Source organism: Mustela putorius, unplaced genomic scaffold (genome assembly GCF_011764305.1).
Source record: "Mustela putorius furo isolate JIRA1106 unplaced genomic scaffold, ASM1176430v1.1 tig00003853_pilon_pilon_pilon, whole genome shotgun sequence".
Lineage (NCBI taxonomy): Eukaryota > Metazoa > Chordata > Mammalia > Carnivora > Mustelidae > Mustela > Mustela putorius.
The window spans coordinates 27,398,263-27,678,454 of NW_025422005.1; the positions used below are offsets into that span (position 1 = coordinate 27,398,263).

Genomic DNA, 280,192 nt, shown 5'->3' on the forward strand with positions numbered 1-280,192 from the left:
ATAGAATGTTTTAAGGGTTAGTGTCACTGAACTTTTTTCTAAGCAAGATAAAGATTTTCTCAACTTCAGCCCAAGATTATTGTTTGTTGTGAGGGGCTGTCCTGTCAGCAATAAAGTTCAGCAGCATCCCTGACATCTTCCCACTAGAGGTCTGTAGCACAAACTCCCACCCCCACCCTGGCTTGTTACAACAAAAAGGTCTCCAGACATTGCTAGATGTTCTCTGGGGGAGAAAAATAGCTCCTAGGTGAGAACCACGGGGCTAGACAAAGATTAAAGCAGTTGTCTCGAAGCAGGTCTTAGTAGTAAATAAAATGTGCCAGTGGGAATAAATTCCCCTTCCCCGCTCCGTTCCCCCTGTTCTGAAGTAGCTCAGTGTTAATAGATCTGTGAGGTCGAGGCCTCGAGGCCTGGGCTTGGGATGTAAGAGTAGGCAGGGGAAGTGGCTTCTGAGGCCTGAATTCCTGTCTGGAGCGAGGCCTGCAGTGATTCTCTGAGGACTGACTCTGACTTTCCTGGGAATAACTGGCTTTGCCAGGACCCAGAGCCATCAAATCAGAGTCCAAGAGGGGTCAGTGCTGTTGCCTTTACTGCCACCCCAAAGGGGGATGTCCCAACTGCGAGATAAACTTGCTTGGAGCCAAGGGTGGGAAAAGAGGAATGACTAATGGTTGGTGCCACATCCTACTTTTCCGTGGGACCTATTCTATGAGCCTCGTTTCCTTCTGTCAGCATCTGGTTTTAAGTACTCAGGCTCAATTGATCTGCCCACACGAGCGGACTGAGGAGAACTGAAGTGAAGCCCTGCCCTCTGGTTTTCCCAGAGGGGTGTGGGTAGATGTGCGGGGGTGTCCCCCAGAACAGTTCTTCCAAGACCCCTTGAGGGGGGCAGTGGGGAGGCGGGGAGCCCAAGTTTTTATTAGCCTGTTGGAACTTCTCTCAGTTTTAGCCATCCCATAAAATATTCCTTCTCCTCAGAAGCGATTGAGAAGGGGAATGGTGAGGAGGTAGAGATAGGAGTTCTCTGCGGTCTCTCTTAGGAGGGAGATTCACAAAAGCTCTTCCCTTGGATGAACTTTCATGTCCCTGCATCTTCATACTTCTCTTGCAATGCCCCAGCTATCTTTCAAGAACCAGCTCAAGTGGGGCGCCTGAGTGGCTCAGTGGGTTAAAGCCTCTGCCTTCAGCTCAGGTCATGATCCCGGGGTCCTGGAATCGAGCCCCACATCGGGCTCTCTGCTCAGCGGGGAGCCTGCTTCCCTCTCTCTCTGCCTGCCTCGCTGCCTACTTGTGATCTCTCTCTGTCAAATACATAAATAAAATCTTTAAAAAAAAAAAAAAAAGAACCAGCTCAAGTGTCTCCTCTTTGCGAAGCTTTTCCTGCCCCTCTGAGGCTGTTGGTGAAACTGTTCCTGTATTATACTGTGTCTCATCTGTATATTTTGTATCCCTTCCTATCTCATAAATGCGACAAGAATTCAATCAAGACCTGAGTCTACTTTATTTATATGGAGAAATTCTGCAGCAGTCTCTATGCTAGGGGAGAACAGAGGAGACAGGACACAATACACAGTTCAGATCAATGAGAAGAACGAGTGAATGGAAGCTGGTACCAAGGCTAGTGTCGGGTTTGAGAGTGATACTTATAACCCCTCCACCATGTTCAGACTAATGGAGATGTGTTTACATAGGCCAGTTGAGGCAGTAGGATGGAGGGCCAAATCTGCTTTATTGCCAGTTGCTCATATTTGAACATAGCTCAAAAACCTTCCCCTCCTGGGGCGCCTGGGTGGCTCAGTGGGTTAAGCTGCTGCCTTCGGCTCAGGTCATGATCCCAGGGTCCTGGGATCGAGTCCCCCATCGGGCTCTCTGCTCAGCGGGGAGCCTGCTTCCCTCTCTCTCTGCCTGCCTCTCCATCTACTTGTGATTTCTCTCTGTCAAATAAATAAATAAATAAATAAATAAAATCTTTAAAAAACAAAACAAAACAACAAAAAAACCTTCCCCTCCCATCTCTGGACCGTGGGAAGAACCTCCGAAGGGAGACTCCGGGTCAGCAGAACAGACCTACCTACCCAGTTCTTGGGCTAGCCATGAGAGTGGGATCAGAGAGGTGGATCTCCAGACCTGGCTCCAGAAATCTGACTTGAGATTATGTGTTCACCACATAAAGGAGAGAAGTAGTAGGGTCTGAAAAGGGAGGGGAGCTCGGGTTTTATTGCCTGTTGAAGCTCCTCTCAGTTTCAACCATCCCATAAAATATTGCTTTTCCTCAGAGGAAGAGCAAGCAATTGAGAAGGGGGATAGTGAGGGGGTAGAGTTAGGAGTTCCCTGTGATCTCTCTTACAGGGGAGATTCGGGAAGACTTTACCATCTTGACCTAATCACCTCCCAAAGACCTCACTTCCAGATACTAGCACACTGGGGATTAGGTTTCAGCTTATGAATGGGCCGGCACATTCTCTCTGTAGCAGCAGGTCTGAAGGCCCCCACACCCAAATAGCGGAATCAGAATCTCTGGGAGGTGGGGCCTAGATTTGGAAATTAAAAACAACAACAACAACAAAACAAAACAAAACAAAAAGCCTTAGGTGGTTTAATGTCAAGTAGGTATTGAATCTCTGCTTTATAGAAGTGTAAGCCTTGGAAACAGGGGGAATTCTCTGTTAGTGGTTCTCAAACTTGTCTGCATGTTGGAATCAGCTGTGGAAACTTCAAACTCATGATCCCTGTGTCTCACCTCCAAAGACTATGTTTACTTGTTCTGGGATGTGGTCTGGTTGTTGGAATTTTTAAAATATCCCGAGATGATTCCAATGTGCAGACAAGTTTGGGAACCACCGGACTAGATTATTCCCTGATGGTAGATGCTAGCCAATTGGCTTAAGACTAACCATCTGCTGAAGCTCGGCCACGAAGAACTTCCTTTTGCTCTGTTAACAAGCAACTGTTATCCTGACCACCATGTTTGGTTCAATTCTGCAAAGCAGAGATGGAGGGAAGGCACTTTGGTCGGACTAAACAATAGCAAAGGTAACTGCTCCTCTGTTCCACAGGTGACAGTTCAAGCTTAGAGGGACACACACTGGTGCTGGCCTCTTCTGCTTTACCCTCCCACCTTCCTTCCTGCTCTGAAAGCCTCTTGTGTACAAAAGTTAGCTCCAGTAGCTCCTCTCGGCTAGCTGCGACTCCAATTTAGAACCCGACTCAAATAAATTCACTTAGTGGCTCAGGCATGGAAAAGTCTAGAGGTGTTAACTTCAGGCATGGCTGAATTCAAGGACTCAGCTGGTCCAGTCAGTTCCAACTGGAATATGTCTTTCTCAGCTCACGGCTCTGCTTTCCAACTGTGTTGGCTTCCTTTTCTCCAAAGAGTGGAGAAGATGACCATTCATCAGTCTGGCTGCTCCCTTCCTGGTCAGGCAATCCCAGAAAAAAGAGGGCTCTTTTCTCAGTGTTCCAGCGTAGGTCTCAGGCCGATGTTAATTTCCTCTGTGCGCCTGGTCTGAGCCACCTGCCAATCATTGTGGCCAAGGGAATGAAATGTGCTGATCAGCCAGAGTCGTCTGCTCATCCTGGAGCCAGAGTGGGGGTGGGAAGGCTTCTCAAAGGATTATCACAGTGCTATTCCCAGAGGAGGAGGAATGGAAGGATGCTGGACAGGTGTAGCAACAGATGGTTACTCTATTTGCTCCCGGGTTAGTGGAGGAATGAGGTGTACGGAAATCACAACAATGGAAGACAGAATCTGACAAATGCAGAGGAGGTGTTTGTGTATTCCTGATGGCAGGGGACTCAGAACGGATGAGACAGGCTTTTGCTAGCTGGGGCCATTGAGGAAGAAGGGCATGAACTGGTACAAGGAGGCCGGAAGCCCAGAGAATGGTCAAGACAAGCACACATGACTAGTACATTGATGTGAAAGGTGAGGCCAGTGAGGACTTGGAGGCCAGGTGGTGGAAGACCTTGAGCTTGCCCTCCATCCCAATGGCAGTGGAGAGCCTTCGAAGGTAAAGGTAAAGCTGGAGAGACAGTAGGAGGTTAGAACACGTGGGGCCTTGTAGACCACCTCAAACATTTAGGGTTTGATCTTGAGAGCACTGAAGCCAGGGAACAGTATGACCAGAGCTGGGCTTGAGAGACAGCACTCTGACTGCCTTTTAGAGCAGGGCCTAGATGGAAAGAGGCAGGAGACAGGGAGGCTGAGGAAGAGCTCTTAATGATAACCAATACTTACTCTGGCCCAGGCACTGTTTTTGTTTTTAAGATTTATTTATTTATTTCAGAGGGGTGGGGAAGGGACAGAAAGAGAGAATCTCAAGCAGACTCCCTGCTCCCGGCAAAGCCCAATGTAGGGCTTGATCCCATGTGCCTGAGATCATGATCTGAGCCAAAATCAGGGGTTGGATGTTCAACTCACTGAGCTACCCAGGTGAGCCCGAGGCACTGTTCTAATCACTTCACAAGTGTTAGGACATGTCAAGGCCTGGAAATAGGAGTGATAGGAGATAGGAGTGATAGGGTGATAGGAGATTCGAATGATGTTTGGGGGGCAGAATACACTGGACTTTGACTGCTGCCATACGGAGAATGAGGTAGAAAGAAAAAGCCAGGATTCCTCTAAGATTTTTAACCTGAGTGATTGGAAGGATAGAGGAGCCCCTATAAGAAACAGAGAAATAGGGACGCCTGGGTGGCTCAGTTGGTTAGGCAGCTGCCTTCGACTCAGGTCATGATCCCAGCGTCCTGGGATCGAGTCCCGCATCGGGCTCCTTGCTCCGCGGGGAGCTTGCTTCTCCCTCTGACTCTGCCTTCCACTCTGTCTGCCTGTGCTCGCTCTCGCTCTCTCTCATAAATAAATAAAATTAAAAAAAAAAAAAAAAGAAACAGAGAAATAAGTACTAGTAAAAGTCCACAGACAGGGTGCCTGGTGGCTTAGTTGGTTAAGAGTCTGCCTTTAGGGGCACCTGGGTGGCTCAGTGGGTTAAGCCGCTGCCTTCGGCTCAGGTCATGATCTCGGGGTCCTGGGATCGAGTCCCGCATCGGGCTCTCTGCTCAGCAGGGAGCCTGCTTCCCTCTCTCTCTCTGCCTGCCTCTCCATCTACTTGTGATTTCTCTCTGTCAAATAAATAAATAAAATCTTTAAAAAAAAAAAAAAAAAGAGTCTGCCTTTAGATCCAGTCACAATCCCGGGGGCCCTCTGGTTGAATCCCGTGTCCAGCTCCCTGCTCAGCCGGGAGCCTGCTTCTCCCTCCCCCTGCTCATGCTCTCTTCTCTCTCTCTCTCTCTCAAATAAATCTTTTTTTTAAGATTTAAAAAAAATTATTTATTTGACAGATAGAGATCACAAGCAGGCAGAGAGGCAGGCGGTGGAGGTGGGGAGGAAGCAGGCTCTCCGCTAAGCAGAGAGCCTGACGTGGGGCTCGATCCCAAGACCCTGGGATCATGACCTGAGCCAAAGGCAGAGAGGCTTTAACCCACTGAGCCATCCAGGCGCCCCTCAAATAAATCTTTTTAAATTTTTATTAATTTATTTGTTTTTAAAGATTTTATTTATTTATTTGGCAGAGATCACAAGTAGGCAGAGAGGCAGGCAGAAAGAAAGAGAGGGGGAAGCAGGCTCCAGCAGAAAGCCCGACGTGGAGCTCGATCCCAGGACCCTGAGATCATGACCCGAGCCAAAGTCAGAAGCTTTAACCCACTGAGCCACCCAGGCACCCCAAATAAATCTTTTTTCTTTTCTTTGAAAGATTTTATTTGTTTATTTGACAGACAGAGATCACAAATAGGCAGAGAGGCTGGCAGAGAGAGAGGAGGAAGTAGGCCTCCGGCTGAGCAGAGAGCCCGATGCGGGGCTCGATCCCAGGACCTGGGATCATGACCTGAGCTGAAGGCAGAGGCTTTAACCCACTGAGCCACCCAGGCGCCCCAAATCTTTTTTCAAATAAAGATTTTATCTATTTATTTGTCAGAGAGAGAGCACAAGCAGGGCAAGCCTCAGGCAGAGGGAGAAGCAGATTTCCTGCTGAGTCCAATGAGGGTCTCAAGCCCAGGACCCTGGGATCCTGACCTGAAGGCAGACGCTTAACCAACTGAACCACTAGGGGTCCCTAAATAAAATCTTAAAAAAAGAAAAAGAAAAGAAAAAGAAAAAGTCCATAGACATATACTGCTGCCAGTTCTTTGCCTAGACTGCTGCTGGGCTCTAGGAAGACAAAGAACAAGCTCATGGTTGCCTTCCAGGAGATGGTTCTCTGCAGGAGACCAGGCATGTAAAGGATTCCAATATCTTGTCATGAGTGTGGGCAGCCTTGTACAAGCAGAGTGGGCGAGAGTCAATAATAGTGCTTCCATCCACACAGCTGCTCAAGCTGGAACCTAAGGCTGGACTCCTCCCCCCCGCCCCCCTCATCCAGTCAGTCATCAAGATCGGTAGATTTGCTCTCCTAAATCTCTTTTGAGCATCTTCTGCATCGGCTTGCTTTTTCTTCATCCCCACTGAAAACCCATTAGATCAAGATATCGTGTCTTCTCATCGGAACTGCAGTATAACTTCCTAATTGGTCGCTCTACTCCATTCTGGTTTGCCTTAATCCATTCTCAGACTATGCCAGAATAATCCTTTACAAAAGGAAATCTGAATTCCTCCCCTGCTTATAAATCTTTCAATGGCTTCCCATGGCTCTCAGAGTAAAATCCAATAACTTCCACCTGGACTATCAGACCCAGCAGATCTGGTTGGTTAGGACCTCACCAGGCTCACTGTGTTTTAGGAACTAAAGAGTCAATGGCAGGCCTAACATTATTTAGGATGTGCCAAGTTCCTTCAGGCCACAAGGCTTTCCCATGTGTTGTTCCTTCTGCCTGGAGTACATTTCCCTAGTTCTTGGCCTGGTTGACAAGGAATTTATGCGTCACTTCCTCAGTGAAGCCTCCTAGGTCAGAATCTTCAGATTCCATGTCAAGAGTGAACAAATTTTTTCTATAAAGGACAGATAGTAAATATTTTAGGTTTTGCAGATCACAAAACGTCACGGCTACTCAATTCTTTTTTTTTTTTTTAACGATTAGTTTATTTATTTACTTAATTTATTTGGGAGAGAGAGCCCGAGCTAGTGCATGAGTGTGTGTGGGGGGAAGAGACCCAGGGACAAGTAGACCACCTGCTGAGCAGGGAGCCCAATGAGGGGCTCCATTCCCAGAACCCCAATATCAAAGCCTGAGCAGAAGTCAGATGCTCACCAACTGAGCTACCCATGTGCCCCACTTATTTATTTTAGAGAGAGAGAGAGAGAGAGAGAGGGAGCGAGAACACGCAGAGGCATAGCCACACACATGCGCGCGTGAGCCAGGGGAAGGGCAGAGGCAAAGGCAGAGAAGCACACTCCCTGGTGAGCCCTATCTCACAACCTTCAGATCATGACCTGAGCAAAAACCACGAGTTGGGGGGTGGTGGTGCCTGGGTGGCTCAGTCCATTGAGCATCTGCCTTCCGCTCAGGTCACCATCCCAGGGTACTGGGATCAAGCCCTGTGTTGGGCTCTCTGCTCAGCAGGAGCCTGCTTCTTCCTCTCCTCCCTGCTTGTGCTCTCTCTTGCTATCTCTGTCACTATCTGTCTCTCTCTCCCAAATAAGTAAATAAAAATAAAATCTCAAAAAAAAAAAAGAAAGAACGAAAAAAAAGAAGAAACCACGAGTGGTACTCCTAACTGACTGAGCCACCCAGGCACCCATCCCACAGCTACTTAATTCTGTGTCATAGCAGCCCTAGAATGCTAAACTTTGAATTTCATATATAATTTTCACATGTCACAAAATAGTAGTCTTCTTTTGGTTTTTTCCCAACCATTTAAAAAATATAAAAACAGTTCCTAGCTTCTGGCCATACAAAGCCAAAGAGGGCTAGGACTGGCTTGTAGTTTATAGTTTGCCAACTTCTGTTATCATAGCATCATAGCATGTAACACATACTATCCTGTGTTGCAGTTACCACACTGGTAACTAATCATATATGTAATAGGGTTATTATTTTTTGTAATAGACTTAAAAATTTTTTTAAAAAGATTTTATTTATTTATTTGACAGAAAGAGACACAGCGAGAGAAGGAACACAAGCAGGGGGAGTGGGAGAGGAAGAAGCAGGCTTCCCACTGAGCAGGGAGCTCCACGCAGTGCTCAGTCACAGGACCCTGGGATCATGTCCTGAGTGGAAGGCAGACGCTTAACGACTGAGCCACCCAGGTGCCCCCTCAGCAATAGATTTCTTAATGTGTCTCTCCAGTGAGAAGCAAGCTCTGTGAAGGCATACACCACATTTGTTTTGCTTATCATTTTCCTCCTGAGGTTCTAGCATAAGGCCTGGCCCTTAGTAAGTGCTCAGTAAATCAATGTAGTGATAAGATTTTCTTGAGAGGAACTCAAAGCTTAGTAAAGAATGCAGACATATAAGCAATTAACTACAGAAGTAGGCAATGTTGTATTGGAGGTAAAAAGAGTTTCAGATTTCTGCAGGATTAGTTTGAGATACCAGTGGAAAATCAGGGGATGGCAAATTCTAACCATCTGGAACGATCTGAGTTGATGTCAGGATGTTATTAAGGGAGTAAAATACACAGAAGAGATGGAGAAACTACCTGAGTATGCCAGATCACTCAAGGAGCGAGGTCATTCAAGGAGAGAGGTCACTCGAGAGACTGAATGAGAGAGAGGGAGGAGGGTGCAACTAGGAGGAAGGTTTTGGGGCAGGCCAAGGGTGGAGGTGGGAAAGAGGTAAGAAGAGATCCATCATAGAGTATTTCAGAAACCAGGAGGAATGACTATATATTTTTGTATCCCTGTAGTTTACTCCTGTGTTCCAAGTATTTTGCACTGGGCATGGCATATAGCACTCAGAAAATCTGTGAAATGAAAATCAAGTTGAGAGGCAACTGGGGGAATCAGTGGGTTAAGTGTCTCACTCTGGATCTCAGCTCAGCTCAGGGTCATGAATTTAAGGCCCATGTTGTGGAGCCTATTAAAAAAAAAAAAAAAAAAAAAGGTGAATCAGAACCTTTCAAGAAGCACATGCTGCTGAGGTCCGTAACGGTGAGGGCTGATGTGACAAGGTCTGAGACTTGAGTTGAGACTTTTCTGGCAGAAGAGCTGATTTCTTCATTTCCTGACAAGTATTATTTCATACTCACTTTTTTCACTTTGCCCTGGGGATGCAGAAATCCACCAAAACCAATCTCTGTTCTCAAAGAGCTGGCAGTCTGGTGGGGAAGACAAACATATTTATAGAATAAGGTGCAAAGATACTGTGGGAGTGGATATGGGGGCAGCTAGTAAACTTGGAAGGCTTCATAGGAAACATTCGAGCTCTGTTGGAAGCTGGAGGTTCATCAGTGCATTAATTCCCGCGGAAAGCAGCTTGTGCAAAACCCTGATAAATGCAGTGGTTCTCGTACTTGCAGATGCGTAAGAATCACTGGAGAAGTGTTCATAATGCAGATTCCAAGCCTGTACTTCCTAGGAAACTTCTGGCTTAATAGGTGAGTGGCATCCATTTTAACAAGCTCCACAGGACTAATAGAAAATCTTTTTTTTCTGTGCTCCTATGGTCCTGGGCGGGGGAAGCGGGGAGGTGGTGGGAGATGAGGCCGGTCAGAGCTTGACCCATCCGGCTTCTGGGTCTCCGAAAGAGGACACGCTATCACAATAAAAACAACTCCATTTTGAGTTGCGCTTTCTTGTAATTCGCTTTCATGTGATTTACTTTGTCGGACTCTCTCAGTAACTCCATGGGATAGAAATTACCAGAGTCATACCATAGGGGAGGAAACCGAGACTCACAGAGGGGAGACGTTTTGCTCAAGGTCACAAAACGAAAGGTGGCAGGGCAGACACTGAAAGCCAGGGGCCCGGAGTCTCAGCTCAGAGACCTTGCGACAACAGAAGAAGGCCGCCAGTGGGTGGGGCTCAGGCCCTCCCTCCAGGCTGGTTCCAAAATGGTGGGGGTAGTGGCGTCAGCAACGCCCCCGCCCCTTCCGTCCACCTCCCTCCTTCTTCCCCAGGCCACCCAGGCGGGGGGAGGGGATGGAACGGAGGAACCCACGTGACTGCCGACAACCTGGCGCGTGACGCAAAGCGGCGGGCCCAACGCTCGCCTTGCCTTGTGGAAAACGTAGTTCAGTCGACCATCAAGTGGGCAAGGGGAGACAGGCCTAGCACTACATTTCCCAGGAGTCAGCGGGCGACGCCGCCGCTGCCGCCGTCGGAGAGCGGGGACGCGGGGCGCGCTGTCGGGCGGGGGCGAGGTTCGGGCCGGTTGTGCCGTTGCGAGGTGCAGCTGCGATCGCCGCGGTGGGCCCAGGTGAGTGAGGGCCTCTAATGGGGATTAGGGCAGTTCCACCGGCTCTAGTTGTTTTGTCTTTTATGTTTCCTCCGCGGCGGCTGGGTCAGGGTCCCCGGCAGGTCCGGCACGGAGCCGCTCCCCCGCGCCTACCCCCAGGCCTTCTCTGAGCGGGCCCCGCTCTCTCCGGCTCCTCCCCCTCCCCGCCCTTCAGGGCTTCCCCTCGCTCCGGCCTAGCTTCCGACGCCCTGGGCCGCCTTTTCTCCCGAGCAGCTCCTACCCTTTTTTCCCCCTTCCTGCATGCTTCGGGGAAGAGGCCTCCACCTTTCCCATTTCTCTTTTTAGTCGTAGGAACCCCATTATTTGGATTTCTCCCTTTCCCGGAACTCTTTTGAGTGCTAACTCCCCCTCCCCCCGCCCCGTTCTCCATTGGCCTGGTTCTGCCCTCGTAGGGCGCATGTGGCTGGCACTCAGTAAATGTTAGTCCGTCTTTTCTGCCTTGCGGCCAGAGGAGGCATAGTCCAAATTTATCTGCTCCGGGAACATTTGTGCGCCCACTTTTATTTCAGTCTCTTGGGTTGGAGGTGAGGCCGACTTGCATTCCAGTGGTGATCGGCGTGTGTTCTGGTTGTAGGGGGCAGTTTCTTTTTGTTGTTTTTTTGTTCTATTTGTTTTTTGCTCCCCTTAGCACCTCAGCAACTTTTATCAGCTCCTCTTATTGTCTTTCAAAATCTTAAGGGTGGAGCATGGCGGCAGAAGCTGGGGAGTAGCGCTGGTGCCGAGAAGTTCGGAGCCATCAGTGGTCGTAGGGTGTTTACGGGGAGGTTGTTAATTGCATTGAAGGAGAAACCTCAGAATGTGGTAGAGCCTGGCGGCCGAGAGCCAGTGAAGCTTCAGGTGGCAACATAAGAGATTCATCCTGGAGCCAGCCTGCCTAGGTTCAAATTTTGGCCCTGGTAGCTTTTGATTTTAGGTCCAGGGCCGTCGCTTCCAGGTGCCTCAGTTTCCTTATCTGTAAAATAGCGGTAAGTAACAGTGGCTACTTTATAGACTGATTGTGAAGATTCAATGAGATTAAGTTGAATACCGCTTAGCTCATTTCCTGACAAGTATTAAACGACATCGTTATTATCTTCATTACCATTATAGGAGTTTTGGATGGTGGGCCCAGGGTGGAAAGGCAGGTGTCAACACTAGCGTTTTCCTTTCCTTTCTGATGGTCCTCCTTTTTTTTTTTTTTTGTTTGTGGAAATACTGTGTTCGGTTTTCTGAACAGCTTGATGTGTGTATCATTAAGTAGAAGCCTGTTGGCAACGGTTCCTGCCTTGAGCAACTTGTGGAGCAACTCGGGCTTAGTTTGCTCTTTGCTGGGAATTCCATTTTGTGAACTAGGGCACACATTTTAGCAGTATCAAAAAACAAGCTTACTCTGCATCCATTTAGGTTTGATTGTATCTTGTAAAAAGTGAATTGAAGTTTTCAGAAGAAGAAGTCGTTTATCTATAAAACTTTTCTGTTGAATACAGGCTTATCACTTTGTTCTTTTAACTCTTTTGGCATCAGTGACGGGTCTTCGGTTTTGGAGACTGACATTTTTAGTCTGCAGATGTACCCATTTTAGTGGTGGTGGTGATAGTAATAATCCTAGTGACGGTAGGTCACATACACGCACTTCTTGAATTTGGTTTAGCCAGTGAAACTGCAGGTTACAAAAAGAGTGTTCTGTTTCGTCCTGAGAAATTGATAGGAGGAAGCTTGGAACACTGCTGAGATTAACTCCAAGGTGGGGAGAGATGAGGCTGACCGAGAGAGCAGACCTACAACAATTAGCTGTTTATTTAGAATGGATAGTCTCAACCACTGAGATTGTTGAGACGCTAGCCTGTTTGTCTTGGGCACAATGACATCCTGAATTGAAGGCAATGTGGTTAATGCTGTTCTCTCAAATAATTAGATGGATTGCTTCCCATAGTTACTCTGTAAACATGTAAGATTGAGTCGTTCAGTATTTGGCTGATTGATTCAACACATAGTCCTTGAGAACATACCATCTACTGGCTCCTGTGCCAGGCTCTGGGAGTACAGGGGGGGTGTGAGACAGAAGGGGTTTTGCTGTTGGAGAGGTTCCAATAGAGTGGGGTAAGATAAAACTGGTAAGCAAATGACAGATTGAGAAAAGTGATGTGGGGATAGCAAGCAGGGACTCTAGTAGACACTAACAAGGGAGATCTAAGGGTGGTTAGAGAAATTCTTTCGGGCACAAGTGAGGATACAGTTTTGTAGGAGAGAGCATTTCATGTGGAGGGAACAGCAAGCATCAAAACTTGAAGATGGGGAGAGTTCAGTGCTTTCAGCCTTGAAAAGAGGCCCAAAGTAGCTGACAAAGTGAGAAGAGTGGTTACAGAACAGACAGACAGGTAAGGTTGTTTGGAGGAGCAGTCAAAGTCTTCTGATTGATATTTTAAAATCACTTTTGCAGAGGTATGGAAGATGCGGGGGGATATAATTTAAGAGGCTGCTGTACTGGTTTAGGCCAGACATGGTAGTTGCCTAAAGTAGAAGGATGGAATGGAGATGTATTGGTGGGAAGAAGTGGGGGGTTTGGAGATAACATAGATTTAATATTCTTCAGAGCAGGCCATTCTTTCTTAATCTTTGGTCCATGGACTGTAGGGGCCCATGAGTCGTAAAAATTTTTGTGAGGGAGTGCATTTTCTCAAAGGTTTGATACCTTCCATCTTATTCATTAGTCTCAAAATTTAAGAACACTGCTTTAGAGCCTGTAATGCAGGTTTATAACCCATAAAAATGTAGTTGCCCACAGCTTCTCAGCAGAGTTGAGTCTGGGGTATCCTTCTAAAAGATTGCTTTTCTTTGTCCTTTTCTCTTTCTTTCGTAACCTCTACACCCCACATAGGTCTCAAAACTCGCAACCCCCAAATCAACAGTTGCCCTGAGAACTGAGCCTGCCAGGCACCCTTTCTTAGTCTTTGATGGGAACTTTTTTTTTTTTTTTTTTTTTTAAAGATCTTATTTGACAGAGAGAGATCACAAGTAGGCAGAGAGGCATGCAGAGAGAGAGAGAGAGGAGGAAGCAGGCTCCCTGCTGAGCAGAGAGCCCGATGCGGGACTCGATCTCAGGACCCTGAGATCATGACCTGAGCCGAAGGCAGCGGCTTAACCCACTGAGCCACCCAGGCGCCCCGGGAACTTTTTTTTTTAATCGAGGTTAAATGCTGTGCCATTGATCATCTTTTAGTTTCCTTTTGTCTGCAAGTTACGGGCTAATGCACGTGCTGAGGAAGCTCAACATTTGTGAACTCAGTTTCATGAAAATACATTTCCTATTGTTTTCTTCCACTGGAAGAAAGTTCCTACAAATGGAGCACTTTAGTGTATGAAGAGCAAGATCATTTTCTTTTTGCTTTCTTTTAGCAGTTAGGGATTTCAGATGTAGATTTCTATTTTTGGGTATATTTTTACAGGACAGTGTGTTATTGGAAGCATAGGGTGTACATTGTACCCCAGAGTTAGAAATGTATCACTGAAAGAACCCTGTATTTTTCTTTTTACGGCAGAGGTTGAAAACTGAAGGCTTATGGACTAAACCCAGTCTCTAGGTGTGTTTTGATTGGCTCACTCACACAGTCTTGTAAATTTGAATTTGTTGTCAACATCAAAAAACGAGGTTTTATGTAAAAATTTGAATTCAGGCTGCCTTTGAAAAATCAGTTATGGCAGCCTTGGACCTTCATAGCAGCCATCTTTGTAGTTGGGCATGTCCTCTCCAGTTTGTCAGAGACCTCCCTGCAGCCTGATATTTATTTATCCCTGACATGCAGTGAAGTGTCACTTGATACTATTTTATATCTTATTACTTGTCTATCTGTAGGCGCCTGAGTTTGGTCTCCCTGTTCTAGATACATGATACAGGTCTCTAATACTGCTGCTTAAGTCTTTTTTTTTTCTCTTAATGTTAATATTGCTATTAAAAATTGTTTTATGTCTTGTTGCCTTATTTTTTGCAGGCCAATGAGGGAGATAAGTCCAAAACATTGAATTACTTTGTTTCCAAACTCTGGAAACCCAAGGGCTTTTAGAAAGCCTGAAGGCATTGATCTGACCCCAACCCATGCCTTTTAGCTGGCATGGGTGTCCTCATTTTTGTTCTGCCTGATTTGGTTTTTATTTATTTTTATTTTAAATAAGATTTTATTTATTTATTTGACAGAAAGATCACAAGCAGGCAGAGAGGCAGGCAGAGTGAGGAGGAAGCAGGCTCCCTGCTGAGCAGAGAGCCCTATGTGGGGTGCGGGGCAGGCTCAATCCCAGGACCATGAGATCATGACCTGAGCTGAAGGCAGAGGATCTAACCCACTGCGCCACCCAGGCGCCCCTGATTTGTTTTTTAGCATTTGGAATGTGGTAACTGCATAGCTGGGCTTGTTTCAGAACATAGAAGGCCAAGCAAAGAGAAGTTGCTGAATGTCTAATTAGAAGACTTTTGGCACTTGTCTTTAGGCATGAGGACAAAGGTGTGTTTAATATGCTTATATGAAGTCCATTGCTTTGCTTTCACTAATGCTGTAGCTCTTTTGTTTTTTGAGGGGTAATAACACCTTTTTTTTTTTTTTTTTGAGATCTTACGTATTTATTTGAGAGAAAGAGAGCAAGAGAGAGCACAGCGGGGAGGAGTAGGAGAAGCAGACACCTGCTGAATAGGGAGCCTGATGAGGGGCCCCATCCCAGGACCCTGGGATCAGGACCTGAGTGGAAGGCAGATACTGAACAGACTGAACCACCCAGGCGCCCCAGTAACTCAATTTTTTCCTTCTATTTTGATAACAAGGGCATTATAAATAAAGAATTGATAGAGGACATCAAAAGAGACTGCGTTCTAAAGTTAATCAGATTTCTTCACTACAGGGCTCCATTACATCCAGGCTTCCCCAATGTGTCTAAAAGATGTGTCCCTACAGTCTTGATTAATAGCTTTGGCTAGCAGACTGTGGGCTATCAGAAAAACACGTTAAAAATGGAGAAGATTGAGGAAGTTGGTCAGATGCCAGAGGGGGGTTGCCCACTAGAAAAAATTGGGTGAATTTTTGAAGATAAATTCTTGTTTCACGGGCACCTGGGTGGCTCACTGGGTTAAGCCTCTGCCTTTGGCTCAGGTCATGATAGCGGGGTCCTGGGATGGAGCCCCGCATTGGGCTCTCTTCTCAGCAGGGAGCCTGCTTCCCCCTCCCTCTCTGCCTTCTGCTCTGCCTACTTGTGATGTGTCTGTCGAGTAAATGAATAAAATCTTTAAAAAAAAAAAGAATAAATTCTTGTTTCAGATAAAATGAAGTGGTACTTTGTGTAGTCTTAAATTTTTTTTTTTAAGATTCTATTTAATTGAGATCATGAGTGGGGGGAAGGGTGGAGGGAGAGGGAGAGGCAGACTCCCTGCTGAGCAGGGAGCCCAGCATGGGGCTCAGTCCCAGGGACCTGAGCCAAAGGCAGATGCCCAGCTGACTGAGTCACCTAGGCGCCTGTTGAATGAGGCCTTTCTTGACCACTCTATAGGGTATTCCTTTCATCACCTCGCCACCCCCCAGCATATTATTACTGTGGGACATTATTTTATTTTTAAAATTTTATTTATTTATTAGGGCGAGAGTGTGCGCATGTGCTCCCAGAGGGAGGAGGAAAAGAAGGGGGACAAGCAGACTCTGCTGAGTGCAGAGTCTGACAGGGGGCTCAACCTCACACGTGACCCTGAGATCATGACCTGAGCTGAAATAAGAGTCAAAGGCTCAACTGACTGAGCCACCCAGGGGACCCCTGTGGGATGTTACTATAATCCACTATGTCTTCACCTCTGTAGAGAGTAAAGCAGAGATTTGTTTGATTCACTGCTGAGTTCCCACAGCTAGGATGTTCTCTGTCACCTAGAAGGGGCTTATTAAATACTAAAAGAAGGGTCAGTTATATGGGAAGACATATGCTGAATAAGGTTGGCAGTCTCTGGAAGTTCTCCCACTGTTACATCCTGATTTACTCAGATTCTGTTAAGCTACCAGTTGAAAATGATTTTGTATGGTGGTAGGTGACGAGATTGCAAAAGAGCAGGAAGGTACTTTCTGGAATAATAGAAATATTCCATATATATATATTTTAAAGCCCAACCTGGGGCTTGAACTCAACGACCCTGGGATCAAGACCTGAGCTGAGATCAAGAGTCAAGACGCTTAACTGACTGAGCCACCCAGGTGCCCCTGAAATACTCCATATTTTGGTTGGGGTAGTGTTTCACAGTATATTTTGTCAAAACTGACCAAACTGTTCTAGCAATGTGTACATCTTTTGTAAGTGAATTACTAAATTGATTTATAAAAATTGGTTTTCAAAACCCATTCTCTAAAGGCTGTTCTGTAAAACTGAAGTGACTGTCTAAGTAGTTTGTGATGGTGATTGGTTTTTCTTGAATTTTTACTAAGTTTAACCAAATATGGATTGGACAGGAGATTTTAAAATACCATTTGGAGTGAAGAGGGTGCGTAAGGAGCTATTGAGGGAAGAGACTGAGCTGGCAGAACTCTGAGCAGCCCTCCCATTTCAGTCAGAGCAGTTCTGCATTGATAGTTTTTTACTTAGGGGTTCTGCTTAACATTTCATTTTTACTTATTTAAAGGTTTATTTCTTTTCTTTCTTTTTTTTTTTTTTTTTAAGATTTTATTTATTTATTTGACAGAGATCACAAGTAGGCAGAGAGGCAGGCAGATAGAGAGGAGAGAGGAGGAAGCAGGCTCCCTGCTGAGCAGAGGGCCCGAGGCGGGGCTAGATCCCAGAACCCTGGGATCATGACCTGAGCCGAAAGCAGAGGCTTTAACCCACAGAGCCACTAAAGGTATATTTCTTTAAAGAAATTCACGTTGTTTTTCTTTTTTTAAGATTTTTTAAAAAAATTATTTATTTATTTGACAGAGCGGGATCACAAGTAGGCAGAGAGGCAGGCAGAAAGAGAGGGGGGAAGCAGGCTCCCTGCCAAGCAGAGAGCCCGGTATGGGGCTCGATCCCAGGACCCTGAGATCATGACCTGAGCTGAAGGCAGAGGCTTAACCCACTGAGCCACCCAGGTGCCTCTCATGTATTTTATTTTTTAAGATTTTATTTATTTGTCAGAGACAGAGTGCACACGTGCTTGCACAAGCAGGGGGAGTGGGAGGCAGAGGAAGAAGTAGGCTCCTTGCCAAGCAAGGAACATGATATAGGACTCATCCCAGGACCCTGGGATCATGACCTGAATTGAAGGCAGATGCTTAACTGCCTGAGCCACCTAGGTGTCCAGTTTTGTTTGTCTGTTTTTAAGATTTTATTAATTAGAGACATGGAGGGCACAGAGGGGGAATGAGAGGGAGAAGCAGATTCCCCAGAGAGCAGAGAGCCCGATGGGGGGCCTGTCCCAGGACCCTTGAGATCATGACCTGAGCCTCCCAGGTGCCCTCTCCCCTATCATTTTATTTTAAGTAGGCTACATACGCATTGTGGGGCTTGAACTCCAGACCCTAAGATTAACAGTTGCTTGCTCTGCTGAGCTAGCCGGGCGCCCTGAAATTTATTTTTAAAGTAATCTCTAGGGGCCCCTTGGTAGCTCATTTGGTTAAGCAACTGCATTCGGCTCAGGTCATGATCCCAGGGTTCAAGCCCTGCATCAGACTCTGTGCTCAACGGGGAGTCTGCTTCTCCCTCTGCCTCTGCCTGCTGCTCCCTCCGCTTGTGTTCTCTGTCTGTCAAATGAAAATAAAAATCTTCTGGGGCGCCTGGGTGTCTCAGTGGGCTAAGCCTCTGCCTTGGCTCTGGTCAGGATCTCAGAGTTTAGGGATTGAGCCCTGCATTGGGTTCTCTGCTCAGTGTTCCCCCCACCGCCCCCGCCTGCCTCTCTAAGATTTTTATTTATTTATTTATTTGGGGAGAAAGGACAGAAGGAGAGGAAGAGAGTCTCATGCAGACTCTGCACTGAGCATGGAGCCCAGTGTGGGGGTTGATCTCATAACCCTGAGATCACAACCTGAACTGAAACCCAATGGTCAGATGCCTAACTAAGCCAACCAGGTACCCCCAAAATAAAATCTTTTTAAAAAAAGAGGTAATCTGGGGCACCTGGGTGGCTCAGTGGGTTAGGCCGCTGCCTTCGGCTCAGGTCATGATCTCAGGGTCCTGGGATCGAGTCCCACATCGGGCTCTCTGCTCAGCAGGGAGCCTGCTTCCTCCTCTCTCTCTGCCTGCCTCTCTGCCTACTTGTGATCTTTCTCTGTCAAATAAATAAATAAAATCTTAAAAAAAAAAAAAAGAGGTAATCTCTACACCAATGTGGGGCTCAAACTAACGAATGCAAGATCAAGAGTTAGGTGCTCTACTGACTGAGCCAGCCAGGCACCCTAACATTTCTTTTCTTTTCTTTTTTTTTTTTTTAAGACTTTATTTATTTATTTGTAAGAGAGAGAACAAGCAGGGGGAGCAGCAGGCAGAGGGAGAAGCAAGCTCCCAGGTGAGCAAGGAACCGGATGCATGACTTGATCCCAGAACTCTGGGATCATGACCTGAGCTGAAGGCAGATGCCCAACCGACTGAGCCATCCAAACGTCCTGAATATCTTTTCTTGTAGAGAAGGAAGCTTAATTTTTTAAGATTTATCTATTTGAAAGTAAGAGAGCGCCTGCACACACAGGGATAGAGGGAGATAGAATCTTCAGCAGACTCCCCGCTGAGCATGGAACCTGAGGTGGGACATGATCTCATGAGCCTAGCTAGTTAGCATCATGACCTGACTTGAAATCAAGAGTCAGAGACTTAACCACCTGAGCCACCCGGGTACCCCTGCAGTTTTTTTAATGGAAAAATTTTTGATACGGTTCATCCAGAGTGCCAGCTTCCTGATAAAACCTGATAACCACTCTCATCATTAGTGAGTCATGTATTTGCATACATAAACTATGAATGTGAGTGAAAGGTAACACTTGAGTTTCAAAGTTATCAACTGAATTATTGCTGTGGTTATTTGGAAATTAAGATTTTATGTGATAGTCAAAAGTATACATAAACTGTAACAATATGTTACTGCAGCTAGAATTTTGACCTTGCCCTTCTCAGCTCATCTTATTCTGGTAACTAATCTGAGATCTGCCAACAAGAAACAGGTTACTTTCTGAGGAGAGCATCTTAGGTTTCGTGTTGGGTATTAATTTTCACAGCAAAACTAAAGGGGTACAGGCTTTGTCTTCTAGGTTATTCATCCTTCCTTTATTCCTTTTGGTGAATAAGAACCCATCATTGTTGAAATATATAAATCCTGGATACCCTTTTTTTCCCCCCTAAAAATCTTATTTATTTATTTGACAGAGGATAAGCAAGAGGAGCAGCAGGCAGAGGGAGAAGAAGCAGGCTCCCCAGTGAGCAGGGAGCCCAATGCAGGACTCAGGCCCAGGGCCCTGGGATCCTGACCTGAGTTGAAGGCAGATGCTTAACCAACTGAGCTACCCAGGCGCCCTGGTATACATATTGTCTCCTATCATAAAGCAGTATGTGTGCAAAACTTAGCTTTTCCTGTAGTAACTCTTGAGTAATCTAGTATCCTGTTGAAAATACTACCTTTTCCTGTTGAAAACTTACTCTTTTAGGTGTTTGGGTGGTTCAGTCGGTTAAGTATCCCATTCTTTTTTTTTAAATTTTATTTATTTATTGGACAGACAGAGATCACAAGTAGGCAGAGAGGCAGGCAGAGAGAGAAGGGGGGAAGCAGGCTCCTGCTGAGCAAAGAGCCTGATGCGGGGCTCGATCCCAGGACCCTGAGATCATGACCTGGGCCGAAAGCAGAGGTTTAACCCACTGAGCCACCCAGGAGCCCCAGGTGTCCCACTCTTAATTTGGCTCAGGTAATGATCTCATGATGATGGGATCCAGCCCTGCATTGGGCTCCCCATTCACTTAGTGTGGAACCTACTTGGGGTTCTCTCTGTCTCCGTCTGCGCCCCCCCCCCCCCCCGCTCATGTGCTCTCTCTCATGCTCATTCTCTCGCGCGCTCTCTCTGTCTCAGAAACAAACACAAACATACTTTTTCTTGGGGTGCCTGGCTGGTTAGTCCGTAGAGCATGCAGCTCCTAATCTTGGGAGTTGTGAGTTTGAACCCCATGTCAGGTGTGGAGATTACTTAAAATAAATAAAATAAATAAATAAAATATTTTAAAAAACTGCACAGCCTTTTTTTGACTACATTTCTTGTTATGTTATATAGTATTTAGTGTTTTTTTTTTCCTCTCATTGAGCAGTCAGCACCTGAACTGGATTTAATACAGAATAAGCCAAAATCCTAGGGATTTAGCCTGATCTCTGCTTTCCACTGTATAGATATTTGTGCATCAACTTAGTTTTTTGAAGATGATTCTGGAAACAGAATTAACTTTAAGGATTTGATTTTCTTTGTTGCTTGATGTTTATGTAAGTACATTGCTGAGGGAAAGAGCCTCTCCCTTCCAACTTCTTGGATTTTTTTTTTCTCTCCAGACTGCAACCTTTTAGAATATAATATGCTTTGTGGTTTACATATATCAGTTCATTTAGCTCTCACAATAGATTATAAGATTAGTGTAGCTACTTTTTAGAGATGGGCAAATCGGTAAAGGTTATGCTCAAGCCTGCACAAAACTGGAGTCAGGACGCTCATCCGCGTTAGTCTTGTGTTTGCAAGGCCCTTGCTCCTTACCACTCTGCCGGTGTTCAGCAGATAACATGGGCTTATCCTTCGATGTGGAGTTGTTTCTTTGATTTGACCCTAAGAACGTTGCTTTATGAATTCTATTTCACTCTTTAAAAGTGTTTGCAAAAATCTAAATGTGTTTGACCAAGAAGTTTATGAGGCACGCGGGAATGCTAGTACTCTTCTGTTGTCACTATCCTAGAGGATCTCTTTTCTCTGGAGGCTGAGAAAGGGAATCTAAAGGGAGCACCACCATAGCGTTCAGCATTGTATAAACCTTTTTTTCTTGCTTGAAAAAACATGGAATATGAAGACATCAAAAAATACAAAGAATAGTACAAGTGTTAGTGATATATTTAAGAGATCAATTTTATAAATTTATGAACTAAAACTCCACTTCTACAGTTCAGTCTTCTAGGATTGTCTCCTGTTCTCTCAACCATGTTTTTGTTTTTAGTGTTTAACATACTTCTGGTGTGGTGCCTGGGTGGCTCAGATGTTTGGCTCAGATGCCTTTGGCTCCCGTCAAGGTCCTGGGGTCCTGGGATGGAACCCTGTATGGGGCTCCCTGCTTGCTCAGTGGGGGACCTCCTTCTCCCTCTCCTCCTGCTCCCCCTGCTGTGCAAGATCTCTCGCTCTCTCTGTTAAATGTATAAATTAAAAAGAAAAAAACAGTTTGTAAAGGGACACGCAAATAAAATAACAAGGTACGGGTTTTTCTAGACTTGTCTTAAATATATATGCTTTCTGAGGCACCTGGGTGGCTCAGTGGGTTAAGCCTCTGCCTTCGGCTCACGTCATGATCTCATAGTCCTGGGCTCTCTGCCCCCCTCCCCACCCCCCTGGCTGCTCTGCCTACTTGTGATCTCTCTCTCTGTCAAATAAATAAATAAAATCTTAAAAAAAAAATACATGCTTTCCTGTACAAAATGTGGTATCATTCTTTTGTGGTTTTAAGCTTCATATGTTTAGTATTGATTTATTTTGGTAACTTTCTGCACAGGCTTGTGTGTAGGATTCATTTATGGTATATGTGTTTTTCATTTTCATTGCTGTACAGTTTTTTTTTTTTAAGATTTTATTTATTTGACAGAGATCACAAGCAGGCAGAGAGGCAGGCAGAGAGAGAGAGGGGGAAGCAGGCTCCCCACTGTGCAGAGAGCCCGATGCGGGGCTCAATCCCAGAACCCTGGGATCATGACCTGAGCCTAAGGCAGAGGCTTTAACCCACTGAGCCACCCAGGCGCCCCTGCTGTACAGTATTCACTGTATGAACATAACACTTAATCTATTTTTCTGTTGCTCGGTGCCACCAAAAAAATTTTTTTCTTTTAAGATTTTATTTATTTAAGAGTGGGAGAGAGAGCATGAGAGTGGGGAGGGTTAGAAGGAGAAGCAGATTCGTCTCTGAGCACGGAGCCCACTGTGGGACTCAATCCCAGAGGGGATTGCAATCTTAGCTGAAGGCAGAAGCTTAAGCTACTGAGCCACCCAGATGCCCCACTTTTTTTTTAAAGATTTGTTTGAGAGAGTACATGTACACGCCGTATGGGGTAGGGGCAGAGGGAGAGAATCTTTTAAGCAGACTCCCCGGTGAGTGTGGAGCCCCAGGTGAGGTTCGATCTCACGACCCATGAGATCATGACCTGAGCAGAAACCAAGAATTGAATGCTTAGCCAACTGAGCCACCCACTCAGAAATATTCTTGGTTTTATTTTCTGCTGACTTGTGAGAGTTTCTCTAGGGTTTTTGCCTAAAACTGTAATTGCTGGGTCATAGGATGTGTATCTGTCGCTCTTCTTTCGTTCTCTCTTCTTCCTTTCTCTCTTTTCTCCTCCCTCCCTCCCTCCCTTCCTTCCTTTCTTCCAGTTTCTTTTCTGTTTCTTAAGTAGGCTCTACTCCCAGTGTGGGGCTTGATCCAGAGTCTCATGCTGACTCAGCCAGCCAGGTGCCCCAGGATATGCATATCTTTATTAGGACACTAGCGCAGTATTTTCCTGAGAGATTATACCAGTTTATAGTCTCTCACAGACATTTCTGTCACTTAATGACATGATACTGTTAGATTTTACAGTTTTTGTCATTTTCTTCAAAAATTTTTAAATTTTAAATTTAAAAAATATTTTTAAAATTTTAAAGATTTTATTTATTTATTCATGAGAGACAGAGGGGCAGAGGCAGAGGGAGAAGTAGGCTCCCTGTGTGAGGTGTAGGACATGATCCCAGGACCCTGGGACCACGACCTGGGACCAAAGGCAGATGCTTAACCAACTGAGCAACACAGGCGCTCACAAGTTTTTTCATTCTTAGGAGTATGAAATATTTTATTGTAGTTTTAGATGGCATTTCTCTGATAGTGAAGATTAATCTTTTCTCTTTTAAATTTTAATTTTTTAATTTATTTTAAAGAGTTTATTTATGTATTTGCTGGGGGCTGGGGGAGAGGGAGCACAAGCAGGGAGAGCGCCTGTCAGAAAGAGAAGCAGGCTCCCTGTGGGTCTCAATCCCAGGGACCTGGTATCATGACCTGAGCCATAGGCAGATGCTTAACTGACTGAACCACCCAGGCACCCCTCATTTTGATTTTCTAAAACATATAGGTATTTATCAATCTCTACTTTTATGGTTTGTAACCAGAATATTTTGTTTGTAGTCCTTTTTCATAAGTTCATATAGATTCCTATATTTTCTTCTGTTTTATAAAAATGTTTTTTTAGAGAGTGTGAGTGTGTCAGGGGGCAGAGGGAGAAGGAGGAAGCAGACTCCCTGCAGAGCAGAGCCGAAGCGGCTTGATTTTATGACCCTGAGACCATGACCTGAGGCAGAATCAAGAGTCAGATGCTTAACTGACTGAGCCACCCAGGCACCCTGCTGTATTTTCTTTTAAAAGTTTCAGAGCTTCACCATCAGCGATCAGCATGTGTGTAGTGGCCTTTATAATCCTTTGCCAGGGCTTAAATCTTCTAAACTTTATGCATGAGAAATTGGAAAAATATTAATGTATCTAAAACCCAATTTCCAAGAAATAAAAAGCAGGATTGCTAAATCAGGGATGACATGAGTCATAAAACTCCATGTAAAAGAATCAGTTTAATAGGGGTACCTGGGTGGCTCAGTTGGTTAAGTGTCCAACTTGATTTTGGGTCAGGTCATGATGTCAGGGTTGTGAAATCAAGCTCCGCCTCACACGTAGGGCTCGCCACTCAGTCGAGAATTTCCTTGAGATTCTCCCTCTTAGGCCCCTCCCTTGCGTGCTGTCTCTCCAATAAATTTTTTTTTAAAAAATCAGCTTGACAGGGTGCCTGGGTGGCTCAGTGGGTTAAAGCCTCTGCCTTCGGCTCAGGTCATGGTCCCAGGGTCCTGGGATCGAGTCCCGCATCGGGCTCTCTGCTCCGTGGGGAGCCTGCTTCCTCTTCTCTCTGTCTCTCTGCCTGCCTCTCTGCAAACTTGTGATCCCTGTCTCAAATAAATAAATAAAATCTTTAAAAAAGAAAATCAACTTGACAGATGATACAGTTCTCTTAGTGACTATACCATTGTTGTAGTAATCTGTTTTCCTAGTTAAACTTAAGAATATAGGACTGATTCTGGTGAGCTGTTATATTACCTATAAATGCGATGGAATGAGATGCATTTTGTGAGGAACGTTCTGCTTAGGGGAATGGCTCAGTGCTCTTGGGAATTGGTATTTTGTGGGAAGAGGAGGCTTGAGCTTCCCTAAATTGTGTTTACAAATTGCTGTTGGGTTAATATTGGCTACAAATTTATTTTCTAGAATTAGAACCAGAGAATATGGACATTTTGGGATAGATTTCCAAAATTGTTGATGGGATTCTTTCTGATAGTTTAGTTGAAAATAAGTTAGTTTGGTGGTATTCTAAGAAGTAGTTATTGACTTTCATGTCAAACCTAGTAACTACTCCTGATTTGTAATTTAAAAAAGGAAAAACAAAAAATCTCCAAAGGTGATTGTTTTAATGGATTTTCCAGCATATGATCATATCTTCTTGTTTTTGATATTCTGTCATGAAGCTTGGTCTCTTTTCTGAAAATGAAAGCAGATGTGATTCATCTAAAAGTTGGTTGTCTTGGTCTAATGTCCTGGTGTAAATGGGTTGTTAATTAAATTCTGTTTTGGATGAAATTTTTTTAATAAAGCTAAGCAGTTGCGGAAGATAGACTCTGAATGTACCATCTTCTTTTCCACCTCTAAAATTAATAGTTTTTTGTTTACTGAAATTTTCTTTCAAATAGACCTTTAGTGAATTAGGTTTATTCTTATTCAGCATCCCCTATGGCTTCCAGTAGAGCACATTTTAGGATGGTTTAGGAATGTTTAAGACTGATTTCATCAGGCATATTAAAGAACTTTTTTCCTTAGATGGCAAGTAATGGAAGAAAGGTGAGGAATCAGAGCCATCTGGATGAAGTGCCTTAAGGTTCTTTAACAGGTAAACGATTAGCATGATGACATGAAAGAATTGGGACACGGATGGCCAAGGGCCTTAAGGCTCTAGTTTTAGGTCACCTTTTGGGTAAAACCCTTCTTTTTCTGTGCTTAGTTTCCCTTCTATAAACCTATGGTTGTGCTAGATACGATCTCTAGGAATGCTTCCAGTTCTTGCTGCTCTGTGACTCTTACTTCCAGTACTGTTTGTCCAAAATGGATACTCTTCTGGATAGTGTTTTTGCCTGTAAGTTAGAGTGGATTGTGGGTTCTTTTTTTTTTTTTCTTTAAAGATTTATTTATTTATTTATTTGACAGACAGAGATCACAAGTAGGCAGAGAGAGAGGAGGAAGCAGGCTCCCTGCTGAGCACAGAACCCCATGCGGGGCTCGATCCCAGGACCCTGGGGACCATGACCTGAACCAAAGGCAGCGGCTTTAACCCACTGAGCCACCCAGGTTCCCCGGATTGTGGGTTCTCAGTCGCAGGGCTCTCTGCTCTTCCACAAAGTCTGCTGTTGACTGCCTTGAGGCTTACACACCCTGTACGGGGTCTCGTGGTAGCAAATTTTGTCTTTATTCTAGCACTTCAAGTCACAGTTATTTTTTCAAATAACTTACTGAGATTTAGAAATAGATCCATAAATATGTAAGTGTGGGCCATCTGGAAGTTGTATTAATAACCAGGTTCTCAGTGTAATGTAAGAGAATAATGAGATAAACCCCTGTGTTGTATTGTAAGGACTTGGAAGGATACAGAGTTTCTGATTCATCTTTGTGCTTTCCATGGTGCCCAGGGAAGGAAATTAAGAATGATTTATTTATTTGTTTATTTATTTAAAATGTTATTTTTAAGTAGTCTCTACACATTGTGAAGCTTGAACTCATAACCCTGAGATCAAGAGTTGCACCAACTAAGCCAGCCAGGTGGCCCAAGAATTATTTATTACTATTATTTGAATGCTTGCTATATTACTAGGAACTGTACTAAAATTTAGATTTTTCCTCATTTAAATATTATAGCAGCTTATGAGGTAGTGTTACTCCTCTAATTTATAGATCAGGAAACTGAGGTAAGGAGATGTTTTAAACTAATTTTTACATGACTCCAGGGTCTATAATATTTCTTGCTTCGGTATGCTGCCTAACAAAGACGTCATTCATAGTGTGCTCATTGAGTGTTAACTGGGTGAAATACTTGTGAAATGTTTTAAAAAAAAGTTTAAGTTCATTGTTTTTGATCTTTATGATAGTATTTTTAGAAGAGACGGATTAGCCACTCCTGATAGGCCAACTGAATGTCTTAATAATAGGACATCCTCAAGGCAAGGTAACATGTGCTTGGGGGTTATGTTCCAAAATTTAAAAGTTAAATAAGGGAAGGGGACTGGAAGTTGGGTATAAGGAGGGTAGAGATTAGGAAGAGGACCACTTTTCATTGTCACTCTTGTACCATTTGACATTTTTACTGTGTATGTGCTCAGAAGAAAATTAGGTATGCAGAATTAAACACTTTGCTCAGGCAAATAAAAGCTTGGGTAGTATTTCAAGTTCCATGATTCTATGCATGTGTTTCCCTTTATAAAATGTATACATGTGCAACAACATGGATGAACGTTGAAGACATGCTAGGTGATAGAGACTCTATGTAAAAGACAAATCTTGTATTCCCCTTACATGAGATACCTAGAGCAGTTAAATTCATAGAGTAGAATGGTGGTTGTGGGTGGGGAGTTAATGTTTTATGGGTACACAGTTTTAGTATGGGAAGATGAAAAAGTTCTGGATGTGGATGGTGGTGATGATGGTATAACGGTGTAACAGAACAGAACTGTACACGAAAAAATGGTTAAAAGAGTCCGTTTTGTTTATTTTTCTGTAGTAAATATATAGCCGATACTCATTTGTTTGGTTTGTCACTCATTTGTTTGGTTTGTTTGTCACTCAGCAGATATGTACCTAGACACTGGGGATACAAAAAGGAATTTGGTACTTGTCCTGGAAAAGCCATTTAATCTAGTAACATTACACTAACATGACACTACTAGTGATTTTCAAGGAGATAGAGGTTTAAGTTTTTAAGAAATCGTAGCTTGTAAAAGTTTTGCAATATGATAAAAAGATGAATTCTGGGAAAGCAACTGTTAGGATTTCCTGGCAGTCTTAACTGCTTGTTGATCTAGAGGATTCTGATGTGAATGTTATTTTGCCCCAGGGTACTTGAGCATAGCCTGAAAGCATGATTTTTAAAAACTACCAATCTGGGTGAAAACTCTCAGGTGCACGGATGGCATATCGATCCTCCTCTGTCTCTTGTGAATTGAGAACCTGGGCACAGACTAGTGGTGTCATTTAAGCGGCAGACTCATCATCCTGGAATCAAGTTTAGGCTTGGGTTTATTGCCAGAGTGTAGGGCTTCTTTAAAAGGTTCTGAAGCTATACGAGTGTCTACCTCATATTCTGAGTCTACCATAGAGACAAATTATGCATTCTCAGGAGAAAGATAGTCATTGTTTAATGACAGTGTGATTACCCATACTAGCTGGTGGAAGTCTTGTTTTTTAACTCTGATTTTTGACATTGGCCTGTACCAGTAAGTATCGTGTGAGGTACTTCACATACATATAACTCATTCAATTGTTATTTTTTAAGTTTTTTTTTTTTTTTAATTTATTTGTCAGTGATAGAGGGAGAGAGAGCGAGCGAGCACAGGCAGACAGAGAGGCAGGCAGAGGCAGAGGGAGAAGCAGGCTCCCTGCCGAGCAAGGAGCTGGATGTGGGACTCCATCCCAGGACGTTGGGATCATGACCTGAGCTGAAGGCAGCCGCTTAACCAACTGAGCCACCCAGGCGTCCCTAACTCATTCAATTTTAATAACAGCTTCTAGGTAGTGGGAATCAGTTCTACAGATGAGGAGACAGATAGTGGGATTTAATAAAGTAACTTAACCACATGTTTCAGAACTACTAGTTGGTGGTGCTGGGAATCAAAGGTAGTCCACCTTTAGAGCATATGTGGTTTTGTATTATATATTGGGCCAGTGCTTTGGAACTTGCTTTTGGGATGATTGATTACTAATTTTATTTGTCTAACTATCATTTGTTGGGTATAAGGATTAAAAAGTGACAGTTTCTACCATTTGAGACCCCCACAGTTTTGAGAATTACTGCACTAAATGCCTTTGTTAAGCAAATAGCGTAGAACCAGAGTTTGCAGACTTTTTCTCTCTAGAGAGAAAGAAAACAAATATTTAAATTTTTATCTTTTTAAATAATCTCTACACCCAATGTGGGGCTTGAACTCACTACTCTGAGAGTCACATGGTCTACTGACTGAGGCAGCCAGGCTCCCCAAGAAAACAAGTATTTTATTGACGGAATTAAAAATGTAATAGTCGAATACAATTTTTGTAAGGCAGGTGTGTTACAGGAGTAGAATTCACTTTGGGAGATAACATTTCACATGGGGTTCAAAGTTAGCTTTATCTATCAAAATGGATGGCAGATGTTTATCTATTAATGCTGAAATCTTTAGTGAGGTTGCAGGTATGTCATCTTTGAAAATGTCTTTACACAGACAGGTATTGCCAAATAATCCCATGAGCATATAATTCTTTTTGAGCATATGGTTTATTTGAGCACATTCATCTCTTGGAAGGCATTTATAGAATTCTGTTAGATTCATTTCTTGATATTTGCCCTTTTTGGGTACCATTACACTGCAGAGTAATCCTTTCCAATGGAAGATTAGATGGAAGTTTTGTGGGTTTTTTTTCTTTTTCTTTTTTTTTTTTTTAAGATTTTAAGTAATCTCTACACCCAAAGCGGGGCTCAAACTCAAAACTTCAAGATCAAGAGCCACACACTCACCTGACTGAGCCAACCAGGAACTCCTAGGTGAAAGCTTTTCACTTGCAATCTAGATGATTTTGAAAGATGGGTATTTACTTTGCACTTTCATGAAGATTGGAAATAATGCTGGAACTGTAGTTTGAATGAAAAAGATAGGTCTTTCAAGTTTTTTTTTTTTTTTCAAGATTTTATTTATTTATTTGACAGAGATCACAAGTAGGCAGAGAGGCAGGCGGGGGGCGGGGGAAGCAGGCTCTCTGCTGAGCAGAGAGCCCAATGCGGGGCTTGGGGCTTGATCCCAGGACCCTGAGATCATGACCTGAGCAAAGGCAGAGACTTAACCCACTGAGCCACCCAGGCGCCCCGGGCTTTCGAGGTTTTGTGTGAACAGAGATATCATTGTGTTAATTTTGATAGTATAGGAGGAGTGAATAAGGTAACTTTACATTACCTGAGGTTCAAACAGTGTTTACTGTTCAAGTTAATTTGCTGTTATAATGTATTTCCCATAAAAATGCTATTTTTTTGCCTTATAATTTTTTACTTAATTCATTAAGAAACATTATCAAGTCTGCAACAAAAGCTATTTCCAAAGCCTTTCAGTATTCAATAATAATGTTTAAGGGTGGTTCTTCAGAAAATTTTAGGTTAAAAAAAATCCCATCGATAAAATTTTGCTGCGAAGCCTTTGAACCGCTGTTTGGTAATGCAAATCAGGATCCACCTTCTATTTCTGACAAAAAAATCACAGAACTGACGATGGTTCATTCAGTCTATAAAAGTGAATTGACAGTGAATGCAGGTGACTTTTGACAGTACTGGCTCAGCCTGTGATTAGAAGTTTTGTGGAGTACCTGCTGATGAATGTACAGGGAATAACCTTGTGCTTGAAACACCTTAACATTTTCACAAGTCCTGTACATTTGTCCAGTTAAGTCTTTTCTTCTTTACATATTTTTGTACCACCATCATTGGTGCCACGTCTTAGCAGATTCAAATTCAGGTTGTATTAGTGTTCTCTCAGGCGTCTTTGAAGATTCTCACCTGTAGTTGTTCTGTGTAGACTGTTCAGAAAGGCTAGTTCTTGGGTCATTTCAAACCCAGCATTGATTTCTGCAGTTAAACAGCTATGCAGTGTCTATAATATCTGTTGAACCAAGAGGCAAGGAAGACCACGGAAAATCATTCTTCTCCCCTTTTAACAGATGTTCGGTTGTTGAGCAGTTTTAGATTTACAGAATATCTGAGAAGATAGTACAGAATGTTCACATGTACACCTCATGCCCATTTCCCCTGTTAACAAATTAGTATGGTATGTTGTTCGTAGCTAATGAGCCATTGTTGATGCATTGTTAACAAAGTCCTTACTTTATGCACATTTTCTTAATTTTTACCTGATAACCCCTTTTCTGTTCCAGGAGCCTATCTAGGATATCCTGGTATATCCATTTGTAGTTATGTCTCCTTAGACTCCTCTTGGCTGTGACACCTTTTTAGACTTTTATTTTGGGTGACTTTGACAGTTTTGAGCAGTGTAGGTTAGACAGTTTGTAGAACGTCCCTCAGTTGGAATTTTTCTCATGGCTAGACTGGTGTTACGGATTTTAGTGATAAAGACCATAGAAGTAAGGTATCATTTCCATCACATCATACCAAGGAATATGTGTTACCAACATAATTTATTGTTGATGTTAACTTTGATCACCTGGCTAGGTTTCTCTGCTGTAAATTATTTCCTCCCTTCCATACTTTACTTTTTGGAAGGAAATCACTAGGCTCATTCCATTCCACTTATGGAATGGAGAGCTGTGTTCCACCTTCTGGAGGGTGGAATATATACATAAATTACTTGGAATTCTTTGGCATGGACATTTGGTCTCTTCTCATCCATTTATACAGTTATATCAGTATAGTCTCAGGGATATTTTATACTTTGAATTATCCATTACTTCATTTTGTTCAGTTTTTTTTTTTTTTTTTTTTTAAGTTTGGCTCTTGAACACTCTTAGTTGGATAGGAGTGTTCTTTTGACATAATCCCTTCATTGCGGTGGCTTTTGTATGTTTGTTGCACTTTCTTCCTTTCTGGCATTACAAGATACTCCAGGCTTATCCAGTGTCTTGCTGGCGTCAGCCCTTGAGTTAGTCATTTCTCCAAGGAGCTTTGGTTTCTTTTATTGGAGAATATTATTAGAAATCGAGGTGTGGGTGCTAGATGTGCTTATTGGTACTGGAATGTTACTGCTTATAGGTCTTCTCATGTGACAAAGCAAGGAAATACATGTGTGTGTACATATAGGAGCTATGTGTATAACAACATTTTATATATATGTAGAAATACTTGTAAATATTTCTGACGTATCTGTGTGTGTCCATTCGTATAAGTGAAACAGGAGCTTATACTGGTATCTCCACTTCTAATCCAGTACCACCTGGGTCATTCTAGCCTTTCTGTCTGTCTTTGTGGCCTCCTACTCCCAACAGTGAGAAGTTTGCTTCTCACCATCTGCCATCCATTTATTTACTAATTCCATACTTATTAATTCCAGTATACATGTATAATGTTTTCAGAATTGTTAACCCATACCACCATGGGAAACAACTTTAACGTCTAGAATATAGTGATTATGTGCAGTTCCTTTTGCTGTTTTCCTTGTTCCACTCTTTTCATAGTTACTTAGGTCAGCTCCTTTCCCCTCCACCTGCCTTTTTAAAAATTTTTTTTAATTTTTTTAAAAAGATTTTATTTATTTATTTGACAGACAGAGATCACAAGCAGGCAGAGAGGCAGGCAGAGAGAGAGGAGGAAGCAGGCTCCCTGCTGAGCAGAGAGCCCGATGCGGGGCTCGATCCCAGGACTCTGGGATTGTGACCCGAACCGAAGGCAGAGGCTTTAACCCATTGAGCCATCCAGGCGCCCCTGCCTTTTTTTTTTTTTTTTTTTTAAAGATCTATTTATTTGAGAGAGAGCACCAGTGCATAAGAGGGAGGGGCAAAAGGAGAAGGAGGGAGAATCTCAAGCAGACTCCCTGCAGGGCTCAGATTCCTGATGCTGAAATCAAAAGACTGATGCATGTGCTTACCCGACTATGCCATTCAGGCTTCCCTGCTTTATTTTTTAATTGACTGCTGCTTTTGCTCCCATTCACATCAGCTTTTCCAGTCAAAAGGCTAAGAGGCTTGAACAGAATGATTTTCTCTGGACACATTACTTGGCTGCTGCAAACATGATTTAATCAACTCACTGTAAATAAATGGCTTTCCCTGTTAAGCTAACAAATGAACCACTCAGAAAGTTACTTTGGTTGTAGCTTCATTTTTACTTTTTTGTTTTTGTGAAGATCTTCTGTTGCACTGAGATACTGTTTTACATTTTCTCATTTTTTTTTTTTTTTTTTTTTTTTTTTTTTTTTTTAAAGATTTTATTTATTATTTATTTGACAGAGAGAGAAATCACAAGTAGGCGGAGAGTCAGGCAGAGAGAGAGAGAGAAGCAGGCTCCCGCTGAGCAAAGAGCCCGATGCGGGGCTCGATCCCAGGACACTGAGATCATGACCTGAGCCGAAGGCAGCGGCTTAATCCACTGAGCCACCCAGGCGCCCCCATTTTCTCATTTTCTAACGGAATGCTGTTAGATATGAATATTGTGATGAGTGCTTAGTTTGGTGATGTCGACACACATCATATTCTTGGCAAAGTTACGGTGTTTTTTCTTCTTCTTTTTTTTTTTTTTTTAAATTTTATTTTTAAGTAATCTCCACACTCAACATGGGTCTTGAACTCACAACCCAGAGATGAAGAGCCACATGTTCCACTGACTGAGCCAGCCAGGTGCTCCTTCTTCCCATTTTTTTTTTTTTTTTTTTAAGATTCTATTTATTTATTTGACTCAGAGAGATAGAGATCACAAGTAGGCAGAGAGGCAGGCAGAGAGAGAGGGAGAAGCAGGCTCCCTACCAAGCAGAGAGCCTGACGCGGGGCTTGATCCCAGGACCCTGAGACCATGACCTGAGCCGAAGGCAGAGGCTTTAACCCACTGAACCATCCAGGTACTCCTGGTGTTTTTTCATAACAGAATTTTGCCATATAAATCATTAACAAAATAATCCACACTCTACACTGCCCCTTAAATGGGTAATGTTCAAAGTCCCCTTTTGTCTTGTTTTAACATATGGAGGTATACTGGTAATTTAAAACTAGTAATAAAATGGCAGAATGCATGGTACTTGAATGACTGAACTGTACCCTCATCCCTGCAGTCTTTGGCAGCACAAGGTGGTGAGACCTTGTAGACTCGTTTGCAGCTACTCCACTCTGCTGTTGTGTGAAAGCAGCTAGCTGTAAACCAAGGAACATGTCTGTATTCTAGTAAAAGTATTCATAGATGTTGAAGTTTGAATTTCATAGAATTCTCACACATCCTGAAATACTCTTGATTTTTTTCAACCGTTTAAAAATGTAGAAACAATTCTTAGCTCATGGGTGGTTAGGGAAAAAAAAAAAAAAGGAAAAAATAGGCTGGGCTTGAATTGGCCTTTGTGCATCATTTGATGAGCCCTTGATGTAGAAGGCCCTATATTCGCCACCCATATGGGAAGTATCTTTTTCTCCAAAACCACTTGTATTTTCACCAGACTTGGATTCTGTTTTGGTTCCTGCTGATGCCATGGAAGGGGCTTAGAACAAACTCCGCATGGTTTTCTGTGGTAAAACACTAAAAGTTTATTTGCCCAGCTGTCATAATCTCCTCAATCCATAGTATTCCACCCCCCATCCCCGGACAGGAAGTAGCTAAGGTTAAATTTTGTTCTTTTTACTTTATTTTTTTTAAGGTTTTATTTATTTATTAGAGACAGATCACAAGTAGGCAGAGAGGCAGGCAGAGAGAGAGAGAGAGGAGGAAGCAGGCTCCCTGCTGAGCAGAGAGCCTGATGTGGGGCTCCATCCCAGGACTCTGAGATCATGACCAGAGCTGAAGGCAGAGGCTTAACCCACTGAGCCAGCCAGGCACCCTCAAATTTTGTTCTTTTTTAAAGATGCTGTTCAAGAGAGAAAAGAGAGAGTATGTATGCTGGAAGAGGAGCAGAGGGAGAGGGGCAATCAGAATCTGTGCTGAGTGGAACCTGAGGTGGACTTGATCTCAGGACCCTAAGAGTGGGATACTTAATGGACTGTGTCACCCAGGCACTCCTAAATTTTGTTCTGTGGCTATTTTGGTTTACTTAATTAGAAGATACTGCTCTTTTGTTCACTTTTATTGGTATCTTGCTATTAATGCTAGAGGAAATTAGTCTTACACAAGCAAGTTATGCTTGGTGGTTTTAGAGGACTAGCTTTAAACTTAGGTTCAAAGGAGCAGGTAGGGTCATCCTTGTGTTTTCTTCATGTTCTTTATCTCAGTAACTAAGATTATTGGGTCCCTGAGGTAAGATGAGGAAAAAAATAATTCAAGTCTTTAACTTTAGGGTACAAATATAGTCCTAGAATATTAGTATTTAACCCTCTGTTTGGATTTAGGAACTATGTTGCTACTTAAGGTCTGGTAGTGTTTGGAATGTGGGAGTATTCTGAGGTGCCTTCTGGTCTAAGCCACTCCTGTCCTTCACCTGAATTATTAGAGGCAATATCTATTAATTTCTTCTGACCTTGTCCCATTGAAACCTGTTCTGTACTCAGCAGCCAAAATGATCCTTTTAAAACATAATTCTGGTCATATTACTCTTCTACTGAAAACTCTCCATTGGCTGCCCACATTACCCAGAAGAAAACCAAAGTCCTAAAATGGCTTGCAGGACCTGTATCTTCTCCCATATCTCTGTACCCCCAACTTTCCCCTAAAATATAAGCTCTGGGAATGAAGAGATACTTAAATTGTCGACCCACCATTGCCTAGAATAGTGTCTGGCAATGTGGTAGATACTTGATAAATTTTTTATTGAATAAGTGGACAATTAGGGAAATTGTGTAAAAGGGGAAAAGGTCTATTGTTGGCAGTGCCATGGTGTCCTTGTTAATAATCTGGCATTTGACCAAGGAAAAAGTAGCCTGTGAATGTCCAGATGACACAGGCAGGACAAGCTGGGGAGGGTGCATAAAGACGGTGGCAGGGATGACTCAAGGCTTTAGGTGTCTCCTTTCTGTCACGGAGTAAATAAGGGCTAGATTCTCAGATTGGCTTCTTCACCCATTGCAACAGTGGAAGATTGAAGATTTGTTGGGATGATAAAATTCTTGCTGATGTCCAAGAGGAGGTTAATTAATAGGAAAGAAATACGGTGGGGTAGTAAAACGGAAGGGTGTGTATGTGTGTGTGTTTGCTAGCTATCTGGTTAGAATCTTAAGGATGGGTGTATTAATAGAATAGCCCATTTTTTTTAATTCAGTGCATTGTAAAGTAAGCGGTTCTCAGTCCAGGAACAGTCACTTCGACTTCCCTCCAGCTGATTGCTGTGAGCCCCTATTCCTCTGCAGTTAGAAACAAGGAAAAGCTTTGGCTGATGTAACCTAGGATATATTCTAAGAATAAGCATCATGAATATATGGGAAAGTATTTTGCAGGAAAGTTTTTGAAAGTGCTGTGTTACTGTGAACTCCTTAAATGTAAACACTGTCGTTAATTTGGTGAAAGGGCTGACCGAATACTAATGTTATCTGAATAAAGTAGTCTTAGCCTGTTAGTTTTAAGAGTAAGTTTTTATTATTTTTATTATTGTTAATTACCTGATTACCTTTGGTATAGGTCAAGATTTTATTGCTTGGGTTTTCAGTTTACTCAGCAAACACATATCAGTGTTAGGTATATATAGATTGTAGTCCTTTGAGGGAAACCGATATTAATGGATGTAATGAGATGAGTGTAAGGCGAGACATGTCCAGGATAACACGTAAAAGCAGTACAGAACTCAGCCTATGTGCACCAGGGACAGACAGCTTGCTGGGGAACGAGACCCCTGTAAGAATGAGTAGGGGTTTGGTTGGTGGGAGGGGAGGAGGCATTCTAGGCTGAGGGTTCACATATACCAAGAGACCATAGCTTAAGCAAATACATTCCTTTCTTTTCCTGGCTTAGGTAGGCAGAGTTCAGCTATGTGCAAACCACAGATTTTAGAGAAAGCTAGGGTGGTTGTCTTTAATTGAGTGAATGCTGAGTAAGTGGGGAAAAAAGTGATTAAGACTGCATCTTCAGATTATTTGAATGTTGGGTGTCTTCCTACTCTTTAACAATATGAATGAACGATAAAGCTTTAACAAGCCTGGAGGAATAAGGACATTCATACTTGCTCATCTTGGAACTTTGTTTTCCTATTTGTTTTGGATAATACTATATAGCTTTGATGTATGGTCATATTAGTAATGTTTAGAACTGAGAGTATTTAAGTAACTGGATCAGAAGGGTTATTTTGTGTTTTAAGGGATGAGGATGCGAAGTTGTTTTAATTTGCAGTGTGTTAAATTCAGTTCGGCATTCCTCAGTTACATTTTTTAATTTCAGATATCTAATTCTTCTGAACTAATTGTCCAGGTTAAATTACGGAGTTTGTGAATTAGTCTTGCATAATGCAGACTATAGCACCTGAAATATTGCCAGTGAGAGTATCAGGTTATAAGGGGAAGGTTTTAGCTTTCTGTTCTGCAGCCTTACTGTAGGTAGGGGGTTGGATGGATAAAAACCTGAGTGGGACCAAAGACCCTCAGGCCAGTATGCTTCGAGAGAGAAGGTCCATTTGGAGTGAAGTTGAGGGTTAAAGTAGAGTTTTTGCTTTGAGATTTGAAGCATCTGTATTTCATGATACAGTCTGCAAGGTTTGGGAAGTTGTCTCATCACTGCTTGTTTCCTCTTGTTCCAGAATTGTATCCTGACTTTGTAAACTGGAGAAGCCAGTGACACTGCCAGTGTTGTTTGCGGTAGTGTCTGTTTGGGATCCGGTGCAAGTTGAATCATTGTTCAGATAAGGTAAATGTATGGCGCTAAAAGGAACTAGTAATAACACTGGCGTATTAAACCAGCTTTATGTGTTAAAGAGTTGTTCAGAAGATTCCTTAAGGGAAGTTCTGCATTGTTAAGCAGTGTTTATTTTTCAGCTTAATAAACTGAAACAGGATGATTATAGTAGCTCTGCTCTCCTCTCTGATTCTAAGTTGTAGAATCAGCAGTTTCTATTTTACCTGAGTAATACATGTTTATTCATTAGGAAGTATTGAAAAGATCATTCATAAACTATACGTGTATAATCATTGTTAATATTTTGATGAATATTTATTTTCATATGTGTATTACTTGGATATGTGTGTGTTTAAGCAAAATCGGGGTTGGACTTCCCTGTCCCACCTGGTTCTTGTTAGCATTCCCCGTTTGCATTTTTAAATGACTCGTGGCATTTAAACATGGATGTGCCATGTAATTTCAAATTATCTAACTAGTTCCTTTTTGGTAGACATTTAGGCTCTTCTGCATTTTCCTCTTGTCTGATAGCTATGTGATAGACATGAATACATTTATGTATACATTTGATTTTCTCTCATAGTACATTTTCTTAAAAGCATCTTATATATTTATTGAATTTAATTTTACTTATTAATACACGTATAAAAAACCTTCTTGGTCCCTAGAAGCTGTTGTTTCTGCTTCTACTGTTATTTTTGCTACTGCTTCTACACAATAAGCTTATTTTGTTACTTACTGATTTTTCTGATTTTTTTGGTATTATCTGTTAATTTCCCACCTTGGATGGTGGTGGTTTCTAGTAGAATTCCCTGACCACTTCACACATTCACATTTATTTTCACTCTGGTTATAATACAATTTTGCTTAGAGCACTATTCACTGTTGGAGGTGTATGGCTGTGTATAACTTACAGCTGAATCATTTCACATGCCATGGGTAATTTTCCTGTTTTGCATAGCTTTTTATTTTCTGTCGTAATATCTTTTTTTGCTCCGTTTTGCTTAATTTCTGCTTCTCATCAGTAATTAATCTTTAAAGTCTACCCAGAAATGTAAATATTCCTCAGTATTTTAAATATTTTAGCAATATTACAAGTTTTACCTTCCTGGAGATACCTTTCTTATCTGCTCCATTTTGGATGTTATCTAGGCAGTTGTCATGCTTGCTCTGTCAACATCATCATCTTCATGACTTTTCCTGTATCTTTTGTGCTGGATCCTGTTAACTTTTTCCCATATCCTTTCCTTAATTCAGTCTCATTTTGGAAGAGCACCTTTCTCCATCAGCTTCCTGAGAAAAGGGTACACAAGAGGTGAATTGTTTAGACATGTAGGTATTTACTGATAGTTTGGTTGGGTATAGAAATCTGATTTTTTTTTTTTTTAAAAGATTTTACTTATTTATTTGACAGAGATCACAAGTAGGCAGAGAGACAGGCAGAGAGAGGGGGGGAAGCAGGCTCCCCGCTGAGTGGAGAACCCAATCGGGGCTCAGTCCCAGGACTCTGGAATCATGCTTGAGCTGAAAGCAGAGGCTCAAGGCCTCTAGAAGGCCCCTAGAAGTCTAATTTGGACATAACTTTCCTTAGAAAATTTTGAAGATACTGCTCTATGGCTCTTTGCCTTTCACCGTTCATGAGATACCAGTTATCTTTGACCTCTGCAACTTTAGAACTTCTCTATCCCAGCATTCTGAAATTTTATTATGTTCTTTATGTGGCTCTTTTCATCTAATGCCCTGGTCACTTAACTGAAACTTAATGTCCCTCAGTTCTGGGAAATTCTCTGGAATTATGTCCTTGATTTTTCTCTCCTTTATTGTCTCTATTCTTTTTGTGGAATTGTTAATTGGATGTTGGATCTTTTGAACTGATCCAATAAATTTATCCTTTTTCTGCTGTTCCCATCTCTATTTACTTTGTGGGAAATTTCTTTGATTGCATTTTGTAGCCTTTGTTGTTTTTTTCCACTTAAGTTCATTTCATTTCATATTTATCAACTCTTTCTTTCCTTGTCCATTCATTCATTCATTAATTTTATTTTATTTATTGGGCACCTGGGTGGCTAAGTCGGTTAAGTGCCTGCCTTCAGCTCAGGTCATGATCCCAGGGTCCTGGGATGGAGTCCCGCATTGGTTCTTTGCTCAGCGGGAGCCTGTTTCTCCCTGTGCCTGCTCTTCCTCAGCGCACATACACTGTCTCTCACACAAATAAGTAAAGTCTTTTTAAAAAAAAAAGAAAAGAAAAGAAAAGATTTTATTATTTGAGAGAGAAGAGAATACAGAGGGAAAGTGAGAGGGAGAAGCAGACTCCCTAATGGACAGAGAGCCTGATGTGGGACTCAATCCCAGGACCCTGAGATCATGACCTGAGCCAAAAGCAGATGCTTAACCAACTGAGCCACCTAGGAGCCCCGTCAGCTTTTTCTTTTAAGTAATCTGCACTCAGCATGAGGCTTGAACTCGACTCCCAAGATCAGGAGCCCCATGCTCTACTAACTGAGCCAGTCAGGCAACCCCATTTTCATCAACATCTTTATTTGCTCCATTCTTCTTCTTCATACAACTCTAAATAGTGACAGTCCCTACAAGAATATAGTTACGCTTTTTTTTTTTAATATTTTATTTATTTATTTAAAAGACAGAGATCACAAGTATGCAGAGAGACAGGCAGAGAGAGGAAGGGAAGCAGATTCCCTGCTGAGCAGAGTGCGGGGCTCGATCCCAGGACCCTGGGATCACGACCTGAGCTGAAGGTAGAGGCTTTAACCCACTGAGCCACCCAGGTGCCCCATATAGTTACTCTTTTTATACGTATGCAGAATCTTGTGCCTTCTGTGGCTGCCAGGACAGGCTGGCAGTTGGTCTTGAATTTTCCCATGCCAGTCAGGGATTCCACTTGCAGTAAATTACAAACTCCTTCCTTCCCACCTCTCATGAAGGCTTTTCAGTTTATTGACATGGATGATAAGATTTATTTATTTATGTTATTGTGATAAGAGCATTTAAGTTGATATCGGTCTTAACAAATTTTTTAGTGGATATTGTTGACTATAGATAGAGCATTGTACAGCAGATCTCTAAAGCTTATTAGTCTTAGTTAACTGAAACTTGTTGCACTTGATTAGCAAATTCCCATTTCCCCTTACTCCCAGTCCTATGGCAACCACATTCACTCTGATTCTACGAGATTGTTTATTTGAGATGCTTCATATAAGTGGAATCATGCATTATTTGCCGTTTCGTGACTGGCTTATTTCACTTACTGTCATGTCTCCCAGGTTCATTAAAAAAAAAAAGAATTCTTTTATTTTTCTTTAAAGGCTGAATAATAGTCTGTTGTGTGTGTACACCACATTTTCTTTATCCATTCTGTTGGTGGACATTTAGGTTCTTTCCACATTTTGGCTTTTGTTAGCAGTGCTGAAGTGAGCATGGGAGTGCTAGTATCTCTTTGAGATCCAGATTTCACTTCCTTTGGATAAATACCCAGAAGTGGAATTGCTGGATTTGCATTCTTTTTTTAATTTTCAGGAGCTCCCTTTTGTTCTCTGAAGCAGAGATGAAATAGTATTATAGTATTTAAGATTGTGATAGTTTCCTCATGTGTAAAATGAGAGTAATAATAAATAGTGTGTACCTCATAGCAGTGTTGTAACTTAAGCAAATGAATGTATGCAAAGCATTTGGGAGAAGTGCCTGGTATTACTTTATTATTATTACTTTCCTGTCCTTTTATGGTGGATGCAGTATCTTTTATCTCTGAGAAAACTGGTAAATAGGCTTACCTGGGCCTATCAGATAAATACTAATATTTTCTTTTTCAGTGGCTTTTTAATATTTCTTTAATAAAGCAGGAATTTTATTTTTGTTTATAGTAAGAAGGAGGAATCTAACTTTTTGGGCCAGGTTGTACAGACTACTGATTTATCCTTTTATCTGATTTGAAAAACCACCTTTGGGGGTGCCTGAGTGGCTTAGTTGGTTAAGTGTCTGACTCTTGGTTTCAGCTCAGGTGTCATGATCTCATTGGTTGTCAGGCTCCAGGCTCAGCAGGGCTCCTGCTTGAAGATTCTCTCTGCCCCTTCCCTCCCCACCAACATTCTCTTTCTTTTTCTCGAAGATTTTATTTATTTGAGAGAGAGAGAGGGACAGAGAGAGTACACAACCAGGGAAAGGGAAAGGCAGAGGGAGAAGCAGGGTCCCTGCTGAGCAGGGAGCCCGATGCGGGGCTTGCTCCCAGGACCCCGATATCATGACCTGAGCCAAAGGCAGCTGCTTAACTGACTGAGCCACTAGGTACACCTTAAATAAAGAAATCTCTTTTTTTTGACAGACTGAGAGAAACAGAGCACACAAACAGGGGGAGTAGCAGAGGGAGAGGGAAGCAGGCTCTCCACTGAGCAGGGAACGCCGTGTAGACCTCTATCCCAGGATCCTGGGATCATGATCTGAGCTGAAGGCAGAGGCTTAACTGACTGAGTCACCCAGGCGTCCCTAAATAAATAAATCTTGAAAAGAAAGAAAAGAAAAGCTACCTTGGTAAAGTGTGTCTTACAGGGTATGTTTTTTTTTTGGGGGGGTGAGGTAATATTTCTTTTTTTTAAGATTTTATTTATTTATTGGTCAAAGAGAAGATGCAAGTGCAAGTATGGGCACGAGCACAAGCAGAGGGAGTAGTGTGATTGGGACTTGATCCCAGACGTTTAACTGACTGAGGCATCCAGGTATCCCCGGGGTGGTGGGAGTGTATTTCTAAACTTTGTATTTTGTTCCATTTATTTCTCTAATCTTGTACTAATACTCAGTGGTTTTAACTGTAGCCTTATTTCATCTTTTACTTAGTAATGCAAGCCTTTTTTCCTCTCCACCCTCAGTAAACTAAATACAATTACATCCATACTCCATATTTTCATCCATAGAGAAAGATTTCAGTTCTTCAGGAGACTTAAGTATTGGTAATTAGAAAACAAAAGACTAGAAGCATATGTACATAGGAAACCAGTTGCATAATTTTTTAAATAAGCATACTGGATTTTAACCACTTAAGATTCTTACCTTTGTCTTTTAAGGCTGCTTTTGATTTTTTTGATATATTCAGTCAGTAGATGCTTGAGTCCTTGTTACTGTGCCTGCTCTATGTGCTCGGGTTACCAGCAGTGAGCAAGACAGACAGGACTTGTGTTCTTGGGGAGCTTACTTTTCTAGTTTGGGGAGGCAGATAAGATAATTTCAGATTTTCCTAAGTGTTAGGAATGAAACAGGACTACCAGATAACTGAGGGCTGGGGGTGCAGTGAGGTTTCATTGGATAATACGTTACAGGAAGGCCTTTTCAAGTAGCTGAGAGTAGCAGGATGGGAAAGGATCCGGCCATGCTCGAGACTGCAGAAGAGTGTATTTGGAGACAATGCCAACTGGAAAGGTGCTGAGACTCTAAATCCCCGCCTTGTTCTAGGAACAGAAAGAAGACCATTGTGGCTCCGAGAGAGTGGTTTGAGATGGTGTTAGACAAGTAGGTGAGGGCCACATCACTTCGTATTTTGAAGCTGTGGCAAGCCAGATCTTTCCTATATAAACCTGATGAGTTCAGTTTTGTTCCTTTATTAAGGAATACATATAAGATGTTCTAGGAGATAAATAGATCTGTTTCTTTTTATTTTATTTTATTAAATTAAAAAAAAAAGATTTTTTTTTATTTGTCAGAGAGATGGAGAGAAAGCACCCAAGCACTGGGAGTGGCAGGCAGAGGGAGAAGCAGGCTCTGCTCTGAGCAAGGAGCCTGATAGGGGACTCAATCCCAAGATCCTGGCATTATGACCCAAGCCTAAGGCAGACGCTTAACTGATTGAGCCACTCAAGTATCGCAGTAGATCTATTTCTCTAGGTGGTTTATATGCAGTTCCTGAGGAAAGCCCAGAGAGAGGAGCAGCATTGCTCATATATATCTGAACTAAGTTCTGGTTGGGTGTTTGGATCTAACTGGAGTTGGAGTAGTTGTGTTGTCTTTAAATGTAGGTAGCTTTGAATAGTGCCTAATTCATTTTTTAAATAAATACTTTATTTGAGAGAGTGTGGGGGAAGAGGCAGAGGGTGAAGCAGACTCCCTGCAGAGCAGGACTCTATTCCAGGACCCCGGGATCGTGACCTAAGCGGAAGGGAGTCACTTAAGTGACTAAGCCACCAAGGCGCTCCCTTAATTCTTTTTAAATGGAAGCAGTGGGTTGGGCTCTTGGTTTCTTTTGTAGACTCAGGATAAAATCCAAAGTGATAGCAGATCTTGAAATCATTTTTGGTTCTTATGTAGAGTTGTGTGTTTATTTAAGACATTTTTCTTTTTTTCTCCCTCAGTATATCTGGTGAAGTGCAGATATAAATGGAAAACCATCAGGTGGTTATATCAACAGGAGAGTCTTAGTGGATAGAAACTATAAACTGTAAAAATAACAGATGCATTTAAAAGTGACTAAGTAGGGGCGCCTGGGTGGCTCAGTGGGTTAATGCCTCTGCCTTCAGCTCAGGTCATGATCCCAGGGTCCTGGGATCGAGCCCCACATCGGGCTCTCTGCTCTGTAGGGAGCCTGCTTCCCTTCCTCTCTCTCTGCCTGCCTCTCTGCCTACTTGTGATCTCTGTCTGTCAAATAAATTAAAAAATCTTAAAAAAAATTTAAAAAAAAAAAAAAAAAAAAAAATAAAAGTGACTAAGTAGAGGCGCCTGGCTGGCTCAAGTCAGTCAAGCGTGCCATTCTTGATCTCAGGGTTGTGAGTTTCAGTCTCATGTTGGATGTAGAGATTACCTAAAAAAAATTAATAAATAAAAGGTGCCTAGGTGCTCAGTGGGTTAAAGCCTTTGCCTTTGGCTCACGTCATGATCCCAGGGTCCTGGGATCGAGCCCCACGTTGGGCTCTCTGCTCAGTGGGGAGCCTGCTTCCCTTCCTCTCTCTCTGCCTGCTTGTGATCTCTGTCAAATAAATAAATAAAATCTTAAAAAAAAAAAAAGGGACCAAATCATAATACTGGATCAGATTTAAAACTTGAGCATTCAAAAAGATGTAATCATTGTTGTCCTCTAGGACAGCACTGTGCAAGAGAAGTCCAGTCTGAACTGTACATAATTTTGGATTTTCTAGCAGCCACATTATAAAAGAAATCAAATGAAATTAATTTTAATGATATTTTTATGTAATATATCCAAAACATTCTCATTGCAACATGTAATTAATATAAAAAATAGTGAGTTAGTTTACATTTTGATTTTTGTACTAAGTCTTTGAAATTCTTTATTTTTTATGTGTGGCTCATCTCGGTACAGACCAGTAACATTTCAGGTGCTTGGTAGCCGTATGTTTATTGGACAGTGCAGTGTGAGGGCTTATGCATCTGAAGGAACAGAAAAATTAATGATTCAGTTATTGAATGATACATTCCCATCTTCTAAATATAAAGCCTTGAAAGAATAACTTATAATGAAATAAACTTAAACACACACTTTTTTCCTTCTAAACCTCTGTGTGATATAGACTTGTTTAGAGAAGATGATTTGATCCTAGAAAGATCAATGTCTGTAAAAGATATCAAACAACTTATTTCTCCTAATAGAGTTATAAAGTAGAATTCTGTGTAAACAGTGGTGTCTGTGTGTCAGGGGTTGGATGATAACTTCATGAAGAGAGACCACAGTCCTTCTCCTTGGAATCTGCAAACAGTGTTCTGTGTTCCAAAGGCACAGAACCCTTCCAGGTTTCCTCAGTAAGAATCTTTAATAAATGGACTTCTTTTAAAGCTCTATAGGTGATAGCAGTATGCACCACTGGTTCAGCCCAAGGTATTTGTAATAGTAATTTCATTTCATTTTATTTTTTTTTATTTTTAAAAAATATTTTATTTATTTATTTGACAGAGAGTGATCACAAGTAGACAGAGAGGCAGGCAGAGAGAGAGAGGGAAGCAGGCTCCCTGCTGAGCAGAGAGCCCGATGTGGGACTCGATCCCAGGACCCCGAGATCATGACCTGAGCCGAAGGCAGCGGCCCAACCCACTGAGCCAACCAGGCGCCCAGTAATTTCATTTTAAAATGAGACAGTTAAGTGTCCGAGTTGGCTGTTTAGTTTTTAAAGAGGTTTAGTACCATAATGAAAGCTGGAAGGAGGCCATAGATCATTAGTTTTGTGGGGGGGGGGGGAGGTTAGATTATTTATTTATTTTATTTATTTATTTATTAGAGAGAGAGAGATCACAAATAGGCAGGGAAGGGGGGAAGCAGGCTCCCCGCTGAGCAGAGAGACTGATGCAGGGCTCATTCCCTCGACCCTGAGACCATGATCTGAGCTGAACACAGAGCTCTAACTAACCCACTGAGCCACCCTGGTGGCCCAAGAGGCCATAGGTCATTAGTTAACATAGACTGTACTGTCTTTAAGTTTGAAGAGCTGAGAGTTCCTCTAAAAAAATAAAAAGATACTCCCTAGCGGTAACACATACTCATTTAAAACTGGCACTAAAATTGCTGTTACCCACCCTAGAGATAGAGGAGAATAGCCTCTGGGGTGAAGTGAAGATTATTGAAGCTGCTGATTGTGTTGTTCACTCTGTTTCTCTAATGATGAGATTGATTGCATAGATGATCTGTTAGCTTAGTAGACCCCCACTGAGTAAACTCTCAAGAGTAGATGCCACAAGTTGCCTACATTGGGGATACTGTGATGAACAAGTTCCAAATGAATGGCCTCTCAACTTGCTGTTGATGTTCCCTGCTAACACCTAGCAGCAAAGGAATTTGTTCTCCGAAGTTTGTGACTGTAGAATATGATCTTTTCGGATGCCTGGGTGGCTCAGTTGGCTGAGCGACTGCCTTCAGCTCAGGTCATGATCCCGGAGTCCTGGGATCGAGTCTTGAATAGGGCTCCCAGCTCCACGGGGAGTCTGCTTCTCCCTCTGACCTTCTCCCCTCTCATGCTCTCTCTCTCTCTTTCAAATAAATAAATACAATCTTTAAAAAAAGAATATGACCCTTTTTTGCTTCTGTATACCTCTCAGTGCAACACATGCTTTAGCTAATATAAGGTATAAAACACTGTATTCTGTGATTACTTACTACTAATAGCAAGAAAATAGAATTCAGTGAACTTTTGTTTGCTCTTAGAGAGGTTCCCTAGCATCTCCTCACCACTCTGAGTTTGTAGCTAAACGTAACTTGTGGCAGGAACTTACCTGCTATATGCCAGGCAGTTTTTGTGCACTTTCTTTGTTCCCACAGTGGTTCTGTAATTGGTACGTCACTCTTGGAGGATTGGGAAAGTAGCTTACCCAGCTCATGAGTGCAAGAGGCAAGAACCTAGTTCTTTTCCAGTGCCAAAGCCCCTACTCACTGCAGAACCTGGTCCAGTATTAGAAAGTGACTCTCAGGGGCCCCTGGTGGCTCAGTCAGTTAGACGGTCCGCCTTCTGCTTGGGTCATGATCCTGGAGTCCCAGGATTGAGCTCTGCATGGGGCTCCCTGCACAGTGGGGAGTTTGCTTCTCCCTCTGCCCTTACCCCACTTGTGTTCTCTCTCTCTCTCTCTGGAACGAATAAGTAAAATCTTTTAAAAAAAAGAAGAAAAGAAAAAGTGACTCTCGGGTGCTGTCCACTTGAGATAGGGCATTTTATTTATTTATTTTTAAAGACCCCTCTCCCCCCCCCTTTTTAAATTTTTAAGCTCTACGACCAGTGTGGGGCTGAAACTCACCACCCTGAGGTGAAGAGTTGCATGCTCCACTGACTGAGCCAGCCAGGCGCCCAGAGATGGGGCATTTTAGATTGATAATTCAGCATATTCCCTCACTTACAACCACCTTCATGCCCATCTTGAAGTAACCTTAGATTGTGGAGAACACTGAATGAAACCTGGATTCGAGTCCTAGCTTGGTTGCTGTGTGTCGTGATTATTATGGCTCCCCTTGCCACTGAGCAGGACTTCCCAGCCGCCTGTCTTTTTTGGACTTCATGACTGTGAAACATGGACACCAAATCCCTCTGGCTTTTTGTTTGCTTATAATAAGCTTATTCATTGGAGACCTGGTTGACATACCACTGCAGGGATGGTCCCACATCCCCGTATTAGTTTGCTAGGGCTGCTGAGAGTACAGACTGGGTGCCTTCAGCAAGAGCAGTTTCTTGTCTTACACATCTGGAGACTTGGAATTAAAAAATCCACGTGTTGGCGGGGTTGGTTCCTTGGCATATAGGTTGGTCTCTTCATACTGTCTTTCCTCCACATACCCCCATGTCCAGACGTCCTCTCTTTATAAGGATAACCTACATCTCTGTAGAGATCCTGTCTCCAAATGAGGTCACATTCTGCAGTACTTGGGGTTAGAACTTCAACATACAAATTTTGGGGGTGAGGGGGAAACAGTTCAACCCATATTCTGTTCCCCATGCCCTGTTTCCCGTTATCCCACCGTACATCAGTATGTGTACAGAATTAATGAACCAGTACTGATACATTGTTGTTAACTAAAGCATTATCTCTGTTTCAGCACAGGAGAAAACTTCAAAGAGAGACTAGGAAAAGATCCCAAAGTAGTGACCTCCTTTCTGACTTTACTCTAGTGCATGTGCAGGAAAACTCCCAAAGTCACATTATGAACCTTTTCTGTGTGTAATTACAACAGGACAGGGACCTTGTCTTTCTTGTTTGCTGCATCTAGCATAATGTGCAGCATGGGAGTTAGTGTTGAGTAAATCCGCATGGAATGAACAGAAGTACACCCCTGATTCTTGCTGGACCATGGTATTTTTGGAGAATAGACTCCTACGACACTCTTCCTAAAGGAACTATAGGCGTACCTACCTTTTACTGTACTTCACTCTGTTGAGCTTTGTAGGTACTGTGTTTTTTGGTTTTGTTTTGTTTTTACAAATGGAATGCTGTGGTATCCCTGCATCGCGCAAGTCTGTCGGTACAGTGCATGTTCGCAGCCGTTTTGTCACTTCATGTCTCTGTGTCACAGTTCGGTGATTCTTGTAGTATTTAAAACTTGTTAAATTATATTTGTTATAGTGATGTATGATTAGGGATTACAACCTGCTGAAAGCTTAAATGATGGGTAGCATTTTTTAGCAATAAAATATTTTTTCATTAAAATAATGTATTTTTTTAAGACATAGTGGTATTGCACACCTGATAGACTACAGTATAGTGTAAATGTAAGTTTTAAACCAAAAAATTCATTTGACTTACTTTATTGCTGTTTGGAATCAAACCTGCAGTATTTCCAATGTGCGCGTCTATGTAGAGATTATGAAACTTGCTTTAATGAGAGAGCAAAACTTTTTAAAACAGAAATGATTGTATATTTACTTTTCCGTTAAGCATCTCTAATGCGCAGTGTCCTGTTTGTTTGTAAAGCCTGACTGACTTATGCCTATCCTGAAACCTTAGAAGTTGTATGTCCAGTATTATCCACATTTAACAAAAGAATAAACAAACCTGCAGAGATTATTACTTTCTTAAAGTTCCCCAGGACTGTCTTACTCCAAGTCACTTCCTTTCACTATGACATTTGTAGACAAACCATAGACTGTACTTACTACACAGGGTGCAGCAAATAAGGTTATTTACCACTTACTTGTTATTCCTTCACAATACCTCTAAGAGGCATACTTACAGTAAAAGAAATTGGTGTGTAAAATTCTTTGCCTGCATTTTATTTCACTAGCTTCTTTCAAGCTGGTGACTCAGACCTAGTCCATTGTTTGTGTGGATTTTTCAGACTTTCCAGGCACTGACTGATTTTGAAATTATCTTTCTTTCTGTGAGTGTTACTAATACCCCACCAGTTAAGACTTCCATATGTTTAATTTCTGGTTGAGGGAAAAATAGTTTTGTTTTTTTTTAAAGATTTTATTTATTTATTTGACAGACAGAGATCACAAGTAGGCAGAGAGGCAGGCAGAGAGAGAGGAGGAAGCAGGCTCCCTGCTGAGCATAGAGCCCGATGTGGGGCTCCATCCCAGGACCCTTGGATCATGACCTGAGCCGAAGGCAGGGGCTTTAACCCACTGAGCCACCCAGGTGCCCTGAGGGAAAAATAGTTTGATTAAAAGAGTGAATAAAGGTGTTCCCCCAGCAAAGATTTGTCATTGGGATCCTAATATTTTCTCTGATGTCAAAGAAGGCAAGTAAGCAAGCTTTATGGAACTCTGATTGCTGTGTGGAAATCAGCCTTGAAATAACTAGTGCCTTTCTGCCTGCTGTACTCTGTGTTTACTGAAAATACATATCACTGAATTTTTCCTACTTTTCTAAGTATTCAGAAGTAGTATGGTCCTGGGGTGCCTGGCTGGCTCAGTTGATAGAGTATGTGACTTTTGATCTCGGGGTGGTGAGTTCAGGCCCCACGTTGGATGTGGAGTCTACTTTAAACATTTTCTTTTTTAATTTTTAAATGTTTTATTTTTATTTATTTGACAGAAACCCAGCAAGAGAAGGGAACACAAGCAAGGGGAGTGGGAGAGGTAGCAGGCTTCCCGCTGAACAGGGATCCCGATGTGGGGCTCAATCCCAGAACCCTGGGATCATGACCTGAGCCACGCAGGCACCCCTCTTTTTAATTTAAACAACAACAACAACAACAACAACCCCCCCCCCCAAACCGGAATTGTAATATGGTCCTGTTCTTTTAAAAAGTGAAAGATGGAAGGAGTGGACTTTGCCCTATCATTGGGACAAGAAATTAATTAAGTCACTGAAGAGCAAGAAGGAAATGTGACTTCTTGCTGACTCTGTGATGGAAGAAGCTAGAAGCAGTGTCCCACATCTTGACAGGGGTCTGTAGCAGAGCCCTGACTTGTTCTGGGAATTCATCTTTACCAGGTGAGGGGCTTGCCTGAATTTGGTATGGGTGGCTTGTCCCAGATGCAAGTTGGTAAGGTTTGTTGTTTGAAGAGAGCCCGAGAGTGAGAGGGATGGATAGAGGCAGAGGGAGAGAGATTCAGAAGCAGACTCCCCCACTGAGTGCAGAGCTCCATCTTACAGTCATGACCTGCACTGAAATCAAGAGTCAGGTGCTGAACCGACTGAGCCACCCCGGTGGCCCAAATGCTAAATTTTTAGTTATAGTCAGAAGGTAAGTGGCCAAGTCCCTGGTCAGCTAATAATGTATTTTCAGGCAGATTGGCTAGTTTTTTTATAAAGGAATAGAATGTGATGAATGTGAAATGATTACTTCTATAGTAAGTTTCAGTACTGATTGGCTGGAGATGGAAGGATGATTATTTTCTTACAAGATTTTTATTTGAGGGGTGCATGGGTGACTCAGTTAAGCATCAGCCTTCAGCTCAGGTCATGGTCCCAGAGTCCTGGGATTAAGTCCAGCATCGGGTTCCCTGCCCAGTGAGGAGTCTGCTTCCCTCTGCCCCTCTCATTGCTCGTGCTCTCTCTCAAAAATAATTTGGGGGGGGGGTTTGTTTCTGTTTTTTTTTTTTTAAAGATTTTATTATTTATTTATTTGACAGAGAGACTGCGAGAAAGAACACAAGCAGGGGGAGAGGGAGAGAGAGAAGCAGGCTTCCTGTTGAGCAGGGAGCCCAATGCAGGCTCGATCCCACAGGATCCTGGGATCATGACCTGAGCAGAATGTAGATGGTTAATGACTGAGCCATCCAGGCACCACTCAAATAAAAAATAATTTTAAAAAAGGATTTTATTTGAGAGAGAGAGAGCAAGAGCTCGAGGGAGCATGAGTGGGGTGGGGGGGCGATGGGAAGGGTAGAGGGAGGGAGAGCTGAGCAGGGAGGCCCACATAGGGCTCAATCCCAGGACCCTGAGATCATGGCAGAAGGCATGAGAAGGCATGTGTTACCTGAGAAGGCAGCTGCTTAACCAACTGAGCCACCCAGGAGCCCCAGGATGTGTTTTTTTTTTTTTTTTTTAAACCAAAAGATTAAGCTGTTCTGTTTAATTCCAGTTTTAGGACATGTCTGAAGTAAGGATGAGGAATGTCCTGCTAAGGTTTGTGTAAATTTTTCAAGTTTTTTGACAATGGTGGGCTGTTCAGATCCTCACTTTATTGATTAAAAAATGGCTACAAAGAGATAAAAACAATTGCCTTATATAAGAGTTTCTGGGTTTATCCAGAGCAATTGGTTTTGGTAAATTTCTTTCATTTCTCTCACTTAAGGTGCTTGCATACTTGCTTGGTGCCAGTTATTTATTCATTTATTTATTTACAGCTTTTCATTGCTCCCAGTGTCCAAAAAAAAAGGATTAGGGCGCCTGGGTGGCTCAGTTGGTTAGGTAACTGCTTGGGTCATGGTCCTGGAATCCTAGGATCAAGTTCCTCATCAGGCTCCCAGCTCCTCGGAGAGTCTGCTTTTCCCTCTGACCGTCTCCCCTCTCATGCTCTCTCTCAGTGTCTCTTTCTCAAATAAATAAATCTTTAAAAAGAAAAGAAAAGAAAAAAGAAGTTCCCTTCCTCTCCTGGGCATCTTGATATTTTGGGGGCAAGGAGGGAAGAAAACAGTTTGCAAATGGTCAAGCAGGAGACTAGAGCTACAGTCCGTTGTTTATTAGCCGATGATGGCTGGTGCTTGGGCTTGAAAGGAGGGATGTCAAGAAGACCTCCTGAGGTCGGCTGTGCTCCCTGCTGGATACACCAGCGGAATCTGTAACAGTTATCAGGCGACTTTAGGAAATGAGCTTTGTTGGACTGAGCCCAAAGTGTCCAGAGTAAGTAATAATGCAATTAATTAGGAAAGGATTACCCCTTACCCTGGAATTTCCCTCAAGATTGAAGTGACAGTAGAAAATTCCCCCTCTTTTCTTCTGTTTTTGCTACCCAGTTTGGTACGGATTTCCTGAGAGAATCTGGAGTTCCTGTTTGCCATCCAAAGAAGTACTAGTGCTAGAAAAGAGAGACAGAGATTGACTTTTTGGAGGACTTGGAATTGAACTTTTGTTAAAAGCTGGCTTACTATTTCCCTCATAGGCAATGTTCTTGATCTAGGGAGAAAAAAAGGTTGTATTATTACAGATAATCCACACATAATCCAGGCTTGCCATTCCTCAGTTGCTTCTCTTTTAAACTGCTGTAGAGCTCACCCTCAGGAAAACTTCTTACTACTCAGAAAAATTATCCATGTGTCTGTGGAGAAATAATGGATAATTTTTTTTATGCAGTGAAAACAATACATGGATTTGGGTCTTTGTTTCTGCACTTAACCCTGAGACACACAGACCAAGGGCCAGATACTGTTTCAGGCCACAGAGGGGTCCCTGTGCTGCACTGTTTCTGTGAAGGTTGCCAAGCTGGTTCCTCAGAATTCTCTTTCCAGCTCAACAACAACAGTTAGGAAGGACAGTTGGGAATTTGTTTTTTGTAAACAGGTCGTTGTTAACATAAGTGAACTAAAGTATATGCTTTCATTAATAAAATTGTTACTTTGAGGGAAGTTGATAGTGAGGCTGACAAAAAGCACATTGGAGGGATGCCTAGGTGCCTCAGTCAGCTGAGTGTCAGACTCTTGATTCTGGCTCAGGTCCTGATCTCAGGGTTGTGAAGTCTGGCTCTGTACTCAGCGGGGAGTCTGCTTGAGATCCTCTTTTCCTTTGTCCCCACTGTCCCCTCACCCCAGCTCAAATGAATAAGTAAATCAGTTTTAAAAGATTTATTTATTTATTTGAGACAGAGAGAGAGCAGCCCAAGCAGGGCAGAGAGGTGGAGGCAGAGGGAGAAGGAGGCTCTCCACTGAGCACGGAGCCAGATGCGGGGTTCAATCCCAGGACCCGGACCTGAGCTGAAGCCAGACATGGACTGAGTCACCCAGCGGCCCCAAAAAAACCACACTGGGGAACAAGTGACCATATCATGTATTTCCCTAAATGCCAAACAGTTGACGTGAGCTCAAAATTTTTACAGAGGATTTTGGACTTTGTATTAGAAGGCTTTTAGCTTACGGGGGTTGCTAATCAAATGTGTATTTGTTAATACGTATTTTCTGCTCTCTCAAAGTGATTTTCTCAGCTGTTACAAGGTATTCACACTTCTAAAAACAGGTCGATGAAACAGCCCACCATGGGAATGGTATTTTAGACTTCTCATGTCCGGTAATTAGGAGGTAGTTTAGGGTTGCACTTTGGAATTGGCTTTAAATGTGTCTGAAGTTAAGTCAGAGGGATTGTTATTTGCTGATAAATGATCTTCCTTGTGGACTTCTTTGCAGAGGATACATGGAGAAACATGTGGAGGTGAGCAAATTGGGTCTCTTCATTACTTTTTTTTTTTTTTAAGTGATCTCTATATCCATCATGGGGCTTGAACTCATAGGCACCTCCCTTCCCCGAGATCAAGAGTGGCATGCTGTACTGACTGAGCCAGCCAGGTGCCCCTGGGTGTATTTTTTTAAATTGAGATATAATTGACATACTAGATTCAGGTGTACAGTACAGTGATTTGGTATTTTTTGGGGGGGGGTTTCTTAATACAGGGAATCTCTGTTGTATTTTATTATTGTTGTTGTTGTTGTTGTTTATTTTAAGGGAAAAGATACAGGAAAATAGCTGCAGAGACTGGCTATATCCGCCCATACTAGTTAGGATTTTGACTATAAATAGAGCCAACCTGCAGAGGGTAGTTTTTGAAGCTGGGTGATGGGTACACTTGGGTTCTTTCAACTGTTTTTTTCTAGTTTTGTGTATGAATCAACACTTCCATAATAAATACATTTTAAAGTAATAGAACTCAGTTGGCTATAAGGCTGGCCTTTCTTAATCCTCTTTAAAGACATAAAAGAATAAAACAGTCCTACTGTAATAAGGTTTCCCCAGATGGACTTTGAGTAATTATAATGCAGCTTTATTTATCTAGGATCATGGAAATGGCTGTTTTGGATTTTTAAAGATATCTCAGAAGGAGATGGATAGATGTTTGATTCCACATTAAAGATAAGAGTCAACCCATTAACTCTGGAATGTCAACAACTTTGATTTTTTAGAATATGGGGGGAAGTCATCTGTAAAATGACCAGCTGAGAGAATTATATGTAAAGTAAGAAGCTGTCATCCTGTCTACCTCATTTTGTGTCTCTTTTTCTCCTGCCCTCTGCCTCTTCATACTTCCCTTCTTGCTCTGCAGAGGTCACCGCTGTTAACAGTTTGCTGCATGTGCTTATAGGTATGTCTTTTGTGTACATCTGTACCTATATATTACACATTTGTGAAGCACTTCTGCCAGAGTCCATAGAATTCGATATTTAAACTTTTAAGAATTTTAGTACTAAACTTCGGAATAGTTTTTGTTTTGTTTTGTTTTGTTTTAAATTAAGCTCTTTGCCCAGTGTGGAGCTTGAACTCATGACCTCAAGATCAAAAGAGTTTTGTCCTCTACTGCTGAACCAGCCAGGTACCCCCAGAATAATTTTGATTTTATAACCTAAGCAAGGCCAGGCCTTTTGTTGTGTCTTTAAATTATTCAAGCAGTAATTGCCATTCTCCCCACAGGCCCTTTTCCACCTTTAGGAAGGTGTTGAATGCACATTGTGATTATTCTCTATAAATTTTAGGGCCTCAGAATTGAAATTAGTATTGTACTTACTGATTTACTTAATAATTTAAGAAAGCCACATATTAGAGTGAATTCTTAAATAAACCCATAAGTATACTAATTTCGGTTCTGAATTGAAATCAGAGACCACTTTATTGTCTTCCCCCACCGCCCCCCACCTCATTTCAGTTCCTTCAGGGATACAGGTGGGGAGTGAAGCCTGGACGAAGTGTTACCCTAGAGATACCCCCAGCTGCTCTTGATTCTGTTTCCCTCTTTCACTCAGGAGAGGGATAATCTCTAGAGGAAAGCATAAAATAGTAAACATGTTTAATATTTCATCTGAGCTCTTTTCTCCTACCCTGAACTTTCCAGAGGCACACTGCTTTGCCCACTATCTTTTTATGAATGCTGAATTTCTCTCTTGGTATTTCTGCTTCTGTCTTTTCTCTATCTTGGTCATTTTGTATCTTGTTCACCAAGAATTTTCTGCTTCTTATCCTAGCTACTGCTGAAAGGATGCTGCGTTGACTGACTTGGTGGCAGTAGAGTTTTACTCTAACATGTCACTAATAAGTGAAGTGTGAGTGTCTCTCCCTAACACTTGAGGTCTGTTTGGTCTTCTCTGTGTTGGTGTAAGACGTAGAACGGTTAAGAGTGATCTCAACTTTCAGTTTAGCAGGCATGATTAGGGCTGTGGTATGGACTGAATTCTATTCTGGATTGTATTGTTAATATTTGATCAACTGGTCTTTTGTTACTCCTGCTGGTGTGGGTGGGGAGCTTGGAGAATGAAGAGCAAGTTTGAAAGGATCAGTTCATTTAGCAAATGTGAAGTGTTCACTCTGTGGCTACACACCGTGCAGAGTGCTGAAGATGCAGTGGATACCAGGATCTCTAGCCACTTCATTTTGTAGCCTCCTGGTTTGGGTGTCCCGAATTGTTCAACTAATTCGGTTAGCGCTCTTAGGTTACCTTATGGTCATTGGATGTAGTGCCATCTGATCTGGAAAAGTGTGCTGTCCTCTTGGCATAGCAGAGACTTAGTTGTGGGCAAGGGACAGCCAGGGCAGGCCCATATGGAATCAGGTCTCAGGAGCTTTTCTGGTTTTTTCAGAGTTACGGTAGAGACCCATAAGCAGCTGAGGATAATTTTAAGATCTGTTTTAAAAGCAGGTGTTCTCCAATAGCCGTTGAAAACCAGTTAATGGAATAAACTGTATAAATAGAATAAAGAACATGATCTCAGTGACACAATAAAAACATTTGGGAAAAAAAAATCCCAACACACTTTCATAATTAAAATGTTCAACACACTAGGAATAGAAAGAGACCTCCTCAGTCTCTTAGACCTCTGTGGAAAACCTGTAGCTTATCATCATGTTTAAAGATGGATGGAAGCTCTACAGCAGACAATCTTCGCAGAAGAGGGCTGGTGTTGAGCTGCCCCTTTCCAAGCAAGGACCATTTAAAAAATTCTAGGTGGTTATATTTGAGTTTCTTGTTAGTAGTCTCTTGTTACATGAAGCCCTTTGTTCTCTACACCAGCCTGTAGTTTTCCTGTTCAGGTTCTCTCAAATGATCTATAACAGAAACATTCGTATTGTCTTTGGTAAAAGATTTCTTTTTGTACTGGAAGTTCTGAGGCCGGTTTCAAGCAGAATATGTTTCCATTTTTTGGAATGTTACAAGTTAGAGATAGGGGTTGGAGAAGAGAGCTGGTTGCTTTTGTTGAGCATTTCTGCTTTGCTGGTGGAAGAACTAAATTCCCAGAGATCATTATGCTTCAGAGATTTTTTTTTTTTTTTAACTAAACAGCTTCACAAGAGACTGATGGCTGAAATATGAAAATAGAATAGCTAACCTGTAAGGTGATGGTGAGTCACAATGTTGGAAAAGCGTATGATTGAATTTTGGACCTATTTAGCTTTGGAACTTCGGGAGGCGAGTTACCTAACTCAGGTCCTTGTTTTCTCTTCTGTAAAACTGGTTCAGAACATAGTAGTTAAAGAGGTTTAGGTTTATAAAAATGAGGTAATTAAGGTTTGTAGCTCCTTATCTAGCGTATCTTGGTAAACTTTAGCAGTTGTTACTGGTAATCAAAGTGCCAGGGAATCATTTTTCTCTTCCTTTTTTAAAGATTTATATGTCTGATTGAGAGGGGGAGAGCACAAGTATGGGGGAGGGGCAGAGGGAGAGGGAGAAGCATCCTTCCTGCCAAGCAGGGAGCGGGATGGGGGACTCCTTTCCAGTACCCTGGGATTATGGTTTGAGCAGAGGGCAGATACTTTAATCTGTTTTCAATAGGTAACATCCATCAAGAAAGCCATTTTTTGCCTAAGGTGGTCTTTTTGGTGGGCTGGTCCATTCAGAGAGTAAGTTAGACTGAGTTAGAAGGATGTTCTATGAATGTATTCTAGATATGGAGTAGGTGGAGCTAGCTGCTCCTTGCCCCCCCCCCAGTAGGTCTACACCCAATGTAGGGCTTTAATTTAGAACCCTGACGGAAATCAAGACTCAACCATGGTCTGCTGACTTTGAGCCAGCCAGGTGCCCCAGGAACTGAATGTTCTTGAGTAGTGAGCCCTTATGAGTGTAGCTGAATGGCCCTTGTTGAGGAAATAATACATCCTAGCCCTTCAGAGGATAGTCCCAGTTTAAAATCCTTTTCGTCATTGTCAACCTAAATATCCTGTAAACTTCACCTTCCTAGAGACAAACATATTTTCATCCCAGCTTGTCTTAGACAGAAGCAAAGCAGAAACTTTCTTTCTTTCGGTGGGTTTAGTACAAAGCTTCCAAAGAGAGAGGGGCCCCAGAGGGTTGCCCAAGGCAGAAACTTTCACTGGGCTATTTGCTAACTTTCAGCTTTGAACTCTGGTCTCATACTTTAAGGTTTCTTACAGATGACTGTTATGGGTCATAAAATCATAGCTTTCTCTTTTTTTGAACTTCAAGAAGATGGAAATTCTTGTGCTTTAGTTTCCTGTTTTCAATATTTATTCATGACTAAAACTTGTATATTTATAAGTGTATGTCATAGGTGTTCTATGCATTTCAGTATTCAGGGTATAATATGGTATTTACATTTTTTTTTATCAAAGATTTATATATATATTTTTTTTTTTTTAAGATTTTATTTTTTTATTTGACAGACAGAGATCACAAGTAGGCAGAGAGGCAGTCGGAGAGAGGAGGAAGCAGGCTTCCCGCTGAGCAGAGAGCCCGATGCGCGATCCCAGGACTTTGGGATCATGACCTGAGCCCGAAGGCAGAGGCTTTAACCCACTGAGCCACCCAGGCGCCCCTTATCAAAGATTTTAATTTATTTTATTTGACAGAGGAGTTGGGAAGAGAAGCAGGCTCCCCACAGAGAGACCTGTATAGGCTTGATCCCAGAACCTTGGGATTATGACCTAAACTAAAGGCAGACCCCCAACTGACTGACCCACCCAGATGCCCAGTATTTACATTTTAAACTAGGGTCTTACCTAGAAGATTTTTAATAAGCCTTATGCTAATAAGATTCTTTTTTTTTTTTTTTTTTTAAAGATTTTATTTATTCATTTGAGAGAGAGACAGTGAGAGAGAGCATGAGAGGCGGGAAGGTCAGAGGGAGAAGCAGACTCCCCATGGAGCTGGGAGCCTGATGCGGGACTCTATCCCAGGACTCGGGACCGTGACCTGAGCCGAAGGCAGCTGCTTAACCAACTGAGCCACCCAGGCGCCCTGTTCATAAGATTCTTGCACTTCCTTTTGGAGGACTGATTTTGGGGAAGATTTCTATAGGTGATTATTCTTGTCTGTTTTGACCATTAGTTTTCTCTTACTTTGCACTTAGAAGGTGATATTTACTGATCCTGACCTGAAATTGTCTAGGTTTAGAGCTTACTTAGGTCCTGTAACCCAAATTAAACATTAAAATGAGTGTTCTTCCGGGGCGCCTGGGTGGCTCAGTGGATTGGGCCTCTGCCTTTGGCTCAGGTCATGATCTCAGGGTCCTGGGATTGAGCCCCACATCGGGCTCTCTGCTCAGAGAGCCTGCCTACTTGTGACCCCCGCCTACTTGTTATCTCTCTCTCTCTCTCTGTGTCAAATAAATAAATAAAATTTAAAAAAAAAAGTGTTCTTCCTTTGTAACACTCTCGCTTTCTTGAATTAAAACTTGGGTTTTCTGTCATGAGTGCTTGGAGGAAGAATGTATTCTAGTAATGAAATGTATTCTAGTAATGAAAGCTTCATGATGTTAATACAGTCTAATAACATACAGGCACCTCTGTATGCCTCACTGCTGCAAGGAAGCTGCTGGTGCTAGAAAAAGAGGCTGCTGTTCATCAGAATAGCAGCTCGTACTTTGGTCTCAAATTGGTTGTAATGTGTACGTTGAAATGAGAGTTCAACACGGTGTAAAATGTTGTGAATCTGCTCTCTTGGAGAAATGGAGTATTCTGCGAGATAGTAAATTTGATACGGGAATGAGAAGAGAAAAAAAGTATAGTCTGTTCAAGCAAAGCCCTCTCTAGACACGAAATTACAGTGGGGGAGCCCTTCAAGCAGTGTAGATGCAGATAGCCAGAGATTAGACTTCATCACGGGCGTGCGTTAGTCCCTCAGCCAACTCCATTTACCTATCTGTCCGTGGGTTTCGAAAGCTTTAAAGGACTTACTAGGAAGGCTTTGGGTCTGCTTGATGTTACCATTTTGTTTCAGGTCGTAGTATGTTTGCCTTTAGTTTTTGTTTACTTGACTAGTAAATCCTTTTTCTGTAAAGGTAAAGTCCAAGAAGACTTTTAAAATATGAACCAAGTATTTATGGATTGAAGGATAGTTGTGTGGTATATATATAGCTTGGTCATTTGGTGCTGCTAAGGTTGGAACCCCAACCTTAGTGTTTTGAGGTTATATTTGGCACTACTTAGTTTTAGGAACCCAAAGTCCTGACAAGTGTGACCTCTCAGGCTACCTGCAGCATTCTGGCGATGGGATAAATACTCCCATAATGTTTATTCTGGTGAATTCAGCAGATACCTAACAATTGCCAAGATAATGCTGGCCTAATTACTAGGGACAATGAAAACAAAATCTGGGGTGAGAAGGGAAAAGGAATAATTTAATTCTTCCTTATTGTTGAGAGGTGTTTGTTTTTTTTAAAAGATTTTATTTATTATTTGACAGATTTTATTTATTTATTTATTTATTTATTTTATTTATCTGACAAGTAGGCAGAGAGGTAGGCAGAGAGAGGAAGGGAAGCAGGCTCCCCGCTGAGCAGAGAGCCTGAAGCAGGGCTTGATCCCAGGACCCTGAGATCATGACCCGAGCCGAAGGCAGAGGCCTTAACCCACTGAGCCACCTAGGTGCCCCTCGTTGAGAGTTTTTGATTTAGAGAAGTTTGCTTTGGCTTTGTCTGCCAATATTCTTGTTTTGGGGTTGAAAAGTAAGATGTATTTTAATGATATAAAAGCCATAATTATGTCTCTTAAGATCTTCATTTTAAATAAAATGCATCTGTTCTTCCAAGGCCCATTGATCTGCTTGGTAATTAGAGAAATTGTTCTGGTGGAGAAGGCTTGGGCTTTGAAAGAGCTGATGGCTCTGGGACCTGTGCTCTCAGGTGGCTCTGCAGGAACAGCTTAAAGGGAACCTTAACTCCAAGTGACAGGTTCGTATCTGAAGTGATTTCAAAAGGGTGTTTGAAATTCTTCTCTTGGGTTTTAAAGGAAAGGTTGGAGGAGAAAAGAACGAAAACAATAGTGTAAATACATACAGAGTATAGGAGGGGTCTTGCAGAAGGGTGTATGAGAAAAGACATCCGGGTTTAGTGACTTGAGACTCAGGCCAGTGTGTGCTTGGTATGGCTTTCCAGAAAGAAATTTTCAGATGCAGTAATAGTCTATATTAGGCCACCTTTGTATACTTACTCTTAAGCTCTGAGTATCCCAGTGAAGGAAGACACAACGAATTGACATTAACAAGGTAGTAATGGGGATATGTTACCACATTGTCTGAAGAGTGTTGGAGAGTTTGAGACTCGATCATACCAGGCCCCTGACTATAGGAGGTGAGGAATCAGGTCCTATATTTCTGCATCCTTAACATGCTGGGCACTTAATCATAACTGTTGATTGCTACTTGTTCAGTTGGTGGATTCTTTTATAATCTGGTGTAGGAGCATGACTACCTTATCTTAAATGTGAGAAGGTTTTACCCAAATTGTGTTTGAGGGGACATGTTTTCCCCTGAGCCTATGTTATACCATAGTCCTTCTGTAGGGACCTGACTTGTTTTATAATATTCTAAATGAAACAGCCTCTCTAGGAATGGGGGGCTTTGATGAAAAAGCAAAACTTCTTTTTGGGGAAATTCTGGTTTGAACAGAAATCAAATGCTCGGTACCCATAACATGTGAAAAGGTGCCACATTGATTTGCACGGGGTGTTTGTTTTTCTCACTTCCCAATATATTTGTAGGACGTGGACATGAAAGAAATGATAGAGGAAAAGGTATGTGTAATCATGGTGACATCTAAAAGTCTTCAAAAGAGAATTGAGAGTTGTCTTGAATGGATTTTACTTACTTGATCAAATGGCTTTACTAATGATTGTCCCCATCTTATACTAAGAAGTGTATGTATGCTGGGGCGCCTGTGTGGCTCAGCGGGTTAAAGCCTCTGCCTTCAGTTCGGGTCATGATCCCGGGATCCTGGGTTCGAGGCCCGTGTCGGGCTCTCTGCTCAGCGGGGAGCCTGTATCCCCCGCCCACACCCCGGCCTGTCTCTCTGCCTACTTGTGATCTCTGTCTGTCAAATAAATAAATAAAATCTTTAAAAAAAAAAAAAGTATATGTATGTATATCAAGAGAAAAAACTTGGGGCGCCTGGGTGGCTCAGTCATTAGTCATCTGCCTTTGGCTCAGGTTGTGATCCCAAGGTCCTGGGATAGAGCCCCATATCAGGCTCTCTGCTCAACAGGAAGCCTGCTTCTCCCTCTTCCACACCCCCTGCTTGTGTTCCCTTTCTCACTGTGTCTGTCTCTGTCAAATAAATAAATAAGATCTTTAAAAAGAGAGAGGAAAAAAACTTACTGCCTTTGGACACCTCTTTCCCTTTCTCTTCATGTAACTTGATCTTTGTTCGTCTTTAGGTGACAGCTTAAATACCTCTTGACCATCTTATCTAAATAAGTCACAACTGTACTGTATACATTTAACATTATATCATCTTTGTCTTGTAGTACCTACCAGAATTTGTAATTACATTTTTGGTTGGTTGCATATTTGTTGTCTCTCAGCACCTCTAGACTATAAGCTCCATGAAGGCAAGGATCAAATCTGGTTTACATTTTTTTTTAAGGAGGGGTGACCCAGAGGGAGAGACAGACTCTCAAGCAGGCTCCACACCCAGTCATGTCAGTCTCACAGTTCTGAGATCATGACATGAGCTGAGTGACACTTAACTGACTCAGCCACCCAGGCACCCCAGATCCGCTTTAATTTTAATTTAAGTGTTTATCCACTAGCTAGCATCCTCTTGAATGAGTTAAATGATTCATTGATTATTTCCAGCTGTGTTTTTGTATCATCCAAAGTTATTCCACTTCTCATGGTATAATGATGATGTTTTTTTTTTTGTTTTTTTTTTTGTTTTTTAATTTATTTGACAGAGAGAAATCACAAGTAGATGGAGAGGCAGGCAGAGAGAGAGAGAAGCAGGCTCCCTGCTGAGCAGAGAGCCCGATGCGGGACTCGATCCCAGGACCCTGAGATCATGACCCGAGCTGAAAGCAGCGGCTTAACCCACTGAGCCACCCAGGCGCCCTAATGATGTTTTTAAAATTAGTTTCAGTTCACATTTTAAAAGTTCCAGGAGTGGGAGTGAGGGTGTATCACAGTATTGTGACTCTTAAGCATACTTATCAATTCTAGTAAGTTTAATACATGTAGAAATGTTAAGTTTGGTGCTGCCTGTATTTAGGTAACAACATTTTCTTCTTAATGAAATTAGCTTTTATTTATTTATTTATTTAAAAAAACTTCATTTGAGGGGTACCTGGGTTCGGGTCAGGTCATGATTCTGGTGTTCTGGGATTGAGCCCCTCCCCTGCTCTTTGCTTGTGATCTCTCTCTCTCAAGTATAAATAAATAAAAATCTTTTAAAAAAAGATTTTAGTTATTCATTTGAGAGAGCACAGACTTCCCACTGAGCAGGGAGCCCAGTGCAGGGCTCCGATCCCAGGACCTGGAGACCATGACCTGAGGTGAAGGCTGATGCTTAACTATCTGAGCTACCCAGGTGCCCCTGAAAATTAGCTTCTTAATTTTCTGATTTCTGGGAGTTGAAATGAGCATTTCCTTTGACATTAACTTGCCACTTTTTTTCCCTGAACTTTTTCTTTTTAAAGTCTGTTATTGTCCACCTGTTGTGTGAATAATCCAAAAGGATTTTCATTTCTTTTTTTTTTTTTCTTTTTAAAGATTTTATTTATTTACTTGACAGAGATCACAAGTAGGCAGAGAGGCAGGCAGAGAGAGAGGGGGAAGCAGGCTCCCTGTGGAGCAGAGAGCCTGATGCGGGGCTCGATCCCAGGACTCTGGGATCATGACCTGAGCTGAAGGCAGAGGCTTTAACCCACTGAGCCACCCAGGTGCCCAGGATTTTCATTTCTTGCTCAAGCTTAAATTAAAGATTGGGCAGAGATATTATGAGGCAAAGATAGCCCTAAACTTGTGACAGAAAAAAGACATTCAGCAGGACTGAACCCCCCAAAAACCCAAAACATCCTGAAGGCTGGCCAGAAAAACAAAATGCATTTTCTGTACTTAATTTCTGTAAATTGCTTGGTTAAACCTCCACCTCCTATCCCTGAATAACTTAATCCTCTACCCTGGCTTTGCATAATGATGCCACTGCCAAAAAACATCATCAGGTGGAAAGCCCTTTGACCTTGCTGAAGCACACAGCAGTTCAGTCCCTTCAGCAGGGTTTAGACTCTAGGTCTTTGGCATCCTCATTTGGCAATGTCTTACTCACTACCCTTTGTCTCTGGCTTCCTAGCAGTTTCTCCGTCATTCTCTAAATCAGGTCTCTTTTTCATGGTTATGGTTATTTCCCCTATAACCTGGAGTACCCTAGAGAAGGACTGGGTGGCTACTTTTGATTGTGTGGCTAGGCAAACCTCTAAGGAGATGGCTTTTGAGCTGAGATCTGAATAACAAAATCCAAGAGGTAAGGGAGGGTGAAATGTTTGCTGATAATCATTTTCCCTTCCCAAGCCAGGACGTTGTTGTAAGAGACTCTTAAGCAAAGCAGTGAGGCAGGGATGTGTGATAGAATAAGCTCTGGAATTTTGGCCTGGTTTGGCTGTTAACTAGCTTTGTGGGTTTTGACAGAGCCCTTGTTCTTCCTGGTCTTTGATAGACATGTGCTGTAGCACTTCAACTTCTTGCTCCTTGGAAGATGCCCAGAGTTGTGGTAGGGTATAAAGGAGGGTATGTGAATTGGCTTGATGAAGCGTACCTCGCAGACCAAACCCAGCAAACTTGTCAGGGCAGCTCTGAGGCTCTCTATTCATTCCTGCGGAGGAGGTAAACAAAGGAAAAGGCAATTCTGTTTTTTCATAGGAAACCTGAAAGAAGGTTGACCCTTGATGCTAAAGAAGAGGTAAAGGAAAGTGACAGCTCTTCACTTTATAAATTACCTTAGTACTGTGGTTATGGATTGATACTCTGTATTTTACAGGATGTAGTCCTTGCCACCATGGTATTAGAGTATTTGATGATACATTTTGTTTAGAGATTTATCTATTTATTTATTTATTTATTTGGAGAGAAGGGGGTGGGGAGGGGCAGAGGGAGAGGGAGTCTCAAGCAGACTGTCCACTGAGCACGGAGCCCAAGACCCTGAGATCATGACCTGAGCTGAAATCAGGAGTGGGATGCTTAACCCACTGAGCCACCCGGGTGCCTCATCCACATCGTTTTAGCCATCTGTTGATGGACACTTGGGTTATTTCCATATGTTAGCTGTTTTAAATTTTACTGCAATAAACATAGAGGTGCCCAGGTCTTTTTGAATTAGTGTGTTCATATTCTTAGGGTAAATACCCAGTAGTGGAATTACTCAATCATATGGTAAGTTTATTTTTAATTTTTTTGAGCGACCTCCATATTGTTTTCCACAGTGACTGCACCAGCTTGCATTCCCACCACAGCACACAAAGGTTCCTTTTTCTCCATGTCCTCACCAACCCTTGTTGTTTCTAGTGTTTTTTATTTTACCCATTCTAACAGGTGTGAGGTGATACCTCACTGTGGTTTTTGATGTGCATTTCCCTGATGGTGAGTGATGTTGGGCATCTTTTCCTTTGTCTCTTGGCCATCTGTCTGTCTTTGGAGAAATATGTTCTGTTTTCTGCCCATTTTTTTTTTTTTTAAGATTTTATTTATTGATTTGACAGATCACAAGCAGGCAGAGAGGCAGGCAGAGAGAGAGGAGGAAGCAGGCTCCCTGCTGACAGAGAGCTTGATGCGGGGCTTGATCCCAGGACCCTGGGATCATGACCCAAGCCAAAGGCAGAGGCTTTAACCCACTGAGCCACCCAAGAGCCCCTCTTCTGCCCATTTTTTAATGGTTGTGTATGTTTGTGTGTATGTGTTGTATGAGTTCTTTGTATATTTTGGATACTACTTATCACATACATTATTTGCAGATCTCATCTCCTATTCAGTAGGTTGTCTTTCTGTTTTATTAATTGTTTGCTTCACTGTGGAGAAGCTCTTTATTTTGATGGAGTCCCAATAGCTTATTTTTGCTTTTGTTTCCCCTCATCTCAGGAGGCCCATCTAGAACAACGTTGCTATAGCCAGTGTCAGAGAAATTACTACCTGTGCTCTCTTTTAGGATTTTTAGGGTTTGAGGTCTCACATTTAGGTCCTTTTAATCCATTTTGAGTTTATTTTTGTGTGTGGTATAAGAAGAAAGTCATCCAGTTTTATTCTTTTGCATGTAGCTATCAGTTTTCCCCAGTCCCATTTGTTGTTCTGTGACATTTTCTTCATCTTTTTCTTGGAATTAAATGTTACGGATTTGCCTCATGACTTTAAGTCCCAGGGAGTAGAAAATGGTCAAATGTTGCCATGTACTTAGTAACCAAGATCCCATTGCATAGGGTTTTCTTTCTTAGAATTGGGAAACCTGCCTCAGGTTTCAATACTTTTAACAGTTGACTTAGTCTGAAAAATTTGTGTGCTTATTGACAATGACTGTATACCAAATCATTGGTAGCTCCTCTCACTGTTGTCATTGTTTCATTTTGTTCCCAAATCAGGGCTACAGATCAGATTTTCCATTTGCTGCTGTGGCTTGAACTGTTTGGGACTGTACTGCTTAGAAATCCCTCCTTTAAAAAGAAAAATTGTTTTTGCCTTTTTTTTTTAAGATTTTATTTATTTATTTACAGACAGAGATCACAAGTAGGCAGAGAGGCAGGCAGAGAGAGAGGAAGGGAAGCAGGCTCCCTGCTGAGCAGAGAGCCCTATGCGGGACTCGATCCCAGGACCCTGAGATCATGACCCGAGCCGAAGGCAGTGGCTTAACCCACTGAGCCACCCAGGCGCCCCAAGAAAAATTGTTTTTTAAAGTAGGCCCCAGGCCCAACACGGTACTCAAACTCACAAACCCTGAGATCAGGTGTTGCGTGCTCTACCAACTGAGTCAGCCAGGTGTCCCTAAAAAAGTTTTCTTGTTAATTGATGTACAGTTAACATAGAAATCCCTCTTGGTAAAAGGGCAAAGTGTTTTTAATCAGTTGTTTTGTGTGTATGTGTGTGTGTGTTTAATTGTTTCTAAGTGTCCAGAGAAGGTCAACTTTGCAAAGGTATTCCGTCATTTGTTTGAATCTGTTTTCTTATTTTAGGTGTAACTGAAAAGTGACCTCTTCAGAGATGTCAAAAACAAACAAATCCAAGTCTGGATCTCGCTCTTCCCGCTCAAGATCTGCATCAAGATCTCGTTCTCGTTCATTTTCAAAGTCTCGGTCCCGAAGTCGATCTGTCTCTCGTTCAAGGAAACGCAGGCTGAGGTAAGGGGATGTGATTGTGTATCAGGATAACCATTGCATCGATCATTGTGGGTGTCTGAAGAGCTTTTGCTGGATTCTTTCTATGAGTTTCAGTTGGAGTGGGTTGGCTTAAGGCAGAGGGATAATGGGCTGTAAGATATTACAGGTTTATTGAAATGCTGCGAATCCAAATCACCGTTGAGTGCCATGCTGTTTGCCTAATTCCTTTTCTCCTCTGCCAGCATGTACTATTTCTCATCTACTTTGGAAGGAAGAGCATTTTGTTTTTATCTGAGCTGCTTGCTTCAAATCTCTACACCTGATTGTTTTTTCCTGGAGGCTTTGGACCAAAGTTTATATGCATCATCGGCAAAGAAAAGATAGCTAAGAGGATTAATAGTATGACCGACATTGTGAGGAAAGCAACCTTATTAACTCTTAACATAATTAAACCTTAAAAACTTAATGGGAATCGTTTGCATATACCCGATGTGCCAGTTACTAATAAGCAGTGTCTGTCTGGTAAACCACAGCAAAGCTATTCAAAAGTCACTCTTGTAGACATCACTGTGCCTAAGTATACAAAGAATTCTTTGTAATTTGTTGCCAGTATTCTTTAATTTAGCCAGTATTGACATCTTTAGGTGGATTTCCCTATTGTAGTTATGTCTTAGAATAGGATGCTAACCCTCCAACGCCTTTCCTCTTTTCATGTGTTGGGAGTTGGGTTTTTTAGTCTTTAAAACTGTTTTAATTTTCTTTTGAGTAGACAAGAACCTTTTAGTATATACAAGTTTCTACATGTGAATGGTGTTGTATTTAACTACCAAAGGGGGATAATGTGCACAATTTTTGTTATTTTTGTCAGAATCGCACCAGGCAGGGAGATAATTTCTCAGTCTCACCACTTGGGGACCCCCCCACCCCCTCCATTCTTTATTTTGCGAGTATCTAGAGTTCTTTTGTTAAATGAACTGATTATGAAATTTAAAATAAACCATAGGAATAGTAGTTATTAAGCTGCATTCTTTATTCCCGTAGTCTTGTAGTATTCCTAAAAATGTTTTAAAGAGATGGTTGGTGGGATTCTTTTTTTTTTTTCTTTCCTCCCAACAAGAACAAGTTAATTCTTCACTTGATCCTAGCCAGAAGGCCAAGAAGTGATGAGAACAAGTTGATTCTTAAACGGAATCTGTAAGAGACCTCCCTGAAAATTAATTTCAGACCAGAGGGTGAATAAAAAGTTGGCGGCCGTAAATATTAATGATTCTGATAAGAAGGTAGAATATAATGAGTCTCTCCCTCAAACAAAAGAAACACTAGATTTTTTATTTTTAAAGATAACATTACACCTTGAAGGTAATGAGTCCTAGCCTTTCTTCTCCTCTTTGGTTTTTGGGCATGCATTTTTATACTAAACTTACTTCAAACGTAGGCTAAATAGAGGTTGTTGCCCATTTGTGTGAGAATCCATATAAGTAAAATTCTATCCCACCTTTTACCTCTCCGGAAAAAGAAGAGGGAGCCCACTAAATACATTTATATCTACCTTAGGAAGTTGCTATCAAGATGGGGGATTGAGCAGTGGCTTTTTGTAACTCCTGCCTTGCACCTAGAGTCTTTAGATTTGGGCCATTTAAATTTCAGTTTATCTCAGTTGGTTCTGAAAGGTAACTTTAAAACTTAATCGAGTGAATGGAAATCAAGTAACTGGCTCAAAAACAAGAGGCTAATACAACCAAAACTGAGTGACAAAATTGAACTGACACAAACCAGCGTGAAAAATGCTAACAAGCTCTGAAGTATCTGTGATAACTGGGATTCTGGGCAGATCTGTCTAGACAGATCTCTTCTTCCTCTACAGATTATTTGGCATGGTCATTGACTTGGCAAATGAGGGGAAAATATCTTGGGCAGTATGTGTGGGGGTAGGCCTAGAGCCACTTCATGTGCTGTCTTTTATACTGAGAAGATTGTTATCTTGAAGGAATTTCTCCACTAAAAAACATGTTTTCATACTCGATTCTAGTCTGACATCTCTGTTTTTTAGAAACAGATGAATTTGCCACTGGATGTTCAATTTTTATTTCTGGCGTATTTGTTCCATGATTTTTTTTTCTTTTATTTTCCCTCTCCTATAAGGAAAGTATACTATCCAGAGAGTTTGAGAAACCATGCCTTTAAATTAACTTAACTGCTGAGTTCTACAGAATTGGAGAAAATTGATTGTTTCCTTGTATTTCACAGACCGTATCCTTTTAAGTGACTTCTCGTAAATAACTTCATTTGCAATCTGCAGAGACTCATGTTCCTGCATCAGTGCAGTGACTGCGGGTTTTGGATGCAGTATGCCACAGGGCCCTCTAGTAGTTGGTGACAGAAGCAGCAGTAGCCTCTGAGGATGGGAACATGAATTAAACCCTCCTTAGTGCTGGTGGTGCATCACCTCTCTCGAGTATAGCCATTTAATCGGGTCATGTTCAGTTTCATAGCCTGCATCTGCCTCTTCCTTCTTTTCTTATATTGTTACTGTTTTCGAATGAAAAGTATGGAAGGTAAGTTTTTGTTTTTGTTTTTTAATTGTACCTGAATAGCAACCGTTAACAACCAATAATAGGATGCATTTTTGCCAGTCACTGTTGTTCTTGGGGTAGGTAAAGAACCTGAACACCATGGGTAATAAGGAGTGGAAGACCAATTCCACCTTATCTTCTTTAGATTAAATTAAATGTAAGTTTCTTTTTAAAAACACCATTGTTGAGTTAAGACCTGTCACATTTGCTAAATGTAGTTATTTATAAAACAGGCAAACAGAATGTATCTGTTCCTAGTTAGGTCTAATATGGAAAGTGCTGTTGATTAGCCAAAGGGTTTTATCCTACTATGTATGAAGAAAGTATTTTTGGAAAGACTTCTCTAATAATTTTACATATTTTTATCTAACTGTTCAGGAGTAGTGGTTAGTATGAAAGATCTGTGTCTCAGTTGACAAGGCACATCGGGTATACAAGGACCCCAGTGGATTTTTACACCCAACAGATAACAGCTTTTGGCTTTTTGGTGGAAATGAAGTTCCCTAGCATTCGAAGCTCCCTAACATGCTCCCTAGCATTGACAAGCCTAGCATTCATAAGCATGAAATGTTTACAAAGTTAGGTCACTGTTGAATCCCTGTGGTTCTGGAAATGTGCCTTTGCTCTATTAGGGTTCCATACTGTTGAATGAAGAAGAACACAACACTAGGCTTTAGGTTGGCTGGAAAGAAATGTGGGTGGTGATGCTGGAAGAGGGCTGATTTTATAGTTTTCTTATGTTAACTTGTGTGCTTGGGTGTCTTGTGATCACATGGTGCCCTCTTGTGGCACCCAGGTGTAGGATCTTGTGTTCCGCAACAGAAACTCAGACCTGAGTAGTGAGACCATATCCAGGTTCTCAGTAAAAAAAAAAAAAAAAAAAAAAAAAAAAAAAAAAACCACCAAAACCTTTATTTATTTATTTATTTTGCTGATCTGATTTCAGTGAATTCTTTAAAGCTTTGGAAGTTGCATTCTCCAAGTTCCTATTTAAGTGTTCTTTGCTTGGGACTACATATTTACAATCCCAGGTCCTAGTGGACTCTAAGAAAATAACCCTGCACAGACAGAGAGGGCTAAATGGGATGAGGAGTAGAAAGTTATACCAGTGGAGGGGCTGAAGGACCTGCACAGCCTGCCCCGGTCTGCAGACCCGAGCTTGTGTTCTTCCTGACTTCCGGGGATTTAGGGGACCGTTAGCGCCACTGTGAAACTCAAAGCAACTTGTATACTTTAATTAAAATGGCTTTGTTTAGCTTACTATATTAAGAACATTTGATATCTGTTTAAAATGTGCTACAGTAAAAAAAGAAAAAAGAAAGAAAAAATGAAACGTGCTGTGGTAGTAGTGAAGCGGTCTCAGTGGATCATTGGTGAAAATGATTTTTATCTATATGTTTGCACTTAATGTGGGTCAGCAGTGGAATTAAATATTTAAGTTTGTTTCTTTGAGAACAAAACTGAAAATAAAATACCTAAGAACAAGGTTTGAAACTGTACCTCTTTGTTGGCAGGTATTTCTTAAATAAAAGGGCTTGTGTCAAAAATTCAAATATTTCCCCCATCCCCCTTTTCAGTTCTAGGTCTCGTTCCAGATCATATTCTCCAGCTCATAACAGAGAGAGAAATCACCCAAGAGTGTATCAGAATCGGGATTTCCGAGGTCACAACAGAGGCTATAGAAGGCCCTATTATTTCCGTGGGCGCAACAGAGGCTTTTATCCGTGGGGCCAGTATAACCGAGGTGGCTATGGAAACTACCGCTCCAATTGGCAGAATTACCGGCAAGCATATAGTCCTCGTCGGGGCCGTTCCCGATCCCGGTCCCCAAAGAGAAGGTCCCCTTCACCAAGATCCAGGAGCCATTCTAGAAACTCCGATAAGTCTTCCTCTGACAGGTCAAGGCGCTCCTCATCCTCTCGTTCTTCCTCCAACCACAGCCGAGTGGAATCTTCCAAGCGCAAGTCCACAAAGGAGAAAAAGTCCTCTTCAAAGGATAGCCGGCCATCTCAGGCTGCCGGGGATAACCAAGGAGACGAGGCCAAGGAACAGACGTTCTCTGGAGGCACCTCTCAAGATACAAAAGCATCTGACAGTTCGAAAGCATGGCCAGATGCCACCACATACAGTGCTGGTTCTGCATCACGGGCCTCTGCCGTTTCTGAGTTGAGCCCCCGGGAGCGAAGCCCTGCTCTTAAAAGCCCACTCCAGTCGGTGGTGGTGAGGCGGCGCTCACCCCGTCCAAGCCCTGTGCCAAAACCCAGCCCTCCGCTTTCCAACACGTCCCAGATGGGCTCAACTCTGCAGAGTGGTGCTGGGTACCAGGCTGGGACACACCAAGGTCAATTCGATCATGGCTCTGGGTCCTTGAGTCCATCCAAAAAGAGCCCTGTGGGTAAGAGTCCACCAGCCACTGGCTCCACGTACGGCTCGTCTCAGAAGGAGGAGGCATCTGCTCCAGGAGGAGCAGCCTACACAAAGAGGCAAGTGTCTTGTTTCCCCTCCCTGGTGGTGTTCCTGCCTCCCCAGCTGGCAGCTTAATTGTAATGTGATCTCAGAGCTCTGTGATGAATGGTAATAAGGTAATCCCTGTTTCCTAAACTTCACATTAGCAAACTTGAAAACACCACCCAAGGAAACCTTTAGCTTAACTCTAGCTTTCCTACCTTCCTGAATTTGTATTGCAGCATAAAGTTGTTTTAGACTGCTCTGCAATGATGTTTTCACATATAAAATTTGCCTTGGATTCTACCAATATAAGCCAGAGAACAGTAGAGATTTGTGGGTCAGCTATCAAAAAAAAAAAAAAAAAACACGGTCTTTGCCAAAATGAATGCCCATTGGAGCTGTTAGACCCTGTAGGACCCACCATCTACTGTGATCGATCTGCATCAGCCCATCATGGTGAAGAACTACACCTCGTACCCTCACACTCTCCAGTTGAGGAGACTGGGCAGAATGGGAAAGCCCAAGGCTTAGTCCAGGAAGCCCTTGTTTTAAAATCACAAGGTGGGTGTGTGTCCCAGTAGAAGCCGACCAGGCTGCGTGTTAGGAGAGGACGTGACTGTGCTTCTGTCTTTCTGCTCTGGGGGACATGGTGAGTTGGAACCTGAATCTTTGTTTGTGCGGTTGGATGGATTGGGATGGCAGAGACTTAACAGGGAAGTTGTATGGGGACTAGGTTGTTAAGAGGAATTTACTGGGCAGGTGGTTCCACCCCCTCCCCATTTCCTTATTAGCATATTCTTTGATGTCCTCCTGTCCTTCGATTCTTCTTTGCCATAGCAGTGCCACTATAACTCGATTAGACTTTCATCATTAATGGTACAGATGAGATGTTCAGCCTGTGTACTTTTCCAATCTTCAGTGACTCTGCTTTAAAGTGTAGGTGTGGTTCCCTGCCAGAACTGGGAGTCTCATTAGGAGACTCGGGCATGAGCTCTGCTTTTCCATAAGAACGAGTAGGATGGTTTCTGTCCCCTTCCCCCAATTAACTTGTATTTTGTTTTTATTTGTGTTCACAGTATATTTCATATTTAGATCTTCTAGGTGACTTGAAGCAAACATGAAGTCTCTTTTTGAGACTTGTATTTCCAAATGTGAGTTGTATAAAAGCAAAATCAGTCCAAGGTTGAACATTCTATGTTAACTTTGCTGAAAGCAGATTTTAAGTGACTGAGTGAAGGTTGGATAAGACCTTAATTTTTTTTTTCCTAGACCACTTACAGGTAAGTAGGTTTTTGTTTTTTAGTATCCTAAAAATTACTTTTGCTGTTTTCTTTTGGGTTGCTCTTGTAACACAACTCTATGGACCGTGTATTTTTCTCTTAAATGGCATCCAAGTTCATAGATCTGTGAAAGGCTGCTTTTCAGAAATTACTAGAAAGTAATCAAGTAGAAAGTCCTTTGGTAACACTGGAATCCACAAGACATGTTTGTTCAAAGAATCAAAAACACAAGACCAGATGGTGCTATTTTAGATCAGGTTGCTTAAGGGGCCTCTTTTGTGTCTCCCTTGTGTTTTTATAAATAGGTACCTAGATGAGCAGAAGACAGAGAATGGAAAAGATAAGGAACAGAAACAAACAAATACCGATAAAGAGAAAATGAAAGAGAAAGGGAGCTTCTCTGACACGGGCTTGGGTGATGCGAAAATGAAATCTGATCCATTTGCTCCCAAAACTGATACCGACAAGTCTTTTCGGGGTAGCCAGTCTCCCAAAAGGTATAAGCTTCGAGATGACTTTGAGAAGAAGATGGCAGACTTCCATAAGGAAGACATGGATGATCAAGATAAGGACAAAGCTAAGGGAAGGAAGGAATCGGAGTTTGATGATGAACCCAAATTTATGTCGAAAGCCCTAGCAGGGGCAAACAAAAACCAGGAGGAGGAGAAGTCAGGCAAATGGGAGGGCCTGGTATATGCACCTCCAGGGAAGGAAAAGCAGAGGAAAACAGAGGAGCTGGAGGAGGAATCTTTCTCAGAGAGATCCAAGAAGGAGGATCGGGGAGGACCCAAGAGAACCGAAAGTGGGCACAGGGGGTTTGTGCCTGAAAAGAATTTCCGAGTGACCGCTTACAAAGCAGTCCAGGAGAAAAACTCATCACCTCCCCCGAGAAAGACCTCTGAGAGCCGAGAGAAGCTAGGAGCCAAAGGAGACTTTTCCACAGGGAAGTCTTCCTTTTCCATTACTCGAGAGGCCCAGGTCAATGTCCGGATGGACTCTTTTGATGAGGACCTTGCAAGGTGAGATGTAGTCATTGAACCTCAGGGCTTTAGTGGGCTAAGGGGCATCTCCTAACCCCTCTTCCTGAGGATGTTCTGGAACCAGGACAGGCCCCTCTTGTATTTCTCCTGCTGTCCAAGTTTCAGTGCTGATAATGTTCACCTGTTTCTGGAATTAATGTGTCACTGAGCAGTTGTATGTTAGGGACCGTATCACAGGGGTGATAAAGCATCTTTTAGTGACTGGCTTTCTGGGTGTTGGGTCCCCCCACCTCTTGACCTCTATCCATTACCCTACTTGCCATCATCCCATTTTTTCCCTTAAATGTGTTTAAGATGATTTTGCCTTGTGGAGCTGTCCAGAATCCATTTTTCCATTCCTAGCTAGGTTACTGAAGTCTGTTATTACACACCTCCATCACATAATGTAACAGTTTTAAAGTTGGGGCAGGGGCAGGGGAGAGTTGCCTGGCCCAACTTGAGCAGAGTAAGGAGGCCCTGGCTGACTGTGTTTTGTACCTGGGGCAAAAGCTGTACTGCCAGTGGGAAGTACACCTGAGCAGCATTCTGGCCACATCCCACTTCACTGAGTGGTCCTGGCTGGCCAAGCTAGTTGATCTTTTAAAATACTCTTTGGTTTGTTGTGTGTGTTAAAAGCTCAGTGACTCCGAAAACAAGACTCACTGAGGTTCAGTACATCCCCCTGCCCATTTGTTCCTGTTAAGGACTCCCACTGAGAAAAGGGGAGAGAGATTTTGGATGCCCTTAACCTTCCTTTCCCATCGTTATGGTCCCTTGAGGTTACTTTGAACTTTGGTGGGAAGCAAAAAGTAACTTTGTGGGTAAATTTTAAACTCTCGGGGAGAAAAGCATTGCTTTTTTAGGGTTTAAATGTTTGGACTTTCTGTATATCTTGTTACACTGGGCCTCCCTATGTTTCTTTTCCAGACCCAGTGGCTTATTGGCTCAGGAACGCAAGCTTTGTCGGGATCTAGTCCATAGCAACAAAAAGGAACAGGAATTTCGTTCCATTTTCCAGCACATACAGTCAGCTCAGTCCCAGCGGAGCCCCTCTGAACTGTTTGCCCAGCACATAGTGACCATCGTTCACCATGTGAAAGGTGAGTGCACACCCCGAGCCTGCTGCGAGCGCCCTTTCTGCGGGCTTCATTTCCTCTGCTACAAGCACAATGATGACTGGGTGCGTAAGGGAGCCTTTCAGGCCTCTTTATCTCATCAAAAGCGCCTTTGAAGCTAGGGACTGGTTCGAAGGAAATTCCTTCCAAGGAGGAGTTTCCATTTTTTAATTACAGTGTTGAAGATTACGAAATGCTAGTAACCTGTGATCGTGAGAAGAGGTAAAATCCTTCACACAAGGCTTGAAGAAGGGAGTGTGGCTTTTCCAGCACCTCTCTTTTTTCCTGTCTGTCAGATGGAAGCCTCTAGAGGTCTCTCAGAGACCTAGTGGTGTGAATTTCTTCTCTGCGTTATTCTGCCATGTCCTGGGCAAACTGAGGTGGGCAGGTTGGGGAGTAGTAAAGAGAAGTGATACAGCAGCTGGGGTGGGCCAGTTAGAGGTTCTACTTGAAAATTTAACTCCAGGGGGAGTTGGTGCCATGATTCATAGAGAAGTGAGCTCTGGGTTTCCTCATACCCACATCCTAAGACAGAGCGACAGTGGACATTCAGTAGCCAACATTGTATGGTGTGTGACCCGGGCATCTTTCCTTCCCCTTTTCAGTGTGTCTGTTACATGGATTTGACTACTTGAATCACATCTCTGTGGCTTCGGGTTCATGCAGAAGAGTCGAATATTTGGTCCCACCTTTGAGAGTGTAATGTGTTTTTCTTTGAATTCCCACAGAACATCACTTTGGGTCCTCAGGAATGACATTGCATGAGCGCTTTACTAAATACCTAAAGAGGGGAACTGAGCAGGAGGCAGCTAAAAACAAGAAAAGCCCAGAGATACACAGGTGAGGACTTGGGCCTTAAGCTGGAGGTGGCCATAAAAGCTTGCTCATCGAATGATAAACTCATCTTGTTCTTGTCAATGTTAGGTGGGTGCCTTAGCAGCGGAGTTTAGGGTGAACATTCTCCGGATGCTAGGTTAGCAGTGGGTGTTTGTAGTTTGAGTGGAAAGGGGATGCCTCGATGACTGCAGTTTTTCACTGTGGGCCTGAGGAAGGACCGGCCTTTTGATATAGATGAATCCTTGTATTCTTGAGAACTGGCAGATGATAACCTGAGACCATGGTGAACTTGCTGCAGGTGGAGTAAATGTTAAGCTTTTTTTCCAGGACTGATATATGGAACACATTATATGGAACACACGTGTTCCATGTAGCAGTTCTTCTTCTAGAAGAATTTCCAGTGCATGGGAGAGCTTGGAGGATTATGTCAAAGGGTTTAAAAGCCCAGCAGGTTTAAAGACCGTCACATTCAGTTGTGGGAGCATATTCAGCACCTAGGGGCTTTGTCTAGAAGCAAACTTGGCTGTAGCTTTAATTTCTTACTAATCATCTCGGTTGTAGTAGGGAGGAGAACCATCTTTCTACAACAGTCTGGGGTCTTCAGGATGTGTGTATGTATCAGGCAGTTTTCTCACCTAGACCTTATCTCATAGGTAAATAATGGTCCATTATATTCTTATTCCCAAGACGAAAACTGCTCTTTGAGGTTAGCAGGGCATGGATAGTCTTGATGTGAACTTGAGATTATAGGCGTGGGTGTAGGTGTCTTTCTTCCTGGCTGTAACAGTACTAGGAAGGAATAAGAAGTTTCTTCAGTTAGAGTTTGACTGAGAAGTTGGTCTGTGTGTGTGTGTGTGTGTGTGTGTGTACGCGTGCGCTCATGTGCCTGTACACAGACACACCTATGGGACAGGATAAATATGTAAGCAAAGAATATTAGTAATATATATTTGTAAGTTATGAGACATAATTTAAAGGAATGCCTAGGATTCTCTTAACCAACTAGGAACTAAAATACTACCAATAATACATTCACATTATGGGGATTATTAAGCAGTTTTCCTATTTTCAATTTTTAGGAGGATAGACATTTCTCCCAGTACATTCAGAAAACATGGTTTGGCTCATGATGAAATGAAAAGTCCACGGGAACCTGGCTATAAGGTGAACTGTGCTTTGATCGTAATTCCAACAAAATGAGTGCGTTGGGCATGAACTTGACAGAAATGTGTTTGTTTAAATTACTCTCTACTTAAGTTTGTGTTTTTCTTTTAAGGATGGGCATAATTCTAAAAATGAACTACAAAGGGTTAATTTTTATTAAATGTATCAACAACCTTTGTGAAGTGGTTAGAATATGGTAAATGACCCCAAAGTCTATTGAGGTGAGCTTGAGAAAAAAAAGAGAGGAGTTTTGGAACAAGTGCCCATGATGAGAGAAGAAACTTTTTGTGATATTTTTCTGCTTGTAAGTATTATCAAATCAACTATATTACATGCACTATTTCCAACCATGATTTCAAAAAGACATGCATGTCAGAGGAGAGTGAAATATTCATATCTTAACATGGTAGACTGTTTTAAACAGCTAGTCCAGTTTTTTTTTTTTTCCTAACATTGTACCATATTTATCATCTGTTGGTTACTATTACTTTAAAGCTAAACATTATTTTGATAGCCTAGCTACATTTGCAGTGATGTGCACGCAGAGTTAATGAAGAGGTTAAGGCTTGTATGCGATCTTTTACTATGAAATAATAGATTTGGGTTTTTTTTTAAAGTCTTAGTATTTATTGACCTTCATTCACATATACAGTTGAAATTTAAAATTAAAGATGGCTCTTCCAGTGCTGCTGAAACCTTTTCCTAAAGATGCTCATCTTCAGGTCTTCCAAATGAATTTGTCTCGGTAGTCAAATGTGATGAGAGGCCCTCTGCACAGTCTCTCTTCTCTCCCCGCTCCCCCTCCTTTCTTTTTCTTCATGTTCTCACCAGCTTGGCACTGACCCTGTGAAATGCAAGGCTTTGAGACAGCAGAAGAGTGCTCACCCTCTGGGCCTGCTCCATAGAGGTGCTGTGGGTGTACAGCCTCAGGGAGCAGCATCTGCCCCTTTTTTGGGTCTTTGGAGGGCACAGAGGCCCCATTCCCTCTAAAAAACGAACAGGATAGAAATAAACCTTCTTGAACTTCATTTCAACAAAAAGCTTAGTACTTTGTGTGAGATATTTATATGGAGTGAACTGCCCATTCCTTCCTCTTTTAGAGAGGTTTTACCTCCCATGAGCCAAGTCCTAGTGCTTCATGTCCCTGAATCCGCCTGGCCCTCTGTGCTCTGAGTGTCCCAAGCTGTTGAAAGCCCTGCCCTGGTTTAGGGCACGCAGCACTGCCACCACCGCTGAATCCACATCACACATGCCCTGGGGAATTCGACTTAATAAAATGAAGTCAGGGGGGGAAAAAAAAAAAGGTACCTTCCTTTTTTGCTGCTGCCTTTTCCCTTTTTAAAATAAAACTGGACCTGGTATTGCCACTTTGTGGATTCTCCATTGTGGTTTTGCTCTTCCCTCTCTAAAGCAATTTCTCACTGTAACTGGGCTTTTTGGTAGGCTGCTGAAGTGTCCCACAGTCTCTTGTTGGGCTCCATACTAAGAGCTTATTCCAAGGAGAGGGTAAACCCATGGTGGCTGCCACAGTGTAGGTAGGGAAGGATGACACGACACCAGCATTTACACTCTTGATGGTGACTAGGCTGAGCCAGCCTAACCGGCCACCTTGTGAAGCTGATTTGGGCCTACTCAGTGTGTAGGCTAGCCAGAGTCATTACTGGGCCACAGAGAAAACAAACAAGGCAAGATCAATGTCTGGCATTTTCAGAAGGCAATCGTCATCATTTTAGAGAACAGTTTGGGTTCTGTGAGGGACCCTCAGGAAGGGACTAATGTGGGAAATCCTATATGCCCTCCAAGCTTGGGTGAGGAGCTCACACTCCCAGTGCTTCCTCTGCACCACTTCATTGGAGTAGAAACCACAGTTTATGGGGTGGTTGAGTTGTCAGCCCTGAATCCCAAAAACCTTAATTTTGATTTCTCTTACGGCAGGCTGAGGGAAAATACAAAGATGATCCTGTTGATCTCCGCCTTGATATTGAACGTCGTAAAAAACATAAGGAGAGAGATCTTAAACGAGGTAAATCAAGAGAATCAGTAGATTCCAGAGACTCAAGCCACTCAAGGGAAAGATCAGCTGAGAAAACAGAGAAAACTCATAAAGGATCAAAGAAGCAGAAGTACGTAAGCCCCAGTTCCTTCCTTCAGACTCTGGAGTGTGGGGTCTCTTGTCTGCTCCTTTTGGACTGTATACCAGACCTTCTAAGCCAAAGAAGTTCAGGGTTAGGAATGATAGCAGTTCTTGTATAACATGGAACTGTCAAGTAAGGTCCCTGGCTGAAAACAGAATTTCTGCATTAAAGTAGGTGTGATCCTTGTCTAATAAAGAAGGCCTCCTGGGAGATGGGCATTTAATTTGGCTATATGGACGGAGCAGAAAATGACTTGGGAATTCCTTCTGGGTTGTGTTAGGCATTTTCTTTTATATGTTCTTTTTCATCACAAATCTTTGTGGAGACGTACGTTTTTGAAACAGTTCAAAGTTGTTGGCTGGTTTTGTCAAAGAAATAGAGTGAAACTAGATAGGACAAGATTGTTGATCTTAAATGCCTTTTCAGAACTAGTTTCGCAGACACCTCCAAGTGAGGTATTCCAAATACTCTTTAAACAAAGGTAGCATTGTTGAACGTCCTAGGGCAGCATCCATGCCAAGGTCCTGTCGTTTCTGTTTACATCTGTGAAAGTTCCATGCCTTTTCAATCATGTCTCATTAAACATGGAGGAGTTGAAGCCCTGCACTTTCCCATATGAAGCAACACCACTTTTCCTGTCTGTGAACTTCGGCCGGCAAGCATTTTCATATCCACTTGCTGATAACAATCCTTTGAAATAAGTTGGACACTTGGTGTGGTGCCCGTTTTGCCCATTTTGAAAGATAAGCCAGGCTCATAATGATTGGTCTAAGAGGACAGATGATTAGTCTAAGATGATCAGCTGGCATCAAAACCCAGGTGTTCTGTTCCACTTTGTCTCCCTCTCCGCTGTGTTACTTCTGCCCGGGGAGCCCTGGCAGCCTTCGGGGCTGCCTGTTGACGAGGGACTCGATCATCCTCGCGGAGAGTGGAGGTGGCTGTACAGCAGTCCTCAGCGCTGCTTGCTGGTGGAGAAGCAGCAGGACCCCTCCAGCATTTCAGGGTTGGGTTTGGATTATTGATCCTGATTGCTTTCCCTGGAACACATGTCTCTTCCTCTGACTTGCCTTGCAGTCTTTGAAACCCTAGTATTCTCTGAATGGGGCAAGAAGAAAGATGCTTACCCTCACGCTTACTCTCACTCTAAGTCACGCCTCAGTTGACAAAACTGTTTGTCATAGGAGTGAAGGACAGCTCACCCAAGGTCACACAAGTATGGAAGGTGGTGCTGGGACTCAAATCTGGGGCCTTTTGGAGTCTTATTTTTTAAAACCTCTTAAAATAGCCCTGACTTACAGGAGTCAAGACTTACACATCTTAGTTATAAAAATCCTATGACAATAACTTGGGCTTCTTATGAGTAAATGCTAGAAAGAGCCACTAGGGTTTAAATATTTAAGTTGTTGAGCTTCTTAAATGTTAGGGAGTGTGGTGGGAGAGGCAGAAGGATACTTTGCATAATGGAGGACAACGAGAGGTTCCTGGCATTTGGCAGGCTTCTCCCCTAAGTTGTCCTGTAGTCCTGGGTGACTGGCCTTTCTGCCACCTTACAGGCAGCCAATGGGCTCCATCAGCACATGGCAGGGCTGGCACCGACCTCTGGTACATAGACAGTGACTCACTGTAGTAAGCTCATTTGCCCTAGTCTGTAATTGCTCTCCGATGAAGGGAAGGGCGGGAAGTCACTCTGGGAAGAGTTTTGCTAGATCCTGTGCTTACTAACTCACCCTGTTTGAGCTCAGTGAGAGGTGGCATGTGGAGTCGTTGTCTAATTAGAGCTAGCTTTGAGCCCAGCTTCTGCTCAGCTTGGTCACCCTGAATCTCCGCTGTCTATAAAATGGGGAAATGCTCCTGAAAGGTCACGGTTGCCGTTGGCAGCCTGCCTGCTCTGTCCCTGTAGAGTGTTGAAGCATGTGGTTTGTTCAGTCTTAAGAACAGGCCCGTGAGGCAGCTTGCGTTCTTCCTGTGAGAAATGAAGGTAATGTAAGGTGCGCAGTACATCAGGGCTCCCAGTGCAGTGTTGGCTTCCTTCTGCCTTCCTCATTCACGCATATGTATCACAGCGGGCCGTGTTCTCTTCCTCTTACTGTGCATGTCCCATGCTCTTCATTGGCTAAGACACAGACACATGACTCAGAATTGAGAGGAAACTCTAGGTGCCCTGGGTGGGTAGCTGGGGGCGAGTCTTGAGGTTATGCATCTTTGGAGTCTTCATCACAGACATGCTCGTGATTCTCTAGTGAGGCCCCAGCTGAGGGCTGTCCCCCAGCGCCGACTGATTTAAATCCTCGGCTCTTCTGTTCTCATAGGAAGCACCGGAGAGCACGAGACCGGTCCAGGTCCTCCTCCTCTTCGTCCCAGTCATCCCATTCCTACAAAGCGGAGGAGTACACTGAAGAGACGGAGGAGAGGGAAGAGAGCACCACAGGCTTTGACAAGTCAAGACTAGGGACCAAAGACTTCGTGGGTCCAAGTGAAAGAGGCGGCAGAGCTCGAGGGACCTTCGTAAGATCCTTCCCCCTCTCCCTGCTCCCGCAGGTTCTGGTTATGTGATTATCAGGTTACTAGTTTTGTTACCCTTGCTACAGAAACCCAAGCTCTCCGTCCCAGAATCTGTGGTGCCCCCTCCCCCAGGCTTTTTGCTTCTAGTTATTTTTCTGTTCATAATCGTGCTTACCCAGAAAGCCTCTCAGGGCTTCTGGCCTCCAGATTTCCACATTTACCTTGACTGCTACAGCATCTGTAGGGAGGAGGGCCTTGTGCCATCCAGTTCTCTGCCTGGACTACAGACCCGAGTACAATGGCAGTGGCTAGAAGCCAGTTGATTGGCTGATTGACTAGAGGACCCCTGTCTGTCCTGTGCCAGAGGAGGTATTTGAGCAGAAGGCAGGGAATGGTTTTTCTCCACTCCTGACGCACTTCTTTGTTCCTTTTCCCCGTTTATGCCACAGCAGTTTCGAGCCAGAGGGAGAGGCTGGGGGAGAGGCACCTACTCCGGTAGCAACAACAGCAGCAGCAGCAACGATTTTCAAAAGAGAAACCGGGAGGAGGAGTGGGACCCCGAGTACACGCCCAAAAGCAAGAAGTATTACCTGGTATGTGTCTGGGATGACCAGGAAGGGCCGGGGGCCTCTGGCACACAGCATGGCTGACCCCGAGGCTTCATTGGTCTGTCCAGAGCCGTGATGAAAGGCATGTGCAGGAGTTCTTTGTACTTGGGGGATAGTGCACTGCTGGCTAGAGGCGTGTTCTCCCGCGAGGCGGGATCCTGGCCTCATCTGGGAGGTGTGTGGATTTCAGGATAAGCAAGAAGGGAGGCTCTGGGCTTTTTGAGTTGTGAGCTGGTCTAATTGCTAGCCCACCCTCGGCTGCCCTCCAGCCTTTATCCAGGGACAGAGTCCATACTTTTCCCCCCAAGTTCGCAGTTCACGCTGTCCTTCCCGAGTACAAGATAGAAAGACAGCTCAGGATCTCTTCGAGGAGAGGCTCTGTCTCCAGAATGAGATGTCACTGGGGCGTCTCTCATCTGAGCTGTTGGTCATTCCTAGGCAGCAGGCACTTTGTGGGTCTCCCTCCATGCGTCCCTCACTTTGGGGCTCGTCTAGGCTGGATTACCTGGCCAGGGAGTAAGTTCTGTCAGTCCTGCTGTTTGAACAGCAGGCTCAGGTCCAAGCAGATGGGACTTGGAGTGTTGTAACCAAGGTAAGCCTGCAGCTGAAGCTGCCTCGCCACAAGCAGGACCAGTGCGGGGCTGTACCAGCAGTGGCACAGGTTTACAGCCACCTTCCCTGTTCTGGGGAGGCTGGAGACTCCTCAGGGACCCTTGGGCCTGCATCTAGGGGAACGTTGACTGGGCCAGCTCCACAGGTGCTGGAGTGGCACTGCTCCAGGGGGAAGGTGAAAGCCATCTGAGTCCTTCTCCCTGTCCCCATTTGCTGCCTGAAGCAGCATTGTTGACCTCCTGTGTTTAGGCTGTTGAACCAGCAGCCCTGGCGGGAAGCAACTGGCCCTCTCACTGAGTTGGTCCCTGGGACCTAAGGGATGGTTTAGAGGTTTTGAAGCCACGGGGCTGATGAAACCAACAACTTGTAGTTTTCAGAGTGCTTTCTCCCTCATTCTGTCATTGGAGCCCTTCTCTCGGGTGATTATCAGGGGAGGATCGAGATGCAGGCTGGGGTTTTCCTGCTCTGCCGCACAGCCTCTCTGCATGAAATTACAGAGGCGAGAGAGAGATGGGAGGCTGGGTTCTGGGTCCTATCTTTGCCACTCACAAGTCTGAGACCATGACCGGGTCATTTTGCCCTTGGTCTCCCTGCCTGTTCTTGGCTGGGGTGGGCAAGAACTTGCGTGCCAACGAGCTCCCTGACATCCCAGACCAGACAGAATCTCATGTTTTGGTGTTTGCTTGGCTTTCTCAGACCTGTCCTTTGACACCTGGAATATTAAATAACATAAAGTCCCCTTAAGTTCCTGGCAGAGTGGAGGGTGATGGTGATGGTAGGGGAGATGTGAGGTTTAAAGGAGAAAATGCAGGTGAAGGTCTCTTGGGCCTCAGTGAAGATTTTATCATCATCATTGTAATGCCCAGTTATTGCCTCAGAATGCCTCAGGCCCCGGTGGAATATTCTCTTGGATCTGAATCAGTAGCATTTTTGGAGTAGGAGAAGGGGAGGAGGACAGAAAAGCAACAAAAGGTGGGGTGAGGTAAAAGATTGGTATGAGAAAGTCACATTTTGGGGGAGAAGAGGGTTCTGGCTACTCTTGTTCGCTCCGGGATTGATGGCAGTTTTCTTTTCTCTCAGCATGATGACCGTGAAGGTGAAGGCAGTGAGAAGTGGGTGAGCCGGGGCCGGGGCCGAGGAGCCTTCCCTCGGGGTCGAGGCCGGTTCATGTTCCGGAAGTCCAGCACCAGCCCCAAATGGGCCCACGACAAGTTTAGTGGGGAGGAAGGGGAGATTGAAGACGACGAGAGTGGGACCGAGAACCGAGAAGAGAAGGACAATTTACAGCCCACAACTGAGTAGGGGCCACTCTGATGGGAGCCCCTGCCCAGGGGAGAGAGGGCGCTGGGAAGATGGCTGGTGAGGAGCAAAACAGAGGAGCCTGAAGATTGCAAAAATCCTACCCCTACCCGCCACCAGCCAGCCACGCAGAATCCTACTACAGCCGAAAGCATCCCTGGCGCTGCGTCCCACTGGACAGAGGCGGCCGGCCGAGGAGCCTGGGGTCAGGCCCGGCTCTTGAGCAGAGCAGAACACAACACGTTGGGCTTTAGCTGTGTTTCTCATTTGTTGTTGGTGTGCGGGGTGGGGGCTGGGGTAGGGAGGGGAGAGCGATACTTGGATTTTGGTTTGTTCCCTATTAGAAACCGACAGTTTTGTTCTTTCTTTCATTTGGAGCTAAGAGGACTAATTTGATGATTTTCAATCTCTTCTTTCTTATCCTGATTTTAAAAGCCCTTCTTCATCCCTTTTTTCTTTTTCTTTCCTTTTTTAGGCATATGTAGTAATAATAGCAGAAAGATTTAATTTGGGCAACTTTGATTCTTCAAAGAGAAAACAAAGCATGTGAATAAACATTGAAGTGTTCACCTCAGTTTGGGACCAAACTGCTTGGATCTTTGTAAAAATCGGTTTTGTATGTCGAGGAGGAGTTCAAGGCCTTTCTGACCACCTTGTGTTCCCCTTTTCTGCACAGCCATGTATTCCATGGCTGTAACCACACCCCACGTGTCCCCCCCACCCCAATATTTTCTGATTTTTTTCTGGGCTGGGCATCCCATTCTCCACCAGCAGCTCCAGTATCCCAAACTTTGTAGTCCTGCTGATCCTCTCAGCAACAGGGGTGGAAACTGGTCGGCAGTTTCTGGTCTGTTTTCTAAGAAACTTCTGAATTCTATTATCTTTACAAATATAAGATGAGAAAATAATTTTTTCAATATTTTTTATTAATCTTTTTATAAAATGAAAAGAAACTCCTATGGTCGATTAAGGAAGGTGGTTATGGCTGGGTGGTTTGTGGGGGTTTGTTTTTTTCTTTTCCTTTCTTTTTTTTTTAACCTTAAGCTTTAAGTTGAAACATTCTTGGATGTTTGGGGGGAAAAACATCCTCTTTAAATGGGTCCTTGTGCTTGCCTTCTGGGGAGGCGGTCCTGAGCAGGTGAATCATACGGCATTTATGCATATGTTATATGCGGACTGCACCCACCTCTTCTCCCCCCGCCCCCAACCTTTGCCTCTTGGGTTGTTGTGCTTCTTTCCCCCTTACTTTGCTACATTTCTATAGTTAAGTTGGTTTTACTTGAATGATTCATGTTTAGGGGAAAAAAAATGAAAACACCCTTAAAATTTGTTTCAACTCCTCCTGCAAATAAAAAAATAAATGAAGAAGGCAGATGTAAATGGACTCTGGTCATTGTCACCTTTAGAGAGAGAGAGAGAGAGAGTGTGTGTGTGTGTGTGTGTGTGTGTGTGTGTGTGGTGGGGTGGGGAATTAGCAGCTTCAGGGAACCTGAAAGAGCAACTCTCATGGCTGTCTCTGAGGCTGTTGCTCAGTTCCTTCCTCATCAGTGCCATGCTCAGTTCAGGGAGGAGACTGCCGCCCTTTGCTGGCTAACTCATTGCCACCCTGGTGGTTTTTCATCCTGTACCTTGTACACCCTAAAAGAACCAGATTCTTGCACTGTGGTGTAATGGGCAAGGACTTTGGCTTCCAGAATGGTGGGGCAGGGATCAAGGGTCGTGATAAACAGCCTCAGCCTTCTGAGCTGAAAGATGACCAGAAAGCCCAGCCAGGAAGGGACTGGCACCAGATGGGCCCTCAACTTCAGGCCTTGCTGGCTCTGGCCTTGGCTATGAGCGGGAGCCTTGAAAGCTCCTAAACTTCCTTATTTCTTGTCTTTTCCCAAGGAGAGTCTGGGTGTGTTTTATGAAAGCGAACAGCCTGGTCGCACTCTGGGGTGGGGTTATGGGGAGAACGTGCTTTCCAGGGAAAGCAGATATTTGGAATAGAACTCTGTGGTAGCTCTGTGCACACCAGAGCAGCTACCCAGTCCGCCCAGGGCCTGCCTCGGAGCCGCTGCCGCCTGCTGGGGGCCCCACCCTGGTATGTGCCTCTCCCACCTCTTCCCGTGCAGCTCACAGCTTGCCTGCGGGGAGAAGGTAGGCCAGAAAAGGCTTTGTGCCAACGGTGGGTGGGAGCCTCAGGGCCTACGGCTGCGAGAGGGAGGAGAGGCGGCTAGACTGGAATTTAAGTGACTGGGCCAGGAAGAGCAGGTGGGGGAGCTGCGGCCCCAGCACTGGCCAGAGACCCTGGAGTCTCCATTCCAGGGTTGGGGGCCGAACCTGCTGAGCCAGGCCACCTCCTCTCCCACACCCACTTCCAGCACCTGGGGCCGACCTATCCGCTAGCGTCTCCGCCTCCTTCGCCTCACATCCTTGCAGCCCGTCCCACCCTACCCTGGCCCAGTACTCGGCAGCCCACGGGACAGCACTGTACTCCCAGCCCGGCTCTGGAGCAAGTCCCGGAAGCTATGGGTATGTGCAGAGGGTTTGGGGAGGGCGGAGAAGGCAAGAGAAGTCCACACCACCACCCCGCTCTCCCGCTGTCCTTTATGCGGAGTCCGGGACTCGCGCCTAAGCCCGTGTGCCCAGACCCGTCCCTTCTGAGCTGCGCCCCTACCCCGTCCTTTGCCCCCAGAGGTGCTGGTCCTGGCCGGATACCGCGCGCAGAAAGAGGACGAGCTGAGTCTGGCGCCCGGGGACGTGGTCCGGCAGGTGTCTGAGGGGCCCTCACGGGGCTGGCTGCGCGGAGAGCTGGGGGGTCGTTGCGGTCTCTTTCCCGAGCGCTTGGTGCAGGTGAGGCCAGGCCGCAGGTCGGGTGGATGAGGGTCTCAGTGCGTGCCCACCCCCGGAGCTGAGAGCCGCCGCCCCACCCCGGTGTCCTCGCGTTCGTTTCCAGGCGATCCCGGAGTATCTGCGCGCGGCGGGGGAGGCGCCGAGCCCGCGCTGTGCACGCCGCCGAGGTGAGCTGAGCGCCAGGCCCAGTGGGCGGGCGGGCGGAACCTGCGCAGCTCCAGCAGCCCCAGCGGCGGCTCTGGGCGCGGCTCTGGGCCGATGGGGCACTCCGCGGCCTGTGATTGGTTCTTGGGTACAATGCTCCACCTTGGGGCGGGGCCGGGCGCTCTAGCTTGGGAGCCCCCGGCCCGCCCCTCTCGCAGCTCCGGGGACTGGGGAGCGCGGCTCCAGCGGCCTCTTTCTCTCTCGTCTGACTCCAGGTCGCCCTGCCAAATCTCGGGGCCCCCAAAGATGGTGCAAGGTGAACTTCAACTACATCCCAGAGCAGGCAGACGAGCTGAAGCTGCAAGCTGGGGAGACTGTGGAAGTGATAAAGGAGGTGAGGGGACGAAGTGATGAGAGGCTTTGGGCGGAGATGCTGGAGCTCATCCCTGGGTGAGAGATGTGTGAAGAGAGGGTGTGGGCGTTGGGGCTGCTGAGGGACACAGAAATGGGAAAGTGAGGGAGCAAAGGAGGAGGGAGCACTGGACAGAATCGGGACAGAAACAAGGGTGGAGGAATTCTCGAGAGACCCTTGGGGCAGAACCAGATGGCCCTGCGTCCTCCTCCTCCCCAGATTGAGGACGGCTGGTGGCTGGGGAAGAAGAACGGGCAGCTGGGAGCCTTCCCATCCAACTTTGTGGAGTTGCTGGACAGTGGGCCCCCAAGTGAGACCTGCACCCTGTGACCCCGTGAACCCTTGTGACCAGACTCTGCAGTCACCATTGACCCTTCCAGTGGCCTGAGCCTGTGATCCACGCATCCTGACCCTGTGACCCCTTTGACTTCTCCCATGATCTAAACTGAATTAGCACACCCCCCTAACCTCACTGTCCCCACCAGGCCTCGGGAACCCAGACATGCCTTCAGTCAGCCCTGGTACCCAGCGGCCTCCCAAGGTAAACTGGGTGCAGTGGGCACAGACATTGCGAGTTCTTCTTAGAGGGGTGGAGGCTCAGCTTGTTCCTCCCTCCCCTCGCCCCCACTAGCTGAGCAGTCTGACCTATGACAGCCCTCCAGACTACCTGCGGACAGGTGAGCACCCAGCCCAAGGGTTCCTCCGAACCCTCTCCAAGCCTAGCTGACCTGGGGAAGGGGGAACCCAACCGAGCTGATGGGGGAGGGAGGGCCTGATTGATCTGGAGAGAGCAGTTGGCTTTAGTGGACTGACCACCCCCCTACAGTCTCCCGCCCTGAGATCTACAGGGTCCTGTTCGATTACCAGCCTGAGGCCCCAGATGAGTTGGCGCTGCGGAGGGGGGACGAGGTGAAAGTACTGAGGAAGGTAGGAAAGCACAGGGCAAGGGGAGGTGGCCAGAAGGGCATGTTGAGAAGCCGTGGGACCCGGGAAGGCAGGAACTTGGGTTCCTGGCTCACCTCCCCATGGGATCTTGTTCTCCCAGACCACAGAGGATAAGGGCTGGTGGGAAGGAGAGTCTCAAGGCCGAAGAGGAGTTTTCCCTGACAACTTTGTGCTCCCCCCACCCCCAGTGAGTATGGGGGCAGGCATTCAAGTTGGGGTTCAGGAGGGCGGGCAGGCTGCCCTCGACAAAGTTGGGGGGGGTGCTCAGTGGGCATTCAGGCTACCCCTAAATGACAGTGAATCTAGAAATGTGGGAACTCATCAGATTCTGATAACTTTGTTCTTCACAGGTTAAGAAGCTGACTCCACGGAAAATGGTGTCTCGGGAATCAGGTGGGTGCCCAGGAAGCCTGGGATTTGAGGGGGGAGGTGGTGGGATTTTGCTCTCTGGGACCCCACCAGTTTAGTTGCCCATAAACACCCACAGCTTCCCAGTGGTGCTGTATTATAGTCCCTTAGGAGCTACCTCTGTGGGTTAAAAATCTGATAGGTATTTGTGTGGGTCATTGTGTAGGAATGTGTCAGTTTGTGTGGGTGTGTATTTCTTTGTGTGTTTTGAGAATGTGGCTATCAACATGTTTAGATTTGTTTCATTTTATAAGGAAATACAGTGATCAATGAGTCTGTGTTTTTTTTTTAAAGATTTTATTTATTTATTTGACAGACAGAGATCACAAGTAGGCAGAGAGGCAGGCAGAGAGAGAGGAGGAAGCAGGCTCCTGCTGAGCCCGATGTGGGGCTCGATCCCAGGACCCTGGGATCATGACCTGAGCCAAAAGCAGAGGCTTTAACCCACTGAGCCACCCAGGAGCCCCGAGTCTGTGTTTTTGAGACTGTGTTGTGTGTTTGCACATCACATGAATGTGTCAGTGAATAGTTCTGTGGGGATGTTTTACTTCTCTTTTAATGGAATACTTCACACATGCCAAAACTGCACATAATGTGCTTTGAAACAATAATGGGGAAACAAAAAAACCAATAATGAACACCTGTGAACATTCATGAGCTGTCATCAAACCCAAGAACTAGATTATTGTTAGTGGTTTGTGTGCTCCTTTTCCTTCCCATTCTACTCCCTACCCTCCCCGCAAAAGATAACCACGATTCTGAATTTTGCTTTTATAATTCCCTTGAATTTTTAAATTTACTTACCTATGTATGTGCCTAAATAATGCATCAATTAATTTTTGCTTATTTTTGAGCTTGATAAGAATGGTGTCATGTTTATAGTCTTCTGGGACTTGCTCTTTCTGATCAACATTATATTTCTAAGATCAACCCATGTCGTATCTAGATGTAAGTTCATTAAATTTTTCTCTGATGTATAATATTCCTTGCAGGGAATTTACCACAGTTTATGTATGTTTCTGGTCTCCTCCTGATGTTAGGCATTTTCATTGTTCCTAGTTTTTGTCACAACAAGTACTGCTGCCATGAACAATTCTGTACCTGTGTTCTGGTGTGCAGCTACAATCATTTCTCTAGGATACAATACTAGGGATGCCATTTGAGATCGTAGGATTTGTGAATATTCAACTTCTATGAGAAAAAGTCAGTTTGGCTTTCAGAATGATTGTATACTTTAACGTTACACCATCAGTGTATGAGAGCCTGGTATTCCAAATCCTCTTCAACACTTGGTTTTACCAGATTTTACTTCTTTTGTGCGTGAATCTAGGAGGTACAGAATAGCATCTCATTGTGCTCCATTTGCATTTCCCTGGTCATAATTGGTTGGGGTTCTTTATATATACTGAATACCAATCCTTTGCAGGTTACATGCCTTACAGATATTTTCTTTCATTGTGGCTTGTCATCTCTTTTCGTATAATGGTGTTCTGTGATGAATGGGAGTTCTTAATGTTAATGTAGACATATCAGTCTTTCATGGTTAGCAGGTTTTTTTCTTGTCTAAGAAATTCTTCCTGCTCCAAGTTCAGAAAAGTCATTTACATTTTCTTTAAAACCTTTAAAGTGTTTCCTTTTGTTTTTAAGTGCCTTTATCTCTGTGGAATTGATTTTTTAAAAAGATATTATTTATTTATTTGACAGACAGAGATCACAAGTAGGCAGAGAGGCAGCCAGAGAGAGAAGGGAGGAAGCAGGCTCCCTGCTGAGCAGAGAGCCTGATGCAGGGCTCGATCCCAGGACCCTGAGATCATGACCTGAGCTAAAGGCAGAGGCTTTAACCCACTGAGCCATCCAGGCACCCCATGGAATTGATTTTTAATGAGTAACCCAATTCTACTTTTTTCGATACAGGCAATAAATTGTTCCAGCACCTTGTATTACACTCTGCTTATAAATTTTGCACAGCTTTCATAAGATTTATTTCTAGATGCCTCAGACTTTTTTATGTCTGTTAAAAAATTAGATAAGGGCCCCTGGCTGGCTCCATTGGTGGAGCATGCCACTCTTGATCTTAGGGTTTTGAGTTTGAGCCCCATGTTGGGTGTAAATATTACTTAAAAATAAAATCTTGGTGCACCTGGGTGGCTCAGTTAAGCATCTGCCTTTGGCTCAGGTCATGATCCCTACATCCTGGAATAGAGCCCCAACCCCACATCTGGCTCTCTGCTCAGCAGGAAGCCTGCTTCTCCCTCTCTCACTCACCCTGCTTATGTTCCCTCACCCACTGTGTCTCTCTCTGTCAAATAAATAAATAAAAATCTTTAAAAAAGTAAAATCTTAGGAGCACCTGGGCAGCAACGTCGGTTGAATGTCTGCCTTTGGCTCAGGTAATGATCTCAGGGTCCTGGGATCAAGCCCCACATGAGGCTCTCTGCTCTGTGGAGAGTCTCCTTTTCCCTCTCCCTCACCCCCACTCACGCTCTCTCTCAAATAGTTAAGTAAAATCCTTAAAATCTTTAAAAATATATAAATAAATAAATTATTAAACTTTATTTTTAAATATCCTTCTGTTTATTTCAAGAATATAGAAATGTATTGATTTTTTGTATATTGATTTCATAGCCGGTCATGGTACTAAAAACTGATTATTTCTAATTATTTATCTGTGCTTTAAAAAAAATTGTTTATTTAAGAGAAAGAGAGTAAGCAAGAGAGAACATGAATGGGGTGAGGGCCAGAGGGAGAAGCACTCTTCCCGCTGAGCAGGGAGGCCAAGGTGGAGCGTGATCCCAGGACTCTGAGACCATGACATGAGCCTAAGGAAGATGCTTAACCAACTAAGCCACCCAGGCAATTCCTCCCCTGCCTTTTTTTTTTTTTTTAAGATTTATTTATTTATTTCATAGAGCACAAGTAGGAGGGGCAGAGGGAGAGGGAGAGAGAATCTCAAGCAGACTCCATGCTGAGTGTGGAGCCCATTGTGGGGCTCGATGTCAAGACCTGAGCTGAAATCAAGAATCAGATGCTTAACTGCACCACCCAGGTGCCCCTATCTTGAGCTTCCTTTTTTTTTAAGCTTTTGTTTGTTTGTTTATTTATTTGACAGAGAGAGAGAGATAGTGAAAGAGAGAGCACAAGCAGTGGGAGTGGGAGAGGGAGAAGCTGGCTTTCTGCTCAGCAGAGAGCAAGATGCAGGGCTGGGGCTCTATTCCAGGATGCTGGGATCATGACCTGAGCCAAAGGCAGATGTGTAACAACTGAGCCACCCAGCCCCCCCCAACTCTAGCTTCTTAGTAAGTTTTCTGTGAAGATAGTCATGTCATCTGTGACTAATGACAATTTTGCTCTGTCTTTTCATTTTATTTTCTCATTCTACTATAGTGGCTAGGGACTCAACACATGGATAGAAGTTGTTGTGTTAAACATCATTACCACGTTCCTGATTTTAAGTGGAATATCTCCAGCTTTTCTCCTTTAACAGTGAGACTGACTTAGAACCCTTTTTTTTCCTTTTTATTTATTTATTTAAAGATTTTATTTATTTATTTGCCAGAGAGAGAAAGAGAGCATTCAAGTAGGAGGGAGCAGCAGGCAGAGGGGGAGGGAGAAGCAGGTTCCCTGCTGAGCAGGGAGCCCAATGTGGGGCTCAATCCCAGGACCCCAGGATCATGACCTGAGCTGAAGGCAGGCCCTTAACTGACTGAGTCACCCAGGTGTCCCTAGATCTTTTCTTAGATACCTTTTTTTTGTCAGATTAAGAAAGGGCCTTTCTATTTCTAGTTTATTTATGATTTTTATGAGTGTGTGCTGAATTTTTTCCAAATTGTTTATGTGAATCTTTTGAAATGATTTCTCTGCGTTTTCTCCTTTAATCTATCAATGTGATAAAAGACATTTATAGAATTTTCTAATGTTAAGCCACCCTTGTATTCTTAGGATCAATTAATTGGTTATGGTTTTATTATTTTTTCATATACTATTATCATATACTGTTATCTTTTCATAAACCTTTTTCTTAAGGTTTTGGCATTTATTTTTACTGCCCTCCTCTGATTATGAATATTATACTGGCCCCATAAATGAGTTAAGGGGTACACATTTTGTTTTTTAATTAGCTGGTAGATCTTAAAAAGATGGGAATCATTACGGGAGCAGATGGCTCGTTCAGTCCGAGGAGTGTACGGCTCTTGATCTTAGAGTTGTGAGCTTGAGCCCCACACTAGGGATACAGTTTACTTGGGGGAAAACAAAAAAAAAGATGGCATAATCATTCCTAGAGAGTTGATAAAACTTGCCTATAAATCCATCTGGTCCTTTCTTTTCGTTTTGTTTTGTTTTCCATTATGGGAAGATTTTAAACTACTTCCATTTCCTTTTTCTTTCTTTCTTTTTTTAAATTTCTTTAATAGTTACAGGAAAGTTTGGCTGAAATTCTTTCTTTTTCTTCTTCTTTGTTTTGTTTGGCTTAAATCAACAGAAATTTAATCTCTCATCTTTCTGGGGGCTAGAAATCCAAAATCAAGATGTTGGCCTAGCCATGCTTTCTGTGAAGAGTCTAGGGGAAGCATCTCTCCTCGTCTCTCAGCTACTGGGAGTTGCTGCCTATCCTTGTCTTATAGGTATATCTATCACTCTTCTCTGCCTGTCTTCACATTGTTGTCTTCACTGTGTGGGCGTCCAAATTTTCCTCTTCCAATAAGATCACCAGTCATTGGTTTAAGGCCCTGATAGAGTGTGACCTCTTCTTTTTCTTTTTCTTTTTCTTTTTTTTTTGATTGTTTATTTATTTGACAGGGAGACAGCAAGAGAACACAAGCAGGGGGAGTGGGAGAGGGGGAAGCAGGCTTCCTGCGGAGTGGGGAGCCTGATGAGGGGTTCGATCCCAGGATCCTGGAATTATGACCTGAGCCAAAGGCAGATGCTTTATGACTGAGCCACCCAGGCACTCCTCAGCTGTTGCAAAGACCCCTTTATAACTGCTGTTCAAACAGCTTTACTTTGGAACTCAGATGAGAAGGAATCTTGCATTTTAGGAGGCTTGCAGTGTTCTTTCTGTTTCCTGGTCCCTGGGTAACCATGGCTGGCCAGAAATCTAACGAAAATTCTCAAATCAGTTTTATTTTCATTTTTGTTATTTTTAATTATTTTTTTATTTTTTATTTATTTTTAAAGATATTTATTTATTTGACAGAGATCACAAGTAGGCAGAGAGGCAGGCAGAGAGAGGGGGAAGCAGGCTCCCTGCTAAGCAGAGAGCCTGAGAGCCCGATGCGGGGCTCGATCCCAGGACCCTGAGATCATGACCTGAGCTGAAGGCAGAGGCTTAACCCACTGAGCCACCCAGGTGCCCCTAATTATTTGTTTTTTAAAGTAATCTCTATACCCAACGTAGGCCTCAGACTCACCACCCCCTAGATCTAGTCTCATGCTCCACTGATGAGCCCCCGCAGGCGCCCCGTGAAAACCCTTTTCTATTGCACCTTTTGTTTTCAAGCTTCATCTTGTTCTAGTATGTGTTGTACTTCATTCCCTTTCGTTGCCCAATAATATTCCCTTATGTGAATGTCTGAGATTTTATCCATCTGTTTGCCGGTGGACGTTGTGTCGTTTTCACTTTTGGGGGTAGGAACATTTGTGTACGCGTTTTTGTGTTGGCTGTTTCCATTTCCCTTGGGTATATGCCTAAGAAAGGGATCTCTGGCCGCTAGGATAGCTCTGTGTTTAGCTTTGAGAAGAACTGTCACAAAATGCTTGTCCGGTTTTATATTCCCACCAGCAATGCATGACGGTTCTGCTTTTTCCACATCTTCACCAACATTTGTTACTCTCTTTTTTGTCCTAATCATCCTAGTCAGTGTGGGGTGGTATCTCGTGGATCTGCTCTACCTTTCTCTGCCCACTTCCATGTTGAACGTCTTTTCATAGGTTTATTCCCAATTTGTATATCTTTTGGAAAAATGTGTATTTGGGTCCTTTGCCTCTTTTTTCATCAGGTTCGTTGACTTTTGACTGTTGACTTCTAGAGTTTTTTAAATGTCTTGAGAAAAGTCCCTTATTGGGCATTGACTTTGCAAATATTTCCCCCCATCCTGTTGTCTTTTCACTTTCTTACTGGTGTCCTTTAATGCATAAAAGTTTTTACATCTGAAGGAAGTCTCATGTCTGTATTTTCTCTTTGGTTGCTTGTGGTTTTGGTGTCCTGTCTATGAAACCAGTGCCAAGTCCAAGGCTGCACCCTAAATCAAGTGACCTCCCTCCACCGTGGCAGCAATGCTGCCAATCCTTGCAACCAGCCCTCGCTGCAGAGCAGTGTCTACACAGACCAGGCTGGTGGGGGCGCGGCAGGGATGGGGGCAGGCGCCGGCAAGGGCGCCATCAAGCGTAAAACGCTTCTCAGGTTAGCATATGCCTTTGGTCCATTTCCAAAGCCCGGCAGTGGTGGTTTTGTCCAGCTTTCTAGTTGTCTTGTGAGGTGAGGATTTGTCTACCACGTCATTCAGCAGTAGCCAAACCCCCTTTCATTAGGCATTCTTTCCACCACTGCTTTCAAATGTTCTGCTCCTTCTATCACTATGCTTCCAGCTTACTAATTCTCTCCCTGGCTTTTTGGCTGTTTTACCTGCTCTTTAACCGATATTTGATTTATTTCAAGAATGCTGTTTTTCGGGACGCCTGGGTGGCTCAGTGGGTTAAATCTCTGCCTTTGGCTCAGATCATGATCTTGAGATCCTGGGATCAAGCCCCACATTGGGTTCTCTGCTCAGTGGGGAGCCTGCTTCCCCCCCTCTCTCTACCTGCCTCTGCCTACTTGTGATCTCTCTCTCTGTCAAATAAATAAATAAAATCTTTTTAAAAAAAGATTTTTAGGGCGCCTGGGTGGCTCAGTGGGTTAAGCCGCTGCCTTCAGCTCAGGTCATGATCCCAGGGTCCTGGGATCGAGTCCCGCATCGGGCTCTCTGCTCAGCGGGGAGCCTGCTTCCTCCTCTCTCTCTCTGCCTGCCTCTCTGCCTACTTGTGATCTCTCTCTGTCAAATAAATAAATAAATTCTTTAAAAAAAAAAAAAGATTTTTAAAAAAATGCTGTTTTTCATCTCTAGTTGCTCAGTTTTCCTTCCCTACCCCCAGACTTGCCTTTTATTCCCGATGGTCCCTTTGTTGCCTGCCCTGTAGCACAGCTGTGCTCTCTGACAATTCTAGCACCTGCTGTGCGTCGTGTCTGCTGACTCCCATTGTCAGTAGCCTGCCTTTTCGTGTGTTTTGTGATCTTGCTGTGTGAGCTTAGGACTTGTTCCCAACCTGAGGGAGTTGAGGGGGAAGCCTTCAACCTGAGGAGAAGCCTTCTTCCAGAGAGGTCTTGCTTCTACTTCTGCTGGGAGCCAAAGGGTACCAATCACCAGAGACCAGAGATCACCAGAGCCCTCTGGAAGAAAGGAGAGGCACTGCGGTGTCGCTACCAAGCTTGGGGCCTGTGGCAGGAGCTCAGGAGGTGCGCCCCACTCCCGGGTATCGGTTCCTCATTACAGGCCCAGGCTGTGGAGGCATAGCAGCGTGGCCCTCCTACTACCTTTCTGGCCTCAGTTTCTCCCTTTTTGTGGACCTCCCCTGCTTCTTTGAGGTCCACCAGTGCCTCAAAAGTGTATCCTCCAGGGGACAGAATTGCTTTCTAGTGGGAGGACCCTCCCAAGCTCCTCATCCACCAACGCATGAGAAACTGAAGTCAGAGTGAACGTTCACTGAGCTTTGACTCCATGCCCCATACTCTTCCAAGCAGCTCACACGAGTGGGGTCCCTCCAACCTCACAGTAGCCCCCCCCCCCACCAGGTGGATACTGTCATTATGCACGTTGTACAGACGAGGATACCAGGGCCCAGATACCAGGGCACAGGGCGGCTAAGTGACACAGCTGGTCCTTGCACAGCTGGCGCAGAGTGGAGCGGGACGTCAGAGCCTGGTGTCCAGCTCTGGGGTCTACACTAGCACACTGTGCATCCCGTCAGGATTCGTGTGCATGTCTGTGTGTGAGACCGTGTGTGTGACTAAACACCAGCAGGTATGCGTGCCTAGGCCGGAGCGGCTCCTCGGTGCCCACAGATGTGAAGGTCACTGCGTGTGACTGTTCACTCTGACCTTACCTTCTCAGCGCGGCCATCTCTGACCACCCCATTTAGAATGGACATTCCCCTGCTTGTTCTTCCTCAGTAACAGCCAGTAACTCTCTCACACACAATACAGTCTACTTTTGCTTATGTCTGCTCCCCGCGTGGAAGCCGAGCCCACCCTGACTGCTGTGGGAACACGCTGTAGGCAGGGGGAGTGCGGCCAGGGCCCATGTCAGAGGCTGCTGCCCTAGTCCAGGCCAAGGGGGTGGTGCCTTGGGCTAGAGTGCTTAGTGGCACTCCGAGTGTTTAATTCAGGACCTGTTTTGAATGTGGAGCAATCAGGATTTACTAGTGGTTTGGATGGTACAGCATAAGGGAGTGAGAGAGGTCAAGGGTGACTCATTTTGTTATCTGGGTGAATGGGTGAGTGTGGGAGGTGGGGAACAGTGGAAAAGAGTCAGATTTGGGGGATGGGAAGTGAGAGCTCAGTTTTGGGTCTGTTAAGTGTGTGATGCCAGTTAGCTCCCGAGTGGGAAGGGAGAGGACACTGGGATAGGAATCTGGAGTTCAGAGGCTGTGGATGAAAATGTGGGAGTCATTGGCTTACCGATGCTAATTAACTCCATAAAACTGGGCGAGCTCTCTTAGGGAGTGAATGAGATAGAGAAGACCAAGAAGTTCTAGGGTAGGAGGGTTGGATTGGGAAAGGCTATTGCTGTGGGCTAAGAAAAAGATAAAGTCTGTACCAGGGAGGCAGCCGTGGGCACTGAGCAGGGAGCAGGTCATCGAAATGTATGGATAGGAGCGCCTGGCTGGCTCCGTCTGTAGAGCGTGCAACTCTTGATCTCGGGGTTGTGAGTTTGAGACACATGTTGGGCACAGAGATTACTTTAAAAAAAAAAAAAAAGTATGGATAAAAAACTTAGCAGGATATGAAGCTATGTCCTCTCCACAGCCTTCCCTGAACCGTCTCCTGCTAGGTGTCCCTTCGGGTTGCTCCCATGGTTCCTTATGTCCACGTGGCATGAGGGTGGTCGGCTTCCCCCGAGTTCTGAAGAGGCAGAATCAAATGTTCATCTCTTGTCCCTCGTCCCCTATGCAGAGGACAGGGCCAGCAACTGTTAGATGGATGGATAAGGGAGTGAATGAGTGCCACACTCCCTTCTCCTCTCCCAGCTCCTATAAAGGAACCAAAAAAGGTGACACCCAAATCAGCCCTCCCTACAGTCAGGAAGCTGGTGACAGCCCCCCCTGGGCCCAGCAAAGCCAAGTAAGGAGCAGGGTTGCGGGGGGGGGGGGGGCGGAAAGAGGAGAGTACAAAGGAAATGCTGCTCCCTGTTGCCCACCTCCTGGTCTGATGGGGATATGTTCCAGGCCTTCTTGGACACCCAGTGGAGACAGTCAGAAGCGCCCCTCCCGAGACTTGGGTAGGTCTCCTTGCCTCCCTCTGGTGGAAGGAATAGGGGACCGGGTAGGCTGTGCTGAAGGACAGAGATGGGGAGAGACTTGGGGTCAGAGGAGCCTGGACCCCTGAAGTTCTGCTCTCATAGGCTCCGGTGGCAGCTTCCTCAGCGGGGGTCCAGGCCACCCTGGTAGAAAGGGACCAAAAACCCAGGCTTCCCGGCAGCGCTCTGCAACCAGTCAGGTAAGAGGTCCTGAGACACCGGGACCACTGAGAGAGTCTGGTTCCCATATCCCTGGGATATGTGAGGGGGGAAGGATCCCAGGCCAAGGGGAACCTGACTCAAACTGTAAAGGTACCCATCCCTCAACTGAGCCCTCACCCCCATCACCACAGGAGGAAGAGCAGAGCAGCCTAGCGAAGGCCTCTCCTGTGAATAAAACCCCCACTCTGGACAAGACCCCCAGCCCAGAGAAGACTCTGTCTCCAGATAAGGCCCCCACTCCAGAGGAATCCCTGACTCCAGATAAGGTCCCCATCTCAGAGGGGTCCCTGACTCTAGAGTTCAAGGCCCCAGCCCTAGGGAACCCCACCCCACAGGAGGGCCTGACTCTAGACAAGGCCCCCAGCCCAAACAGCCTCATTTCTGTGGATGTGGCCCCTGCCCCAGAAGTCCCACCAGAGGATGAACTCCTTGGCCCCAAGATGGTCCCTCCTGGGGATGAGGTGTCCACCCTGGAAAAGGTCTTGACTCCTGAGCAGGTGCTCTCTGAAGAGGCCTCCACTAGAGACAACACTCAATTCCACCACTTCTCTCCCGAGCAAGCTCTGCCGAAGTTCACGTCTCCTGTGGCCAATGAGGCTCGATCCCAAGAGGTCCACATGCCAGAGAAGGCTGATCTCTGCATGATGACACACCCTCTTGATCAGAGCAACAGCTCCCCATTCCAGTCTAAGTCCAAGCCAGGGTCCATGCCTGCCCTTGAGAAGGCTACAACCCTCCTCCAGGAGGCACCTGGGAAGCATGAGGGTACCCCGCAAGAGGCAGCACTCCCCAAAGAGGAGGTGGCCCCCAAAGAGGTAGACCCTGCTCTAAAGAATCCTCATTCTATCAAGTCGACTCCAGACCCCCAAGAGACTCCCACCCCACTTTCCCTGGTTCCGCAAAATCTCACGGACAGCAAAAGTGACAGAGGCGATATAATGAGGCTACAGGACGAGATGGAATCTTTAAGGAGGTCTCTGGAGCGGATGGGGGTGCAGCTGGAGTAAGTGGGGAGGAGGGAGGAGCGGGGGCAGGGAGGGGGGCCGGTGGCTCTAAGCCTGCCCAGCCCACCCCTCCCCCTCGACCTCCCGTCCGTAGGAGGAAGCTGACGGACATCTGGGAGGAGCTGAAGAGCGAGAAGGAGAAGCGCCGGCTGCTGGAGGTGGGTGGGGTGCGGGTCCTAAGGGGCTGGAGGCTGGTCCTCCCCTGAAGGCCTGTCCTGACGCCCTCTCCCGACTAGGTGCAGATGAAGCAGGGGACTCGGGAGTCCCGGACCCTGGGCTCCATCCACGCGCAGACGCAGACGCACTGAGGGTGGGCCCGGCAGGGACCACGGCGGGACCTGGGAGCAAGTCAGGCTCCGGCCACCCACGTCCTTGCACACGACTTTAAGAAACGCAAGAAAGTAAACCGCAGTGTACGCGCTCGCCGCGCCTGCCTGGTCCGTGCGGAGGCGGGGCCTGCGTGGCGGGGGCGGGGCCTGCCGGGTGCTCCCGGCCCACTGCATTCCTGACGGTCTCTCCCGGGCACATCTGGCCAACATGTGGCTCCCATTACCGATCCCAAGGCCTCCGCGCGGCTATTTTTATCCACCGGATGGCGGGGGCGGGTGGGGGGTGTCTCCTTCGGACGTCTGCCGGGTGCTGGAGCAATGGCCGGCAGGAGGGGCCCAGGCGGGGTCGGGCTCTGCCCGCGGACCCGGATTCCAGAATCCAGCTGTGCGCCAGAGGAGGTGGGCGGGCCTGCTCTCGAGCCAGGATCCCTCCCAGTTGGCCCCATAGTTCGCTCCGAAGAACTCGCTGGAACACATCTCTGCTCGGAGCCCCGCTCAGGCACACACGGTTAACACTGGCTAATAGTGCTTCAGCATCAAGGGCAGGGTCCCGGGGCGTGTGTGTGTGTGTGTGTGTGTGTGTGTGTGTGTGTAGTGATGCAGGATCCCAGGGGCAAAGTGCGCCCAGGCCTTTGCCCGGGAAGGAATGCATTTGTAAGGAAGGAATGCGAGTGATAACTTGTTCTGTGCGTGAGGCTGTGAGGTGGTGGAGGGAGTGTTTTTTTCAGTCTGTGAACTGAATGCAAGCATGTATGCTCAGGTGTTGAGTGGGTTGATGGAGATGGTCAGCCTGATTAAAAGAGTCGAGTAGTGTCTCAATCTGGGTCGCCCTGCATGGCAGGAGCCTGGAGGACGTTGGGGACAGAAGTAAGAGAGGGAGACTGAGTCACTGAGAATGCAGTTTTCATTGGTCACTTATCACAGGAGAAGGGCTGGGGACCCTGTGCCCGTCCTCCCCCGCGGGCTTTCTGGCAGGACTGGGGATCTCAGAAGGTGGGAATCCAGGTCCAATGGCACTGGGGGAGCCGTGTGGGCGGGGCCTCCCTAGCACCATGGGCAGGGGCAGTCCCAACGTCCTGGGGCAGCTGTGAGTTCCTGCGCATTTCCAGTACGCAGAGCTCCTTGCAACGGGAAAGGGCCGGTCAGTAATAGTGCATGCGACCCAGAGTGCCTGTGGCCGTGGGGCTGGGCCCCAGCGTGCCAGTGCCCAGCAGGTCCGGCTGCCCAGTGCGCCAAATCTCCCTTAGGATCCGTTCCCGCTCCTCCAAGCGCTGTGCCCGCTCCAGCTCCTCTGCCGACGTGAAGACGTTTACGCTCAGCGGCCCGTCTGGCTCAGCCGTCAGCTCTGGGCCCTGCAGCGTGTCGTCGGGGCCCAGCCGCGTCACCGTGTCCTCCTCCTCGTCCTCGTCGTCCTCGGGTTCGAGGGTGCTGCTGCGGGGGTCCCGGCGCGGAGCAGGGGCCCGGGGCCGCGGGCGGGGAGCGCAGGAAATACTGATGACTAGTAGGCACAGCGTTAGCAGCAGGCCAAAGCAGACTCCCAGCACGAAGTAGAGGCCAAAGCTCTCGGGGTTAGCTGAGGGTCAGAGGGCAGAAGTCATGGAGGAGCCCTGCCTCCCTGGCGGGCGGGAGTTATTCCACTGCGGAAGGACTCCAGTTTCGAAGTTTGGGGGTCAAGGGCCGTCCTCCTTATTTGAAAGACATTAGGTAGCCGCCAACAGTCAGTGAGGGATGGGGAGGATGGGGCTGGGAGGTGGGGAAGGAAGGGGAGTGGGGCCTCAGAGGGGCAGGGAGGGGCCCACGCCCCCCCGGGGCCCGCCCTCACCGCGGATGTGCGCGTAGGCCGCCAGGCTGTTGCTCAGCAACTCCATGTCCCTCCGTGGGGCATCCATGCTGCTCTGGGGGCGGAGGGGCAAGCCCCCCGTCAGCCTGCGGGGTCAGCAAGGTCAGATCCCAATCCCCAGCCCGGAGCTGATTCTGACCCCGCCTCCTCCGGGTAGCTCCCCTCGCTGGAAGAGCAGCCCCAGGGTCCAAACCGGAGACAGCAGCTCTCTAACTTTGTTACAGACCTGGGCCCTGCCTGGGAGATCCCTTCCCTGGGCGCAGACGCCCCTCCAACTTTTGAGGGGTCAGGGAAGTGGGCCGCAGGAGGCTCCGCCCCCTTGTGGGGTCCCCAAATGACGCCCGGTTTCGCCGTCCCGGTAGTGGGATGGAGGAGCGAGACGCGAGTGCCTTTTCCACTCCCAGGGCGGGCTTCTGAGGCGAAGCCGCCTCCCTCTCCCCTCCAGCCCGCCCCGCCGGGACCCACCGGTCCAAAGGCCGGGGCTCACTCACCGTCAGCGCCCCGCTTCCCCGCTGCCGGCGGCCGCATACACCCGAGACCCGGCCGCTCCCGCCCCGTCCGGTCCCAGCTTCCCCGCCTTCCCGGCTCGGCTCCCAGGCCGCTGCAGCGCGGGCGGGACACGGGCAGATGGACCAGCCGGCCGAAAGTTTCCTCCGAGGAAAGAGGAGGGGCGGGGCGGGGCGGGGGGAGGCGGGGAGGAAAAGGGCCGGGAGAGGAAGGGGAGAGGAGCGAGCGACTGGGAGGAGGGGGAGCGAGCCGGCGGGGCCGTCTGCTCTCCCACAGGAAACCGCTGGGGAGGCTGGTGGCAGAGTCCCGCCCCCAAGCTACTAATAACAAAAATAATGAAGTTTTGCCTGTGTCTCTGTATGTATGTGCCCTTTGTAATATTCTTTCATTTAATTCTAACAATCCTATAAAGTGAGTACCATTGTCGCCACTTGGCAGATGAGTAAACCGAGTCATGGAGATTGAATAACTTGACTAAAGGGTCAGTATTTGAACGGAGTGCTCTTGGCCCCTAGAGCCTGGGGCTCTTAACCTCTTCTCTACACCTTGCTCTTCCTCCCAGAAGGCCCTCCTGCCCAGGAAGACTGCCCCTCTTCTGCAGTCCTCCCCCCAGATCGTGAGTTTACAACAGAGGGGGCTCCGCTGGGAGAGCATGTCCAGCTGGCAGAGCTTCTGTCACACGGGGTTAATGAATGTTGGGCTGGTGCTTGGAGCCGGGAGCAGGTCAGCCTTGCCCAACCCGCCTGGAGGTTCTGCTGGCTCTGTGCTCTTCTGCACCAGAGCCTGCCCGGGAGATGTATTTTGTCCTGGCTCAACCTGCGCCTGCGCTCTCCTGCGTTTCCACCTGGGCTCCGCTTGTGCGCGCCATGTGTTGTGTGATCCATGTGTGCGGCCTGGGTCGTCTTCCTGCTCAGACTCTCAGCAACCCCCCCCTTCAGGGCCCCCCTTCCTGTGCTGGGGCTTGGGTGAGGGGGAGGCCTGCTTGGCGGGAGCCTCAGAGAGGAGGAGGGAAGAAAGGGGAGAGGAAATTGCAGACATAGCTGAAGGCGCGGCCTGAGGCCTGTGGGCTGGTGACCCCCCTGTCTGTCCAGGCTGGAGACCCCCCATCCCCAGTCCTGAGACTGGGTTCAAGCAGGGGGCAGATCTAGATGAAGAAAGGACAGACCCGCTTCCACGGAGATGGGAAAGGACTCCTGGGTGTCTTTGTGACTTTTGAGTCTGTTTTGTGAGCGTGTGTGCAGGCATTTCTGCCTTTATTTGTATATTTGTGTGTGTCTTTCCTGTTTATCTGCTTGCGCACTGGGGGGAGGCGGTACCGCTGCGCGCAAACCCCTGCAGCTGTTGGTCAGCAAATGCTCCCTCCTGGGAATGGGGAGGACCTCCTGGGAATGGGGGTTCGGCGGGGAAACAGGACAGATACAAACCCCTGCCCTCATGGAGCTGGCTCCCGGCCGAGAGACAACCATTCCATGAAGAAGGTAGCCTCGGTGCTGCTGAGGCTCGGGGCGATGGAGTGCACCTGCAGGCTGCTCTTCCAGCCCGAGGGAGGGGACATCCGAATCCTGCCGCGTGGGGCTCAGGGCGAGAGCGGGGGCAGGAGTCACCAGGCCTCGAAACCAGAGGGCCTTGGGTCGCCTCTCTCCCGGGTGCAGCGGAGGGGGCGTGGGGATCCCTCCGCGGGCGACCTCGGACCTTACTGTCCATGTGGCGGGGAACCTGAGAGTCTGGGGGGTTAGGGTTAGCGTCACGGTTCCTGACAGACTTTGGAGAGACCCCGGTGCGGTCCCGGGACAGCACAGGCAGTCGCGGGGCGGGCATGGGAGCCCGGAGAGCGGCGAGGGCCGCAGCTGCGCTGGCAGGCGGCGCCCAGGGCTGGGTCCCTGAAGTGCCGCTGTCCAGGTGAGGCAGGGTCACCTTTCGAGGCGGTGTCAACAATTCCCGCCTTGCCTGAGGCTGTGAGGGAAAGAGGACGTAGGACCACTGCTTGGCGCAGGGCCGGAGCACCTGAGGGAAGCGTATATGGGGTGCAGGTTTTGGGGGGTGGTCAGAGTTGCCTTTGAGATCCATTCGAGATGTGCGTTAGATACCCGGGGGAGGTGTCAAGCAGGGGACCCTGGGAGGAGTCCAGGCTGGACATGAGTTTGGGAGCCCTCGGCACAGAAGATGGATGGAACTCCTCGGGAGTGGGTGAGATCATCTGTGGGGCCGGGGTGGCGGGGGGGGGGGGGGGGGGGAGGAGAAGCCGCTGAAGCCATAGCTCCGCTTGCGCAACCTTGAGGGCTCTCCTGGGGGAGGAGTCAGGAGATCGCGGGGGCGGGGGTGGGGTGGAGAAGGTGTGGGGAGACACCCTTGAGGTGGGAGGAAGAGTCGGCTGGGCAACACACTGAGCAGAGAGGTGGATGTGCGGCCAGAATCTAACCACTGGCCGTGGTATCAGTGGGTTTCCAAGGGCGCATGGGTTCACTGGAGGCCTTCCATCCATGGGAACATTGGTGTGTGCTGCAGCTGTCCTTGGACTGACCTTGCGTCTTGAGGATGTTGGTCTGAGTCCCTAAGGTGCCCACCTGCGTCTTCCCGAGGGGCCACGTGCACGCCTCTCTGCATTCATGAGAGCATACCAGGTTTTGGATTCGTTAGTGTTCAGCTATTGCCGTGCTATGTGGACCTCTGGGTATGGCTGAGCTGCTGACACAGGTGTCTGTGCCTTGGTGTGTGACTCAGCCCTGGTGAAGTCGGTGGCCATGCTGAGCAGAGTGGCGGTTGAGATGCTTCCTAGTCCCTTCAGGGACTGGGGTGTACAGGGTACCCAGAGTGTTGCCTTCCTCTAGGGAGATGCATGGGGCCAAGCTAGGCTGGGTGGAAGGAATAGCAGCCTTGCCCTGGAGGGTTCTGAAGAAGCTGAGGGCTACTCCTGGAGGCCCTGGGGAATGTGACTTTGGCCCAGGTGGGCCGTATCCAGAGCCCTCATGCCCTCCTGACCACTTGCCTGTCTGCTTTTCTGCCTGCCTCGCTCTGCCCCGCCTGCCCTCCTTGCCCGCCAGCCAGTCTGTAGGTGTTCCCAGCCACCTGCTTTCCGGTTGTGCTGGCTGGCATCTCTGCATATCTGTCACTCGCTTGCCTGGCTTGCATCCCATCTCTCTACCTGCTGATTTCCTCCCTGTCTGCCAGCCTTTGACCTGCTGCCCATCCACCTGCCCACTGGCTGGCTGCCTCTCTGCTCTCCTGTCAGCCTGTGAGACTAGAGATTTGTCACTTCGGGAGGCACAGAGAGTGATCCTAGGATGAAACTCAGGAAAGACAGATCTTTTTTATTTTTAAAATTTTTAAAAATATATTTATTTATTTGACCCAGAGAGAGAGAGAGAGAGAACACAAGCAGGGGAAGCAGCAGCAGGAGAGGGAGAAGGAGGCTCTCCGCGGAGCAGGGAGCCCAGTGCAGGGCTTAATCCTAGGACCCTGGGATCACGACCTGAGCCGAAGGCAGAAGCTTAACCCATTGAGCCACCCAGGTGCCCCAAGACAGGTCTTTTTTAATGAAACAAGTTAAGACAGGTCTTTGATGGGAGTTCAGGGGGCTGAGGGATCCAGGGCCTCTGGGAGGGCTCTCAGGGGGGCTGGCATATTCAGGGCCCAATGCAAAACCCTACTCAGCAACCTTCCTCAGTGGTCAAGCTGGGGGTCTGTTACTGACACTAGGGCCTCCCCACTGAGGGGTTCAGGGGCTGACTAGGTCTTAGATGGAGGGAAGAAGGCAACCCATTCATGGCCTCCTTGGACCTGCCCAGTCCTCTGAATACTCCTCAGCCCCGGGGACAGCTGCTGGGAAGAAGCCACAGTGAAATTTATAGAACAAACAATAAATGGATATTGAGTGCCCTCCTGGCACCTGGTACTTGGTTGGCTACGTGCTACGTGCGCTTCACCTTCAGATCCTCCCAGTGACCCTGTGCAGTTTGTAACGGGACTGGGACTCCATCTAAGGCGGAGGGCAGCAAGGCTCCGGTGAAGCCTGAATTTGTGGTCACGTGGCTTTAAGGGGTGGGGCCTAGATTTGAACTTTAGAGCGTCTGCTCCCAACCAATCTTCCACTGGGCGGTTCTAGGTCACGGTTCCCCACCCAGTCAGACCCAAAGCTGCCTTTTCATGATACTCTGTATGGATCCTCTAATGCTCCTGAAGTGAAATTAATGCTAATATGCCCACCTCCATGTCTAATTAAAAATATAAAGAAAAGGTAATAGATATGGTCGAAGTGGTCACTCGCTTGGAACGTGACAGCTCCGAGTGCAGACTGGTGTTGGGACATTGCGGTCATGACCGTTTTGGAAATGGCGAGGAGCTCTTGGTAAAGTTCTGAATGACACAGAGTACAGATTCCCTCCACTTCACATGGTTGTTGCATTTCCCGAAGGTTCCATGTACATTATGTGTCCACCAGTCCTTTGTGTTTATGTATAAAAGGGAGTTAGATTCTTGGCTCTGGTCACTGTAAACATGTTTTCACTCACGTCGTGCAGGATGTAAAATGTGCCTTCCTTGTGGGGCTGTCTCTGGCTCCCACCCTCTGCCAGCGGCACCCTCATCACTCTGACGAACTCCCACATGGACATGCACAAAAGAAGCCTGCCCTCATCTGAGTAGGGAAGGCAGATAGGATCAATAATCAGACATATGGTAATCCTACGAGGCTGTGGTAAGTACAATGAAGAAACATAAAGTGGAAACCTTAAGGAGTTAGAGAACACCAGGTGTTCACGGACAGCCTCTCAGAGGTGACATTTTGAGCAGAGGGAAGTCAGGGAGGCAGCCATGCAAATAGCGAGGGGAAGAGCCTTCCAGAAGTAATAGCCCAGGCAATGGCCTTGAGGTGGAAGCCTGCTCAGCTCCCTTAGGATCAGCAAGGAGCCCAGTGTGCCTGGCACAGGAAGTGAGGAGGGGTGAGGGGCCCACAAGCTAGAGAGGAGACCAGGTGCAGAACCTGGTTTGTGGACCTTTCCAAGCCACAGACCGACCTCTGGAAGTTATCCCGCATGGGACAGAAGCCATCAGAGGTGTGTAAGCAGGAGAGGGACAAACCCCACCTTGTAACAGGCTCATTCTGGCTGCCATGTGGCCCCTGGGCCTTTGTAGGGGAAGGTGGGAGTAGGGAGGCCAGAAGCAAGAGTGGAGCGCTCAGGGTGGTCGCAGAGAGCTGTGGGAATGGTCAGATGCTGCCTGGCCGGGGACAGGATCGGCAGTGGGTTGGACATGGGCGGGAGGGAGCCGGGGGTGGGCAAGAAATCAGGACAAGCTTGGCTCTGAAGCCTGAATGACTGGGCCGAGACTCCATTTCCTCCCTTCCCCACTTGAGAGACTGGGCAGCTCCAGTGCGGCTTCTCTGAAACGGCTCTCCCTGAGGCCACGGGAGGCAGCTAAAACTGGTAGAAACTTCTCAGTTCCTGTTTGACTTCTCAGGCGCACGGGAGGCTGTTGATCCCCAAGCCCCTCACCCCCCACCTTTCTACTTTCCCCTTCCGTAGCTCCCAGGGCTCAGGAGAAAAACTGAAGAGCGATCTGACCCATTGAGGTCAAGAGACCACGCGTTCTGGTGTGTGCCGCGTGCACAGCCCGTCCTAGGCGTAGACACGTGAGCAGGCCCGGCTGGGCCCCTGCCCTCGGATGGCTGCTTTCGTGTGGGTGACCGGTAAGGCTGACCCATGCGTGTGCCCAGGAGTCACCTGGGCACAGAAGGGAGGCCGATCGGGTGGGGGGATGGGGAGGAGGTGGGCGTGGCATTGAGTCCCAGGCACAGCAGCCGGTACAGCCAGAGTGCTGGGAGCAAGGGCACCCAGGACAGCTCCGCAGATGACATATGGGTCAAAGCCTGTGTAGACATGGAAGTGACCAGGGAGGTGGGGGCCGCTCGGCCATTGAGTCGGGGTGGTGTGAAGGTCGTGGCAAGGCGCCGGGGTGGCGCTGAATGCCACAGAGCCCCAGGGCCACCTCACTCTTGCCGTGTGCACACTTGCCTGCGAAGGGGCTCCCGTGCATGGAGCTCTCTGCTCCTTCTGTGACCTGCGGCCGTGTGTGGGCTCCCACTCGCGTGAGTGGGTCTGTCAGGGCACCGTGGGGTGCTGAGCAAGGGGCCGGCCTACCTTCATCTTCACTGCTCCAGTGCTCCAGCTGAAATGTCTAAATTTAGACAAAGGAAGGAAGGAAAGAAGAAAGGAAGGAAGGAAGCCCTTTGGCTTCCTATGGATGGGAGTGAGGGTGGTGACCAGTGCAGGAAAAGGTCTGCCTGGCCCTTCTTACCCCAGCAGCCCTAAATGGGCGTGGGGACACAGGGGCAGTCTCTGTCCGGCCAGGATCTTTGACCCCCAGATGGGGGTTTGGCAGGGAGAGAAGACTGATGCTCGGCTGGCCAGCTGCAGCCGCTCTCGGACACCTCCTGCCTGCCCCTGGGGCACTCAGGGGTGCGGGGTGCACTAATGGGTCTTCAGGAGAATGCCAGGTAGCTCTGTCCGCCCCCCACCCCCACCAAGGCAGTGGTGCTGGTTGGGCTGTGGGGTGGGGGGCTGTCAGAGGGGGCAGAGCCGAGAGCTGCGGGAAACCTGCCCTGGCTGGCAGGGGCAGGAGAGAAAGAGACACAGAGACATACAGAACAGCAGGCCACACTGGCTCCAGGTCAGGAAGTTTTATTGCTGACATGCAGGAAGAGTCCCCATGTAGTACAAAAATATGTCTTTATACAAACTTTTTTGTGACTTTTTCTGTTTTGTTTCTTTACAACAGGACCTCTCAGTGTGTGACACCCAGTGAGGCAGGCCCAACCTCCTCTCATCTGCTTTGCCACGAACGTCATCAGACTCAGGGGCTGACCTTGGAGGGCCCAGCCTGTCTGATAAGGCTCTGCAGACCCCCGAGGGTATTGCTTTGAAAAGGAGGAGAAAGCCCACCCGTGGCAAGCAAGCCCAGAGAGTCCTGGCAGGCTGCTGGACAGGTACGCAGCCGAGACCCTCATGGGAGGACAGTCACAGGGGCTGGGAGCCCTAGGCCAGACTGCATTTCTACTCCCTTGGGAGACTTCTTTTTGAAATAAATATAGAAAAGAGGACATCCCCCGCCTCCACAGCACGGCACCCTGGCTCTTGGTGAATGGCCACCAACAGAGACAGAGTCTGGTGCTCAAGGGGACTAAGTGCTGGGCTCAGGCGGGCTCCCACAGACCCACTGAGGCAGAGGCATGAGGCGCCCAAGTGCTGGGATGGGGGCATGGGGAGGAGGGGGCATGGGCGGCCCTGCTACTGCTGGCAAGAGGTGGCCCCATTTTTTCCAGATGGGGAAACTGAGGCACAAGGAGGTTTGGGAACTTGCCCAAGTCACTCACAGTGAGTCAGCTTTTGGGGAGGGGGCAGCTCACACTCTGGGAAACAAGGTCACACAGGCCTCGGTCACCTCCCCACTGGGGAGCAAAAACAGGAAGGGCCTGAGGGCCCAGGGCTGCCTGGAGGGGAACACTCAGCCTTTCCAGGGGGGCCAGGGGGGCCAGGCCAGAGGAAGGGTCTTTGCTCGGCACCGGGCAAGGCCAAGTCCAGTGAGGGAGAGTGGGAGGGAAGGGCATTCTGGTGAGAACAGTGTTTCTGGCAAGACGGGCATCCACTTCAAAATCTCGGCTCATAAAGGGCAGCAGGGCTGTTCTCAAGCCAGACAGGCCCCCCCAGTCCCTATAGCTCTCCCCACAAGCCCCACAGCCCCGAGGAAGGGCTCTGGCCAGGGTCTGCTGGAGAGACCCACATCCAGTATGAGGCAAGAACAGGAGGGGAGATGCCCCCACCACTCTGTGAACACAGAGGGGTGTGGGGAGCAACAGGGCATGTGAGCAGGGCCCACCTGTGCACAGTTGGCCCAGCGTCCCCTCCTCACCCGACCACCAGGCACCCCTTCTGCGTCTGTGTCAGCGTCACCTCGGTACCACGGTGTGGGGCGCAGAAAGAAACCAGGCTTAATGCGAGGGTACACAGCACCTCAGAAAAGCTACAGAGTGGGAGAAGGAGAACCAAGTCTAGAGAGGCCTCCCCATCACCAGAAACAGGAGGGACTGGTGGGCTGGAGGTGGAGGGGCCGGCAAGAAGGGGCTTCTGAGCCTGGGGGCCAGGAGGGGGCCCATCTGTGGGCAGTGGACTCCCTGCCGTCCAGCCAGGTCGGTGGGGGTGGGGGTGGGGAGCGGCCACTGGCCGAGCCACCTAGAGATGGGAGAGAAGTGGGTTTCAGTACAAAAATAAATATATCTGAATTCTGCTTAAGATGAGGTGAAGTTTTCCAAAGCTTGGACTGAGGGGTCTGGGGTCAGAAGGGGAGGGACGGACACAGACTGGGAGGGGGCCGGGGAGGGCCATGGGGGGTGGTGGGCCTTCATTCTGGGAGCCAGCAGCCGAGCTGGAGTTCAGCTTATCTGTCCTTGGGGGGTGGGGGGCAGCTGCCCTGGGCCAGTTGGCCGGGCTCCCTCCTCCTCCCTCTCACTCAGTCCGGAGACAGCATGGTTAAAGAGCCAGAGGTAGATTAAAACGTCATGATTAAAAGCAGATTAGTTATCTAGGCTTCTCAGATTAAAAAAACCAAACAATCAAGAGATCATTCCCAAGGTAGCTTTGTGGTCTGCTGAGCCCATGTGTGACCTGCGCTGTCCCTGCCCCATCGCAGCCGGTGGGGGGAGAGTCCAGGCCGCGGGCTGGGGGCCGGGAAGAGAGGGTGGGGGGGCGGTGCCCTGGCCAGGGGGCTACTTGCGCAGGTAGCGCTGTGCCAGGATGGCCGCGTCCAGGGGGTTCATGGGCTGTGCGTCGTGGCCCAGCCGCCGCACGGGGGGCACGCTGCCGAACTGCCGCTTGGGCCCCCAGCTCCGGGCCTCGTGTATGGAGCTCTTCTCCTCAGCCAGCAGCAGCTGCTGCCGCATGTAGTTCTCAAACTCATACTGGGAGCACTCCTCTGTCACCTTTGCCTTGGGAGAGACAGACACGAGGGGGCGGGGGCAGGAGGAGAGGGGAAGAGAGAGCGAGAGGGGGTGGGGTTGGAGAAGAGAGCAGGGAACCTGTGTCAGGTGACCTGGCTCCAGAGGCTGCCCTGGATGTGGGGCAGCCCTCCTGCCAGCCTGTACCTTGCCTGCTGCCTGGCCTGGGGTCACTCTAGCTGAAGCACAGGCCTGGGATCTGAGTGGATCCCACCCCACGCTCCTTTCCTAACCCACTGACCTTGGGGGAGGTTGCATGACCTTGGAAGCTTTGGCTTCCTGAACTGTGAAGAGGGGCAGTCATCTCCCCTCAGAGCTGTTCTTGACAGCCCTAGGGGTGGTGCAGCCCAGGCAGACAGCAGCGCCCTGGAGTGGCAGGTCCCCGCGCTCATCATCACAGGGCGGATCAGGGCTCTGCACTCAGACTTAGGGTCTGAGCTGTGTGACCAGGAAAATCACCATACCTCTCTGAACCTCAGTCTCCTTTTGTGAACAGAGGAGAACATGGCCACACAGGCCTGTGGTGCAGAGGAACAGATGCACAGTGGGTGGCACCTAGGAAAGGGAGGTCTCAAGGGCGCGGAGGCTCTGCCGAGGTCCCGAGGTGCCTCCTCCTGCTCCCACCTGCCCAGTACTGGCTGTGGAACTCTGGGGCCAGGGGATGAGGGGCAGGGCCAGGGAGGGAAGGTCCTCCTGGCACCCGACCCATGGCTCTGCTCTGTTCACCTAGCCTTGCCCTCCAGGGGGCACCCTAAGATCACCTGCCAGTTGCTGCCTGGGGCCCAAGTCAGCCCCCACCCCAGGCCCAGCACTTTCTCCAGTGCAGCGAGCAGGAAATGAGAGAAAACTGGGAGAAAATGAATCACCTGGAAAAGGAAGAGCAGAGAGGCTGAGAGAGACCCAGTGAGTCAGAGGTAGAGCAGTATGGCTGTGTAAAGGGCCAGGCCAGGGCAGAGGCCAGGCCAGGGCCAGGGCTCAGGCAGAAAGAGGAAGCTGAGAGAAGGCCAGGCTGGGCCCCTATTTCCACGGCCCCACGGCCCAGGAGGAAAGGCACACCCCAGGCAGCTCTGACCTAGGGGACCCTGCAGCCTGCTCGGAGCTGTCACCTCTGTTCCTCCCCACTGGTCCCTTGGGACCAGGTGACGACGGGTCTGACCACCTCAACTCACCTCCTGGGAGCTGTCTGCGTTGCTCATCTGGTCGTCGATATCAGGAACCACTTGCAAAGGCCCGCTCAGCGACGACAGGGACTGCCTGCAGGAAGGCAGACGAATTGGGCTGCCTCCCCAGGTCTGGCCCACGGGAGCCCCACAGCTTGGCTGGACTCAACAGATGGGGCTAGGTCCCAGCTCAACCCCCTCTTGACATGAATGACTCTGTCTCCCAAGCCTTGGCTTTCTTATCTGATCATGGGGACATTTCTATCTCACAGGCTGTGGTGGAAAATCAGTGACGTAATTAATGTCAATCCCAGAGGTGGCATCACCCTGCACTCAGGGGATGCTCCACCCTGAGCTCTGGGAGCGCCCTGCCCCTCTCGCCCGCGGGACAATCTGGAAATCAGACTCTGGCGGGCAAAGAAACGGGCCCGCCCTCAGCCGGGCTCCTGCCCACTTACCACGATGCGATGATGGCACTGAGGGCCTCCAGGACATCTACGGCAGCAAGGCGCTGCTGGGGGTCGAGGACCAGCAGCTTCCGGATGAGACACACGGTGTTCTCAGACACGCGCCCGTCCCTGATGCAGAACAAGGAGAGGGCTCCGGTGGCGCAGGCTGGGCGGGCTCGCTCCAACCCACCGCCCCAGCCCAGGGAGTGCCACTCACTCAGGGATGGTGTACTCTGCGGCCTTGATCTTGCGGAAGAGCTCCTGGGGGATGCTGTCGTAGAAGGGGAACTGGCCATACAGCATGGTGAAGAGCACCACGCCCAGGGCCCACATGTCGCTCGGCTTGCCCCGGTACGGCCGGCCTGCAGGGGCACACAGACACATGCACGCTCAGCCCAGGCCCGGGGAAGGGCTAGGCCCTGGGCTTCCCTCGGCTTCCCAGCCACGTGCCTGACCCTACCCACAGGGCCCACCCCCGACCCCCTGCACTTTCAGGAGGACGCCCCATCTCGCCCCATCTCGGAGTGACACCGAGGTGAAGGGACTATACTTGGCCTTGTGCAGGCCACGCCCCTGATTACCAGCTCTGCTCTGCCAGACAGCAAATTTGTGGGGGCTGGGCCTGGGACTACAGCCCCGGCAAGCAGCTCACAGAGCGGGTGGCCAGGAACGCCTGTGTGGAACACTGAGCTAACCGGCTCTGGGCCCGTTGGGCACTTCTGCCCCAATCCCTAGCCCCTCACCCCAGAGCACTTGGCCCCGTCCGGGAGGATCCCCTCCCCTGCTCACTTCCTATCTCCCCCACAAGGAGGTAAACTCTAATGCAGCCCCGGGGCCCAGCACGGACTCCAGTATTTGCTACAGGAGTGAGTATCTGTGACTGTGAATTTGTCGTGCGGTTTCCCTCCCTGCAGAACAGAAGGGAGTGAGCACTTAAGCAAGCGCTGAACACCACGCTGTGACAGCCCTGGAAGAGATGCTTTCATTTCATTATGTCTCCACCAAACTCCGGGAATTAGATATATTCTCTTTTTCCAAAATGAGGCACAGGGATGTCACCTGTCCCACACCACATGGTGGACGGGGAAGCCCCGCTCCTCCCACTCTCCTCCCACTCTGACGGGCAGGCCGCCACCCACCATCCAGGCTAGAGCTCCTCTGGTATGCTGGCCACCGCCTGGCCTCTTCCTGAAAACACAGGACAGCACGACAAGCCTTTCGAAATTCCCCGCCTGCCCTGTCCCTGGAAAAGCAGGCTCAGCAGAGCCCAGATCCCAGAATGGGACTCCGTGCCCCATGCAAGTGGGAGAGCTGCTGCTGGGCACCAGGCAGTGCCTGGACAACTGGGATCCCTCCTCTGGGTCCTGAAGCCGCGTGGGTGGCGACAGATGTCTTTGGGGTAAGGGATCCTGGTTCTGGAGGGCTTTCCAGGCCCACTGAAGGTCAAGCAGCATAACCAGGTGCATGGAAGTATCCTTATAGACCTCGGCCTGTGCCTCCAGAAGGTACCATGGGCCTCCATGACCTAGCTCATTACTTCGTCTGTGAAATGGGGCTGGGACGCTGACCTCACATGGCTGCTTGGGGAGTGAGCTGCTTTTTGCCCTGGCTGCTGCAGTAGGCGATTTTGTGGAGATGAGCCCCTGCTAAGCTTTCTCCAAGGCTGCATCACCCTGGCCCTTTTCCAACCCCCAGTGCCAAAGAGCAGCGTGGGTGACTTTGTGCAGCTGACCCCAGGGTGACCCTGTTGCCCCGGACCCTGCTCTGCCACGTGGGGTTATCACTAGCGTCTGCTGGGCCACGCTGTGGGCGGTTCCTGCCGAGATGCCCAGGACAGAACCAGGGGCCACGGTGGCCTGGGCTCCCTCAGCTTGAGCCTCAGGACTTCCGCCTGGAGCTGGAGAGGCTCTTCTAGTAGATAAGCCACCCCAGGAGCTCTGCCTGGGTAGACCTTTCCCTGAGCTTTGGCTTCTGAGGGGACTTCAAGGCTTCTTTTTTTTTTTTTTTTTTTTAAGGCTTCTTTTCCATAACAATAACCCAGCTACCGTTGACTATCCACCCTTCCATAACAATAACCCAGCTACCCGTTGACTATCCACCCTTCCATAACAATAACCCAGCTACCGTTGACTATCCACCCTTCCATAACAATAACCCAGCTACCGTTGACTATCCACCCTTCCATAACAATAACCCAGCTACCTTTGACTATCCACCCAGCAGGTTCAAGGCCTTCTTTAGCCCCACAGGACCTCAGGAAGCAGGGACTGCTATTACCTCTGCTTTATAGATGTGAAACTCGGGGCCCAGAGAAGTCAGTAACTTTTTCAGGGGGACACAGTTATTAACCAGACTATAAACTCTATGCGGGCAAGGTCAGGTTTGCCTTTCCACAGCTCCAGGCCGGATGCCCGAGGCTGTGCTTGGAGCACAGAGTGAACCAAGGGGCAGACCTCACCTCGAGCCTGCACGGCGGGACCTGTCATTATCATCCTGCGTCAACCTCTTCACCTTGGGGGGAGGCGGGCAGCAGTGCATCCCACTTGTAACCTGGGGGGCAACTGGGGCTCAGAGAAGGGGGATGAAGGTCAGAATGAGACTTGCATTTCTACTCTATGGATCTAGGACTCTCTTGGAAGCAGTGGGTTCGCCTGTTTCATCCTCTAAGGCCGGCCTGAAGCTGGAGGAGCCAGAGTGGGGCCCACCTGGGGGTGCGCACAGCCACGGGTCTCACCTCGCGGGCCTACACCGAGGCAGGAGCCTGGTGCAATGTCCTGGCTCTGTCACACAGAGGGATGCTTTGGGGAATCTCATGGAGGCTGTCGGGGCTGGGCCAGTCCCTGGCGCAGAAGCATCCGCCAGGGGAGACCTCCAAGGTGTGGTCACACTCCGGCCAGTTACGGCAGCCTGTTCCTTGCATGCACGTGCTGCCTGGGAGAGATGGGTCTGTCGCTGTGCGCAGGGGTGCAGGAGTGTGTGCCGGGGATGGTGGCCCTGGGGGCACCCTGAAACCTCCATGTGGAAGAGGTGGGAGCAGACGTGAAGCCCTCGGTTCCTGAAGGATCAGGACAGAAAGACCCAATTTGGCAAAGGACATCGGGAAAGAAGAGAAAGAGTCCCAGGGAACATGGGCTTGGGCAGGAGGCTGGCCGGGGCACAAGCCCCAGTTCTCCTGTCTAGTGTTCGCATGACAGAGGGACTTCGAAACTTTACCTCGCAGGGTAAAGTTGCGGTCTGGAGCAGGTGACGTGGTCACGCACTCCACACAGGGCTCGGCACTGAGCCATAGGATCAGTGGGTAATCAGGGTGTAACTGGGTTTTTTATTTCGTGTGCTGGCTGTTTCGGCCCCACTAGAAAATCAGCTCAGTGTTCATGGAAGCGGGGATGTCTGCATGCCTGTTCACGGCTGTATCGGAAGTGTCTAAACAGGGCCACCTATCCGGTAGGCCCTTGGTAAATTCAGGCCAGTGGGAGGGAGGGCGCGCCGGGCCAAGGAAGGAAGGGGGAAGGAAGGAGCTTATGAAGGAACAGCAGGAAGGAAGAGGTGTCCTTGTCAAGGTGGCAAAGCCAGTGAAGACCTGCTCAGGGCTTCCTCTCGCACTTGAAACAAGTGATGACATTCTCCCCGGGGCTTCCCTCAGGCCTTGCTAGTCTGGCCGCTGCCCACCTCTCCGGCCCCACCTTGAACCAGGCTCCCAGTCTGAGCAGCAGCCACAGCTGGCTGTGCGGCCTTGGCCCAGTCACTCCCCCTCCAGTCCTTATCTGTCCTGGCAATCACAGCTCAAAGGTCACTTCCTCAGGCAAGTCCTTCAAGTGCCCATCGTTCACACTCACAGAAATAATCTCAGAGTCATTAACCCAGCACTGGGGTGAGGATCCCCATCTTCCTCTCCACGTGACCCCATATTCTGTACACAGACGGCCCCACAGCCCCAGCACCTAGGCCAGGGCTCCCCCTACCCCAGGACACGCTCTGCTGAAGGAAGGAGCCTCTGTGAAGCCCAGCAGGACATCGCCCTTGGGGCCCGCTGACTGGCACTACGCACATACCGCTGAGCACGTCTGGGCTGATGTAGGCAGGGCTCCCTCTCTGGTCCTTCAGCAGGTCCCCCTCGCTCACGAGATGCTTCCCGAGGCAGAAGTTGGTGATGGTTATCCGATGCGTCCTGGGAGCAGGGGACAGAGCATGAACAAACGTTGTGTCTGTACCCATGGGCACCCAGCTGCCCTCGCTCCTGCCCAGGGAGCAAAGGAATCACACCCACATCCTTTTCTGCTCCCCGGGCTCTGCTGCCTTCCCCCGTGGCTGCATGAACGGTGCCATCAAGGGCGCTGATGCTGGCCGTGCCCCCTTGCTTGCCACCTGCTCCGCTGTCCCCTCAGCACGTGGGCTCCGAGAACTGAGTGACTATGACCCAGGGAGTGCTCCAGAGGGGCTCCCCGGCAACTGCCATCTGGGCTGAGCCTCGGGGCTAAGGCTTAGGACTCAGGATGACAAACCATCTCATAGAACATCAACATCTGGAATGACGAGATCTGGTTTGGCTCCCTCATTTACACAGAGTGAAAAGGAAGTTCGGCAGGGCTCTGAAGTCCATCTATGGGGGCCACTTTTGTCCCCCTCGGTCGATCCATATGGTCATCACCGTGATCACTGTCAATCAGCATCCCAAATAGTACAAAAAAATGAATGCTCACAGAGACTTAACAGGTGCAGCCCGTGGCTTATGGGTCTGATGTGGACTATTTACATTCGCCCCTCACGAAAGCCTAGGAGGGAGGCTTCCTCCCTGCCCCAGTTTCCCAGGTGATGCAGTGAAGGTGATGAGGAAGTAAACAGAGAAATGAAGGAACTCGCTCAGGGTCCTGCAGCTGGTGAGCAGGACCGAAGTCAGGGTCTACCTGACCCCAGAGCCTGCGCTCTGGACGGACACTGACCGGTACTGTCAGGGGCACTCGCAGTGCCCGGCCCCCGAATTTCTCTTCAGTTCCAGCAAAGCTAACTCAGCCCTTGTCTTGTGTTTCAGACTCTCCTTTGACCTGGAAAACCACAGCCTCCCTCATCTGAGAGTCATGGGTGAGAGCGGCTTAGGGTTTGGATCCTTTAAGGAAGCTCACAGTGTGCACAAAAGGAAGACACATTACTCCACACCTGGGCGGTGGGGGTAGGCAGGCCCCTCCAAGAGGCCTCATCGGGGAGAGCCAGTGAGGCAGGGTGCCTCTCTACCCACAGAGGGCAGGGGTCACCCGCCCTGCTCCTTGTCAGCTGGCTGGGCAGAGAAGCAGGGGGATGGCAGGAAGGACAGCCCGGTGAGCGGCCTCCCGCTGCCTCTCACTGGCTGAACCTCCAGGGTGAAGAGGGGGTCGGCTCTCTGAGGTACAGGGTGTATGGGGCTGAGTGTGGAATTCCCCAGGAGCTGTGACCGACAGGCTCTGCGAGCCCTTAGCTATCTCGGGGAATTCTGCTGGCAAAGGGCTTGGTACAAAACAAAGGTTAGTTTGTCCTCTGCATTCCAAATGGAAACCTCAACTCTCTCTTTGCATACAGGCCTGCCCTGTCAGATGCCACAGAAATCTGCCTGGTGGCCCCCAGGGCAGCTAGGGTCTGAAAGTGCAGGCAAAGGGTCTGGCCAAGGAAACCATGTCAGAAGTGGATCGCTCCAGCTCTGAGCCGCCATGCCACAGCCCTGAATGTGGGACTGTGCATCCCCAAGGTCCACGGTCCGTCCCCCACCTCAGATGGCTGCCATGGCTGGTGGTGTGTCTTGCACGGGTGCCCTGAGGCACGAGACACTGGGAGAAGACCGCTCAGGGCAGGGTCCGGGGGGCTCAGGAGTTGGATTTCCAGGTCCCAGGCCCAGCTCCGCCATTCCATGGCTGTGTGACCCGGAATGCAGAGGACAAACTAACCTTTGTTTTGTACCAAGCCCTATGCCAGCAGAATTCCCCGAGATAGCTAAGGGCTGGCAGAGGCTGTCGGTCACAGCTCCTGCGGAATTCCAGAGCCTCATTTAATCTCTTATTAAATCTGTTTCCTCATCTGTCAAACGGAGTATATTAGCACCCAGTTCCCAGGACTGTGTAAGAAAGTGACAAGAAGACAACCCCGCGGAAGGCAACGAGCCGGGGGCCTGGCAACTAGGAACTAACTGCTAACGGCTGTCTTGGGTTAGCCTCTCCTCCTCAGATGGTGGGCACAGCTGGCTAGGGCTGGTAATGGGAGAGCCCAGAAAAGACCCCATCTGAGGCAGCATGTGAGGGGAGCCATGCTGTGGCCATGGGCCCCGGAGCAAGCAGGCCAGCTGGACCCGGGCTGGGCTGGGGGGCTCTAGGACACTGTGTGTGGCTGGGCGGCGGGCGGCAGGGACGAGCTGGCCCACACTGCCGAGGATCCTGGAGGCTATCCCACAGGAAACCACATGGTCAGCCCCGAGACCTCCCGAAGCTTGGCCGTGCGCCCCTGCCCTGCCACTACCACCCAAGTTGGTGGGTGGTACCCAGCTCCCTGGGAGCCCCAGACCGCCCCCCCCCCCAGGCTCATTCCGGCAGCAAGGGCAGTGGGGTGAAGGGAGGCAGTTCTGCGTCAGCAGGATCCGCTGGGCCTGAGTCACTCTTCAGTTATGGCCCTTTGGGCTGCCTGCGTTTTTCTCCTTTTCTAGGAACTTGGTGTGCAACTTGCTTACCCAAAAAGAAAGGAGGAAGGAGAAAGAACCCACGGCAGACCTCATATAACCCCAAAAGGGTATTTCAGGTTTCAACCCTTGCCTTTTCTCCCAAGCGGGGTGAACTCATGACAGCCGCCCCGCAAACACTTCTCCCTGCTTCCTCCCCTGGGGCCACTCAGTTCTGCGAGGGACAGAGGCGGCCTCCTAAGGACTCTGCAGCTGGAGTCAGGGCCCAGCCCGGCGGGGGCTGGATCTCCTCCAGGTCAGCCTTCTGACTCTGCCCAGGTGCGAGCGGGAAGGGAGGGGTGTGCCTGTAGACACCACGATGCAGGGTGTGGTGTTCGTACTTGGCCCCTCGGTGCTGGGCACCGCGGCACACTGCCCCCTCCCGGAGCACCATGAGTCAAGCGAGAGAGCTGGCCAGAACCACCATCGGTCCCAAAACCCCAAAAAGGGCATCATCAGATGAGAGGCAATGCAGCCAAGACAAAGGGTCCGAGGGAGGCCCTGGGGCTCCTCAGTCTGAGGAAAACATACAGGGGCGCACACGCACATACAGACAGACAGACACACACAGGGAGGAGCTGGTATAGCCCCACGACCGGTACTCAAGAGAGGCTGGGCTTTCCAACTACATTCCTGTGACAAAAGTGGCTTGGTAAAGTTGGGGGGAGCAGGAGCTGGGAGCAGACCCTCCAAGGATGCACAGAGGCCTGGAACACTTCTGTGGCTGGCAGTGCAGGAGCCCACATGTGCGCTCCCATGGGCACCCCTGGGCCACAGAGAGCCAGTGCAGGGAAGGCCGCAGAGGACATGGGCTCCGCAGCCAGATGCACTTAGGTGGTCTCAAAGATATGCCCCTTTGTGTGCGCAGCGAGCCTGCCGTCCAGAGCAGGACGGTACTAGGCCAGCGTCCCACAGAAGACCAGGACAGGGAGGCTGCGGAAGACCACATGCTCTCCGGGCTGGGGCCAGGGCCCTCCTGCACTCACCACGGGCGCCCTCAGCAGCCACTCAACCCCCAGCAGGCCTCATCTCCCGGGGAAGAGAGCCACGGCCTGTCGAGTATGGGGTGCACTTATGCTGGGCCCAGTCCCGGGAGACAGTTCCACGCCTCAGGCCCGTCTCTGCAGGGAGGCTTAACTACCTGCACTTCCACAGGTGAGGATACGGAAGCTCGGAGAACTGCCTGTTACCACAGCAGCCTCTCACTACACGGATCAGTCAACCAACCAAAACATGATCAAACGAACTCCCATCGTCTCGCGGGGAATGCAGAGGCCGTGCCGGGCTGTGATCCAGGTGACCCCCAAGCTTCTCCAGCCCTCTGACTCGACCCGTCAGAGGTTCCAGCAGCTCTGGAACTTTGGCTCTCTTCCCTCCTCCCTGAGGAGCATGACAGGGTCAGGTTTTCATGGCTTCACTTTCTCTAGCTGGCCAGACTTTATTCATCCTTTAGGGAACTGACTCAGATGGCCAGAGTCTCTGTCCTCCTCCCGGGGCCCCCAGCCAGTGCTCTTGGGTTGGTGGCCCATTGCACGGTGATGTCAGGAAACTGTCCGTCTGTGGCATCAGGGCTGGGTGGTGGCGGCAGAAGGGCGGTGACCTCCCCATGGCATTGGGGGCGGGGGAGATCTGGTCCACCCATGCCCTTCCCCAGGGGCCTATCTCCCTGCAGCTTTTCCTCCTGTGACTGCTGTGGCTCCAGCCATTTCCCAGGGACAGCAGGTCCCCTCCTGAGTGGGTGACCAGGTGCTTGCCATTTGTGAGCCCCCTGATCCACTTCAACACCTGGAGGTGAGAGGTCGAGCGAGGGCAGGAGAGGCAGCAGACCTGTTGGACCCCTATGAGGCTGGAGCCTCTCCACCTGGACAGGAGGGTGACAGCTTGTGGCCCGGGCCTTGAGTGATCTCTCCCCGCCACTGATGGACCAAGGGTGCTAGTGTGAGCTGCCCAGACTCCTTCTAAGATCGAGGCACCTTTTCCCTGCTGCAGAGAGTGATGGCTTCTGACTGTTCGTAGCTGCATCCTTTTCCAGAAAGCCCCTGAGCCAAAGGAAGCTGCCCCAGCTATGGCTAGCCCACCTTGTCCTGGGCACAGGCTGTATTCTGAGGCTGGTCACAGTGGGCATCCAGGGCCATGCGCCCCCCCTGCCTCGGCTGGGACATCTGAGGGCCCCCTGGCTCTCGAGTTTTCCAGGCTGAGGCCCCGCCTTGACTGTACCACAGCTCGACTTCTCCCTCTGTCCAATCTTGCCCTTTGCCCGAAGAGCTCTTCCTAGGAAACCTTCTGCACACACACCTCAGAGTCTATTTCCTGGGAATCCGACCTACAACGAGGCCTCTTTTTGCTCATCTGTCATTCCTTCACTCGTTTCTCCATTTTTTACAGTCATTTACTGAGCACCCACTAGACCCAACAAATGAATGGCCCAAGGAGGATCCCTGGAATCCTTCCTGAGCTCCCTTTTTGTGGCTGGTGGCCTTTAAGACTCCCCTTCTTGGGGCGCCTGGGTAGCTCAGTGGGTTAAAGCCTCTGAGTTCAGCTCAGGTCATGATCCCAGGGTCCTGGGATCGAGCCCCGCATCGGACTCTGCTCAGGAGGGATCCTGCTTCCCCCTCCCTCTCTGTCTGCTTCTCTGCCTACTTATGATTTCTGTCAAATAAATAAATAAAATCTTAAAAAACCAAAATTTAGGGAAAAAAAAAAAGACTCCCTTTCTTTTTTTCCTTTTTCTTCCTCTTTTTCTAAGTAGGCTCCATGCCCAGTGAGGAGCCGAATGTGGAACTTGAACTCACGACCCTGAGATCAAAACCTGAGCCGAGATTGAGTTGGACGCTCAACCGACAGAGCCACCCAGGTGCCCCTAAGGCTCCTTCCTTCGAAGCAAGCACCATATCCCCATGTGGCAAGAGGCAGAAGCGGACATCCCATCCCATAGCCCCTGGGATTCCTGGGGGAAGTGGGCTGTTGTGGGTCAGAGACTGGGGGGCACTGGGTAGCTGCAGCATGTAGCTGTGCCAGCCGCAAGGTCACATCCTGACGGAGAAGGATCTTACCTCTTATTGAGCACCATGTTCCCAAGCTTCAGGTCTCTGTGCACAATGTTTTTCTGGAAAAGCAACAGGCATGTGGCTTGGACCACGAAGAACGGAGGCAGGGTTGGGCCTGGCCTATAAGATGTGGGCTCTCCAGGAGTTTGAGGGGGGCAGGAAAAAGACCTAGGACACCTTTCTTTAGGCTCATGCCTTGATTTGTCAGCCAAGGACAGATGAGCACCGTTCTAAGGCCACATCAACCCTGGGCAGGGATGGGGTAATACGTGAACCCAGGCAGTCTCTCTCCTGCTGGGGGCGGTTTCTCTGGCTTTCTCTGGACAGCAGCCAAGGGGAAAACCACTCCTCACCACCTCCAGTAAACATCCTACTGAGAAAAACACTAACATCTGCCTGCACCTGCGGTCAGGGGGCGATCTCTCACAGCTCTGGGGACCGAGTAGCACAGGCAGGTGTGTGCCTGGTAGAGGCCCAGGTTCTCCTCACTGTACCTTGGGGTACCTGACACCCCATCTCTAGGGAAAGCTCAGAGACAGACTATGGCTGCCCCAGGGGATCTCACTGTCGTCTCCTCTGCCAGGACACTGGGCTCTGCTGGGCTGCTGGGCAGCGCCTCCCCAGGTACACGGGCTGAGGCCTGCAGCCATGTACCTCACTGGCCACACAGGGTCCTCTAGCCACCTTCCCTCCGGACATTCCAGCTGCAGAGCACGCCTGGGGGCTGGGGGTCGGGGAGGGGGGACGACCCAGAGCCGCTTCCACAGAGCAGAAGCAAGAAAGGTGGCCTTCTGTGGCAGTGGGGCCAGGAGGCTTCTCAGCCACCCAGAACACAGGCCATGCCGGCCAGAGGAAGAGGCACCAGCGGTGGGGCGGGGGTGCGGGATTTGGGAGTGGTGGGGGTGCAGGGGCAGAGCCTCACCTGGTGCAGGGCTTCCACGACACGCACCACGTCGTAAAAGATGACCACGGTCTCCCGCTCGCTGAGCCTCTTCTCCTTGATGACGTAGTGCTGCAGGTTGATGAGGTCGGCGGTCTTGTCGCTGAAGTCGTGTGCACAGAGGCAATCCAGGACGAGGCAGATGCGCTTCCTCATCTTCTTCACCACCCGGCTGGATTCCGTGTCCTCGACGACTTCACAGGTGCGGTCCTGGGAGGCAAGGGGGCAGACCAGGGCTTGGCTATGGGCCCACAGGTCAAGGGCTGGGGCTCAGGGACTCTCCTCTGGAGCCAGAGACAGACACCAACGTGGGAGCCTGCACGAGCGGCACCCTGAGGCCTGGGTGGCCAGGACCGGGGCTGCCATTAAAGGCTCCATGCTCTGATCCCAGTGTAAGGGGTTCAGATCAGGGCTTAGCCTGTAGTGCCAAAGGGACCTCCAGGTCCAGGGTACAGACAGCGGACCTGGGGCCCCAGGACATCCCCTCTCTGGGGCACTCCCAGAGGCTCCAGCTGTGACCAAAGTCAGAGACGGTGGAAGTGAGGTGTTCCATGTGTCTGACACAACTGATTTCACGCAGAAGCCGGACTCCAGGGAGCCAAGGAATAGTGGGTAAGGTGGGGTTCAGGCCCCAGCTCCTGCTCCCTCCGGCTGTGGGCCATGGAGCAGTTTACCTCACTTCTCCAAGTCTCTGGTCAAAGGGAGCTGGCACCCTCCCTCACAGGTTGCTCAGGGAATCCGGCAGCCCGCACCAGTGCTCAGGAGGTGGGTCTGTACTGGTGCATGGTGGTAAGTGCCAGGCCCATTTTCCTTGCCAAAAAGATGGTTTCTTTCCTTTTCTCTTTTCTTTTCTTTTTAAGCATTCTCTACAGCCAGCGTGGGGCTTGAGCTTAGAACCCCGAAACCGAGAGCTACACGCTCTACTGATGAGCCAGCTTGGGGAAATGCTCCATGTCAGCCTCGCAGACCGAAGCTGGCCTCTGGGGACCCCTGGGGACTGAGTAGCTCTGTCCCTCCTTCCGAGCGTGACCACGCCTCTCGTTCCCTCTTCCCCAGGGGCCCGCCGTGGCTGGCACACAGGTGACTCTGGACATGCTTCTCACCACCAGGTGTTATCATCCCAGAGGACACAAAGCAGGGCCAAGCTCTGGCAGCTGTCAGAGATGAAGCCCTGAAGACTCACGATCCCCCTCAGTTTGGTTTCATGTGGACGGGAAACAGGGACTTTCAGAGTTGCCTCTAACTGCACATGTAAGAATGAAGACTTTGGTAGGGTGCATGGGGCAGAGCGGCCCCTTCCCTTTATTTTATCCAAGAACTCAAGCAGACGAGGAAGTAACCACGGTGAGTGTGTACAGGGACAGCTTGGGCTGCATACACGCCTGCTCACCCTCCTGACCGCCTCACGAGGCAAGTGTCCATTACCACCTCCATTTTACAGATGAGGAACCCGAGGTGTAGGGACTGGACGTAGGTTGCCCAAAGGTCAAACAACCAGATTCCAGGGCCGCAGGCCAAACCCTCCATGCCTCCCTGCCTCACATCACTTCTCGAGTACCAGGTCCATCTGGCCAGAGTGGCCCAGGCCAGCGCGTCCAGCCGAGGGCCCTGCAGCAGCTCTGCTGGGGGCCTGAGCAGGAGGCCTCCCAGGCATTCTGAAACTGGCCTTCTCATCTGGAGACACGATTTCGGTTTGTCCCTGAGGAGAGCTCTTTCCAGGGTACAAGCTACTCACGAGTACCTTCCCTAAGGGACCCGGAACATCTGAGCACAGGGGCTCAGGGATACTCGCTCAACTAAGCTGCGATGCCTGGGCAGGCAAAAGGAATGAGTACCACAACCAGCTGTGGGGTCCACAGGTGGCCCACAAGGCTCAGCCCTCCTCGTGCCCCGCTTCCACCCCCAGCCTAGAAAATTCCTGGCACAACACAATAGGAAAGAGCCCGCGTGTCTTTAAATGACTTCATGCTTTCCTCCCTTCTCAGAGAAGTGGCGCTCCAAAGAAAGGGGCATTCCCACTGGGCGCGAGCCTCACAGCAGGGGTACAGGCCAGAGCCTGACCTCCAGCCCACCCCACCCGGGAAGTTCTGGCGCTCCCAGCACGCAGGGGTCCCAGGCGGTCACGTGGGCAAGCTGCTCCATGTACAGATGTGGCCCCAGCAGGGGGCAGCTCCAGGAGCCAGCCAGGGGTGGGAGGAGGGAGGGGGGACAGGCAGCCCCTCTGTCACTCACCTGGAAGAGCCCGTGGTGGTGAACCACGCCGTCCTGCGTGTGGAGGAGGGAAAGCAGAGAGTACTCGGTGTGCAACAGCATCTTGCCTTGCCTTTCCTCTTGGCTTTCTATTCCTTGGTCCCCCCTCTCCTCAAGGGTAAGGATCTTTAGGAAGGCACACACACAAAAAGACCAAAAACCCAAAAACAAACCTTACTTTACAAAGCAGAGTGACCGGAGCAGGTGGCGCAGAGGGCTCACAGTTGGGCCCGCGGCACCTGCACGCGCGCTCCCACAGGCACACACGATGTGCGAGGGCTTTCTCAGTGGGATGGCAGCATGAGTCCTGCTCTGAGTGCGCTCCTGCCATCAGGCCTGCTCCGAGTGAGACGGCATGAGCCGGACCGTGTCCCGGGAAGAAACGGTGCTACTCTTGTTCATAAGTGGTATGGGTGTGAAGGTGGGGAAGAGTGGGAGAGCCGGCTGGCAGGGCAGCCCCTGGGGCCCCAGCTTCCCCTGCCCCGGGCGCCTCACTTACCTTCAGCTGATAGAAGTCATCTGTGCCGTCTTTCCTCGCCAAACACTGCACAATGCTTGGCACTGGGGAGTTGCCCAGACGGGGACCTACGGCACAAAGAGCCTTGGGCTTACTCTTCCGAAGCCCTGTCTCTTGTGGCACCATGTGGCCTTTCTGCAGTTCATGGCTACTGAGCAACTGCCACCCCCCCCAACCCCCACCGCCACCAGTCTCCTGGTGGAGAGTTCTCAGGCACCCCCAACAATGGAGCGCGTGCGCATGTGCCTGAGGTACACCTGGCTTTTACAGGTCCGGCTTGCAAAAGGAGGGGTTCTCAACTGTGGGGGTGTGCAGGAACCTCCGAAGAGTGGGTGTTAAAAGCAGAGACCCCAGCGGCCACCTAGAGCCTCTGAATCAGCATCTCCAGGCTGAGGAACTACCACTTTGAGAGTTTCCCAGGTCGTCTGGGGTGGCTGCCTGGCCCCTGTTGGAGCCCAGGTTTGGGGGCAATTCTGTACTGCAGACACTGCTCGCCGTCCTTTGCCAGCATCCTGACTGATGCCTTTTTTTTTTTTTTTTAAAGATTGTATTTGTTTATTTGATAGACAGAGATCACAAGTAGGCAGAGAGGCAGGCAGAGAGAGGAGGAAGCAGGCTCCCTGCTGAGCAGAGAGCCTGATGTGGGGCTCGATCCCAGGCCCCTGGGATCATGACCTGAGCCGAAGGCAGAGGCTTTAACCCACTGAGCCACCCAGGTGCCCCCCATTTTTTTTTTTTAAGATTTTATTTATTTGATAGAGAGGGACACAGAGAGGGAGGGAACACAAGCGGGGGAATGGGAGAGGAGAAGCAGGCTTCCCACTGATTAGAGAGCCCGATGTGGGGCTTGATCTGAGGACCCTGGGATCATGACCTGAGCTGAAGGCAGACACTTAAGGACTGAGCCACCTAGGCGACCCACAGTGTCACTGCTCTAATATACAGTCGAAACTTCTCCCCGGGAGAGAACCCAAATATCACTTCCTCCTATGGAACCTTCCCTGTATACAATCCCTGTAACCCATCCCACTCTTGCATCGTCTTGTTTACTTACTTCAAGGCACTTACTGCCCTGCTTGTAATCTTGTGCATTGTTTACTCTGTTTCTTTTTCCAACTAGAATGTTAAGCTCTGTGAGGGCAGGAACCTGCCTGCCCTGTTCACTGCTGCACCCCAGCATCCAGCCCAGGCCCAGCCCACGGCAGGCTCCGGAAACTAGTGCCCAGTGACTGGGGCTGGAACTGTCCTGCGCCCACAGCCCGAGACACCACCCCAAAGCAAAACCCACACCCAGTCTCCAGTGTCCTCAAGAGCCCACTTCACCCCTGTAACCCCGAGCACTGCAACTCCAATTTGTTGGGCCTCCAACATCACGTAGAGAGGCCCTGGTGCTCTTCTGGACCACTGGGCACACCCAATTCTGCAGGACTCTGTACAGATTTTACCAGAAACTTGGAGGGCTATACCAGACACCTTGTGGAATGAACCGTGCCCTCCAAGAATGGTCGAGGAAGTGCCTTGGATGATGGGCCTCGGGTTCTGATGCAGCTTGTGTGGCTCCTGTGTGCAGCATGGGGTAGGGGGGTATATGGGGTGCTCTGGGGGAAGAGACAGTCTAGCTCTCAGCTGGAGCTGATGGAAGACCGGTGAGGCTACAACAAAAATGACAACCTGGGTACAGCTTGACCTGAGGGTCTATCCGATCTTCCACTGCACAAAGGGGCTGCGCTTAGAGCCGCAAGGCTAGGGCCCCGCACGTGCACTGTGGTGGGTGTGGCACTCCGCCCTGCACAGCCCAGGGTGGGATTGCGCCTGTGCCTGCCCCCTCTCCCGCACCCCTGCCCCCGCATCCACACCCCTGGCCCAACCCATGGTCAGAGGCTTACCCAGGATGAATGGTCCAGCTCTCTTTGCATTATTTCCGGAAATGCCACCGCCAAGAGCCTTCGCCCTGGCTGACGTTTCCCCAGCTCCTCTGTCCGATGCTCTCCGCTTCATTCTCAGCTCTAGACAAGACAGAGAAGAGCCCTTCTCACTGAGCAAGTCAGCGAGTTTCCTCACGCGAACCCAGCCTGCGAGTCTGAGTTGAGGATGCGTCACACAGCTGCTGCTGCTGTTCCCGCTGCTGCTGCTGCCACCTCCTCCCCCTCCTGGAGGAGCATCGAAGGTTCCCGGTGACAAAGAACCACAGCTCCTTCCCTTGGCATTGATGAGGGGCTCAAGGTGGATATCATTCCAGGCAGCAAAAACTGGCTATGGAGGCGGGCAGCTAGCCTGCCTCAAGGGGGCTGGTCAAATGCAGAGAGGAGGGCACTGGCTTTGTGCAGATGCCAACTGGGGTCCCCAAGAGACCACCCCAGAGACAAAGAGGAGAGATGGCCCAGAAGCAGCTGTTCCCAAAGTGAGGCCTTCCCCCAAATACCTGCAGCCAAGTGGCCTGAGGTGCTGAATCCTGGGTCCCCCCTACACCCCTTCTGGTCTGACCTCTGGGGCATGGTGGGGAGGGGGTCTGGGGGACTCTCATGTCCACCACGTGTGAGGATGGTTGCCCTGGGGATCTCCTCTCTCAAACTCCCCTGACTCTCAGGTCCTCTCTGATGAAAAACACCCAAAGCTGGGGCGCCTGGGTGGCTCAGTGGGTTAAAGTCTGTGCCTTTGGCTCAGGTCATGATCTCAGGGTCCTGGGATCGAGCCCCACATTGGGCTCTCTGCTCAGCAGGGAGCCTGCTTCCTCCTCTCTCTCTGTCTGCCTCTCTGCCTACTTGTGATCTCTGTCAAATAAATAAAATCTTAAAAAAAAAAAAAAACCACCCAAAGTTGTCAATGGCAGGGATCTACTTTCTCTTCTTTGTCCTATTTTCAATTTTTTTTTTTAATTACTTTTAAGGAAAACATGTATTGTGCATTTAAGGGCCAAGTGAAAGGATGCTGGTGGAGGTCATGATCTGCCTGGAAACCCCTGTCTCCTCCAGGGTTAAGATGAAAGATGGACCCAGGAACCAGACTCTAGAGTATGACCTCTGGATGTGGATTAAGTAAGACAAGAGAGTTAGTTGCTCCTTTCAGCTGCTGACAGTTAGCAGTTCAGGGAGGCACTGTCCTGGACATGGGGCGAGGAGAGAGGGTAGAGAGGGCAGGGGCCACAGGGATGCCCAGGAGGGCCAGTTGCCCAGCCCTGAGGAGGGGCCCTTGGCCCTCAGGCAGCTCAGGGAAAACTTCCCTGCGGAGGTGATACTGGATGAGCCCGGCAAATGGCAAGGTCATTCTAGGCAGAGGGACCCGAGTAAGAAACCCACATGGGTAAGAAATGGCACAGAAGCAACAAGCTCCGAGGACTTTGTGTTGCCACAGTACAGAGCATGAAGCAAGGGGTGAGAGGTGACCCAGAGGGAGGGACAAGGGCCAAGTTAGGAGTGCAGCCTTTATCCTTCCGTGAAAGGCTTGGGGACACTGCGCCCTAAACTTCCATAATTTTTTCTTCATTCAGGATTTGCATTCCCTGCAGAAACATTAGAAAACACAGATATGCAAAAATAAGAACACAAGGTACCCATAACCTCAGCGTCCAGATGTAGTCACTGCTGACACTCGAGTGGACTTCCCTGTCTGCTCACGTGAGCACGCTTCTAGTTTCATTATTACCAACATTTGGACCACATTGTGGTACCACTTTGTAAGCTTCCTTTTCTCCCACCTAAAATACATGATGAAGGTGAATCTTACAGTAGGTGAAATATATCTCAGGAAAGCTATAAAAAAAAAGAAATCAGTAACATCCCTACATGACAGTATCCTGCGGCATCACTTGAAATATCTACACAGTCTCTCTGGTAAGAACAGGGGCGCCTGGTTGGCTCAGTCAGTTAAGCGTCTGCCTTCAGCTCAGGTCATGATCCTGGGGTCCTGGGAGTCTGCTTTTCCCTCTGCTTGCTGCTCCCCCTGCTTGTGCCTGCACATGCACTCTCACTCTCGCGCGCTCTCTCTCTCTGACAAATAAACAAACAAACAAATAAATAAAATCTTAAAAAAAAAAAAAAGTTTAAATGCTTATGTAGGCTGTTATTCCTGGAAGGCCGCCCCCTTTCTATTCTGAGACAGGTGCATAGTTGCTAGTTAGCTTAAGTCTTCATGTGCTGCCTTTCCTGCCCTTATTCTAGACCCCAGGAGACGGGACTCCGGCAAGGAAGTGGAAAGCAGGGGAGAGGGCCTGGCATACCTCTAGTCCAATCTACCAGGCCTGCCTCTCATCAAGCCCCAATTTGTTTGCAGAGCTGTGTCACTGAGGCACAGACCCACGATTTCACACTGAGAGTAAGCAGGATCATGTAACTCAGTAGGCCTTGACAGGCCCCAGATGGAGCAGAAGCCACAGTCAGGCTCGGCCATGTCTTCTGCCAAAGAGGCTTATGGCGGAAACAGATTCAAAGTCATTCACACAAAAGCAGGGAAGAATGAAACTGCTTCTAATAAAGTCTTAAAAAGCTGGGCAATAATGTGTCTGGAGCAGCGTTTCCACTTTTTGCCTAACTTCTATACATCCTTCTCAATTTAAGTATCACTTCCTCAGAGGGGCGCCTGGGTGGCTCGGTCATTAGGCTTCTGCCTTCAGCTCAGGTCATGATCCCAGTGTCCTGGGATCAAACCTCGCATGGGTTCCCTGCTCAGTGGGAAGCCTGCTTCTCCCTCTCCCTCTGCTTGTGTTCTCTCTCTCCCTGTGCCTCTCTCTGTCAAATAAATAAATAAATAAAAATACCACCTCCTCAGAGAAGCCTTCCCTGGTATCTCCTCCATCACTGGGTCCCAGTTACTCTATCATGGAATTTCCATTCATAGCACTTTCCATATCTTGTGATTATGCATGTATTTTTGTGTGTGTGTGTTTTTTAAGATTTTATTTATTTGTCAGAGAGAGAGAGAGAGCGAGAGCACGCACGTGCAGGAGAGCGAGCACAAGCAGGGAGAACAAGAGACAGAAGCAGGATCCCTACTGGGCAAGGCGCCTGATGTAGGGCTCAATCCCAGGACCCTGGGATCATGACCTGAGCCAAAGGCAGATGCTTAACCACTGCCAGGCATCCTTATGTGTGTGTTTATACGTTTACTGTCTTTCCCCACCACTAGACTAAAAATTCCACAAGGAAAAAAAAAACTACGTGTGTGTATGAAACCACTGCACCCCCAACTCCTGGTCCCACAGATTCTCTGGGAATGGCTGGACACCTCCCCCCCAGTTGGTGGTGATGGTTGTCACGGGGTCAGCAGCCCTGTGCGGGAGCTGCTCCCGCCCCAGCGTAAGCTGGCCTTGCTTCCATGCTAGCCTCAGTCGCCATCTTCCCTGCAGCACGAAGCCCCCCTCTCTGGCTGGTTCCCTGGAGAGCACCACGGAGGCGCCACCGTATCTGCATCTGCGTAGACGCTGCCGGGACGCCTCCGCGCAGGCACGGTCTAGACAACAGTTTGTCGGGAGCAGCTGCCGCACAGACAATGAGGGGGCTCAGCCTGACCCCACCCACCCCACTCAAGATTCAGCTCAAGCACATGGCTTGGGAACTGCTCCAAAATGCAGGCTGACAGAAGGATGGGAGCAGACGGGCAGGGAGAGGGAAAAGATGCTGGCAGGGGAAGCGGGAGCAAGGCTGTTTCCCTTCCTGAACATCCATTCCTGCCACCCAGGGCTGGCGGAGCAAAGGAAGCGGTGTGAAGAGGAGGCCCAGAAAATAGGAAGCTGCCTCAGGCTCGCTAGAGGGGTCAGCAAAGACAAACCTCCGAGTTCGGACCCTCCTGTCTCCCACCCCCTGCGGAGGCACAGGGAGGATGTGCCCCCCCCCCAATCATCCTGATGGGTCCCCTTCCAGAGACACACCTGCAAATGGCCACTGATGGTCCCATGGGAGATGCTGCTTTAAGGGATCCCAGCTTCACAGTGAGATCTCTGAGGTGGAAGGTGTGGCTGCCTTGGTCTAAAAGGACTTGGGGCCAGGTCCCTCCAGAGACACTGGTCTTTAGGCTGGAGTGAAGGGCCCGGGCCCAGTCTGGCTAAGGGATAGCCATTTGCCTGGGTGTTTCCTGGGCCTGCTGCTGTCCTGGCTTAGAAGTCTCTAGAGCTTTAAATCTGTCAACTTTATTTATTTATTTATTTATTTATTTATTATTATTTTTTTTTTAAAGATTTTTTATTTTATTTATTTGACAGAGAGAGATCACAAGTAGGCAGAGAGGCAGGCAGAGAGAGAGGAGGAAGCAGGCTCCCTGCCGAGCAGAGAGCCCTATGTGGGACTCGATCCCAGGACCTGAGATCATGACCTGAGCCGAAGGCAGCGGCTTAACCCACTGAGCCACCCAGGCGCCCTAAATCTGTCAACTTTAAAAGTGCTACCCTCCTAAGTTAGCACCAGTTCCCTCAGCACCTGCCCTCAGGTTCCCTGCCCTCAGGGAAGCAAAGTGAGGCAACAGTGGGGGGTAGGGAGGAAGCCGGGAGACAGGCACTGAAAGAGAATCAACCTGGCTTCCCCCATCTGCCTGTGCGCCTCAATCCTAAAAGATGGGAGCTCACTTGCTTGGCCCCGCCTGGGGAGTGAGTCAAGGGCCTCAGTGCTGGAAGGCCGAAGCTCTATGACAGCCACCATGCTATGTCCAGAGGAGGAGGATGCCTGCTCTATCCTGTCAATTTGGGGTTAAGGTCACTGTACTCCTAAGGGGCTGGGTGATAGGAGCCCAACTCTCCCACAAGGCAATGAAGGCTGGGCCATTAGCGATACATAAGGTTTTAAGTCCCTGAGGCAAAATCCAGGGGTGCAGTGTGACAGTGTCCAGGACAGCCAGGCAGGGTAGGGCCAGGCTGGACCCTCTATGGCAGGATGTGGTTCAACGGGGTGGACATCCCATCAACCACAAAAGGAGGTGGGTTGCAAAGAGATGGTGCCGAGGGCCCCCCAGCTCAGCCTTTCTTCACTTCTACCCACTACAAAGCCACTGAAGCCCGGCCAGACCAAGAGGGGACCATCACTCACACCCAGAAGTATCCCCCCCCACAATGAAGGTTCACAGACGCCCCAGGCAGCGACATGCACACGTGCACAGAGACGGAGCGAGCCCCCCGTCCCCCACAAGTATGAGGGCAGCGATGGAGCCCGCCCACTGCATGGAAAGTTCTGCACTCAACACTGCCTGGGCTTCCTGCTGCAACCTCTGGGTTCCTGGAGAGATGGGTGACCCTGCACACCAAACCAGTGAAGGCAGAGGGCAAGGTCAGTCTCTGCAAGGAGCGGGCAGCAGACCCTGGCCCAGTGCGTCATTTGCCATGGGTCTGGATGTATGATGACAATGGCGGCTGGTAGCCATAACATGTCAGGAGCCTCCCATGCCTGCCAGGAGCCAAAGGGCTGTGTCTACACTGCAGGGTCAGGCTGAGAGGACGGTGTCAAGATCCAAGCAGTCCCTGCCAGCAGCCCCACTCCCATGTCTTCTGGCTCTGCCAGAACAAACCAAACCAAACAAACAAAAAGTCCTTGAGCTGTGCAGACCTCTCTCTTCTGGACTTCACCTCTGGCACTGTATACTGCAGGCAGGGACCCTGCAGCTCTGTTTGGCTCACACAGTGCATAAAAGGGGGCACAGAGCTCCCACCCATCCCTGGCCTCAATCCCATTGGCCGCACACGCGTTAAAGGTCTGGGTGTCTAGACTCACACCCCACCCCAGGAGGGAGGGAGCAGAGAGGACACAGTAACATGGTTAGAGCAATGGGTCTCGGGCTTCTTCACAGCACAACACGGACAGAACCATGTCTATGACACTTTGGGGTAAAAGAACACAGGACCCCCGCCGTCTTGTGCCTGGCCCAGTCACCCGCAGGCTGAAGGGATCCCATCTCCATCCACATAACCCACAGCGGCTGGGAACCTCTGAGTCAGAGCTAGCGTTCTGGGGTGAGTCAATCCTGGTTCAAACCCCAGCTAGTTACTTAGTCAGCATCTACAAAACACAGAGCACAACACCTACCTTAGGAGGTTGAGCTAAGGATTCAGTAAGACAACCCATGCAAAAGGTTCAGCAGAGGGGCACCTGGGCAGCTCAGTGGGTTAAGCCTCTGCTTTTGGCTCAGGTCATGATCTCAGGGTCCTGGGATGGAGCCCAGCATCGGGCTCTCTGCTTAGCGGGGAGCCTGCTTCCCCCCCCCTCTCTGCCTACTTGTGATCTCTGTCAAATAAATAAATAAAATCTTAAAAAAAAAAAAAAAAAGAGGTCCAGCATAGTGTCTGCCTCTATACTGCAGCATTCAGTAGCATGCGCTGTCATTAGCTTAAACACCTAGCTCTGTATTTCTCATGCCCAGAAGAGAAAGGGGTTGTTAATAGGCACTGACTAGGGGGAGGGGATGGGTAGAGGCAGAAGAAAGAGGGTATCCGGAGGCAAGGCTTAAGAGACCCTGAACCTGCCACTGGGCTGCTGGCCGGGGGAAGTGGCGGTAGGGGCACTAGACGAGCTCCTGAGGAGGGGAGAGGTGCCGGGCAGCAGTTGGAGTGCAGAGGCCCACAGCAGCTTGTGCTCTTGCTCTGGGCAGTCATCAACCCAGGGCACAGTAAGGGACTGTCCAGGGGTCTGGAATTAAGACCTAGTGCCTCTAGTCCAGGATGTGCATTTGTCAAAATGACTGAACTAGATAATTAAAGGATCTGTGAAACTGTGTGTATATATACCTCAATTTTTTAAACAAAGCAAGCTGTGACTCTTAACCGAGGGATCAAAGTTAGTATCACTAATAACAGAACTGACATCGTATTACTCCTGATACAACGTCAACTTTCGGTTGTTATTTTGCCCCAAATGTATAGCCTTAATGTGATCATGAGATGAACCCAAACTGAGGGACATTCAACGAAAACAGGCCAATAGGCTTCAAAAACACAATGACCGGGGCACCTGGGTGGCTCAGTGGGTTGAGCCTCTGCCTTCAGCTCAGGTCATGATCCCGGGGTCCTGGAACAGAGAGCCCCTTGTTGAGAGCTCCTTGTCGGGCTCCCTGCTCAGAGAGGGGGGGGGTCTGCTTATCCCTCTACCCCTCCCCCTGCTCGTGCTCATTGACACACACACTCTCTCTCTCAAATAAATAAAATAAATAAAATCCTCTTTTTTTCCTTTTTTTTTTTTTTTTGGTGGGCAGCAAAGCAAGGTTTATTAGGTATAGCAAAGTGATAGTACAAAGCTTCCAGGGAGGGAGGGGACCCGAGGGAGTTGCCCTCTAATAAATAAAATCTTAAAAATAAATAAATAAATAAAACAAAACACTGACTGTGGAGCCAGTCTAGCTTAACGGAGCCTAAAGACACAAGACAAGTAAATGCAGTGAGTGATCCTGGGGGGTGGGGGGCAGGCATAAAGGATATGGCTGGGCAACTGACAAAATCGGAATACGGACTGTGTGGATGTTAAGTTTCCTGAATTTGAAAAGTGCACTGTGGTTACATGGGAGAACGTCCTTCTTGGGTGAGAGTCGCTGAAGAGTTTGGGGTGAAGGTCACGAGGCCTGCAACTGACTCTGAGGTCAGAGACAGGAGAAAGAGCGAGCTGCTGAAGCTGCTGAAGCTCCCAAAGCCCTGCAGGAATGTGCTGTCCAGATTCACAGATTCAAAGGGACTCCTTGTGCGGGCACAGTCCACAGTGGCAGGACAGGGGATCTCATCCTTGTTGGGCAGAGGCGGGCTGGCAGGAGCCAGAGCTGCAGAGCTGCGTCTCAAATGCCCCCCACCTTCAGCCCCTGCAAACATGGTGCTAAAAGGGAAGAAAGAGGCCTTTGCGCCATCTCCAGGTCTGCCACCTGGTGGCATCTTTCTGTAGCACATCTTCAAAGGGTTCCTCCCTGCCTCAGGTGCAAGGCAAGCGGGATGCTGCTCTAGGTGGCCCATCAGGAAGGATGCAGGAAAGACTCCATAGAAGACCCGCCTCAGCTACCTTTGTAACGGGGGCCTTGAGTAACAGATTCAAGCACCTTGCACTTTCTCCTCTGCTCTGGGACCTGGGCCTGCAGTGTTTCTATCCATCTCCGCCGAGGGGGTCCTCTGATATCCTTCTGGTCTTCAGGAGGAAACCCCAACTCCTCGGTGAGCCTGGCCAGAGCCTGGCCAGAGGCTACCTGTCCAGCCTCACTGCCTTAGGAGGCCCCCTAAATCCAGCCGCACCTAATGACTCACAATTCCCTGAGTGTGCTGTGTACACCCTTGCCCTGCCCTCCTCTCCCGGGTTGGCTCATCCTTCTCCCTCGGTCTCACTGCAGCAAGTCCTTTCCTCCTCCAGCTGCCAGAGCATCTGAGCATACCTCTGCCTCTGTTCCCTCCCACTGTCCTGTAACCACTGATTTATCTGACTCCCCCCACCACTGAGGGAGCAACTCCCATTCATTGCTGCTTCCCTGCACAGTGTCCAGGGCCTGGCACACTGCTGAATGAGAAAACGGAGTGTAGATCTGTTTGTTATGCACCCAGAATGCATAAGAAGCCACAATGGGGCAGGGGACAGAGACCACCCAGCTGGAGGCTCGGGCCAGAGTGGGGCCCAGCAGTACGGACGGTTGGTCCACCGGCTCATGGCAGGAGACAGAATCCGGGATCAGATCGCAGCTATACGGAACTGGGCTGCAAGGCTGCCGGGAACCATTTGTCCAGGCAAAGTCCTATGTCAGAAATGCTTGGATGCCTGGGGCAGGGAGGGTGCCAGGCTGGCTGCTGGCCGGGTGGTGTGCTTAGCCAGTGTCTGTTGCCACAGAGCGGCCCCCACTGAGGAGTGAATTCATTCATAGCATGCCTGAGGCTTGGGCCCAACCTCTCACTGGCAAAGGGACACACTAGCCCCCTTTCGGCTGAAGCCAGCAAAAAGATCTGCTCTCCCGCAGCGAGATGTGGGCACACGTGAATGACGGCGTGGGCTGCCCCTAACACCAGTGATCGGTCCCCTGGGTCACTCTAGGCTCGTAGTGCGAAAGTCCTTCTACGGATCAGAAAGATTCCTAGCACTCTTGCTACCCCCAGAGAAGAGAACCTGGGCTCAAGTCTGCATTTTATCTGACTACACCTGGAAAGAAACACCAAGGCTTGAGGTGAGCAGTGTGAAATCTGAGCAGATGACCCGACTAAGACATGTGGCTCTGCTTGGTAGACAGACCCCTCCACACTCGAGGTCTGACAATTCCCTCGAAACTTCCCCAGGCTCCTTCCTGGATGGTGAATTTTGGACTCAGAGCCCACGTGGGAGGCCCATAGCCCATGAACTCTCCCAACAACTAACTTTTGCACACAGCTCTGTAGTTTACAAAGCACCTTCCAATACATGACTGTAACTGACTCATGCTCCCGCCCCGTACCACTACCACCAAACCCAGCATTGTCTAGAAAAAGAAATGGAGACTCAGAGATCCCGAGACCTGCCTAAAGTTACCAGACTGCTTGCTCAAAGAGGAGAGATGTGGACACAGGTTTTCCAGCTCTGAATCCCATATTCTTTCTTCCTCCACTGGTCCTTTCCCACCTGATGATGGCTGCGGGCCTAGGAGTGGCAAGCACAGAGAGGACAGTGCCCTCAGGGCTTCCTTATTAGCAATTGTTCTCCTGGAATTGGGGAGCTGCCAGCCAGAAAGCTGCAGGCAAGCAGGGAGAGAGGGGCTGAGCTTGTCCCTGGAGAAGGAGGTGTTTTGGGCCCCCAAGCAGGTCTCTCTGGAGAGAGGGGCCAAGCTGAGGGTTACTGAGATATCCTTCTACCAGCCAACAAGTATGTGTCCCCCACCCCTCCACGACCCAACCACTCTGGGAGCCACCCCTACCGCATCCCAAAACTCACATGTAGATGTTTACCAATGCTCCCAACTTCCAACCTGCTCTCCAACCACAAAGTCAACTCAGGGAAACAAGAGGAATTCTTTGTGTTTCAAATTGTAGACCAGTGACCCAAATGCTAGTTGGGAGAGCAAGATGGATTTTGAGGTCCGGTAGATCCAGATTCAAATTCCAGCTTCTGTCACTCACTTGCTTTGTTTTCCTGAACTAATCACCTACCCCTCTGTGAGAGGGGAGCCTAGAGACCCTGGCCAGTTTACCAGGCCCACAGGAGGCTGCCTGAGGCCTGATCTCTTCCCCTCCTGCTAGGTGGAGGGAAGGGGGGGGGGGCTCTGTTTGTCAGCTTTTCCTTTGAGGACAGGAAGTAGGCACAGAAGGCTATAAGGAACCTCTCCGGAACCCACTGGAAGCCATTTGCTTCTGAGCTCAGGATGGAGCTGGGGGGATGGGAGGCAGATTAGTAATCCCTTGGCTTCAGCCAGGACTCCCTGATGACAAAGATTCATGCATGTGCTGTCATCTTCACTGTTCCAAAACAGTGTGATGATTTTGCTCATTTTTAAAATGCAGGCTATGTATAGCTCCAATTTGTCAAGAATCCGTAACATCACATCATTCCCTAAACGTCGTGCTTTAATGCCTCGGGGGTACCCAGTGAACTGGCTGCTTCTAAGGCAAGCCCAGCTCCCTCTCAGCTCCCTCTCGTGGCCCAGGGTGAACCCACCCCCCTGCTCTCCAGCATGTGGGAGAGTACCTGCAGCGGCCAGAGAGGAAGTGACTCAGCCCAGTGGGAAGTGGGAGGGGCGGCCAGAGCGAGGGCCCTGTGCCCAGCCTGCTCCCCCTCAGCACATCCGCACCAGACCCATCCTCTGTGGCCACCTTTCCCCGGCAGGACTCCAGTGTGGCCAGCACAGGCAAGGGCCCAAAGACCCCCTGCTCACAGCAGGCCTAGTGTCCGCAGTTCGGCTCCCATGTCCTTTAGGAGGCCAGAGTCACATACAAGGAGATTACGTAATCAGAGATGTCCCTCTTGGTCCCACTGCCTCAAGGAAGTCCCCACTGGGCTCCTCTGTGGCCTCCATGGGGGCCGGGGGCAGAGAGTCTGGAGGCAAAAGGCTCCCGGGCAGAAGGATATGTTCCCGAGTGACTCTGGGAGAAAGGGCTCCGAGTCTGTGTACACAGAGGTGGACCCGTGCGCCCCTTGGGCCCCTCGGGGAAAAAGACATAAGGAGAGGAGACCAGTCCCTGCAGACGGGGCAGAGGGCCTCACCGGCACCACTCTGAGAACAGCTGTGCCAGTCCTGCCACCAGCTCGTCCCTCCCAAGGGCCTCCGGAAGCAGCTGATGTGACAACAAATAATCCGTCACTGTGTGTGGGTGTCGGAGGAGGAAGGGACAGACTTAGTAGCTCTTTCTGGGGCTGTGCTGCTCTGGTATCTCCCATCCAGAGGAGCCAGGCCTGGGAGACGTTCCTGGGGGCCCCCTGGCTCTGTGGGGGGGGGCTTCTGCCTTGGGCAGTGAGGCCAGACCAGGTCACTGACAGCCCTCCCCTCTCCTGCCAGCCTGCCCTGCTACTAAGGGGACCCATTCGCAGCTCAAGCCATCAGTGACTGCCTTGTGCGGTGACTCAGCCAGGGAACCAGGCCTGCCACAGAGTCCCACGTGGAGTTTGGGTTCTTGCCACCCACAATGGCCCAGATCACGCAAGGAGAAAAGAGCAAGTGACTGAAGAAAGGCTGGCTGAGTCTGCGAGCCACCTTCGTGTCCGCGGTGCAAGCTGAATCCGCTTCTCAGCCCACCCCTGGCTCACCTAGAGGAGAGGGATGGCGCCTCCCCTGCACAGACAGGGCTCCCTGAGGACTGTGTGGGAGAGGTGCCAGACAAATGTTCCGGTTCCTTCCTTCCACCCCAGATTTCCAGAGCAACAGACGGGGAAAGCCTGGGCCAGGCCCAGGTACAAGTGACTTTCAGTCTTTATACTGTTGTTGTTGTTGCTGCTTTTGGTGGGGGGGTGGTGTGTGGGGCAGGAGAGGGCAGAATGTTAAGCAGGCTCCATGCCCAGCACAGAGCCAGCTCAGGGCTCCATCTCATGACCCTGAAATCACACCCTGAGCCAAACTCAAGAGCTGGATGTTCAACTGACTGAGCCACCTGGGTGCCCCTCTCTTTATACTGTTTTTAACAGCAAAAATCACTATGCCATCATCCTGTAAGAGAGGCAATTTGGACTGGGGTCAGCAAACTGCCTTAACTGCCTCCATCAAAAATTAAATCCAATTAAATTTCACAACTTTCACAATGAATAATACAGTTCATGAATGCTGCTGGCTGTGGCAGCTCAGAGGGGCAGGATGGCACAGGCTCCGGCAGGAGGGGCCATCGGAGTGCCCCTCAGTGAGCCATTCAGACGGCGGGCCTCCGTGAGATTCTCACCTGTTCTGAGCCACCGAGAGGCTAGCCAGGGCCAGTGCTGAGGTCCACGAGCTACCACTGACACTCCATGGTTCTCACAATGTGTTCTCACTCACTGTGTTCTCGCAATGGTGAGAACATGCTCATTGCCTGTTTGTCTCTTGGGAGGGGGAGCTCCTATGAGCAAGGCCCACGCCTTGGCCACCTCAGAATCCCCTGCCCAGGCTTGGGAGGTACGCAGAAAGTATGTGTTGAAACCACAGCCAACAAAGTAAACAACAACAACAACAACAACAACAACAAAGCACACCTCAGGCCCAGCCTTTCAGTTCTAGGGATTTATCCTACACATATACCCATGCAAGTTCACAAAGATAAATGTGCCCAATGAAGGTTCCTGTAGAACCATGTGTAGCTGCAAAAAAAAACACAAAAGATGAAACCACAAAAACCAAAATACGCATGCACACGGATATCCAGACAGGAAGCACTCTACATGTCCACCAAGAAAGGAATGGTTCACTACATTCCATTCCAGTCCATGGAAACTATATGCAGCCTATAAGACTAGGTCCACACCTGCAGATAAAGATATCTATGGTATATTATGTTTAAAAAAAAAACCCAGACAACAAACCGGTACTATTTGTATATGATATGATCCCATCTGCGTAAAGAAAAAAAGATTATACACACACTTGAATATGCACAGGAAATTTCTAGAAGAAACACGAAGTGGGTACCTCCAAGCAGGACGAGGGGCCCAAGGAGGGGAGAGAGAGTTTTATTTTATATTCTTCCATACTGCTTAACGATGTTACCATACACTATTATAACAATACATTTTTTTAATCTAAAAATTTTTTAACCCATTAGAATTGTTAAGAGGAGTAACGGGCTCAAGGCAGGCCGGACCTCAGGGAAGGCACACTTGAGGGAGGACAGCATGGGCCACGGGGGGAAGCGGGAGTGTCCAGAATGCACCAGCCTGGGCGCCACTGCGAGGCCGCATCAGGAGGCTCGGGTGGAAGGGACAAAAGCACTCCTGGTACACTGAAGCTCCCTCAGGCAGCTTGCACACATGCACATAAGGAACTTCCTGCTTGCCAGCTAGTATCCATCCAGGCTGGGAGGACCACCAAAATGTTCAGACTGGAGACCTGGGAGCTGCCTCAGGACACCTCTTTTGGACCACTCCCAGACCCGCTAGCAAAGAGCTGACCCGGACCTCACCAGAGCTGGCCCTGCATCCTGGCTGCAGGCCAGGCACTAGGCTGAACCTGTGACAGACAGTAGCAGCTCGCGTGTAATCCTCATTACTACCTTAGGAGCAAGGAGCAAAGTGTCCATTTTACAGAGGAGGAGATGAGGCTGAAGACAGGCAGTGACTCGCTCAAGGTCACTCAACTGGTGAGTGGCAGAACTGGGTTTTGAAGCCAGGTCTGATCTGAGCCTAGGCCTTTAACTTCTAGGTAATACGGCTGCAAGTCTCCTTACCTACTCCCCACAGGCCAGGAAAGGGAGGGACCTACCTGCAGGAAGGAGCAGTTCCAATCTTCTGGCAAAGAAGGGACTGCTTCAGCTTTGTCAAAGACCCTTCCTACAACTCCCTGATTCCAAGATTCCGTGTGGGCTGGACTCCCTAGGGCCAGAGCTGGCCCAGGCTGAATGGCCTGGCATGGGACCTAGAGTCACCCAAGTGTAGGCCGGAAGTCTGGCTCTGCTCCTACCAGCTGTGAAACAGTAGACCAGTTACTTAGCCCTTCTGGGCCTGCGGTTCTCCTCTATAAAACAGAGGCACCCCTCCTTCCTTAGATTCTGAGAAATATGTACTATGTACTGAGGAGTACTTAGCAAAGTGGTGGTAATCTCCCTTTTCTGGCTAGCTTCCTTCCTCTTCCTTCAGAAGGGACCGCGCTGGGAGAGCAGTCCGAAGAGAATGCATCCTGGAGAACTCCCGCCAAATGCAGCACCTCCAGGAACCCACCCCGACTGCAGAAAGGAGCAGGATCGTTGTTCTCTAGAGCTGGCAGAAGCCAGAAACGGGGTTCCAAAAGCTCCACGGAATTTGGGGCTAGCCAGTCCTAAGGTCTCCCAAGGAAGCAAGCTTATCTCTAGAAGTACCTGTTGTCCCCTCATCAAACCTCAAACTAGCTCTGGCCCAAACCTAAAGACAAACGACAGGCACACCAGCCCTCTTCTCGCCAATTCCCACTACAGTGTCTGTGCCCCTTTGTCTTCCTCCCGGATGCTTGGGTCACAGACTTTTTAAAGTTAAACATTTTCTGTCTCTTTTGCCAAGTAGGTGACAGTCTGTAAACATATTCAGAGGGGACAGCTTTGTTATGAATAACAAGAGCCCTTCTCAGTTTTCTCTGGGGCTTTCCAACAACTAGAGTTTCTTTTAAATCGTCAGGCCTGTGTATTACTGCGCTGTGTAAGCTCTGGGGAGCCTGAACTCACTCCCCATGTAGACCGCCATGAATCAGAAGAGGATGACCACCATGTGGCTGTAGTCTCTTCAGGGGGAGGAGTCCTCAGTGCCCCCGCAGGAAGGGGCACCTCAACTCCAAAGAATATCTTTGCTTGCTGGACCCAAATCAGGCTGCTCCAGTTTATGAAAAGGGAGCTTAGAAGTTCTTTAAAAAAAAAAAAATAATAATAATAAAAGGTACTGTTTGAAGCAGCAACCTCTCTTCTAGAGTCCTGCAGATTCCGGCAGATCCCTAAGATGAGCAAAATCATCTGATGGTCACTACAGCTCTGTCTGGAGAGCAAATGACAGAGAGAATCACCTAAGGTCATCAGCACAGAGCCTGCTGAATAAGTTAGACACACTCATCATGAAAACTGACCCAAGCACCCATGAGCCAGAATAGAAGCACTGCTAAGGCAGTAAGTAACCTGGAGCAGGCACGACCATCCCAGATCTTGATGACAGAGCCTGAGAGGATGTGCAACATGGCTGTGGGCCCTGGGTCACCTGCAAGTCCCCAGTCTCATCTGAGCAGGCGGAGGAGGAAGATGTGCTCTGATTTCAGGCCATTTTCTCTTCCACCTTCTTGACCCCACAAACCCAAGGACAAATCCTTGAAAATCTCCCCAGTACCAAAGGGCTTGTCTGTCTCCTGCGCGCACCCTCACCAATCACAATAAGATTCTGGTCTAGCTCTGCACTCCTGTTGAGCTCAGGGGAACAAGTGCATGGGCAACTCCTTCTCACCTCTCTGGTGGCTCTGAGTCCCAGTGGCCTCTGGCAGACCTCTCCTTCTAGAGAAGAGGGACAGAAATCTGCTAATCCAGCCTAGGAAGTAAATCCAATCGCAAATTCTCTTTCCGGATAAGATCTCCAGGGAGTACTGGAGGGTGCTGTCCAGGACCCCATCAGCTCAAGCAGCATGGAGAAGAGCTGCTCTGTGAGGCCATCCAAAGGCTGGAGAAATCACAGGAGTTTTGCACACTCAGCCAGCTGAGTTTCTGAAACGCTGTACAAGGTCAGCTCCCTGGGCAAATCTGGGCAGAGGAAAGGTGAAGGGAGGGAAGCTGCCTTTCCCCCAGGCGCTGACTCAGGAACAACCAGAAGGATGCCTGGACTGAAGCTGGAAAGGGTGCCACAGACTGTAACTGATCCTCGCTGGTGAGATGCTCTCAGGTCTTACTGAATGGAGCTGGTGGGTTTCACCAGCCACTGTCTTGTCAAGCCTCCCTATCTCTGTGCTATCATTCACTCTGTCACCCAAACCAGGAACCTTCTCATCCCCTGTCACTGCTGCTTCTCCCTCAACTATCACTTCCAAACATTTCCAGAGTCTGACCAACTTCTCCCCAAAGAGCACCCGCCCTCTCCAACCCAACCACCTCGGCCTGATGCAGGCCCTCACGAGCCCTTGCTCTAAGCCTTGGAGCAGACTCCTAGAGGACTCCAGACTCGCTCTCTCCCCAGTCCACTCTCCCCCTGCAGCTAGACGGCTCTGGCTGGGGAAGATGTAGGTCTAACAGTGCTTCCCCACTTAAAACAAAGCATCCCACTGCAAGAGAATAAGAAGTTCAAGCATCTTGGACTGGCGCTGACCTCTCCCAACACATTGCAGAGCCCTGTGCCAGAGCCTCTGTGGTTTCTAAAGTCGCACCCACACCAGCACGCATCCCAGCCCGTGCCACGCTGCTCCCTTGCCCGGGGTGCCCTGTGAGCCCTCGGAAAACTCTCCTCACCCTTTGGGAGCCAGTTAAGTTCTAAGGGCTCTCCAATGTTCTCCCCAATCTCCTCCTTCTCCCCCAGTGGAACTGCTCCTTCCTCTTGGTTCCCACCACACGCCGCACAGACTGCTGTTAGACTTGCCAAACCATGCAAATGTTAATTGGTTAGGAGCCTGCCTCATCCCTGCTGGACCGCAAGTTCCTCCAGGCCAGGGACTGCCTCTCTATCCGCCTTTCACCACATACGGGGGCTCACGCGTGTGCAACTGGGGCTCTGCATTTGGAGCCCCTCCACACATCAATGTGTGTGATGCTTCTTAAGGAAACTAACTCAGATACCAGACCAGGGTCACTAAGAGGGACACACACAGAAGAAACTCTAGATACCTTTTTTCTCGTGAATACTTTAAAACATGGTATTTTTTTTTTTCCCTCAGCACTCCTTCTATTTTAAAAAAATTGGTTCTTTCAAAGAGCTGAGCTGAATCATCTGCAGGGCTCCCATACAGACTGGGTAAACTCCCCACAGATTTTCTTTTCAGAAGAATACAATAAAATCCTGTGATCTTGTGATCCCTCAAGACACTTCTGACAGTGCCATGAGGCGCAGTTCAACTCTTTCTTGGAAGTTCTTTCCTCCGGTCTGTAATAACACTTACCAAGTGTTTCTCACTCCATGTGTGCTAAATGCTCAACCCACAACATCTTAATCCTCACAACAGCCCTCCTAGGGAGGGGCCTTGCTGTCCCCACTTTAAGGATGACAAAGCTGGGCATGGAGAGAAAAAGTTACTTCTAGTGACCAGCAGGGCTGGGACTGGAACTGGAACTGAGATCTGTCTTACTGCAGAGCCAAAGAGGCTCTTTTTTTTTTTTAAAGATTTTATTTATTTAGGGGCACCTGGGTGGCTCAGTGGGTTGAAGCCTCTGCCTTCGGCTCAGGTCATGATCTCAGGGTCCTGGGATCGAGCCCCGCATCGGGCTCTCTGCTCAGCGGGGAGCCTGCTTCCCCTTCTCTCTCTCTTCCTACTTGTGATCTCTGTCTGTCAAATAAATAAATAGAATCTTTGAAAAAAAAAAAAAAAGATTTTATTTATTTATTTGACAGAGAAAATTTACTTATTTGACACAGCGAAAGAGGGAACACAAGAAGCAGGAGAGGAAGAGGGAGAAGCAGGCTTCCCGCTCAGCAGAGAGCCTGATGCGGAACTCAATCCCAGGACCCCAGGATCATGACCTGAGCTGAAAGCAGATGCTTCACGACCAAGCCACCCAGGTGCCCCCTAAACAGGCTCTCAGTGACAACACTGTGCTGCCTTCCCAGGGCTAATGTAAAAGACACAGGGGAGCAAGGGCAGCACCCCCTACGACAGGCCTTCTGAGAGGGCAGCCTTACCTTCCCAGCTGCTCAAGTGACCTGCAACCCCAGGAAGAGAGGGGCATATGCACCAGGCACTTCTTTGCTGGGCGAAGCTCAGACCAAGGCAGGGAGCTTGACACCTGCCACCCTGTGCCCACAGTGCTTTCTCGGCAGAGAAGCTCCATCCGGGCACCAACTCTCCCTAGTCAGGGGCCTGTAGTGGCCTCTTGAGAGGAATCTAGTCCTTTAGGCTCTCCCCTCCTCTGCTGGGAGGGGACTGCCTGACTCCAGGCAGATTATTCTAAAACACAGATCCAATCATGTCACTCCTCCTCTTGAAGACCTTTTCACTGCCCTTGGCATAAAGTCCTAACCTGTTAACGTGGCATTTCCTTGTCAACCTACACTGCCTTACCTTGCACCATGCTGACTTTCACACCACCACATGGCACAATCTGAGGTTTCTGGAATAAACTATGCATATACTCAGGGACGCCTGGCTAGCTCCATCAATGGAATGTGTGACCTTTGATCTAGGGGTTCTCAGTTCCAGCCCCATACTGGGTGTAGAGATTACTTAAATGAATAAATTAATTAAAACGTTCAATTTAGGGGTGCCTAGGTGGGTCCATTGTTAAGTGTCTGTCTTCGGCTAAGGTCATGGTCCCCAGGGTTGGGCTCCCTGCTGGGCCGGAAGCCTGCTTCTCCCTCTCCAGCTCCCTCTGTTTGTGTTCCCTCTCTTGCTGTCTCTCTGTCAAAAAATAAAATCTTAAAAAAAAAAAAAAGACAAAACACCTTTCAATTTAAAACACAAACTATGTATGTACTTATCTCTAGGGAGAACACCTTATCCTTTCAGGCTCACTGGCTAAGCCTTCCCATCCTTCTAGACACAGCCCCACTGTCATCACTTCAGCCAAGGCTTCCCAGGACCCGCTCCCCCACCCAGGCTGGGCTTCCACAGCCCTCTCTGCCTGCTGCTACTAGCCTTTTTACACCTTATTTCAACTATTTGTTTACAGGTTAGCCTTCCTTAACCAGACCACCAGCTTCTTGAAATAAGTTATCAAGTATCATGTAACAGACATGGTTCTGTGTGTTTTACATGAGTTAACTTTCTTTTTTTTTTTTTTAAGATTTTATTTTTAAGTGATCTCTACACCCAATGTAGGGCTCAAACTTACAACTCTTGAGATCAAGAGTCACAAGCTCAGGGCACCTGGATGGCTCAGTCGACTAAGCATCTGCTTTTGGCTCAGGCCATGACCTCAGGGTTCTGTGATCAAGCCCCCCCAATGGGGCTCCTGGATCAATGGGGAATCTGCTTCTCCATCTTCCTCTCCCTGGACTGGGGTGCACGCCGGTTCTCTCTCTCTCTCTCAAATAAATAAATACAGTCTTAAACAAACAAACAAAAATAGAGTTGAAAGCTCTACTGACTGAGCCGGCCAGGTACCCCTACATGTGTTAACTTTTTTAATCTTTACAACAACTCTATGTTTTCACCCCTGTTTTAAAGATGAGGACAATGAGGCACAGAGAGGTTATACCACTCGCCTACTGTCACACAGCTAGAAAGCTGCAGAGCCAGAATCTGAACTCAGGGAGTCTGACTCCAAAGCCCACTCTTCACCATTATACCAGAGGGTCCTTGCTTCTCCAGGCAAAGACACTGTTGTCATGTGGGGAATGAATGAATAAATGAGGCCTACTTGGCAAACCACTGTCACAGCAGGCCCACAAGGAGTCCTGAAGCAGTTCACAAGCACTGTTTACAAACAAGGATTCTCTGGCCATACAACTGCATATTCTGCTCTTCCTTATCTTATGCAAAGCTAAACCAAGAGGAAAATGTGCCCAGCCCAGGGTGACTACCTTCTTCCCCACTGCTCTCAAAACCAACCAAAGCCAACCGGTTTCTCCCGTGACTTAAAACAGAGCAAAGTCTATCCTGCCACCAAAGGCAGCTGTCATCTCTTCCTTCCGCCAACAAACGGGCATCAAACCTAGGGAGCGGGGGTTGGCAGAGAACGCAGCGTCGGAAATCCCAAAGCCCTTACCCACAGCCCGGAAGGTGTGGCCCAGTGGTGTGGGAATGGGCGGGCATGACCTGGCACCGCAGGTGACACTGACCACAGCGGCGTGCTATCTCCCAGCAAAAGGCCCGCCAAACGCAGCCCTGGCAACCAGGTAGCTCTGACCCGCACCTGAACGCCTCCTGCGATGCCCAAATTTCCTCAACTGCGACGTGAGAACTCCTGGAGGAAGCCCTGGCTGGCCCGCCCTGGGGACTCCTTCTAACTTTCAAGTCCCTCTCGGGATCGGGGGGGAAAGCATGGAGAGGCAGAGGGTGCCTCTTGGGGCTAGCTCAGTTCAAACGCCGGTGCCCTCACTACTGGCCGAATGACTCCGAGAAAGGCTGGCAGTGCCCACCTCCCGGAGCTCCGGCCGAACCGAGGCTCCCCGCTGCCGGCCGGTACCCCGCTCACAGCAGCCCCCGCCCCCGCCGCTCGGGAAGGGCAGACCCCAGCAGAGGAGGGGGCGTTCGCTGTTGCCATTTTTGTAGCACCCGGACGGCCTCGGGGTGTCACCCGGGTCCCACCACCACGGCCGCTGAGGCCCGCCCCGCCAACCCGCACCGCCCCCACCTGGCTCCCCGCTCCGGGACCCCCGCCCTCACCTTCCCCCGGTGCTCAGCGCTGCTCGCCCATAGTCCGTAGCCCGGAGCCGGGACTGCTCGGCGCTCCGTCCCGGGGGGCCGGGGCCGGGCCGGGAGCGTGGGAGCCGCTCACCGCCGCCTCCCAGCGCAGCCACCCGAGCCGCCGCCGCCGCCGCCGCCTCCCTCCATGGCTGCGGCGCCGCCACCTGACAACGGAAGTGACGCACCGCCCCCTCCTCTCGGGCCAGAGCCGCAGACCCACCCCTCTCCCCGAACCCCGCCCCTCTCCTGTGTCTGCAGCCCCGCGGCCCCGGGGTTGGGGCGCCATCTTGAGGATGGGCGGAAGCCTTCAGGCGGGAGGCTGAAATCCGATTGAGGATTGGCTCAGGATGGGGTCTGGGCCGAAACCTGTAACAGGATTGGAGGCTGCCTCACTATAGGGGCGGTACTTACCGCTTATCTACGTCTGCGGTGAGGCTGGGACGCTCACACCGCCCGCGTCCCGACTCGGCAGGACCTCGCGTGCCCTACACTCGCCCTGACGGGTTGGGAGAAGTCTCCCGCAGTTGGAAGATCGGCCAGTTGCAGTGTATTTGTCAGAAAAATGGCTCTTCCTTGATCCCCATTTCTCGGTTTCTGTAGCTCTGTGCGCGGAGCGGCTGCAGTTGGACTCAATGAAATCACAGGAATTCCTGTCTCAGCCCTCACAGTTTATTTCATTCAGCGCCCCTCGCCTTTGAAACCCCGCTCCAACCTGAAGATCCCTGGAGCCTTGACCAGGGACGTTTACAGTGAAGAGGTCCTGTTAACAATTCCAACCATCTAACCTCTCAGTCCCTCCTGCTGCAGTTTCGGTCCCTTTCTCCTCCTCCTCCAGCAACCACGCCCTCCATGAATCAGCTTCTTGCACCAGCAGATGAGCCCTTTAAAGGGATTGCATCAGGCGGGTGACTCACGGAGGCCCTCTGAGAGCCTGGCTTCCCTCCTCTGGCATCCAGAAGCAGCTAGAAGGGCTCAGTAGCAGTGGCACCAACGACTGTGGCCCCAATCCTTTGTCTCGGAGGTGTGAGGCAGTGTGCTGGCCACATGTGACTGTCTAACTCCCGGGTGTCTTTCCGGCGGTTTCCTGCGTCACTCTGTATCCATGTGTGGGCATACATCTCCAAGCCTCTGTGTGCTGCTGGGTTTTCCTAGGGGCGTGTGGCCAGGTGCTTCCCTGTATGTGCATTTGTGTCATCTCCACACAAGCAGTACCAGGACGTGAGAGTCGGTGTGAGTCTGGCCTCCTCTGTGTCCATCTCTTTGTCTCTCGGAACACCTGGTGCCCACTGGGCTGACAGGACTAAGTGACAACAGTAATCAAAACAGCTCCCTGCTGTTGTGTCACATGCTGTGTTAAGCACTTTAGAGGCATCAGGGTTGGGAGTCTGTTTACAGAAGCAGCAGCAGCTAGAGCTCTGAGAGGGGAAGTAACCTCTCCCAAGACATACAGCTAATAACGACAGGGGTTGTGATTCGAACCAAGTCTGGCAAATTCCAGAAAGACTAGATTTGAGTCCTTGCTGCGTCTCTCACAAGCTGAGTGACTCTGTGTGGGTTCCCTGACCTTACCATTCTGTTAGAGTAGGGATCACACTTCATGGGATCACTGAGAGGACTGGGTGAGGATGGAAACATCTTCTCGCAGGACCTGGCCAGTAAAAGTGCTCACGCTCACTTCAGTAAAGTTGGGGACTGAAAGTCAGGCACAAAGGAGCCAGGCCACAGCCCCCAGCTTCTGTCTCTGACAAAGGGAAAAGCCTAGGAATTCCGGAAGCCCTGACTCTGCCAGGAATGAGTTTTGGGTTTTCCAGAGCTCTAATTATCAGCTAGATGAGTCACTTGGAGCTGACACCACCATCCCCAACCCCCAGAGACTTTCAGTTGCCTCACAATATAGCATTTTAACAAAGAAGAGGAGGAGGAAGAAACAAGAAGGGAGAAGAGGTAATGAATAAAAACGAAAGGTGCCAGCCAGAGGAAATGAGAAATTGTCGTCAGGACACCAACATGAGGAAACTGGCTGCACCACTCACACACTCACACTCACACACTCACACACGCTCCTGCTGCCTGCTGGCTCTCCAACTTTGGGCACACCAGCAGACGGTACTGCCATAACAAAGTGACGCCTGTCACAACAGCGAAGATGCTTGCTGCTTGCTTGATGAGGTATAGGCAGATCTGCCTGTCACAGAAGGAGAGGAAGAAACCTTCACCCCTGAGGAGCTTCCTCAGGCTTCTGTGACCCAGCACACCCTGCATACTGCTGGCTTCTGGCTTCTTCTTGTGGCCAAGTCCCAAGCCCTGGGTATGGCAGAGTTTCGAGTGCCAGCCCCACACCCCGGTGGGGGCCACCACGGAGATGAGCAGACGCACGGCTTCTTTTTTCGGTGTTTTTGCAGAACGGTGCATCGGTGTGGGTGGCTCAGTGTGATTAAGCCGCTGCCTTCGGCTCAGGTCATGAGTGCTGGGAAGCCCCGCATCGGGCTCTTTGCTCAGCGGGAGCCTGCTTTCTTCGGACTCTCCGCCTACTTGTGATTTCTCTCTCTGTCAAATAAATAATAAGTAAAATCTTTAAAAAAAAAAAAAAAAAAAAAAAAAAAAAAGATCATGGAGCTGGAGTCCTACAGACTTGAGTTCAAATCCTCACTATGTTATTCCCTGGCTCTTTGATTGTGAGATCCTGAGCAAGTCACTTAACCTCTTTGGGCCTGGTGGTGCATGGGTAACATGAGGCTATTAAGATATACCTCCCAGTTGTTGTTGTGATGAAAGGAGATGATTTTTCCATCCCGTGAAGATTTATGGTGCGCCTGCTATGTACAGAGCACTGAGATGCTGGGGACCCCGGGAGACCAAAAAGACTATGGCTCTGCCCTCCCACCGCCCCTGGCACAGGTCTGGGCCCGCAGTTGGAAGTCAGCAAATTGTAGCTGTTTGTGACAACTATCTTGGCATTCAGCCATTAACTTCACCATGGGGCCTGGGAAGAGCCCTCCTCCTTCCCTTTCACTCTGAAGAAACTGGGCCTCAGTTTCCTCAGCTATAAAATGACAGAGTTGGAATGGATCAGTGGTTCCTGATCCTCTTGCTGTCAAAGCTTCTGTCAGAATTTTCCCTCCACACAAGCCTCATATTCAGTAAGATTTTGTCTCTCGGGGCGCCTGGGTGGCTCAGTGGGTTAAAGCCTCTGCCTTCGGCTCAGGTCATGATCCCAGGGTCCTGGGATGGAGCCCCGCATCAGGCTCTCTGCTCAGCAGGGAGCCTGCTTCCCTCTCTCTATGCCTGCCTCTCGTCTACTTGTGATCTCTGTCAAATAAATAAATAAATAATCTTAAAAAAAAAAAAAAGATTTTGTCTCTCATACAACCTACATCAAGTCATTTCTTCCCTTTTATTGATTATAAGCCTCACTTTACAGATGCTGGGGCATGTGACTGGGGGAGCAAGCTAGGGTGACCGCCGCTCTGTTTAATTTCAGCCCAAAACAGCACACCAGCTTGGTCACCCTTCACATACTATGTGCTGTTTCTCTGGGTCCTTTCTGGAACGTTGACAGGAGCTCAAGGGACCCACTTTGCCCTGGGGCGGGGGGCCCTTCAGCTGGGGATGCCAGATTGGAACTCAGGGTGCTAGATGTTCTCCTTCACATCCCATCCAGCTGAGATCCGGGGGGTTGGGGGGCAAGGAGCTCCATCACTTGGGTGGCCCCCAGGGAGATGTGAACTTCCGGCTGTATGTCCAGCCTGGCAGTCCCCTCCTCCAAATGACAGAGACCCCCTGCACTCTTCTCTATAGGAGGGCAGGGCAAGATGGGGACCCACCAGGCCACCTGGGCAATGAGAATTTCTGGGGGCTCAGTCATCCACTGGGCCTCCCCATGTTGGTGTATACTCAGGCTTGAACAAAGGCCACGGCAGTGAGCAGCAAAACACCAAATCCAATAGGGCGATAACACTTGGAAAGATGTTTTTCATCTTTTCCTTGCTGTCCCTTCCTTCCCCTCTGCAGAGAGTTAGGTTACTCTGCCTTCGTGACTTCAGGAAACAAATGATACAACAGAATGCAGAGCTCATTTTTAGCTTCTGAATTCCAAAAGCTTAGCCTTCGGGGGGAGGAATGGAAAGAATTTCTGTGCACGTACAAATTTGGAAAACTGTGTAGCAAGGGGGATCTGGGAGACTGAGACTTGGTGGGGGTAGTGGGTTGGTCCCTGAGACTAGACCAGCTTCTCCTTAGCCTGGGAGCTGGAGGGTCAGCCGGGTGTCCAGGCCTGGGGAGCATCAAGATCTGAGCTCTTTTCCTGGGCGAGTGAGTGCTAGGCAGTAACAAAACCCTCCAAAGAAACAGCTGTGTGCTGCATTTGGGCAAACAGGGCCTAAATAAGCCAAGAGCCTAAGAATTTCCTGGGCCTAATATGGCCTGGGAAAAGTAGAATAAAAATCTGGATGCCAAGAGAGGTGTATGGGTTACTCCTGAAAGGGTCTGTGTGTCACGGAGGAGTGACTGGGTGGCAGCCTGAGTGGGCTGATCACAAAAGGCCAGAAGGAAATGAGGACATCTCGGCGATGCTAGTGTGATGGGATGAGCACCAGATCAGACCGCCTTTCCCACGATGCCATCTACAAGGGAAATGTGCTAGAATTCAACCTGTTCCAAGGAAAGGGAGAACTTTGAACCAGCGGCATTGAGTTTCTGCTACTCTGGCTGAATGGGGTGAAGTAGGAATTCTGCTGAGTTAGGAAAAATTCAAGTTCACTGGCACTGGAACCAGCTACACTCCTCATGCACAAGGCCTGGTATCATTTGCCCCATTCCTGTCCCCTTCTCTAGCCTCACTTGTCTCTCTCCCCTCTGATGGTCACAGTGGCCCTCGTTACTGCCCCCCACCTCCTGGGTTCCCACAGCAGGATCTTTGCACTGGCAGTTTTTTCTGCCTTCCCTTGGTCTTTAAACAGCAGACTCCTTGGTTTACATTTCACTTCTTCAGGCTACACTTGCCAAAATAAAACCACCTCTGGGTTCTCTCTCAAGTACCTCATTTATTTCCTTCATGACATCTGTAAGAATTTTTACTTTTTTTTTTGTCAGTCTTCCCCTCTGAAATGTCAGCTTTCCAGGGGAAGGACCCTGTCCATCCTGACGTTCCTTCAGTAGCTGGCATTGTAAGCAGAGACAGCTTAGTGGAATGCATGATGGGTAGCCATTGGGGAAATCTGGCTCATTATGGCCTGATGGGCACTAGGCTCTCCTGGCCCCCAATACTTCTGGGGCCCCTGACAGTTTTTCCCAGTAATCCAGGACCAGATGCCAACCTATCCCTGGAGTTTGAAGGCTTAGCTGTGCTCTACCCCAAGGGTTCAGCAGGAGTGTGTCTCAGCAGGTCTGTCTCCCCTCCTGCTCTATCCTTCCAGTGCCTCACATGTGGATGACAGTGGGCCTGTCGGGGTCTGGCGCATGATGCTTCTGGAAGGAGGATGTGTGCTTTGGTCTCAGCAGTCTGAGCTAGCCTGCTAGCTTCCCTCCCCAGCCTGGGGGAGGCTGCGGAAGTCGCTGGCACACCCTTTAATAGAACTGGACCTCTCGTTCATCTCCAGGCCAAACTCCCAGCATAAGTCCTCTTCACCTTGGAAACGTCTGCAACGGAGGTTGCTCTGGGACTCCCCCCGCATTCGTCACTCCAGACAGGGTGGCCCTCCTCGCTTACTTCAAGCGCAGGGACATCTCCACAGTGAGGACCTCCCTTCTGTGCTTGCCTTCTGGTTTCTCAGAGCAGTGGTGTCGCTCCCCTTAACTGGGGCTGTCAGAGGGGCCTAGAAACTCAAGAGTTGTCTTGTCCCTGCTAGAACCCTCTGTTCTCTCCTGAAGGCAAAGGTCAAGTTTCAGGGACTTCTGCGACCTGTAGGCGATGAAATAAACAGTATTCAAAAGAGTCATGGCGCGCGCGCGCGCGCGCGTGTGTGTGTGTGTGTTGATGCAGATTCCTGGGTTCTGGATTCTGGTTCACATCTGGGGAAGGGGGAGCCAGCAAAGCGGCTTTTCCAGAAACATCCCAGTTGGTTCTGATGAGGTTGCTCAAGGACCACACTTTGACAAAGATTGGGAGGGGAGGCGACCGGATGCCCCGGGCTGCTACTGCCCAAGTGAACACATTCGTCTCAAGTCCCCCTGGAGAAATGAAAGCATTTGAAGGTCAAACGCCCCTGCCTTATTCAAGACTCGGGTGTAGCGGTCCTCAGGCTGGATTTCAGCCCGAGTTCTTGGTTCTTGACCCCCTCCTCCACCGGACAGGAAGCCCCACTCTGGAAGGGACCAAATCTTATTCGACAGTGTGTGCTCAGAAGGCCCACCTTGTATCGGCTCTCTGGATGTTTGATGAGGACACAGCTGCTTTGGCTAAGATCATCGCTTGCCCGTGGCAGGGCTAGTATGCTGCATGGCAGCCATGGCAAAGACTTGGCTTCTGCCCCCGAGAGCCCCTTCTTCCTGAGGACCCCAAAACTTCTCAGAATCAGAGCCTGATTTCTTCCTGTTCGATAAGCTCCCACACTCGAGGGGAGGGCCCAGGATTACCTCAACCTCTCTACCTCAGGAAAGAGCAAGGAGACGAACAGCCTCTTCAACAGGGAATCTGACCAGAAAAGCTGCTTTTCATCAGGCCAAACTGAAGCACTCACCTATAATTCTCAAACTTTGCTGCTTAGTAGTATTGCCTGAGAATTTTTTTTTTTTTAAGATTTTTATTTGAGACAGAAAGAGAAAGAGAGAGGAACAGGAGGGAGCAGCAGAGGGAGAGGGAAAAGCAGATTCCCCTCTGAACAGGGAGCCTGATGAGAGACTTGATCCTAGGATCCTGGAATCATGACCTGAGCTGAAGCAGAGGCTTAAAGACTGGACCACTCAGGTGCCTCTCACCTGAGAAACTTAAAAAGAATCCCAGTGTCCAGACTATACCCCCACACCAATTAAATCTGAATAGCTAATGTGGTTCGACGGATTCCAGTGTGCTCCCAAGTTTAAGTCCACTATCTACCACGTTGGACCCACACGGAGCCCAGCACACATCAAGGAAAGCACGAGGCATGGACTTGTTTATATCCAAGTTTTATGAGAAAGCAAACACAACTGTGAGAAACCTGAACACTCAGGGGTGGCTGAGTCTGAGTACGCTCCAAAACCTGCACCGGGAGAGGGCCAAGGACGACTTGACAGAGGCCCGCAATCCGTACGTCAGATCCCAGTGTAAATGATCAAGGCCACAGAGAGATAAGCAGAATCCCAGCGTGAGTCTGAAAGGCAGCTGTGACGGGGGTGTCTGTCTGAGCGACCCCGGTCTCTGGGCCGGCCCTGCTCTCTTCCTGGGCTCTAGGCAGGGAGGGGAGCAGGCGGGGTTGGCTCAGTAGAACTCTGGAGGAACCTGAATGAGGACAGGGGCTAGCCGAAGAGAAGGCTCATTTGTACTTTTTGGAGGGGAACTCCCGGCGGCCTTGGCCCTTGCTGCCGAAGTTGCGCACACGGTGGATGACCTGCAGCTGTTGCTCGATGGTGGCCGTGATGTTCACGTCATCAGGGATGTGGACGTAGCGGACGTTGCGGCCGGTCACGAAGAGGTCATCCAGCTCGACCTGATGTCCCCAGCGGTCTGTGTAGGTGACGTTGGCTAGGCGGATGTTCATGAAAGCATCGACATTGTCTATGCGGCCGCGGGCCACGCTCTCATCCCGCAGGTCCACGGTGGTCACCTGGCCCTGGAGGCCCTGCAGCAGGATGATGAGGCTGTTCTCGGAGATGGTCCGCTCCTTCACCGAGTGGCTCACCGCCATGCTTCCATGCCCAGAGCTGCTGGCTGTGGGAGCAGGAGCACACAGACGGGAGCTGTGGCAGGCTTGGGGGCTACAACTGCGAGCTCCCCTCCACCAGGCTCTGGCACAGATCTCTCCAAGTCAGCCTGGCCAGGCTCCCCAATCTCTGTGTCTGTGGAACACCCTTTGGGCCAGGTGATTGCACACGTCTCACACTTGCACATGTCTCACAGAACCCTTCCACTACCAGGCAAGCCAACAATTACTTCTACTCATCTTGTAAATAAAGAAATATGAGCAAGAGATGGGACGTGACTTGCCCAAGGTTACACAGCTGATGCCTGGAGGTGCTGGGATTCAAATCTATCACTGCCTGACTCCTGATCCCACATTGCTGCATGTTCAATCACCTGGTGGGTTTTTCCTGGCTGCCACCGCCCAAAAGGTCTGATTCATTCAGTCAGGGGTGGGGCCTAAGGTGTGGTTTACAACCTTGCTACTCAAAGTGTGATCTGTGGACCAGCACTAGCAGCATCACCTAGGAGCTTGCTATGCATGCAGAATCCTGGGGGGCCTAGGCAGCTCAGCTGCTTAAGCGGCTGCCGTTGGCTCAGGTCAGGACCCAGGGTCTTGGGATCAAGTTCCACATCGGGCTCCTTGCTCAGAGCAGAGTCTGCTTCCTCCTCTCCCTCTGCCCCTCCTCTTGCTTGTGCTCTCTCGCTCTCTTTCTCTTAAATAAAAAATAAATAAAATCTTTTAAAAAAAAAAAGGAATGCAAAATCCCTGATCTCTCCCCAGACTGAAAGAATCTGAACTTTACCATGATCCCTACATCAATCACTCGTAGTTCTCACATGTTGGTGTGGTGTCTCGGAATCACCTGAGGACTCGTTAAACTGCAGAATGTTGGGCTCCCCTCTAGATTTCAAACTTAGTAGGTCCAAGGTGGTGCCGAATAATGGTAATTTCTAACATGTTCTCAGTTAACACTGATGTTGCTGGAACGGGGCCCATGCTCCCAGAATGACTGGTCTACACCATGCAGCCACCATGGAAGAAGAAATTTTGGTAAAGTGGAAAACAACAACAACAACAAAAAACCCCCCCGACATGGCAGCATATAAAGCACACAGGTTTTGAAGGCAGAGAAAAGTAGGTTGGAATCCTCACTCCACCCACAAACCCTGTAAACCTAGGACAGTTAGTTACTTAATGTCTCTGAACCTGTTTCCACATCTATTAAACCAGAGGCTAAACGAGGCTAACCGAATCTCCCCACACGGAATGTCCTTTGCTTTCATCACGTCCTGATGCTGTATGAATGTAACTCTGTCTTATCTAGTCCCTCCTTTCAGACTCTCAGTGTAAGGTGGTGGAACTTTCCTCCCCGAGACCTCACTCAACCCCGACCCCAGGCTGTGCAGAGCTGGCGTTAAGTGTGGCAACCCAGGCCACACCACCGACGGGGGCGTCCAGCCGGAGGAGTGTAAAGACCCCACCCAGGCTTCACCAGAATGCCACTCCGGCGACAGTAAGGACTGCCCGGGGTGGGGGTGGGGTTGGGGGTTGCCCGGCGGGGATGGGGGGACGCCAAAGGGGCAGTCCGGGGCTCTAGGACGGGCTCTGCCACTTCCCAGGTGAGCGACCCCGGGCAAGCCGCTTAGCTTCTTCAAGCTTGTCAGCCCAGCGGGAAAATGGGGATGGTGACGACCCTTTACTCACGGAGCAGTGGGGGTGGGCGTGGGGAGATGGGCTCTACTCGGCAAATCGGGAAGGAAGCGCTTCCCCGGCTCGCCGCCGCTCTCCGGAGTTCCGGGCGCCCCCGAGCTCCGCCCCAGGCTCCGGGACCCACAGCACCGGACTTCTTCCGCTTCCCGGCCCGCCTCGTCGCCCAAACTAGCGGGCGCCTCGCGTGGCCGATTCCCTCCCGCGGCGGTACCGAGAAGCCATGGCAACAGCCGGGCCGCTCTGTCCTACCGGTGCATAGAGAGCGCGGCCGACGTATGCTTGCGCCACGGCGGACGCGCCCGGAACTACAACCCCCAGAATGCCTCGCGAGCGCCACGCTCGCGCTCGGGCGTTTCCGGGCCTGCGTCTTGGGGTGTCTTCGTCACTGGAGCCATTCATTCTTTAAACAAATACTCATTGAGCCTCCTCCGTGCGTCAGGCCGCCTCCCAGGCTCTGGAACACACAGCGGTGACCAAGGAGATGATCAGCTCCCTGACCTGGCGATCCATAAATCTGCTTGGGGCGGGCTTCCGTACGAAAGCTAACAAGAAAATGATAAAAGTCCTTCAGAGAATTAAAATAGGGTGATGTGATAGTGGCCGGGTGGCTTTTTATTGGATGATCAGGGATGTCCTGAGACGGTGACTTCTGAGCTGAGATCAATGACATAAAGCCAATTTGTGAAAACTAGGAGAGGAGCACCGCGATTAGAAGGAACTGTTTGTGCAAAGGACCTGGTGGAAATGTGCTCGCCAGTTTGGGAAAACGGAGAAGCCAGTAAGACAGGACAGTGGTATGCCAAGAGGTGGGAGAGGAAGCAAGAGCCAGAGTACTTATGGCTTTGTAAGCCAAGGTAAGGGATTTGGATTTCTGGTTAGGAGTGCAGGCTCTGGAGGCAGTGCCTAGCTTCAAATCTGCTGCCTGCTAACTGACTGTCCACAAGTGAATCATCCTCTTTGTGCCCAGGTTTCCTCAGGTATTACTAGAAATGCAATGATAGGCTATGGGGAGGGGGGGGCAGGGGGTGATGTGATCTGATTTACATTTTTCAAAGGTTCCTCTATAGCCATGGTAAAAGCTTCAATTTCCCTGTCAGAAAACAAACAAACAAACAAACAAACAAGGTAGTGTCTATCTCAGAGAATGGCCCTTCATTCATAGGTGAAAGCACCTGGCTCCATAGGAGTTAGGCTTGTTTCATTCCTTCACTCTCTTTGATTTCCAGCTCCCCCAGGAGGCTTCCCCTTTCGCCAAAGATCACAGTTCGTCTCTTCTCATTCTAAAAGTAGAATCTGCCTTTGTCCTCCATGCCAGCTACTCTTGTTTTCCTACCTTTCACACTTGAAGTTCTTGAGGAGGCCTCTATACCTGTGGTTCTCCGAGGGTAGTCCTTTTCCCAACTTCTCGACCATTCTCCTCCTTAGTGTTTTTTTTTTTTTTTCCTCCCTCGTCCCCGCCGCGGGGCACTGTATCATTTGGTTTGTTTCTTCTCCATCTCTCTCCTTTTTTAAACCTCACTCTCCTGCTGCCTAATATATGTGCTTTCTCTGGGGCTGTATTCCCAGCCTCCCTCTCTAATTGGTCACGTCTATACATGCTGCCTACTACTATGTCCTGAGTCTCTTGCCTAGCACACCAGCCCAGACTGCTCTGCAGAACTCCGTTTTCCAACTGTCTGATGGTTATTCCCACATGTCTTAGTAGTACTTGAAAGTCAGCATGTCTACAAGACGGATTTATGTCCTTCCCAAATTGGTTGTTGCCCTGAATTTTTCTACTTCTGTGGTTGCTACCACCATTTTTCAGCTACTCAAATTAGGCACCTAGAATAAGCAGGATAAGTTTGATCATTTCTTGATTCCCTGCCCCTATCAGTCACTGAGCCCTGCAAATTCTTGGAATAAGGGTCTCCCACCCTTTACTTGCCTTTTCATTTTGATTTTTGCCAACCCAGTTGAGGCCTTCTTTCTCTCATTTGATTCATAATAAAAACCATCTTACTGGTCCACTCATGAATGGATTCAAAATACAGTTATGATCTCATAATTTACCTGCTAAGAAAACTTTTGATTCACAAGCAGAAAAGATTCCAGGGCTGACACTGATCTGATTCCAACTCATGTTCCAGCTGGATCTCTTTCAGGTTCTCTACTCAAGCCCTCCAAGCAGTGTTTCTTAAAGTGTGGTATGGGAACAAGTTGCTTTCATGGAAGGCTTTGTTTCACAGAATCAGAAGCGGAGCTCGGAAATCTTCACATCCAATAATGCGCACTAAAATTTGAGATCCGATGTCCTCCTCTCTGGGTAGACGTAGCCACTCAGCAACTCAGACAAGCCCTCCACTCCTGCCTCTGCCTTTGTTATCCTGCTGCATCTGCCTTAGATCCTCTCTTGTTTATCCTTGGCTGTTAAGTCCAATCTCTCCTTCGAAGCCTGGCTTAGTTGCTGTACCTTTCTGAAGCGATTACCCACCTTATAGTAATTACCCACTTTGGGAGCGATGTCTCTCCCCTAACCCCTGTCACATGTTGCTTGTTCTATGTATGTTTCTCATATGCAGATTCACCATACTTATTTATGTGAATCTTATTTCCTCCCCAGCTAGTCTCTTGGGTGCTGAGACAGAGAAGGCCTTAGGAGGCCCAAATGCTTCACACTACAAACCAGTTATAGGAGGAACACTGGTTATGAATGTGGTGAGGTGACAGGGATCTGAATAAAGATGGTGTCATGGGAATGGAAAGAAGGGCTGAATGTTCGAGACTGAAACAAGTTAATCCGAGTCTTTGAAGGCTGATTAGATCTGGAGTGTAGGTGGGAAGAGGAGGAACCAATGACTAACAGAGTCTTTTTTTTTTTTTTTAAAGATTTAAAGATTTATTTATTGGGGTGCCTGGGTTACTCGGTTAAGTGTCTTGCCTTCAGCTCAGGTCATGATCTCTGGGGTTCTGGGATCAAGCGCCATGTCAGCCTCCCTGCTCAGCAGGGAGTCTGCTTTTCCTTCTGCCTCTTCCCTCTGCTTGTGCTTTCTCTTTCTCTCAAAGAAATGGATAAAAGATTTATTTATTTGAGGGACAGAGAGAGAGTGGACGTGTCTGGGGGAGGAGCAGAGGGAGAGGGAGAGAGAGAATCTCAAGCAGACTCCTTCCCTGTTGAGCATGGAGCCCAAGGCAGGGCTTGATCACAGGACCCTGAGATCATGACCTGAGCCAAAATCAAGAGTTGGATGCTTAACTGAGTGAGCCACCCAGGCGCCCCTAAAGAAATTTTTTTTAAGTTTATTTATTTTTTTGGTAATCTCTATACCCAATTTGGGGCTTGAACTCACAACCCCCAGGTCAAGAGTTGCATGCTCTTCTGACTGAGCCAGCCAGGAGTCCCTCAGTGATTTAAATTGTAATGCTGGTTATCTTGAGAAATGGTGGGATGACCCTGTAGGGGCTATCTCATTTTTTGGCTACTCAGCCAATTAAATTCCTTTCCTCACATTTGGAGGAATCTGACATTCTATGCATTTCTGTGGGAAGTGGGGTTCTGCTTCCTACTACAGATAATTTAAGGGCCAGAAATTGTCTCTGATCCTTGTTGGCTATGGCATGGGCTTGCGACCTAAGCCAGCAGGGACTGTTCAGGTCCTGTGTCTGTGCCTGTACCATCCTAGGCCTGTTGCTAAAGCTGCTGCTGGCACTGGAGTCCCCTGCCCTTCCTTGGCTCCTGGTGCCCTTCCTTGGCTCCTGGCCATTCTCTCACGCTTCTCTGGTCTTCCTGACAACTGTGAGTTGCCTAAAGCCCTTTAAGTAGATTCCTCGTCTAGTTAAGTAGCCGGAATTGGTTTCAGTTTTTTGCAGCCAAACACCTAGCCTAGTGCTGGGTCCACTTGAACTGCCTTCATTTCAGGAGACTTGAATGTCTCTATTCCCTTTAGATGAGCTGGTATGGTTTAGTTTCTTTTTCTTTTTTTAAGATTATTTATTTATTTGACAGCCAGAGATCGCCAAGTAGGCAGACAGGTAGGCAGAGAGACAGAGGAGGAAGCAGGCTCTCTGCTGAGCAGAGAGCCTGATGTGGGGCTCCATCCCAGGACCCTGGGATCATGACCTGAGCCGAAGGCAGAGGCTTTAACCCACTGAGCCACCCAGATGCCCCTCTAGTTCAGTTTCTAATTGTCAGAGGATCACAGAATCCCGAGAGGGCAATACCCAGGTCCCCTGCTCCAAGTCAGCACCCGGTGCCAAACCCCTCAACAGTCCCTTGCTCCCAGGCATCTGAGTCCAGTGTTAGGATTTTTGGTAACTTCTACATTGTTTCTAGTTCCTTTCTATGGAAAACTATCCTATTCTGTATTACATTTAAAGATTTATTTATAGGGGTGCCTGGGTGGCTCAGTGGGTTAAAGCCTCTGCCTTCTGCTCAGGTCATGACCTCAGGGTCCTGGGATTGAGCCCCGCATAGGCTCTCTCCTTGGCGGGGAGCCTGCTCCACTGCCCACCCACCCCGGCCCCACCTCCCTCTCTGCCTGCTTGTGATCTCTATCTGTCAAATAAATAAAATCTTCAAAAAAAAAAGATTTATTAAAAAAATATAGATTTATTTATTTTAGAGAGAGACCGAGAGCAGACTCCCTGCTGAGCATGGAGCCCCACTCAGGGCTCTCAGTGTCATGACCCTGAGATCCTGACCTGAACCAAAACCAGGAGTCAGGCGCTCAACCGACTAAGCCACCCAGGCACCCCTCTATTATATTTAATTTTAGAAGTTTTCTTCAGCCTTTTGAAAGCAAGGTAAATGTACCAAATAAGTAAAAATGACATCAGTGTTGGACACTGCGTTATGAAGTGGTGTGAAAGGTCTCAGGGAAAGTGAGCCTGCCATGCCGGCGGGGAGAGGGGTCACAGAGATGTCCGAGTTAATAGTTGAAAATAACAGCCTTTTGGAAAGAAAGTGATGTCAACACTTTCGGGTGCTGCAGGGCACAGGAGAGCCTGTGTCCGGGGGAGCAGGGTGAGGAGGGAGAGGAGAGGAAGAGTGAGGACTGGGGCGAGAAGCAGGGAGTGAAATAGGGGCCATCTGGCAATTGACAGAGCCTTTTTTTTTTTTTAAGATTTTATTTATTTGAGAGAGAGAGAGAGAGAGAGAGAGAGAAAAGCCAGGGGGGCAGGAGTGGAGGGAGAGGGAACAGCAACACCCTCCTGAAAGCGCAGCTCACCCCAGGGCTCAGTCCCAGGACCCCTGAATCAGGACTGGAGCTGAAGGCAGATGCTCAACCGACTGGGCCACCGACATGCTCCTGACCTGGCCATTTTGACAGACTTTTAAAAACGGCTACAGCAACATCTGTACCATGCAGAGCAATCCTCAGTCAGAAGGCACTGAGGGAGAAAGGGGAAGTGTGGTCAGAAAGTAGGATGTGAGCCACTGTGGCCAAAGGGCAGAGAGTTTTAGGAAGAAAATGGGAGTTTAGAAGGGCCACAAAGACTTCCAGAGGTCCAGGGGAGTGGGGAAGAGAGCAGGCCATTGCATGAGGCAGAGTCGGGGAAGTCAGGGCTGGAGGAGAAGGGAGAAGGGTCTGTGTGGTGACAGGAGCTGGAGGAGGGGGCGGGGGAGGCAGCTGGGAAGCCGGAGTGCTGCTGAGGGAACAGCGGAACAAGGACCGCCAGGGAGAAGCCGAGGCCCAAGGGGTGGGTGGGAGCAGCTTGGCTGGGAGTTCAACCTCAGCAGCCCTTCAGATGCAGTCTGACGTGCAGAAAGAAGGCTGGGTGTGACTGAGGGAAGGAAGGGTACAGATACAAGATATGCTGAAGTGGGGAGAAGAGATGAAGGAAAGCACAGGAAGAAGTTGTAACTGAAGCTGGGAGGCTTTTAGGACATCCAGAGACCCGTGTCACAGGTCCTTGGCTGACACCATGACTTCCCCTTGAAAATGCCCAATAAGGCCCCAACATTTCAAAAGGAAGTGAGAGATTTTTATAAAGACAGAGGAGGGCAGTTGACCTGAGCAGATGGGCAGATGTGCGCATCCGGGGTTAGGTGTCCCGGGCCTGCCCCCAGCTCAGTGGAGCGGCTTCGCCATGACCAGTGCAATGGGGGTTTCATGTAGTTTGGGGAACTGACAGAGAAGGTAATGTTATTTTTGTCAGCAGAGTCACCACTGGCCAAAAACAAGTAGTGTGTGTGTGTGTGTGTGTGTGTGTGTGTGTGTGTAGTGGGGGGAAGTGTTAAAGAATTCGGAGGAATTTCCGTTGACCCTTGGAGTGCATTTTGACATTCTCATTTGAAAAGGGTGAGTTGAAAAGGCTGAGAATTTACTTCACACTAAGTCACAAAGCTCTGAGGGGAAGATCCAGCTGGGATGGGGTTTCCTTAATCCAAACCCTGGTAAACACTTCCCTTAACTCCCTCTCCTGCCAGCTGTCCAGGAATTTGGCAGCTGAAGAGGAGTTACCCAGGGCATAATACAAAGGGGAGTGAAGGTCAAGTAAAGGTTGTATTAGTTTTCAGATTTTAATTTGGGTCTTTATGATTAGATACTCTGGTAAATATATTTTTTTAAAGTTTGCGTTTCTCTTTTTGTGGTTTCCCACAGCTTAAGTTGGCTTCTGTCCTGGATATAAATCCGTGATCCAGGTGCAAGCGGACAAAGGACTGTGACCCTGTTTACACCTGAGGATCTCTGGGATCTGGTAACCATGCTGGGTGGAAGAAGTGAGTTCACCTTTAAGAATGGCTAGAGGGGTGCCTGGGTGGCTAGTGGGTTAAGCCGCTGCCTTCGGCTCAGGTCATGATCTCAGGGTCCTGGGATCGAGCCCTGCATCGGGCTCTCTGCTCAGCAGGGAGCTTGCTTCCTCCTCTCTCTCTGCCTGCCTCTCTGCCTACTTGTGATCCGTCTGTCAAATAAATAAATAAAAATCTTAAAAAAAAAAAAAAAAAAGAATGGCTAGCTACATGGGGTGCCTGGGTGGCTCAGTCAGTTGGGCGTCTGCCTTCCGCTCAGGTCATGACCCTAGTAGAGTCCTAGGTTTAAGCCCCATATTGGACTCCCTGCTCAGCGAGGAGCCTCTTTCTCCCTCTCCCGCTTCCCCTGCTTCTGTTCTTTCTCTCTGTCAAGTAAATAAATAGAATCTTTAAAAAAAAAAAATAAAGGAATTGCTAGATACATATGTGGACTAGATGGGGGGGGCTTTAGTCTTCGAACTGAGAGCTAAATACACCCTTCCCCCTTTTCTTTCTCCCCTTCACTCTCACTTTTTACATCTTTCTTCCGGGAACCATCAAAGAACTTTCATTCAGAAGAGTTTTCTAGGGGCACCTGGGTGGCTCAATGGGTTAAGGCCTCTGCCTTCGGCTCGGGTCATGATCTCAGGGTCCTGGGATCGAGCCCCGCGTCAGGCTCTCTGCTCAGCGGGGAGCCTGCTTCCCTTCCTCTCTCTCTGCCTGCCTCTCTGCCTATTTGTGATCTCTGTCAAATTAATAAATAAAATCTTTAAAAAAAAAAAAAAGACCTTTCTAGAAAGTTGCCGTCCATAATCTAGGGCATGCCAACACTATATGTACAGGAATGGAAGAGTATGAAACTCAGCTGAAAAGAGGGTAGTCCCAGGAGAGCTGAGAGAGAGCAGACCTACCCCCAGTGGAGTTGGGTATAAGTTCCTAGTTCTCAGCTCCCACCTGGGGCAGGGCCTAGCAATCTGTGCACTCAACACTGTATCTGGGCAAGCCAGCTTTATGCCAGCGAACGAGTTCTTTCTCTTTCTTCCAGCTAAGGGAACCGATGCTTAGTGAGAATGACTGCCCAAGAGGCCATGGTGAATTTGGGGCAGGGCTGGGGCCAGAGCCCAGTGTCCTGACTCTGACGATGGCACACCTTCCCCCGAAGTACACTGGGCACTGTGGTGGGACACCCTCATACCCAGGGGCTAGTTTCAAACGAACACTGATGCGATGTTAGTACCCAGTCAGTACCCAGTGCACGTTTGTGCCAGAGCAATCCCTGGCTTCCATTTTCTTTGCATCCTCCTGCCTCCTTTCTTTGATTGCCCTCAACCACCATGCAGGTAAACTTGTTTTTCTCAATATCTATGCAAGTCTAGAGACATGAAAGCCAGAGGTTGCCTCATCACAAGGCTGCCCTACCAGAGATCTGTATCTTGTTTATTTACTGAGGGAACAGACACGTTTGAAATCATCCGCATGGCTCTGGGAGAGGTAAAGGGAGGAGGCTGCTTCTCGGCAGCTGGTGGCCCACCTCCAAGGTCCTAGGACAGGCTTGAAGCAGGCGGTGAAGTCTGGGTTTGTAGCTCAGAACAGGATAGACCCTTTCCCTTCCTCTGTCACCATTTCAGGCCATGCCAACTGGTGGCCAGATTGCTTAAAAGAGACTAAGACAGAGGGTACTTTGTAAACTGTAACAAGCAGCTTACACCGCGATCTGCTTCTCCTCCCCAGACCACCTTCCGTGGGCTTCTCCAGGTAAGAAGTGAAGCTGTCATCCGGAGGAAGCAACACAAGTTCATTTGGTGATTTATCTTTCTGTATGCAATTGCTATGCCTTAGGCATGCTAAGGACAGCTTCCCTGGCCCTCACGTTCCAGAACTATGTCTGCCTCCACTCTTGCCACAGTGTCAGGAGCCCGAGTGGTCCTGGTGGACCTGGTTGGCTCCATCTCAGGCAATGACCAGCTCAGCTCTGTCTCTCTCTTGCCTTCTGCCATTCTGGATATTACCTCCCTGGGACTCAGTGGACCTCGACCTCTAGATGTTGGCTGGCCCTGAGCTTGCCAGTTACTCAGTCCAGGATGAACATGCGGTGGAGGGCTAATGCTTCTTCCTGAAGCAATTAGGGCAGCCCTGGCCTGGGAGATTTTACATGGATCTTAATTAGACTTGGCCTCCTGCCAGGGGAAGTAACTCATCTGGTGTTGGGAAGGGAAAGTGGCACAGCATGCGTGCCTCCCACGTATCCTATCCACTTAAGGCTCTGCCCCGCCACTGAGGGCGAAGTGGAGATGGATGTCATGGTGCGTCATGCTGGGGGGAGGCTGGTTCTTTAGAAGACAAGAACACTTGAGTGGCAGAGTAAGACTCTGGGGGGGAAAGGGTACATATCAAACAAACAGTTTCCTTGGGATACACTGCCACATGGGATAAGCCCACAGCACACAAAGGTAGCAAGAGAACAACAGACACCTGCCTGCTCCACATGGGGCCCAGCTGCATGTCCCCTGTCGTGGCCTTTCTTACTGGGCCTCTGAGGTTACAATTTCCAGGGTGCCGGGCAGAGGAGGACTGGCTAAACTGGGCCTCAACTGCCTTTCCCACCTATTGCCAACTCCCAAGGCCGAGTGCATCCCGGGAAGCTCTGAAGTTTCGTGAGGGCTCGCAGATGGGCATCTGTGGGCTATGGGTGTCCACTGCAAAGCTACGATGCAAAGCAGCAATAGGCGTGCCCCCTCAGTGACTCTGGCGCCTGAACCTATGGCCCAGGATGCTTTGGACAGTTGCCATAAGGCAGAAGAAAATGGAAAACGTCCAGTTTAAAAGGCAGAATCTATTTTGTTGAAAACATGTGTATGTGTGTGCCTTGCAGACACAGTACTCCTTGAGGGAGGCTTGTGTAGTTCGTTACAACACAGACAGGGATGGGAGGTAACTGCGCACTTGGTCGAAAACGAGCAGCATCATTCTGCTCCCTGGGGCCTCCGCGGGGTGCCACAGGCGGTGGGGTGGGGGTGCCAGGCCAGCGCAGCTAGAACCCGTCCATCATGGCCAGCAGATCGTCCCCCTTGCTGGCACTATGCTTCGGCTGCTCCGTGACCTCAAACTCCCCCATGATGCGAGCCAGCTCCTTGTTCCTTTGCAGGTCCTGTTGGAGAAGTGAGAGGGCAAGGCCGAGAAGGGGGTGCGTCAGCACGGCTGCTTCTCTGAGCAGATGGTGTTGAAATTTGCCCCGCCATTGTGATGTGTGTCAGGATAGGGACTCTGGGTACATGCTGCCGAGAGACGGAGGGAGGGCCTGGGATATTCAAGGTTAGCCCGAGATGAGGATGGGACTGACCCCTGGCTTGTGTAATCACGGGCACCCACCTGAGTAGCTTGTATATTGATAACCTCGTAGGATAACTCTTCTGGCCTGGTGAGCGCAGCTTGTCTGCAGGAGGTGGTAGAGAAGCGGGTCAAAGGTTAGAGTTTTCTCCTTGCCAGCGTGGCACACTGGCATCTGATCATTTGGCAGCCTGTTTTTTTTTTTTTTTGCCTCACCTTCTGCCGCTTCCCTTCAGCTTTCTGCCCTTTCCCCAGCAGTGCAGCCTATGCTCCAGAAAGTCAGGTCCTTATCTGTCTCTGTGCCTTTGCATGTACTGAACTGGGCTGAGAATGTTTTTCCCCCTTCCTCTGCTTGGCAAACTCCAAGACCAAGCCCGAATGCCAGCTCCCTCCATCTGCCCGTGCAAAGTCAATCACTGTGTCCTCCATTAGCACATTTATGACACGACACTGAACTAACTCATGTCGGGTACATTCTCTTCCTACCCTGTGAGCTTCTGAGGACAGGCTCTAGGTCTTATGCTCCCTTCTTTGTGTCCCTGGCACTTAACCATAGTACCTGTCACACAGAAATGCACAAAAGTTAGTTCATTGGGTATGGAACTAGAATCGCCAGGTTCTATATTGGGGTATGAGGAGGATCACGTGAGATAATGGTGCAAAAGTGTTCTATAAACTGTAAATCTCTGTGAATCTGGGTGGGTTACTATCCTTATTGGTTTTGGGGGAGACTACCTTATCCCAAAGATATCATGCTCTGACTCTCCTCTGGTTTCTTAACAGATTTTTCTTACTATGATTATCTTGACTTCCAATATTTCTTGTTCAGCTATGCTTTGCTAAGTAAAACCTTAGAACTATTTCTTGAAAAAATCCAGAAGGTTCAGACTATTTAATACTGGTGGATTCTTCTTTAAGTAGGTGATTGAATTTGCTGGGTTTTCCTCTGTGACCCTTACATCTATGTTTATAAGTAATACTGGTTTATAATGGCCATTTTTTGGTTCTTATCACACTTAGGATTTTTAGATATGCCTTGGAAGAAACAGGTTTAAAACATACTCCTCCTCTTCATCCGTGGTGAAGAGATTCAACCGGAATCCTGGCTCAGGGCCACTGGGTTTCTTAATCTCCATCCCTCCCATCAGCCTGGCCAAGAAATTCAGCTCTTCTTTAGCAAGAGGGTTTGGAGCAATGATTTCCTGCAGAAACAATTTCATGATTTTTAGCTACATGAAGGTGATCACATTTCCTGCTGAGACCCAGATACCCACGGCAGTATTACAGAACCAGGCAAAACAGTAACTGTTTCAATTGTCCTGGGAAGAACTGTGTCCAAATAAATTGTAGAAAACAGGCTTAACCCAAACAAACAATCCACATCAGAAGCAGAAGGACTTTCAGCAAACCAGAGATTCTCACAGCAAACCAGAGATTCTCACACTTTCAAGATGAGTGGAGGGCCCCAGGCATCCCCGTTCTCCTCAGACGACCTTCCTAGGAGAAGAACATTGCTTCCTCTTCCGTCAGTCTAGTTTCCTGGGCATTTACCAGGAACCTCAGCCAATGCCCCAGGGCCAAGGGCACTCCTTTCATAGGAGCTACCACACTGCCCTCAGGTGGTCACTATGGTGAACACACACCCCGGACCCATTTCCTCCTCCTGCTGTCTGGCCCTGCTCAACCCTCACCCCTCCTTCCAAGCCTGCTCTGCTCCTCTAAACCAGCTGCTCCCTGCTCTGCTGTCCTTTTTTTTTTTTTGGTCACTCTGCCGCCAGTTATCCAAAGTAGAGTTCTCTCCCTTCTTCCTCACTGGAGATAAACCCCTCTGCATCTTGCCTAAATGGCAAAGTCCAAATTGCTTAAGCCTCTTTCCAATCGGGCCCCAGGGTCCTGGTCTAGGCGAGTCTCTGGCCACCTTCCTCAGTTGCATTATGATCTAGCCAAGCGGGAGAGATGCTGCTTCCCCGCTTCCCCCAAATACCGCTCTGCTCTTTTGTCCCTTGGTGCCTGACACCTTGGTCTGCCTGCCCATTTCTCCTTCTAAGTTACCTTTGCATCCCTGGGTTCCCAGCCCATAGAAGGCGTTCAAAAAATGTTTGCCAAAGAGCTGGGTGTTTCCTGACCTGTCCTAGAGTTAGCTAGTAGCTATTTCTGTGAGATTTTATAAAGATGGAATTCAGAGAATCCAAAATCCCACTTGAACTTCGCTGCCACGGCATTATATAGGGTAGCCCCGCATTATGGAGGCTTGCTGCGATGATCAGGAGACATGGGAGCACGGACTCAGCATCCGCAGATCCCCAGGGGCTTGGGTACAAATGCTATTTCACCCGGCCTGGTGTGTGGTTCTTGCTTAATTATGGTGGCTGAGCCGAGCCTAAAATTACCTAATTAGTCAGATCACTGGAAGTCTTCATGAGAAACTACAATTAAAAACCTTTGTACTTGTAAGGCCAAACTGAGAAGATTGCAAACAATGAGAGTGAGGGAAACACTGGCTAGCTTTGAAGTCTAGCGTTTCCACTCTTCTCCTCGTCCAGATTTTTATGTCGAGAAATAAGCTCTGAAGTAGAAGAAGGAAGGCAGCAGCTCACCTGTGTCCGGGAAGCTAAGTTTTTGGATGCTCCAGACATGTGGGTTTCCACGGGCCGGTTCATACTGTACCTGGTATCAACAGAAAACCGTGAAAACATCGTCCAGCCCTTTCACACCGACTTCCTCCTCCTCCTTCTTTTTTTTTTTTTTTTAAAGAATTTATTTATTTATTTGACAGAGAGAGATCACAAGTAGGCAGAGAGGCAGGCAGAGAGAGAGAGGAGGAAGCAGGCTCCCCGCTGAGCAGAGAGTCTGATGCGGGACTCGATCCCAGGACCCTGGGATCATGACCTGAGCCGAAGGCAGTGGCTTAACCCACTGAGCCACCCAGGAGCCCCACACCCACTTCTTTCTAACTCATAAATGTAGTGCGTCACTTTCATTTTGAGACATTAAAAGGCATCCAGAGGGCTGCCTGGGTGGCTTGGTTGTTAGGTATCTGCCTTCGGCTCAGGTCATGATCCCAGGGTCCTGGGATCAAGCCCCGCTTCGGGCTCCCTGCTCTGCAGGAAGCCTGCTTCTCCCTCTCCTACTCCCCCTGCTTATGTTCCCTCTCTCCCTGTGTCTCTCTGTCAAATGAATGGATAAAATCTTTAAATAAATAAATAAATAAATAGTATCCAGAAATGTGCTGGGAGTACAGAATATAACGAAGTGGATGTCAGCCACTCAGATTTCACACTTTCCCAAAGAAAAATACCCGCAAAGCTGCATGGAAATGGCTCTTCTGGGAAAGGGATGTATACTACCGCAGAGCACGGGAACACTATGTGACGGTCTCGCCTTTCTGACCTCCCCTGGGATGCGGGTTTAGGCTAGTTCTCTTCCATGGCCATTTACTATCATTTATCTCTTCAGCCTCATGAGCAGCCTTATGTTTGGAAATGTCAGGCGCCCTTTGAAAATGTCAGCGCTCTGCATGCCTTGTATCTGAGGGGAAATGATTTCACTTGTCAGTAGGAATTTTCATAGCGGAAGTCAAGTTGCTTTTTTAAGTGAAGTGACCTCCCTTGGACTTGAACTCATTCAGGGAGGGAGAATTTGCTTACATATTAGTTCCCAGTTTCAGGACGCGGTCTCCATAAAGTTCAAAAGAACCTTCTTTTGGTGCGGTGACATAGTGCCCACCATGCTTGAATTCTACTTTCTTTGCTTCTTTGCCTTTGTCGGTGAATATTCTACAATACAAATATGACATGATGGAATGTTCTCCAAGCTTGGGGAGTCCTGGAGGCTTCTTTATTCTTGGTACTATGGGACAAAAAGGAATTCATGCACTCCTTCAAGATAAAGATGTTGGCTGAAGCAATAACAGTGGTAATACAGTAATAGTAATATTTACCAAGCGCACGTTATGTGCTGGGTGCTGTGTGAGCACTTCAGAGCATTACTATCTTATCCACACTCACAGCAACCATTTAACAGATGAGGAAGTGAATCCTGAAGAACTGGGTGGTTGGCCTCAAGTGTCCGCTGGGCGGCACAGCGGGGCATGAGAACCTGACCTTCTAACTGCCACGCTTTACTGAAGGAAGCGGGGGACCGAGCAGGGCACACTCTCTGTGGTGGCCCACATGTTGGTTTCCTGGCACCCCAAACATTGGTCTGACAATTACAGTTGAAAATTCACCTGATGAGTCCAGGAACTTCAGTTCCCCAGGGAACAGGTCCAGACACCGGCAACACAAAGCGACCATTAGAATTCTGCACTTTGTCCTTTAGAAATATGGATACCTGGGGAAACAAATATACTTGTCATTTTTCTTGGTATGTTTTCCTAGACACAAGCACTCTGAGGAAGGGAAGTATATAATGGCTTGGGGATGTTACCTAGGCAGTTTATAACAATGAGAGGGAAAGTGGGGTGCCTGGGTGGCTCAGTGGGTTGAGCCTCTGCCTTTGGCTCAGGTCATGATCTCAGGGTCCTGGGATCGAGCCCTGCATCAGGCTCTCTGCTCGGCAGGGAGGCTGCTTCCTCCTCTCTCTCTGTCTGCCTCTCTGCCTACTTGTGATCTCTCTGTCAGGTGAATGAATAAAATCTTCAAAACAAAACAAAACAACAACAATGAGAGGGAAAGACTCAGCATAATCAGCCCTGAAGAGTTACGGTGTTGTACAAACAGATCTTTTGACGTATGTAGCAAGGCTTCCAGGTGTCCTGTATTACCCCATTTTAGAGATGAGGAAGCTGAGGCTCCCCGAGTGAGGGGACTTGCCCAAAGAGAACAGTAAGAGGGCTACGATTCAAAACGAAGTCCACACCCATTCCTCAGTTCCCTCCTGAACTTCCCATACAGCTCTGAGGCAGGAGCCATCAGAACCTCCATTTTAGGGATGTGGAATTGGCAGCTCAGACAGAGGTTGACACACTTCCTCGAGGATCCCCCAGCTCATAAGGGGCAGAGCTGAGGATTCAACCCTGGTGTTTCTGACTCTGGAACCCAATCTTTTGGCCAAGTGCTGGACTGGTGGGGCTGGAGCACATGGGTCCGGTTGGCATTAGTGCCTGAATGTTTTCTGTGTGACTGAAAACACCACATTATACTCATTTCTACTTCCTGGTTTGTGTGCCTTTTTTAATGTTTGTAAGTAATCGCTATATCTGTACCCAACATGGGTCTTCAAGCTCAAAACTTGGAGATCAAGAGTCGCATTCTCTACCGACTGAGCCAGCCGGGTGCACCCTGGTTTGCACTTTGTGTTGACGTCAGGGTCACATAAAATCCCACAAAGGCTGTAGCAGTTAATCAGTTTATTGGATCTTAGCTTCCTCATCTGTAAAAGGAGATAAATTTGAAGACCCCTTCAAACTCTAAAATGCTACAAGATTATATTCAAAATATCCTCAAAAGCAAGCATCTGTTGCATGCGAACAAGTAATGTGAAGCGGCTGGCTCTGGGTTTTGGGTAGGTTACACAACCTCTCTGTGCATTGGTTTTCTCTTTGCTATACTAGGGGTCATAATTCTATTATTTTTCAATAATTATAATTCTATTATTATTAAATTATTATAATTCAAATATTATTCAGTTCTATTCAATGGGCAAGTGCTACCAGCTAAATCAGATAATGAAAAGGCAGTTATCACAGAGTCTGATGCACAGTAGGTGCGCCAAGCATGGTAGGTAATATGCTCAGTATTACAGTCTAATTGGACATAGGACCCGAACATAAAATGGGGAAAAGGGAGAGTATAAAGCAGGAGATGCTGCCTAGCATATGCTTACTTAAGTAGCCCACTAAGGAGAATGACCACAGGCATGGTGGTGGGTAGGCTGACTGTGGGTTTGGAAGTGGGCCTAGAGGAAGGTGGGTATGAAGACATTTTAGAAGCAGAGATGGGAGGGCACAGGGCATGTTTTTTTTGGGGGGGGGGAATGTGTAAACTGGTTTGATTGGAGGGTTTGTCTGGATGACTGTTAAGGAATTTTTAAACCTTGAGATTCTGTGACCAAGGGATGTGAATACGAGCGTGGAGAAAGAAATTTTGGAGGAGTGGGAATGTATAAGTATGTGCTGGACTTTCTGTGAACCTGATTGCAGCAATGTTGACTATGTCACAGCAGGTCTGAAATGTACACGCTTCCGTCCAGTGTGTAGCTATGTTCGACCCAACAACCTGCCCTTGGCTGGATGGGACTGTTGGGTCTGTCTGCTTGCCCAGCCCCTCTGCTGGCCCAGTGTAACTGTCCCCTGTCCTCCTCCTCTCACTCTACCCTTTTGTCCCCCAGCTGATCCCATCTATTCCCAGTGCTCACCTCTGTGCTGATGGCTCCCAGATCTTGAGCTGCCACTTAGCTTTCTTCTCTGGGCACTGGATGCCTCTATCCCATTGCCCATTACATGTGCCCACCTACAGCTTCCATGGGGTGCACCTCAAATTCACCCTGCTTGGAACAGGGTCATCAATTGTATTTCCAAACCCGATCCTTCTCTGGTGTTCCCAATCGTCGTGGATGATACTGCCTGGGCACCACGCCAGCAATCTGCACTCCCCTGCCCCCGCCTTCCCATGTCTATTTGGTCATCAAGCCCTGCCTCTCCAGTGATCACACCTTGTATCTGGGCCCTCTCCTCCACCCTGTCTCTAAGGCAGACCTTTGTCACCTCTGGCTTGGCTGCTGCAGGTGCCTCCTACCTAGCTGGGCTCCCTGCCTCCCCCTCACCTGGCTGGGATCCCTCTCCAATTGGCTGCTGGAGACTCTTCTAAACTTCTATCTGACCTTGTCCCTCTCCTGTTTCAGTGGCCCTCTACTGCCTGCCAGATAATGTCCTGTTGGCCCTTGTTCTTCTCTGTAGCCACGTTCTTCCTTGAATCCTATGTTCCAGCCACACCCAAACGCCTGCAGCCTTCTGCTCCCCCACCACCCCCCACCCCCTGCACCACCAAATACGCCAGGCCGATCCGAGCCTCATGCCTGTATTGAGATGATGTCCTCCAGCAAGGGTGTCCAGTTAACCCCTCCCTGTATTTCCCATGGGCCTGTGAAAATATCTTTTTAAAAAAAGATATATATATATATTTTAAAAAGATACTTTTTAAAAAAGATATCAGATCCTCTATGAAGACTTTTCATTTTCTTTTTTAAAAAATTTATTTAAGGGCGCCTGGGTGGCTCAGTGGGTTAAGCCGCTGCCTTCGGCTCAGGTCATGATCTCAGGGTCCTGGGATCGAGTCCCGCATCGGGCTCTCTGCTCAGCGGGGAACCTGCTTCCTCCTCTCTTTCTGCCTTCCTCTCTGCCTACTTGTGATCTCTTTCTGTCGAATAAATAAATAAAATCTTTAAAAAAAAATTTATTTAAGTAATCTCTGTACCGAATGTGGGGCTTGAACTCACAATGCAGAGATCGAGTCACACACTCCACTACTGAGCCAGCCAGGCGCCCTGACTTGATTCTCTTTAGTAGAACTGACCACCCTCTCCTTTGTGATCTCTCTCTTTATATTCTTCTGTTTTAAAATCAAACATCTGGGGGCGCCTGGGTGGCTCAATCAGTTAAGCGGCTGCCTTCAGCTCAGGTCATGATCCCGGGGTGCTGGGATCGAGCCCTGTATTGGGCTGCCTGCTCAGCGGGAAGACTGCTTCCCCTTCTGTCCATGCCTGCTGCTCTGCCTACTTGTGCTCTCTCTCTCTGTGTATCAAATAAATAAATAAAAATAAATAAATAAAATCAAATGTCTGTAAGGTACTTGTCCCTTTTCCCCTTCTCTAATGAGTTCCTGAGGGTAGGAAGCACATGTTTCCTACCAAAAGAGGAAAAGCAGGTTGCAGAGCTGTGGGGCCTGAGAGCTGGCTGAGGCGTGTCCCTGAGTGTTCGCGTTCCCCAGGGTGGCGGCAGGGCTCTGGTGGCCAGGAGGACGGTGAGCCAGGGATGTGACTGCTCTGGGAACGTGGGTGAGCAGCTTGGCAACTTCAGCAGTGAGTGAAGCGTGCGGGGCTTTGCACAGTGTTGTGGTTGCTGGTCTGGCCTCCCTAGAGGAGGGCCGCACTGCTGAGGGCAGGAGAACCATGGTGGGAAAGTGGGGGTGGGGGTGGGGGGGAGAGGTGGCAGAATGCGACCCTGCTTCTCACACCCTACCTACCCATGGATGAGGGAAAAGGAGCAGCCTCCACAAGGGGCCAGAAGACTTCAAAGGCCACCTGTGTGCTGTAGGCTGATAATCCCTCCTCTGGGCTCTCGATCTGCATATTCAGTTGCTCACTTGACATTGCTGCTTGGATGCCTAATCAGCAAATCAAACTTAGATAGAATTAATTAATTTGTCTACTCAAATATACTTTCCTCAGTCCTTCCCTCTCTCGGTGGCATGAGGCAGCAGCAGCTGCTCAAGCCAGAAACATGGCAGTCATCCTTCATTCTTCTTTTCCTTCCTCCCCACGTTCAACTTCTTAGTAAGCCTCACTGCTCTTGCCTGGACGGGATACCCCAGAGGTGATGACCTCTCACTGTCTCCACTGGCAGCACCTACGCCAAGAACTTTCATTTTTGTCATTTCTGTAAGTGTCCTCACTGCTGTCCCATCTCTGCCCCGTCCTGTGCAGTTCATCTTCCAGAACACAGATCAGACGTTACCACTGACCTTAGGGTGCCTGAAATGTTTTCTCTACTCTTAGAAAAGAAGCCTCCCTAGGGCATAAAGCCAAGCCAGTCTGATTATGGCTGATGTCTGGTCTGATTAGTTAGTGCCCCTCTGCACACTACACCTGTGATGGCACACCCCTCCTTGCCTAGACGGGTTTCACTCATGCTGGCTTCCTCTCTAAGGAACACATCGTGCTTTTTCCGTCTCAGGGCCTTTGAATGTGCTGTCCCTTCCATTTAGATGTGCTTCCCTGAGATTTTTGTTAGTTACATTCTCAACTAAAATGTCTGTCCTCAGAAAGGCTGCCCTTGGCTTGACTTTGACTCTCTCATCTAAGGATGCATGGTCAGCTAACAGGAGCTACTAGTCAAGTGTGGCTATTAAGATAATGAGGGACGCCTGGGTGGCTCAGATGGTTGAGCGTCTGCCTTCAGCTCAGGTCATGATCGCAGGGTCCTGGGCTTCTCCCTCTGCCCCTCCCCCCGCTTGTGTGGGCCCTGTCTCTGACAAATAAATAAATAAAAGCTTTAAAAAAATGAAGCTAAATTAAAAATTCATTTTCTCAGTCACACTAGCCATATCTCAAGTGCTCGATAGCCACATGAGGCTGGTGGCTGTCATATTGGACAGCATAGATCTAGAACCTCCATCGTGACAGACGTGCTATTGGATAGCACTGGTCTCACCCGACATCCCACCCTGTTGCCCTTTATAACTTTCCCTTATCTTGCCATCTTCCTAAGGTTATCAGAACAAGAACCTGACTTCCTTATCCTGCCTGCCTCTTCCTACTAGCGCAGAACCCCGTTAGGCAGGGCCTCGGTCCTGTTCATTTTCGTATCTCTAACACTGAAAACAGTGCGCTCCATAAACATGCGTTAGACCGATGAGTTTTACAGGGGTGAGCTATTTCCGAGGGGAGTGGATCACGGAGGGGAGGGATAGGGAACATTCTATGAAGAGGCGAAAGACGGAATGCTGTTTTCTAATGACTGAAACCACGGGGAGCACCCGAGGGAAGGAAGCATGAGTGGGAATGAGAGGACAGGAGAGAGTGGCTGAGCTGAGGAGGCTGCCCTTTTGGAGGCAACTCTGGAAGAGCTCTGGAGGGCCGAGGGGGTCGGGGATGGGGATGGTTGTAAAGAACGGCTCAGGAGTCCACGCGGAAGTGGACTGCGGTTCCACAGGAAGTGGAACTGGCCAGCCCCGAGTGCAGGTCAGGCCCTCGAGCACACTCAGACTACTTCTCGTTCTTTCTCCATACCACAGAAAGCTCTGGATATCAGGATGAGGCGTTTTGTATTCGCTTTGGTTAAACAGTAAGCAAGGAAGTATTAGATCAGACCTGTGTTTTCTTGATTTAGTCAGTAAGTTTTACAAACAAATCTAAAGACTATCAGGGCTGTTTTGAAAACAGAAAATCCTCACCGGCAATCACAAATTGTGGCTGAACAGAAATACCATGCAAGACCAGACTCGGAAGACCAGCCGAGCGTCACGGAGCAGTGGCTGAATATTGTCAGGAGACGTGATTCCTGTTTTTCTTCATGAACATTCTGATGTTTCATTGCTTGCCTATTTAGCAAATAAAGCTTAATGTATTTTGTAGTTTAATATACTTTACTGATTTTGTTATAAGCTTATTATTAGGAGTGTCTTTTTATTGTAACGAATTTTTTTCTTCTCAAAACTGCGAAATCAATATGGCTCACATCACCATAATCCATAAAACAATGCCAAATAGGCCCCGTTTAGATAAGAATCTGATGCAAAGCTTTCAATATCTTAAAGTAATACAAAACATAATGTTATTTGTACTTTCATATTTTTTATTTTAATCGATGACTATTAGAGATCTTAATTTATATTGGTGTTATTATTCCTCGAGCCATAGCAAATAAAATTATTCATGAGGGTTAAACATAAAATTGGCCTCCGAGTTGGAACCTATTTGTCTTCCCTGATCCATGGAAGGGAAGTAATGATCAGGCACTAAGGACATCCTATTGCTTCTTTTTTTTTTTTTTGAATTTTATTGTGTGGATACGTTACGCCTACACAAGTACAAGATTCCAAAGGTTCAAAGGGTATACAGTGGAACATAAGTCTCTGTCCTATTCCCACCCTCCATGCAGTTCTCCACAACCAGGAGGTAACCACTGGGACCAGTTTCTGGAAGGAAGCACTCTGTACTGTACACATATGAGCGAATACACACATAATACACACACTGCTTCAGCTGTGCACTCGCAGTCAGGCATCATCAGATGAAGAAGGTAACACTCAAGAGAGGTGATCTGCCCAAGGTCACGGAGCTGTGTTGGAGCTGGGATTTAGACGCAAGGATGCCTGACTCTAGAGCCTCGGCTCCTTTTGCCTTATCCCGCATCCTTCCCTCAGCCATGTGTTAAGTTACGGAGAGGATCAAAGTCCTACCCAAGAGAGACAGGCCCCACATTCAAAAGCTCCACAGTGTGTTTTTAAAAGGTGTAGAGCTGTTCTGAGTAGGCCTGACAGGGTCAGGAGGCAGCGTCAGTTGGGAGGAACAGCCAGCAAGCAGAGGGGGCCCTGAGCCAGGCTGGGGGCACAGGAAGGGAAAGGAGGATGTATAACCTAAAAAGGCAGCCTCGGGAGGCCTTTAGAGGAGGGTCAGAGAAGGGGAATCGAAGGCGATGCTCTGCTTTAGAGCTGACTGAGTGAAGAAGTGGTGGGGCCCTCAACAGAAACTGGGAAGTTGGAAGTAGGGCAGGAATGGAATTTTGGAGACGAGTTTTGCTGCAGACCTTACGCCGTAGTGGGTGGAGACGTGGGTCTAGGTCGCAGAGCTGGAGCAAGGGGAAGGTGTAGGTGAGACGCCAAAGTCTTAGGTGAAGGTGAAGGAAAGGGAGGAAGAAGGAGTAAGGGGCACAGAGCCGGGAGGGGTAGGGCAAGGCCAGGACGGTCTGGTGTCAGGAGAGTCCTGGTAAGGTGGGTTTCATGGGGTGGGACAGCAGCCTCCTGACAGCGTCAGATACTGGAGAGGTTAAGGATGTGAATGGTTTGAGAAAAGGCTTTATTATTAAGATCGGACTGGTAGCCTTGAGAACACATTTCCTCCGGAGAAGAGAACAAATCATATTTTCAAGGAACTGGGAAGGAATGGCCGTATCACTGCCTTCCTTGGTGGACTGAAAAACTGCTGAGATTTCTTATCAGGAAGTTTGTCATTATGGAGCCAAACACAGAGGAATCACTAATGGGCAACCTCAGCCCTCTTCCGCCTGATCACTCGGCACCCTGTCTCCCTCGGGTGGCGGTGGCACGGGGTCCCCGGGTTGCCCAGTCACTCACCCGGATGTGCAGGTCCTGGAAGAAGATAAGGAGCGTCTGCCGAATCAGCTGGAACTCCCCATCTGAGAGTCCTCCGTATCTCTGCCGGAGGCAAAGCAGAGAGACACTTCACTTCCAGAAGTGAGGTGAGAAGTGCAGACAGGCAGTGCTAGGCAGGCACTTGGGGGCGGGGGCAAGAGAAGCTGGCAGGGGGCTCGGCTGCTGGGGTGAGCATGGTAGACCAAGAGACCCTGAGGCTGACCCCATCAGGCATCGCCTGTGCAGGGGGGCATTTCACCTTTCCTGTTCCCCAAAGATCTGGAGGGACCCTTCCCCAACATTTAGCAGAACGTCCACGGCCAACGGCCTTTCAGAAAAGTCAGGAGGACATGGCCATGCTCTGTGTCGTTGCTTTCCTGACGTGGAAGGAGACAGAGAGAGGGCCTCAGATAGGAATGCCTATTATGTGACCGAAATGGATACATGCAGAATTTTGGAATTTTTCGGGAGAGTGGCAGGCTTTGCCACCCCTCATCCTGTTCTGTCTGTCATAGAATCTGGCTGTTTTTTAACAAGGGAACGAGAACAAGAATGGGGCTGAGCGGTGAGGAACCGGCGACCCGCTTACATCAGTCAGCTGCTGGAATGTCTCCTCCACCTGCTGCAGGATGGCTGGGGAGTCTTGGATGAAACCCTTGATGGCGTCTAAATGATTGAAAGTGACCAGCAACACATCCTTGGGGCGAGGACACAGCAGTACTTGGTATTTGAAAGCCATAGTCATCAGGTCATAGAGCTGAACAAAATACACAGAAATAGACATCAGCACCGTCACACACGCGTTCAGGCAGCATTTACGGAAAACCCGTTCTGGGCGTCTCCTGGAGCTCAGGCGACCACGTCGGTGATCATTCAGACGGAGAGTGGAAAGGGGATGGTGAATTATGAAGCCAGGACGATGGGTATAAACCAGGGCACTCTCGGGAAAACCAGGATTTCTGGTCAGCTTATGCGTGCCACTGATGGAACACGTTAGGAACAGCATTGGCAGCTGCGGGGCCCTGGACTGCGTCCTGGCCTCAGAGAGAGCAAGGTCAGAAACCAGGCCTCTGCTGCCACAGCTGATGTGCTGTGGATGGCCCTGGCCTCATCCCTTTGCTTCTCTAAGCCTGACTTTTCTCTTCTGTAAAAAAATATTCCCCCGGGCGCCTGGGTGTCTCAGTTGGTTAAGCAGCCAACTCTTTTTTTTTTTCTTTTTTTTTTAAAGATTTTATTTATTTATTTGACAGAGAGAAATTACAAGTACACTGAGAGGCAGGCAGAGAGAGAGAAGGAAGCAGGCTCCCTGCTGAGCAAAGAGTCCAATGCAGGACTTGATCCCAGGACCCTGAGATCATGACCTGAGCCCAAGGCAGCAGCTTAAGCCACTGAGCCACCCAGGCGCCCAACAGCCAACTCTTGATTTTACCTCAGGTCATGATCTCACGGTTGTGAAATCGACACCCACATTGGGCTCCACGCTCAGTGTCGAGTCTGCTGGAGACTTCTCTCTCTCCTTCTCCCTCCCCTACTTCGAGCTTGCTCTCTTTCTCTCTCTCAACTAAATAAATATGTAAGTAAATACAATCTTAAAAAATACTCCCTAATTTCCTGTTGTTGTTAAATAGCTGAGAGGAGTCAAGGAGAGAGTAGGTGTGCAAGTGGCAAGTATGAAGTCTGACAACCGTGTAAGAGCAACTGTAAGTGATGAAAAACACCTAATGAGATATCAACAAGCTCCATGTGTGGTCTGACCATCCACTGATGATCAGAGGTGAGACACTGGTGAGGACCCCGGGATCATGACCTGAGCCGAAGGCAGATGCTAAACCGACTGAGCCACCCAGGAGCCCCTAAATGAAAGAAATCTTAAAAAAAGAAACAGATATGTTCATGTTCCTTTTTTTTTTTTTTAAAGATTTTATCCATTCATTTGAGAGAGAGTGACTGTGAGAGAGCACGAGCCCCTCATGGGAGGGAGAAGCAGACTCCCTGCTGAGCAGGAAGCCTGACACGGGGCTTGATCCCAGGACCCCAGGATCATGACCCAAGCCAAAGGCTGGACACCCAACCAACTGAGCCACCCAGGCGCCCCAATATGCTCACGTGCTAAGTAAAGACTGAGCAGTTTTGATTTGGCTTTACAAATGCCTCGTTTCCTCATCACAGAGCTGATGTTTATTAAGAATGAAGCAGAATTAAAGTTTTTAGGGATAGGCACTTGCATTGGGTTGAGGAGTGTGTTTTTAAATATGGGTCTGAACGCCAGCTCCCTCTTTGGGCGGGTGGAATGACATGATCATCAGAGGGGTTGGGATGGATGACTTGAGGTCCTTTCTAACTCTGGAACTCAATACCAACAACTGATATTTACACATACCTTTTCTTGGCAAGGCACCACAGCTTATCTCCTCTCATTAGACCCAGTCTGTGCTCATGCACCAAAGATACAAGAAATGCAACCAATGGGACAGAGGCAGCGGTCTGCTCACCTTATCCATGCTGGCCTGGTTCAGTCTCATAATGGAGGCATGAGCCAGGCGATCATAGACAGTCCTCAGGGCCTTCTTGGAGTAGAGCTCTTGGGGTTTGAATAACTCTTCCATAAACTTTCGATTGAACATGGTTGAGATGATGTCATTCAGAACTGTAGAGACAAGAGAGAAAACAGCTGAGCAAGGTACCAGAGGCAGATTTATTCAGGAAATGCTGTCTGTGTATGAATGGAATGCAGGAGCTGGGTCTATGCAGAGTAGGGATGCTGATGTGCTGGTGAGATCTGCTCCCTCGGGAGAAACCATCAAGGCGTCCCAGTAGAAAGCAGGGTCCAGAGTGCTTTATGAGACTGTCTCCGAGCAAACAGAAAATGACAACGTACGAATGTGTTGTGCTTCAGTGGTTATAAACCACTGTTATACGTATGTTTTCTCACTTGATGATAAGGAAGATGTTTCTTTAAAAAGGATTCCTATGAACATTTTAGATTAGATCTCCTCCTTAAAATGAGAAACAGCAGTGCTCTTTTTTCAGTTTGTTTAGCTAATCTATAACTTAAAAAAAAAAAAAGATTTTATTTATTTACTTGACAGAGACAGTGAGAGAAGGAACACAAGCAGGGGGAGTGGGAGAGGGAGAAGCAGGCTTCCGGTTGAGCAGGAAGCCTGATGCGGGGCTTGATCCCAGGACCCTGGGATCATGACCTGAGCCCAAGGCAGACGTTTAATGACTGAGCCACCCAGGTGCCCCACTAACTTATAACGTTTTTACTTAAAATTAAATTTTAATTAAAATTAAATTTTAATTAAAATGGGACCAATAATGGTAATTGACTCTTTTTAAAGAACAAGCATTTTATGAAAATAGACAAGTCTACCCACTGGTTAGAGATGAAAACATTTCTAATGCTTCTACAAAACATATACTTAGATTAGCACCATTTTAGAACACCTTAATTTCTACATTTAGTCTATAATATTGATATTACACTGTGGTGATGTGTCTTATATTGTTGTTCAAATGGAAAATTTCCATCTCGTGATAATAAAATCCTAAGGGATGTGCAAACCAAAGTGTCTATAATTCAAGTTTTTCATTCACTCATTCATTTCAATATTTTGTGCTACTCAAATAATAATATTAGCTGAAGGCCAGGAAAACCCTCTGGTATAAGAAATAGGAACAGGTATGTATGAACACACAGATCTTTTTTTTTTTTTAAAGATTTTATTTGTTTGACAGAGAGAGAGACACAGCAAGAGAGGGAACACAAGCAGAGGGAGTGGGAAAGGGAGAAGCAGGATTCCCAGCTGAGTTGGGAGCCTGATGAGGGGCTGGATCCCAAGACCCTAGGATCATGACCTGAGCTGAAGGCAGACGCTTAACAACTAAGCCACCCAGGTGCCCCTGAACACAGATTCTTCTTCTTTTTTTTTTTTTTTAAGATTTTATTTATTTATTTGACAGATGGAGATCAGAAGTAGGCAGAGGGATAGGCAGACAGAGGAGGGGAAACAGGTTTCCTGCTAAGCAGAGAGCCCAATGTGGCGCTCAATCCCAGGACCCTGAGATCATGACCTGAGCCGAAGGCAGAGGCTTTAACCCACTGAGCCACCCAGGCACCCTGGAACACAGATTATTCATTAATTAAGCCAGATATATCCTGACTTCAGGGTGACAGTATATGGATGCTGAATACTATGAATATACATTCATAGTAATTAAAACTTGAAAGAAAACCGATGACTTACAATAATTTTACAAAATCAGTTATTAAACATGAGTGATTATCACTGAAGGATACAAATGCCCCTTTCTCTTGCCAAATGTTGCACTAGGTGATTGGTTGTGACCATGTATTTTAGAGACAGGGGGCAAGGTAGCTCATTAAGGTCATGGTTTCAGGCACCCTTTCCAGCTGTAAGTAACTTATAGAAGTACCCTGGGGGCCACGCCAGCATCGGGGGGCCTGGCTAGCCCAGTTCGTAGACCATGCGACTCCTGATCATGGGGTTGTGCTTGAGCCCCATTTTGGGTGTAGAGATTACTTTAAAAAAAATCGTGGGGTGCCTGGGTGGCTCAGTTGGTTAAACATCTGACTCTTGATCTCAGCTCAGGTTTTGATCTCAGGTTAGTGAGTTCAATTTCCATGTTGGGCTCCTTGCTGGGTATGGAGCCTACTTACAAAATCAATCAATCAATCAATCAATCAATCAATCCAGCTTTAAAAAAGGGATCTCAAAGAGCAATTTTGGGGGAAGGGGGAGCTGTGGGCTGGTTGCATTTAACTCTTACATGGAAGGGCTAGAGAGAGAAGGAGAGAAGGGATCTCCCATATTTTGACAAAAAAGAACTAAATGACTGACTCCTTTCAGATGTGTTGAACTCACAATTGACCTTGTACTTTACTTGAGGCTCTACCCTCTTTGTGAGGAAGAACCAAATCCATTACCAACACAGGGTATCTCTCACATCTGACAATGTGAAACCGTCGCAGCTTGCCCTTCATGTGCACTAACATTTCCTCAGTGTGGACAGCTTGGAGACTGAGGAACTTTTCTGGGTTTCTTCATGAATGGTCTTTCGGCTTAGAACTAAGCAAGCAGGGACCTGCAAGAAACTGAGTTTTCTAGCTTTCTCCTACCATGGCCTGTATCAAGAGCAGAATTTACAAACAAATAGGTACAAATGAAAAGCCACATGTGAGGCCTTGAGAGAAAGAATTTGAAGAACTTTCCATGGATTTATGTAGGGCAAACAGGTGTGCCCAAGAGGAAGAATTCCAGCTGAAGGATCACATCAGCTGATTCTGTCGATGCTTTCAGTTGCTGCCATTTGCCTGGGTGCTGAGCCATTTCTCTAGGATCTTTGAGTCCCTAGCAGCATCTGTGAAAATAGCTAAGACCCAACTATATCAGTTCTAAAAGAAAGAAAATTGCGGAGGGGGGGGGGTGTTAGTCACTCTGGCAAAGTAAAAAGCAAAAGGAAGGCTTTCCCCCTGGGCAGAGAATAGGCTATACACCATTATGGCTCCTTGCACACTAGCAGCCAGAAAGTCTTCCTGTTGTTCAGAGTATAGCACACGCTGTCCTTGGGGGCCGAGCAGTGGATACAAATGACCTCACAGAGGACATGGCAGTTTGATGATAGGGCCCTGGTACCCAGAACTCCCACCTCCAGAATTTAAGTCTTTGGAAAGAATATGGGGGCACAAATTGGCAAGTTTATACCTTACACTCTGCTTTCCCTAGCACTTGGTTGAGGTGGGCCTAAATCTGTACCAGACATGAGATAAACACCAGCACCCAAAGTGAAACTGGCCACCGTCCTTGCCCTAGAGAAGCAGCCTACGTTGTATTTAAGTTAAACCTGAGAAATGGGTTTAAGCAGACCTGTCAGTCAGTCTTGGTGATAGTTTTTGGCACTTGCATGAGCTTCGCATAAGTTCATGAGGCAGGAATGCACTAGAAGCCAGGTTTTGGGGAGGGGGGGGGACTAAGGCAGGAAAGGAAGTAATTTTTCACAGGTGCATCAAAAGTGTTAGCAACTGAGTTCTTAACAGATCAGGTTGCTTGTCCCAGGTTCTGATTAGGAAGTCTGTTTCTGCTCATTATTTTGCAAATGCCTAAGTTAAAATAAATTCCAATGATTCAATCATGTACACTAATGGCCTTCCTAATATACACCTCTTGCTTGAAATTCCACCCTGTGTCAAGAGGTGGGCCAAAAATTACTCATAGGAAATGGTAAGACAATAAAAGTATATCAAGCACTTCAGTTAGGTTTTTCTTTGACCCTGGCCTGTTGAAATAATTCTCTTGATGAAAGCAACCGAGTTTTTACCAACCACCTGTGCTATACATTTGTTTATTAGGAACATGCAATTTGGAACCGAGGGTAAAAGGGAGAAGCTACTACTTCTGGATGGTTACCATTTTTGAATCCTTACTATGTTCCAGGCACAGGGCTTAGAATTTTCCATGCATTCTCTCTTTTAAGCCCCAAGACAACTCTGAATTATTCTCCCTACTCTATCAAGGAGGAACATTGAATCTTCGAGAGGTTCAAGTCCAAGGTCACACAGCTGTGGTGGAAGTGAAACTAGGATGGGGTGTTTGGTTTTAATGCTCATTCTCTTAGATACTACATGTGCCATCTACATACTTGGTATGCTGAGAGCACTGAGACTCAACAGGACGATGGCTGATGACATGCATCAGCTGCACCAAGATGTCTAGTGATGGAAGGTCCCTGCGACATTTAAGGCGGAGAAAGGCTAAGGTTTTATTCTGAGGAACCGGCAAGTTTTTCTGGTTTGCCGCTAGTCCTGGCCGAAAGGGAAACTGAAGATTTGACACAAGGCCATAGCGCATGCGCGTCCGGCAGCCACGCAGCCACCTGCTTCCATTTTCCTCCGTTCCTCCGTGCGGAGGAGAACAGCTCAGGGAGGAGCCCTGGCGTCGAAGCATAGTTTTTAGCTGTGCGATACTGTCACAGAATTGTTTTAAGGACTACCAAGTAGGACAGCCGACCCAGAAGTGTAGCTGATGGCCTGCAGAACTTGGAACCGATGAGACAAATACCTCCGGTGCCATATGGTCCTTTGGCCAAGTTGTGCTTGGTTTACATGCTATGCTGTATTTATTTAAGTGAGAGATTCCAATGTACAACCAGTCTCTTGGCTAAAGAGAAACTCATGCCTGGGTTTTTCCTTAGACATATTTAGAGTGGTCGCCCAGTCAGCCCAGTGATGAAGGACCCAGTGAGCCTGTGGATGCAGACTGAACGCATGCAGCCCAGAGATAGCATACCTCGTTTTCTGTCCACCTCTGTCCATTCATCTACATGAAGCATATAAAAAGAAAACACCGTTCATGAAGCAAGAACATTCTTTTCAAGGAGGCTTTAAAAATACCAATTCCAATGATCTGGTCAATGAAACTTCATTTTGCATGTTTGCATTAATGTCTAATGTAAATACTCTCTGCCTTCCAGTTGAAACTTTGAAAAGGTTGATGGGTAAATTAACAAGTTCCAAAAAAGCCCTGGAGAGGGGCCTCGTGGGAGAGGAAACCCAGCACTAGCTCCCCTGGGGTTTATCTTGAAAGGCAAGAAGTCATTTTCTCATTATGCTATGAGAATACACATCATTCAAAACAAGGCTTTGCAAAGGCGCCTGGGTGGCACAGTCAGTGGAGCATCTGACGCAGGCGGACCGGGGCGGTGGTGCCTCAAGGGGTTCACAACTCTAAGGGACCTTGGCTCCCTGCTGTTGACAAAGTGGAGCCGGCTGGGGAAAGCATGCCCGGGGTTCCCGCACTCTTGCGGACAATGACGCTCAGCTCCAGCAGAGGTCGCTGGAGTGCCACGCGCTCCCCGCCCCGGTCCTCCTGAGGATCCAAGGGAATTTGATAAAGCATGTCCCGCTCTTTGTTATTTTTCCAGATGACTTGCTTATGCCAATTTCACTTTAGTTGTATTTTGAGTGGGAGGAAGGCCCAAGGCTATCCAGACCTGCCTGCTGAATTGGAGCTAGAGAAAGAAAAATAGAACTTCGCCACCATTGGGTTGCTCAGTCCTTCACTATGATCTGCTCACATTGGAAAAATCATTTACTGGCTGTGTGTCTCAGCAGCCCCTCTGTAAAATGAGGGATGTAAACAAAATGTAATAGGGTCTTATTGATGAGGATTTGTGAGAGGACTGGCGTGAGGCCAAGGCAGCTTTTATTATTCTTGCTATTGCTTAAAACGGGGACAACATCCAAATGCAACACTCCGAAGTTGCCCCATGGCGAGAGCACTTCCTTTCTGTTGAATGCTAAACTAGAGGCTCCGCTGTGGTGAAAAACTGCAGCATCTGCATTGGCCTTGTGGGAGCCGCAGGGCCTCCAGGAGACCAATTAGTTGTGTAAGAGAATGAAAACACCTAGAAGAAATATGATTTCCATTCACAGCATCAGCGGGGACTCATTGACCGTGGCTGGTGTTTTATGGGCCTCTGTGTACCAGCAACTGTCACGGCAGCTCCTGTGGCTACACCAGCTCTCACTGGTGGGATAGAGGGGGTGATTCTCAGCTTTCTGAATCCTGCACCCTCCACCCTGTTTTCTGGCTGTCGTCTGTGAGTCCCCATGAGCCAGTTACTTTCTGTCATTTCTTTCATAAAATCAGTGGATCCATTGGACAATTTTTTCAGAGCTCCCCCTTTCTTCCTGATCTCCCATCCCCAAGGATTCTGATACAGTCCCCCTACGAATGGAACTATAGTGTAGCAGTTAAGGACATACAGGCTAAGAGTATGAGTTCTGGAGCCTGATGACCTGGGTTCAAATTCTTTATTCTTCCTCTTACTGACTATGTAACCCCAGGCAAATTAACTTTATTTTCCCCATCTGTAAAATGGGCATAGTATAACCTACATGATGGTACAGTTGTGGGGATTAAGGTCTTCAGAGAAGTCACCTAAACTGTGGAAGGAAGGGGTGTGTGAATGTGAATTACTAAAGAGCTGAAACTCCTTAAAGCTGTATTTAGCAGACTCAGAAGAACTATAGCTCCTGAAGACAAAGGAAACCAGTCCCTTCATATTCACAGAGTCTTGCCCAGACCTCTTGAAAGCCAACACCTGCTACTCATTGTGTTAAACATGTTGAATACATGATCTCATTCAGTTCTCACAAATTTGCTGTGAGTGTGTGTGATGCCTGTTTTATGGAAAAAGAAACAGGCTTATAGAGGTAACTCTCCAAGGTCATACATCTAGTTAAAGGGAAAAGCTGGAATTGGAACCCAATTGTATGGCTGCAGAGAGTATGCTCTTAATTGCTAATTTATACCATTTTTCAAGATGCAGACCGCCAGCGCAAGGACGACCTGTCAGCTCACTGGTGCCATTAGCCTGAATGCAATCACAGAACATATGTGCCAAGGAAAACAGAACCCTCTTGAGGAAGAAATGGCAACATCATATAAAACAGCCAATTTAGATCATCAGTTCAACAAACATTGACTGAATACCAATTTATTCTGGTCTAGGAGCTATGCTAGGTGCTGGAGTACAAAGACGAAGAAAATAATCACGTTGGGGGGAGACACCCACAGACCATTTCAGTATAACTTGGTCAGTGAGTGGTAAGATAGGGAGAGGCATGCATGGGGTGTGATGGGAGTATTCTCAGACCCTTGCCTGGTGTGGGGAGGCTTCCTGAAGGAACTGATTCTCGAATAATGCAGTATGGAAGAGGAACCATTAGCATAGACATGGGAGCTTTGGGGTAGAATGGGGATTATTAGCACAGAAACGTGAATGAATATGTTTTAAATGTAGGCCTCCAAGCAGTTTGGTATTAAGATACAAAGTAGGAGGCAGGCACTGGTGGAAGGTGGGACTACAGAGGTGGAGACAGATCAGGTCAGCAGGGACCCAGAAATGTCCTGCCAAAGACTTGGTCTTCATCCAAACATCAGTGAGAGCTGACAAAGGGTTTTAAGTAGCAGGGCGTATGGACAGATTTGCATTTGAGAAAGCTCATGGGCAGCAGTGTGCAGAATGAATGGAGAGGGTATGCGATAGGGAGTTCTTTTTATCTCATTGTGCATGGACTTGGACTCAATCACACAGACACAGTAGTGAGTGTCTGAATATGTATGCTTAACATCTGAATCTGTACGTTTAACATCAGTTGAGCGTAGGGATTGCTGGAGAGAATAAATTTTTAATCTAGGGTCATGTCGGTTACCTTTACACCAACTTATCTTTCTCTACCTTGAATTATATATTTCTTCTGCACTTAATCCCAGGAAACTTGGTGAAAGCAGTTGTTGGTTGAGAAGGGAGGAAAAGAAGAAGAAAATGGTGGCAGAGAGTTCTGGGTGGCATTTCTCTGGAGATTAGATGTGGTGTATATGGATGACAGACTTTGCATTTTAGAAAGTCATATAATTATTTCCAGAACTTTCTTCTCTTCCAACAATTGTGAAGGGAATAACCCAGCTTTCTTATGTTTTCTTTTACATCCATTATTTCAGAATCCCACCTTTCTAGAAATAGCTTCTGAAATTAGCAAGACTGGCCTCAGCTCAAGGAGGATAGCATACAGAGGAAAGGAGAATCAGCACCTGTTGGGGTGCGGGGTGGGGGGAGAAGAGGATGCTTGGACTAGCAGGGTGTTTCCCAGGTGATGGGCGCCGGGTCTCCTATATTTGGGAGGGACTGGTTGTCAAGAGAGACAGGGAAATCATCTCTCCAGTTTGAGGGGATGAGGAAATGGGATGTGTGTGTGTGGGTGTCAGGTCCCTTAATAATAGACCCTAGCATGGGTATTAAATCCTTCTGCTGTGAAAATATTTTTGGGGAATTTGACTCCTGAGGGGCTCTGAGCGGATGATCTGTGGCTACAGGAGCGCGGAGTGCAGGGGTGTTGGTCAGTCTGTAGGGGGGCCTGGCTGTGGAAGTCCGGCTGTGCGCGCGGCGGCGGCGGCCGCGAGGGGACCGGGCTGCGGGGCGTGGGGCTGGCTGTGCGGGCCGGGCGCCTCTCACCTTTGCGGGCCTTGTCTGCCGGGATGTTCTGGGCCCGCAGCCGCTGGTCCAGGATGTAAAGCATCTCCCCGCCCAAGTTCAAGAAGAGCAGCGGTAGAGTCCGCAGCGACATGGTGCCAGATGCGGGCGGAGGAGGCGAAGGGCCACGGGGCTGGGTAGCCGACGGCCTGGATGCCCGGCCTTTGGGTCTGGTCGTCTGGTTGCCAGGGCAACGCGGCGGCTGGCACAAGGCGCCAATCAGAGGACCGTTTGTTGGAAGGCGCCCGGGGCGGACGCTGATTGGGCCGGCGGCAGCGGCCTCCGCGGTAGGTTGCGTCCCCGGCTCTCCCGTGATTTTCCCTCCAGCGCGGGCGGTGGGGAGCGGCCGTGGCTTAGTTCGTCCTCCCGACCCGCGTTTCTCCGCCAGAGAACGAGGAAGGCCAGAGCAGAACTTCCGAGCGGTCTCAGGGTGGCCGGACCTGGAGTGGGATGGTGGCTGAGCCCCTTCCTAGCCCTGCGACTTTGAGCAGGTGTTTGAGGGCGGCCTTCCCCCGCAGGGAACGTGGAGGCGCGAGCCACCTCTCGTGGGTGCAGAGAGGAATCCATGAGATACGCAAAGTGCCATGAAGGCACTCAGTGAAATGATAACGGACTTTTCTTTTGAACGCGGGAAGGGCCGGACGTCCTTGAGTTTGCGTTTCCTTCCTAAAAGCTACTTGGGGTGAAGCAAGCCAGGCCTGGTCTGGTCTGTCCTGCTCCGGGAGGATGCGTGCTGAGGCTTCTCCGAAGCTCTCTTTCACGTTGTTGAGCACGCCTCCCACCTGCTTCTCTTCTTTGAGGACGTCGACCCTGTACTTCACCCGCACCTTGAGCTCTCCAGCATCACTCTTATCATCTGCTGTACATTTTTACTTTGATGAGCAACCATTGCTGTAAATTTCAGTATTTCTAAAACCCACGAAACATCTTTCCCCCCAGCCGTGAAATCTGGGCATTGGCTTCCAACTTTGTTTCCCTGGGTACTGTTCGTTACCAGTCACTACTTCTGCATTTTCCTTCAAGATCGTTCTCACATTTATCTCTTCATTTCTTTTACTGCCTGCGTTAGTATGTTCCTCCATGTTACTGGTCCTTTCTCTCCACCCCCCAGCACTGGCTGCTAGGCTAAATTTCAGCAGTTGCCATTGTCAATATGAGGCTTTCCTTCAGGGGCTCCCAGCTGTTTGCCAGATCACAGTTTAAATGCCTCAACATGGCATTCAAGACTCTCCACTCAGACTCCCAACTATCTTTCTATTTATTATTATTATTTCTTCATGTAGGCTCCATGTTCAGTGTGGAATGTGAACTCACACTTCTGAGATCAAGAGTTGAATGCTTAGCAGACGGAGCAGACTTCTGCACTCCCTCATTGCTCTCTAATCCAGCTGAACTCATCTACCTCATCAGCTTTGTCCCCTCAATGAAACATTACCCCCTCCTCCTAACCACACCTATCTCCGCAGTTTTGCTCTGACATTTGCCAATCTTATCGTTCCTACACCTCCTCTGGCCCCCTTTCCTTCCCAGCCAAGTTTTTGAGTAGTCTACAGTCACAGCTTGTATTTCCTTAACATCTTCACTCCCTAACTCACCACACTTAGGATTCAGCTCTCTCCATCCCACTCAAACTGCTTTATCATGGAGACTTTTTCCTCCTTAGCTAACATCTCAGCATTAGCTGCTATACAGTAGTTGAAAGCTGGTGGTTCAAGGCTTTGATTTGATTTTCCCTGGTCTCCCCATTTTCAACAGGGACAAGAACTAGGGTAGGAATGTATCAAGAAATTTAGCATCACTATCTTAAACTTGGCCTCATGCATTAACCTGCCTGATTGCTAAAGGCATTTTAGTATGCTATAGTACCAAATCCTCCCATAGTGACTCAAGTCATTTTTTTACCCCTAGCTAGTGTGGTATAATGAGCAGAACACAGGCTTGGAGTGAAGACAGATTCGGCCTGGATTCCTAGGCCTGTTTCTAACCAGCTGTGTGAACTTGGACAAGTTACCTAACCTCTGAGCCTGAGTGCTCACATGGATAAAATGAAGATAATCATGCCAATATGGGGTGGATGGGTGAGGAAGGTGGCTCTCAGATGAGATATTGTGCCTAAGGCAGCACTTACGATGCCTTTCCTGTAGGGCCTGCTCCAGGGTGTCCCTTTTCTCACCTCCTCCACTGGTCCCCCTAAATGATGGCACCTGCCACCCCCCACCCCAGCCATAGGCTCTCCATGCAGCTGTGTCTACTTAAAGCCCTGCCCCTTAAAGGGCCTTCCCCACTGTTCCTGGAGGTGACATCTGAACATCAAGTTTATAGTTCTGAGCCTCTCATCTCACTTCTGATTCTGTAGGAAAACAGGCTCTATTCTATCCTCACTTCACTCACCACTCCCTCTGGGGCTCTCAGCTAGCTGCTCCTGAGTCCCTCTATGTCCCGAGAGCATCCTTACCATCCTGACATGGCCCTTTCTTTGCTTACACTCCCTCCCTGGGCAATTTTACTCCCACCCATGGCTTCAATCACCATCTAAACCTACCCCCTAAACCTGTCTCTACTTCAGGCCTTCCTGCAGTCCTGGATCTAAGTTTCCTACCATTCTTTGGATGTCCCTTTAACACACCTTCCCCCATTTTGGCTTTCCTTCTCAGAATGAAGCCCAAAGTTTTCTCCCCACTGTTGTGTACTGAATGCTTGTATACCTCCCCAAATTCATATTATTAAAGCTCTAAGCCCCAACATTACGGTATTTGGTGGTGGGGTGTTTAGGAGGTAACGGATTAGATGAGATCATGAACGTAGGGTCCTCACAATGTGATTAGTGCCCTTGTAAAAGGAAAATATCGTTTTTTCCCCTCCCCTTGCATGTGAGGACATAGAAAGCGACATTCTGCAAGCCAGGAATATTCCTCACCAGAAACCAAATTGACCAGCACCTAGTTCTTGGACTTCCTAGCTTCCAGAACTTTAAGGAAGTTTCTGTTGTTTAAGCCAGTTTACAGTTCTTATTGGCAGCCTGAGCAGACTAATAAACCCAGAAAACTCTGTTATCTGGTGTCTGCTCTTGCCTCTGACCACTCTCCCTCCTTCTCTCTTTATTCACTCAGTTTTACACACAGTCTTCCTTGAGTTCTTCAGACAGGCCAAGCATACTCAGACATCAAGGCCTTGACAGTTCACTTGGTGTGAATCCGTGAGTTTTGCAGGAAAAGGGGTATCCATAACTCCCAAAATTTATGAAGAATGTTTTGCATTTGCACTTTCTTAGGGATAGGACTTGTAGCTTCTATCAGATTCTCAATTTGAGCACCAGTACCCTGACCCCAAAACAATAAATTGCTCTGAGTGTCTCCCCCTCCCATCTACCCTTCACAGTGCTGTTGCTTAACCATCTAAAACAGACTTGGTGCTGTCATCACTCCTTCAGTTTTAAACCATAACTGTCTCCCCACTCCCTAGAGGGTAGCCAGTACATCAAGCCTCTCACTGCCCAGGTTCAGCTTACTGGTCAAGCTTCATTTCCCATTCCCAGTGCTCCTTGAATACGGCACACACCTGCTGACTTCCTTGCCTTTGCACTTGCAGTGCCTTCTGCCTGGATGTTTTCCCACCCCGTTTTTACCTGGTGAACTTGAACTCATCCTTTGGGGCCCAGTCCCAAAGGCAGCTCCTACAGCTGGCCTCACCCAGCAGCCAGCCGGCCACACTTCCTTGGTGTGACTGGGCGCTCAGTCTCACCTCCTTAGGAACATCACCTGGACCGCAGGGAGCTGTTTATGTGAGTGTGTGTGAGGTGTGTTGTGAGAATGTGTCCTCTGGTGTGTGAGGGCAGATGCCCTGCCTCCGACAAGCTGAATGGAAGAATGAATTCCTCCTCCTCCTCAGGCTACACAGAGCAGTACCACGTTCTCTCCTATTATCCTTTAAGGCAGAAAGACATAACTCTAATAAAGTTTATTGGTTTTCTTTCATTGGCTCTGGTTCAGCTTTGGAAGAACTCTCTGGGTTCTTCTGGCCTTGTTTCTGGGCTGCTGCTGCTTTAGCTTTTAAGGCCCTTTTCTGCTTCTTGAGCTTTTGGGCCTCTTGGAAGACCTGGGGATGAAAGGGAGCAGAAGAAACTGTAATCCCATGTAAAGCCTCAGGCATAGAGCAGGTGGGATGGGCACAGACCTCCCTGGGTGGGCACGCCAGACTTTCTCCATGGGAATGATGGCTTGTGAGCCTCCTTGGGGTCTGGGGGCCAGTTCCGTGCCTCAGGCAGGAACAGACAACCCTCCCTGCTGCTCTCTCCACCACCGTCCCACAGTGGGGCCAACCAAAGCAGCAATTCTGACTCGTACCCGAATGCACAGGGCCTTTTTGGCTGCCAAGCGTCGGTGGGGTTTCCGGTTGTACAAAGGAGGGAGGGTGTACTCTATCCCCAGTTCCTTGCATGTCTTCTCGAAGACACTGTAGTTGGTCTTACGGAGGGTTTTAAGCATCTTTTTCCTCTGGTCGATGCTCATCAGCAGATAGCGCTTGTGGGCTTTGTCCTGAGAGAGAGGTGGTACATTACCTTTAGTATTCTATAAGTGAGTGGTGTGCCACTTTACGGTAACAAAGGACGGTCATTGTATCATCTCACTGAATCCTCCTGACAATCTGATGCAAATATTAGTGTAATTCTGGGGGAGGTATTGTCACTGTTATTCCCATTTTATAGAGGGAGAAAAAGAAAGGCTCAAAGATGTCACCTGATTCATAGAATGTCCTAGAACTGTACAGGGCAGGGACCTTGTGTGAAGTCAGGTCTTGAATCTGCATCTACAGGTTTCACTCCAAATCTCATGCTCTTTCCCCTACACTCCCTGCTCAGCCTCCCCACACTTTGGCCAACTGTCAGCTGGGGTGGAGAGAAGGGAAGGCCATCTTGGATTCCTCAATGAGGGACCTCTGCAGTGGGGCTGCTGTTCCACACTCCAAACGAGCAAAAATCTCATCTCCAAAGAGCTGGCTGAGGCGGCTCCAAGGACCACCGAGTGCCACCCCTGCACGGTGCTGGGACGTCTGGATTTACAAAGGTGCGTTTGTTAAAAAAACCTGCAGTTGCCCAATTACAGCAGCACCATGCCCAGTGCTGTGCTGGGGTATGGCATCGTGGTTAAGAGTACGGGCCCTGCAAGGATGCAGAGAAAGAGGAACCCTCCTCCACTGTTGGTGGGAATGTAAGCTGGTGCAGCTACCTTGGAAAACAGTATGGAGGATCCTCAAAAAGTTGAAAATAGAGCTACCCTACGACCCAGCAATCGCACTACTGGGTATTTACCCTAAAGATGCAAATGTAGTGATCCGAAGGGGCACATGCACCCGAATGTTTATAGCAACAATGTCCACAGTAGCCAAACTATGGAAAAAGCCTAGATGTCCATCAACAGATGAGTCGATAAAGAAGATGTAGTATTTATATACAATGTAAAACTATGCAAAAACCGTCAAAAACCTGAAATCTTGCCATTTGCAATGACGTGGATGGAACTAGAGGGTATGATGCTGAGCGAAATAAGTCAATCAGAGAAAGACAATTATCATATGATCTGCCTGATATGAGGAATTTGAGAGGCAAGGCAGAGGGTTGTGGGGGCATAGGGAAGAAAAAAAAATGAAACAAAATGGGACTGGGAGGGAGACAAACCTCAGGAAACAAACTGAGGGTTGCTGGGGGGTGGGGGCTAGGGAGAGGGTAGCTGGATGATGGACATTGGGGAGGGTATGTGCTATGGTGAGTGCTATGAATTGTGTAAGCGTGACGATTCGGACTTGTACCCCTGAAGCAAAAAATACCTTATATGTTAATTAAAAATAAAAAAAGTATGGGCCCTGGAGCAAGATCACCTAGTTTCAAGTCCTAGCACATCATTTCCCAGTGCTGTGCCTTGAGGATAAGTTAATCACCTCATGCCTGCATCATTCCTCTGTAAAATGGAAGAGGAGGATAGTTATGAGTTAAATGAGCTGAAGCACGGGAAGTACTCAGCACAGGCCTAGTACTTCACATGACCATGCTGGTGCTTTATTATTTATGTAGTTCTTGCAATCCTGTCAGCAGGTACTGTTATGATCCCCACTTTACTTACGAACAGGAAAACTGAGGCTTGGGCACATAAAGTAACTTCCCCAAAGTCACACGTCTGGTCAGTGGGAATAGCAAAGCTGAGAATTTGAACTGAGTCCAAGAATATTCAAAAAATATTTACTGAGCATCCACCATGTGCCAGACACTGCGGCCGTGTCCTGAAGTTGGTTTTCTGGACCATGGGTGACACTCACCGAAGCCCTGTAAGGCTCCCATTTCCCACTGGAGGCAGGAGGGAAATGTCTGGCCCACTGGAGCTGAGGGACGGGCACCCTGGTGCTATAGCCACTCGGCTTCTCCAGCTGCTTCCCTGCACCCAGAGCCCATGACCTCTCAGACTCTGCTGGTCTTAGCCGTGAGCGATACCCAAGGCTTACCTTTCGGTGTTTCTGCATGTGCTCTTCATAATTGCGGATTTTGACAGTCAGGGCAACAACTGAAACCACAAACCACAGAGGCTGAGAGCTGGCACAGAGGAAGGAAGGGCCCGGGCTTGGGTTATGTTTTAAGACCTCTCGGAGTAACAATCACCAATGCTCTGGTGCAGCTCTCCACAATTCCCAAAGTACTCTGAATGTCAAGCGCTCAGAAGACTTTGGATTATCTTCCTTTCAGAAAGCAAAGCCTAAAGAAGGAACGTTCCTTAATCTTTTAAAGGTGTCCTCCCCAGACCATAGCAAATAGCATTCTTAATAGTAAAACTTCAGAGCACTCCTGTCAAATTCAGGAATTAGCCTATGATACATGCTCTCATTCTTAATGATTCACCACGGCACTGGCTGTCCTAGCCAATGCAGGAAGATCAGGTTCCAGAACCGACAAGGGTCCACTCCTTGCCTCTCCTCTTCCAGCTGCCACCCTTAGCTCTGTTTTCACAATATCTGTCCTTGGGCAGCCTCTTGTTTGATTCCTTCCTGAACTACAAAGATGGGGGCAAAGGCAGAAGCAGAAGGTGGCCCCAAGGAGACGCTCTCACTACAGCAGGCCCTTCCGTAAACACGATGAGTTTTGGGAGCATTGTAGGGTGAGGCGGAACCTGGGCCCTGACCACCTGGCCCTTCGTACCACCTTAGCAGCAGGGTAGAGAGAGACCCAGACAAGGTCTGGTTCCTGAGACTTGCCTAAGCTCACAAGAGAGGTGTGAGGAGGGACCTGGGAGCTAACTCCTGCGTCCTGGTGGGCAGTTTTCATTGCCCTGGGTCCTTCTTGTCTCTTGCTTCATCAGGCCACGTCTAATACCTGGTGCCCTTGTAGAGAAGGGCCCTGGATCGAGTGCTAGCTAGGAGACTCCCCTGCACTCCCTCTCCCCAAGGGCCCCCTGACCAACTTCGAGCCTCCAGGGAGCTGGTGTCCTCAGGGTTTGCCACGACCTTGTTCATCAGCTGCTGTTGCTTGATTTTTAGCTTCTCCTTCTGTTGAAGATAGAGACAGAGAATCTGTGAAATCTGCCCTCTCCTAAGAAATAGCCAAATACCTCAAAGGCCCTGGGTGCAGTCATGGAAATGAGGCCATAAAGCTTAGCACCTGGCTTCACTCTGTTCATCAGGACATGGCCTTTGTCAGCGCGTGGCTATCAACATCTGGATAAGCCCAAGGCCAATGGCAGGTGACACAGCTTGTTAGAGGAGAGTGCTCAAACTGTGCTCATTCATTCAGGCATTAGATCATTCCTGAGTACCTACTCAGTTGGGTGTTGGGGGCTAGGGATAAGTGGTTTGTTGGAGGCTGGGGGCTAGGGATACAGTGAGAGAACAAGAGCATCCCCACCCTGGAGAGGCCTGTTCTGGGGGGTGGACAAGTGGACCTGGAATTCCAGTGGGATAAATGCTGTTTTAAGTTGAGAGGCACGGGATGGAGGTGTTACCACAGTAGGAGGGAGTCCCAGAGAAGAGGACTGGGAGAGGCTGAGGTCTGGCGCACGTCACTCACCTGGTTTGCCATTTCTAAAGACAAGAGTCTTCTCACGACGTCTTCAAACCTGTTGGGGAAAAGCACAGCAATGAGAGACAGGTGTGGGGGAAAGGGGAAAAGGGAATCAATGCTGTTTCCGTTTTCGTTTGAAAAGCAAGAATGATCGAGAATTTCTTTTATAACAAAAGTGTCTCTGTGGAAGTGGAGAGCCCTTTCTCAGGGATTCAAAGTCAGCAGGAATCTGATCTGCTGTGCTGAGAACATGGAATGATGTGATAACTGTACAAAATTGGGGCTTTTAGCTGGAGTGTTCCAAGGTCCTCACAGGGAGGGCAAAGGGAGGATTTTCATTTCAGCTGGAATATGGGTCAGTCTGTCTTGAGACATTTTGATTCTATAATCATTGTTTTTTTCCTCCTGTCACACGGTATAGCAGAAGGGACGGGCCAGCTCTGGCTGTATAGGGCAGGGGCTGGGCAGAAGGATCCGGTGTCTTTGGTGTCTTTCAGCCCTGAACGCCAGGAGGTCTATGATATTGGGCAGACATTACTAATCCATAAAATGGGGACACTAATTCTTTCCTCACAGGGCTTTTATGAGGATCAAGAGATGAGAGATCTCACAAAGACCCATGAGGCATGTTGCCTATCTGAACCACAGTAGGAAAAAAGGCAAGCAGTTAAGCTCCATGAACTCCATTCTGACCCTGCTGCCCCTCAGCAAGCCTGGGCTTCAGTAGTTCTCGCCAGATTCTACCATCAAGCTTCAGATACAGCGGGCCAGGCCTCAAAGCCACGGTCTTCCCTCTTTCCTCCCCAATCCTCTTACAGCCCCCTGCCTCATAAAAGAGATTTATTTCTGCTTACTTCTCAATTCCAGGAATGTTCTGGTAGTCTTTGAGCAGCGTGGAAGGGGGTGGGTCATCTTCTTGGAGGGGCTGGACTGTCAAGTGTGGGGAGAGAAAACACCCAGAGTCAACTCTCACTGCCCATGCTCCCTGTCCTGGCTTTTCTCACCAACTCTGTCACAGACACCCAGGGCCTCAAGCAAGGCACTAGAGATCTCTGGGCTCAGCCTCTCCTTTGCAAACCCTACAGGCAACTGTCTTGATATTGCACACTGGGAGTGGATCACCTTTCCTAAGGTCCCATATTGTGTCTTTCCCTCTCACACCACTTTAGATTCGCCACTAGGATGGGTTGTTTTGTGGACGGCCCGAGTTTGACTCTCTTCAAAGAGGAGGAAACCAAGGCCTCCACCACAGAAGGGCAGACACAAAGCGTCTACCTATACTCTAGGTAAGCCTGGGTGGTGCCAGGACGCTTTCTCTAGGGCTAGCTCATTCTCTCTCAAAGCCGGTCCGCAAGCTCCAGCTCCCACCCTCCCCCGGCCTCTCTCCCCACCCCAGAAAGGCTTCAGGCTACAGCCTGGTGGCAAGGCGGATGTGGGGGTCTTCTGCTCAGGACCTCTGGCCAACGCGTCTGCCCACTCCATCAAGTGGTTTTAACTAGCCACCTCCGTCCCTTTGGCCACCCGGCGCCCCTCCAGGAAGTGCCTCTCTGCCGAAGTCCCACCCCAGAGCTCCTACCTGGTTTCCCGGCGGCATATCCGCGAACGGCCTGGAGGATGACACCTACGCAGAAGAGAGAGGGCTGAGGCCCAGCTCCTTAACGAGTCCAGCCTCCATTCCTTTCTGTGCTCTCCGTATTACCCCTCCTGCACGGTCTTTGCGTCTCGGCGCCTTATCGTCGCCCCATTTCGTCCGCATCCCGCTGCCCCACGCCTTTCCCACCTCGTCTCACTTCTTCCCCGCCCATCGGCCTTTCCCCCTCATCCTGACGCTGCTCTTCTCCCGTATCCTCCACCTCCGTCTAACTCCACTTCCCTCATTGCATTGCCCCTCTTCTCAGCGCCTCACCTCGAGTACAGGGAAGGGCCCACTGGCGGGAGGGCGGCCTGGCACACGCTCCGTCTGGCAGCCCAAGGACTGGGGCCTGGGCTACTGCCTGGGTCCGAAGTGACCTCAGAGCCCTCCACGCCGTCCTCAGCATCGTGACTTGTGACACCGCGGGGCCGGCGCCACGGCCACTGTCCCTTTCGCCGCAGGGACGGGGTTACATGGGCGCCGCCATGCTGCCTCAGGCTCGACCAATGGAGCGCAGTTGCGAGACTGGAGCAGATGAGGACCGAGAGAATGGATTAGAAAGGCAAGACTTGGGGTGCGGCAGGGTTGGGTCCAGGGGAGGGGTCTGGTTGGCAGCGCCGCAGGGCTGGAGGCTGGGTGGTTGCGGGCCTGGTTAGTGGTGTGCGGCGATGTATAAATTCTAAAATGCCGTTTTTTCCTTGGGCATGCAACCCGCCCTTAATCCCACTCTATGTTTCTTTTGGAGGTTTTCTCGGGGCCTGCCTGTCTTCTTCCCCAACCTAGTCTTTCTGCCTCCTCTCCCACCACGTTCCAGGATGAGGCCCCGCAAGAGGTACTGGGATTCATTCAGCCTCCTGTGGGGCAGCCTTGTAAGCCTCATGATGAAGGTCGCTGATTTTGGAATGGAACAGCCCTGGGCTGATTGAAGCGCAGCTGCTTACTCACTGTGATCTTGTGGGCAAACCACCCCACCTTTGTGGGCCATGGTGTACTCATTCACCAAAGTGGAACGGTATTTACTCTTTAGGTTGCTGGAGTATTAACTGAGGCAGTTGTGTGCAAGGGATCTGCTTGCAATATAGGAGGCATTCAATAAGTATTTGATGTGATAATATTTGTGAAATGAGGGGTGTAAAGACAACTACAAATTAAAAGCAGGAAACATAAAATTTTTTTTTTAAGATTTTATTTATTTATTTGACAGAGAGAAATCACAAGTAGTCGGAGAGGCAGGCAGAGAGAGAGAGAGAGAGAGAGAGAGAGAGAGAAGCAGGCTCCCTGCTGAGCAGAGAGCCCGATGCGGGACTCGATCCCAGGACCCCGAGATCATGACCTGAGCTGAAGGCAGCGGCTTAACCCACTGAGCCACCCAGGTGCCCAGGAAACATAAATTTTTAATGAAATAAAAATAACACTTTAATTCTCCCTTGGTGCAAAAAAGGAAAAAGCTCTCCTCCCCCTCATTTTTTGTAAGCACTGACTTTTGAAGAGTTGTAATTGTGAATTCTTTCTCTTTTATTTATTTATTTGACAGAGAGAGATCACAAGTAGGCAGAGAGAGGAGGAAGCAGGCTCCCTGCTGAGCAGAGAGCCTGATTTGGGGCTCGATCCCAGGACCCTGGGATCATGACCTGAGCTGAAAGCAAAGGCTTTAACACACTGAGCCACCCAGGCGCCCCCTTTCTCTATCCTTTTGCGACCATGTACATCTTTCCAAAAACTGAATGAGCCTCTTGCCAGTTTTACAGCGCAGGAATGTTCTTCTCAGGGACCTAGGCATCATTTCTTGAAATGCAATCGTTAAGGAAGACAGTGCCTCTGTCTCCCGGTTTCTGCCGGGCTCCAAGTTGCCAACCTGCCTCTTCTCATAAAGATACAAGAAATTTCGTTTTCTCTGGGGTAAAGGCAATTAGCAAACATGGGTGGCTACCCCATTTACCAGGTGAATTTAGGATGAACTCTGTGTGACAGATGGTGCCATACACCTGTATCCACTTGGCTATATACAAGGGTAAGATTTCTTTCTGTCTTTTCAAGCTCTTTAGAGGATTGCTGGTGATGCAGATCACGTTCTGGTTTAACGCTCATTCAGTAATAAAACTGATTTTGTCCTCTTCTACCCTCATGGAGTGGTTTTGTAGGTTGGCAGGAGATTTTGTGGTTTTTATTATTTTATTTTTTAAGCAATCTCTACACCCAACATGGGACATGAGCTCACAACCCTGAGATTGAGAGTAGCCCGCTCCATCCACTGAGCCGGCCAGGCGCCTCCGCAGATTTTCTTTTTAATTATATCTACTCCAACAGGGCTTAGTCTTTTCTGAGATCTATTCCCTATGTCCCACAGCCCTTTTGGGGCTCCCTTCAACCCTGGCCACTGTGCCCTAATGTCTTCAAGTCTCTACCACTAGCATGGGAGCCCTTCGCGGGTGGACTGAACCAAATCATTTTTGAGTCCCTGCTTCCAGCACAGGGCCTCCATGCTAGGTAAGTGCTGGTGGAATGAATGAGCGAAGGAAGGAATACACAAATGGATACTTCTGATAAGTACCCCCATCACTGCTAGGCCCTTAAAAGAAAAGGGACAGAGGCACAGGCACACTCGAGAGTTTCTCAGAATCAAACCAAACCAAACCAAACCATGAACCAGTTTAAGAGACTGAAATTATAGGAAATAAGCACAAGAGGTGAGTGGGCAGGGTTGGACAAAACATTCTCTGGTCACTAAAGTGAGAGGCCCAGTGGGGTCTGGGGAGATAGAGGAAGAGTGCTGAGGACCAGAGATAGAGAAATCCTGGTAGCTTTTCTGCCCTTCTGGAGCTATGTGGTTGTTTTCATGATGGACTTACTGACACTCTCCTCTCCTCTGGACGGCCCAGGCCTTTCAAGAGGCAGGCCCAGGTGGGGGCCCCAGGGAACACTAGATGCCCCCCAGCCCCTCTACCCCATGGACCTGGAGCCCTTGCAGGAGGGGGAAGTCAAGCAGTGGCCCAAAGACACAGTCATCCTCCTGGTTGGGGACGAGGGACTCTGGGGTATCCAGAGGGGTGGTCTGGAACCAGAGGTTCTCATAAAACTTGGGGCTGGGACTAAGGCTCCCTAAGAGGGGCTGAGTAGAGTCACAGCGGAGGTAATGCCCTGGACCTGGGCCTGTGGGGCTGCCCAGCACCTTCCCGTAAAGGACCTGATCACTGGTGATAGACGGGGGCCGGGGCTGGTTGGAAGGTGCTCTTGGGTCCCCTTGGAGCACATAGGCCTGGACCAGGGTGGGGAGGCCACAGGTCCCTGAGCTGTCATTGGACTCCCTGGGCCCTGGCTTCTTCTCTTCTTCTTCTAGCACCGTGATCTTGGTGATGGGTGTCATGCCGGGGTCCCGAATGCTGGGCAGCTGGAAGGTCTCCTGGACACAAGGACGTGGGGTGAGGGCATGAATCGTCTCAGGTGTTCATCCCAACCGCCACCCCTTCCTTTGCTGGGACATCTGTGGAACTATTCCTTCTGCTGGAGCCCAAAGGATGACACTTGTAGAACTGCTCATACTTTCCTGACACATGCTGTGTGCTTCAGACTTAGCTTGGTGAATGTCCCCAGCGATTCTGGGTGACATACATCTCATCTCACAGTGACATGGCCCAGGCTTTGTAATGGGTGGAGCTGGGATTCTAACTCAGATCTGCTTTCCTCCAGAGGGAGGGGACCTTGCCGGGAAGGGATGGGAAGTCCTGAGTCCTCACCCTCGGAGGAGTATCTTTTCACTTTGAGCCTGGACCAACACCAGCCCCCCCCCCCCAACACACACACCCCATTTCCCTCTCCTTCTGGGGTTCTCACCTCCACCATGATGGTCGGCACCCAGGAGCCCAGGCTGCTGTGGGCCGGGTCTGGGACACTTGGCCAGAGGGGATTCTTCCTGCTGCAGAAGAGGGCAGGTGAGGGTCTGGGTCAGGCATGCCCTCCCATCTTTCCCTTCTTTTTTCTAACCCCTTCCCAGCAGCTTAAGGCCCCTTGGGCAGAGAAGAGTTGGTGCAGGGTGTAATCCAGACATGGGCCCTGAGGCCTGTGAAGGCCTTCGAAGAGGGGCTTGGACTGGCCCACTCCCGCCTGAAGTTCCCTGTAGGCAGGGGTAGCTTGGTGTCAGGTCTCTTGAAAGGACTCACCTGGGTCTGCAGCAGAACCGGGTGGCCCCACAGAGGCAGATGAACAAGAGGAGGAAGCCAAACAGGCCCAGGAGGACATGCAGCTCAGATTCCTCTGGGGTGAGGGGAAAGCCAGAGGTGGTTAGAGTGCATGTGAGTAAGGCTGGGCCTCTTCCCTCTGACTGAGCTCTGAAGGCAGGATTGGGCCTCTTCCCTCAGTCTGAGCCTCCTGGGCAGGGCTGGGTCTCTTCCCTCAGATGAGTGGATCCAGGTAGGTTCTCAAAATGAAAGCTCTATTGGATGAGGAACCTTCCCAATAGCCTTGTCTAGTGGGCCCTCTTCTCCCCTTACCTAGGGCCAACGTCATCAGGGTAAGGCTTGTACTGTTGGCGGCCCCGGCCTTGTTGGTAGCCATGAGGTGGACATGGTACAAGCTGGCAGGCTCCAAGCTGTGGAGGACCAAGCCATGGGAGGAGGCATTCAGGACAGTGGCTGGGAGTAGAAGAGAATGGTCAGCCTGGGCCCAGATGCTGAGACTCCCTCCAAGGCTGCCGAGTGCACCTCCCCGCCCGCCCCCCAGGCCTCCTGGGGCTGTGGGGTGCTAAGGATAGACTCACAGAAGGACTGGTCTTGAGCATTGGTCCAGAAGATGGTGTAGTGGGTAAGGGGGCTCTTCCCCAGCTCGGGGGCCTGAGGCACCCACTCCAGCTGGGCCCAGGTCTTGCCAATGTGCTTTAGATGCAGCTCTGGGGCGCGGGAGGGGGCTGCCGGAAGAGAGAGGTGCAGGGGCTGACGGGAAGCAGGGCAGAGTGGAGAGCCCAGCGGGACATCTTGGGGCTCCCCAGACCCCAGAACTGAGACACACTGTGCCTTAAGCCTCATGTTGCCAGGACCTTTGACTGAATTCCATTCACTGCTAATAAGTGGCTGATTCCATATTTGAACTTGGTTCTCTTTGACTCCAAAGCCTTGCCAACTGCTTTCTGCCAGGCTTGATTTTGCTGGGCTTCCTCTCTGATTTCTACCGCTCGCTCTCTGACTTTATTCCAGGCCCTCTGTCTAACTTCTGCCACACAGGACGCTTGATTTCTATCAGGGCAATGGGTCGATTTTTGCCAGACTTGCTTCCCAAATTCTGCTGAACCCACTCCCTAATTTCTGTCGCCCCACCACCTGACTTCTGTCCCGTTGCAGGTGTCCAGTGTAAGACAGGGGTCATCTTGGGATTGGAAAAGAGCCTCTTCTGGGCCAGAGGTGGGGGAGGAAGGAAATGGTCCCTCGTTGTCCTGATTGCTGGGACCCAGGCAGGCACTGAGAGGAGAGGATTCTGGGAGGGACCAGGTGGCCGACGTACCCATCTCTTGGGAGTAGGCATAGATGTGCTGGGAGGGTCCCACGGTGTCCTGGTAGAGAGCGGTCACAGTGATCTCGTAGAGCTGAAAGGGCCTGATGTTCTCTGTAGAGAGAAGATGGGGCAGGCCCCCTGGTGAGGGAAGCTAACCTCAGAGCTTCAGCTGGGGACAACCCAGGCCTCCTGCTGCAGAGCATTCCTCTTCTACCTCTTCTTCAGATCATTTGATGGGGAGAGAGCAGAAAAGTGGGAAAGCTAGGAAGGTGGTGGTGTCAGGACTGTGAAAAGAGAGGGTCCAGTTAGACTGGGAGAACGTCCTGATTCTGGGGATAAGAGATGACAGGAAAGAGTCTAGAAAGACTGGGGAGTCCGCTTCTCAGGTGGTTCAGGCCACCCCTTGCTAACTGTCAGACTAGCACTGCCTCCCTGCTTCCCAGGTGCGCCCCCCCCCCGGCCCCGCCTCCCCCTGCACCTCACCCTGCAGCAGCGTCCCAGAAATGCTTCCGTTATTCTCCATCTTCCAGCTCTTATTGCTGCCGCTGGGGCTGGGGGGACCCAGGCCCCACTCAATCACATAACCCCGAGGCCGAGGGCTGGGCTGCTCCCAGCCCACCCAGAGGCTGTGGGGATCTCGAGCCTCAATGTGGAGTCTGGCCAGGGGCGGGCCTGGAGACAGAGAAGGAGTTGAGAGAACAAAGCACGAAAAATGCAGGTCCCAGAGCCAGGAGCTTGGGTTCTGGTCCTGGCTTTGTTACTTACAGACTGGCTGACCGAGGGTCCCTCAAGCTCAGGACCTCACTTAGCTCATCTGTAAGGGCTCTATGCAGATCCCATGAGCTGCTGCATAGGATGAGCCTAGCACAGTGCCCCGTGCAGAGGAGGGCCTGACCGTGATCAAGGGTAACACTGTGTAGTTCACAGTATATGTCGCTAGGGTCTTTGATCCATGTTAATTTCCTGAGCCCCCGAGAGTCCTGTGAGGGAGCTGCCGCCCTGGCCCCATTTGATCAAGGAGACAGTTGAGACAGGTTCAGGAACTTGTCTAAGGTCACACAGCTAATGAGATCGAATAGTCCCTCTTGTTATCGCCAGTCTCACCCGGTGAGGACCCATGTGCGGGGGATCCTGGGGATGGTGGTGTTGGCTGACCCTCGAGAATGAGCAATTAACTCAGGGACCGTGTTCCAGCTGGAAAAGTGTAGGGCTTTCTTCCCATCTTCCTTGGCAACATGGGCTCTGTGTGTGTGCACACGGGAGTGTGAGTCTGTAAGCATCCACTGTGTGAGTGTGGAGTGAATGTGTGTGCGGTGCGTGCGTGTGTGTGTGTAACCACCAGCAGCCCAGCTTGGTTCTGGCTCGTGATGATAAGAGTGGCGAACACACACTGAACAGTAACTTGGTGTCAGGCACACGTCTGAATGCCTGTAGCCTTGTAACGACGCTTTAAGGTCAACACTGTATTGTCCCCCTTTGCTAGGTGAGTAAACAGAGGCCAGGGAGCTGGGATCCCTTGCCCCGGTCACGCTGCTATCTAGTGACAGGACTAGATGTGAACCCAGGCAGTCTGGCTTCCGAATTGACATGCTTAACCACCATGCTCTACCAGCTGCCGGCCCCCTTACCTGTGCTCTCCAGGAAGACCACTGGGCTGGGGTGGGAGGTCCCGGCTGTGTTATAGGCCACAAGGACCACTGCCCGGGCTTCCGAGGGCAAGTGGAAGGTACAGCTTAGCTCCGTGGTGTTGCAGAGTGGGGGGACTGCCTCAGTCTGGTTCGGAGCTCTGACCAGGTAGCCTTGGATCTGCCCACTGTATTTGTCCAAGGGCATTGGCTGCCGTGGGCACAGGAAGAAGATAAGGGGGTTGCACAGCTCATCTTGAGTGGGGGGGAGGCTTCTAGATGGGGTGGGTGGGTCTTAGGAACTGAGCCCCACAGGCCGGGAGTCAGCCTTCTTCCCTCCCTTCCTTCTACCCCTGTTCACCCTGTGCCAGGTCCTTGGAAGGAGAAAAGGAAGAAGCATGTTGACACTGAACTATTCCCTGAACCAACCCTTTGCCACAGGTGAGTCCTGCATTCTAGTCTCTCCAGAAGGGCACTACCCAGCTTCCTAGGCACACACAAATCACATACAAATGCATCCAAGGCTCCTGGACAGGTTGGAGTCCAGGGCCCCAGCCCACAGAGATGTGTCTGGGTTGGAAGGAGTCTCAGGGGTGGAGGGATGTCAGGATGGGTCACCTTCCAGAACAGCTGCATGGCCACCGTCCTGGGGTCCAATGGCCTCTGCCGCCACCATGTGTCCAGTCTGACGATGGGGACTGTGGAAAGAGCCGGAGGGTCAGCCCTCGGGGCTGGACTTGGCCCTGATACCTGCCCCTGGCTCCTCTCCACCCACTGCTTACCCCGTTGCGCAGTGGTCAGCGTCAGGCTAGGGCTCCAGTCGCTCCATTGGCCAGGCAGGGGCCAGCGGGTACAACGCATCTGCAGGACGTAGGCTGTGGATGGGAGGAGCCCGCAGAGCTCATACTGGAGGGTCTGGGAGAGCAGGGGGCCCACCTGGTGGGGTGGCCATGGCTCTGAGCCTGGATCCTGTGCCCTTCAGGGCCAGCTCAGCCGCCCTCCCCTCAGCCAGCCCCAGGCCCTCCAGGCTGCCCTTCACCTCACCAGGACCCAGCTGTCTTCTCCAAGCTGTGGCTGATGGCGCAGCTCACATTTCTGTTCTATGTACAGGCTCGGCTTCCATGGCTCCCAGCGTAACAGCAGGCAGCCTGGCTGGGGTGGGGCCACCTCAGGGCTGGGGGCCAGGGCCCACAGTGTCGGGGGTTCCAACTTAACTGCAAGGAGAGGGGATGGTCAGAAACATTCCCTGTCCCATCCTGTAGGGGATCTCCTGTACTCCTGCTTTTCTCTTGGCCTGTTATTCCATTTTTGGCTCTGGATCTCCATCCCTGGGGTCTCTGTCAGTCTGTCTCTCTTTTCTCTGTCTCTCTGAGTCTCTTCATCTCCATGCCATCACAATTTCTGCAGGTCTGAGTGTGTATATGTGTCTGTCTCCCCCTAGGTCTCTGTTTCATCCTCTTGCCCCAGGGCCTTTGTACTTGTTCCCTCTGCCTGGAGATCTTCCCCTTCAGACATCCAGGGGCCTGCTCTCTCATTTCCTTCAAGGATCTTCTCAGATGTCACCTTCTCAGCGAGGCCGCCCCTGGCTATCTAACTGGGAGGGCGGTTGTCCCCCACCCCCAGCTTTCCCTACCCCTTTCCCTGTTTTAACTTCCCTGTCACCCTTCTTGTCACCTGACATTCCATTTTATTTAGTTTGTCCCCTAAAATGTCATGTTCCAAGGGCAGGAGCTTCAATATTTCATTCAGTGCCCTATCTCCAGCACCAAGAGCAATGCCTAGTAATCTGTGGGCAACTCAAGAAACTTGCTGAAAGAATTATAGAACGTGTCTCCTTGCCTCTGTCCTTCTGCGTCTCCATAGCTCCATGCCCACCTGCATTCCATTTTGTCCCTGTCTCTTGCCTGCCTCTATCTCTAGGTCTCCCAGTGTCTCCTGGTCTGTGTCTGGGTCTGTAATTTCCTCTCTGTGCCTCTCTGGGTTGGCTCATCGTTATTTATTTATTTACTTTTAAAAAGATTTTATCCATTTATTTGACAGAGATCACAAGTAGTCAGAGAGGCAGGCAGAGAGAGAGAGGGGGGGAAGCAGGCTCCCCGCCGAGCAGAGACCCCGACTTGGGGCTCGATCCCAGGACCCTGAGATCACGACCCGAGCCGAAGGCAGAGGCTCAACCACTGAGCCACCCAGGTGCCCCTCTGGGTTGGCTCATTGTGGGGGCCTCTCCCTTCCACCAGACCCAGCGTCACCTACCGACATCCATGGGAACAAGGCACAGCTGTGGGGACTTGCTGGTCCCTAAGGCGTTCTTGGCCTCCACCCAGATGCTCATGTTCTGGTACAACAGGAGGTCTCTTCGTGGGATGGAGCAGTGGTTCTGCCCATCGTTAGGCAAACAGTTGAGGATAGAGTCCTCTTGTGTCTGACAGTTTCCCCGGCTCCTGCCAAGAGGCCAGGCTTGGGTGTCTAGCAGAAAAAGGAAGCGAGGCTCCCTGCTCCCTCCTGTGTTTGTTTCTGGCTCCCCCATCCCGCAGTCCCTCCCATGCCCCACCCTAGGACCCAGAAGAAGGGAGCTAGCATAGAGACCCTTACTTACTTGAAGCTCTTGAGGGTGAAGTGGGTGGACAGGTGGGTGTCCGGTCCTGGCTCCCACTGACAGATGAGGCTATTGGTTGTGAGGTTCATGAGGCAGGACAGGTCATGGGGAGTGGCGGGAGGGTCTGCACATAGGGTGGGGAGAGTCAGGGCTTTGGGTAGGACCATTCAGAAAGCTGCGATTGGAACCAGTCAGCTTTGTTTCCTTGCTCTGGTTTGTTCCCTCTGGAGTCACCTTGTCTTGTTGCTCATCTCTCTATCAAGTGACCCAGGAGGGGCAGCCCTGGGGAAAGTGAAATGCAGGCCCAGACAGAGGCAGGTGCCACAGAGCCTCCCACCTCCTCGGCTCTGCCCCCTTGGACAGGGATGGTGCAGACCTGGCTTTTCATCCTGGTTTTGCCATTTGTTAGCTGTTGCGATCTGGAAGTCACTTAACTGTCCCGTGCCTCAGTTTCTTCATCTGTGAAATGGGAGTGATGGTAATATGCATACCCCTTGGGGTTTTGGGAACTGAATGACTATTTACACAGTGCTCCGGGCCATGCCTGGCATATGGTAGGTGCTATGTAAGGGTTAGCTCTACTATTAGTGACTATATATATATATATATTTTAAGATTTTATGTATTTATTTGTCAGAGAGAGAGCAGGAGGCAGAGGAAAAGCAGACTCCCACTGAGCAGGGAGCCAGATATGGGACTCGATCCCAGGACTCTGAGATCATGACCTGAGCCAAAGGCAGATGCTTAACTGACTGAGCCACCCAGGTACCCATACTATGAGTGAATCTTAAGAAAGAAACTGGTCAGATCGGCTGCGTGGCTTACTCGTTAGGTGTCTGCCCTTGGCTCAGGTCATGATCTCAGGGTCCTGGGATTGAGCCCCGCATTGGGCTCCTTGATGGGCGGGAAGCCTGCTTCTCCCTCTCCCACTCCCCCTGCTTGTGTTCCCTCTCTTGCTGTCTGTCAAATAAATAAATAAAATCTTAAAAAAAAAGAAAAAGAAAAAGAACTGGTCTTAGTGGTTTTCTTATGCATTGGCTTGGCAGAAAGTCCTCACTTCTCGGTTTGAGTAGGAGGCTGAGACTGCCATGGGGAGAAACTAGGAGCAGGCTGAGCTGGTCAGGTGTCCTCTCTGGGCACACTGTCCAGTGGCTGAATGTCTGGGCTTACTTGCCAGCCACTCGGAGTAGTGGTGCCCTCTGACTTTGGAGCCGTACTGCCTGATAGAAATCTCAGCTCTATCCTTAGTTTGTGACCTTCACCAAATCACATATACTCCCTGAGCCTCAGTTTCCTCATCTACAAAATGGGGCTAAACAGCACTATCGCCGGGTTGAGAAGATTACCCAATGCCATGCCCATATCGTGTTTATTGAACAAGATCTCAGTGAATGATAATGGCTCTCCTGAGCCATGGCAGGAAGGCACAGGGGCCGGGCGGGTGGGTGGCCACGGGCACTTACAGCCTGCCTGCACCTCAGCCTGGTCCAGGATCTGTAGGCTGGTGCCCCAGCGCACGCAGCAGGAGAGAAGGACCCGGGGGCTGCTGAGGCGGGGCACGGTGATGGTGGATTCCTGCCTTCCATCTGCCAGACGTCGCTGCCTCTTTCCAGGTTGAAGCTCTGTTCCCAGTTTCCACAGAATCTGTGACTCGGGGTCCAGGTGGCTGCAGTTCGGGCTGATGACGCAGGAGGCTGTGATGGGATCCCCCAGGTGGACAGTGGGGGTGGGGAGGCTGATGCGCCCACATTCCTCCAGGCCTGGGGGAGGGGAGAATGGGCCATGAGTCACTCCTCTGCCATGAGGAGCTGAGTTATAAACCTGGGCCTTTGTATTCCTAGACTCAAGGTCCTTACCTCCTTGCCTCACCCCCTGAGATACAGGGGCTGGAATGGGGTGAATGGCTGTGGGGATGGAGAGGGGCTTTCCGGGGTGAGAGAGAACTAGGGATGTGTCCATCAGGGCCTATCAGCTGGCTCTTTGAGAAAACCAGATACTGATTGGTAGTCTGAGCTGCTTTCTCTGGTGTAAATATTCCCACCAAGATTGCTTTTCAAGCTACCAGTGCGACATCACTGAACGTGAACTTGGGGAGGAAATGTGCACACTTAGGTCTCATAAGCCAGCACTAGCACACCGCCAAGCAGACACCAGGCCCCTCTGCGGCACCCTCCCCAGAGGTGGTGAAAGCATTGGTTGGAATGATAAGAACCCCACGGCCACAGCTCTCAGAATTCAAATCTTGATTGTGTTACCCCATCTGGACCACAGCCCTCCAACACTTCAGTGGTGTGGTAGGTAAGAGCACGGCTGGGTTTAGAGCCTGGCTGTATTGCTTATTAATTACATGACCCTGGCAGGTTACTGAGGCTTTCCATGCCTTGATTTTTCTCATCTGTACAATGGGGATGAAAAATAGTTTCCACCCATGTTGCTCACCTGATTAACATTGAGCATCTTGGGGGAACCAGACCAGACCCGGATCAACCAGACCAGGTCAAGTGCCCTGAACTTTCCCAAAGCTCTTATTCTCCTTCATAATTATGGAGTCATGTGATTCATTGCTTGCCTGTCTCCCCAGTTAGACTAGAGGTTCTGTGAGGCCAGAGATCTTGGCTGTTGGTCTTATTACTGTATTCCCAGAGCTTAGCACAGAGTAGGCCCTTGGTGAATATTTATTGTATAAACAAATAAAGATCCGCTGTACTTTGTCCACCGTGCCTTCTTTCCTCTGTCATGTGTTCTGGGGTCTGTTTTGCTGAGGAGGATGCTGAGGTCCTAGGAATTTGCCCAGGATTACAGAGCAAGTTCATGACTTTCAGCATGGAGCTCCTATCGCTTCACCAACTCAGAATTTCAGACTGGAAGGAATCTTGCAAAACTGTTTACTCCAGAACTCCACCTAACATTGCATCCTCTTTAGCAGGGCTAGGATGGCCCTGGTTTTGTATGGTCTGACAACTAAGAATGGGTTTTCCATTTTTAAATCCATTAAAAATGGGTTTTCCATTTTCCATTTCCCAATTTTAAAATTTCCACTTTTCTTCCATTTTAAAGGGTAAAAACAAAGCAGAAAACAGATAAGAACATGCAGCAGACACTATATGCGGCCAGCAAAGCCTAAATATGACTATCAGACAATGTTTGCTGACCTTTGCTATGCACCATCCCTGTCAATCCTGGCCTCAGCTTGCATACCCCCACAGATGGGAAGCTCTCCACCTCTCAAGACAGTTTCCCTAGTTTAGAGAGCTCTGCCTGGGTTTCCTTATTCTGGGAATAAGTCTCCTTGTGGCTTCCACTCCTATTCCTTTGCTGCCTGTGAAGGCTGGAGAGGACCCAGAGTTTCCTTCTGACAAGCATGGCAGAGATTTGCGGACAAGACCTGGGTCCCCTGGCCTTTTCCAGGCTGACCAGCTCAGACTTTCTTGCCATTCCGCATGGGTGGAGGTTTGCCTCTAGAGGTTCATGGGTGGAGGCCTGGCTACCCCACATTCTTGGCCCAGCCTCGATTGTCTGGGAACCCCAGGAGCAGTGTGGCCGGTGCAGGCCAATGAATCCCTCTTCTACCCGCTGTACCTCTCTCCCGTGACTCTCCTCTCCTCATTGCACCCGATCCCCGGCCATACTCACTTCTGGGGAGCAGCGGGACAATCAGGGCAGCCACGGTCAGGCTCCAGGTTCCTAGCCCTGCCATAGCGCCAGTTTGGTGTTCACCTGGAGGCAGAGGGGGAAGGGGAAGGTCATGGGCTCTGGAGTCAGAGCTGAGCTTAACCCTTGCTCTGCCACAGTGTGGCTTTGGCCAGGGGATTTGACCTCTCTGAGCCTCAGTTTCTTTGTCCGCAAAATGGAATTAACAACAGCCTATATTGCATAGGACTTTGGGAAGAAGACACACAATGATGCAAAGCACATAGGCAATGACTTTGTAAGTGACAGCCACTGCTGTTATTATATTTGCCTTCCAGGAGAAAACAGGGACAGGAGCATCATGTCCTTTCCCTTTTATCTTGGCCAGGCTTGCATGCAGGTAGTTTATTTTGGAGAGACCCCAGGAACGGACGGAGGGGTTGGGGAGAACGAAGCAGGTAAGGAGGGAAAGCCAACACAAAGGTGCGTCATGGAATTGGGGTCATCTCTACGGGTGAGGGGGGCTCCATCCTACTGGGACCTTCCAAGAAGCTGTGTAGGCTATGCCTCAGGACCATCCACTCAAGAGACAATGTATCCCTTGAACAGGAGAGAGGATGGGAACATTTACCTACTGACTTCCATCTCTCATCGGTCAGAGGATGTTCTTTGGGCTATTCACTTTCTGGCCCATCCAGGTTACACACGCATGAGTACGAGGCAGGTTCTCTTGGATGAGCCATGCCAGAAGGGTCAGAGACGCTCCCTGGCATGGATTAGCCGAGGCAAGGGGCTGTCAGTTTACACCTGTGGGAAGCTGGCCTCCATGGATGATACAAGGGGTCCAACACATGCCCAGTTCTGGGCACAGACCTCTGGAGGTTTTCTGGGGCCAGGTATTCCAGAAGCTATGCAAAAGGTATTCTACCACTGGGGTGGGCTTCTAGCCTGACCTCCATCCTGCTCCCTTAGGGGTCTTGGGACCAGGGACCTGCTTCCCCAGCACCAGGTGGCACTCTTGGCAGCAGGTCAGTGGAAATCACTGACTAGCCTGCGCATATATCCAGGAATGCATTCGTGTAGGTGGTGTCCCAGCAGATCCCCTGTGCTCAGAGATGGGAAATTCCCCCTTTCTCTGCCCCTCTCAGACAGGAGTGTGAGTATAAGCTGCCCAGGATACCCAAGGCTGTTCCTTCTCACAGGGGCCTTACCCCAACCCCCGAGCTATTCAAATACATTTCCATATCAAGATGCCAGAGGACGGCTAGCCCATAAGTCACTTTTTTTTTTGCAAATCAGGAAAAAAGTGCCACTACCTCTAGACAGATGTAGCCTCACACTAAGACCTGGCAACTTAAGAATAGGCTGGATTTCAGCTTCTACTTGGTCCTCAGCTGGGCAGCTTTATGCAGTGAGAAACCCACACAACTGTTCAGAGCATCCCTGTCTACCAATCAGTGGTTGGCAACTTTCTTACCAGAGCATGGCAGTTTGATTATCCCCCATGCACACTTGTGGGGGGAAGATTTAGCCTTGTAGGCCTAGTCTTTGGGATGCTGGTTTCCATTTCTTTGTGCTTTTGATCATGTTGCAGCTCTGCTACCCTTGCAGGGGTCAGCATCATGCCTAGTGTGTGCCCAGCAAGGTACTACTTCATCCCTCTCTCTCCTCTGGCTCCTGTCCAGAATGGGCAACCAAACCTCACTCTCAGAGGCCCTGGTCTCCTCCCCTGGGCTTCCGAGTGTTGGCATGTTGGCTTTGGTCCCTGGTCCCCTGCAGCAGCCCAGGGTGCCCTCCACCCCCATTGAGTGTGATCGGGGATCTGTTGGAGCATGGTCTCACTCTCTGGGGGTCAGTACGTGGAGAAAGTGGGAGCCCAGCTCTGGGACTTACCGGCTTCGTGACTGTGGAGAAGTTACTTCACCTTTCTGAACCTTGGTTTCCCCATCTGTGAATGAGGGGGAACATTAGCACGCACTTCTCAGGATTGTAGTGAGGAGGCACCGAGATGGGCTGGGAAGAAAGCGCACTCAGTGACCGTAATTTGTTTTCACGCGACGTGAAGTGGGACACCGTGTCGTGGAATCCAGCATGGGGCCTCTTCTCCCCCTCGCAGGCCGTGTGGTCACAGCCTCCTAGGACTGCCACCTGGCTTTCATCCATGTCACGCAGCATGGCTTCAAAGCCCCGTTTCTGGGTCCCCTACTTGCAGCCTCCCCTCCCTGAGGGGCCCTCAGTCTCCCCTTCGCTTCGGCTTCAGTCCTCTCTGATCAGTCCCAGCGGAACCCGCTGCCTCCTTGAGGCACTGCCATCACCCACCTCTTCCTGCCCTCCTCTCCTTTCCCTACACTCTGGCCTTTTCCCCTGCTCCCCCTGCCCCAGCTCGCACCCTCTCCGCCCTGTTGTATCTCCTCTCCTTAAGGGAGATTCTTCCAGTGGGAGGAGGGGGCTGGGACTGAACCGAGGGAGAGGCCCTTGCTGAGAAGGAGGGAGGCAGAGCTGCAGAAGGTGTAAGAATGTGAAACAGGCATGCAGGCAGTGAGGCCTGGGCAGGACAGGTGCAGAGAGACAGGGCCCCGGGAGGACAAGGACGCTGACCCAGAGACCCAGGTGCTCAAGGCCAAGAAGCAAAAGGTCCCCGAGCGAGTTTAAGATTTGAGAGAGGGAAATGTGAGAGACAGAGAAAGGCACAGAAAGACTTCGAGACACACGGACAGACGGAGATCCAGAGCCCAGATAGTCCAGGTAGGGGCTGGGGAGGCAAGACAGAAACAGGGGACAGAGAGGGCAGGCTGAGACATAGGGTCTGAGACAGGAATGTGGAGAAGGATGGTGATCACACCCTTCTCTGAGCCCAGCTCTGTGTTCCCAGAGAGGTATTCAGAGGTTCGTGACTTCCCCAATGCCCTCCCCCCAAAAAAGTGGGGGCAGCCCTGGCAAAAGAGACTCCGTGTCCGGGGGCTCCTGGTTCCTAAGGACCAACGCTAAAGGCAGGAGCCCTGGTCCCAGGCCTGTGCATGGGCACTTGGCCGAGGTGGGGGGAGAGGACCCAGGACTCAAGGGTCCTTTCCCGCCCAAGGTACAGCCCTCCCAGCGGATTCCCCTACTCACGCTGGAGCCTGCAGCGGGAACCCGCCTGGCCTCCTTGGTCTCCGCGCTCCTCTGGAGGGCAAGTTCCTGAAAACAGCCGCAGTCCGGCTCCTCTCCCCAGCCCTGTCGTTAATGGCTCAGTCTCTGACAGGCCCAGGGGCTGCCGATTGCAACACCTGCCCAGCCTCCTTCCCTCCCTTGTGCTGTCAGACAGTCACTGAAGCACAGGGCAGCCCCTTCCTCCCAGGAAGGAGCCTGGGAGGGAAGCTGGTGAGGCCAGGCAGCCTTCCTGCCTCGGGGGTCTCAAAGGGGCCAGGGAGTGTGGCAACCGCGTCCCTCTCCCCTGCCTCCGGATTTCCTGACCTCAAAGCTTTGGGGCTGGCCGGGGCCCAGCCGTCAAGCCGCCTGGGTGCCATTCCTGCACCCCTATCCCTGAGGGAGCATCAGTGGGAGACAGACCTTGGCTTGAAGGCTCCCTCTGCTCTAAGCCTCTTTTTGGCTTAGCCTTGGGGCCCTAATCCTCACAGTACTCAAGAGACAGCCTCCAGGTTATGGGAAATTTTGGATCTGACTCCCTGTGGCCTTCTTGACTGCCTATTTTCCACCATTGACTGGCAATGGGGAAATGGGGACTCTGGAAACAAGATGGGGGGAAGACCTCAGGGAAGGCTCAGGGTCTTCATATGTGACCTTGAAATTGGTTTACTCACGATGATTCTGCTACCCTGAATATTTTTGGATTGGGTGTAGCAGGCTAAATTTTGTGTCTTTCATTGTTTGTATCCATGATTTCCCCGGAACTGGTTATAAAGACTTATTGAAAAATTTATTTATTTGATAGAGAGAGTGAGAGTGAGAGCAAGCACAGGCAGGGGGAGTGGCAGAGGCAGAGGGAGAAGCAGCCTCCCCTCTGAGCAGGAAACCTGACCTGGGGCTTGATCCCAGGACTCCTGGATCAGGACCAGAGCCGAAGGCAGGTGCTTAACCAATTGAACCACCCAGGTGCCCTTCAGAACTGCTTATAAATAATTTTCTGTGCATTTTTCTGAAGAGGGTTCAGACTGTTCATAGTCCATTGGATTTATGACCCAGTAAGGTTAGGTACCAACTAACCAGCAGAGCGTCCATAACGTATGATCCTTTTTGGAAAAAAGGCTTCTGAGTCTTATGTGAGGGGCAGACGTGGGCTGCAGGAGAGGGTCCAAAAGGAAATACCCACCTGTCTGTGGCAACCTCCCCAAGATGTCCTATAGGGACCCCGCCTGCTCAGCAAATCCTGTCAACTCTTCTTTCAAAATATAAGCAGAGTTTTGGGGAGACAGTTGTTCCTGTTACAGTTCACCTTGCCTCTATGTTTCAATATTTTCATGATACAAAGTTGGAAAATATAACTACCACTTAAACCAATACTAGTCAGGATTAAACAACCCTAACCTCTTACTTAGATTGTTGCAATAGTCTCCTACTTCCATTTATCCTGTCCCCCACCAATTTGTCTATTGTACCTTCAGCAGCCGGTATGATACTGACCAAAAAAAAGTCAGTTCCTGTCAAGTCACTTCATGTCATCCTCTGTCCCAAGCCCCCAGTGGTTCTCATCTCACTCAGAGTCAAGTTCAAGGTCCTTTTGATGATCTACAAGGTCCCACTCAACATGGGGGGGCACTCTCCTATTCTTCTCTCCCTTGCTGCTCTGCTTCAGCTATGCTGTTTTTCTTCTTGTTTCTTAAATTTGCTAGGCTCCCTCCTGCCTCAGGGCCTTTGCACTTGCTGTTTCTCTTGCCCGGATTCCATCCCCCCCCCAATAATGACATGGGTCCACTCTCTCTCCTTCTTCAGATCTTTGCTCAAATATCAACTTCTCATTGAGTCTTTCTTTGATTACTCTTTAAAAAAAATTGCACCCCCTACTCCGTAGCCCTCTTTTTTCCCATATCCCTTTTCACTATCTGTCATTGGCTTTCCCCACCCCCCACCTCCCACTAGAATGGAAGTTCCATGAGGGCGAGGGTTTAAGTCTGTTTTTGGTCAAAGCTTTCTCTCCACTGCCTACAACACTGCCTGTCACCTAGTGAGCCCTCAGTGCACACTGGATGAATGAGTAAAGTGGAGAATGAATGACTGAATGGATAAATCTTCTCTGCACCTCGCCAGACCTGTCCTCAGTCCTTGTGGGCCTCATCTTGGTAAAGTATATCACCATCCCCACTTCCTCAAGTCACCCAAAGAAGGGACCCAGGAGTCCTTCCTCACCCCTGCCCTTCTCCACACTCCCATCTCCAGCCAATCCCTAATGAAGGAGAATGGGCCTTTGGTTCATTATTCAGAAAAACGTATTCCCAGAGCAGATGCCGGGATATAATGGTGACCCAAAGCAGTTTTCATTCCTGCCTTTGTGGAACTCTTTGTCTTGTCCACAATTCTGAAATTCATCTCTCCCCGCCTTTGTTGGGTCTCCCCAACCCTCACTGGGGCTCCTGTGGACTCCCTGCTCTGGGTTCTCTCCCTCTGCCCTCTGTCAGCTCCTGGCAGAGTGAGCTTTCCTACATACAGGGATGGCTGATCATGTTGGTCCCCATTCTTCAGAGGCCCTATGGCACATCCTAATTCCTTCACAGGACAATCAAGGTACCCTGCCAGCTGGTCCCACCTCCTTCTCCTGCCTTACCTGCCTCTGCTTCCCCAGACACATTTCTTTGGGTTGTGGTCCAGCAGCGTTGGTCTACCTCTCCCTGCCTGCCTCAGGCTCTGAACACCTCCGCGTGTTTGCTCTTGCTGACCCCCTGTCACCGCCAGCTGGCTGAGTCCTGCCCCTGAGCTCGCCCAGACTTGAGTCTGTGCTGAGCATCTCTCTGGGCTGGTGCCCTCCTTCCTCGGTGATCCTGGATAACCGCAGTGGGTTCTTGGCTGTCTACCTCCTCCATTAGACTGTGAACTCCTTGAGGGCAGAAACCATATTCTCATTCTGCCTCCAGCCTCCACCTAGAGGATCTCTTGGGCTGCAGAATCTCCCTCTCCAAGCCTCTGTCTGTTGCCTTACCTGCCACAGGGAAAGCAATTCTTCCCAGGGGTTTTGTGATGATTAAATGAACTATGGGAGGTCTAATACCCAGCGTGGTAGGTGTTCAGTCCAATTCCTTTCCTTTCCCCCCACTGCATAGTTCAGTATTTCAGAGCAAGATTTTACTGATCTCATCTGTGTTCTGTTCTCCACTGAAGGCCTGCACCAGGAAACAAAACTGTGGCAGCTGAAATGAAAGTTAGGTTTAAGGAAGAACTTTACTTAGGGGAGAGACCTTAGAGACTTTGTATTAGGCGTTGAGAGGTGAAGAGTGGGGCTGAAGGGTTGGACTGCTTGGATTTGCCACTTACTAGCTGTGTGATGCTGGGCAAGTTGTTTAACCTCTCTGAGCCTCAGTTTTGTCATCTTTAAAGTGGGGATGGTAGTATTTGCTTTATGGGGTTTTTGAGAGAAATTGGTGAAACAATGCATGCGAGGCATGTGCAACAGAGCCAGGTATACAGTAAGTGCTCAATAAGTGTTTACTCCCGTGCGCTAAAAAGCACGAGACAGATGTGGTCATCTCCTCCATCACACCCAGTGTCTGCTTTGTGGATACTTCCTCCTCCAGCCCTCTTGCCCCAGCCCCCTCCTCCATCAGACAGAGTGACCTCCGGGGTCTGGAAAGCCCAGTCAGGAAGCCCAGGGGAGGAACCCCGCTCTTGGCAGTCCTACGGCGGGTTGGATCGTTTCGGTTTCTGTCATTGTCTGCGGTGTGTAGGGCTCCTGAGTGGGTCAAGGAGCTGCCTGTCCCCAAGGGGCGGGAATGGGTGGGCCAGCCAGGGTACGTGTCCGGAAGTGGAGGCTGTGCTCATCTGCCCCAGGCTGGTTTGGCTGGAATATAGCAGTCGGCCGAGATTGTGCAAACAGGTCATTGTGCAAACACGTCCCTGTGTGTGACCTCGATTGTGCAAAAAGGTGTTTACTGGAGGCTGCCTGCCTTGGACTGCTTGCTTACAAAAAGTGCCTGAGCTGTTGACTCAGAAAGAAACCAGAATCTGGACACTCATTCTTCCTTGAACACACCCTGAACTTTGTGTCTGCCGGTCTTTGCTGGGGCTGGTCTCTCTGCTTGAGGGCCCGCTTCTGCCTCTCTCCACTTGCTGAAATTGTACCCATTCTTCATGGCTCAGAGAAAATACCACGAAGTCTTTCTCCGTAAACTTTTTCCCAACTTGCCTCCTCAAGGGACACAATACACCTCTTAATCAATGGTCCTGTTTTACCTTGTGGCCCTTTCTAGACCTCGAGCTCCCTGGGGATGAGGACCTTTCCTTGTTAGGACAGGTTCGGAAACTGAGGCCCAGAGAGGGAGAGTGACCTGTCACACGGCCAGCTTGCTGGGTTCTATGTTTTGTCTCCGCACTTTCTGTCATACTCACCATTCCCTCTTTTGAACCCCACTCATCTCTGACTGTGGCTCTGTGCTCTAGCCCCTGAACGGAGCTGGGACTCTAGCTGGAACTGGAGGGTGGGTGGGATGATACAGAGGAGGAAGGAGTACTCTGGGGAGATAAACAACAAGAGCAAAGGCATCATGGCCGGGAACAGGAAGAAGGTGTATAGAGACCATAGTAGGAAGAGGCAGCACTGGCCCTGGGAAGTTGGCGGGGCAGGCTTGCGTTCTAGACCCAGAGGTGGCACTAACCCTATATGGCCCTGGGTAACACCTCACAGGCCTGCTTCTCAGATCCCCACCTGCCCTGTGATGCTCCAGAGATAGCCCAGACTAAACGTGCCTCCCACCGAACTCCTCCATGGCTCGCCTCCCCCCTGCCCTGCTCTCTGTAACCTGCTGGAAACCTGCACTCAGCCTGGACTCCTTGCTTTCCCTTTGGCCGCACGTCCAGCCTGTCAGCCCTTTGCATGGGTCCTTCTCTCCCAGCGCCCTGCCACCGGCTGGGCTGCCAGCCTCGTTCTCAGGGACAACGGTGGCAGCCTCCGCCTGCTCTCCCATCTTCACTCCTGCGAGGCCGCCCTTGCTGTACTCGGCTGGACAGCTTCTTCCAAAACACAGCCCCACCTGATCATTGCGCCAGCAAAAACCTTCCATTGGTGCCTTGTTGCCCATGGGATAAAGTCCCAAGTCTTTCTTCTGACCTTTGAGGCCTTTCAAAACCAGCCCCTAACCCTCCCTGATGCTGGGACCTCATCTCTTCATGCTCTCGCTACCTTTTTTTTTTTTTTTTTAAGATTTTACTTATTTATTTTAGAGAGTGAGTGTGAGTGCGGGAGGGGCAGAGGGAGAAGGAGCGAGAGAATCTCAAGCAGACTCTTCACTGAGTGTGGAGCCCAGCGTGGGGCTCGATCCCATGACCCTGGGATCATGAGCTGAGCCAGAACCAAGAATTGGATGCTTAACCGACTGAACCACCCAGGTGCCCCTTTTCATGCTTCTTTCTAAGCTTCCTCTTCCCTCTCCTGGACTTGACAGCCCCACCACTTCAGTTATTATCACTGTCCTATCATGCGTGGTTTTTTCATGGCTCCAAGACTTCTCCACATGGTTCCCTCTGCTTGGAATGGCCTTCCCCTTATTTCTGTGTCTGAAGAAATCCTTTTCATCCTTTAAAACCCAGGGGAAATGTCACCTCCTCTGGGAAGCCTCCCTGGATTTCCCAGGCTGGGTTAGCTGCTGCTTACCTGGGCTCCCAGGTATTCTGTGAAGGCAGGGACTCGCTCTGTGACTCCAATACCCAGCATGGGATGTGACATTAGAGGAGGGGTCTGTGAAAGGATGCTGAACAGTTTGGATGTTGGACCCGGTTTTCAGGCCTGAGAGGTCCCCAGCAGCCATCAGGTTTCCTGCCAAGAATCTGGAGAAGTCTCTTCCACCCTGTGGCAGCCAGCACTCCACTGTCCTGCTTCCCTGGTGCTCAGACTGGCAGGATTTTCTCCCTCTGATTGGTGCCCCGAGATGAGAAATGAGTCAGTTAGGACACAATCAATGCTGTGTGCTAGAGAGCAGAGTGCAGGGCCCAGGCTGTGAAGGCCCTGGGATGACTGTCCAGATGCTGTCTTGGGGCCCGTCTCTAGGGAAGGAAGCAGAATTTGAGCTTTGGGTGGACCAAAGGGAAGGACCTCCCCCCCAACACCCCTCTTGTGGTCTGCTGGCCAGGAGGGCCTTATCTCTGTTCTCCATGGTGTGGCTGGGGAGGCGGTATGGTCTGGGGGACAGGGTATGGGAAGATCAGAGGCTGAGGAGAGATAAAACTCAGATACTTATCTTGGCTTGGAGGAAACCTATTCCTTCTGCAACCCTGTGGCTGGCAGACGAGGTGGGGGGCAGCCAGATAAAGGGGAGAATCTCCAGGCCAGGCCAGCAACTACCCTCGTCATGGGCTTCCTTGGCTGGGGGAGTTAGTTCAGGCAGCTGGTTCACCTTCTCACAACACTGGGGTGGGCCCATGGTAGGGACAAGACAGGGGCACTTTTCCTTAAAAATCTTGCCAGTAAGAGTGTCAAGAAGAAACTGGATGACCTGTTTAAGGCAAGAGAGAGGTGAAGGCAGGTCCATAACTTCTGTGATGAGAGCTGGGGTCTGCATTCTCCCCTGCTTTCTGGGGTTTTCCATCTGGATCCTGAGAGGGAAGAGGGGTCTCCATTGGTTTCTAGTGCTCCCTGGTGTCGTGTCCTCTGCCCCACCAGTCTAGATGCAAGGGCCACAGATGGGGGCTTGTGGCCACAGATAAGCCTTTGGGCTGGGGGAAACCAGGGAGCAGAGGGATGGCGACTTTTGCAAACTCCTTATGCTTATAAATGTTCTTATGAGTGGTTTGGACTGTGAGGGAAGGGCCTGACGTGTCATCTCTGTCACATTTCTGACCTCCCAGGCTGACCTCTCATGTTTCCTGGATTGCTCGGTTTATTTAATTCATGCATTTGTTGATTTACTCATCCCTATGCCCATACTTTTTTTTCCTCTTCATCCCCTTACTCACCCATCCACCCACCCATCCACCCATCCATCCACCCATCTATCCATCCGTCCACCCATCCACCCACCCATCCACCCACCCATCCAACCATCCATCCATCCACCCACCCATCCACACACCCATCCACCCACCCATCCAACCATCCATCCATCCATCCATCCATCCATCTGTCCATCCATCCACCCGTCCACCTGTCCATCCATTCTCCCATCCACCCACCCACCCACCCATCCACCCATTCTCCCACCCACCCACCCATCCATCCACCCACCCACGCATCTACCTGTCCACTCATCCATCCATTCATACACCCATCCATCCACCCACCTACTCACTTATCTCTCCACCCACCTATCCACCACCCATCCATTTTTCCATCCTGTTTTCTACCCACCCACCTGTCCATCACTCTCCCATTCATTTGTTCATTTGCCAACCATGCGCTCCTCATCCATCCATCCTTCTGTTCAGCAAATATTTTTGAGTACATACTACTAACCTGTCCTTGCATGTGAGTCTGAGGATAGCATATGAATAAAAGGCCAGGTTGTGCCGTCTTTGATAAGCCAACTTGCCACCCCCTTGAGCTCTTCACAGAACCCATGTACCTCCCATCCCTAAGGACATCTCCCTGTGGCCCTTATGGCTGGAGATGGTTCCTTCCATCAAGCTCCAGGTATAAGAGGAGTCAGAAGCATGGTTGAATTTCTTCTTGACCCTGGTGTTGGATCTAGACATGGCTCCTGGGTCATCATTTGAAGCCATTCCCCGTGAAGCTGTGATACCCTCTTCCGTCCTGTCACACTTCTACTTTTCTCTGGGCACTTGGCCTCATTCTCTCCTGACTTGGGAGCCTGCCTCATCCTCATCCTCTCCACTCCCATCCTGCCACCAGTTGGGGGCTCTTCTCAGCTACATGGATGGTGCCCCCACATGTTCATTGTTCAGTTCCTTGACCAGTCACCTCCATCTAGTTATTTGACAGAGAGATCACAAGTAGGCAGAGCAGCAGAAAAGAAAGAGAGGGGGAAGCAGGCTCCCTGCTGAGCGGAGAGCCTGATGTGGGCCATCCATGTACCCCATGTGTGTACTTTTAAGCTTTTAATTTTGAGATCATTTCAGATTTATAGAAAAGTTCCAAGAATAGTGCAGAACACTTTTATCTACCCTTTACCCAGATCCTCAACATTTTATCAAATTTCCTTCTTTCCTTCCTTCTTTCCTTCCTTCCTGTGTTCCTCCCTTCCTGCCTTCCTTATCGATCTATGTCTCTGTGTATCTATCGTCGCTCTATCATGGGCTGAGTTGTGTGCCCCCCCATCCATATGTTGAAGTCTCAACCCCTAGCAGAAAGTGACTGTATTCGGAAATAAGGTCTTAAAGGAGATGATTAAGTTAATATGAGGCCTTTGATATAGGGCCTAGTTCAATATGATTGGTGTTCTTGTAAGAAGAGGAAGAGACACTAGGGGTGTGCATATACTTTGGAAAGACCTCTCACCATGAGGACACAGTGAGAAGGTGGCTGCAAGCCGAGGAGAGAGGCCTCAGAAGAAACCAACTCTGCTGACACCTTGATCTTAGACTTCCAGCTTCCAGAACTACGAGAAAATATATTTCTGTTATTGAGGACTCCTGAACTCTGGTATTTTGTTATGGCAGCTTTAGCAAACTAATACAGTGTGTGTGTGTGTGTGTGTGTGTGTGTGTGTGTGTGTGTGTGTGTGTATACGTATACGAATACCATTTATTTCTGAACCATTTGAGAGTAAGTTGTACACTGTGATCCTCCAACAGCCTTAAGTGCTATCATGGTGTTTTTCCTAAAAACAAGGACACTCTCTTACTTGACCACTGTATAAGGATAAACATCAGAAAATTCGTAATATTACTATCCAGTCTATAAATCTTATTCAAACTTCCCCAGTTGTCCCTGCATATATCTTTAAAATTTAAATTATTCTTTACTATTTGATATGTAAGCATGCTTGAAAACTATGAAGCATTATAATAAAGTGACCATCTGTCCATTAATCACTCAACTTCAGATCTAGAATAGGCATCTTTGGCTATATATAGACTAAATATATATAGAGAGAGACTATAGTATATAGTCTTTGACTCCCTGATTTTTTTTTTAGCATTATATTTCTGCCATGTCACTCTGGGTGATTGGAGCCTTTTCACTTTATCTATGGAGAGGTCATTGTGCAGCCTTACCAAAAATTAGTTTAGGCATTTCTTACTAATAGAGGTGGAGGTACTATACCCACCCTTTTTTTTGTTCCTAGGGACATTCTTTTTTCTTTTTTTTTTTATATTTTATTTATTTATGATTTTATTTTATTTATTTATCAGAGAGTGAGAGTGAGTGAGCACAAGCAAGGGAGTGGCAGGCAGAGGGAGAAGCAGGTTCCCCGCTGAGCAGGGAGCCTGATGTGGGACTCGATCCCAGAACCCTGCGATCATGACCCAAGCTGAAGGCAGACGCTTAACTGACTGAGCCACCCAGGCGTCCCTCCTAGGGACATTCTTTTTTTTTTTTTTTTAAAGATTCTATTTATTTATTTGACAGACAGCGATCACAAGTAGGCAGAGAGGCAGGCAGAGAGAGAGGGGGAAGCAGGCTCCCTGCTGAGCAGAGAGCCCGATGGAGGGCTCTATCCCAGGACCCTGGGATCATGACCCGAGTTGAAGGCAGAGGCTTAACCCACTGAGTCACAGGCGCCCCTCCTAGGGACATTCTTATACAGCTTCCCTGAAGCATGAGTTCCTGGGTTTCTCTGGAGAAATTACTGGGCACTGTAGGATATGCAAATGTTCCAATTTGCAAAGGGCATCATCTTGTCTCCCAACAGGCTTCGGTCATACTCATTTGCATTACTACCAGCTAAGTGTAAGAGTTCCTGTTGATCCAGATCCTCAACAACCCTTGGTGGTGTCAGACTTCACTTTTTGCCAACATGGCGTAAAATTGTAGCTCATGTTGTCTTCATCTACATTTACTGATTATTAATGAAGTTGATCTTTTCATATGTTGGTTGTCTTTCATGTCCTGCTTCTGAGAAATGCCTGTTCCTCTCTTTTGTTCGCTCATGTGTTCAGCTGGGCTGTCAGTTGTGTATGTTGCAGATACCTTTCCCGGGCCGGTGGCTTGTCTTTTCATTTTCTTTTTTCTTTTTCTATTTTTTTTTTTAAAGATTTTATTTATTTATTTGGCAGAGAGAGATATCACAAGTAGTCAGAGAGCGGGAGAGAGGAAAGCAGGCTCCCTGCTGAGCAGAGAGCCCGATGCAGGGCTCAATTCCAGGATCCTGGGATCATGATCTGAGCCGAAGGCAGAGGCTTTAACCCACTGAGCCACCCAGGTGCCCCTGTCTTTTCATTTTCTTTGCGATGTCTTGATGAGTAAAAGTACTTAATTTTAAGGTAATTGAATTTATGAATAATTTCTTCCATCATTGGTTGGTGCTTTTTACTTTATTGGGGAGAGTCTTTCCCATTCTGAAGTCATATAGATATTCTCTTGTATTTTCTCCTACGAGTTTAAAAGTTTTGGCTTTCATATTGAAAGCTTTAATCCACCTGGGACTATTATCATTAATGGTTTGAGGAAAGGATCCAATATTATTTTTTTCTGGGTGGATTTCCAATTACTCAAGTACAATAGGTCTTGCGTTTCCCAGTGATCTGAAGTCATACTTTATCTATGTCATAGACCAAATTTCCATATATTTGTGGTTTGAGGCTCTCTATTCTGTTCTGTTGGTCTATTTGAACATCCCTATGCCAATGCCATATTATTTTTGTTACTTGACCTTTAAAAGTATTCATATTTCGTAGTGCAAGTCACCTGGCCTTATTTTTTATTTTTTGCTAGCCAAGTTAATTCTTGGGTGTTTGCTCTTCTAAGGTGGCTAGAGTTAGCTTGTCTAGATCTGCAACAGTTTTGTTGTAAATTTCATTGGCACTGCATTGATTCTTTAGACCAATTTAGAAGGAATTGACATCTTTATTTATTTATATAGTTAAAAAATTTTAAAAATAAACATATAATGTATTATTAGCCCCAGTGGTATAGGTCTGTGAATCACCAGGTTTACACACTTCACAGCACTCACCATAGCACATACCCTCCCCAATGTCCATAACCCAACCACCCTCTTCCTACCCTCCTCCCCCAAGCAACCCTCAGTTTGTTTTGTGAGATTAAGAGTCTCTTATGGTTTGTCTCCCTCCCGATCCCATCTTGTTTCATTTATTCTTTTCCTACCCCCCAAACTCCCATATTGCATCTCTACTTCCTCATATCAGGGAGATCATATCATAGTTGTCTTTCTCCAATTGACTTATTTTGCTAAGCATAATACCCTCTAGTTCCATCCACGTCGTTGCAAATGGCAAGATTTCATTTCTTTTGATGGCTACATAGTATTCCATTGTATATATATACCACATCTTCTTTATCCATTCATCTGTTGATGGACGTCTAGGTTCCATAGTTTGGCTATTGTGGACATTGCTGCTATAAGCATTTGGGTGCACGTGCCCTTTCGGATCACTGCATTTGTATCTTTTTTTTTTTTTTTTTAAAGATTTTATTTATTTATTTGTCAGAGAGAGGGAGAATGAGAAAGCGAGCACAGGCAGGCAGAGGCAGAGGGAGAAGCAGGCTCCCTGCTGAGTAAGGAGCCCGATGTGGGACTCCATCCCAGGACGTTGGGATCATGACCTGAGCCGAAGGCAGCTGCTTAACCAACTGAGCCACCCAGGCATCCCTACATTTGTATCTTTAGGGTAAATACCCAGTAGTGCAATTTCTGGGTCATAGGGTAGCTCTATTTTCAACATTTTGAGGAACCTCCATACTGTTTTCCAGAGTAGCTGCACCAGCTTGCATTCCCACCAACAGTGTAGGAGGGTTCCCCTTTCTCCGCATCCTCGCCAGCATCTGTCATTTCCTGACTTGTTAACTTTAGCCATTCTGACTGGTGTGAGGTGATATCTCATTGTGGTTTTGGTTTGTATTTCCCTGATGCCGAGTGATGTGGAGCACTTTTTCATGTGTCTGTTGGCCATCTGAATGTCTTCTTTGCAGAAATGTCTGTTCATGTCCTCTGCCCATTTCTCGATTGGATTATTTGTTCTTTGGGTGTTGAGTTTGATAAGCTCTTTATAGATTTTGGATACTAGCCCTTTATTTGATATGTCCTTTGCAAGTATCTTCTCCCATTCTGTAAGTTGTCTTTTGGTTTTGTTGATTGATTCCTTTGCTGTGCAAAAGCTTGATGAAGTACCAGTAGTTCATTTTTGTACTTGCTTCCCTTGCCTCTGGCGATGTTCCTAGGAAGAAGTTGCTGCGGCTGAGGTCGAAGAGGTTGCTGCCTGTGTTCTCAAGGATTTTGATGGATTCCTCACATTGAGGTCCTTCATCCATTTTGAGTCTGTTTTTGTGTGTGGTGTAAGGAAATGGTCCAGTTTCATTTTTCTGCACGTGGCTGTCCAAATTTCCCAACACCATTTGTTGAAGAGACTATCTCTTTTCCATTGAACATCTTTCCTGCTTTGGGAATTGACATCTTTAAATACTAAGTTTCCGTATCCACAAAGCTTTCTTTCTTTCTTTCTTTCAACTTTGTTTACTGTCTTTAAGTTTTAGGATTCTTTCCATTCAGGTTTTACACATCTTTTATTAGATTTACTACTGGTAACCTTATGGTTTTGTTGCTATTGTAAATGATACATAGCTTAAAATTGCATTTCCTAAATACAGCTGATTTTTTCCCCCTTTCGGAAAAAACACCTTTCTCCTTCCCTCTTATACATTGTGTCTTTTTTTCCTTTTCTTTAAGATTTTATTTATTTATTTGACAGAGAGAGGGAACAGAAGTAGGGGGAGTGGGAGAGGGAGAAGCAGGCTTCCCACCGAGCAGGGAACCTTATCCCAGGACCCTTCGATCATGACCTTAGCCAAAGGCAGATGCTTAATGACTGAGCCAGCCAGGTGCCCCTTATATATTGTTTCAAAAAGCTTGCAACTTTGGGGGCACCTGGCTGGCTCAGTCAGTCAAGTCTGCAACTCTTTGATTTGGGGTATTGGGCAAAGAACACCTTGGACATTGAGCTTACTTAAAAAAAGAAAAAATCTAGCAACTTTGTTACATCTCTTATCCTAACACTTTGTAGATTTTTGGGTTTTCTATGGAGATAAATACATAATCTGTGAATGACATACATTTCTTTCCTTCTGATCTTTACATTTTTTATTTCATTCTTTTGTCTTATGTACTAGCTAGGATTACCAGTTTGGCTTTGAAGAGAAGCTGTGGTAATAACATCTTTGTCTTGTTTATTATTTTAAAGGAGATGCTAATATTTCCCATTAAGAATAAAGTTTTCTAAAGGTTTGGGTAAGTAACCTTATTATTTAGGAATTTTCTCCTCTAGAAAAAAATATTTTTTTCCTCTTAGCTCTAGTTTGTTAAGAGTTAAAAAATCATGAGTAAGCTGTTATGTCCTATCAAATACTTCTTCTGCCTCTAATGAAGAGATAATGTGGTTTTTCTCAATTAATTTGTTAACATAATGAATAACATTTGTAGGTTTAAAATATTAAAACATCTTTGTAATTCTAGGATGAACCCAACCTAGCCATATTAACATTTTTATGCATGGCTGGGTTCAGGTTGTTATTACCTTGTTTAAGATTTTTTGTGTCTATGCTCTTGAGTGAAATTAGCCTATAATTTTCCTTTCTTGTATTCTCCCTGTTAGGTTTTGGAATCAAGGTTATACTGTCCTCATGAAATGAACTCAAAAGTGCTCTTTGTTTAGTTTCTATAGGTTTGTATAGGTTGGAATGATCTTTTCCTTAAAATAGAGTCAGTGGGTCATAGCATTCACTTTCTGTCCTTCAAATCTCTTCTGGATATATACATATGTTCCTTTAAAAATTCTTTTCAAATATAGAATTTTGGATTAATCTCGCCAGAGGTTTGTCTATTTATTATTCTTTTCATGAGGCCAGTTTTTGACTTTGCTTTGCATTAATTTGATATGCTTTGCATTAATTTAATTAGTTTGTCTTCTTAGCTTTATTACTTTTTAAAAATCTCTTTGGGTTTATTCTGTGGTTCTTTTTATAAATTCTTTTTTTTTCTTTTAAAGATTTTATTTATTTATGAGAGCTGGAGAGAGAGAGTTGAGAGCAAAAACTGGGGGAGGGCAAAAGGAGAGGGAGAATCAGGCTCCCCACTGAGCAAGGAGTGGAAGGGGGGGCTCCACGGGCAGGGTGTTTGGGGGTAGCTACATTCCAGGACCCCAGGATCCTGACCTGAGCTGAAGGCAGTTGCTCAACCTACTGAGCCGCCCAGGTGCCTCTTTTTATAATTTGTAAGTCAGATGCTTAGTTCATTAATTTTTTTGACTTTTCATCTTTTCTAATAGAAACTTTCAAGCTCTCTGTTTTACTAGAAATACTACTTTGGCTCTACCCCACGGTTTTGACAGGCAGTATTTTCATTTCATCGTTCTGTTCTAAGTGTTGTTAGATTTTCATTTGGATTTCTACTTTGATTTATGAATTACTTAGAAGAAAACTTTAAAATGTCTGAATGTATGGGGATTTTAAATTGATCTGTTTCTTACTGACTTCTACTTTAAATGCACTGCAGTCAGGGAACATGATCTGTGTGACATTTCTTTGGAATCGAGACCTGCTTTTTAACCTAGTACGTGATCAATTAAAATAACTTATTTTTTATTCTTAAAATTTTATTTATTTATTTATTTTTAGAAAAGAGTTTTATTTATTTATTTGACCCAGAGAGAGATCACAAATAGGCAGAGAGGCAGGCAGAGAGAGGAGTCGGGGAGGGGGCGGGGGAAGCAGGCTTCCCAATGAGCAGGGAACTCAACACAGGCTTGATCCCAGGACACTGGGATCATGATCTGAGCCAAAGGCAGAGGCTTTAACCCACTGAGCCATCCAGGCACCCTGGCTTATTGGTATCTTAAAATCCCTTTCTAAAGAATACAGTGAGCTTTTGAACACTTGAACTTCGATCGTCCACAGATGTACATGCTATTTGGAAGCAGCATTTTAATTATTTCTGTTCCCATATGTTGTTGTTATTTTATACAGTGTTTGTGTAGACGTAGCTCCCTGTTTATCAACGTCTGTGCTCACCATTCTTTCTTGCACACCTGATCTTTCTTCTGGGGTAATTTCCCTTTCTCTTATAGCACATCCTTCAGACCCTCCTTTCGGAAAGACTTGCTGATGGCTCTTTTTATTTATCTTAAAAAAAAAAAAACAACAAAACAAAACCCCTCCTTTTCAGCCTTAGCCTTGAAAGATAGTTTGACTAAGCTCACAATTCTAGGTTGGTGGTTATCTTCTCTCAGTGCTTTGAAGCTGTTCCCTGTCTTCTGGTTCCTGTGATTGCTTTTGAGAGGTGTGCTGTCGTCTAATTATCCTTCTTTGTAGGTGGTGTGGCTTTTCCTCATTGCTGCTTTTAAGATCTTTGTCTTAGGATGCACTTTGCTAGCCATTTCACCACGTGTGGCTAGACGTGGATTTCTTCTCATCCGTCTCTTTAGATGTTTGTGTCACTCACCATATCTGTGCAGGTGTGGCTTTCTGCAGTTCGGGAAAATTTTCAGCCATCATGTCTTTGGATAGTCCCCCTCTGTTATTTTCTCTCGCCTCTTTGTGGAACCTTGGTTCGGGCCACCGTGGCCATTCCCTTGTCCTTCACATTTTCTGTCTGCTCGTGCCTGCGCTGTCCCCTGTGTGATTTCTTCAGATCTCTCTTTAAGCTCACCCTTTGTCTCTTCCGTCATGTCCTATCTACGGTGGGACCCATTGGCCGACTTCCAGTTGCAAGTTACCATTTTTATTTCTAAAAGTTCTGGTGTGTTCTTTTCCAGAGCTGGCGAGTCGGGTTTTTTTTTTTTTTTTTTAAAGGTTTTATGTATTTATTTGACAGATCACAAGCAGGCAGTAGAGGCAGGTGGGGGTTGGGGGGAAACAGGCTCCCTGCTGAGCAGAGAGCCCAATGCGGGGCTCAGCCCAGGACCCTGAGATCATGACCTGAGCCGAAGGCAGAGGCTTTAACCCACTGAACCTCCCAGGCGCCCCTGGCAAGTTGGTTTTTATTTATTTATTTATTAAAGATTTTTATTTATTTATATGACAGACAGAGATCACAAGTAGGCAGAGAGGCAGGCAGAGAGAGGGGAGGAAGTAGGCTCCCTGCTATGTAGAGAGCCTGATGTGGGGCTCGATCCCAGAACTCATGACCTGAGCTGAAGGCAGAGGCTTTAACCCACTGAGCCACCCAGGCGCCCCAGCAAGTTGGTTTTTAAATGGTCTCTTGTTACTTGGTAACTCTTATGATTTCATCTTTTATTTCTTTGAAAATTTCAACCAGTTACTTAACATACTGTAATTATAAAAGTTACAATTGCTGACATCCTTGGGGACCTGAGGCTGTTGTGTGTTATATCTGCTCACTCTCGCCTCTGGGTGTATTTGAGTTTTCAAAAACTTGTGGGTCTGTATGTGTATTCTTTGGGAATCATGAATGCCTGAGTTGGAGATGCTGTCCTCCAGCCAGCATTTTGTTTGCTTTTGTCTGGGGTCAAAGGACATCTCTGCCTGGGGTCACGTGAGCCTCTATTGTGGGTCCTGGGTTAGTGTTAAGGTGACGGGCCGCACCTTGCTTCTAGCTCCCTTGTTTTCTTATAGTTCTCTTCCCAACCAGATGTTAACTCTCAGTTTTTCTATCTCTCTGCTGATGGTGCTAGTGTGCTCAGAGCAATCCCTTATCCTGGCGTGCCTAGCAATGCCTTAAAAGGTACTGTCTTTCGGGGCACCTGGGTGGCTCAGTGGGTTAAAGCCTCTGCCTTTGGCTCAGGTCATGATCCCAGGATCCTGGGATCAAGTCCCGAGTCAGGTTCTCTGCTCAGCAGGGAGCCTGCTTCCCTTCCTCTCTCTCTGCCTGCTTCTCTGCCTACTTGTGATCTCTGTCAAATGAGTTAATAAAATCTTAAAAAAAAAAAAAAAAAAAAGGCATGGTCTTTCAAGGATTGCAGCGTGAGGGGCCAATATCCACACTGTTGCTGGGAGAGGACTCCTCTGTTTTGCACAATTCCCTCCTCTGTCTTGTGACTTGGATGTTCTTCCTGTCTCCAGCCTGTTAACCATCTTCCATACCAATGCTAGAGAGAATTACCAAGGCATGCATGGGATCAAGTCACTTCCCTGGTTAAAACCTTCCAGGGGTCCCCAAGGCCCACAGGGTAAAGTTCAAGCTCCTCAAGGCCTGGCCTCCCGTAGTCTTTCCAGTTTCATCTCCACGGCTTCTGGCCTCAAACTGCATGCTCTAATAATTCCTAACATCTCTGTGGCTCCCACCTTCTCCCCCGAGTCCTTTCCATGTCATTTGTCTATTTCCTAGCTGGAGCCCAAGCTTTTTCTACTGCCTAAAATTCCCTTTCCACTATCTTACTGCCACCTTTTTTTTTTTTTTGGCCTGGATAAATCTCATCCTATAAGATTTATTACTTGTGACACCTCCTCCAGGAAGCCTTCCCTTTTCCTCCTTCAGGTTGCAGGGCTCTCTCTCTCTCTTTTTAAATATATATTTCTTTATTTATTTGAGAGAGACAGAGAGAGAAAGAAAATAGGGGGAGGAGGGGGCGAGAGGGAGAGAGAAACTCAGGCAGACTTGGCGCTGAGCACGGAGCCATCCGTGGGGCCTGATCTCACGACACTGAGATGACCTGAACTGAAGCCAGGAGTCGGATGCTCAACTGACTGTGCCACCCAGGCGCCTCATTTTTTTTTTTAAAGATATTTATTTATTTGAGAGAGAGGCAGTGAGAGAGAGCATGAGAGGGGAGAAGGTCAGAGGGAGAAGCAGACTCCCCGTGGAGCTGGGAGCCCGGTGCGGGACTAGATCCCGGCACTCTGGGATCATGACCTGAGCTGAAAGCAGTTGTCCAACCAACTGAGCCACCCAGGCGTCTCTAGGTGCCTCATTTTTTAATACGATTTTTTTTTTTGAGATTTTAATTTATTCATTTAAGAGAGAGAAAGAGAGGCGGGCAAAAGCGGGAGTAGGAGCAGGGGGAGGGGCAGAGGGAGATGGAGATACAGACTTCCTGCTGAGTAGGGAGCCTGATGTGTGACTTGATCCCAGGACCCCAGGACCATGACCTGAGCTATAGACAGATGCTTCATCAACTGGGCTCTCCAGGTGCCCCCCAGACCCCTTATTTTTGTTAAAGATTTATTTATTTATTTGACAGAGAGAGAACAAGTTGGAGGATGCTTCTATCCTCTGGATAGACTCCTCTATCTTCCCAAAGCCTCCTGGGCTTACCTTACTCACAGCAATTGCCAGCTCATGTTGAAAGTTATCATTTATGCATTTGCTTCTCCACTAAACTGGGGTGCCTCTTGACATCAGAGATGGTTTCTCACTGTCTGAGTATTCAAACTGCTTGGCACAGTCCTGGCATGGAGAAGTTCCTCCATACACCTTTGTAGGATTGAACGCAGACCCTTTTTTTCCCATCCCGAAGTTTCCCTTGCCTGAAATTATTTGTTGATTAGAAGCACTTTTACATACGAGGACATCATTTGATGTTGTGCCTGGGAGACTCCCTACCAGGGCTCAGAATAAGAAAGCTCCTTTAGCAAGAAGAGGTCTGTTGGACACACAGACTGATGGGTGCCTGGCTTCCTCGTTGGGCATGAGCCATTGTGGGTCCAGTACCCTTTCAGTTTCTGTGCCATCCTGTGTTGTGATAATACTTATTATATGATAGTAAGTTATTATCATCATAATATGTTATTATATGATAATACTTATTATATGATAAATGATAATCATTATTATATAGGCTTGTTAGAAATATTAAATGAGTTGCTATATGCTCAGTGCTTGGCATACAGTAGACACTTAAAAAAAATCTAGGTCCTTTTTTTCTATTAATGATCGAATTCTTTGAGTTTGGGAATGCTGTGTTGTTTATTTCCTTGGTTCCCACTCCGTGTAGTTCAAGACCGGCCACGAAAGGGATATAGTAAATGTCTGATAAGTCCCTGTGTGTGTGAAACCTTAACTTTCAGAAGAGGACTACCCTTCCTGGGACATCTCTGGTTTCTGTAACCTATGGCTCTGCCCCCACTCTCCCCCACCCCACAGTATTTTGGGATCTGTCAAAACCAATTGCAGCTTTCCGTTCTCAAAATACAAAACCGAGCAAGAGGTCAGACACATGGGGGAAAGTTCTAGAATTTTCTAGAAAATTCTTTTCTGAGCTTTAGCCTATAGGCAGTCCACATGCTGGGGCCCCCGCATCTGTTGTTTCCAAAACTGCGTGATGCCCTCTATTCTTCTACCCAGATTCTCCATCTGCTCTTGCTGTCAGATAGTGAAGAAGATTGCTTTCTTATGATGTCACACCACGTCCCCGACACGAGGCCCTGTAGAAGTCTCTTTCAGAATTAGTTCCTGGAAATATATGTACCTGCAGAGGAACTAATCTGCTTCCTCCTTTCTCATAATCGGTATCAGAACTTAGTGTTTCATTTCTTGCCCTGGCTACCTGGAAGCTCAGTGCCTGATTTCAGGACCAGTTACAGCAACTATGGCAACCTTTCAGATTGCTGTTTTTATTCTTGAGCAATTCGAATCTGTTGAACGAATTGGTCTTTCCTGTTGTACGCTGCCCCGTGCCCTTTTGGGAAAGAGATGCAGCACACGGGTTTTAAAACTATGCCAGTAGCAACATAGCAGGTAGTCACTGCAACCACACAAGGGGGGCGACAGGGAGCAGGGGGAAAATCTGTGGGATGCCGGCAAGAGCTATGGGCCAGACTGCCCTTGTGCAAATCCCAGCTCTGCCCATCACTCCCCCAGAACTCCCGTGCACATTTGATAATTTTCCTGAATGTCCTCAGTTGTAAATAGGATCATCACGGTCTCTACTTTAAAAAGGTCACCATGAGGATTAATGAGCATAGTTTCTACTTAGCATGGGCTCTGCCACAGAAGAAACCTCCAACTGTTTTTTTTTTTTTTTTTTTTTTTAAGATTTTGTTTATTTGACAAAGAGAGTGAGAGAGTACAAGCAGGGGGTATGGCAGAGGGAGAGGGAGAAGCAGACTCCCCACCGAGCAGGGAGCCCTCACCTCAGGATCACAGCCTGATCTGATCTCAACCCACTGAGCTATCCAGACGCCCCCACCTCCAGTTGTTTCGAAGGTATTGCACTGAACACTTGAGCCTGGGTGGCTGGGCAACAAAACAAGAAGCAGGGAGGAAGGATTCGGTTTTAGGAGAATCGCGATATGGCTGGGCACGTGCCTTTTGTTTCCAGTTTCCACCAAGCCCTCACCAGCCTGGGAATGGCACCAGTGGAGTCCTATTAACAGTCACGATCTGTGTCCTTGGCTGGCTTCTAACCCCATCTGTTTACCAGCATTTCCAGAAGCCTGCAGGGCTTGTCTAGTTATTTCTGGTAACCTCCAGGGGCTTTTGCCTAGTGTTCATGAAAGATCCGACCAGCTTGAGGCGCCTCGTGGCAACGGCCGTGTTCTCCGGCCTGGGCTCCTGCTCCCTGCCCCCTTGGTGTCTGCTGTCTGGGAGCTTTCTGGAGGCTGCCTCACATTTCACAGCTGCGGGGGGCCCCTCTGTGGGGGCCCCTGTGTCCTGGGGACAGAGAAGGCTTTTCTAAGCAAGGCACGCAGTTCAGAAGCTGTGAAGGAAAAGACTGTCAAGTTTGACCTCATAAAAATAAAAATCTCCTATAAGACAAATGACACCATAAACAAAGCTAAAAGACAAGCAACAGACTGCGATTTGAAGGGGAAAGAAGAAAAGAATCTCAACGTTGAGATCTTTGGTCTCAGCACTGGGAGGCAAAGGAGGAGGGATGATTTCCCTGAGGTTGGGGTTTGGTGCCGGGTCTACCCATTGGGCTGACCCCAGATTAATCTGACAATGCTTTCTCTGTCAGCCAGAAATGAGATCATCCCTTCTAAGAGGACCGTATCAACAAGGGGGTTACTTTTCATGGCTTCCTATTAGCCAGAGTCCAGGGTGGGCCAGCAGCCGGACAGCTCACACAGAGCCCTGCGAATCACGAACTTACCAGTTCATCCTGCTAGAAAAGTCCTCCTGCTTCTACTTGAGCTTCTGAACCGTCTCCACCCTCTCCCGGCCCTGATCCTAACCAGTGGGTCCCCATCACCAGTGCAGCATGAAGAGTCCCATCTAAGTCTGGCAAGTTCTGTGCTTTCAGACATGTCAGCAATAGTTCAAGAATGGGAACGCTGGACTTGTCCACAGGCTCCCAGGGTGATCCCTAGGGTCAGGGGGAGCTCCTGAAGGAGCGTTCCAGAGCTGGTGAGGATCTGTGGCTGTTCACGTGGTCCTGGGGTGCCTATGCGTACCTTCCTGCTGAGCAGTGGGCCCCCCCACGTCTCTGGCAGAGAGTGGGGATGGAATGCAGGAACAGGGGACCTCGCAGGAAGGATCAGGACTCTCCCCAAGGCCACCCCCATGTTACTGTAGGGACCGGGTCGGCAAACTCACCAGTAGACACTGCCAAGGGCTGTGGAAACAAGGGGGTAACAATTTGCTTGCCCCCAAATGCTGCTCCCCGAGCTGAGGAGCTGTGGAGAATGGCTTCAGCCACTTGAAGACGGACAGAACTCCAGCGAATCGGGCTGTCTTTCTGGTCTAAGATGGCGGAGGACGTCAAGTACCAATGGGAACCCTGATGTCTCGTGGAGGAAACCACGTGAGAGACTTACCTGGTGATCCTTCCAGGCCCTGGGCCTCAGAAGCTACTGTACTGACATTTCTTGTCTTTTGAGAGTCAAAACCTCTAGGCTGGGAATCATCAGTTGCCTTTGATGCCCAGACCTGTCGTGCTGGGTGGGGATCAGAAGGCACCCACAGTGGCCTCAGTGGTGTGAACGAGGCAGCTGTCAGCTTGTGGGTTTGCTCTGGGATTGACTTGAACTGGGACAATTCTACAGGTGTTTGACTGGGAGGAATGCCTCTCCCAGCACGACTGCGGCCAGCATTTCCTTTCACTTGGCAGCTGGGAAGGGGTATTTGCTTGGGGGTTTAGACAACGGAGAACTTCTTTCCCTGTCATGTACAAGTCCAGGGCTGGAGGAGCTCTGGAATGTTCTTGGACTCTGGCTCCTGGCAGCTTATTGCTTCCTGTCCCGAGGGTGCCCCTCTTGTCCTCATGGTCCAAGACGGCAGATCCATGTTTTAGGCAGCAGACTGGAGGATGGGTTGAAGGAAGAGTGCAAGGCGACCTCCAAGTTTCTTCTAAATAAGGGCCCAGGAGCGGCCACACACCACTTTGGGGCCAAGGTCATAGTGACCTGCCAGAGCCTTCTTCGAGGGAGGCTGGACGCTGTAGAACACGGTGCCTCTGTGGCGGGATGTCACGACTTGAGCACGACTGGAACCAATGGGCCGCATTTTAATTTTACTTAATAAATTTAAGTAAGCTCTATGTGGGGCTCGAACTCATGACCCTGAGAACAAAAGTCACACTCTCCACTGACTGAGCCAGCCAACTGCCCCCGACAGCATTTTTGATTCACGTAATATTCATATGTGCCCTGCTATGTGCCAGTCACTATTCTAGCTACAGCACCCTCATTTTAGAGATGAACGGGAGAGGTTCGTTGACCAACTTGACATTGCCCAGGAAGTGTCTGAGCCTGGAGGGGACCCAGACAACCTGGCTTTAAAGTTTGCGCGCTCAGCTCCTGCGCAGTTGAGTCAGTCGGTCCCCTGGGGCTGCTGTAACGGGATTCACCTGCTGCCGCCCTTCCCTCAGCTCTGGGGTGGCGTTGCAGGGCTGCCGGCCTCGGGTATGTTCCGGAGCTGAGCCAGCTGGCTGCAGGTGCCCTTTGCTGCAACAGCCCAGGACCAGCCCTGGGGCCCTGGGTGATGGTGTTTGCGGCAGGAAGGGGCACGAGTGCAGCCCAGGAAGGATAAAGCAGCCCAGTGCCGGAAGCTGCCCTCACCTCATGGTGGGGAGACATGGGATTTTGCCACTGAGTATGGGACAGGTAGAGGGCGACAGGGCAGGTGTGGAGGAGCCACAGAAAAAGTGACAGATGGCTCTGAGCATGAAATTGCCCCTATTGTAGTTTGGTGCCTGTGGACCCTCATGGCAGAAGATGGGCCTCCCTCTAGATGGACTCTGAGGACTGTGACCCTCGTGCTCTCAGGAGTGAAGGGCGAGGACTGGCCATCGAGAGTCAGGGTTGCGATGTGCAGGTGGTGGCTTGTTGGACAGGGCACTTAATTCTGTTCCCCTGTGAGAATTACTCACCTAGGATGACTGGGAGGACCAGTCCACACTGTGGACAGCTTGGGGGCCTGAGGAAAGACAGGGGCATCTAGCAAGGAGTTAACAAGGTTCCAGGCTCCTCTCCAGGGCCTCTGAACAGGATGACTACACGACAAGGTCCTCTTTTTCAGGGGACAGTGACTGTCTTGGGAGACTCAGCTGAGAACAGGAATTCTGGTGTCCAGCCTGCACAACCGGCCATGTCCTTTTCCCCCAGGGTCAGTACTCTTGGGAAGGCTCTGAGGGTATAGTTTTTGCACGTGGCCCAACAGGATGGGGACATTGTTTCTTCTTTTCTGAAGTCCTTCATTCTGCCCTAACTAGGGAGGCTGAATCAGCAGGAAGAAATGAAAAGACATCACTTCTCTGTGGAGGCCCAGATCCCGTGGTGTTCCCAAGGGTTGGCTCCCCCTCTATCCCCCGGGAGTGAGTGTGTGTGTGTGTGTGTGTGTGTGTGTGTGTGTGCAAGGTACACTGGGAGGACCAGGGTGGTGGGTGTCTGCTGGTCCTTAAGCTCTGTCAAGTGCTACTGTGGGAGAGAGGAAGGGAAGCCAGGGTGTGGCATGGGGCACCCTGGAAAGGTCAACCAGGAAAATGAAACCACTGAGTATTTAAGTCGGGGGAATTTAGTGCAGGGTATTGGCTCCATGGCTTATGGAAGGGGGGGGGGGAAGCGAACATGAGGCCCTGAGGCTGACCCGATACTGTTCATAGCTGGGAGTCATTACCACCCCGAGGAAGGAGACCTAAGACAAGAAGAAGGACTCCTGAAACTGAGGGGTTGGGTCCAGTCGCCCCATGGAGGGCCTGCCAGGTGCGAGCTGGGGCCCCGCACGGAGACACAGCTGTTGTCAGAGATGCCAGCCAAGGAGGGAGGGCGGTAATGCCCTGGCTTCTCCCTTCCTCCTGCCCGTCTCCCATGAATGCCTCCTATTGTCCCAGGGGCCGGAGACACAAAGCCTGCAGGCGCCAGCCCCTGGGTACCAGGAGTGAGGAAGGGCTCTGAGGGCTGACAGATCTGGGACTGACATAGGGAGAAGCCTGTGGGGAGAGAGGGGGTGAGGCATGGGGTCCTGGTTGTCTGGCCGGACTCCTGATGGTGGTTCGGGAGCAGGTCGCTGCTCTGGGGCTGCTGGGCCATCCTGGCAGTGCCTGGGGTGTGGGAACAGCCCCCAGCACTCTGTTGGGATGCCCTGCTTGGGTGCTCTGCTCCCAGGTGAGGGGACTGTCAGTCTGCTGGCCCTGCGTCCTCCTGGTGGGGAGAGGTGTCAGAGGGCTCCTGGAGCTGTCCTTCGTGGTTGGAGAGGGGCCCATGGGTGGCTGAGCCCACGAGAGTGAGAGAACAGCATAGATTTGCAGGATTTCAAGGAGGGAGAATCAAGAGGATTTGAACACTCCTTGGATGTGATCAGGGGCGCATGACGAGGGACGCATTTTCTCTTCAGTGGGGGGAGGGTGCACATGCGGTCTGGGTGCTTCAGCCTGATGCTGGTGCCCATGCCGTGTGGGGCCTGAGTTCAGGTCCCCATGTAACAAACCATAGCCTGGTTCAGAAGAGGCTTCTGGGGAGAGACAAAAATTGAGCCGGCCCAATGGGAGGTGAAGTGGGGCTGTGAGACCCCATGCTGCCCTGTTCCAGGAGACCAGAACCCTGGGGTCAGGAGGCTGCTGGGACAGCCTAGGAGCCCCACGCTGGGTGGAAAGGTGTGGGGAGTTCCTGGAGCTCGGGGGCCCAAGTCTGGTCAGGGCAAGACCTCCCACTCAAGTCCAAGCTTGGGGACAAAGTCCTCAGCTGGCCATGGACCTGTCCCTCAGGCTGGTCCTGGGAGCTCTGACCGGTCCTGGGATCCCCTGACCTGAGCTCACTGGTCAGTAGGCTGTGAGCCTTTGCTTTCCTGGCTGAAGATATGTGGTCAGTCCTTTCTGCCCCTGCTCAAACCCTGGCCTGGACAGCAGTGTCCCTTTTTCCTGGCCAGGCTCTGAGCTCACCCCTGGGCTTGCCTGCCATTCCTGGGAAAGAGGAATTACCAGCAGGTCTCAGAAGAGCATGGCTTCCTCCTGGACATGAGAAAGCAGAAGTCAGAGGTGGCACTGTTGGGCTGTAAACCCTGGGCTCAGGTCAGAGACCTGGGTCCCTTTTGTCCCATTTCACAGATGGGGAAACACAGACCCAGAAAGGAGATGACCTTTACGGTCACTAGACAAAGATGGGAATAACCCTGTACATAGGCCTGGCCCTTGAGGAACTGAGTCTCACTGAGTTAATGACAGTCATGATGGGGTTCCTCTTACTTCCAGGACCCCTAGCGGCACCCCATGTTTCCCCATAGTCCCAGGTCTTTGTCCCCTGCTGGGACTCCTGACCCACGACAGGCTCTGTTTTCAGCCCCTTCACCCCAACCAGACTGTGGGAAGTGGGACAGGAACTGGATCCTCTCTCCTCTGAGACCCCCCAGTCCACAGCAAAGTCTTGCAGACTTGAATTGAAGATGTTCCTTTCACTGTGTTGGGCCCAAACCCTGGAGATTTAGAGGATGGAGATGCTGTTGCTGTCATTCCCAACTTGGAGAGCTGTGACCTGGCCACCACTTTCTCCTGGCCCTTCCCAGGGGATCTGGGTGGGCTCTGAGGCAGAGAGAAGGAGCCTGGGACCCACTCTGGTGGCTTGCTGGGAAGGCCCCCATTGCCCGTTCTCCTGAAAGAGAACCGGGCTTCCCTCTCCGTCAGGCTGCTTGTGTCTTTTCCCCAATGGCCAGCAGGTGATGCTGTGTCACCAGCTTTGCCCATCCTCAGGCCTGGCTCTGCAGCTGGGCTCTGATGGTAGTGGGAGGCTGGGCTGCAGCCCTGGAGGGACCCTGAATCTTGCCAAGGCCCCTTTGTGGCTCTCTTCCTGCCTCTTCTGGTGGGTTCTGGTGAGGCAGGATGTCTCCCGGGGCTGGCAGAGCCAACACAAGCTCATGGCATGCCCCTTATCCCAGCTCCTTGCCATCCTGAGTGATTTCTCTGCTGCCCAGGTAGCCTGTTCTCAGTGGCCTGGGTGTCTCATTCCCTGATGGCTTCTATGTGCCACGCACAGTGCTGGGTGCAGTGCAGGTACTCATCACACAACTGTGTGAAGTAGGTACCCATTGTCCAGATGAGAACACCGAGGTCAGGGTACTCAACTAACATGTGGCAGAGCCAAGCCTGCAGCCTGCCTGACTCACCCCTGTGTTTCAACCCCTTCACTAGACTATAGCCACGTCCTGGAGGAATTACTGCTTTTAGGCAAACGACCCTAAATCTGGGACCCTCCTTTCCTCCTTCCCCACCTCGATCCTGGAGTACTTTGACCATCCGCACCAGATCCTGAGCTGAGCCAGAACAGACAGCTCGAAGGAGCTGCCTGGGCCTGCCAGGGTGGGGTGGCGTCTTACCCCAACTTCACACGTGCGGTCAGTGCAGGGGTTGGGGGGCAGGGCCAGGGAGGGCCTGTCCTAGCCGCTGTGCTCCCACTCTGCTGCTTCTTCACCCTGCTTTCTCCCTCTCCCTTTCACCCGTCCCTCTCCCTCTTCCTGACCTCATTTCCAGTTCCTGGCTCTCTAGATGCCTCTCCCTCCCCGACTGTCTGTCCCCCGTTCTCCCTTTTACTCTGTCTGTCTCGGCTGCTCTGTCAGCTCGTCTTTCTCTCTTTTTGTGTCTCCATCTCTCTCCAACAGAATCGGAGTTAAGTGACAAAAGAAAAATGATCCCCTCCTGCCAGGGTTATTAAAATCATGTTCTACAATTGAGCCGCCAGAAGAGCCCCAGTTAATGACGGATGATGAGGCCACAGCTTCCCCACGGCTGGGAGCAAGGCGATAGGCTCTGTGGCAGGATTACCACCAATTACTCTGGGCAGAGAGTGAGCAGCCCCTCTCCTTGCCTTCCAGATCGCCGCCCTCCTGCTCTGGGCAGATAAAGTGTCACTCCTGGCCGGGAGGCTGGCTCTGGGGTAGGGGAGAAGAGGAGACAGGTCCCCGGGAGCCAGGCGACCCTCCAATTTGCAGGGAATTACCTCAGTTTACCCAGGGCTTCCCTGTCTCACAGCAGTCTTGGAGGCAGGCAAGGCAGGATTCTGAGCTCTATGGAGACCAGGGCTCAGAGAAGTTAGGTAACCCGTTCAAGGTCACACGACTAGTTAAGTGGCAGGGCTGGTACTTGAACTCCAAACTCCAGTGTCTTATTTCTTAGTCAGCCTCGTGTCCATGAAAGGAGCTTCGGAGAAGAAAGGTTTTGTTTGGCAGAAAATGATAGAACTCGGTCAATCAGATTTGATCCAACTGGGACTGTGGTAAGAGTAGGCAAGTGTGGAGCACCTGGATGGCTCAGCTGGCTAAGCGTCTGAATCTTGATTTTGGCTCAGATCATGATTTCAGGGTGGTGCGATCGAGCCCCGCGTCTGGTTCCACGCTCAGCAAGGAGTTTGCTTGAGATTCTCTCCCTTTGCTCCTCCCCATGTTCTCTCTCTCTCTCAAATAAATAAATAAAATCTTAAAAAAAGAAGAGGAATCTAGTACATTGCAGCAACGTGGACTTGAGTTAGACACTGGGAAGGACTTCCCAAAGGAGTGGGCACTAACAGAGACGAACGAGAGTCTGTGGTTTTGCCTTCTCTGGTGGTCTTTCAGAATGAGAGGGATCATCGTGGTAGACTTTCTAAGCTAGACAAGGTTCTGGAGCAAGAGAAATCCAACTGGTCCAAGGGGGTTTGAGGGTCTCAGGATGGGCTCTGACAGTCAGGGAGACTTGACAGGGTAAATTGCAGGAGAGCTGAAGAAGTCCATTTGCTAGACGTAGGCCCAAGGCCCGGAACCCTGGAAGTGAGGTTGGGGGACTCCGGGGCCCTGCGGTTATAGATGCTGCCGGTGTGGGTTGGGGTCACATCTTACGAAGCCCTCTCATGGGCAGCTCCTTCAAGTTTGCCATCCTCTCTTTGGGTGGACAACTGAGGAATTACTCTGATTTTGCAGCTGAGGAAAATGAATCTCCAAGAGGGGAGTGGGTTAGGAAAGGTCGGATAACAAGGTAAGACTCTGATGTCCCAGCTCCATACTCTGGTTCTTTCCATGCTGCCGGACTGGGAGGAGGCCAGTGGGGGCTGCAGCGTCCCAGGGGTCTGTGAGCCCCCTCCTGACTGATCCCATATCTGGCACTGGCCTGACCACTTGCTCCCCATCCCCCACCCCCAGAAGTTAGTACCAGCAGCACAGTCTGTACAGAATGAATGACTATCTTCTTTCCCATCTGGATTCTATTATTTTTCAGTTTATCCTGGTCAAAAACACAAGATGAACGTCTAGAGGAAAAATATATAATCTTTGAGAAAATTGAAAATATATATCATTGGTTGGGGCTGGGGGCTCGGGGGCCCTGCAGGCGAGTTTTCCCAGACTGATTGCTGGGGGCCTCGCTCAGCCCATGTCTGCCCTCACCGTGGGATCCACAGAGTATCTCTTCCCTTGGAGCTCTGTTCAGGACCTGGTCTCCGGGGTGTATGTGGTGGGGGGCTGGGAGGGAACAGAAGTGGAGCCACAGACCCTCATTTCCTTCCCTGGGAAGGTGGGCCTGTTCTGGATATTTTTGTGACCTCCAGATTATTCCCTGGAGGAGAGAAACCCACCTCAGCACCATTGGCTAAGGTACACTGAGCCTTTATTATGGACCAGGCATCTTCCAACTCCCTTCTGTGTGTTCTAGGGTCTGTTTCCCCCGCTGCGTTCCTCACACCAACCCTCTCTGCTAGTACCATTGTCTCTTCTTATAGGTGAGGAAATGGACAGCGACAGCTTAAGGAACGTGTGCAAGTTCACATAGCAAGGCCAGGGCAGAACCATTCAAATCCAAGTAGGTGAACTCCAGAGTTCACGGTGCAACCACTAAGCCGTGAAGCCTCCTTTCTTGGAAGGAGACGGGAGAAGGTGGAGGAGAGAATGTGCACCTAAGTAGGTCTGTGAGTGATTATTCTGTATGTCCCAGTATAGAACCCTGTAGACTACGCAGCTCTGTGTCCCTTGTGTCCTTGGCTGCATGCAACTATATTTGTTGATCCATCCATTGGTCTGCTCTCCTCCTCCCCACTCCCATCCGTCCATCTCTCTCTCTCTCACCTACCATCCATTTCTATTTATTTACCCATTACTTACTCATCCGTCCATTTATTACCTATTCATTTTCTCCATCCATTCATTCCTCATTCATCCATGTATCTATGTTTCTCTTATCTCTTTTTAACCGTGGGGCCCCACGTGTGTGGGGACACTGCCAAGTAGGTCTGTGCACACACACACATACGTCTGAATGCATGGGATTGGTGTCGGTATATGGCCAGCTATGGGGACAGGTAGCCCCCTCTACCCCCGACCAGAGCCACTTCCCCCACACCTGGCAAGCGACCCCAGGGAGGGGACAGAGGCCCAGGCTCGGGGAGCCTGCCCTGGGCCCTGGCTCCCCTCCGAAGCCTCAGTGGAGAGTTAATTAAATCCTTTCCCCAACAAGCGTGGTAATTAGTGCTAATGGCCGGCTGCAGCTCGCTGGGCAGCTGAAGAGGTCCTGCTGGGGGGTGTGTCTGTGTTTGTGTGTGTGCCTGTGTGTGTGTGTGAGGGATGCACCGTCTCTGAGCCTGGCCGGGTGCACCTGCGTGGCCACGTGGGAGAGGAACCGGTGGAGTTGTGTGCTGGGACGGCCTCGATCCCTGGGCTCTGGGTCCGGGTGTGCACACTGTGCGTGGTGTGTCCAGACTGCCCGGCTGCTCCGGGCGCGCTCCGTGTGTCTCCAGGGGCTCCCTGAGCGTGGGGCCCCAGGGAGTGTGGACCCCTGCACGCGTGTCCTGGAGAGCGAGGAGCTGTGGCGCGGCTGACTTCGGGGTCTGACTGACACCCCTTGCAAATAAATGTGACAATGAAATATAGTCCTGGAATTGCTCTGGATGCTCCGTCAAGCAGGCGACGCCGAATAGGTGAAGTTGTAAAACGTTCCCTGGGGAGCCGTGGCGGCTGAGTGACAGCCCGGGCCTGACTCCCGCCTGGCTGCCTGGCTCGCCCTCTGTGAGGCCCCTCCGACCCTAGGGCACCCCCACCTGCGGCCTGCTGGGTTGGGGGGGGGCGGTCAGGGCTGGGGAGGGCCAATGCGTCTGTCAGGACTTCTTGGATTGATGTCTGTCTCACCGCTGTCCTCAGAATGGGGGACCCAGCATTGGGCTCTATCTAGGCTCCCCTGTTGTGCACTCACCCTGGCTTCCCGAGGCCATGGCCGGGTCTCCCCCTGAGACAGGACTATTCTGGGGACATGTCCCCTCTCAGACTGGATGTCTTGAGGGCACGGCCATGTCCCCCTCAGCCCCCAACCCCAGACTGGGCTCCTGGAGGACACAGCCAGCTCTCCCTGGTGGGGCTCTGCCTCCATCTCTGCCTGGAGTTTCCTTGAGAGTGGGGAGGTTCCCTCGGAGACTGAGAGACCCCTAGAGAGAGTGTCCAGTGTCCCTAGGCACCCCCTCAGCCCCCTCCCTGCTGGCACCTTGTGACTGCCTAGCTGGGGGTGTGCACATAGGCACGGGAAGGAGGGGACAGGTTTGGAGGCTGGAGAGCCAAGTTTGCTGAACCTGGGCTCATGGCGGCACAGGCTTCTGGTCTTCCGTGGGTTGGCGATGAGTGGCAGAGTCCTCTCCCGGCCTGAAGGCTGCGTGGGGGACACTGTGGTTTCTCTCTTTCACTTTTTTCACTTTTTGACCTGTGGGGGTGGCCGTCTGTCCTGAGAGCCCCAGGATGTGTGTGTGTGTGTGTGTGTGTATGTGAGAGAGAGAGAGAGAGGAGGAGAGAGGAAGGGAGAGAGAGAGAGAGACAGGGAAAGAGGAAGTGGGGGGAGAGAGAGAGAGAGGAGGCCTGTCGAAGAAGACAGGGTGAGGTAGGGAGGGGGCATGATAGGGAACCTGGTCCTTTTTTTTTTTTTTAAAAGATTTTATTTATTTATTTGACAGAGAGAGATCACAGTAGGAGAGAGGAAGGGAAGAGATCACAGAGAGAGGAAGGGAAGCAGGCCCCCTGCTGAGCAGAGAGCCCGATGTGGGACTCGATCCCAGGACCCTGAGATCATGACCTGAGCCGAAGGCAGCGGCTTAACCCACTGAGCCACCCAGGCGCCCCGGGAACCTGGTCCTTTTCCCTCAAACTGGGCCCTCTCAGTCTTCTGACAAGAACATCCCTGGGGTTTCCACCGCCCTTTCTGGGAAAGTTCCCGCAACTCTCTGAACACAAGGGATTCCAGGCCGTGTGTCCAGACTGCCCACAGTGAACGCTCTTGCCATCTGCCCTGCCCCTCCCACAGCAGGTCCCAGGAGGGGCTATGGCCTGGGACGGAGCCCATCCCTGCTCCCGCGCAGGCCATAGCCTGTCACTGGGCAATGGGGTGTCCCCTGCCCAGAGCCCACAGCACCACGAGTCACGAGGGCCTGGACCATGGTGTCCTCACAGAGACATCCTCAGCTCCCGGCCCATGATAGCTGCTTCACAGACACTGGTCTTAACCACTGTGTTTTCCCATCAGGATCCATCCTTCCACAGCTGTGGCTTCTGGCATTGTGCACGGCATGACAAAAATTAAGACTGAGATTGCTGGGCTGGCAGAATGTTCTGGAGGTCTTACCGACAGGTAGCATATTCCACGGGATGAGGGTCAGCAAAGTCTTTGGTCCAGCCTGACTCTGAGAGAAAGATTTCCTCTTAGCCTCTATAAGCCCTAAAGAGACAGTAACGTCCGTATCTCCTTCTAGCAATTTCATCTCCATTTTCATACGAGACCTGGGCCTTGGCAGGAGAGGAAATTTGTGGCTGTGACTTTTGCTCTTTGTCCTGGAGGCTCTTTGCCCCGCCTTTAATCTTCCAAAGAGGCCATCCGTTGACCCTTTGCCGCCCTCAGCCAAACTTGAAAATTCTGAGATTCTAGACTGCAGACCAGACAGACGGCAGTGGACATTTCCCCCTTTTGCACCTGAACACGTGTTCGTCATCAGATCCTGTCTGGATGCCTCTGGGTGTAGCTGAGGTGTGTGTTCTGGCCAATTTCGTCAGGAAGAAAAAGAACAAAGGCAAAACCCATTATGCAGCGAAGATGATCGTTTAACACCCGGGCTGGCTTTGCCGGGGAAGGGAATGGGGGAGGAAGCCAAGTTTCAAAGTGTCTGCCCACGCCTGGGTCGCTGCTAATTTCATTTTAATATCAGACCATTGTACGATGAATAATTATAGACCTCCAGAGAATGAAAGAAAGATGAAAAGAAGGTGCATACAGGGAGGCATAGAGCACATGGGTCAGAAGCGGGGGTTGGGCTCTTCTGCTTTTTAGGGGCGTGACTGTGCAGAGCTTCCTTAGCGACTCTGCCTCAGTTTCCTCGTCTGTAAGACAAGGATGGCACTTACTTTACAGGGCACTTATAAGAAATTAGATTCTGCATATAAGGTACCAAGTCTCTATACTTCAATATATGAGTTTTAGGGTGGCCCCATTCAGCCCATAACACTGGGAGAGAAAGATTCTCCAGCACAGTTTTCTGTGACCAGAGCACCCTGGCCTGACCGTGCTCCAGTGCCCTCCTCCGTAAAATGAGGAAAAACTGTACGGACCTTGTAGCTGTTCTGAGAATTAAATCAGTTAATCTCCGGAAGTGTTTAGGGTCTGGCACACAGTCCGTGCTCCATGAACACTGGCTGGTTTTGTGATCATTTGTGAATCTGTATTATTAACAGGTTTACACTTGCTGCGTTTCAGGGGATGGTGCTCCCATAGTGATGGTTGCGACGTCCCAGCAGCCGGGACGGTGGACCGCGGTGCAAACCTCCAGGGCGGGCTTCCTGCTCAGCATCCGTGGGCTTAGAAAACTCTTTCCCTGAGATCCGACCTTGAGCCCCAGAGCTCCGTTGCTGAGCAGGAATTCTCTCTGTAACCCCCAGACAAGAACAGCAGGTTGTTCTTTGTTTTGTTTTGTATTGTCACACCTCTGGGGATGGGGAGCTCACTGCATCCCAAGACAACCTTGATAGAAAGTTCTTTCTGGCAGCATGTCACTCTGCCTCTGCCTCCTCCTTCGGCCATCTGTGGCCATCCAGCCACCCTGGTCCCATTTCTCAACGGTTTCCCTCGGAGCCGCAAGCCTCCAGTATTTCTTTTGTCACGTGAGTTGTGGCCCAGCCAGACCTTCAGCCTAGACAAGCGAGGCAGACTTTTACAGAAAAATGTTAACAGCGCTCTTATTTTTCTTGATTTAAAAACGTAATACATGGTCATTAAGAAAGTTCCGACATTACAGGAAAATACGAAGAAGAAAGTAAAACCACCTATCACCCCAGCAACTAAAGATAACCAGTGTTAACATTCTCTAATTTAATTTTTGAATAGGCAATACATTCACAGGGTTCGAAATTAAAAATCATAAAAGGGTATTATTCAGGGAAAAATTTCCCTCCCACACCCCTGTCTTGTAGCCTTAGTTCTCTCCACAGACTAAAAAAGTTATTCATTTCCTATGGATATTTCCAGAGATATATTAAGATATATAAGGTTATTTTAAGATGGTTTAAGATATTGTGAGGCAATTGGAAAGGGTTTTAAAGGATATTTTTAAGCCACGGGAGGACACGCATGCACACACGCACACACACACACAAACACGCACACGCTTTCCTTCCCACACTCCGTTTTTATTCACGGCTTTGTGTGCTAAGCCAGCAGATGGAGGTGAAACTCTCTTCCTGTTGGCTTTCAGAGAGCGGATCTCTCCCCTTTCCCTGTTACATGTTATCTTCTGGGTCCGAATGTGCTGCTTTGGACTGGCCGGGTGGGTTTTCATTGCCCCGTCGGTCCTGGCTTTCTGTCGTCTTGTCATTTTCGGATGTGCTTTGTAATGACCCTCTCCAATGCCGTGGCCTCTGCTCCATTTAATCAACGCACCCCACGGCTTCAGTCAGCATGTGCCCGTATTTATCCAGCCCGCATCTGACAGAAATCGAGGTGGCTCGGGAGGCCATCGGACGGGCTTCTGAAGATCCTTCGTGCCCTTCCCACTCATCCTACCAGAAACTCGGTTCTGCCTGGCGGTTAGCAGGTGGAATTTTTCAGTGAAAGGCTGTTGGCTCCTGGGGACTTCCCTTTTCTTCCTGAAAAGTTAACAAATGACCCCGAGTGCTGAGTGCTTTTCACCTGCCACACGTGGTTATTTCGCACACCTGAGGTCATACCCTCACCAGCCCTATTTCAAGGTTAGGAGACAGTCTCAGAGAGTGAATCACTTGCCTGAGGCCACCCAGCTTGTGGGAGGCAGAGCCATGCCTGGAGCCCACACACCACCGGCTTCCACCAGAGCCCACCCCTTCTTGGCCACTCCCCTCCTGCCCCATGGTCCACTTTAAGTCTTATCTGTCAGCTGAAAAATGTGCTCCAGAGTTTCGCAGGGATCCAGTCCAAGTTTCTGCCCCTGCACCACCATCAACCTGTTGGGCCCACTTGACTCAGGGGTCCAGGCTTCTCCATGGGGTCTCCTCTTCATGCAGCTGCGGTGGGGGCTTCATTCATTCACTGACCCATCTGCAAATCTGCCTTTGCAGATTTCTGCCATGTGGTTTATGGAGAGGGTTTTAATCACAGGGGCTGCAGCAGAAGGTGTGAGCCGGCCCTCCCACAGGCCAGGGGAAGGGCCTGGGCATGGTGCAACAAAGGGTATTGACCAAGACCGCCTGAATTTCAGCCAGGTTCCACTCCTTACTACTGGGTAACCTTGGATGAGTTACTTAACCTGTCTGGACCTCCATTTCCCCATCTGGGGAGACCAACGGAGAGGATGCGTGGAAAATGCTCAGGGTCAAGGAGGTGGTCAGTAAATTCCCTGTCATTATTGTGGTCATCCCAACCTTATTTGTCAAACTTCAGTTACCTGGGCCCCTCTTTTACTCCTGTTTCCCCAGTCCTTCTCTGATGGTGCAGTTCGGGTCCCAGCTGGGTGGGCTGGGGCTGTAGAGAAGAATAGTCTTTGTCCCGCCCTTGAGACTTCCGGTGTGGGGATGGGGCAGCTGGGCCTGACTCTGGCAGACTGACTCTGCCCATCCCTTCCCCATCAGCTTCTGAGGCCCCCTCCCTGGTCTCTTCTGAGGGAGGGCGGTTCCAGATATCCCCCTCCCTTCTGCCATGACTGCTCAGTCTTTCTGGTCTTTGGGTTTCTCCAGTGGACATGCTGGCTTTGTGCCTTCCTCAATCAGGGGCTCTCCTGGGAAAGGTCCATGTGTCCTCAGAATGGACTTCCCACGGCCTCGGCTCTCTCTCCCCCTTCAGACTGGGGCCCCCAATGTTGGTGTGTCTTTCCACCAAGGCCGTTCAGATGGTCTCCTTATGACTGCTGTCTTATCCTTCTCAGAACGGGGGTGCCCAAAGAGAGAGATTGTGTTTCCCTAGGCCAGGGCCTTTGTGTCGTAGGGATATGACTTAGGTCTTCCCCCCTCAGGAAGTTCCTTGGGGGTAAGATCTATTTCTAATCTATTTCTCCTCTCACACTCGGAAACACCCAAAGGTAGAGGCTATATCTCCCCGCTCAGTCTGGGGCACTCTGGGAGCAAGGGTTGTAACATCCTGCTCAGATCGGGGCTCTCCTGGGGTCAAGTTGTGTCTCCTCTCTCACACTTGGGCTTTTCTGGGACAGGCCTGTTTCCCCCCTGCTTCAGACTGGCGTTCTCAGGCTGGACATTTGGAGCCGCCCCTCCCCCCACCGCCATGCCCTGGCCAGGAGTTCAGTGCCAGGCAAGTAATTGAATTCCTGTACCTTAACAAGTCAATCATGGAGTCTTAATGAGTCCTGAGTAATCTCAGACATGCGTGTTAATTAAATAGCTGTCCCGGTTCTAATCTGCTGGAAGTTAATCACTGGGGAATTAGGAAGTGTCAGCTGGGGAACTTCATTAAGGTGGTAAGGATGGGGTCCAGCTAGGGGAGGGGGGAGCCAGGGATGGAGCTGGGTGGGGGGAGAGGGGTGACCTGTCCTGAGTGACCCATCAGAGAGTTGGGGTGGGGGCACATGGCTGAGGGGTCCCAACCACCTCTGAGCAGCCGGGTCAGAGCACCCCCACCCTCAGTCTTTGCCAGCCCCTTCTACCTGGGCAGAGCCCCTCACCCCCAGCCTGGCCCTGCCTAGCCCGTGCCCGGTCTCAGGCTCCAGTCCAGGAAAACTCAGAAAGTGCCGGGCACAGAGTAGGGTTAGCGCAGGCATGCTCTGGAAACAGGTACTCCTGATCTTTCTGCTGTTTGCCCCCTCCCTCCCCCTGCCTCCAGTCCCCGCCACCCCCCTCTGCACCTGGGAGGCAGAACCTGTAGGGAGGGATCTCCTGCCACCCCTCTCTGGCTTCCAGGTGGGTGTGGCCCACGGGAGACTTCTGTAGGGTGGCAGCTGATGGGTCCCTTGAGCTCTGAAAGTGCCCCGGCCAACGGGGCAGGCTTTAAACCTTCTCCCCGAGCCCTTGGAGTGAGCGGTCTGTTTCCAGCCAGAGCCCTGACAGGTTTTGAACAACCACTCCACGCTCGGAATGTGGCCGCATCCTGGGTCTTGGTCTCTGCGGGTAAAAGACGATCCCACTGCACATTCTGTGCCACTCCTCCCCCTGAGAGGTGGAGTCTATTTTCTTTCCCTTTGAATTAAGTTGGCCCCTGACAGCTTTCACCAATAGCGAAAATGACGCCGTGTCACTTCCGAGGTCAAAGTTAAAGAGATCTGCCACTTGCACGTTTCTCGCTCTGCCCCGCCTCTCGGAAGCCAGGTGCGGTGTGAGAAGCCTGACTGTCCTGAGACCATATTGTGAGGAAGCCTGGGCCAGGCACATGGAACATGTTGAGGGTACCAGATGGGCGAGTGAGATGTGGGGCTTTCCAGCCTGATTCACATGCCAGCCGAATGCATGTGAGCCCCTGCCCAACCTGGACACAGCAGAAAGACCACCCAGCTGACTCCTGTCTGCATCCCCCGCCCACAGAATTGCAGAAATAACAAACTGTTGCTGTTTTAAGCCGTTAAGTTTTAAGTTTGTTATGTAGCAAAACCGAAATGGTTGTCAAGTGTATTGATTTCTTAGGGCTGTTGTTACAAGAGACCCCAAACATCGTGGCTCAAAACGACAAATTTATTCTTTCGTGGTTCTGGAGGCCAGAAGTTCGAAGTCAAGGTGTCAGCCAGTGGGTTCACTCTGGAGCTCTAAGGGAGCATCTGTGCCCCCCACTTGTCCCTGGAGGCTGCCAGCCACACCCGGTGCTCCTTGGCTCAGGCTCTCTTGGGTCCCAACACCACCCCCTCTCTGCAGGCTGTCTTCTCTCTGTTTCTGTTTTCCCTTTTCTGATTCTTCTAAGGGTACTTGTCATTGGGTTCAGGGCCCACCTCATCCAAGATGATCTCATCTTGAGATCCTTACCATCATACGTCATTAAGACACGTATTCGTGAATCTGCAAAGACCCTTATTTCAGGTAAGGGCACAATCCTAGGGTCAAGGCAGACACATCTTTGGAGCCTACAAATTCAGCCTTCTACAACTGGAAATCGTGGCGCACTGGGGCGTGTGTGGGGGCTGTGCTGGCCGCCCCACTTGGGACACGGCAATCTTAGCCAACAGAGATTCTCAGCCCACCGACGACCTGCACTGTGGTTCGTGGTGTCTTTTCTCTCTCCCATGGAGAGTGGTATAGTCTTCTCTGGCTATCTCCATGCCACGGCCACATGTGCTGACCTAAGCGTGGGGCACGTTATTAGACAGATAGTCACTGAAAGTGGCTCTCCCCACCACCTGTCTTTGGCATTCCCACAGGAGAGCATGAGGTTTTGTGGGGAGAGCTCTGTGCCATCCATACTCCTGGAGACTGTGGCCTTCCCTGATGGCTGGGGTGTTCCAAGATAGCAAATGAGGGTCGTGGGATAAGATACAATCAGGACTTCTCTGGGTCCTCACTGTCCAGCTCTTTGAAATCTGCCCCGGAGTCAGCTAGGGCTTTGCAGGATTAACTCTCTCTCCTTCGGCTCTCTCGGGGGTCTGGGGAGCATCTATGACTGCGTATTTTATTCTCTGCTCTTCTCCCGTCAGCTCTGAAGTCCTGCCCCTGGCCCTGAGCTGGGAGGTGACAGCTGGCTTGCTTCAGCTGGGAATTTTTTGCTGAGTTCTGGTATCTAGATGTTGAGAGGGACTCTTCCTTACTCCCAGCCAGATGGCAGAAGTGGCTATTTCAGTGGACCAGCTCACTACCTCGAAAGCTTCTATAGCTGAGCCTGTTCTGTAGGGTTTCCCCCACTGGGTCTGGTCTATAGCCTTGACTGTATCCTTGTTTGCATTTGGTTTGTCTTGGCTGGTGGCCTCCAGAGCCATCAGCCCTGTCTCTGGGTCCCTATTGCATCCTGAGCTCTCCCCTCCCAAAGCCCCCCACAAACTCTGGGTGGTGTAAGGTCTGGGTGTGTGCGAGGTGGCAGATGTGTGAGGGGCTGAGCGATGCCAGTGGACCGGAGGGCTGTAACCCCTGGCCCGTGCTTTCTCCTGTCTCCCATGCCCCTTCTGTCTGGCCCTGTTTGTTCTGCCCTGTCTGCCTGCCAGTAGGCCAGTGATAGGATGGCTATAAGCCAGATTTCTATGCTGCTGACCATGGAAAACAGACACGCCAGTCCAGAGCATGGCCACCTTCCTGAGCTTGGCAGGGTGCCACAGCCCCTTGTCTCCTCCTCCCTGTTCATGCCCCTCCCTCAGCAGGTGAGTCCCTTTCTGGTGCATCCCGCTGGGTGACAAGTGCAGCCAAGAGCGCCTCCCCAGCGAACGGATCTGCTGCCTGATTGGGGGAGGGGAGGGAGATTCAGTTCTCTAATTTTTAAGAAGAAATCTGCCTTTCAAGAGATAGTCTAGGGCAACGATAAAAGTCCAAATGCCCACTGGACATCCTAAGTTTGAATTCTTTCTCTGTCTCTCTCCAGCTGTGTGATTTCAGGCAAGTTCAACCTCTCTGTTCCTCTGTTTCTGATTCTGTATCACCAGGAGAATAACACCTACTTCATAGGACTGATGGTTTGAACGGTGCCTGGCAGGTAAGTTCTCGACCAACGTCCATCCCTATGCCTGAAGGCCAGGGCACAGGTCTGACTATGCTCAGAACTGTCTCCTTTCAACCTGTTTTTATTCCTCTTCTCTTCTTCATGCAAATATATTGTAATGATGCTTCTGTACCTTTTCTCTCCTGCCAACTGGTTGTCCAGGGGTGAAGGGAACCAGGTCCCAGACTCCTGACAGGCAGTGGGCCATGAAGGACTAAGTGATGTGCCTGGGGTAGGCTGAGCCCAGAGGCTGGCACCTCAGGGCCACTGAGCTGAGGAACCTGAAGCTGACTCTGGACTGCATGGCTTACAGAAAGCTCTGTGTGGTAAATAGATTTTGAATCTGACTTGCTTCTTATTCACTTGCCCCATCCATACTGGCCTTTTTATACCCCTGCCTCAGGGCCTTTGCACATACTTATCCTGCTGTCTGAACTTCTGTCCTTGATAGCCACATGACTCTCTCTTTTACTTCACTTAGGTCTCTGCTCAAATGTCACTTCGCAGAGGAATCCATTCTGGCTAAAACAACATTTCCCATCACTGCCTCTCCCCTTCCCCCTGCTTAGTTTTTTTCCATAGCACTTATTACCGTCTGAAAAGCTGTGTTATTTGTTAGTGTCTTTGTTACTTGTCCCCTTAAGATAATATAAACTCCTTGAGGGAAGGGGCTTTGTTTTGTTCACCTCTGCATCCCAGTGTCTATAAGGGTGTCTGTCCCATGGTTGTTAAGTAAAGGAATGAACAGTGACTTATTTAAGCTTCATAATAGCCCTTGGAAATAGCTACTCTTAATTATCCCCGTGTAGAGTTAGGGAAACAAAGGCCCAGAGATGATAAGTAACTTGCTCAAGGTTACAGAAATGGTAAGTGGCTTAGCTGGTTCACAAATCCAGGTAGTCTCGCTCCAGAGAGTCTCACCACTTTTGTCCCCCAGTTTCCTGTTTGCACTTGACCCCCAGGGGTGGGCTGACCTCCTGCTGCTGTCTGCTGATGGGTCAGGGGCTGGCTGAATGGGCTATAGAGAGAATTTCTCATAGACACCACTCCTGTGCCTCCCGTAGATTTGCAGGAAGAATAAACTTGGACCCTAGCCTTCCTGGGGTCCACATGGCTCTGGGTGATGGAGCCCAGGATAAGCACTGGGGTGGGCTGCCCTGCAGGTCAGAGGGGACTTGTCACCAGCCCACTGCCTGATTCACTTGCCTGGCCTTCCCCCTTGTCTTCATTATCCTGAGACATAATTCTTTCTCAAGAAGATCCACACTCGGGGCAAGTTACAGGCTTTGATTCAGATCTCTTTGCCAGAGGAGACCTTCCATGACGTTGACCCCTTCCTACCCATAGCGGACTTGACTGGTGTTCATGTGTCTCGGGTTTAGACACACAGAAGACCGCACTTTCCACTTCATATGCAGGTAGATATGGCCACGGGACAGTTCTAGCTGATGCATGGACTGGAGGTGGCATGTGTCCCTTCTGAACTGAGGCATTTAAGAACCTGGGTGCTCACTCTTCGAATTCTCTGGAGGAACTAGGAGGTCCTGTGTTCCACACGGTAGAGCTACAAGATGGCGGGCTCTCTGTCACCCTGGGTCCCTGAAGTTCACCCGGCTGAGGCAGAGGCCCTTGTTCTGCTGGCCCAGATTGAACCTGCAATGTGGCCCGAAGTCAATCTTTTTTAAAAATTTTTTTTATTATTGTTTTTTAAGATTTTATTTATTTATTTGAGAGAGAGACAGTGAGAGAGAACATGAGAGGCGAGAAGGTCAGAGGGAGAAGCAGACTCCCTGTGGAGCTGGGAGCCTGATGTGGGACTCGATCCTGGGACTCCAGGACTGTGACCTGAGCTGAAGGCAGTTGCTCAACCAACTGAGCCACCCAGGCGCCCCCCCCCCTTTTTAAAAGATTTTATTTATTTATTTGACAGACAGAGATCACAAGCAGGCAGAGAGGTAGGCAGAGAGAGAAGAAGGGAAGCAGGCTCCCTACTGAGCAGAGAGCCTGATGCGGGGCTCGATCCCAGGACCCTGAGATCATGACCTGAGCTGACGGCAGAGGCTTAACCCACTGAGCCACCCAGGCACCCCAGTCTCCGTTGTTTTATGCCGCTGTGATTTGGGGTTAATTCGTTACTGCAGCTTGGCCTAACCTTTCCTGACTAATGCACCGTTTTGGCCCCATTTTGTGTATCTTCAGTATTAGGGGCTCATAGCTCATTCACTGCCTGCGGGAGCGTGAATCGGCAGCGTTGTTTCTGAGAGACAATGTGGCGGTTCATGTGTATGAAAAGCCCTAAATAAATGTATTGTCTCTGACTCAGAAATTTCACTTCTAGGAATTTATCCTACAGCAATAATTGGACAAGTTCAGAAAGTTGTATGGATAAGGAGGATATTCATCACATAAAGTGGTGAGAATTGGATCAGACTAAATATCCCACAACAGCAAATTGGTTAAATAAATTGTGATCCAGCTCTACGATAGAACACTAGCTGCCCGTGGTGCAGATTTATTGGCATAGAAAGAGAGCCACAGTCTATCGGAGTGCCGTGTGTGCATAATGTGAGCCCATCTTTGTGGGGAAAAAATTATATATACATATATATGTGCATGAAGAAAGGCTATGTGAGAGTCAGCGAAAACTTAATGGAAATTTCTGGGTGTAGGAATCCCAGGTGGTTTTATCTTTATTGTTTTTATTTGGCCTCTTTCTATTCAAATTTTTTCCCTCACTGCTTTTGTACCACGGGTACAATTAAAAATTAAAGGGGAGGAAAAAAAAATGACTGTGCGCTCTTGGACCCGTTAACCCCGAAGAGTCGTGCTTTCCTTATCTGTGAAACAGGCGTGCCAGTACCCGCTTCGCTGGGTTTGAGGAGGATTCCATGAGGTCACGTGTTACGAAGCTCCTGGCACCTGTGAGGCATTGAAATCCACGGTTTTTGTTATCAGTTATCAGTGAACTGAGGAATCTTAGGGGTTGGTTGCTTTATTAATGAATCCATCCCCCTATTAATTCAGTAAGTATGGTGTGGAGCCTGCTACTGTGTGTTTGGCTGCGGGCTGGATAAAACCAGAGGCATAATAAGAATAGTAGATATTTACATGGCCTTCAGCGGTGCCAGGCACTATTGTAAGTGCTTGGAATTTATTCACTGTCACGATCTGCACCCAGACTCTATGGGGGGAGTACCATTCTTAGCCCTGTTTTGTAGATGCTGAAATGGAGGCACAGAAGGGTCCAGTGACCTGCCTAAAGTCACAGGCCTGGGGGTGGGGGGCGGAGTCCAAGCCAGGCTCTGAAGTCCTCGCTCAACTTCCTGCCCTGGGTTCCACCCTGCTCCCAAACTGGGAGCAGCAGGGGTGAGGTGAGAGGGGCCCGCTGGACAAGGAGAGCAGCTGAGTTGGAGCTCTCAGGGCTAATCCAGATGCCAGAGGGGGATGGGCAGGTCTAAGGGATGTCTATTATTCTGAAGCCCCTGGCTGAGCTGAGGGACCAAGGCTCCCTGGCTCTCCGAATCCTGGGCTCACAGGAAACTCACATTGAGGGGGGACACCCGTCTCCTGGTGAGCTGGGTGGAAGCCAGTAACGGCTCACACGCACTGTGCTCACCATGGGCCAGGGACTGGGTGAAGCCCGTTCCTGCAGGCTCTCTCATTCAGTCCTCACGCCAACTCTGAAGTAGGCGCTGCTTTATAGGACGGGCAGCCGAAGCTCAGCGAGGTGGGGTGACTTGCCCAGGGTCTCACAGCTAGTAAGTGGGCAGCTTAGATTCACACTAGGATCCTGAAGGTCAGTCTTAACCATTTTGCTCAATATGCTCTCGCGTGGGGCTCCCACGTCTCCCTGCCAATCCCCGGGAGGGTCCTGGGGGCACGGGGGAGCTGGGAGACTTCCTCTCTCAGGCATAGACCATTTTACAGGAAAGGAAGTGGAAGCAGGTGGGACTTGTCCAGGGTCCTGCTGCGAGAATGGAGCAGGTGCTGGGACCCAGGCCTCTTGGCTCTGAAGCCAGAGTTCTTTCCTCTGCACCAGCTACCCCCTCTGGGGTCCCACTGCTCCCTGGAATTTTGCAAAGTACGAACTACTATTCTATTATGGTGAGGGGGAGGCACGAGCTGAGACTGCTGGTGGGTTGGGGTCGGGGAGAGTGGCCCCTAAGCCGTTACCCGCGGAGGGGGGCGGTGTCCCAGACTCCTCTGGGGCAGGAGAACATTTAACATTCCTAGAGTCCTCAAAATTTCAGGCCCTGAGTGTGGCCAAGCCCTACCTCCCAGCAGGATCTCAGGAAGACATCGTCTGTCTGTCCTCACCATCACCACCTCCTCCCTCCCATTCCCCCACCCAGTCAGCCCTCGCCTCCCACAGGCCTGGTGAGACAAGCTCTTGCCAAGATCCCAGTGAGCCTCCCATTGCTGATTCAGCGGTCACTTCTCACATCTCTGCAGACCATTCTCTCTTCCCTGAAAGAAACAGTCTCTGCGCTCAGCTTCTGCCCTCAGGCAGCACAGACCAAGGCTCTACCTCCGCCTCCCTGGCCATCCTTCTCTGTTTCCTCTGGTGGGTCCTGCTCTTCCCAACCTCTGACCATTAGGAAGGCTAACATCTGACTCTTCTCTTTTGGGAGTTGGGGTACATGTTTTTCTGGGTGCAGGGGGCTGGACCAAGTGACAGTTCAGCCTCAGGGATACTCCTTAACCAAACAAACAAAAATTAATACCACCTAAATGAGAACACCTGGACAGCCACATCCCTCAACTTCCAGGAGCCCTTCTCTGCCATGACGTTAGGCTGCTGGTGACTTTGAAGAGGGAGGAGGTAGCCATGCCCCCAAGAAATGCAGGAAGTCTCTAGAAGCCAGAAAAGGCAGGGAAATGTCTTCACCCTGAGACACCAGGAGAAATGCAATTCTGCTGTCACCTTGATTTTAGCCTTGGATGTCTGACCTCCAGGACCATGAGAGAGTTAAGTCTGTACTAGCCACTAAGATTATAGTAATTTGTTATAGTGGCCATCGGACATTAAAAATTTCTGCTGATATGACGGATTACGTGGGTTTATTTTTGAATGTTAAACCAACGCTGTATTCCCAGGATAACCCTCACTGGGTCATTATACAGAATCTATTTGATATATTGTCAGATTCAAGTTGCTACAATTTTGTTTAGCATTTTACTTCTGTGTTCATGAGGGATGGTGGTTTGTAGTTTTCTTACAATGTCTTTGGCTTTGTTATCAGAGTAAGAATGGGCTGGAAAGAATTCTTTCTGCTTTAATTTTCTGGAAGAGTTTTTGCCGAATTGGCATTATTATGACTTCCTTAAACATTTGCTAGATTTCTCCACTGAAATCATCTGGTCCTGCAGTTTTTTTGTTGGAAGGTTTTTAGCTACAAATTCAATTTATTTAATAGATACAGGGTTATTCAGAGTATCTGCTTTTTGAGTGAACTTTGATAGTTTATGTCTCAAGAAATTTGTCCATTTCATCTAAATTGTCAAATTTATTTGTGGGAAGGTGTTTTTCATATCCCCTTATTCCTTTTAATATGTGGGGAATCTGTAGGGATATCATTAATATGTGGGGAATCTGTAGGGAGGTGTGGAATCTGTAGGGATGTCATCTCTCCTGATACCCATAATCTGTATTTTATCTTTTTTGCTTACTGGTCTACTCAGAGGTTTATCAATTTTACTGATTTCTTTGAGGAATCACATTTTGGCTTCAGGGATTTTCTCTTTTATTTTTCTGTTTTCTATTTCATCGATTTCTGCTCTAATTTCTATTATTTCCTTTCTTCTGTTTACTTTGGACTTAATTTGCTTTTCCCACCCCAGTTTTCTTTGCCTCTTCTTTTTCAAATTGAGTTAGAATTGATGTGTAACATGATGTTGGTTTCAGGTATACAACATAATGATTCAATGTTTGTATATGTTGCCAAATGGTCACCACAATGAGTCTAGTTAACATCTATTACCATAAATAGTTACACATTTTTTCCTGTGATGAGAACTTTTAAGATTTACTCTTAGTAACTTTCAAATATGCAATGCAGTATTATTAACTATTAACCCTAACCATGCTGTACATTACATCTCTAAGACTTATTTATTTTATAGCTATATGTTTGTATATTGACTCCTACCAGCCCATCCCTAGTATCCTTTTTTAAATTTATTTTTATTTTTATTTTTTTTAAAGATTTTATTTATTTGACAGACAGAGATCACAAGCAGGCAGAGAGGCAGACAGAGAAAGAGGGAGAAGCAGGCTCCCTGCTGAGCAGAGCTTAATGCAGGGCTTAATGCAGGGCTCTATCCCAGGACCCCAGGATCATGACCTGAGACAGAGGCAGAGGCTTTAACCCACTGAGCCACCCAAGCATCCCCCATCTGCAGTTTCTTAAGGTAGAAGTTGAAATCAATGATTTGAGACCTTTCTTCTTTTTTAATGTTGGTGTTTAGTGCTATATATTCCCTCCTAGTACTGTCGTAGTAGCATACCAAGAATTTTGTTGTTTTTATTTTGTGTTGTGTTTTCATTTTCATTCAGTTCAGAATACTTTGTAATTTCCTGTTGATTTCTTCTTTGACCCATGGGTAATTAAAAAAAAAAAATTTATTTATTTATTTATTTGCCAGATTGAGAGAGAGAGCACAAGCAGGGGAAGCAGCAGGTAGAGGGAGAAGCAGTCTTCCCACTGAGCAGGGAACCTAATGCAGGGCTCTATCCCAGGACCCTGGGATCATGACCTGAACCAAAGGCAGACACTTTGTGACTGGGCCACTCAGATGTCCCTGACCCATGGATTATTAAAAGTATGTTTTTAGTTTCTAAGTATTGGTGATTTTCCTCATATCTTTCTGTTAAAGTGTTCTAATTTAGTTCCATTATGGTCAGAGAACATTCTTTGTATGACTTGGATCTTTTAAAATTTATTCAGATTTGATTTATGGCTCTCTCTTTTAAAATATTCAATGAGTACTTAAAAAATTATGTATATTCTGATGTTGTTGAGGGAAGTGTTCTATAAATGTTGACTAGGTCAAGTTGTTTTAGAGAGTTGTTCAAATCTTCCATATCGTGAGTTTCTGTCCACTTGTTCTATTAATAATTGAGTGAGGAGTCTGGAAGTCGTCAACCATAACTGTGGATTTGTTACTTATTCTTGCAGTTCTGTTTGTGCAACCTGTATTTTAAAGCTCTGTTCTTAGATGCCCTCCATTTTGGATTATTATGCCCTCTGTATTAATTGATCTCTTTATCATCGTGAGTGATTTTCTTTATCCCTGCTGATAGTTTTTGAACTGACAGCTACTGTTTCTGATATTAATATAGCCACTCTAGCTTTCTTTTGTTTAGTGGTAGCATGGCATAACTTTTGCATGTCTTTTTAACCTATATGTGTTTTTATTTTTTTAGGTTTATTTATTTATTTGACATACAGAGATTGCAAGCAGGCAGAGAGGCAGGCAGAGAGAGAGAGGAGGAAGCAGGCTCCCCACTGAGCAGAGAGCCTGATGCGGGGCTTGATCCCAGGACCCTGGGATCATGACCTGAGCCCAAGGCAGAGGCTTTAACCCACAGAACCACCCAGGCGCCCCCTTATATGTGTTTTTAAATTTAATGTGTCTTTTTTGAGACATCTACTTGGTTCTTGCTTTTTATCCAACCTGACAATCTCTGTCTTTTAATTGGGGTATTTGGATCATTCACATTTAACGTGATTATTGATATAGTGAGGCTTAAACCTATCATCTTGTTATTTGTTCTATGTTTGTCCCAGCTGTTCTTTGTTTCCTTTCTCTTTGTTTGGTCTTTTTATGGATTTTTTTTTTAAGATTCTAATTTAACTCTATTGTTGGTTTATTCTCTATTAACTATATTGTTGACTATAACTTTTAGTTTTAATTTAGTCATTATTTTAGGATTTAGTTATTTATTTTAAAGGTTATATTTATTTGGCAGAGATAAAGACAGAGCACAAGTAGACAGAGGGGTAGACAGAGGGAGAGGGAGAAGCAGGCTTCCTGCTGAGCAGGGAGCCCAGTGTGGAGCTCGATCCCAGGACCCTGGGATCATGACCTGAGCTGAAGGCAGATGCTTAAGCCAAGTCACCCAGGCTTCCCTATTTTGGGATTTATACTATATACCTTTAACTTATAATGGTCTACAAATGGTATTGTATCAGTTCAGGTGTAGTATAGGACTTTTATAGTGGCTATAATTCTATTGTTGTCATACATTTTACTTACATATACATGTTATAGGCCTCACAATATATGTTGTCATTTTGTTTAAGTGGTTAATTATTTTTAAAATTGGCTTAAATAATAACAAAACTAATATATTTACCTGTGTAGTTATTATTTCTGGTGTTTTTCATTCCTTCAATCCATAAATCTATTGGGTGTCATTTTTCTTCTGACTGAAAGTCTTTGTTTAACATTTATTATAGTCTGTTGTTGATGAATTCTTTGAGGTTTTGGATGTCTGAAATAGTCCTTATTTTGTCTTTGTTTGGAAAGGTATTTTTGCTGGGTTTGGGGTTACAGATTAAATGCTGTGACTGGAACATATGCCAAGGGAGTCCCTGCATCAGGGAGTACTTTCTCATTCCATTGCCTGGAATGCTTTCCCCTTAGAGAGTTCTCTGCCTACCTCTTCCCAGGGTCTCAGCTCAAGTGTCCTGTCCTCATAGAGCCCTTCCATGGCTATCTGATCTAAGATAACACCTCTGTTGCTTCTCTTCATACCATGCTTTGTTTTTCATTCTAAAATCCTCACCTGACACACCCCATAGCGATTTTTTCCTGTGCTTATCATCTTTTTCCTCAGTAGAATGGGGGCTTCACGAGGGCAGGCACTTAGTCTTGGTCACTCTTGGGTTATCTGACAGCGCCTGACATACTGTAGATGCTCAGTGAAGCAGATTGAATGAATGAATGAATGAATCAGTGCTCTTTCTGGCCATTAAGTACAATCTACTTGCTGCTTGACTATAGACAAGTCCTGAACATATCCTCAGGACATGTCCCTTTCTAGTGGGCAGTGGCTGAATGTCAGCTCATCGTCCCTGGCTGTGCACTGTACCAAATAAGCCCTGGGCTTTGTTGTTAGGTTCCCCACCACGCTGGAGGAGGTTGGGCCGGATGTTCACTATCCAGAGCCTGCTGGCTCCAGGTGTCGGAACATTATGACCACCACCAGGGGGCGCTTGATGCTTGGATTCTTGACCATGAGCTCTGTGCCCTAGCTCTTCTTTGAGTTGGTAGACGTCGCTGTGGTTGACTATCTGCTGCTGGTTGACGTCGCTGTGTTAGGACTTCTGCATGAACATGGTGTAAATGCATGTGGGGAATGGAAAGGCGTTTCTAGGAGCCCTGACTCCAGCGCTCAAGGTGTGGGGTCTCAGCTCTCACTGCCCACCTTCCCATGGCTCCCTACCCATCAACAGACCCCATGAAAGGATTCCCTTGGGTCTTCCTGCAGAAAGGAGGAAGGGGGCCCACTAGGATGGAAACTGTGCAGGGTGCTCAGTGGCTTCTTATATGTCCAGGACCCCCAAATCAACTGGACAAGTAAACACTTTGACATCACTGAGCAGGGTGACCCTATTCTCCTTGGGGTCCATCAAAGAAACTAGAAACCTGGCAAACCTGTTCCAGTTCTTTGGCTTCCTTTGGAGTTGAGCCCTTCCCTGTCCCTCCTCAGGTCTTGGAAGACCCCCGGCCTGCAGATTGTCCCTTAGACTCCAAGGTCCTAGTGGGGCAATCCCAGGTGTAGCCGAGAGTTGTGTTCTGAGTGGGGAGGGTCACATGTATATAAACTCATTTCATTCTCTCAAGAAGTGGGAAGGTTTCTGCTATTGAGCCATGGATGGATTCGGAAACCGAGGTGCAGAGAATAGGAAGATCAGTTTGAGGTCGCATATCGGCGTGTGGTATATTTGGTTCTGCTGTACCTTCTGTTTTGGGTGTGTGTCCAATGCCCCCTTGGGCCATTCCTGTCCCAGAAAGTTAGCTCCTTTAGCCGACATAATCTCTGAGCCTTTGCACTGCTATTCCCTCTGCCTGGAATACCTTTCCTGCAGACCTTCATGTGGCTGGTTGCTTCCTGTCATTTGGATGACAGGCCAGATGTCACCGCCTCAGAGAAAATGTCCTGACCACACCTGGTCCCTCGCATCGCAGCAGCCGGTTTTATTTCTTCTAGAGCACTTATCACCGTCTGAAATCAGTCAGTTTCCTGGCTTATGCTTTATGCTCCATCTCCCCTGTCAGAAAGAAATTGCCCGTAGGGTGGGGACCTTGCCTGCCTTGCTCCCTGATGGGCCACGTCTCACACATGGCACACAGTAAGAGGTCCCTGTGGGTGTTACTAAACGAATGAACGAGGAGGATGGAGAGTTACCTGTCACTGTGCCGGTCTCCAGACAACATGGCAGAGTCCCACTGACCCTTCCCTGGAGGCCCCAGGCTCTGGGATGCTCTGTGGCTGATGTGCCCATTCCTCTCTGGGCTTCTTACTCCTTCATCCTCGGGGCGCCTGGGTAGCCCAGGTGGTTAAGTGGCTGGCTCTTGATTTTGGCTCAGGTCTTGATTCCAGGTCCTAGAATCCAGCCCCATGTCTCGCTCTGTGCTCAGCAGGAGTCTCCTTGAGGAGTCCCTCTCTTCCTCAGCCTCTGCCCCTCCCCGAGCTCCTGCATGCATGAAGAACGGAGCCCAGAAACTGCACAGGAGCTTCATGCCTTTGCTTTTCCAAACTCAGCCTAAGTATGTGGTTGGCATTTCTGACCCTGGTGGCAGCCCTGTGTGAGAGTGTGAGTTCCCGGTTAGAGGACCCGACTGGTCCAGAGGCTGCAGAGGGTGCCCCCCTTCCTGTGTGTGAGTGCTCGGGGTTCCTGAGATCTCTCCCAGAACCATGAGGGCCCACTTGCCGGACAGCCTGATGCCTGGGTGCACCGCAGACTAGGCAGCAGGAGGTGAGTCCTGCTTTGGGCCCAGAAAACTTGAGTTAGAATCCTGACTCGGTCACTTCTATGTTGTGTGACCTTGAGCAAGTGACTTTCTCTCTTCGAGCTGAGAAGAAATGAGCTCTGCTTTCTGAGACCAGCTCTGGAACTCCATCATCCAGGCCCAGCCTTTTCTGATCTGGTTTCCTAGCCACCCTTCAATGGGAAGTCACCCCACCCCCACCTGGGGAGTCAGGTCTTCTTCCCCTGGACTTAGCCTGTTCCACTGACATCTGTAGCATGATGGCACTGTCTGTTTAGCTGTCTGCTTCCCTTCCCACTAGACTGGAGCCCCTTGCGGGCAGGACTAAAACTTCGTTCATTTCTGCATCCATCACACCTAGCGTGGGGACAGGCACGTCGCAGATATGGTTGTGATACCGCGGGAGCTGTGTGGCCGAGCCTGGGTTGATTTCTCTTCTCAACGGTATCTCTGGGACAAGTCCAGTGACTTGCCTCAGCTCACATAGCTTGTAAGGAGCAAAACTAGAGGTGTGCCCGTCAGGTTAACGACTAGCACTCAAACCCAAACAAAAAAGTCTGAGTTTGAGGCACTGGTCACTCTCTGTGGGGCATATTTTCCCCCAGAATTTCAAGCTAGCAAGATGGTCTCGCCAAACTTGAGGTTGGAAAGAGATGCTCACGATCGGCTCTTGGGTGAGGGTACGAGCCGGCTTCAGCACATGGTGGGGCAGAGCTGAGATTCAAACCCAGGCCTGTTTGGTGCTGACCAATCAGCGTTCTAGACTCCTAAGATCTGATATTAAGTGGAAAAACAAACAAACAAACAATGTGTATCAAAGGGGAAAGAGAGTATACGTATGTACAGAAGGATATATATGGATGTATCTATTTGCTTGTGTGTGTGTATCTTGAAGAATTTGCTAGAAACTGTTATACCACTCTTTTTTTTCCAGGGAGGAGAATTGTGTGGCTGAGATACAGGGCGGGAGAGAGGCTTACTCTGGGTGTCCTTTCTACTCTTTGATTTTGGACCATGTGAGTCCATTAACTATTAAAAAAAAAAAAAAAAAAAAAAGAACAACAGACCCCAAATCCCAAAAATGAACCAACTGCAGATGGACGTGGCGCCTGCCACTCTTTGCCGCTGGGCCTGGAACTGGGCGGGCTGTGCCGCGTGGCTTGGCCGGGGCTGGTGTTTTAGCAGCCCCCCAGCCCGGGTGGGAGGGGAGCCGAGAGGGAGGCGCTCATCTTCCCAGACGTGAGAAATAGGTGCACTTGCTTTAATTCTCATCCATGCGGTTTGGTCACTGAGACTTTGGCACTGCACTCTAAACTCAATTAGAAATTTAACAAACCTTATAAATCCTCCCCAGCCTGAGCCTTGTAAATCTCCAGAGCGGGGCCAGCTTAGCACTTATCCATCTCTGGCTTAATGACCTCCCCAGCCTGGCCTGGGAATGATTCAGGAGCAGTGACAGGTCTAATTAGTGAGTACAGACTGCCGCGGGAGCCGGGCTGCAGGAGGAGGAAGAGGGGGCGCCATTCCTGCCCAGGGGCGATAGGGAAGTGAGTCCTGACCCTTGTCCTGTCTGGACCTCGGGGGTCTGGCACACAGGAGGAAGGGCAGGGAGGGGTGGCAAGGGCCTGATGGGTTTCCTTAGTTAATGTCGCCATGTTGGTGGAATGTCTTCCTTGGGGAAGGCTATGGGAGGTGTGCCGCTGGTAACACTATGTGTCGGGGCCATGTGGGGCCCAAGCACTCTCCTAGCAAGGCAGCAAGTTCATGGTTGGATTTGAGGCTGTGTTGACAGCCAGTCAACATCAACGTGAGCGAGTTTTGGGGGTGAGGTCTGATCTTCCTGTGCCTGAGGGAACTGTATTCCAGAGCGATACATGTGAAATTGCATAGCTCCATTTTTAAGGGTGAAAAGTCCAGGCTTAGTGAGAAGATGCATTTTCCAAAGGAGCTATCCTCATGAGGTAGTGAGTTCCCCGTCAGTGAAGAGACAGCCTAGGATCCTCTACTTTTTTTTTTTTTTTAAGAGTTCAGCTTTTTATTGACCAGGTTACAGAAGAGGGGTGGGCAGAAAGACCAAAGTCCATGTCAATATCAGAGTCCTCCGATTCTTCTTTCTTTGCTTCTACTTCCTTCTCCTCAGCTGGGGCAGCCCCAGTGGAGGGAGTGGGACCTTCTGCAGGTGCAACACTGGCTGCTGGGGCAGCTCCCCTAGCTCCTAGAGATGAGGCTCCAATGTTGACATTGGCTAGGGTCTTTGCAAAAACATTTAGATCCCCTGGACCATGAGGGCATTGATCTTATCCTCTGGACCGTGCCTTCATGGTTGTGTGGGACGTAGATGCAGGCCAGCTCCAAGATGGCGGCCATGGAGCCAGTAAGCGCTGAGCGGGTGCTGCCCCACGTGGGACTTGCCGTCAGAGGAAGTGAGGGCCTCACCCCAAAGTGACCTTCCTTGGCGGGACGGAGCCCTTGAGTGGCAGCTGAGGAAAGGGCCAGAATCCTTGACTATGAATGGAACCCCAGCTGTGCATCAGGACTTTCACACATCAGATGATGCGATCTGCAGACCATGCATCTGTCCCATTTGACAGGTGAGGAAGCTGATGTTCAGGGAGGTTCTGGGTTGTACCAGGTCATTCAGAACCGGGATCGGAATGCTGGCCTGCGTGGCTTCGGAACCCAGGGCTCCCCCTCCCTGCCTCTCCCCGCCTCTCCCCATCTGGGCAGAAGACGTGCCCTTTGGGCTGCTCTTCCCCTAAGAGGACGCTCATGATGATTCTGGGGACAAAATGATTCCAGGCCCCAGAACCCAGAGCCACAACCTCCTGGCTGCCTTTGACAGGCTGTTCCACCATGTTGGTGCCCTGGTGGGAAGACATGGGTCCTCTCTCTGCAATCATTCCGTCCTCTCTTGTTCTCATTCTCAGGCCTCATTTTCTTGTCCTCTCCTAGCCTCCTTCTGGCCTCTCTGGCCTTGATTCCAGCTCCCACTGAGTTATTTGCTGGGAATTTGGGGGTGGGCTAGGCCTGAGCGTTCTCCTTCTACCAGTCACCTCCAGTGCCTGAATGCAGGAGGCAGCGCTGACACTCCTGCCTGGGGAGATGGATGCCTGCTCTGCCCCCCCACTGACCCCTCTGACCCCCTCCCTGCTCCTGACCCTGGAGCAGGCACCAGGAGGAGGCCTGAGTAATTGGTTCCATCCAAGACTCATTCTCAGTGGCGCGAAAGGGAAAGTTATAAATATTTTTATCTATAACTCACGATGAATAAAAATTTAATTACACTGAAAAATTTAAATTTCATAAGAAATAAATATTAATCCTGGAGAGTGACTTTTGTGGGAAGTTAACTTTCAAACCTCAGTCTGGAGGTGCCTGGGGTCTGGGAGGGAGAGGGAAGCCCTCCAGTTCCAGCTCCCGGTTTGGGGTAGGAGTCTCCCCTCCTGAGACTGAGGGTTCAAAGACTCAGATCATCACCCCGGGAAGAGCCTCCTCACTCAGCTCCCTCCTTCTCCTCAATAATAATTGCTTACCTACCCCAGCCAGACAGTTCTCTAGATGCCGTGGGAACTACAGGGAAGGACATGGACCTTGTTCTTGACCGCGTGGGGCATCCTGTCATGTGGCGGTAGATAGGAAATCAATAATCACCAACACGACTGCCGGGTTAGTACCCTCTGCTGGGCACAAATCGCTGCTTGGTTTTATTTTATTATTATTATTTAACTTTTGGAAAATCCCACACACATACAGAACACGTAAGCATGCAGCGCAGTGAATGAGGACAGTGCCCAGGAAAGCTCCTGGCCCAGGTCAAGGAAAGTTAATGTTGGCTCCCATGCGAGATGTCTTGGGGGGAGGGGTAGGCCTGACTTGAGGAACTTCAAAGACTGCCTGATGAATGATTCGTGCTGCCTGGCCAAGGAGAGAGCAATCTGAGGGTAGGGTGGCCTTATATTAGTAACAACGTCTCAATACATACTGGAGGCTTATCATGTGCCAGGCCCGATTCTAAGCCCTTGATGGGTCTTAGCTTCTTGGACCCTACAGTGAAGAAACTGAAACACAGAGAGGTTAATGAACAAGGCCCAAGTCACATAGTGGGTGGAAGGCATCGCCGGGTGAAACTTGAGTCCCCTGGCTTCTCTGAGGCGGGACAGCGCAGGTCTTGGCCACAAGCGCCTGGGTTCTAGTACCCCCCCCCCCCGGCACCTCTGCAAACCCTCTGATGTTTCACACCTGCTGTGTGGCCTCAGCTAGGTCTCTTAACCTTTCTGAGCTTCAGGGACCTCTTCTGAGAAACAAGGATTAAACATCCCTGCTGTGCATCTCCATGGGCTTGTCTGGGACTGGAGAGTGGTGACAGAGATGGATGTTGTCATTGGGGTCACAGAACTAACCAGCAGCCGCTCTGGCCCATGGGCTGATGGAGGGACTGCAAGCCGCCTCCCTGGGAGGCAGGGCTTGTTGCCCTTCCCTTCGGACGCTGAGGACATTGACATCTCATGAGGAGGCTGAGAAAGGCGAAGTGGTTGGAGGAGCGGGCTGTAGCGCGTGGGGGGGGGGTGGGGGGGTGTTGCTCGGGGTCTGGGAATGAGGGCAGGATTTGGGACCTGCTCCAGGGGGGCTCTGATGTGAGCAGAAGTGAGCAGGTCCAGGTGTACATGCTGTGTTGGGGGAAAGGGAAAGCAGGGTGGGTTCTGAGCTGCTCACCTCAGCTGCTTCCCCATTCCACAGATGCTAAAACTGAGGCCATCCTGGGCTGGAGCTGCAGAGCCTGGGTCTGGATCTGGGCTGTAGTTGGGTGGAGGAGGGGAGCAGTGGGGGTAGGAACTCGGACTTGAGCCTGGCCAGCCAAGTCCTTGGCTCTTGAGCCTGAGACTGAGGCTGAAGGGGGTGGCTGGGCCCAAGTGCCACCTTGGGACAGGGCAGTCTTGTCCCAAGAGCCTCATCCAGCAGCTCTCAGGGATGGGTGAGCTAGAACCGCTATGGCTCCCGTGTGGCAAGGAGAACCCAGAGGAGCCTGGGGCTCAGAGCCTAATTTCCCCTGTTATGAACCTCCAGGGAGGTGGGTGACAGAGGCCTACAATTCTCCAGGACTAAATGGGCCAGGTCCTCTTCAGGATTGGAAATTCTCCGAATCCTTATTTGGCTGGCCTAGCACCCTGAGGAGGGCTGCTTCCGGTGGTAGGTGCGAGATCTGCCTTCAGTGGCAAAAACTCAGGAATGCCTCACCCTCCCTGCTATGCAGGCCAGGCCCAGACACACATGTACACGTGCTCACACATCCAGACACGGACCTGTGTGCAGGCATGCACGCGTACATGCACAGATGCGTGTGCTCACACAGACACATGCACACAGATGCTGGTGCGCAGGTGCCTATACAGCCAGAGAGCGATTCTCCGGCATCCGTGTGGCCCCAGTCCACCCTCCCAGCAGCACTCCGCTGATGGAATACTGTAATATTTTTCTATTAAATGTTGCATTTGTTGTGCCTTTTAGTAGCTCCCCTCATTAAAAATGATATTATCCCCATAAATAAGCCGGCTCCTGAGAAGAGTGCCCGACTCCATTTCTCTTCCTAATTGAGACACTTAGCTTTGATTTGCTCGTCGGCACGCACTGAGCGGATTAATTTTCAATTAATGCTCCTGGGCAGGCAGCGGCAGGCAGTGTGGGCTCGCAGCCCAGCGGCCTGGGAGCAGGGGCAGGGGGGGCACTGGGGGACCCAGAGAGGGTGGCTGAAGGAAAGAGAGTCCTGGGGATGGCCTGGAGCTTTGTGGTTTTGTTCTTTGTGGGTGAGCGAACCCTGGGGGGGACCTCTCCCGGGGGGGAGCACTCTCCACCCAAACCAGGCGCTATGGACTCAAAGTCTTTGTCCTGCGGCGGCAGGACTCCCCAAATTCCCATGTCAAAGCCCTAACTCTCCATGTGATGTATTTGGAGGTGGGTCCCGCTCATCCTCAGAGACTCACCCCTGGTCATTGACGTCCTCAGCAAATTCAGGGAAGGTGGTAGAGCTCTGGGCTAAGTGGCCACAGTGGCCCGCTGGCCTGGGTTCAAATCCTGTTTTTTTTGGTTAGCTTGTGACCTCATCAAGTTATTCCAATAATCCAGGCCTCAGTTTCCTCTAGAAACAAGGGTGATGATAAGAGTACTTTTTTTTTTTTTTTAAAGATTTTATTTATTTGTCAGAGAGAGAGAGAGAGAGAGTGAGCGCAAGCATACAAGCAGGCAGAGGCGGAGAGAGAAGCAGGCTCCCTGCCGAGCAAGAAGCCTGATTCGGGATTCAATCCCAGGATGCTGCGATCATGACCTGAGCCAAAGGCAGCGGCTTAACTGACTGAGCCACCCCGGCGTCCCAAGAGTACGGTTTTCATAGGGACTGTTAACAAACAAAATTCAACAGAGTACATTGGAAAAATCTCATAGGCTTTGTTAAGTTATTCATAAATCAGGCAGCATCCCGTCTAGCAAGAAGAAGAAGAGAGGAACTTCGAGGAGCTGTACAAAATGGAAAGTTTTGGGGTGCCTGGGTGGTTCAGTGGGTTAAGCCTCTGCCTTTGGCTTGGGTCATGATCTCAGGGTCCTGGGATCGAACCCCGCATCAGGCTTTCCGCTCAGCAGGGAGCCTGCTTCCCTTCCTCTCTCTCTCTGCCTGCCTCTCTGCCTACTTGTGATCTCTGTCTGTCAAATAAATAAAATCTTAAAAAAAAAAAGGAAAGTTTTTATAGGAAGGAGAGTGGGGCAAGAAAATGATCAGCAAAAGGAAAGAAAGGATTGTTTCAGGCAAGGTCACCGGCCCTGAGATGGAAACAGGGCAGGGGGTCTCATTAGGTAGATTAGTTCATCTCTGGGGGCTGGAGAGGGCCCAGGTGACAGGTTACCTCCTTGGTGCTGATCACAAATTTCCCGATGGACTGAAATTCCCTCATTTCTGGGGGAGGTTAAAACTGTGATTGGATGTTAGGTATTAAGCCCCAGGTTGGATGACTTGGCCACAGTGATGTCATTTGAAGCCTGTGGTTTTCTTTTTTCTTTCTTCTTTTTTTTTTTTTTTTAAAGGTTTTATTATTTTTAAGTCATCTCTACAGCCAACACGGGGTTTGAATTCACAGCCCTGAGATCAAGAGTCGCAGGTTTTTCTGACTAAGCAGCTGCAGGCTCCCCAAGCCGGTGGTTTTCTTTTTAAAAGGGTGTTGTACCATTAGATGAGAGAAAGCATTTATACTTGATACTCAGTATGGTTTCTGGACTGGGAGACTGGGTATCTCCCGGGAGCTTATTAGAAATGCAGAATTCCAGGGCGCCTGGGTGGCTCAGTGGGTTAAAGCCTCTGCTTTCGACTCGGGTCATGATCCCAGGGTTCTAGGATCGAGCCTCGCATCAGGCTCTCTGCTCAGCAGGGAGCCTGCTTCCTCCTCTCTCTCTGCATGCCTCTCTGCCTACTTGTGATCTCTGTCTGTCAAATAAATAAATAAAATCTTAAAAAAAAATGAAATGCAGAATTCCAGTCCTGCCCTACTCTGCACCCCCACGCCCCTCTCCCGACCTTCTGTACTGGAGTCTGCATTTCCAAAAGGTGCCCAGAGGTTCCTTGGGCAGCCTCATCTGATTTAGCACAGCTCTGATTTAGCTCAGCTCTCGGCACAGGGTAAGCGCTCACGAGAGTAGCTGTCACAGCCATTAGTCTGACAAGAATCCCTCACGTGAAGGCAGATTCTGGTGCTGGAGAGAAACGGGGTGGTGGGGGCCTCACCGTCCGGCTCTGCAAGGAAGTGGTGTGCGCCCACTTCTGCTCCCCGCCTCACTGTCTCCGCCAGTGGAGATGGAAATCATGACGCCATCTTCTGGAGCTGACTGGAGAGTTCCGGAAGAGGAATCGGAAGATGCATCTGGGAGTGGAAGGAGGTGACTGGCGTGAAGCTCTCCAGGCAGGTTTGCATATATTTTATTTACTCTCCCTGCTCTTGGTTCCATTTTAAACATGAGAAATGGAGGCATTTCAAACCAAGCGAGGAGTCCAAGCTCCTTTAGTGAATCAGCTATAGAACTGGGCCTGGTCCCGGGCCTGGTAGACTTGAGCGCCGCCAGACCCCTCCGGGGCTCCTAGAACAGCCGGATATCGTCCCCTCTCCAGCTGCTGAAACCCCCTCGGTGCCTACCTCTCGCTGGATTGCGCTGTTGGCTGATTGCTGTGTGTGTGTGCGTGCATGTGTGTGCGTGTGTGTGTGTGTGTGCGTGCATATTTGTGTGTGTGTGTGTGTGAGGCTGGAGGTGACTACAGATCAGGGAGGGTGGGGGACAGGAAGGATGGGGCAGCTCTGGGATCTGACGGTTAATTAAAATGTCCTCATGGGTGATTAATCCACAGTCAATGGCTTGAATCCACAACGACCCAGCTCCTCTCTGGCAGAGCACGTGGCCTTGGCGGGGGTGCTGGGCAGGAGGCCCTGCTGTCTTCCTCCTGGTCCTGGGAGGCCCCGCACGGGATATGCTGTCGATGCTGCCTCCAAAATAGTCCCATCTTGTTTCCATAATAGCTTCTGTCACCGCTCTTGACAGACCAGCCATTAAGTCTTTGGCAAAATTGTAAGAATTATTAACATATGAGGTTTTATATTATTTGACAGCTGTCGGCTCCTTTGGAATCCACATCACCCTGTCCCCTCCTCACCCCTCCCATTCTTTCCCTTGGTGTCACCCCTCGTGGCCCCAGAAGGATGGGAGGGAGGGACCTCCCAGCCACTGGGGAACCAAGGGGGAGACAAGCCCATGTTGAGCTTCACTCACAATCGCTCCTGCGCATCTGTGGGGTGTTCCCTGAGGCCTCGAACACCCCGTCTCTGGTCCTGACCTGGATCCTTCCTCAGCATGGACGTGCTCCCCGTCCATATCCCCAGCTTCCATGGCTTCAGAGACGACTCTCCATGCTCTACTTACCTCCCCACTGTGCCCCAGGCCCATGAACCCATCTGCTTCCTGGACTTCTCCCTGACACTCCAGACTCCATCCTGGCTCTACCTCTTGGATTTTCCATTTCGCTTCTCCCTCCATCATCCATTCTGTCTTCCAGGACAGAAATCCGAGCGACACCCCAGTCTCCTCTCCCTCCCACACCCTCGTGGTGTCAGGTCCCCAGGCTCTGTCCATTCTGCTTCCTAAAGGCCTCTTGACTCTCCCTTCTTCTCCCTTTGCCCTTGTCTGGGTCTCTTCCTGGGCCACTATACCTGCTTCCTCACAGGTCGGTGCCCTGCCCAGACCCCTTGGGCCTTCCGTCAGGTAGTACATACCTGTGCTACTTCCAAAAGCCTGCAGAGTCTCTCTGGAGCCCTCCCTGCTTCTCAGCTCCCCTCTTGGCTAGTTGCTAAGGGGGAGTTGCTGTATAAACGCCCTAGCTCCTGGGCTGGGTAATTGAGGCCCAGGGACTACACAAGTCCTCGAGGTCGCCAGTAGAATGATGCTCCATTGTAGTAACTCGCTTGCTAAAGGCACACATCTCTGCATCCTCCTGCCCTGCCTTATTCCCTTGCTCCCCTGCTGGGTTTCTGGGACGCATCCCAAAGAAATTGCTTGCACTCAAATCCTTGTCTCAGAGTTGGCTTCTAGAGAACCCAAGCCAACATAGGACTCATGGTCTGTCTATCTCGCATCCCCAAGGGTGAGCCTTGGGATATGCACATCTGATTCTCTCTTTCTCTTCTTAGGATTGCTTGGGGGGCGGGTCCCCAATGCTTCAGCTCTGATTTCTTCACACTGCTCCAGCAAAGGGGGGCTCTTTAGAAACCTGGATGTAGGCAGTATTTGGGGACTGGTGTCTTCATTTGAAAAGCAGTCACCGTAGGCTTCAGATAGTAAGCTTCTCTGGTCCCTGCACTGGACAAGTTTACACATTAGGTAAAGCATTTACACAGTGATTAAATAACACAGGCCTGGGGCCATCAACGTCAAAGAGAAACAGGTTCTCAAATATCAAAATAGGTCACAAAGCTATCCTTAATAAAACTAGAGTTGGTTAGCCCGGGAATTAGCAAAGTAAGAGAGATGCCCCGAATCAGACCCTCATAAATGATAAAAGTGGCATTCCAAATTAGCATAGAAATGGAGGCGGACGGTTAATCACTTGGGAAAAATAAGGACATTGACTTCATGCAAATGCCCGATGGGTAAAAAAGTTAATATAAAAAATGAAATCATAAAAGATCTAGAAGAAACAGGTGATTATCTCCAGATGCGGTGGGCCTTCCCAGGAACACAAGGGAGGAAGCCACAGACAAGGGTTGTGAGAATTGGTGAAGTAAATAGAGACTCCCTAAATTAAAAAGCAGACTGGGGGCGCCTGGGTGGCTCAGTCGGTTAAGTCGGCTCTTGGTTTCAAGGTCATGAGATCAAGACCCATGTTGGGCTCTGAGCTCAGCATGGAATCTGCTTGAGATTCTCCTTCTCCCTCTGCCTTCCCCTGCTCGTGCTCTGTCTTTCTCAATTACATAAATAAATCTTAAAAAAAAAAAAAAAAGGCAGACCAAATGGGAAAATATATTGGCAGTATGCATTATTAAAAAAAAAAAAAAAAAAGAAAGAAATAATAGGGTTTAATGGACTCAATCTCCTTTTCAGTTTGCTCCTGACACCTAGGATTAAAAATCAGCAAAAACTAAGAGAAATTCCAGAAATGTGAACATTTGGTCATTTGCTCATGAAAATGCTTACCCTCATGCCCAGGAAGTTCTTCCTGGTGTTCATCCTGCCCAACTTCTTGCTGCTGTGGGAGGCTTTTCTATCCTTCAGGCCTCGGAGGAGTGGGAGAGCCTTTCCTTGAAGTGACTTCACGTGCTGTGTGCAGTTTCCAGGGCGTCCAGGCCAAGAAGCTTCAGGAATTCACAGCTTAGCAGATACTGTTCAGCCATACGCAAGGTCTGGGAGAGTTCAGGCTTCTTAGAGCTTCCACTGGATCTTCATCCTGGACCCACAGGTCCACAGCTGGCCCTCATCTCAGGCTATCTCCTCCCTGTCCCTGTCCCTGTCTCCTTCCCGACCCCACTGTGATCCTTCCTGCCACTTGTCCTGAGCCCCATTCTGAACCCTGTCTGGATCCCAATCTGGAGGCTTCTTTGACCCCCCCACCCCGCCCAGGTCCACGTATCCCGGGCTGTGGCTGGAGCCCCCGTGGCCAGGTCCTGTGGGGCTGGGCTGCCGCTCTGAGCCAGGCTGGCTGTGCGGGGAACAGATGGGCTCCCCGTGGACGCGGCAGCGGCGCAGAAGTTAATCCACTTTTATCTCGTTATGGTGACAGCCACCCTGTTAAATGGAATGGACTATCGATTCGGGGCTCACTTCCAGCCTGAGGATTTTCCATCACAGGCCTGAGTAGAATAGGAGAAAAGCAACACTTATTAACTCTGGTGCCAGTCAGGGAGAGCTGGGTGGGGGCAGGGGCCGGGCATTCAACAGACACTGGGGCTGGGGAGACGGGTCCCCAGGGGCACTGGGGAGCCAGGCTCAGACCCAGGGTCTGAGGGAGCCTCTCTTTGCCTCCTCCCTCAAGGAGGATAGGGAGGTGAGGGGAAGCCGTGGGCATGCACACTGGTTCACGGCCATGTTCCATGCTGACGCACACATGCACGTGCAACACTGACACACCCACGTTCAACATGGATGCACATAGGCACCCAAAGCTGATACACACTTACACGCAATGCTGGAACACATACACACCGTCATGGACACATGCATATACACACTCA

General features: G+C 49.1%; 8 protein-coding genes and 1 pseudogene across 24 annotated transcripts; 2 read left to right on the plus strand and 7 right to left on the minus strand.

The window, feature by feature from the left end:
• The first annotated feature begins 10,197 nt into the window (after positions 1-10,197).
• Positions 10,198-85,861, plus strand: THRAP3 (thyroid hormone receptor associated protein 3). 6 transcript variants are annotated; one of them, XM_045064201.1, is made up of 14 exons: positions 10,235-10,350; positions 25,450-25,519; positions 37,215-37,321; positions 51,261-51,304; positions 66,746-66,910; positions 71,040-71,945; positions 73,496-74,209; positions 75,137-75,309; positions 76,053-76,164; positions 77,241-77,325; positions 79,261-79,448; positions 81,770-81,965; positions 82,412-82,555; positions 84,263-85,861. In XM_045064201.1, exons 5-14 carry the CDS (start codon positions 66,774-66,776, stop codon positions 84,482-84,484), a joined length of 2,877 nt encoding a protein of 958 aa, XP_044920136.1. In that variant the 5' UTR covers positions 10,235-10,350; positions 25,450-25,519; positions 37,215-37,321; positions 51,261-51,304; positions 66,746-66,773; the 3' UTR covers positions 84,485-85,861. The 6 variants fall into 6 exon arrangements, with proteins under 6 accessions (XP_044920134.1, XP_004740832.1, XP_004740835.1 ...); XM_045064199.1 differs by lacking the exon at positions 25,450-25,519 and having other exon boundaries at positions 10,198-10,350; XM_045064200.1 differs by lacking the exon at positions 51,261-51,304 and having other exon boundaries at positions 10,236-10,350.
• Positions 85,862-86,795: 934 nt separating this feature from the next.
• SH3D21 (SH3 domain containing 21) lies at positions 86,796-100,557 on the plus strand. Of its 6 annotated transcripts, none has more exons than XM_013045931.2 (16): positions 86,796-86,995; positions 87,159-87,316; positions 87,420-87,483; positions 87,736-87,854; positions 88,092-88,182; positions 88,358-88,413; positions 88,504-88,549; positions 88,699-88,799; positions 88,918-89,004; positions 89,168-89,210; positions 98,505-98,598; positions 98,703-98,755; positions 98,879-98,973; positions 99,127-99,998; positions 100,094-100,157; positions 100,242-100,557. In XM_013045931.2, the coding sequence occupies exons 1-16, from the start codon at positions 86,992-86,994 to the stop codon at positions 100,305-100,307; spliced, it is 2,013 nt and encodes a 670-aa protein (XP_012901385.1). In that variant the 5' UTR covers positions 86,796-86,991; the 3' UTR covers positions 100,308-100,557. The 6 variants fall into 6 exon arrangements, with proteins under 6 accessions (XP_012901385.1, XP_012901387.1, XP_012901394.1 ...); XM_013045940.2 differs by having other exon boundaries at positions 86,802-86,995; positions 100,236-100,557; XM_013045933.2 differs by lacking the exons at positions 98,505-98,598; positions 98,703-98,755 and having other exon boundaries at positions 86,797-86,995; positions 100,236-100,557.
• A 657-nt stretch (positions 100,558-101,214) lies between these two features.
• Positions 101,215-102,879, minus strand: EVA1B (eva-1 homolog B). Of its 2 annotated transcripts, none has more exons than XM_013045965.2 (3): positions 102,660-102,879; positions 102,151-102,223; positions 101,215-101,901 (listed from the first exon to the last, which is right to left on the minus strand). In XM_013045965.2, exons 2-3 carry the CDS (start codon positions 102,215-102,217, stop codon positions 101,471-101,473), a joined length of 498 nt encoding a protein of 165 aa, XP_012901419.1. In that variant the 5' UTR covers positions 102,218-102,223; positions 102,660-102,879; the 3' UTR covers positions 101,215-101,470. The 2 variants fall into 2 exon arrangements, with proteins under 2 accessions (XP_012901419.1, XP_004740842.1); XM_004740785.3 differs by having other exon boundaries at positions 102,151-102,254; positions 102,660-102,877.
• A 6,454-nt stretch (positions 102,880-109,333) lies between these two features.
• Positions 109,334-149,935, minus strand: STK40 (serine/threonine kinase 40). 3 transcript variants are annotated; one of them, XM_004740773.3, is made up of 11 exons: positions 149,600-149,935; positions 128,581-128,700; positions 126,677-126,762; positions 126,160-126,303; positions 123,910-124,137; positions 122,994-123,046; positions 117,320-117,435; positions 113,485-113,629; positions 113,277-113,396; positions 112,828-112,912; positions 109,334-111,649 (listed from the first exon to the last, which is right to left on the minus strand). In XM_004740773.3, exons 2-11 carry the CDS (start codon positions 128,690-128,692, stop codon positions 111,431-111,433), a joined length of 1,308 nt encoding a protein of 435 aa, XP_004740830.1. In that variant the 5' UTR covers positions 128,693-128,700; positions 149,600-149,935; the 3' UTR covers positions 109,334-111,430. The 3 variants fall into 3 exon arrangements, with proteins under 3 accessions (XP_004740830.1, XP_004740829.1, XP_044920139.1); XM_004740772.3 differs by lacking the exon at positions 149,600-149,935 and adding an exon at positions 149,168-149,374; XM_045064204.1 differs by lacking the exons at positions 126,160-126,303; positions 149,600-149,935 and adding an exon at positions 149,168-149,375.
• Positions 149,936-156,276: 6,341 nt separating this feature from the next.
• On the minus strand, positions 156,277-158,986 carry LSM10 (LSM10, U7 small nuclear RNA associated). 2 transcript variants are annotated; one of them, XM_013045897.2, is made up of 2 exons: positions 158,968-158,986; positions 156,277-157,034 (listed from the first exon to the last, which is right to left on the minus strand). In XM_013045897.2, exon 2 carries the CDS (start codon positions 157,009-157,011, stop codon positions 156,640-156,642), a length of 372 nt encoding a protein of 123 aa, XP_012901351.1. In that variant the 5' UTR covers positions 157,012-157,034; positions 158,968-158,986; the 3' UTR covers positions 156,277-156,639. The 2 variants fall into 2 exon arrangements, with proteins under 2 accessions (XP_012901351.1, XP_004740828.1); XM_004740771.3 differs by having other exon boundaries at positions 158,713-158,980.
• A 9,257-nt stretch (positions 158,987-168,243) lies between these two features.
• Positions 168,244-192,046, minus strand: OSCP1 (organic solute carrier partner 1). Its single transcript, XM_004740770.3, has 10 exons — positions 191,827-192,046; positions 183,282-183,436; positions 181,379-181,546; positions 180,772-180,852; positions 172,986-173,089; positions 172,405-172,533; positions 171,355-171,424; positions 169,820-169,959; positions 168,800-168,863; positions 168,244-168,578 (listed from the first exon to the last, which is right to left on the minus strand). Exons 1-10 carry the CDS (start codon positions 191,936-191,938, stop codon positions 168,462-168,464), a joined length of 1,140 nt encoding a protein of 379 aa, XP_004740827.1. The 5' UTR covers positions 191,939-192,046; the 3' UTR covers positions 168,244-168,461.
• Positions 192,047-195,786: 3,740 nt separating this feature from the next.
• On the minus strand, positions 195,787-202,037 carry MRPS15 (mitochondrial ribosomal protein S15). The gene is made up of 8 exons (XM_004740768.3): positions 201,789-202,037; positions 201,459-201,503; positions 200,737-200,812; positions 199,889-199,937; positions 199,287-199,371; positions 198,337-198,395; positions 196,188-196,379; positions 195,787-195,939 (listed from the first exon to the last, which is right to left on the minus strand). Exons 1-8 carry the CDS (start codon positions 201,919-201,921, stop codon positions 195,802-195,804), a joined length of 777 nt encoding a protein of 258 aa, XP_004740825.1. The 5' UTR covers positions 201,922-202,037; the 3' UTR covers positions 195,787-195,801.
• A 2,115-nt stretch (positions 202,038-204,152) lies between these two features.
• On the minus strand, positions 204,153-218,165 carry CSF3R (colony stimulating factor 3 receptor). 3 transcript variants are annotated; one of them, XM_004740767.3, is made up of 17 exons: positions 217,959-218,165; positions 216,741-216,795; positions 214,851-214,934; positions 212,681-212,977; positions 211,218-211,341; positions 210,875-211,062; positions 209,666-209,835; positions 209,404-209,557; positions 209,240-209,319; positions 208,625-208,832; positions 207,480-207,668; positions 207,006-207,107; positions 206,269-206,415; positions 206,003-206,143; positions 205,673-205,766; positions 205,347-205,425; positions 204,153-204,915 (listed from the first exon to the last, which is right to left on the minus strand). In XM_004740767.3, exons 3-17 carry the CDS (start codon positions 214,912-214,914, stop codon positions 204,436-204,438), a joined length of 2,517 nt encoding a protein of 838 aa, XP_004740824.2. In that variant the 5' UTR covers positions 214,915-214,934; positions 216,741-216,795; positions 217,959-218,165; the 3' UTR covers positions 204,153-204,435. The 3 variants fall into 3 exon arrangements, with proteins under 3 accessions (XP_004740824.2, XP_004740823.2, XP_044920141.1); XM_004740766.3 differs by having other exon boundaries at positions 205,347-205,428; positions 217,959-218,164; XM_045064206.1 differs by lacking the exons at positions 214,851-214,934; positions 216,741-216,795; positions 217,959-218,165 and adding an exon at positions 211,594-211,676 and having other exon boundaries at positions 205,347-205,428; positions 212,681-212,819.
• Positions 218,166-270,472: 52,307 nt separating this feature from the next.
• Positions 270,473-270,812, minus strand: LOC101671277 (annotated as a pseudogene).
• Between the last annotated feature and the right edge of the window lie 9,380 nt (positions 270,813-280,192).

Coding starts and splice junctions, on each gene's coding strand:
- THRAP3 (XM_045064199.1), top strand. CDS start 66,774: ATGTCAAAAACAAACAAATCCAAGTCTGGATCTCGCTCTTCCCGCTCA. Junction 75,310..76,052: donor CATCGTTCACCATGTGAAAG/GTGAGTGCACAC, acceptor GAATTCCCACAG/AACATCACTTTGGGTCCTCA. Junction 77,326..79,260: donor CACGGGAACCTGGCTATAAG/GTGAACTGTGCT, acceptor CTCTTACGGCAG/GCTGAGGGAAAATACAAAGA.
- SH3D21 (XM_013045940.2), top strand. Junction 87,317..87,419: donor TTCCCGAGCGCTTGGTGCAG/GTGAGGCCAGGC, acceptor GTTCGTTTCCAG/GCGATCCCGGAGTATCTGCG. Junction 88,183..88,357: donor GCTGGACAGTGGGCCCCCAA/GTGAGACCTGCA, acceptor TGTCCCCACCAG/GCCTCGGGAACCCAGACATG.
- EVA1B (XM_013045965.2), bottom strand. CDS start 102,217: ATGGATGCCCCACGGAGGGACATGGAGTTGCTGAGCAACAGCCTGGCG. Junction 101,902..102,150: donor GGCCTACGCGCACATCCGCG/GTGAGGGCGGGC, acceptor TCTGACCCTCAG/CTAACCCCGAGAGCTTTGGC.
- STK40 (XM_004740773.3), bottom strand. CDS start 128,692: ATGAAGCGGAGAGCATCGGACAGAGGAGCTGGGGAAACGTCAGCCAGG. Junction 117,436..122,993: donor AACATGGTGCTCAATAAGAG/GTAAGATCCTTC, acceptor CCCTGCTCCCAG/GACGCATCGGATAACCATCA. Junction 113,630..117,319: donor CAGCCCAGACGTGCTCAGCG/GTATGTGCGTAG, acceptor GTGCCCCTGCAG/GCCGGCCGTACCGGGGCAAG.
- LSM10 (XM_013045897.2), bottom strand. CDS start 157,011: ATGGCGGTGAGCCACTCGGTGAAGGAGCGGACCATCTCCGAGAACAGC.
- OSCP1 (XM_004740770.3), bottom strand. CDS start 191,938: ATGTCGCTGCGGACTCTACCGCTGCTCTTCTTGAACTTGGGCGGGGAG. Junction 181,547..183,281: donor ACCAGGCCAGCATGGATAAG/GTGAGCAGACCG, acceptor TATTTTGTTCAG/CTCTATGACCTGATGACTAT. Junction 173,090..180,771: donor TCCAGGACCTGCACATCCGG/GTGAGTGACTGG, acceptor TTGTTTCCCCAG/GTATCCATATTTCTAAAGGA.
- MRPS15 (XM_004740768.3), bottom strand. CDS start 201,921: ATGCTGAGGACGGCGTGGAGGGCTCTGAGGTCACTTCGGACCCAGGCA. Junction 199,938..200,736: donor AACATTCCTGGAATTGAGAA/GTAAGCAGAAAT, acceptor TTTCCCCAACAG/GTTTGAAGACGTCGTGAGAA. Junction 196,380..198,336: donor ACATGCAGAAACACCGAAAG/GTAAGCCTTGGG, acceptor CCTCTCTCTCAG/GACAAAGCCCACAAGCGCTA.
- CSF3R (XM_004740766.3), bottom strand. CDS start 214,914: ATGGCAGGGCTAGGAACCTGGAGCCTGACCGTGGCTGCCCTGATTGTC. Junction 212,978..214,850: donor TGTCCCGCTGCTCCCCAGAA/GTGAGTATGGCC, acceptor CCCCTCCCCCAG/GCCTGGAGGAATGTGGGCGC. Junction 211,342..212,680: donor GGCTGAGGTGCAGGCAGGCT/GTAAGTGCCCGT, acceptor CCCTATGTGCAG/ACCCTCCCGCCACTCCCCAT.